The sequence below is a fragment of the Camelus bactrianus genome, chromosome 33 (assembly GCF_048773025.1).
Source record: "Camelus bactrianus isolate YW-2024 breed Bactrian camel chromosome 33, ASM4877302v1, whole genome shotgun sequence".
Taxonomy (NCBI): Eukaryota; Metazoa; Chordata; class Mammalia; order Artiodactyla; family Camelidae; genus Camelus; species Camelus bactrianus.
In genome coordinates this window covers 8,352,484-8,606,541 of record NC_133571.1, presented here as the reverse complement: position 1 = coordinate 8,606,541, position 254,058 = coordinate 8,352,484, and the positions used below count along the sequence as shown (strand labels likewise).

General features: G+C 40.8%; 12 protein-coding genes and 1 long non-coding RNA gene across 25 annotated transcripts; 5 read left to right on the top strand and 8 right to left on the bottom strand.

Moving 5' to 3' along the window:
* Nucleotides 1-4,262: 4,262 nt before the first annotated feature.
* On the bottom strand, nucleotides 4,263-14,168 carry SDHD (succinate dehydrogenase complex subunit D). Its single transcript, XM_010968918.3, has 4 exons — nucleotides 14,027-14,168; nucleotides 11,321-11,437; nucleotides 9,778-9,922; nucleotides 4,263-5,261 (listed from the first exon to the last, which is right to left on the bottom strand). The coding sequence occupies exons 1-4, from the start codon at nucleotides 14,076-14,078 to the stop codon at nucleotides 5,096-5,098; spliced, it is 480 nt and encodes a 159-aa protein (XP_010967220.2). The 5' UTR covers nucleotides 14,079-14,168; the 3' UTR covers nucleotides 4,263-5,095.
* A 4-nt stretch (nucleotides 14,169-14,172) lies between these two features.
* On the top strand, nucleotides 14,173-16,174 carry TIMM8B (translocase of inner mitochondrial membrane 8 homolog B). The gene is made up of 2 exons (XM_010968917.3): nucleotides 14,173-14,329; nucleotides 15,780-16,174. The coding sequence occupies exons 1-2, from the start codon at nucleotides 14,201-14,203 to the stop codon at nucleotides 15,945-15,947; spliced, it is 297 nt and encodes a 98-aa protein (XP_010967219.2). The 5' UTR covers nucleotides 14,173-14,200; the 3' UTR covers nucleotides 15,948-16,174.
* Nucleotides 16,175-16,376: 202 nt separating this feature from the next.
* Nucleotides 16,377-25,394, bottom strand: NKAPD1 (NKAP domain containing 1). Of its 3 annotated transcripts, none has more exons than XM_010968915.3 (6): nucleotides 25,259-25,394; nucleotides 23,986-24,062; nucleotides 22,100-22,200; nucleotides 20,512-20,661; nucleotides 19,193-19,246; nucleotides 16,377-18,771 (listed from the first exon to the last, which is right to left on the bottom strand). In XM_010968915.3, the coding sequence occupies exons 2-6, from the start codon at nucleotides 24,052-24,054 to the stop codon at nucleotides 18,264-18,266; spliced, it is 882 nt and encodes a 293-aa protein (XP_010967217.1). In that variant the 5' UTR covers nucleotides 24,055-24,062; nucleotides 25,259-25,394; the 3' UTR covers nucleotides 16,377-18,263. The 3 variants fall into 3 exon arrangements, with proteins under 3 accessions (XP_010967217.1, XP_045361812.1, XP_010967216.1); XM_045505856.2 differs by having other exon boundaries at nucleotides 16,377-18,768; XM_010968914.3 differs by lacking the exon at nucleotides 25,259-25,394 and adding an exon at nucleotides 24,701-25,249.
* A 157-nt stretch (nucleotides 25,395-25,551) lies between these two features.
* On the top strand, nucleotides 25,552-30,929 carry PIH1D2 (PIH1 domain containing 2). 3 transcript variants are annotated; one of them, XM_045505855.2, is made up of 6 exons: nucleotides 25,552-25,716; nucleotides 26,656-26,900; nucleotides 27,519-27,642; nucleotides 28,023-28,268; nucleotides 28,798-29,063; nucleotides 30,392-30,929. In XM_045505855.2, the coding sequence occupies exons 2-6, from the start codon at nucleotides 26,724-26,726 to the stop codon at nucleotides 30,524-30,526; spliced, it is 948 nt and encodes a 315-aa protein (XP_045361811.1). In that variant the 5' UTR covers nucleotides 25,552-25,716; nucleotides 26,656-26,723; the 3' UTR covers nucleotides 30,527-30,929. The 3 variants fall into 3 exon arrangements, with proteins under 3 accessions (XP_045361811.1, XP_010967215.1, XP_045361810.1); XM_010968913.3 differs by having other exon boundaries at nucleotides 25,552-25,728; nucleotides 26,705-26,900; XM_045505854.2 differs by having other exon boundaries at nucleotides 25,552-25,728.
* Nucleotides 30,930-32,616: 1,687 nt separating this feature from the next.
* Nucleotides 32,617-57,035, bottom strand: DLAT (dihydrolipoamide S-acetyltransferase). 2 transcript variants are annotated; one of them, XM_010968911.3, is made up of 14 exons: nucleotides 56,669-57,035; nucleotides 56,078-56,179; nucleotides 55,626-55,750; nucleotides 55,326-55,479; nucleotides 53,260-53,386; nucleotides 51,396-51,583; nucleotides 50,222-50,375; nucleotides 44,797-44,864; nucleotides 43,823-43,915; nucleotides 43,365-43,472; nucleotides 39,958-40,073; nucleotides 35,887-36,049; nucleotides 35,172-35,308; nucleotides 32,617-34,612 (listed from the first exon to the last, which is right to left on the bottom strand). In XM_010968911.3, exons 1-14 carry the CDS (start codon nucleotides 56,945-56,947, stop codon nucleotides 34,483-34,485), a joined length of 1,944 nt encoding a protein of 647 aa, XP_010967213.2. In that variant the 5' UTR covers nucleotides 56,948-57,035; the 3' UTR covers nucleotides 32,617-34,482. The 2 variants fall into 2 exon arrangements, with proteins under 2 accessions (XP_010967213.2, XP_010967214.2); XM_010968912.3 differs by having other exon boundaries at nucleotides 56,796-57,015.
* Nucleotides 57,036-59,497: 2,462 nt separating this feature from the next.
* On the bottom strand, nucleotides 59,498-130,929 carry DIXDC1 (DIX domain containing 1). Of its 4 annotated transcripts, XM_010968909.3 has the most exons (21): nucleotides 130,562-130,929; nucleotides 128,863-128,954; nucleotides 101,187-101,316; nucleotides 97,498-97,623; nucleotides 94,820-95,051; nucleotides 94,111-94,218; nucleotides 88,555-88,667; nucleotides 87,064-87,212; nucleotides 84,387-84,476; nucleotides 82,089-82,142; nucleotides 80,672-80,722; nucleotides 78,356-78,460; nucleotides 77,890-77,943; nucleotides 77,344-77,421; nucleotides 77,177-77,248; nucleotides 76,362-76,451; nucleotides 75,867-76,028; nucleotides 75,282-75,348; nucleotides 65,485-65,590; nucleotides 64,179-64,287; nucleotides 59,498-62,792 (listed from the first exon to the last, which is right to left on the bottom strand). In XM_010968909.3, exons 2-21 carry the CDS (start codon nucleotides 128,917-128,919, stop codon nucleotides 62,712-62,714), a joined length of 2,034 nt encoding a protein of 677 aa, XP_010967211.1. In that variant the 5' UTR covers nucleotides 128,920-128,954; nucleotides 130,562-130,929; the 3' UTR covers nucleotides 59,498-62,711. The 4 variants fall into 4 exon arrangements, with proteins under 4 accessions (XP_010967211.1, XP_074213292.1, XP_010967210.1 ...); XM_074357191.1 differs by lacking the exons at nucleotides 128,863-128,954; nucleotides 130,562-130,929 and adding an exon at nucleotides 122,442-123,027 and having other exon boundaries at nucleotides 97,498-97,620; XM_010968908.3 differs by lacking the exons at nucleotides 128,863-128,954; nucleotides 130,562-130,929 and adding an exon at nucleotides 122,442-123,024.
* Nucleotides 130,930-131,085: 156 nt separating this feature from the next.
* Nucleotides 131,086-139,044, bottom strand: C33H11orf52 (chromosome 33 C11orf52 homolog). Its single transcript, XM_010968907.3, has 4 exons — nucleotides 137,895-139,044; nucleotides 133,291-133,328; nucleotides 132,244-132,299; nucleotides 131,086-132,007 (listed from the first exon to the last, which is right to left on the bottom strand). The coding sequence occupies exons 1-4, from the start codon at nucleotides 137,924-137,926 to the stop codon at nucleotides 131,759-131,761; spliced, it is 375 nt and encodes a 124-aa protein (XP_010967209.2). The 5' UTR covers nucleotides 137,927-139,044; the 3' UTR covers nucleotides 131,086-131,758.
* A 1,929-nt stretch (nucleotides 139,045-140,973) lies between these two features.
* On the bottom strand, nucleotides 140,974-142,884 carry HSPB2 (heat shock protein family B (small) member 2). 2 transcript variants are annotated; one of them, XM_074357194.1, is made up of 2 exons: nucleotides 142,122-142,884; nucleotides 140,974-141,463 (listed from the first exon to the last, which is right to left on the bottom strand). In XM_074357194.1, the coding sequence occupies exons 1-2, from the start codon at nucleotides 142,213-142,215 to the stop codon at nucleotides 141,171-141,173; spliced, it is 387 nt and encodes a 128-aa protein (XP_074213295.1). In that variant the 5' UTR covers nucleotides 142,216-142,884; the 3' UTR covers nucleotides 140,974-141,170. The 2 variants fall into 2 exon arrangements, with proteins under 2 accessions (XP_074213295.1, XP_010967208.2); XM_010968906.3 differs by having other exon boundaries at nucleotides 140,974-141,625; nucleotides 142,122-142,857.
* A 341-nt stretch (nucleotides 142,885-143,225) lies between these two features.
* On the top strand, nucleotides 143,226-146,406 carry CRYAB (crystallin alpha B). The gene is made up of 3 exons (XM_010968904.3): nucleotides 143,226-143,495; nucleotides 144,622-144,744; nucleotides 146,064-146,406. The coding sequence occupies exons 1-3, from the start codon at nucleotides 143,295-143,297 to the stop codon at nucleotides 146,265-146,267; spliced, it is 528 nt and encodes a 175-aa protein (XP_010967206.1). The 5' UTR covers nucleotides 143,226-143,294; the 3' UTR covers nucleotides 146,268-146,406.
* A 1,308-nt stretch (nucleotides 146,407-147,714) lies between these two features.
* Nucleotides 147,715-154,335, bottom strand: CFAP68 (cilia and flagella associated protein 68). Of its 2 annotated transcripts, XM_010968903.3 has the most exons (4): nucleotides 153,942-154,303; nucleotides 151,686-151,916; nucleotides 151,029-151,095; nucleotides 147,715-150,821 (listed from the first exon to the last, which is right to left on the bottom strand). In XM_010968903.3, the coding sequence occupies exons 1-4, from the start codon at nucleotides 153,978-153,980 to the stop codon at nucleotides 150,646-150,648; spliced, it is 513 nt and encodes a 170-aa protein (XP_010967205.2). In that variant the 5' UTR covers nucleotides 153,981-154,303; the 3' UTR covers nucleotides 147,715-150,645. The 2 variants fall into 2 exon arrangements, with proteins under 2 accessions (XP_010967205.2, XP_045361797.2); XM_045505841.2 differs by lacking the exon at nucleotides 151,029-151,095 and having other exon boundaries at nucleotides 153,942-154,335.
* Nucleotides 154,336-154,379: 44 nt separating this feature from the next.
* On the top strand, nucleotides 154,380-160,722 carry FDXACB1 (ferredoxin-fold anticodon binding domain containing 1). The gene is made up of 5 exons (XM_010968902.3): nucleotides 154,380-154,585; nucleotides 154,836-154,992; nucleotides 155,926-156,129; nucleotides 156,876-157,034; nucleotides 157,405-160,722. Exons 1-5 carry the CDS (start codon nucleotides 154,414-154,416, stop codon nucleotides 158,582-158,584), a joined length of 1,872 nt encoding a protein of 623 aa, XP_010967204.2. The 5' UTR covers nucleotides 154,380-154,413; the 3' UTR covers nucleotides 158,585-160,722.
* A 1,152-nt stretch (nucleotides 160,723-161,874) lies between these two features.
* ALG9 (ALG9 alpha-1,2-mannosyltransferase) lies at nucleotides 161,875-240,848 on the top strand. Of its 3 annotated transcripts, none has more exons than XM_074357129.1 (16): nucleotides 161,875-162,097; nucleotides 163,014-163,152; nucleotides 164,122-164,256; nucleotides 169,453-169,523; nucleotides 172,928-173,016; nucleotides 174,869-175,004; nucleotides 177,978-178,065; nucleotides 178,262-178,367; nucleotides 186,394-186,516; nucleotides 189,128-189,282; nucleotides 191,311-191,440; nucleotides 192,005-192,152; nucleotides 193,313-193,442; nucleotides 221,558-221,688; nucleotides 237,133-237,251; nucleotides 238,609-240,848. In XM_074357129.1, the coding sequence occupies exons 1-16, from the start codon at nucleotides 161,967-161,969 to the stop codon at nucleotides 238,857-238,859; spliced, it is 2,082 nt and encodes a 693-aa protein (XP_074213230.1). In that variant the 5' UTR covers nucleotides 161,875-161,966; the 3' UTR covers nucleotides 238,860-240,848. The 3 variants fall into 3 exon arrangements, with proteins under 3 accessions (XP_074213230.1, XP_074213231.1, XP_074213232.1); XM_074357130.1 differs by lacking the exon at nucleotides 238,609-240,848 and adding an exon at nucleotides 237,540-238,602 and having other exon boundaries at nucleotides 161,876-162,097; XM_074357131.1 differs by lacking the exons at nucleotides 237,133-237,251; nucleotides 238,609-240,848 and adding an exon at nucleotides 224,855-224,990 and having other exon boundaries at nucleotides 161,876-162,097.
* Nucleotides 219,909-229,917, bottom strand: LOC105080044 (uncharacterized). Its single transcript, XR_836315.3, has 5 exons — nucleotides 229,663-229,917; nucleotides 229,377-229,501; nucleotides 227,012-228,670; nucleotides 225,344-226,385; nucleotides 219,909-221,169 (listed from the first exon to the last, which is right to left on the bottom strand). It is a non-coding gene; the product is annotated as an uncharacterized LOC105080044 (long non-coding RNA).
* Nucleotides 240,849-254,058: the final 13,210 nt, after the last annotated feature.

Below are 254,058 nucleotides of genomic sequence, written 5' to 3'. Positions count from 1 at the left end.
TGGCAGTTCTTTTCAAGTTAATATGCAGATTTAATGCAAATACCTAAAGCAGATCACATTAATAGGTATGGATTAAAATTTCTTATTCATATACTTCTCTGTCATAACATCTCTTGTAAGCTCTGGGGTCTTATGCATTAATTATATTTTCTATGCTTTATGATGTTTTGACATCTTTGGGGTCCTGGCTGGCTGGGGAGAGACTGCCCTTCAGGGCTAGTGAATTCCCGAGACAGTAAACAACCTGTTGGTCGGTGAGCCCACGTTTCCTATACAAACCAACCAATTCCAAGTCCAGACGGCCTTTATCTAGCGCTCACACCCACAGCCCACATTTTGCCTGGCCTAAATCAACTCAGAGCTAGACACCAGATGACTAGCCACAGCCCTGTGTCCCAGAGCCCACTGGAATTCCTCAAACAATCCTAAACTGTTTGCTTTTCCCTGCTTTGCCTTTCCCACAGAATACACAACAAAGGAAACATAATAAAGGCTGTGGCCTGTGCTTTTCCCTCCCTCCTCTCTGCCTCCAGAGGAGCCTCTGGTGCGCCCCCTGTGGCCCTGTGTGGCATGACAGGCTTTTCATTTTTAGGGCAACTTTTTCTTACAGTAACATTGAACTCTGTTTTCATTCAGTCATTTTTATAAAGTAAGAGCTGGGCACAACTCGTGTTACTTTTCTGCATTCTTTGGCCATGATGTCTAGTTTTTTTTTTGGTGGGTGGGGGTGGATAATTAGGTTTATTTATTTATTTTTGATGGAGGTACTGGGGATTGAACCCAAGACCTTATGCATGCTAACCACGCACTCTACCACTGAGCTATACCCTCCCCATGCCAGCTTCCTTTTTTTTAATGTCTAGTTTTTGTTGTCAGAAGCAGCTGCTGCAAAAAATATATATATATTTTATTTACAATGTTGAGCATCTATTGATCATTCACTAGTGACACATGCATCGGGCGAGCACTGCTCGTTTGCTGATAAAAAAGACAGAGGCTACAGAAGTCACAGTTTGTTCATTCATTCTACAGCTTTTCCCTGACTATTTAGCATGTGCTGGACAGTGTGCTGAGTGCAGGAGTGCGGCTCCAAAGTCATCTGAGACACGATCCTAGCCCTTAAAAGTGTCACAATCCAGCTGGGTAAGTAAAACATGAACAGAAAATTTCCATTGTGATTGGAAGTTAAGTGTAAATTTAACTTAGAGACCACTCTTTTGCTTTCACATCCTTTTTAAGGTTCTCCCAGAGTTGTTTCACAGCCATAATGCTGATACTAAAGTCCCATTTGTAAAAGTGTTTACTAATTTTGTCAGAAGAAGGAAAATGATTAGTAGGTATTTTCTGAGAGTGAACAAAAGAAAACTATACAAGATTCAGAGTCAAATCTGAAGACTTCGGCAGATTATTCTGTTTTGTTACTGCTTGTTTGTTTCTTTTTAATTGAACTACAGTCAGTTACAATGTGTCAGTTTCTGGTGTACAGCACAATGTCCCAGTCTTGCATATACATACATATATTGATTTTCATATTATTTTGTTACTGTTGAAGGGGAAATATGATTCCGCTGCATTTCACTTGGCTTCTAAGAATAGTTGCATTTTTTTCTTTTTAAACTGAGAAACATGGCTGAAAAACCAGAGGAAAAATACAAAACACACACATTTTTGTCAGGAAAAATGTTATATGGCAATAACAAAACTTTTACCAATCAAAAAATATATAAATACAATTAAACTCATATAGTAGCAATCATCATTTTAAAGCTGGGTTAACTTCCTGAGAATAATATGTAACCAGATTAATTCAAAATGGAATATGCAACTGTCTAGCCAATTAAATAAATAAGTTGGGAAAAGGCAAAAGGAAAAAAAAAAAAAAAGATGAAAAGACACTGATGGCACCCATGTACACACACACAATCCTGGAGGATGACAATGAATAAAAAGATGGGGAAGAGTTGGCAGAGAAGGTGAGGAAAGTCATTCTGGACAGAGGGAAGAGATGCAAAAAATGTTTTGAAAATGTTTTGACTTCAGCATCTGACTGCTTACACACCTGTGACCAGGCACCCTTGCTCAGTTTTCCTCTTCTGCTTCTCTGTAACTTTGATTCATTATAGCAATTTTTTCTCTCCACTTTCACGACAGCCTTTGAGGCATCTTTCAATAGGCTGGCCTGGGAGCTTTGCCTTTAATCAAATCCTCTCCCCCATTATAACTTTAAAACGTTGTGCAGGAAAATTAAATGCTATGGGAACCCCATCCCCCATTTTTTTTCTCCCCAGACTTACCTTGCGAACTTATTTATATTACAGCCCTTTACTGTCTGTATCATAAACTTCCACTTACCTATCTGTGTCCCCCACCAGATCATGTGCTCCTGGGGTAGATAAACTCTTTTTTTTTTTTTCTGTGAATATTAACATTTATGTTGAAAGGAACCCAACAGGACATCGAATGAGTCTAACCCCTCTTTCTCACAGGACCCTGGTCAAGCTGATTTGTTTTCTCCATCTTTTCTGCTTTTCTGCCTGCTACAACATAACTTCACCAGTTGTGTTATTAAGCTTTCTCATCTTTGGTGATCACACAAGTGCTATGGTATCTAATTACGGTTTTAATTATTAAGCTAAAGGTGTTATTTTCATATATTTAAAAGTCATTTGTCTGTCTCTAGCCCTTGCTCACTTTTCTACACAGCTGTTTGTAGTCCTCACACTTCACGCCAGCTTCCCTGGCCACATGTCAGCTCGTCTTTCAGAATCTAGGTCAAAACTCATCTCCCAGGAAATCTGCAAGCAAATTCTTACTGTACCCTTTGTTGTAATACCGCTTGATGTGCTTAACTATTATTGCACTTACTAAGCTGCACTGCAATCATTTATCTGTTGTCCCAACTAGACTATGAATTCCTTTTAAGGGGAGAGAAATTCTTATCACTTTATCCACAGTACTGGCAGAATGCCAATCACATAAGGTACTTAGTACCTATCAAAGGAGTGAATGTTTCTGACTTCTTTGACAACCTTGTGAAATTGACTCCTGCTGTCCACTGCCACCGTCAGAGTTCAGGCCCCTTCTTCCATATTTCTTTTTACACAGCCTTCTGCCTGCAGCTTACCAACCTTCTTAATGTCGCTTAAATTCTTCCTGAAGCACAATTGTGATCATGTCCAGCTTAACCTCAGAAACATCCTATTGCCGTTAGCCCCTGCCTCATTTTTCCCTGCTGTCGCAGCGGCTCAGAGCAACCCAATGATCTTTCAAAGTGACAGCTCAGCTGAAACCTAATTACAAAACTAACAGGGACCTGGGGCAGGCAGTACCCAGCCAGCCTCCACTCCAACATCTCAATCACCATCTAAGGAAGCTAATTAGCATTAGAAACCCTTCCAAATCCAGACTAGGATCTGATGGTACTAGTGATACAGGAGGCCCACGTCACCCAGTTACTGCCCTCCCATTTCACCACTCCCCTTTACCGCAGTGGGGTACTGGGGGTTGGGGGTGGAATGACACCAAAGGGGAGAATTTTAAAACAATAATAAAATTGACTAAAGGTCGGTCCACTTTTTATCATCATCATGTATCACCAATTCTAAACAATGTCAGTAATAAGATACTCCTCCTGGCTCCCACCACCACCACTCCTTGGTCAACCACTGCTATTCAGGCATCATTCCCTTTTGAGACCTTTAACCTGCCCCAAAACAGAATTAATCACCTCTTCCTAAACACTTAATACACAACTGAATATCCTACAAGGCCATAAATACGTTAGGGATATCTTATCTTTAACCTCTAGCATAGACATTCCTGAACACACCCTTCTAGCCAGCTCCCCTTCAACTTTGCCTCAGCTGTCCAGCGAGGTCCTCAGTGAGTGACATGCACCAAGTCCCAGCTTCTCTGTGATCCAGGAGAAACAAACCAGCATGCCTCACACTCATCCCTTAGATCAGACTAACTGCATACAGAATATAATTGGAATTCCAAAGGCTGGCATTCACAGAACACCACAATCTGGACCTCATTCTAATTCCTACGATTTAGTCTTATTTCTCTATGCTTATCAAATGGCTTAGACTCAGTATATTTCTGCCTGTTACAGGTAAGTCATTTTTGTATTACAGTACTTTGTGTCTGATTTACCGAACTGCTAAGCTCCAGAAGGAAATTTAAACACTCATTCCTGTTTCAGTACTGTAGATGCAACAGACACTCAGTTCTACTGAATAAGACTAAGGACAATTGAGACATAAAAGAGTAGAATACATTTTTATTATACAGCATTTTATTTTTAAAAAAACTTTATCTTAATAGAATACCTTTTCACATTAGAGATTCCCACTGTGAGAAAACAACAATTACTGATAATTTGTATTTGTGGACAAATTATTTCAGGACAAGTAAAATAAACACATCTGAGGATTAAGTCCCAGTCTAGAATGTGGAATATTCTGATACATCTATAAAGGGACCTCTTCCCTACATGGAACTTCTCTATATTCAGAAACTCTCCAGGCTTTTCTCCCTAGGATTTAGAAATTAGTAATTGAAATATTAGTATTTCCTACTTTTAAAATTTCCCTAGGACATGTAACCATCAATAACTGGTATTGACTGAACAGGGTCAGGGGAAGTTTTCAAAAATTAAACACTGTCTAATTTTCTGCAAAGTCTTTACTTATGAATTAACAGTCTTTCCCTTTCTCCAGCATCCTAGGACAAATACAGACGTTTGATCAGATACTGACAGTGATAAAGCTGAATTCCCTTTAAGAGTCTGATAAAATTAAAAGGCAAAAGCTCATATGCAATGTTTAGTTATACGGTGAGTCTTGAGAGAAGCTGAGAGACAGCCCCGTTAACTCCCCGGAATACAGAACTCAGCCTCCCCATCTCTGGGATGCAATTCCTCTCAAATCTTTCCTCAGAGATCAAATTCTAAAAATAACCAGGTGATCAGGAGAAGAGGTCTGTCTCCCCAGTGGACTTATCTGTAATTTCCTTCTTATTGTGAGCTGAACGGCATGACAGAGCAGAGGCAAGGAGGTATACAATCAATTCTCAAAGCGTTAAGTCTAAAAGGTCACAGCTTCCACAGCATAGCGACAGCTCTGCAGATACCCACGTCATGGTAGTTGAAATAGCAAAGCCCAGCAAAGGTGAGAGCTGAGAGCATCAGGAGGCCTGCCTTGGCGGTTTTCTGCAATGTGTCTCCTCGAACATAGTCGGTAACAACTTGTCCGATGCCCCTGAAGAACAAAACAAATCACGGTACAAATGAAAAACCGCAAGTGAAGGCTATACGGTTAACCTGACTGCAGAAAATAGTCACGGTCAAAATGCCAAACTCCTAGTAACAAGAATCATAAACCAAAATGAAGGAATCAAGCACTTTCTAATAACATAATAAACACAGACTTCCTTCTATTCTTCAGACTTCATTTTCCAAGTCATTTGTATCAGAGACAGTAACGAACTGCTACTCTCTTTAGAAAATCTTGGTTTTTTTTTACAAAACCAAAACAAATGGTCTACAGAGGTTTTCATTAATTCAAAAGGAATTTATTGCGAAAATAAATGTGACAATGAATATATGTATGTTTATGTATAACGGGAAAATTGTACTCTACACTGGAATTTGACACAACATTGTAAAATGACTATAACTCAATAAAAAATGTTAAAAAATAAAATAAAAACCCGCTGAGAGGAGTTCTCAAATAAATAAATAAATAAATATAGGCAAAAAAAAAAAAAAAAGGAATTTATTTAGCAGATACTATGTGCCAGAATCTGTTACATATGTTGGGAGTACAGCAAATTAGACAGCATTCCTGAGCTTACGGAACACACATTCTAGTGAAGAAAGAAAAAGCAGACACATGCTAGGAAGAAACAGAATAGGAAGCCTCAGAAAGGATGGCTTGAATGAGAAGAACCCTGCAAACCCTGGCTCCTTCAAGCAATAGTAACGAGGTTATGTGGCTGGAGAGCAGGGAGAGCAAAAGGCAGGGACAGATCACATAGGCCTTGAGGGTCATGATAAGGACTTTGACTTTGACTTGAACTATAAGGGAAACCACAGAAGTGCTTCAAGTAGGGAGGGACCCAAGTAAGGAGTGACCTAATTTTGCTTTTTTTAAATAACAGTTTTATTGAGATATAATTCACATACCACAAAAGGAACAACTCTGTGGTTTTTAGTATACTCTCGGATTGGGCAACACCATCACTGTTTAACCCCAGAATAGTTTCATCACCCTCAGAATAAACCCTGCACCCTCGAGTCTATTGCCCAATCACTAATTTGTTTTCTGTCTCTACGGACTTGCCTATTCAGGGCATTGTACATAAATGGAGTCACGTACTATGTGGCCTTTTGTGTTAAGTTTCCTTTCCCTAGCATAACGTTTTCAAGGTTCATCCACGTTGTGGCAGGTATCAGCACTTCGTTCCTTTGTTATGTCCAAATAATATTCCTCTGTAAAAATACATCACATTTTGTTTAGCTATGCATCAACTGATCAACTGAGAGACATCTGGATTGTTTCCACTTTTTGCCTATTACAAACACCACCACTATGATCTGTACAAATCTGTGTGTGGATGGGAACATGTTTTCAATTTTGGGAGGTACTGCTGAGTCATACAGTAACTCTTTTATAATATGCTAACTCATATTATAGCTCTTTGTTGTAACAACTCTTTGTTGGACCTGCCAAACTGTTTTCCAAAGTAGCTGCACCACATTTTACATACCCAGCAGAAATATATGAGGACTCCAGCTTCTCCACACTCTTGGAACACTCCTTATTGTCCATCTTTTTTATTACAGCCATGCTAGTAGGCGTGAAGTCGTGCACCTGAGATCACCGTGGCTTTTTTTTTTTTTTAATTGAAGTACAGTGAGTTACAGTGTGTCAATTTCTGGTGTACAGCACAGTGTCCCAGTCATGCACAGACATACATATATTCGTTTTCATATTCTTTTTCTCAATGTGGCTTTGATTTGTATTTCTCTAATAACAAAGAACGTTGAGCATTTTTTCATGTGCCTATTTGCCATTTGCTTATCTTCTTTGGATAAATGTAATTTTACCTTTTAAAAAGATCGCTCTGGCTGTACATGGTGAATGGACAGAGCAGGCAGAAGGTGGGCAAGAAGAGAAACAAAGCTAGTTAGGAGGCAACTGAAGTAGCCCAGGCAAGACTGCTGGCTTGACCTAGGCTGGTGACAGGAAAGATGGTGTGAAGTGACAATTCGGGCTTTGTTTTAAGGAGAGAAAGAGCTGATGGACTGGTTGTGATGTAAGACAAAAAGAAATATCTAGAATGACTGCTGGACTTTGGCTTGAGCAACTACATTTAATTGAGTTAGGGAAGAACAGGAGAGAGGGAGATTTTGAGAGGAAAGGAAATCAAGAGAGATACGAGGCAAAAAAGAGCAACTTCCGGCAATGTTAAATATGGGATGACTATTAAACATTCAAGTGGATGTGTCAGTTACACAACTGGAAATACGAGTCTGCGGCTCAGGAAAAGAGGTCTGATCTGAGTTCACCTTGGGAAGGCACATAGACAAAGAGATTTAATAAAGCCAAGACTGAGTCCGGAGTTCAGACCTTTACAGTCAGAGATCAGCAAGAGGGGAAGGAGCTGGCAGAGGAGACTCCGAAGGTAGAGCTGGTGAGGTGGAAGAAAGCAAGGTGAGTAGGACATCTAGGAAGCCAAAGGGAAATGACTTACGGAAGGAAGGAAAGGTCAATTAAGTTGAATGCTAAGTAAGAGTTCAAGTAAGTGGAGGACAAAGAATTAAAAACTGGACTTGGAAAAATGAAGGTCTTTGGTGATTTTGATAACAGTGACTTCAGTTAAACAGTTGGAATAAAAGCCCAATTAATGTGGGTTAAGAGAGATTGGATGCTAAGGAACTAGTGCACAATTACAGACAACTCTTTCAAGTCGTTTTGTGTGTGTGTGTGTGAAAAGGAAGAGAGAACCCATGAGGTAAGTGGACAAGTCAACTGCAATTTTTTAAATGTACTACTTTAGAATTATCCTTACTCTGATTTCTCATCAATTTGGCTAGATCTCCTTCCAAGAAACACACATTAGAGAAATATTACTATGCTTGTGATCTAGTATTTCATATGGAACTGGAAATCCTTTATTTTGAAAGGTCTGTCTGGTTAAAGGGTGATTCTCCTAACCAACCCAAGAACACTAGGTAAGCAAAATCCCCTTTGATACTAGAAAACTATTCTGAGTTACTTAACTTCCCTGGGGTTTAGCTACTCAATTGTAAAGTAACAGGTTTGGTTAAAATACTCACTTAAGTCCTTTCAGTTCAGACAATCCAAAAACATCTCCCCCAACCATGACAGCATACTGTCCTTGCAAAACAACATAAAATGAACAACTCAAGGAACCCAGCTGTTATTAACAAACTTCCTAGAAGCTTCATTAACTTAGAAAGTCTAACATACAAAGGATAAAATAAACACAAATTGAAAATTCATTCATTCAATAAACATTTACTTAGAGCTCAGTGCCTAGGCACTAAAGATACAACAATAAATAAAAACAGTCAAAAATCCAATTCATTTTTTTTTTTTTCTAAAAAAGGCAAAGCTGAACGACAGTGTCTAGGGATGCAATTTGGGTAATAAAACCATGATGAAATGTAAGGAAATGATTGTTATAAAAATCAGAATAAAGTTGTTCCCGGGACAGGACACAAGGAAGAGGATTCTGGGGCGGGTGGCAAAGTTTCTTGACCTGGGTGGAACTGCTGTTATAATAATTCATTATGCCATAGATTTGATTCTTGTGATTTTCTGTACCTGTGCTTTCATCCTCATGAGGGGAGACAAGGAATATACAAAACAATAAATAGATGATGAAGTATATTAGGAGAAACTAAGTGCTACTGAGACAATTAAGACAGGGGAGAGGGATAAGCAATGTTGGGAAAGACACCGTCACTTTGAGTAAGTGATGAGAAGCAGCGCCATTGAGAAGGCAGCATTTAAGATGTGAAGGAAATGAGAGAACAAGCCAAGTACATCACTAGAAACAGAGCTTCAGGGGGAAGGAAGAGTGAGAGTAAAGCCCTGAGGCCTGGAGTGTCGCTGGTGAGTTTGAGATTTATCAAGGAGGCCAGTGTGAACGAGGGAAAGAGTCACTGACGATGCGGCGGCCAGGCCACGCAGAGTCTGTAGCCCACTGTAAGAACTCAGACGTTTAGTCTGAGGAAGATGAGGAGACAGTGAAGGGTTACAAGCAGGGAAATGTCTTGACTTGACTTAATATTTTAACAGGATCACAGGGGCTGCTGTGTTGAGAACAGACAGAAAGGGGACCAGTTAGGAGACTGCTTCTGGAATCAAGGATGATGACCAAATATGGGGCTTGAACAAACAGAAGAACAGAAATGCCATTAATTCAGATGGGCAAGGACACCGGAGGGAGAGATGTGGGGGAGCTCAGGAACTCAGGGTTATAACATGCGATCTTCAAAATGCCGAGTCAGTATGGAAGTGAAGACTTCGAATAGGCACATGGATACATAAATCTGGGCATACTAATGGTTTATATGTTTTAATGTTTTAATAGCTTTAATATGTTTTAATAGTTTATATGTTTTAATGTTCTCTTCAAGTCTTGAGAATCTCATCAACTTCTCCCTCGTATGCAATAGTGAGACAGGCTCACAATAAACCACCTAAGCAGACACTGTAATACTGAAAGGACCGCTGTACTTGCCAGTGACTGTGGAGACTGAGGGCTGCAGCCAGGGAGTAGTCCATCGCAGAGCAAGGATTCAAATAAGCAGCTGGAAGCAGGCCCAGGAGCAACACGCTGACCACCCTCTCACTAGTCCAGTGGAGAGATGCAGCTTTGGAACCAGCTGTGGAGAGGAAGGACCAGATTTATAAGAGTTGCAGGGGGAAACACACAGCTCAATATTTGCCACAAAATAAACCAAACAGATAGAGTGGCAAACGGAATGCATTTAAGACTTAACTCTGAACATAAAGAGGGTAAGCTAAAGAAAGTGAGAGAGATGCTATCTCCTTTCTTTGAAGTCTTTCAGCACAGGGTGTCTCAACACCTACATATACTGCGTAGAAGACAGGTCCACTTTGCTTACAGGCAAGAAATGGACAAAATATCTCTGCAGAATTACCAATCTTGGACTTCGGTATAATGGACCTTATGAATATAAGTTGGTGACACCTGAGGAATTCCTTTAAAACATTACTCTTTTATATACATCTAATTATTTGTAAGTTAAGTAATATTAAAAACCTTCCCAAAACAAAATAAAACCAGTCAATTCAAAGAGAAGCAAAGCTCTAATGTCAGCTTTTAGGATCATGGTTCTTCTTTGGTCCTGTTACTTATAAACAGCCCCCAAAAGATATGGAACATAAAAACTTCTTTTAAACTAGGGAAAAATAAAATGGTCTTTAAATATCTCTTCGAGAGACTCTTTTTTTGGTTACTTACTGCTGTGGGTATCTAATGAAAGGATGGAGCTACTTCCTAGGAAACATGGATATGTATGCATTAAAAACTCTGCTTACAATTTTGGGGGCTTTCCTTCAGTCCCATGCATTCCAAATTAAAACCACTCTGCTAAATCTAACTGAACAAAGCGAAGTTCAGAAACAAAAACTTTTCAAAGATAAAATAATTCTAAAAAGCAGAAAAAATTTACTTGCCTAACTTCTCATAACTCAGATGCAACTACAAGTGTCTGACGTAAGAATCAAGAGAAGTCTTTATCTCTGTAAAATATTGACCTTTTTAGACTTTAGAAATAGCTAACTCATTATTCACTTACAGATTTTCTAAGACTAACTTTAATAATATCTAAACATTAGTCATCCAAGAAATGGCTTATGATTTTACTATCAACCTAAATAAAAATAAATGTCAATTACAGCTATAACTATGCGTGACTTTGTAAACTGTCTGCTATTCTAAATTACTCTACCTGGCTCTTCTCCAACCACTAAATAAATAAGGGTAATTAAACTATATTGAACAGTCTTCCTACAGAGCTATTTTCTTTTTTAAAAAGTTAAAAATTTTAAAAAGACTTAGACCAGAAGGTTCTGTATGAGTGTAAATGACATCATTCAACCTATGCTGGCAAAGGTGTAGGCTAGGTCTGTCCTCTTTTAACAGAGTAGGACACAAGAGTTCCTCCCACTGACAGCAAGTCCTGCCAATGGCATGACAATCAGCCGAGACGAAGATGGACAGAGCCCAGAAGGCAGCAGCAATGGAGAAAACATACAGTGACGGCTGGGTGACAGGTGGATGTGCTGCACTCCACACCATCCTGGGCTAGGTCGGTCCTGGAGAAACGCTGAGACGTGAGCGGGTCTGACCACTGGGGTTCGGAGGAGCAGAGCTGAGGAAAGAGACATTAGGGGTATCATAAACACCTCTCCTTTAACGTGAATGACAGACTTTCTAAATGACCACAGGCAAGCTATTTAACCCTAAATGGGGAATAATCATCTCATCTGTAAAATGAGGACAGCACCTGTTTCACTGGGCTGCTGTGAGGTCAACTAAGTTGCCACTGAAAGACTGAAAAATCAATGAACACTTCCATAAAAGGGCTTCACTTTTACTAATTAAAAAATAAATAAATTATAGCTCCTTTCGCCTCCCATTTATTCATCTATTCATCCAACAAATACTTACTACCTGCAAGATTGTGCTCTGCACTGGAGCAAGAGAGATAAAAGACAAAGTCTTTGATCTCAAGTAATTCAGTTTGGGAAATACCACCCTCCTTTCCATGATGAATTTCTCTGCTTGCATTCTTGAACCCACCCCTTTCAGTCCTCCTATAGATCTTGTCTCTTGGTTAAAAAACAGGCAGACCTAAATTCACCCAACCCTACCAATATTGGCTGTGATACGATGAGCATTTAAGTTAAATAGGCTCTCCAAGCCTCACTGTCATTTGTGAAATGCAAACACTACTACTTACTTCATAATAGTCTCTTGAAAACTAAATAACACATGTAAAATGTTCAGCATAATTCCCAGAATGTTACAATCACTCAATAAAAGGTAATTTCTCTCCTGTATCTTTAATCTCTCCTTCCTTCCTATGGACCATTTGCCCTCATCTGACGTACTATACTTAACATTCCCTTGACCCTGTGTCCTCTAGCTAATGTCCATGCACTCTTCCCCTGCCCTTTCTTCTCTTTCCAACACCATGCTTCTTCAAAGTTGTCTAAATCACCTCGATTTCCTCACTTCCCTATCATTCTTCGACTCTGCAACTTGTTTTATCCCCACCAAAACAGCTTTGGTAAGTTGTCAATGGTCTCCACATGGCCACATCCAACAGGCACTGTTCAGTCTTCATCTTACTGGGTCTTTCTGCATCACCTGGCATTGCTGGCCTTTCCCCCCTTCTTTTCTCTGACACAACTCTCTCCTACTTCTCCCTTGAGTCTCTGACCATTATATATTAGTCTCCTCCTACATCCACGCTTAAATGTTTGTCCCGGATTCTATCATCTGCCCATTGTTCTCCTGGCTTCTTATGCCCATCCCTAGAGATTTTGTCTACTCAGCTTCTACTGCCTTTAAACTGATGACATCCAATTATGTATCTTCAGCCCTGATACTGCTCCAGAGTTTCAGAAGTGTAAGTGCCTGCAAGGCCTCTCCCCTAAGATACCGAACATGGTTCTCAAACTTACCTACCACGCCAAAAACGAAAATCTCCCTTCAACTCACTTTCTCATTCAAACTTGTCTCCCATTTGCATGCTCCCCACTTTATTTAATGACATCCCAGCCACTCTGCAACCTAACACAGAAACCTGGACGTCATGTAGGACTTTCCCTCTGTATTCAGTCAACTGCCAAATCATACTGATGTATCTCCTTAACATTTCTTGAGATAATCTTCTCTTCTGTGCTACTTTCCAAGTTCAGGACCTCACCATCCTTGCCTGGACTACTACAACAGTGTCTTATCTGGTCTCCCTGAAATACGTCTTAGCCTGCTCCATTTTCCATGTGGCCAACATCCAAAATGTTACTAAAGTGGTCAATCTAAACTGCAAATCTATGTCAAATCTTTCAACGGCTCCCCTTCACACCAGGTAAAATGCGTACTTCTTACCAGGTGAAGCTCTTCTGTGATGTAATTTCAGTTCAACTTTCCAGAATCATCTCTCATGCCTCACCTTAATTAAGCTTCACGCTCTAATAATAACTAATTTGTTTTCTCTCATACCAAGCAGTTTCTACACCTTCATCATTGCTTTTGCGCATCCCGGTAGCCCTAACTGTAATGCCCTTCTTCCTGGGGCCTTCCTAACCCTCAAGACTTAAATAAATCAGGCACACCTCCTTCAGGAACCGAGACACGGTAATCCTTCCAAAACAAAGGGCTAATATATTCTTCCTCTGGACTGGCATACACACATACGTACAGCACAAGAGTTTTTACTTTATGTTAAATTATGCTTATATGTGTTTCTCCCTACTAAAGGGAGAACTCTTTGAGGGCTAGAACTACGTTTTAGTCATATTTATATTCCAAGCATACTACAGTACCTGTAGAACACAAATGCCCAGTTCAACAATTATCGAACTGAACTCCAGGGAAAATGGGCAAGACCAGGCACTGGGACTTAGATCCTAACACTTCTCCGATTCCAGGTGAGAGCATTCTAAAGACAGCGAACTCGGTGAAAAAGAGAACTCAAATGAATAGCTTCAGCAGGATTATACCTTCCAGAAGGAGCTCTCAGATTACCCCAGCACCACGTCAGCCCGGCGCAGGGGACACATGCGCTGGGGTGGACACCTGGCGCGCAGGCAACGCTGGTCACTATTGTAGTTTAGGAGCCAGAGCAGTCAAAGGGAAGGAGAAGGGATCCACCCAGCAGACGAGTCCTCACCGCGTCCCTTTCCCCGGCTGGAGGCTGTGCTAAGAACCTCCGGCTGCCAGGACCCCTCACCTGCGCCTCCTCGGGCACCGCAGAGGACACTCAGCCTCCAGAGAGCCGCCATCTCGCTCCTGAAGGCTCAAGGTCATCCAGCCACCCGGAAGCAGTCATCCGACAACACGACGACGGAAAAAAACAACGAAAAGGATGAACCGGAAGTCAGGGGTCGGCGCGTGCCCGCCGCGCATGCGCACACACGCCGGTTGGAAGGTCCCGAGCCCGACGCGGATGATGGCGGAGCTAGGGGAGGCGGACGAAGCGGAGTTGCAGCGTCTCGTGGCGGCCGAACAGCAGAAGGCGCAGTTCACTGCACAGGTGCGGGGACAGGGGCCGGTGTGAAGAGGAAGGAGGGGAAGTACAGGTCCCAGGCGCCCGCGGAGCTCCGAACGCTGGTGGGGCGGTGCGGCCGCCGGATGCTCCAGCCCTGCTGTGCCCGGTGCCCCTCAAAAGAAACGAGTCACTCCTGCCGCTGGTGACCCGTAGTGCTCAGATACCCGCTAAGCAAGCCCGGCGTGGGGAAAAGAGAAGGTGTAAAGCAGAGAAGAAAGATTTGGGCGGCGCCAGAGCACTGGAGCCTAGTTCGGCGGCGAGCTCTCTGGGCTGGCGTTTGGAAGATCCGGGTTCTCATTCTGTCTCTGCACCTTACAGGCCACGTGCCTCTAGACGAAATACCCGCTGCCTCCCTGGATGTTGAGGATCATATGCGATAATGCACTTGAAACGGTAGAGCAGTAGAACGTTATTGGATAAAGGTGGGCTCTGAAGTAGTCAGTCTAGACTGTTAGCTTAGAACAAGCCTGTTGGAGCCTTTTAGAGATGTTTCGAAACCCGGCGTGGTCCTTTACTAGCTGCATGACCCTGGGCTAATTATTTAACCGCCTCTTAAACGGAGGTGACAGTCACCTTTTAGTACCGCAAAAAGGATTGACTATTTAATACCCAGCCTCCGAAAACACTTACGTCCTCGGTAAAAGGTGATTCCCCTCTTTAGAGGGTGAGTGGGTATGGTGGGAAGGGGAGGGGTCGCGGAGGATAAGTAGCATGAATTCTGGTTAGAAATTATTGCGGAACGTTACGGGAGTGCACACGTATTTTTGTGTGTGTACCTGCGTGTACATTTTCCTGGAGATTGGGTCCATAACCAACCGTCCCAGATTTTCAGATATTTCCATGACACCCAGAAAAGGTTAATAGGTTTGGAACGAAATGGGTGCAGTGGTTTGGGGGGAGTTCATTGGTACAGCTTCTCAGCTTACACTGGTGCTAGTCTGGAAATATAAAAGAAGGTATTAATCCTGCCGGAAATTTTAGGATCTGATTAAGGACTTGACAGATTTAGGAAATTGACAGTTGTTTTCCAGGAGGTAATACTTTGAACTCTGGAAAAATCTTTAGGGAGGGCATTCCAGGAGTATTAAGAGTCAAGCTGAGTAGTGTGTATTGAAACAGTATGGATTGGGTATAAGAGTGCCCTGAGTGACTAACAGAGAAATTGAAATTGATGCATTAAGCTGACACTGGGGTTGCTTGATGGAAAATACCCTTTTTTTTCCATTACAAAGGAGAAAAATAGAAAAGATAAGGATTGTTGCAGTGTAGGGATGAGGATCTGGGCCATACTGGTGGCGAATTAGGAAAATCAAGAAATTGAAAGAATGGTTTAGTCGGGGGACAGAAAAGGAGAAAAATGGGAAGGAAATAAGAAAACTGGCAGAGTTAGGCCTATCTGCAGACCCCAGTGGTTACTATTTTTCTTTCCTCTTAGGTGCATCACTTCATGGAGCTATGTTGGGATAAATGCGTGGAGAAACCAGGGAATCGCCTAGACTCTCGCACTGAAAACTGTCTCTCTAGCTGTGTGGACCGCTTCATTGACACTACTCTTGCCATCACCAGTCGGTTTGCCCAGATTGTACAGAAAGGAGGGCAGTAGGCCATCCCCTGGGAGAATGACAGAAGCAGCAAAGGACTGGTTATTAAGCTGACTGAAGGGCCAGTGGGGGAAGGTTGTCAGCCCACTGTCAGGCCAACTTCAGGCTGTCATCAAGCCTGTGGGTGCTAAAAAGTAACAGATCAAATGTTCAAAAAGTGAAATTTATTTGGAATTCAGAAATTCTACCTTGTATCACAACAGTTATTCAATAAATGTGAATTCTCCAACTCTTTTTTTTAATCCATTTTAGGAGTTAATATATAGATCTCTGAATGGCAGGAACACCACAGATAAGTATGTTCCAAGGCCAGTAGTGCAAATGGGAGCCCTTAAGTTTTGAAGAGCCACCCTAAGCCATATATAAGTGGGCTAGGAGAACCATCAAAGCCATAGCCTAAGGCATAGAAGAGAATTGGGGGTTGAGAAAGATAAAGAACAGAAAACAGCTTTATTGCTTATACATGACCAAGGTAAACAGCAAAAAAACAAAACAGGCAAGATGTGTATTCGCTGGAAAGAGGCCTGCTAGTATGAGAAGGGAAGGTCAAGACCCAAACAGAACCAACTTCTGGAGATGCCTCATTCCACTGGCCCATCTTCCTGAGTCTGCTTAGAATTAACACTTTCATAGCACAGAAACAATGCTAAAAAAAAAATGCTGAAAACTCTTTCCAACAAAGATTTCACTTGCTCCAAGAACAATAACTTTAGGTTAAGAGGTAGTAATTACAGACTGTTCTTCCATCCTTGGGCCCCTGCTAATCCCAAAGATAAAAATATACACCATGGATCATCAACAACTGAGTACCAAAGTATTAATATTTTAAATAAATATTGCAAAAGGTAGCACCTGCTTATAATCAAGGGATAGGGAACCTCTGGCCAACCACGTATTTTATGATTAAACATTTTATTAGAAATCTGTTCTGTATAGAGAACAAATTTAACAGTTTATAACTACAAAATACTACCACGTCAGTGGAATGTTGTCATAGCTGTATTCTATTGCTGGTGTCTTACGCTGTCAGGCTACCATGAAGTGTTTCTGTATTACACATGGGGAAAGGCCAAGGAGGCTGACTTACCTACCCCAGACCTCATAGCCTATGAGTGGCAGAACCAAGACCAAAAGTCTGAGTTTTCAAGCCTTTTACTCAGCCCATGAAGTGACAACAAGGAAAAAACAATGTTACATCACTTGATCTGCCATAATGAAAAAATTCCTTTGTGTTCTGCCAGCCTTTTTTCAGTGGTATTTTGGTTTCTTAAGAATGAACATATTAGGGGTCCAAATATAGCAAAGGGGAAGTAACAAAGGTCTCTGCTTGGTGCTTTAATCCAAAGGCAGACTAGGAAGAAACAGCTATGTCCCTGAGAAGCCAATTTCATTTTGGAACTGATTCAAAGTAGTTTCAGGGAAAATCTAAAGTTCATTAACAGATTTACAAATGAACAAGGAAGACAACATTTAAACGGCAGTTCCTGCCCTGAATCCTGTCCAGAGCACCATTAGACAGCATGACTAATGCCTAATTCTTCCCCATTTGGCTGAGAACTTAACTAAGAAAACTGAGGAACTAATTTTGAACACAAGTCCACTTAGTCAATAAACAACAATGGAACTAGAAAACTTTACTATCCAATCACCATGCTCAGTGGTATACTGAGTGTAGCCACAGACCCTGTCCAACAGGGAAACTGGACAGAAAACCCTCATCTCTACCAACAACAGCTGTCTGTGGATATTATCTGAAGAGAAAATGCTTGTTCATATGCTCATTTCCTCAGTAAGTAAACTAGATCACACCTGTGGGGCCGAAATACAGAAAGATCAAAGCACCAAGGATGAAGCCAAAAAAAAATCAAGTTGCGGCACCTGCTGTACAAACAGCAACACGACGTTCCCTGGTCATACCACTACACAGCACTAGCTCCAGTCCACGTCTTGACCCCAGCCCTTGCTTTCCTCAAATTCAACCTTCCAACTGGTATAGCCAGGTCACTACTGGATTCAGCTTTCTGGGGCCTTTAGTCTCCTGCAGGTGCACTCTATGCTAAATGTGATTAACTGCGAAAAAATAATCTCTCTAAGAAACCTTCGTAACAAAATACCAGATTCTCCATTAACAATTAGAGGATCAAGTTTAACAGGCCAAAATAGAAGACAAGAAGTCTGTCAGAACATACACAGGTGGCACAGGACGGCTCTGATCTCAGGCCCCCTGTGCTGAGCGGTCGAGTCACCGGCAAAACCCCAAGGTGTAAGAGCTGTGAATCTCCGGTCACTCGGGAAACTGAAGAATGTTTCTTTCTCCTTTAATCGTCCTCTGAGCTCTCAGCAGACCTTTCATCTGTAGCCACTTTCCAATTTGTGCGTTTGTTTGTCCTCTCCTGTATTTCATTGTTAACCACAGGGATGTGGACTTTTTTCTCTCTCTTTTTCCTTTTGGTTTTCTTAGTGTCTCTTTCTTCACTTTCCTCAGAACTGCTGGATGCGGAATCATCTGACTGGGAAGTGTCATTTTCTGCCTCTAAGAATAAAGCAGATTTTTTGAGAGACTTTTTTCTGGATTTTTTCTTGCGCTTATGTGGTTGTTTCCTTTTCCTGGTACTAGAAGCCCCAGTTTCTTCTGAGAGCTCGCTTGAGGAATCTGCTATTACATCTGTGGCTTCCTTTTTGCTTTTCTTCTGTTTCTTGTGTGACTTTTTTTTCTGCTTTTTTTTGTGGGATTTCTTTGACTTCTTGTGTTTGTGAGATTCGTGAGTAGATGATTTTTCCTGGGGAGATGTTTTCTTCCCATTGGTAATATCCTGCTGATCGCTACTAGTAAGAAAGAAAAACTGCTTTATTATGGAAAATAAAAAAGTGTATTCTGCCTTCCAGATTGGAAGTTGGGAATATCTGAATTTTAAATCAAAGTTTCGACATATGGTTACTATGAAACAATCACTCTAAATTTTTGTTTCCTTATCTTTAAAATGAGGATAAAAATTCTAATCTGCCATACTGAGTGACTGTATGGAATACTACATGTAAAAACCTGCGTGCCATAGATATGCGGAACATGAATCAGGGAAAAGGAAACTGCCGACCGCCTCCCACCTGTGCGGCCTGTTATTTCTCTCGTTACAACATTTTTAATGGCAAATGTCATATTCTTTGCAAAAATTAGGAACTCAATTTATAGTTCAGACTCTACTGATCTGAGTTTCTAACTTTTTTTCAGTGAACCTATTTGCCTTACCTGTCTGTTTCAAATTCTTCAGGGTATAACTCTTTATATCCACTGTGACCCCATCTGTAAGATAATATTTTATTACACGTATTGTTAAAGCAATCATATGTATTTTAAAAACTAAGACAAATTAGGCTTAGGGATGCATACACATACAGACACACACAGAACAAAGAGAACAGAGATACGGAAGAGCCAGCCCCATGTTTATAGCTCAGTAATTAGTTGGCTACATTTTCTGTACTGCATACTGTCATTTCAGATACAAAGGATTTCTTCATCCACCTGGAAGAGAACTTGCCACTCGTTTCCTTAAGAAACAGTGAGGAACTCTTATTCTCTGCTCTTTAGCTGTGAAGTACTTCTTCAAAAACACTTAATAACATAATGCTGTCTATATTTTGACTAAGTGGTGATTTCTCATTTATGGAGTTTTGGTTGCTTCGGACTTGCAGGACTGGAAAAATTAATGATGTGACTGTGTTGTTTTTGATGGAGAAAAGTATTACTCCCTTGTGCAAAAGGAAGCTTAGGTTCACTGTGTGTGAATAATCCTTTTTTGCAAAGAAAACATCTCCATTTGTGGATGTGGGCAGAAGGCGGCCAGCCTGCCCTGCAGACACTGGAGCTAGTGAAAGCTTACAGATGTGTCAGAACACCAGCACAAGATTGTTTTATAGTCTTTTTGTACAATGCACCATTGTAGTCTATCTTTAACTAATTATTATCCAAAATAAATTTCAAAAAAAAAATAATAATAATGCCATAATGCTGTTTACTTTGGGACAACTTTTTTAAAATAACAACTTTATTGATACATAATTAATATACCATAAAATTTATCTTCTTAAAGTGTATAATTCAGTGGTTTGTAGTATATTCAGAGTTGTGCAACCATCACCGCTATCTAATTTCAAAGCATTTTTATCACCCCAAAAGGAAACCGTTTCTCCAGTCTCTCCATCCCTCTCTCTCCTATAGCCCATGGCAACCGCTAGTGTACTTTCTATCCCTAAAGAATCATATAATAAGTGGTGTTTTGTGTCTGGCTTATTTCACTTAGCATAATGTTTTCAAGATTCATCCATGCTGTAGTATGTATTAGTGCTTTATTCCTTTTACTGCCAAACAATGTTCCATTACCATCCCATACATCACATTTTGTTTATCCACTCATCAGCTGACATCTGGGTTTCCACTTTTTTGGCCATTATGAATAATTATGCTATGAACATCTCTGTATAAGTTTTTGTAGGGATAATTAATTTTTAGAAGTACACATTCTCAAGCCAGATATCATTAATGGTCACAAGAATTGAGCCACAAACCTGTCCGGCATGTTAGCTTCATAATCATGTAACTTCTTGTTCCAGGATTTAGCCTTAAGAAAATCATCATCCAGTGCACCAGAAATTTCATTCTTTGGCCTCCAATAGTCGCTTTGAGCTTCTTCATCAAAACCATCACTACGCATCCGGCTAAATCAGAAAACAAAAGAACTTTTAGATTTAGATGCAATCTGTGAGGTTACTTTACGGAACATCATGCACAGAACTCACTGAACAAGCTAAGGAGAGACCAAAGCTACCTGATCCTTAATGTTTAAAAAAAACTTTTTAAACATGATCTGTTCCTCTCTATTAATTTGTATAGTTGTTCAATGAAAATACGATCATCACTACCCATTCTATTGGAGAGTATAGACAAAATGACTTCTGGGCCCTGGAGTGCTGCACCTCACTGATTCTCAAAGAAGGAAGCAGAGCATAACCACAGCTAGGGGCACTGCAAACTGCCCGAGACTTCCTGAAATACACCTCCTTCCCTGAGAACCAGCAACGTGTCTATAGTAAGTGCCTGTGCTTACGATATCCACTAACCACTCATTAAGCCAGCTAATTAGTTATCAACAGTGTTTAAGGACCTCCTTTGTGGCAGGTACTGTTTTAGCTGCTGGGAATATAAATGGCAATTGAGACAATCAGAAACCTGCCCCTAAAGAGATTATGTTGTAAAGACTTACTCATGATAGGCATTACTAGTCCACTCTAAAAGAACACTATTTTGTTCCTGGAAATGCTACTTGGAACTGATTAACCAATATAAAACAAATCATCCTCTGCACTAAGTACTTCTAAATTCTAACAGGACTGTCTTCAGAGAGAAAATAGACTAAAAAGGTATTTATGCTAAGACTCTGCTTGCTTTACCATGGATACCCTGAATACTTTCTTGTCCAAAGCTATTCACACACACCCAGTAACACTCCAAAGTCCACACACTCCACAGGCACACTCACTCTAAGTATCTCACTATTAACTATTTCCCTGGGTGGCTTTAGAAATCAGCATTATTACTTTATAATCATTTTTCATAAACACAGCTCCACATTCACAGGCATCTGAGGCCCAGGAGATACTCCCAATACTCAGACATCCCTATCCCGCCACAGCAAAGACGACTAAGCCTGCATAGTCCGTCTGATTCACACTCAGATTATTAAGGTACTGCGAAAGGTTGTGTGACCTGGCGACAACAGTGAGTAGATGAGGCAAAGAAAAGGCTGAGAGAGACTGGAAGACTAACTAGGGGAAATATGTGTACGATCAGCTAAGTGACCATAAGATATCTATAGAAAAATCTTCAGTTAAAAGCCATCAAGTAAGGTCAGAATCTGCGGGATCCTTAATATTTACAAGTGTTCAAGTTCTCCACTGCAAATACATATAAAGAGTGGGGCCACATGCATCATAGCCATTACCTTTATGCTTGGGTCTAGATTTATGAAAGAGAAAAGGCTTAAGGACTCACAAAACTGAATTCATCTATCTTTAGTATACCACTGTGTTTTTACACAAAAGTTGAGGATTCTGAACAAGATGAGAATTATTTTCGTTCTCAGGACAGCAACTTCACCTTGAACTGCTAGGTAACATTTTCCTTTTGGTCCCCCGGTAAGCATCTTCCATTTGTTTCTCCAGTTCTCTTATTTTCCACATATCTGATTCCTCCTGAATCTAGATTTTTTTTTAAAAAAAGAAATAAAAATAAGTTACTAAAAACAACACTTTACACCACAGGAAAGTAACCGAAAATATAGTCTGCACTAATTTTTGGATTATAGGCTGGGTTACGATTGGAACCTGACCTGGTTTCTCTACAGTGGTCAAACAAGTTGACCCAGTAAGTCTCAATCATGTAAAATTCTGCAGCAACAAAAGAGCTTTTAACCCCGGTAAAGACACACTTATCACCTTATTAATTAAGCAATTTTGCTGCAATTAGCCAATGATCACCTCTTACGTTTCTAAAATGCTTTATGACTTTAATTGTATCATCTCTATTGAAACTTAAGCAATTTTATGAGGAAAGCAAAGCAGGTACATTACTGTATTTCACTAAGAAACAAAAGCTCAGAGATTTTACCAAAGTCAAAAAGCTAGTAAGGACAGGTCCTTAAACTTTCTAGGCAAAGTCTCTTTCCACAACATAATAATTTTTGTTAAAAACAAAGCAAAACAAAACAAACAGTATGAGAACTGTTGGAGAATTTCCTGAATAGCAGAGTACAGCCTCACAAAGAACAATGATATGTTTTATTTCTAAGTCCTCCTAAAATATTTTGTTAGATTTGTGCTAGATTTATCTTTCTTTAGCCACCCCTTTCAAATCTAAGCTCACCATTCAACTAGCGGTGGTTTAAGGCAATTGTAGGGGCTGCTTATGTAACAGTTAGACTCTCAAAGTATCAGGTGATATGACAGTAATAACATTTATGATCAAACTTGGGGTTATACAGTTCACCAAAGAAAACCAAACAAGGGTCCTTGGCCCTCTTTTCATTGTACATGCTCTCCTAGGTGACCTCACCTATTCTCATGACCTCTATCATTTCCTATATATCCGTAATCCACAAACCTTCATATCCAGTCTCAACTTTTCTCCTTTCTTCTAAGTCTGAATTTCCAACTGTTTGGACATCCTATAAGGCATCTCACTATCAACATGTTCAAAACCAAATAGTTGCCTTTCCCATCATACTTGGCTATTTCCTTTTGTTCCCTCTCTCAATTAATGGCATCATCATCATTCACACAGTCACACAAGGTGGATGTATTTGATTCTATAATTATCACTATCATCCAACCCAGTCATCAAGTTCTTCAGACTCTATTGCCTAAATTCCTCATCTTCATCCCTGCTGTCACTGCTTTCATGCGAATCCTCCATCATCTCTCAGCTAGCAAATCATCTTTCTAAAATACAAGTATGATCATGTCACAACCCACTTAAAAAACTTAATGATTTCTTTATTGCGTAGAGGAAAAAGTCTAATTTCCAAGTATCACAGTCCAACTCTAATTTGCCACTTAGGGCTCATTTTCTGCCACTATTCCCCTCCGCCATTCTCAATTTTCTGGATGCACACAATCTCTTGCCACGCCCCAAGTCCTCCATACTCCACGCTCCTTCTTGCCATATGTTAGTACTTGATGTTCTCTCTGTCCTGAATGGTCTTTACACCTGGTAAACTTGAGCCTGTTTCATCCAGAACTACTTCAAATATCAGCAGCTCAAAACCCACCCATTCTGTTGAAGGCTTTCCTAATTTCCCAAGGCAGATTTCATTATTCCTTTCTCAGTGCATGAAAGCATTTTGTATGTGTCTCTATTATAAATACCTACCAAACTGTATTCTAATTATCTGTTTTATTTACCTTTGTATCTCCCAACTGTACCAAAATAATTTGTGGCACACTGTATGCCCTAAGTGTGAGGAATAACTAAGCTGTACTTCTCACCTTATTGTGAGCATCTGTGTGTCGGATGACATTCCTCAGGAGGACCTTCCCCAAAGGAACTCGCGACATTCTTCAATCTGAAATGAATCAATAAACAGCATTTAATGATAATTTACTTTATTACCTCATCTGTTGTTACTATGTTATAATGAAGCATGAGATAAAGGAAAGATCACTGAAGTCACAGGTCCTGAGAAATAGTTTTTCCTTCACCATTAAGAGGAGAAAACACCTGACCACACTCAAACTAACATGAGAATGAAGGGAGATAATGTACACTGGAGTTCTTTGAAACAGCACAAAATTAAGTGCTTTCAAGAGCATCATTTTATTTAATCCTCAAAATAAGTCTATGTTTTATGAGAGGCAAGTATCTTCATTCCTATTTTGTAAATGAAATATCCTTAAAGCTATAACTTGCCCCAGGCCACACAGTCCAAGGCAAACAAAGTCCAGATTAGAAATCAACTCTCGAATCCCAAAATTAGTTTTCAATTAAGTAAATACCTAGATTTGAGAGTGTCACGTACCACAAATGTCAACAGTAACAAAAACTGACACATAAAAACATCAAATGCAGAGATACCCTAAATGTCTCCACTCAAAGGAATTTCATGTTCTATTCTGTATTTAAGCCTCCAAGAAAACAGATGACGGGGATATTCACCCGTGTAGCTAGCAGGGGCTTTGTGCAACCACCCCACCGCTCACTCACCCCTCCATCCTGAGGAAATCAGGCATCTTGTTAGTGTGAGACGAAGAACCACTCCATTACAAGATCTCCTCCGACCGGGGAAACCAAGGAGTCAGGGCTCAAAAGCAGCTCTGCAGCTTCACCCAAGTCCTTTGTGAAAACGCAGCCTTCCCACCGGTTATTCCGCCCTCACCCGTGGTCCAGGCCACGGCCGCCTTTCCCCCAGCCCAGACCGACCGGCAGATTTCTCTCCGGACTGAGGCCGGAGGCTGCTCCGGCGTGGAATCCGGGCGGCCGGGTTGGCTGGGGCATTCCCCGCTCCCGCTCCTCTGGGACGGACCCGGGGATTGGGTTTCGCTCCCCAAAAGGATGGGGACGCTTTGGACCGGTAAGATACTCGACTGGGCCGCAAAAAGTAACTAGAGTGGCTGAAGGGGGGGTTGGGGCTTCCGAGTGGAAGACAGAGAAAACACCCCCATCTTCGTCACCGGGATCCCTGCCCCTCAGCGGCCACGGAGCTCCCGGTAACCTTCCCTCCAAACGCCCTCCCCACACAAATACACACAAACACACCCATACCGTGCGCCGCAGCCTCGCGTGGCGGGGGTGTGGGGAGGAAGCGGTCTGGGAGAAGCGGGAGCCGACTTCCGTTTCGGGCCGGAAGTCGTGCTGCTGAGAAATTCTTCCCACCGACAGGAATCCCAGAGACTGCCACAGGGAGGATTTCCAGGGCACTCTAGAGGTCGACAGGTGCAGAAAGGAAGGCGGGCGCCTTCCTGGAAAAGAAGTGGGTCGGACTTGGCTGAAAAGCAAGCTCAGTACCAGGAGGAGAATATCCGGAACTGAGTGTAAAAAGTCTTTCTTCCTGGAGCTTCCCGGACCCAATTAGATGTTGTACCAGTGTGGTTACCCTGGTGACAGGCGTCGCGGTTTATCTAGGAACCAAGAGAAGAGGTGGATTCGCAGGCTTCTGGAAGGATTCAGTCTAACCCTAATACAGTATTCGAAGGACCCAGACCTCTTCTTTTCCTCATCCTGTAGATGTTCTGGTACACCTCTCAATTGGGGGAGGGGAGTGGGAGGGAGGTTATCTCAAAACGTAGAATATTATTATTCACATGTAAAGCTTATCAAATGTTGCAGCCTCTCTGTATTAATCTTCACGATAACCCTATAAGAGGTATTGTCGTCTTTGTTCTGAAGAGAGTAAACTGAGGCACATATATAATTAATTGCTTAAGGTCACACAGCTAGTAAGAGATAGACTGGAGTCTAGGCATTCTGACTCAAGAGTTCATGCTTTTAACTACTAAACTATGCTGAGGATTGAGGTAGTCCCATTTGGCCCTCAATTCACAGCACATTCCTAGAAAATTCAGGAACTCGATAGGCCTAGTCAGCCAATACCCAGGTGCTGGAACAGGAAAATCCCAGGAAATCCAGGCTTGAATAACTACTCTGGCCCCTCAGGGCTTGTGAGGGTCTAGGCAGAGGTAAGGCCTTATTATCTGAGAGGACATCTTGAGAATGTAGGAGAGAGTACCAGATAATTGGAGAATAAGGGAAAGATATAGTGGTGGTGAGCTCCACTCTTACAGACACAGCTGTTAAGGATAGCTGCTAACGTCAGCAAAACAGTTACTGACCTGTTCCTCCTCTCCCCAGAGAATAAATGAATCAATAGAAATTTTTTCCCTTTAAGTTATGTCTTTCCACAGACTTAAGAGGCCTATTCATCTCTGGCTTTAGATATTTTGGGGAGGTGAAAAATATATCTATATTGATGTCATGTTACTGGTTCAAATATATATCCAGGGATTTTAGAGTTTAAAAATTAAAGTTTGGAGCAAAATCAAGGATAATACCAGATTCTACTTTAATATTATTGAGCAAACCTATTATCTCTTTAATTTAAAAAATATGAATATCACAATTATACAAAGCATCATTATTTGTTTTGTGTGTTTTTTATTTAGCAAAGTAAACAACCATAAATACTTTCTTCTCTGTTGATAAAAAAAAAAGAGGCCTATTCATCTCAATCATGGAGTCATCATCAAAGGGTCTGCTCACCCAAGTTACTCAATTCTGGAACCTCCTAGATGATCTGGCTGAAAATAACCCTGAGAGCTATGAGAAGTTCATTCAGCAGCAGCTGAAAGAGGGGAAACAGCTCTGTGTTGCCCCAGAACCACAGCTCTGTCTACAAACCAAGATCCTGGTATGTAAAGTTGGTGCCAAGGGAAAGGGAAGTCCTGAATGAAATGATCCTGGAATAATCAGAGAATGGCTTACCGTTAGCTACTGCTACTTTAGCACAAGAAAACTTGAGGGAAACTGCCAATCTAAATGGAAATCCAAACATAGTATGGAAGATTCTGTTGAAGGAGTAAGAATGGGACATTCATATTTGATGTATTTTGGGCTCTCAAAGTGAATCATTTTTCTGCTAGGATGAAAATTAAAAGTAATGTATTGTTTTAATAGAGAATAATAGAGGAGATTTTTCAAGTAGAGAGAATTTATTTGGTTGGGGAGGTAAGGAATTGGTGAAATGAAATTTAAAAATTCACCTGGAATAGCTGCTTAAATCAATTCCCCCCCTCCCAGTTCTTAGAGGAGTAGCAACTGGATTTTTGATTGAAGAACCAGCATCTTTGGGAAAATCAGGTAGCACTATAATTTCTTACAGTTTTTCAAACGCAGTTTAATACATGGAATGACTTACTTAGAGCCTAAAATTCTCACTCTTCAAATTCTGGGATGAGTTACCTTTAGAATATTATTTAAAATTTTTAAAAACTAGGTTTTGAGATATGCAAAATTGTTTGCTTTCTAGAAACCAAAAGAAAAAACACTTTTTATCAACCTATGTCAGTGGAAAAGGATCCCAGCTCCCCAGTCAACCACTCACCCAGTACCTCTAAGTGTTGGCAGACCAGAAGATATGTCTGAAGCATCAGGTACGTAGAGTTATGGGAGACAAGGCACATTTTAAACATTTTATTAGAAATAAGCATGGACCAGATTTTATTTGGCAAAAGGCATTCCTTATTTTATTTGGTCATAATGTAGTTAATGACTAATAAGTGTTCCTTTATGAAAACTGAATACTGTTTAACTCTCTAATAATATGAGCTAACCCTAACCCATATAAAATGCCAAGAAATTCCCTAATTGGAAATTTTGTGTATATAGCACCATCGTGATTACCTCTGAAAAATATAGGAATAGAATTTACACTTTTTGCAGCTTTATTAGGATATGGCTTCGTATATTACCTGATGATATCGTTAGTGAAGGAATTCATCTTCATTTCACACCCTCTGAATTACACACACAGATGTTTACACAGTCATCGATGTGGCCTACAATCCTGATGTTCTCCAGGCAGCAGAAAAGGACCAAGTCAAAAGAGATCAATTAATACGGATGGCCATGAAATGCATTGAGCAACAACTTCAATTCACTCTCTCAAACTCTTACCACATTGCCAAATTTAGAATAAAAGGAAGCATTCACAGAATGAAACAAAATCTGATGAGAATCCAAACTGGTCCCACAGATTTAAGAGAGCAAATGAGAAAGGGTAAGTTAATAATAAATGGAAAAATAGACTTATTTAAAACATTTTTTTGCATCCTGTGTACGTTTTGCAAACTGTAAGTCTTGATTTTTTAAATTTATTTTTTGTTTTTAATTATAGGATAGTCAATTTACAATGTTGTGTTAGTTTCTGGTGTACAGCACAGTGATTAAGTTATACATATATTCTTTTTCAGATTCTTTTGCATTATAGGTTATACAAGATATTGAATATAGCTCCAGTAGGACCTTGTTGTTTATCAGAAGTCTTGATTTTAAAAGATGAGAAACAAGATAAAAAAATAAAGTTTAGATACTAGAAATATTAGCATGCCCTTAAAGATGTTTAAATCCTACAAATTTTTTAACTAGTTTCTTTGGTTTAAGAGTCTTTTGATTTAAGATTCTCAAGCTAATTTAGCTGTAGCTTTATCTGCCATCTTGGCTAACACTACATCTTTACAGCTTACCACCTGATAGTATTTCATGTTGTTAATTTTGTGATTTCATCTCCTCCTCTTCTTTTCATAAAGAACTAACCCTTGAACAGATAAGAAGCAGTACTGTGAGCAATGCAGATCAGTTTCCTCAACTTTTACTGCCCCAAAGCCAAGCTTCAGGTAAAACAGAACGTCTGATAGAAGAGATTTCCAGTACGGAGATCCAAGTGGAGATGAAGAGACCAGCCTATGAATTAAAAATTGTGGCAGATCAGAATGAGAAACCTCTGAAAATTGAATTAAAAGTTGAATTACCAGGTGTTAATTCAGTCTCTCTCTGTGACCTTAGTGTTTCTGAGGTAAGTTGAATAGATAATACTGTAAATTTGTATCAGTCAGCATTCGTTATATTATGCTGTAATAACAAAGTCCAAAATCGCAGTGGCTTAAAATACTTTGCTCATGTTACATGGCAGCTAGGCCTGCTCTGTTCCATGAGTGCTGCACATTTCAATACTCAGGTGAAGGCACAGTTCCCATCTGAGATACGCCATTCTCATGGAAGAAGGAAAAATAGAAATGTCCAGACCACGCAGTGGACCCTAAAGCTTCCTCTCAGATAAGGCATATATGACTTTTACTCACGTTGTATTGATCAAATAAGTCACCAGGCCAAGTCCTATGCTGACAGGGCTGGGGAACATTCTTCTCACAGGTGGTCACTGGAAGCACATAGTCTACCTTAGCCACATCTGACAAGAGCATTGGAAAATGTGCCTTCATTAGGTGCCGAGCCGCTTACTCAGCGGTGTCCTGCCTGTGGAATGTTGGGGTCAAAGTTCATTTTAAACGAGTTTTAGTCCAGGCTGGTTGCACTTTATTCCTTTGATTCCAGTCGGTGCTGCAGCTCACAATTCTTTTTTAGACATGTCCATTTTTCAACAGCCTGTCTCTTTTGATTTGATTGCTGTCATGTGGCCAAATGTAAGGATTTAATAAGGTCCACCTTAATCAAGTTTCAACAAAGGGTAGAAAGATGTGTGATTTAATCTTTGCTTCTAGGCAGTCTTAATCAGCCTTTGTTGATAAAAAAATTCATTTCTCAATTTTATCCTTTACTAGTTGAAAAGAAAAATTAGTTGGATTTTTCATTCCTCAAGTTTTAGAATTTCTGTATATTCCCTTTCAATTCTACTTGCAAACTGGGAACTTCTTTTCTCAGCTCATCTTTTTGTAGTACCTTGATAAATGTGACCAACAGAACCAGTGCATGCTAACATTCCTGTTTCCCCACTTCTTTACCTAAACATTGTCTTCCAGATTATTGTTACAGTTTTATAAAGGGCTTTGTCAGCATAATACATGGATCAACATCTTTCCAGTCTCCAATGTTTACCTGCTGTTTGCGGGTTAGCCCCAAAGTCAATGCCACATAACTTAGGATGGCAATACCCATCTTCTGGTACCATGTCAGTTAACTTTTGATGTATTGAGCAGCAATATACAACCTCAAATCTCAGTGATTGACAACAGCACTTTATTGCTCAGTACAAGTCACATGATAATAAATGGGATCCTTTTGTTATGAGAAAAGTGAGTAACTGGGAACAATAATCCAATAACACCTTAAACCAGGAAATATATTTCTATTTTAGTCTTGTAAAATCTCTCGTCTTACTATTTGTAGGATGATTTATTGATCGAGGTCTCTGAGAAGTACAGATTACACCTGAATCTTCCAGAACCTGTGGATACTGAAATGACGACAGCAAAATTTATCAAAGAAAAAGCTACATTAATCGTCACAATGCCATTGGTATAAGTCAAGAGCGTCATGGATTTTAGATTTTTAGTGTTAAAGTCATGTGAATTATAGGACCTTCATTATGGGTAAAGAAATTTAGCTTAAACACTACTTTCATATTTTTCTGAGTTCCTTTTGATGACATTAGCTGTTACTGTTGTTGGGTTTTTTTTTTTTTTTAAAACTCTTTCTCCTTCTCAAACTTGGCATCTAGAAGAAACTACGGGGTTGGGAGGGTATATCTCAGTGGTACAGTGCATGCTTAACATGCATGAGGTCTCAGGTTCAATCCCCAGTGCCATTAAATAAATAAATAAAAATAAACCTAACTGCCTCCCTTCCATAAAAATAGAAACGTTAAAAAAAAAAAAGCTAAAAAAACAGTATTGCTAGGATATATTTGTCTTAAAGATATTTGTAATGGTCTTAAGTAACTTAAATATCATTTGGGAAAAGTCTATTTGTTTCCAATAACATGTGAGAATTCTTGGTTTACTAGTTGAAAGAAAAATTTTGTCTCTAGTCAATTTTTGTTATCAGGAATAAATAAATCCCAGAGTGCACAAGAAATTTTTTATTACCAAGATGGGCCATAGCAGTGAAAGTTTCCTCCAGCAATAAAGATACAGGGCCAATTTGACAATATGCAAACTTTTGCTTTTGTGTACCTCTGTGCTCTAGCAGGAGTCCAAGCTACCCAGGCCTACCGTTTAATAACAGATATGGACTTGTCTAAGGATTGGATACAATGATGCAGTAACAGTAATTGGATGTTATTACATGTAAGACACAAAATACATCCAATTCTAATTTAAGAAAAAGGAGGTGACTTTGGGACAAGTGCCTTTCGCCTAAGAAAATGATTTTTTTTTAAATACCGAAGTGATGTACTTTATAACTCCCATTCATCTAAGTTGTCAGATGGTTGTTCAATACAAAAGCATCAACTTTCCAATTTATACACCAAGTAAGCAACATTCGTATCAAACCTTAAACATCCCTTAGTCTTTTCTAGATACAAAACACCTTCTTTGTATTAGTTTTTAACTCAACATAAGGTACTTAAATAAAGTTCTTACTAACTTTAAAACTTTTTAATTTGAGGAACCAATGTATGTGTAATAGAAATAAATTGATAGACAATTAAAGACAAATATAATTTTCTTAAATCTAACCTGGATTTGAATTTTTCTAGCAATAGGATAATTTATCATCTGAAAATTTTCTAGAACTGTATGAGTTCCTAAAATTAACAAACCTGTTATATTCTTTTTATCCCTCAAAAAACTTGGAATGCTTTCACCTTTTCTTCTATGAAATCAGTCAAAACGTATTTCCTAGAAATTTCCACACCTAACTGTGTAGAACTGGGTGAATCGCTACTCTTAAACTCTTGGCACTTAGGTGTTACTTATGTAAGCAGCTGTGCAATTGTGCGCTCATTAATACAATGATGATAAAATCTAACGTGCTTAATGTTAACATGTTAAACTTATATCCTAGTTATTTTCCATAATACTTTTACTTTATTATAACATCTCCACTTCCCCTTCCCTACAAAAGCAAAACTTTGTCCAGGAAGAGCATTAACTAAAAATGAACTGTGGAGTAGTTCAAATTTGAATCTTACCAAGATTTTTCTTCTTCAAAACTAAAAATTATTTGAGGTGGACATTAATTATCCTTGCTTTAGATACCAGATTTTTCTACAAACGTAGGTTTTAGAGGTCAGTAATCAGTAGTGTTTATCTTCCTATGTATCCTAGAACTTGTGCATTGCTGGGTGATGAGTGTTCCTTGCAACACATTCCTGTCCTGTTGTGCTGGTCAGCTCCTCGTATCCACCATGCCTTGGGATACCTGAACTTCACCCCCAAACCTCAGAATGGAGTAAAATAATAGAGCCACACCTCAACAAGAGGTGCTTCTTGTAACTTCTGGAGCCTAAAGCGTTAGATTATATCCTCCTAAACTCAGTCCTTACATTTTTATCAGTTCTATAAACTCAAAACGTATCTTATAAGAGCTTACGTGTACAGAGCTGTTCCTGGTCTTACATCATCTAATGTGAAAAATAATTAGCAATAGATCAAAAATATTAGACCAGACAGATTGAAAAATACAGTTTAATTTTTAAACAATCTAATTTGAACCAAAATACTATTTCTAACTTTCATTCTTTCAGTTCTGGTAAGAGAAATAGACTGAATCCAGATTTAGATTATAGCACAGATTGATTTTAAACTCAGAACAATTTTTATTAGAATGCAACTTTTTATTTTCCTTTCAAGGGAACAACAGAGCCATAGCATTAGCAAAGAATGAATTATCTTTGAAGTTTCATGTATTTGAACCAGATGTGGCTCATACTGATGATGGTCCCTTGTGACAAGCTCAGTCCTTCTGCATAATTTTCAGTTCAAGCTAAAATTACTAATTATTGAAAAGTCATATTAATGTATTGAATTGTTTTCATAATAATACAGCAAGGAAAATATTTGTGGAATATATGGAGTGTCAGTTGTGCACCATGTAATAATGAACATTTAGAAAGAGTCAACATTGAAATACCTAAATTTCAGGGACTAGCTCCATATATGACATATTACAAGGAAGCTGGGTCAGATTTATTTTAAATAGTCATAAACAATTCCAAATATTTATTAAAACATATCAATTCAATAGAAAGCCTGGAATTGTAATAATGTTCCTAATTCATTTTTATTATCCTGAATATCACCTTCCCCCATCCCCCCACTGAAAAAAGGCAAATTGTAACAAAATGGAAAAAAACATTTAGGATGATAAGGCAGCAAACAACCTAAATTTTCTCCTCTCCAACAGGATCTTAGGGCTTTCTTATTTTACATAAGACAACACTGGGGTGGAAAACACAGAACACTTTTTTGTACACATTTAACATTTTTTACTTTATCCAAGTAGAAATGACCGCTTGTTTTGGTCATCATCTTTTAGCACGCCAGCACTCCAAACTGCTCACCAGTGTCTCTCTCCCTCTTCTTTTCGGACAGAACTTGGTGATAAATGGACTTTGGCACATATCTCACTAGGAATCATATTTTGCGTATGTACACTTATTCCAGTTATTTGATAAAGTATTTCGAAGTTATCTGAATAATAAATCCTAATAATTAAGTTCATTTGCAAGTAACCACCAGTTAATTTTGGAGGAAAAATTCTACTTTCATAACTTCACTGTTAAATTCTATAAGCATATTCTTTTATTTGGAGGTAATTATAGAATTCTGCTCTCAGAATTACACATTTAAATTGTTTAAATAGATAACCACATAAATTCTCATTTATACCAAGTAGCTGGTTCATTTTTATACCTTTGTCTCAAGGGAAGAAAGCAACCAGTTTTGAATTCACAGAAAAATAAACATAACAGTTGAAGAAAATGTTGCCTTTTAAAATTTCACTTATTTTCCATGAAGTTCTCTATGCTTCCCATCCATGATAAATCAAGATTATGTAACAGAAACATTTAAATTAGGTTTAAATTCCAAAACCAAGTTTTAATTTAAACCCTTTCTCCAAGAGAACTGATTTTCCTGATTTCTTCCCCTTCTCTCAAATCTAAGCAAAACATCTGAGATAATTAAATTTCAAAACCAAGGTTTGATCAAGGTTACTTTTATGTACCTTTCTCACTTGGGAACCTCAATTCTACCTCAGCATTTTCCAGTGGAAGTACTTATCACCAGACGGTTAGGCCACATGTCTCCTGACTAGGAGCTTAAAATCTTGTATTTATTAAATGTGCACAATATTCGGGTGTAATCGGCATTTTAAAAAATTCAGTAATGCCCATTACAAATAACTTATCTGGACAGACTCAAAAATAACTAGTTAACTTTAAAATAAAAAGGACCACCTGTTTAATAATGTATTTATAGCTTGATAAGAATGAACCAGTGTAACCTGGGAGAGTCTAGAAATTCTTGAGTTACTTATAACAACATGGTGATAGGTTTTTCAAGGTACTTTCTAAACTCAGCAAGCCACTGGGCTCCAACTGCTCCATCCACAACCCGATGATCACAACTGAGTGTAACAGACATCATGCTGGCCACATCAAATCTAGGAAAAGAAAAACAATATTAGGAATTCTGAAAACCATCACTAGATTTTAGCTAGTAACCAGCCCAAATGCCGGCTCCTACCTTATAATCCCAACCAGGTAACATTATTTTCCACCTACTCTTCATTGGCTATACACTCTAGCTCAAATTAATAGTTTGAAGAAACAGACCAAATAGCTATCTGGAGCACATAGGTCAGCAAACAAGAGCCCAGAGGCCAAATCCAGCCAAAAGCAGGTTTACTGGAATACACTTACATATTGCCTCCTTTTATACTACAATGCAGAGTATTTGCGATAGAAACCATATGACACAGAAGGCCTAAAATATTTACTAACTGGCTCTTAAAGAAAAAGTGTGCTGACCCCTGACCTAGAATAAATAAAGTTTACCACTTCAAATAGGACCCACTACATTCAGTACAATAAGAAGAGTTGCTGAACAACTTCTGTGCTGACAACTGAGCCTACCTGAAGCTCCAATATGCCAATAGTTATAAAACTGAGCATATTGTAATGAAAGTAAATTTGCAACTCCGTCTCCATCTTGGCACTTACCCTTTTTCATTATCTGCTGGAACCAGTCGGTCCTCTGAAGCACCAATTGCCAAAATACATGCTTGAGGTGGGTTAATAATAGCAGAGAAGTTCTTAATTCCAAACATTCCTAAATTTGAGATTGTAAAAGTGCCACCCTAGAGGAAAAAAAGATTAAAAACACATCATGGTAATTGCTTGTCAACATAAATCAGAACTAACAACAAGTGTTTTGTGAAAAGACTTTAAGATAATCTTTTACTTTAAGAAAGGCCTCTCAACTACCATTAAAAAAAAGAAAGAAAGAAAGAAAAGGAAAATGGTAAGTATACGAGGTGACGTTAATCAGCCTGTCGTCATCTCGTCAGTGTATACATATATGAAAGCACCAAGTTGTACACCTGAAACACAAACAATTCCTATTTCCTGATTATACATCAATAAAGCTGAAAAGAAAAAAAGAAAGACCTGAATGGAACACACTTTACTGAAAACACACAACCAGAACAACACGAACAAAGTCACCTGTGTGGCTTTTGCACACTACTTGGAAGGCATCATACTTTCAGCTTTTGACAGGATACTCGATTTTTATTTTCAGGACCTTGTGTCAGTGAGAACTCAAGGCAGAATCAAAGGGTGGAAAATGCAATTAAAGCATAATGCTGACCTTACAAAAACATAATTCATTAAAATAACACAATAATATTCAGAAGGTATATAAGTAGTACCTTACCTGGAACTCATGTGGCTGTAGTTTACCCTCTCGGGCTTTGGTTGCTAAAGAAACAACATCGTTAGCAATAGTTTCCAGTCCTTTTATATGTGCGTTAAATACAATGGGTGTGATGAGTCCCGCAGGAGTACTGACTGCAACGCTGATATCAACAACATGGTTTCTATTAAGAAAGAAAAAAAGAAAACTCTCAATACTCATCAGCCATGTTTATTAAGAGTTTGAGTCATATTAATAAGCAAGATTACTGATATTTACTTCAGTCTGTGCTACTTTTCAGCCAGAGAGAGATCCTTCCTGGTTTTTACATTTTCTCTGCCCTCTCCTTGACTTGCACTTTTTAAAAATGAATGAGAAATGCGTCAGTAGGTTGGTTTCACATGTACTCTCTACCACCCCACATCTGCTCTGACTACTACATGGATGGGTGTAGGTGGGGACAAAAAGGCCCAGCATTCAGTGAAGTGGACTGGCTGGAGCTGAGTCTGTAAGCAGAGCTTGAGCAGGTGAAAGGAAGAGTGGAGGGAAAGGGCCACACTGTGGGAGAAACCTGTTTAGGGTACAGGGTGGTGGTGTCTCAAAACATAAAGGTAGGATTCCTAATCTTTTCTACACACGGGCACCTTTATATTTGGGTCCCTTCTCAGAATGTATTTTTTTAACACAGGAAGTAAAATATTCAAATTGCAAAAACAAACTCCCCAGAAACAAACAAAAGAAATCCCCCAAAGCTATACTGAAATTCAGTTATCAAACTAGTTAAAAAACAAAACTGTGATACATGCACTTCTGTATTAACTCAATACTAAGATCTTGCAGCAGGTCTAATAAAGGCCCTACTTTTGAAGTGATGATAAGCAAACAGCATTTTATTAAGACATCTGCAACAACGACGGTATGATATGAAAATAACTCGATTTTTGTTACCAGCACAAGTACTGTTAATACCTCCTTGATTTGCTCTCTACATTTATCATAGGAGGAAACGCTAAATCTTAGTTAGAAGTTAGTAGAAAAGAATTTTTTCCAAGTTCCCAACCTCCTGAATTGTATCACAGTCTCCTTGAGGTCTGTGTAAGGGCCCCTACTAATGTGTTCTGCAATCAAGGAAAGTTAACAAATGTTGGCAAGGATGTGGAGAAAGGGCACCCTTGCACACTGCTGGTGGAAATGTAAACTGCTACAGCTACTATGGAAGACAGTAGGGAGGTTCCTCAAAAAACTAAAAATAGAACTACCACATGATCCAACAATTCCACTTGTGGGTGTATGTCAGGAAAAACCAAACACACTAACTCGAAGAGATACATGCACCCCAAAGTTCACAGCAGCACTATTTACAACAGCCAAGGCATGGAAGCAATCCAAGTACCCATCAACATACAACTGGATAAAGATGTAGTGTGTGTGTGTGTGTGTGTGTGTGTCTGTGTGTGCAGACACACACAAACACACACACACAGGAATATTACTCAGCCATAAAAAGAATGAAATTCTGCCATCTGCAGCAACGTGAACAGACCTTGAGAATACAACACTTAGTGAAGTAAGTCAAGACAAGGACAAATACTGTATGATTATCATTTATATGTGGAATCTAAGATATGACACAAATAGATGTACATGCAAACAGAAGCAGATTCACAGATAAAGAAAACAAACTAGCGGTTACCAAAGGGTAGAGGGAAGGGAGCAGTGACGGGTGTGGGATTAAAAGATTCAAACTACCATGTATAAAACGGATAAGCAACAAAGATATATTGTATAGCACAGTGAATTATAACCATTATTTGATAATAACTTATAATGAGTATAATCTGCAAAAATACTGATCATTATGCTGAAACTAACATAATATTGTAAAAATCAACTATACTTCAATTAAAAAAGAAAAGAAAAAGTAAAAATTTCACATGAAGGAAGAAATCCAGCTCTTTCCAGGCAAACTTTAGAAACTTATGGGTACCAAATCCCTCAATGTGCCTAAGCTGGCAAAAGGCAGCAGGCTTCTGTCACTTGCAAACACAGGGACCTACCGTAATAATACAGTGTGTGACACTTATCAGCTACTACAGCTGGGCTCTGGGCCAAGGACACAGAAAATACTGCTTTCTTAATTACAATTATCCTGTTATCACAATATTAGCCTATAATCTTCCTCCTAAGAGAGTAAAGATGATATTTCCTATCTTGTTCACCACTAAATCCAGAAAACAGCGTATGTTCAATAAATATTTGTTGAATAGCTGAATGAACAAATGAATGAAAGGGCATTTGGTAAAGATTAATAAATAATTCATAGAACTTGCCCTTCAACCTCCATCCCTTCATCTAAGTAGTGTCCCCTTCAGATATTCTTAAAAGGTTAAACATAAATTTGCCCTATGACCCAGCAATTCCACTCCAAGAAATCCACAAGAAATGAGAACATGTCAACACAGAGAATGTACGCAAATGTTCATTAACAGTGCTCTGTAAGATATGTCTATGTCTTAATCCCAGAATCCATCCATGTGACCTTATTTAGTAAAAAGGTATAATTAGGATCTTGAGATGAGGTCATCCTGGATTATCCAGGTACGCCCTAAATCCAGTGTCCTATAAGAGACAGAAGAGAAGACTTGGACACACAGAAGGTCATGTGAAGTTGGACTGATGCAGCCACAAGCCCAGAACGCCTGGAGCCCCCAGAACTGGAGAAAGCCAGTGAAGAGTCTATCTTAGAGCCGGGGCGGGGGGAGGAGCGCAGCCCTGCTGACACCTGAATTTCACACTTCTGACCTTCAGAACTATGAGAGAATGAACTTTTGTTTTACGCCACCAATTCTATGGTAACTTATAATGGCAGCCCTAGGATAATACAGTTTCTAAGGACTAGTAAGACCCTCAGATGTTCTCCAAGCGTGGGGGGGACCAAGGGAAAATCAGAATCAGCAGATTACTGATGTGTTTGACAAGACTGAAAACGGCTTAGAGTTCTCTTGGGGATTTCAGGAAGAATTCATGATGAGTGCTTACAAAATTGGCCCCTTCTTAGGCAATCATTAACATAAGGTTAGTATTCACGGTATACTGCTTTCTTAGTTATAAATAATGTTTCATAGTGATAAAAATATTAACACTGAATACTGATTTGTCCAATTTGTCCAAACTGCTATAATCAACTTGGTAAGATAATGAGCTGTGTGTGTGTGTGTGTGTGTGTGTGTGTGTGTGTGTGTGTGTGTTTACAGAGAGTACAAGAAAGCTAAATCTTAACCTTCTTTAATAGGAAGTCAGTTGATAAAGTAAAAATTTATAAAAGGCAACAGGAAAATGTTATTTAGAAATATGAAGGTAAATACTAGAAGAAATAATAGTTTAGAAGTTGTGTTTGCCTCTGGGAGTGGACCTCAGCTCAAAGGTTGAGGAGGTCACTGTAAAGTCAGGGAGCAATATTCTAATGTATATACTATTATTCTAATAAAAATTAAATTAATATAAAAGAGTCTGCACAGTAGAAAAAGGCCAGGCTTAGGAGTCAGAATCCTGGTTCCCATCACAGTTCTGCTACTTACTAACATATTAACTCAGGGAGTTACTCAATTTACTGAACCTCAATTTCTTCATCTAGAAAATGGGAGTAAAAGCACCCAACTCATAAGGATTAAATGAGATAACACGTGAAAGACACTAAGAGCACCACGGCAGTCACACACCTTTATAATATCAACAAATACTGTTTTTTGGTTCTGTCTTCAATTTTGCCCCCCTAAAGTTCAGCAAAACTGATTGGTGAACAAAACCATTTCAATCCTGCTTTGTGAATTAAGTCATTATCAACTTAATGATACATATCTGTACACTTATCTCCCTTTCCTAAACGTATACAAAGAATCTGTTGTCTTTACTGAATAAATTTAGCATTATCTCATAAATAGTTTTATGTTGGTTTCAAACTGTTTTGCTGTGGAAGTCATCTCCCTCTCTATACTGTTTCTCCTTACTCCCCACACTCCTGATGATACATTAGATAACACAAGAAACCTGCTGATGGATATGTATACACTTTCCCAGCAGTGTTATACTTACTGTCTTATAACGGTGTCCAGCCATGAAGAATTTGCCTCAGGAACTTTTAAACATGCCAGAGCCGAAGCTTTTATAATGAAGTCATTGACAGAAATTTTGCTTCTCCCTTCTAACATCTGCAAAGACAAGAAACCATTGTAGTTTCTTAAATTCTCTTCTCAAAGACTAAAACTATATATATAATCTTGAGAAGATAGGAGGGGGTGGATATACAAATGTCCCGAGGTGGAAAGGATGAAAAGAACCCAGAAGTTGGTTTTTCCTTCTTTTTTAATGTAGCCCATTATAGCTGTGAGTTTCTGGCTAAGAACTGTTTTAGTTGCATCTCGTAAGTTATGGTATGTCTTCATTTTCATTTATTTCAACCAAACCAAAAGTTGGTCCTGGGAAAACATGAACAAAATGACAAATGTTTAGCTAGACAAAGAAAAAGAAGACTCAAATTTCTAAAATCAGAAATGAAGAAAAAAAAAATCAAGTATCAAGTAGGGGGCATTACTATCTACCTTACAGAAATAAAAAGGATTATAGGTAACACCATCAACAATCAAACACCAACAAACTAGGTAACCCAGATGAAATGGACAAACTCATGGAAAGACACAAACTACCGAAACTGAATAAAAAGGAAATAGAACTTCTGAAAAGATCTATAACTAGTAAGAAGACTGAACTGGTAATTTAAAACTCCCCACATAGAAAAACCTAGACCCAGATGGCTTCACTGGTGAATTCTAGCAAATTTAAAGAAGAATAGTAATTCTTCACAAACTCTTCCCAAAAAACAGAAGAGGAGGGAACACTTTCCCATTCATTCTATGAGGCTGGTATTAGCCTAATAACCAAAATCAGATGAAAATACCACAATAAAAAAGGGAAGAAAATACTATGGACCAATATCTCTTATGAATACATGATATGAAAATCCTCAAAAAAAAAAATTCTAGCAAACCAAACCTAGCTATATATGAAAAGGGGTATTCACCATGACCCAATATTATTAGGGCCAGGAATGCAAAGCTGGTTTCACACATGAAAATCAATTAATGTAATAATGTCCTAATAGAACGCAGAACAAAAACACATGGACCACCTCAAAACACAGAGAAAAATCTTCTGACAAAATTAAACACACTTTCATGATAAAAACACTGAACAAACTGGGAACAGAAGGGAACTTCCTCAACCTGATGATAAAATCGATCTATGACAACTCCACAATCATCGTCATACTTCAGTAGTGAAAGACTTACTTTCCCCTGAGATCAAGAACAAGACAAGGATGTCCACGCCTGCCACTTCTACTCAACATTGTACGAGATGTGCTACCCAGAGAAACTAGGCAAGAAAAGGAAATAAAAAGCATCCAGACTGGAAGGCAAAAGCAAAACTCTCTCCCTTTGCAGATGACATGAAGTGTATAAGGAAAATCCAAATCCTAAGGAACACACTAAAAAAGGTTGCAGGACAAATGATCACTACACAAAATCAACAGTTTCTATGCAACAGCAATGAACAATCTGGAAATGAAATCTACAAGAAGTAAACTGGGATAATGAAAATGTTCTAAAATTTGTGATGATGGTTGCACAACTCTGAATACACTAAAAACCACTAAATTGTAAACTTTAAATGGCTGAATGGTATGGAATGTGAATTACATCTGAATAAAGCTGTTTAAAAGAACTGAATAAAATAATACATTGAACATACATTTTCTATGCCTAATTTCCAAATAAATTTACTGAAAACAGCTTTACTATTTTGACAGTAACAGTATGCTATCATCTTTAACCCCTGTAGCCAGTTGCAAAGTTTTGATGTTGTTTCACGGCTTGCTTGCTTCCTTCATGCATCTAACATTTGAGGGTCTATTCTATCTAGGCATATATATGTTATATCTATTATATCTAGACATATAACTCTAAAGTCCTGGATATTAAGCAGTTTAAAAAAAGGGTAAAAATTCTATTCTCGGGGAGCGTATATTCTAAAGAGGATGAGTAGATTATAAAAGAGTGAAGCGCAGTATGCTAGGTGGTGTTAAGTGCTGAGGAGAAAAATAAAACAGGGAAAATGAACCAAAGGGAGAACTGATCACTCACCCCGCGCCTCTTCCCTTAATTTCAGAATAAGGGGGAAAATCAGGGGAGGTGATATTGAGTCAAATCCTTAAGGAGGTGAAGGAGGAAGCCAAGTGGATACTAGAGGAAGAGTGTGCCATGTGGAGGGAACAGCAGGTGCAAAGGGCCTAAAGCAGGAGTACACAGCTGGAGTGCAGAGTAGGAGCAAGGCAACCGCGTGTCCGAGCAGAGTGAGCAAGTGGGGAAGTCGGACAGGAGACTAGAGGTTACAGGTAACCTGTGTGAGGCCCTCTGTGCCACCCGAAGGAGCCTGGCTTTTACTTACTCACTTCCTTGCAATTATCTTTCATAGCCCCCTCTCCTGCCCCATTCAGAGGGCAGCCCTCTCGTCCAGGCCTCTGGCACCATCACTTCACGCTTACATGACAAGCATGACTAGTCTCTGACATGAAGTGTGCTGGTATCTACTGTATCTGTATCTTTCTTAAAATACTGCTATCATGTCACTGGTTTCCTAATGTCTAATTCAAGTCCAACTTCTTGTGCTTGTAAATCAAGGTCTTTCCTAAGCCAACAACTAACTGTGTATTCCTTCTAGAAAAGGTAACCTATCTCCCACATATACTTACTTCCTTTTCTTAAAGCACTTCACCTTTACGTCATCAGAATGAACTTTCTTCAACTTCTTTGCCAATTTAAACCCTTCCTATTCTCCACAGCCCAACCAAGTTTCCCCTACACCATTGTGAATTCTCCAACTACTTGCCCTAGGCTTCCCCTTCTCTGAACTCCTGTTAACACTTAACCTATACAATGTAATGCAGCAGACAAGGGGCATTACCATAAAGAAGCTGACCTACACATGAGTATTTTTACTTTCATAAAATTGCCTCCTCTTTTTCACATGCATTTATCTCCTCAATTAGGTTGTAAATTCATGGAGAAGGACTATGCCTTAGGCTGTGTTCTCAAAAGTGCTTTATGCTAAACACTAAGTAGGTGTTTGGTACTTAACTATAAACACAAAGTAAACAAACTGTTTCTTACCTACCAAGAGACTCAAGAAGTCCCCCAGAATCATAGAGATTCTGCTAGGCTAAAATGGGTCCGTGGTAAAGTCAACTTTAAGGATAAGCGTTAATCAAGAGTTAGAAAACAAAACTTCTCCAGGATACTCTCTGCAAGTTAAAATTAAGATGACACTCATTTTCCATCATCAACTGGCATTTTGTAACAAAAAAATACAGGCAAAAATGTTAAGTATTTAGTGAGGGAAAACAAACTTTTTAGAATTTATAGAGTTGGAATTTCCAAACCTTTTACCTTATTAAGTTCTTTCCGTAACAACAAAACTTCTCCCATATTTACATCGATAGAAAGGTAATAATGAGGTATGGTTTGCTTAGACTGCATTAACCGCTGTGCAATAACCTGAAATCAGAGAGTCAAAAATCAGTTATCTTGAGTTGAGTTGAGACCTCATCTAATTCAGGGCTCTGTTTGCCTTCTACCCTGCTCGCCGGTAATGCTCGCCTCAAGCAGCATTAGAAGTGGAAGATGGAGGGCTGCACCAACCTAGACCCTTCCGCAGTATTTGATCAGAACACACTGTTTGTGTACCCCAAGAATTCAGCTGGCCAAACCAAACACCTCTTAAACTAAAGATTTAAGATTCCCAATTTTTTAGTTTCTTGTTAGTGTTTCAAACTACAGATGCAACTGAACAATTGAGTAAAGATGCCCCAGCAGCTTTGGTTCTAGAGCGGAGCTAAGACTCTTACTCGGCGAATGTTGCTGATTGGGACATCCGTAAAGACACCTGCAGGAACTGGTGCCACTCCTGGCCCCGGGGGAGGCACGGCAGCTGCTGGAGCCTAGAAGGAGGTAAAAAAGCTCTTAGTAACTGTGGCTTAGTCTTAGCAGAAGCAACTGGGAACAAATGCTTGTGACTCTTTTACAGATGGCAAAGTAGAAATCAAAAGGCTTATATAAAAATTGCTATTTGTATCCCAAGGGAGCAAAAGGGACTCAGATTTGGGCCGTGCTTGTTTAAGAACTTTATTTTTAATTTCCACACTTAGAATTCTGTAATCATTTTTTAAGTGTCATTTTTCTTTGAGCCAGAGTATAATTCAATGACTATTTATGTTAAAATAATTTTGTTTTTGCAAAAATATCTTCAAGAAAAGCAATCAAAGCATTCTTAAATTGAAAGGATTAAGACAGAAATATAAACAAGGTAATTCATTTTCCTGAACAGTGTTAAGAAAAAACACTGACAAATCTTTCATTTTAAAGCAAACATCTAAATAAATCATTTTCCTTACTTATATAACTGGTTATCTTAGCACCTTTATTGATCAAAACAGAGTTGGCTATGTGGATTTGATCCCTCTGTGGACCAATTAACCACATAAAACTCAAATCGCAGTCAACCAACTTGCAGGCATGCTTTTAAAAATAGGGCTTGAATGAGGAGATAATGTGTTAAGAAAAATTTAGTATCATATTAAAAAAAAAAACAAAAAAACCCCAATTTGGAATGCATTGGAATGTTTTTGTGTATGAATGACAGCACATTCATATCTGTATATTGCTAGCCAGTGAATTAGACAAAAGAAAACACAGTTCTGATTAAGCTATTTCATTCATATATAAAGTATGCAAAGGTCTAACAGACTGGACAAAGCACTTGAAGGGACAAATTCCAACCAAAAAAAAAGAGAGAGAGAGAGAAAAGCCAAATATAACTCACAGGAGCAGCTTTCGCAGGCACAAAGGAGTCGATGTCCTTTTTGATGATTCTGCCTTCTGGTCCTGTCCCTGGAAGAGACACATAAACACCACGTGTGAGGTGTACTGCTGGCTCCCAAGGAGGTCAGCACTGTGATCCTCAAGTGCAAGTTCTTGAAGGCTCTATACCAAAGACCTCCGAAGGGGCCACTGCCTTAACCCTGTCCCTTCAAGTTTTCCCTAAAAATACTACCTTTTGTCAATTACTAATTTTAATTCACACCAAGTGCTCTTGCTTGATCTGTTAGTGGTTCTTAACTACAACAATTCTTATTTTATTTTAAGCATGTCTCTTTAAGAGTTTTATCTAATTAAGCTGTACTTTATTTTTTCATCTTCTTTAAATTGGGAAATACCAGCATCAGAATAATTCTGAGTACAATTTTTAGCTCCAAAAGGAAGTCTAGCTGCCTCCTTCTGGTTAGCTCCAAAAAACCCTTTCTGAACCCTGAAATAGATCTCATTTAGGGTCCTAGATTCATTTGATCATAAAGAATTCCCTTTGTTACAGAGTCCACAGATACAGTAACAACTGTTTCGGACAAATCAGGCAAGTCAATTTTTTCACCCTGAAATAGCATAAATAACTCTCAGATGCAATGATCTCTTCTTTAGATCCATTCATTCCTTCTGTGGTCTCCATCATTTGCAGCTTTTCATAGTAGCCAAGGCTCTCAACTGGCCTGTGTTAAGAGACTGTGAAGGAAATAGGTGCCATGTTACCCACAAGAAAAGATCTTCAAAGATCCCTCAACAGGTTTAATTTTGTTTCATTCAATTTCCTTCTTCCTTCCATCCACAACCTTTCACGTTTAACTTCAGACCTCGGTAGAAACTCCTGAACCCTAATTCTAAGGAGATTTAGAATTTAGTTTTTAAAATAACTCTTACATTGGCCCACTTCTAGGGAAAAAAAAAAGGGTCAAATTGATTCCTCTTGCCCCAAGGCAGACTCCTAAAAGGATTCTCGTTGTGTGCGGTTCATCCCAACTCCTTTCCTTCATTATGGAAACTGAGTTGGCTAGGACTGTTTATCTAGAACAGAAGCAGCAGTACCCCTGTTAGATTCCGCTCCTTTATAAAAGACAGAAACCATAACCTCCCCATACAGCCAAGGCTGATCCGGACTCTGCGGCCCCTGAAGGGGAGGAAATTGCAGTACCACCCGCCTTCTACTAAGCTTCAGCCACCTGTAAGAACTTGCTGACTATTAGTAGTTGAAATCTTTTCAATTCTTTTGCCTATCTCCTGAAGAAGGCAAAACAGGCCATCAAAAAGCAATACAGTATGGAGGGAAGAACACTAGACTGGGAGAGAAAAATACAGGGTTGTCGTCAAACATAAACTAGACAGATGACTACAGGCACTTAATCCTATCTGGTCTCCAATCTCATCTGAAGGATAGAGATTATCAGCCACTGCTCACAGGAATGTTGTGAGGATAAAATGGAATAGTGATAGGAAAGTGCTTGGCATCAAAGAAATATAAACCATAATATGGGTAGCACAGAGACAAATCAAACTCTGGACACCAGGCTTTAGGCTTTCAAAGCAGTTTCTTCCCAAATGAATACATTTTAGTCAAATTTGCTAAGCAGCCTGTCCCTGGGGGAAGGCAGGAGTGGGGACTGGAGACTGAGTCCAACAACCAATAGCCAATGATACAATCAACCATGCCTATAAAAATAATAATCAACCCCTATAAAAACAAATCTTGAACAAGATCTGGAGAGCTTCTGGGCTGGTGGACACATTAATGCACTTGAGGGAGCAGTGCTCCCACAGAGAGCATGGAAGCCCTCCACCACGCCACCACAACCCCCTACCTGGTTCTATGCATCTCTTTTACGTGACCGTTCCTGAGTTGTATCCTTTATAATAAACTGGCAATAGTAAGCAGAGTGCTTTCCTGAGTTCTGTGTGTCTGACTCATTCTAATCACCTGCTGAATCCAAGGAAGAGGTTGTGGGAACTCCTGGTCTACAGCCAGTGGGTCAGAAGATGGGTGGCCCCAAGGACTTGCAACTGGCATCCAAAGGGGCAGACTTGTGGGACTGAGCCCTCAGACCTGTGGGTCTGATGCTAACTGTGGACAGTCAGTGTTGGAATAGGACTGAATTGTTGGATATCCAGGTGGTATCAGAGAATTGACCGTTGGTATGGGAAAAGAACCTACGTTTAGTGTCAGAAGTGATGTCAGAAAACATCAATCACTGGTCCTCTCAGCTCACTTATTTTAGACCACCCCTCCCGCTACTGCAACATTTCTTTGACTTCATCAAGACCTCCATTGACTCCTCTGCTCTCATCATCCGCCGTCAGCCTCTGGTCTTCACTTCCTCCTTGCTCAGCTTCCACTCGATGGGTCACTGTTGGAATCACTTCCTAGTCACACTCTACAACATTTGCCTTCTCAATGCCAGCACCAGAGTAGCTTATTACTGCTGGAGGGAAAAGTACACACCTGGCTGACTGACTGTACTATAAATTCAAAGGCACAAACCTAAAACAGACACACAAAACTACCCAGAACTTCAATTATGTTTCCCTTGACTTCACTTTCCCAATCTCTGAGAACACTATTTCGCACTCTCTAACCAAGCTCCTCCCACACTCCTTCCCCGGCAGACCCCTCACTTTACACTTCACCGATCAAACAGCAGAACCAGAGAAGTGCTCTCTTCTTCCACCACCAAACCTGAAAACCCACCCCATATTCTCCTCCCTCCTATAAAAATTGACAGAATGTCCTAATTCCTTCCCCAAACCAATCCCATCCCCTCTTACATTCTCAAAAGCTTTGTTCCTTGCCAAATTATGCTGCCCTCTCTCCCTTTCTTCATCATCAATTTATCCCTTTCTATTAGGCCACTGGTTCTCAACTAGGGCAATTTTGCCCCCAAGGGGGCATTTGACAATGTTTAAAAATAGTGTCACAAATGCTACTACCAGGTAGCAGGTGGAAGCCAAGGATGTTGTTAAACATGCTACAGTGCACAGGACGACCCCCACCCACCACCACCACCAACAAAGAATCATCTGGTCAAAAATGCCAACAGTGCCACAGCTGAGAAATTCCACACCAAACCCACTCTACTATCACTCATTTCCAAAAGCCCTCCCTTGAGCCCGTATCCTCCCCTAAAAGCTATATATTTCTATTTCTATGCCTTCCTTCACAGCGGAGCTCCTTGAATAAGCTGCCCACAATGCTATCTCCAGCTACTCATCCACTTTTCACTTTGCAACCCTTCCAGACTGGCCTCCACTGTACATTTCTTCTGAGATTACTGCTGTCAAGTTTCCATATCCAATTCCTGACTACGTTCTGTTGATTCTGTATCAGAAATGCATACTGAAGCTGCCCATTTCTTCCCATTTCTACTCTCACCACCCGAGTCTAAGCCACCATCATCAGCTCCAGCAACAGCATCTCAACAGGTGCCTTGGCTCTCATTTAATCCATTTGCAAAGAGCTGCCAAAATGATCTTTTAAAAATAGAAATCATCTTATGTCACTTCTTTGTTTTAACCTTCAATGGCTTCCTACAAATTCAAATTCTATCATAACCTGTCAAGTCTGTTATGTTCTCAGTGCTGAGTTTCCTTCTAACCTCATCTCCTATCACTGGACCCTCTGCTCACTATGCTCCAGTAACACTGGCCTCCTCTAGGTCCCTCAAACACACCAAGCTCTTTCCCACTTCAGACTGGTCTTTGCCTCAAATGCTTTTCCTCCGGTTCTTCACAAGAGCTGACTCCTTATCTTTCAGGTCAGATCAAATGTCACTTCATCAGAAAGATCTTTCCCAACCACCCCGTCCAAAAGCAGTCATGGCTGCTCATACACTTCCCCTGTCACTCACTAGTGTATCACTTGGTTTACTTTCTTCTTAGCACTCAAATCACCTTATTCAGTGAGTTATTATTATCATCACAGCCAATACCTATATATGCTTTCTATATGCAGGCACTGTTTGTTTATTTTTTTAAATATTTATTTATTATTTAATTATTTTATTTTGGTGGTGGGGGGGGTAATTAGGTTTGTTTATTTTTAGTGGTGGTACTGGGAATTGAATCCAGGCCCTCATGCATGCTAAAAGCACAGTGCTCTATCACTTGAGCTATACCCTCCCCACCAGGCAATGTTTATTAACTTATTTAATCCTCACAAGCTTATAGTGTTATTTTTGTATACAAATGAAGAAACCGAGACACACCTAGTGACAGCAGAGCTGGGTCTGAACCCAAGCATTCCAGCTCCAGAGCACATACTCTTAACTACCATGCTATACTCTCCAGCCATTTAATTCTTTATTGTTGGTATTATAAACATCTGAAACTGGAATCTTGTCTGGCTTATGAACAAGTGTTAGATACACAGACAATGCTCAATGAATATTTGCTTAAATAAATGAATCACCTAACTCTGCATGATAAGAATATTGGGATTTTTCCACTTAAATCTGTCGTAAGGTGGCCAGTATTGCCAAATATCTAATAAATGGTCCTTCTTTACCAGTCCAAATTCTTCAGATACAGTTATTAATCCAGTCCCTTCTCCCCTTGGGAGTGTATTCCAACTTAATCTGCTATCCCTCATTCTAATCATACAAACATACCTTACATTAAATTTTAGCTTTAATTTTAGTTTAAAACATTTAAATGCCAGTCAATAATAATAATATGGACAAAATTAACAGGAACTGAGTACTTACTATATTCTAGATACTGTTCTAAGTACGTCACTTATTTTAATGTAAACTATTATCTCAGTTTTAAGAATGGAAAAACAAATGGATTAAGTAATTCATCTAAAGACATTACACAGAAAACGATACAAACAGGGTTAAACTGTGGATGGTCTAATTCAAGATCCCATGCTCTTATCACTAAGCTACACTTTGTTTTGGGGAAGAAAAAGATGAGTAAGACATTCTCCTTTGCCCACAAGGAGAGTTAGCTCAGTTTTATATAGAAGTTATTATTTTAAGTCATTTCAAATCATCTCAACGTCATGTTGTGTTTTGCGTATTGCTACATTCAGTCAGCCCAGCACCAACAGGTTTCTTATTACATAACCAGGTCCTATAACCCAACTCTGCTGTACAAACACACCGTACTTTCATCAACAATTAAGCAGTTCCCGTTAACAGAAAACGACAAAAGCTATCTCAACTATATAGGTAGATCCTAGACAGACTACAGAAAGCACAGTAAGTCCTCCTACTCTGTGGTGACACCAAAGGAGGTACTTCCCTCCCTCATCCTTACCCCCACTATTCCAGACAAGACGACCATAACACAGTTGTACTTGCTGGTCTTAAGGAGGAAGCTCAACTAAGTTTTAGCTTTACAACCCCATTCCACAGAGACAGGCTTACCCTTTACTTGTGTAAGGTCAATTCCTTTCTCTGCTGCCAACTTCTTTGCAAGAGGACTGACGAACAACCGTCCCTTGGGTCCAGCAGGAGCAGCTGGGCGGGGGGCTGCGGGTGTAGGGGCTGCAGGCTGGAGAGCTGGAGGAACAGGGGCTGCCTTTTGAAAAAAGTTACCAATTGTTAATTCACCACTGCAAGGGTTGATGTGAAAAACTAAGAGTTATCTTTAATTAAGATGTCAAACCTACTTTAATTAAATAACTTTCATGTCTTCTCCAAGGGTCATGATGCACACTTTTTCCTGCCTAACAAGTACAGCAATACGAATAGTAGCATTATTTTATGTCAAAGAAAGAACAAAGTCAAAGTTATCTTACTCCATGATAACATGGAGAGGCATGGAATTTAATTCTGGTGACCAGTATAGCCTTTTTTTACCTTAATCTCTTGCTTCTTTATTCTCATTCTCTTATGTCACCAACATGGTTTTTGTTTTTACTTAACCTAATTTTCCAAATAATAAATTATGCTGGAAGGTTCCATGTTGAAAATACATTAAAAAAATACACCAACGCTACCACTTGCCAGCTCCCCGTAAATGTATGGCAGCCAGAAATCAAGTTTTCGCTGACAGAAACGTGTCCCTAGTCTAATTAAATTCACATGATATTACACCTGCGGAAGTATCATTACAGTGTTATCAATACTTGGAATTCATACAAGTTCATGTTACAGGTATATGGTACACAGCGTATAATGACAGACTAAACTATGCAAAAAAGCCATGGTTCCCAAATGTATTACAAATATAAGCTTGACCTACTATAATACGTGAATTCTAAGGGGACTGATGACATAAATTCTACAGAAAACGGGTGACGAAGCATCACCTTCCACATGCATGTCTACACCTAAAGCAGGAAAAGAACATGTCGCCTGCGCTTTGTTCCTGGCAGGACTCAAGACAGCAGGAGAAAAAAAAAGCTACAAGAGTCCAGCTATTGACCAGCAGGTGGGTGGTGCAGTGCCACAGACCCTGCAGGTCTCCACAAATGGTACCCATCTCCTTCCTTCTTCACAGAATCTTCGAGCTGGAAGAAACCTGGAGTATCATCTGGTTTAATCCCTTAACTTAGAGGTAAGATAACTGTTTCCTCAATTCCAGATGCATACGTACCGGGGGCGGGGTAGGTGGCGGTGCTGGTGGCTTTAAATCAGTGACTTCAGTTGGCCGATAGTCAGCAAATGCTGGTATATCTGCCTCTTTTTCTACAATGATGCAGAGCGGGGCTCCTAGAGGGACATCTCTCGTGCCTTCAGGGACCAGGATTTTTGCCAGGTAACCTTCTTCCTGTACCTCAAAACCTTAAATATAAAGAAAAAACCTTACGGAACTTAAAGGACTCTATTATCCTATCAAACTCAAGCATAGTTTTAAGTAAGAGGTTCTTCTCCTTCAAACTCCCTGTATAACCTTTCGCAAGCCATTTAACCTGTGTCTCAGCTTCCTTCCCTACAAAATGGGAATAATAGTACCTACTTTTCAAGTACTTAGAAACAGTACCTGGTACAAAGTAAATACTAAGTATCTGTTACACAAAACTACAAGAGATTACAGACAGCAGTTAGTTCTGAACATTCTCTTAAAACAAATCTCCAAGGGCAGCCCCTATGCAGACCCAAGAGTCCAAGATGCCATCATCTGTACTGCTAAAGATCAGGGCCATGTGGTTGTTAAATTAGAGGAGCTACTAAAGCTTGCCAGCAACGTGGGATTATACCCCAAAAGCATCTTCAGAGCTTTCCAAAGAGCTTACCCTTGGTGTTACACCAAATATTTCAATGTGGAGAAACACAGCATTACTAGAGTTGCTATGGTGTTGACAGCTTTATTCAGCTGCCACTTTTCTTACAGACCTCAAGGGCTGCAACAGCAAAGCTAAAAGAAGCCATCACAGAAGACGCCCCTTGCCTTCCAGACCCTGGCTCTCTGGTGCTGTGCTTCTTCCTACTGAAAACATCCTTGGTGACCCTTCCATTTCCTAGCCGAGAATTAATATCCAATGAAAGACATGTATAAAAAGAAAAGACTCCAAGGCCGCCATAGAGTTTAAAGAGTTTGACCAAGGCGACACTTCTCTAGTGACTGCAGTCTCCAGGATACCACTCTCACTGGTTTTCATGTTAAAATGCAAAGCAGATCTATTCTTGCCAGGAGTGTTTGTTTATTTCTCTCTTTTTAACAAACAGAACCCTTTCTTCTAATAAAATCTCATGGGAGGAAGCACCATATGCAAAAAGATCAAAAGGAGCTGCCCTGGTGGAAGCAGAGAAAGGGGCAAGGCACAGCAGAGTCCTGCTCCTTAAGCTTTCCTTTGCCCAAACATGCCCAAGGAATCATAGGGTTTGAAGAACACAACCCGAAAACAATCACTGCAGAGGACGCCCAGAATCTCCCAGTGCATCTCTGAGGGCTGAACAGGAAAGAAATATACGCATCTACAAATATCTACATATAGTATCAAACATGACTGTCTGTGTAGGTTTTCTTCTGAGCATAAAAACAGAGACAGACTAGGAAATGTGATGTATCTGGACAGGTACATAGATGTTCCATCACTCATTCTCAAACTATGAAAAGAATCTAAACCTTGCTTTCAGTTTTCCCTCAAAATCATCTTTAATTCTTTGGTATTTCCCTGCCTGAGACATTGTTTTCTCCTATTTCTTCTTTTCCTCCCTTGCCCAATTTGCCAATGTCAGTTCTGATACAGCTTCTCAGTAATATGATACAGCTAAGAAGCCAACTCTGGCCTAAAAATAATCTCTAAGCTGACACATCCTTGACTCAGTGAGAGTGCAGTATAGAACTGACAAGTCCGACAAGTCACATTTTTGCTATGAAATACCCTGTTCTGGGAAGTGAATACCAAGAATTAATTTTTCATGTTATCACTCACTCTTGATAGGATAGGACGGCAATCCTCTTCCCTCATTGGAAAACTCAGTGCCTCAACCATTAAGAGCTGAAGAAATCTCACCTATAGTGGCCTTGTCAGTCTCTATCTCTGCCAATAAGTCTCCTTCATTTAGCTTCTCTCCCACTTTTTTTTCCCATCTCTGAACTGTACCCATGGTCATAGTGGGAGAGAGGGCAGGAAGAAGCACCTGTAAAAAGAAACACATATTTTTGCTTAATACTAGGAAGCCTTGAACACAATCAGGCAAACAGTTTTATGGAATAACAGTGACTATGACAATCCAAATTCCCATTTCCCTGATGCCCCCACAACAGCAAAAGCTCAGTACCTCAATAGTGTCCCGACAGGTAAATCTTTCAAATCTCAAGATTTATGGTATCAGCAATACTCTGACCCACCCTCTAAATACTTTTCCACCCTCCAAAGTTAAAAATGATGGGCAGATGTAAAAGATTTCTTTCTAGACAGTTAAAATTAATTCCTCAATAAGTATTTAAACTCGGAGCATCTTTTCATCTTTTTAACTTAGGATAAGCTAGAATTTTTCATTTTCACAGAATGACCTTAGTCCAGACTTTTCCATTAAAATTTTGCTGTGCTCTGTATTAGCAACTATCTTTTCACTTAGAAGAAACTGCATTTCTCCCAGACTTCCCAGATAACTTTCCAAGATAAAAAAATACTAAGAACTGTTCTTACAATAGTCACTTCCACCCTAGCAAAATCTAAACATCAGATTGGCTGATCTAAATTAAAAGCTGCCTTCCCATTTACATGGCTTGTATTTCCACTGAATTTCTATCCGTACTCAGTTATGGGTTTTGTCTGCTATCTTCTTAGTGTTTTGTATCTAACAACAGAATTATGCTGACAAAAATCACTTCAACTGGTGATGTCTAAGGAAAGTGAAAAAAACAGTAAAACAAAACTTAAACTCTAACTAGAAAAATTTTTAAATGTTTTCCTTGGTCCGAATGTGTCATCTTCATCTACTTAAAAATTAGTGGATCCACGTGGGGAAGGTATAGCTCAGTGGCAAAGTGGGTGCTTAGTAGGCATGAGGTCCTGGGTTCAATCCCCAGTACCTCCATTAAATAAATAAATAAACAAACCTAATTACCCCACAAAAATAAAAAGTTTTAAAAACTTAAAAAAAAAAAACTATAAAAAAAAATTAGTGGATCCAATAACCTCTATACAGTATCTTAAAGGATAATTAAGACAGAATCCTAACACTTGGAAACAAAGCCATAGACATATAATACAGAGAAATGAACTAAGCCTTATTAGTGAGATAGTATTTGCTAACAGGATGAAATAAATGTGTGAACTGACCACCAGGCAAAACTTTCATCATGAGTGATTGTTAATAACAGACCACAGAGTAGAACATGATATCCAAAAAAGAAAAAGATCCCTGTACAAAAATTTGTACAAATAAACTAAGTGAAGGAAAAGTTCTAGTCTTAATCCTTTAGAAAAAGGACAGCTGGTTTTTAATCCATTTCCAATGTCTGAAACACACAAATATACACAGGATAATCCTTATATCTAATAAACTAATTTAGTTTTGTAGAAAATGATTTTGTTACTAGAGTCAATAATGACTATATTTACTGCCTTCAGCTTTGTTGCAATGCTATTATACATGTATTCTCTACACTTATTCTTCATTGTTAGTTTAGTCATTTTTTAATACTACTAGACTACTTCACTTACTCTTAGAAAACAGAATACTAAAGGTCAAGGGAAAACACCAACTGGGGACTTTCATTTGGTAGACAGCACCTGAAGCCAACTAAAAACTCTATTTACACGGGGAGTAGATATTAAGTACAAATCATCCTCAAAACTTAACATAACGTTCTTGAACAAGAAATGCCAAGCATTATCCTGTCTGCTACACTGAGGCTGAGAAAGGTTAAAAGAACTGTCCAAGTTCACACACCTGGAAATAACAGCTAAGAATAAAAGTTGTCAATTTTCATGTTTAAATCTCTACTTTCTTTCAAATGACAAAAACTAGCCATCATTAATGCCGGTTTCCAGGATGTGAAAGCCATCTATGAAAAATAATAAATACGTAACAAGTTTTCTAGAGCAAACACCCAGGGGCTGAGCCTCACCTGCATGTGAGGGGGATATGAGCTACCAGGAGCCTGAGCAGAAGGTGTAGGTGGTGGAGGAGCGGCAGCAGGGGTTGGTGCTGGGGCTGCTTGTGGGGTAGGCACTGCCGAAGCATCCAATGTATAATTTTTAAAGGCCTCAATATCTTCAGGCCTAAGGACAAGAACGAATGCGTAAGTATAAGGGGGTTAATAGAGCAGATTTAATAGTCTTAGAAACTTTAACTAATTTCTCGATTCTGGGTTAAAATATTCCACACTAAGCACCTAAATTCCACAAATTACCATGCTACTACTCACTTCTCAACTGTGATACAGATGATTGCTCCAACTGGAACATCTCTAGTACCTTCAGCAACCAGTATCTTTGCCATGTAACACTCCTCCAGGCTCTCAAATCCAACAGTAGCTTTATCAGTTTCAACCTTTTAACACAAAAGCAGGAGCTTAGGGCTGTGCTGCCAGCATGAAGTTTATAAGCATGAGTCTAAAATCATACGGTTCAACAGTCATGTGAAAACAAGAATTCTATCACAGGTTTGAAAACAGGAATTACTAAAAAAAATCTCAGCTTAAAATCAGTTTGGCTAACTGCTGACAACTTAGCTGACCAATATTCTCTAATATCAAGTTGTAAGAAACATCTAAGTTTCTTAAGCAAAAGGAGTAACTACTCACTCAGAAAGTTAATGCTCAGTCAGTTAGCTAAACCAGTTCCTTCTACTTCATTTTCATATTTTAAAACAACTCACCTCTGCAATTAGTTCACCCTCATTGATTTTTTCCCCTTCCTTTTTTTCCCAGCGGGCTATGGTGCCTGCCTGCATTGTGGGGGAAAGAGAGGGCAATGGAACCTGGGGGAGAAAAAGGAGAAACACTTAAATTTAAAAAGAGCTACCTAATTCTCAGTCTGGTTTAATGTTTCGTCCAATTCAATTTAATTTAACATAGAGTTTATGAGTCCCAACACACACTGGGCACTGGGGATGTTAAGGGAATTCCTGTCACCAGCTCTTCAGTGACAGGCTTCCTGCTCCACAGTCCTATGGGTCTAACAGAGCACGTACTCAGCAGGCATTCCACATAAAACCTCAGAGTTGGAGCTCTTCTTTCAATGGAACAGATCAGGAAGGGGAAGCTTGAAGCTCTTCTTTCAATGGAATAGACCAGGGGAGGAAAGCTCAAGAGCTACATATAGAAAAGCTGGGTACTGGAGAAGGGAAAAGGACATACAGTATATGGGGAAGAGGGTGGGGGATCACTCCGGCCTCAAGAAGGATCCCAAGCCAACAAGTCGGCCTGAAGGACAACGGGGTCCCGCGAAGGACAGGTCTGGGGCTCACCTTCTGATGGGGGGGGAGACTATACCAGCGGCGGCCAGGCGATCCCCAAAACTGCAGCAGGACGCGATTCCGCGATGTGGCCCACGAGCCGGGGCTCCAACCGCAGAGTGCCCGGACCCTGCCATACCTGGTGGTCGCGCTGTTGCAACGAGCCGGAGCCAAGCCAGCCCGCGGGGTCACGCACGGAGCTCCGGGCTCCTCCCGCAAGGCCGTCCACGGAGTTCCGAATCCTGCCCTTGGGGCCGCATTCCGGGCCCGTCGCGCACAGACGCGCCACATAGCGCCGCGGACCCCACACCCCAAGAACCAACGCCGTCTCCGGAGTGACCTCTCCGAGAGCAGCGCGGCGTTGCCGTCAGCCACGCCGCGCAGCCGCACATTGTCGTAAAACGGGCTCCAAAGAGTCACCCCACCCCCTCCGCGGACCAGAAATGCGTGGAACGTAAGGTCCTCCCGGTGGCTGTGGGGGAGAGGGTTCCCAGAGCGAGTTGGGACGGCCACTTTGAAGCCACGACAGGCAGGGACGTTCCAGCAGAGCCTCCGCAAGCGGATTTTGGGAGAATCAGACGTGGAGGGGAGTGGAAGGTGGTGGGGGGTCGTGGTGGCGGCATCTCAGGGGAGGACGGGACTTGAGCGCTGTGAAGGGCGCGGCCGAAAGGGAGGGGCGGGAAAAGGCGGCGATGGCGGGCCTCATAGAGGCCGAGTGCGCTGAGGTGGGCTGAGGGGTTGGCTAGGTTTTGAGGAAAAGCTGGGAAGGAAGCCGAGAACCAACTGGGTGCCGAGAGCCTTAGGCCGAGGGGTGGGGTCTAGGCGCTGCTGCGGAGACGGGAGGGAGGGCCTCCCCAAGCGCGTCCGTGCTCTGCTGATGCGCACTTAGCCTCTGCAGACCCAGGGGCTACCAGCTTTGGGGCCTTGCCCCGGGCAGGTTGTGTTGGGTTACAGTTTTAATTTCAGGTTTGTAGCCCAACGGAAAAGCGAGCCGAACAGGTTTTCCAGCCAAGAGTGAAAGGTGTGAAGGGCAGACAAGTGGAAGATACAATCCCACATTCAGGAGTACGGTAGCAGAATTAGCGTATTCTCTGTATGAAGAAAAAGGTTTACGAAACAGATTTGCGTTTCTGATTTGCCATAAATTTCCTTCTACGTACATTTGTTAGGTTCACATTTACTATAGGTTTATCATCCTATAATTAGGAAATATCTCATTTCTCAGCTGAGGGTGACAGACTAGAAGGAAGCACGTGCTGTATTTATGTTTAAGTCCCCAGTGTACAGATGGTCCGAGAACACCAAGAACAGAAGTAGGAGGAAAAACCAACATTTGAAAACATGTTCAACTTTGCTAGTAATTAAACATTTGGAAAAATAAGACAGCCAGGAAGTAGTATTGCATACCTACTTAAATTGGAAAGTTAAAAAGTAAAATCTCAGTAGTAATGAGATTGAAGGGGAAGATGCACTCTGGGGGCACTGAATGTTAGTTATTTTTAGAGATGGCTATATAGTAAGAAATAAGAATCAGGAGGAAAAAAGGCTTACATCTTTCCCCCAAATCCTATTCTAGTATCCTTACGGTATCCAAAACAAAGTTTAAAAAAAAAAAAAAGGTTCAGTATCTTTATAACAGAAAAAGAATTGAAGAAACATAACTATTCAAAAAGGAGGAAAAGATCAAGCAGGCACAGCTGTCTAACAGAATGTGCAGGCAATACAATTGAAAAATAGAAAATTCCCAGACTAAATGGGAAGGCACATTTGAAATAATATTGAGTAGAGCAGTTATATTATTGCAATTATGTAAAACTACTTATGAATAACAATTACAAGAAGCAGTGGAAGAATAATTGTGAATAATGAAAGGGCTTATACTGTAACTATAAATTATAAATGTTTTAAAACTTAAATTGGCCAAGATACCTTACTACAGTTCTTCCACTGCATTTGAATTTAGCAACTGGATCTAAAATTAGCCTTTGTATGAGATGATCTTCAGTTTGCTGTTCACTTACTTAGGTAGGCTTGCTTAAACCTTCTTTTGCACTTTTCAGTGTATAGCAAGTTTGCACGTTGAATATACTTTTGACAGGTGTAGCTAAATCATAGGAAGGCATAGATCAGATAGTCCAGGAGTGGTTAAGTTTACCAGAGGTAGGCTAGGAATACTTAGGTTTGTCACATCAGTCCTGAGACTTGTAAAATGATGATATTACTGATACAGAATAGGTTAGATGTAAAGAGGAATTAGTTGGTAACAAAATATTCTTAGTTAAGCTCTTTACATATTTAATTTTAACACAGTAAAGGAGTAACCCATTTAAAATGGCTTGTGGTTAATAGCTGAAAATACGTAATTGGAAGTCAAGTGAAAGCACCCAGGGCTAAAGATTTAATATATGCATGAAACATTTAAAGTGATAAATGAAGGCTACTTAAATTTTGGAAGGCAGCTTTCAAATTAATTTGGAAATTCTGGTTCTTTTAAATATACATTTCTGAGCATCTCTAGTTAATGTTTCTTGCTTTTGCATTGGAGACTATCTTGTCATACAGTTTAGAGTCCTGAATTCGTATTTGTTTGCACATTTATATATAATGTCAAAGAAGTGCTAAATAAATGAATTTTCTTTGCTAGTAATAACCTATTTTGCACTTACATTAGCAATACCAATAGTAGTATCTGTAGCAATAAAGTAATCCTTATCTCCACTCCCCAAGTAATGAGTAAACATGCTGCTGGGAGACCACTTGAGGAAATTTACTTTCACTAAATGTAAATGGCTTCATTGATTAACGTCAGTTGATAAACACAAGTGAAAACGATTAATGGTATTTAGTTTGCAAACTCCATTTTATTCATAGTTTGTTTCTGGGTTTTTTTAATTAGTTCACAAATCTGGTACATACAGGCAATTAAAACTGGTTGTCACTTTGATAATCAGAAGCCTCTGGTACAACACAGTCTTCATGAAAACATACTGTAAAACAGAATACATGGTAATAATCTCTTTGAAAGCAATGGTTGCAAACACCCATGTTTCTAAGAAAATATAACTTTACATATATATTTTAAGCAAGTTATACCTCTTACATAAATTCAGATAATAGAAAGAGTGTGCAATCATAATGTTTATTTTATGGAAAAATGAAAATTATTATAATTATGACCTAAATGCTTTTACGTAATTGGAGTCCTCTGGAATTGGATGTAGAGCATAAAGATGTTTTCCTTAATTTACAACTATCTGTCAAAAAGAGCTGAAAAGCTGGTCAGTAAGTAGGGCTGTCATTACCACGTAAGTTTAACCTAAATTCTTTAGGTAGAGATTGTAAAGTTCCAATTCCAGCTACTTTAACTGAGTGCAAAGTCTTCAGCTTGTAAATGAAGACTTTTTAAGGAATTGAGCTTTCTACTAACTTAGTATTTATTAGAGGGTCATTTTTTGTAATCTAACATGGCTTAGAGATTATTTCATGAACTCTAAACATTCTAGTTCTTTAGTTTTCGCAGAGAAAGAGAACTTCAGCAGTGGCAGGATGGACTGTCCTACACAAATGCCAGTAGGGGACAATACTCTGAATGAGTCAGGAGGCCTCCTATTGTTTCAAATAGGAGACTATTCAAACCAGAACGAATCGATGGGCACTCCTCCTAGAAAGCTCCTCTGTTTAGAAAGTGGAATGAGGATTACCAACACATTTTACACAAACATTACTGGAGTGACATCCTGTTGTGGGTGTGCTTATTTATTACCCGTGGCATGTGAAATTAATGAGCTATTAACTCAACTCAGACTTTCTAGGGAGGCACTAAGGCCATGCAGGTCCTTTTCCAAAGGAGACAGAGATAAAAGACAAAGAAGGTAGAGGACTCTGAAATTTTTGTGATGTAATTTTCTTTGCAAAGTTAAATTCTACATAATTTAAGAATGTAGAATTTCTTACAGAATTACAGAAATTTAAGAATTTCTACATAATGTAAGAATGCTGGGGGAAAAAAAAAACCTGACAAGTAAAAACTGACTTAAGAGACAGACATTCAAGATAAATTGTATTGAAAATACAGTAACAAATTCTGGCCTGATAACCCCATGCTGTCTTAGAGCAAAACACTGAAATTCATGCAACAGAGAAACGGGTGACATGAGGACTTTTTCTCCAGACTTCCGGGGGAGGGGCGGGAAACACGGAGGAATACATTGGTTTCTTCTATTTGCTTTCATAATGAATTATTCTTGCTTTTAACTGACTTTCACAAATTTTCCCAGGCATTTCTGATGAGAAATCATTCTTCAATCGGAGGAGACCACATGAAAGACATTAGGTGTCTTTTGAGTTCCTTTTGTCTGCTAGAGGAGCAATCACATAGGTTACGTTAAACTATCTCCACAGCTAAAATGGCTGGTAGGGTTGGAACAGGAGTTAGTTGTCATTAGTGTACTTGTAATAAAATAAAGCTGGTTCTGAAACCACAAGGGCTGGTAAGAAGAGAAGAGCCTGTATAAAAGCTACTGGGTTCTCTAGAAAATGGATACCGTATACAGAATGTGAGAATATACAGAGCTCACACTCAAGTTATAAAAATAGACATGGTTCTTGGACAAAAAACAAATGAGTACAAAAGAATTCTCCAAACATGAACTATTTTAAAAAGACACATCTATATAAAACCATAAAATGTCATCTCAGAACTCCAACAAGTAGTCTGTTGAAATGGTTGAAAAGGGGAGATGAACTAGAGACAGACAGCTCAAGAACCCACAGCTGATCTGTCTGACTCTTCCGGTTGGCAGTGTACGTTGGTGATCACACGCATGTATCTGACTGGTGGATGGTCCGTGGTGAAGGAATGAGAAAACCCAAGATACTAAGTAATCTCTGGAAGTTTAACTCTTCTAGCTTCTACAGCTGACAGTGTTGCACATGAGAAAGGATTCTCGGGTTTTGCACCCAGAACCAACCCTGCCATTCCCAACTCCTGCTCCACGCCCCCACGGTTTCTACTGTGCCCTAAGGGATTAGCCTAGACTAAATATATAATAGAAATTAACTCTGGCCTTGAAATGAAGGGGGGCAGACAAGTAACTCATGCTTAGTACTCATAAATCACAAATACTGAAACTAATGGTCTGTCTCCTTTTGACTGCAAAGGAGACACCATGAGCTAAAGAAAGTCATGAGAGAAAGAAAGTCAAGAAGATGTGGGTAGCAGCACCTTTCCATACCCGCCTGGATTATGAAGGAGACTTTCACTCCTTATTCCTTTCAAACACAAAGTTCATCACTTGGAAGGGAAAAAAAATGGCTCTAAAGTTAAAGAGTCCCCAGAGACAACTAGCAGTACATGAAATATGCCCTCTGTGGGCTACAGGACAAGTTGCAGAACCAGTTAAGACACAAGAGGCAGCCCAAGGTCTGTCTTAATTATGGTTTCAGCATAGTATAGCACAATACGGGCAGCCCTTTTTCAATCCAATCAACAGTTCAGCACCATCTGTGTCCAGTCCAAAAAAATTCCTGAAGAGTTGGCTTTCATCTTTGGTACCACCTTATGAGTTATTCTTGATTTGCAATAGCTGCAAAGAAGCAAAAAAGCTGGTACCTTTGCCTTGTCTGTGAGTACAAATGCTGGGACTCTGATTGCTGCAACCATTGAGGCCAATTCAGATAATACTGTGACACACAGGAGTGATGCATCCAGTTCCCAGGTTCCAGGTAATAGCAGCCATGCCCATCCAGGAGCGGGATGATCCATCCCCATTGGTTAAGGCCTTCGGTTTGTTGTCCTCAGAGTAGAATAAAACACTGTGTTCCCACGGACAAGGAACTCCAGAAGAACCCATGGTCTACATTTGGACAGGGATTTTAAGTACACACTTGCCAGGCACAGAAACAGGACTGGCCTGTGGCTCTCACCCTGGGAGAAACTTCTGTTTTGGCAGCACAAACTGAAAACTTCTTACTGTGTTCTGGTTTTAGTCCTCTTTCCTGAGTGAAGCAGCCAGGGAGTGCCAAGTTCCACAAGCCCCCAGTCTAATACTCAGCATTAATTCTCTCCATGGTCTTCTTCCACCCAGGCTACAATCTTCCCTTCCCAGCCAGGGATGGCATCATCATCGTGGAAAACCTAGAGAAAGGAAAAAAGCCACAGTGAAAAACCTGTAAGATGGGGAGTCTTGATAACCCATACAATTCTGAAACCACAGTCTAAAATAACTGTAGCTGATAAATACAAGACTTCAAACATAAAGGATAAGAGAGTGTAGAGGAAATTCTTGAGTTGAGCCTGTGTCCCTCTGGTTTTGTCCCTAAACTTACAACTGGTAAAAAAAAAAAAAAATACAGTTGACCCTTGAACAATATGGGGATTAGGGGCACCAGCACCCCACCCCTGACCCAGTGCAGTCAAAAATCCGCATGTAACTTCACAGTCGGCTCTCCATGTGCATGGTTCCACATCCTCAGATTCAAGGAACTGCTGTAATACTGTAGTGCATGTTTATTAAAAAAATCTGCATATAAGTGGATCCATGCAGTTCAAACTCATCCCAGGGTCAACTCTACATATAATTTATATATTCTTTAGTTCAAATCTATGGAATGGTAAAACCATCCCTCTAATACTGCTTTGCTCATAGAGATTTATAAGAGTTAATAAATTACTAACCATAGGCACTTTGGGCTTCTAGGAGAAAGCAGTACTATAAGCATTTAAAAAAAAATGAGAAAGGGGAAAATTCTGGTCCTGGGCACTGTAAAGAAAGGGTTAGAATGCAGACCAGTCTTAACGTGTGCATGCAATTCATTCAATTTGTTTCCTAAGCCACTAATAGAACAGGATTATGAAAACATTTCAGTGAGGAAATCTTTATAGAAGAAAACATTGGCTTCTCCAAACTTTTTCATTCTGTAACCGCAAAGAGAGCACTTGTAATATGTCATAACCCAGAACTCTCTTCCCCAAAGGAAGTGTTTGGGTAGATGGATTATAAAGAGAAATGTAGTCTAAGAAACTTAGTCAAGGAGTTGAGAGTAAACATAGATGACTTTAAAGCATTTCCTTGTTTTCATTATCTGAGACACTACCACCACACTATACAGTTTCATATATTCACGCCAGTTTATTTCCTTTGCTCCACGTAGGAAGCAGAAAGTTTTCTCAGGTTTGGCTACAGAGAGAAAAGAGACCCCCAACGCCAAGCTTTTGTTCAATGTAGATTCTTCATTTTCCCTAACAAAACTTTTTCCTTTTTAAAATAATAATTCTACCCAAGTTTGGACCAAACTTGGATATCCAAAGTGATTAAGTCCATGAACTACAGATGCTATCAACTTCTAGGACCACTCCCTGAAGCTTCTGGTTCTAGTGGAATCAGACAGGTCTGAGGGTCCAGGAAACTCCTCTGACCTGGTTAGGGAACTCGAGTACTCCTGGATACTAGCCCTTGAGCTGGAGTCTTTGGGGTTTAGGAACAACAAACAATACCACGCAGACTCCCCGTGGATTCTGTACCTCCTCTTTGACAGTGCCAAACTCGGGATCCAGCGCTTTGAAGTGATACCGGTGATTTCCTTCCCGGTCGATAGCGGCTTTAAAATCCTTCAGGGTCACCTCCCCCAACCTGTGACAAAAGGAGAGAACACTAAAATAGACTGTTTATCAACAGGTTGGAAAGATAACATGTTAGCTTTAAACCCAAGCCCCAGCCAAAGTCTTTGCAGGCAGAAAGAGCATGGCCTTGTTAGCTCACGGCCCTTGATAACCCATACAATTCTGGAACCGCAGAGGTAGGGAGCCAGTCACTACCAGGGAGTGAAAATGGCATTACAAATGGGGTAATCTGAGAATTTAAAATAGATTTATTGCGGGAGGGTCTATCTCAGTGGTACAGCGCTTGTTCAGCATGCATGAGGTCCTGGGTTCAATCCCCAACACCTCCATTAAAATAAATAAATACATAAATAAACCCAATTACCCCCACCTCTCAAAAATGTTTTTAAATAAATAAAATAGATTTATTATTTCAGTTACAGCCAAATCACTTTTTTTCTGTTTTATTCTGGAAATAAGACACAAAGCCTCTAAAATCTAATTTGTTAAACTACATCTCTGAGTTCTCTTGATTTCCTTCTTTGCAACAATTCCATTTCTCCAGGCTGGTAGAATTAAATTATCACCATTTTTACTTCAGAAAGCTCCCCTCTAATCCAGACCAAGTAAGCAGACTCTTCACGAAAAGGAAATCTTAACACCTCTCTCAGTAGTTGGTGCTAGAGTTTAAGTAAAGGTGCTAGATCTTTACTTTGAAGCCATTTACCTTAAAAGGAAGTATATTAACTGAGTGTCTGAAGGTTTGAAGGTTTTTAACATGAATTCGCTATAAGTTAGTTGTAGTCATCAAATAGGAACAAAGATCAGTGTATGCCAGGCTGCAATCCATGGCTTTCTGCAGGAGCTATTTTTCCTAACTTGAAGCATCTTTGCATATCAGGATTTGAAGCACTATTATTGTGTCTGTATCTAGCATATCATGACTTGTCCCTTGTAATGCCAATGGTTGTGCCCTTCTCACTACACTGCTTCTCAAACACCTCTCCACTGGTTAGATGAGCAGTAACTGATGATTTTGCCTTTCTGTCCTTTTTTTTTTAAATTGAAGTACAGTCAGTTACTATGTGTCAATTTCTGGTGTACAGCATATTGTCCCAGCCGTGCATATATATATATACATACAGTCATTTTCATATTCCTTTTCATTAAAGGTTATTATAAGATATGGAATATAGTTAAAGGAGAAATAATGATCCCAAAATCTCACCTCTTTGGTATATTGACCATGAAGGGCGTAAGTGACCGGTCAGTGAAATAGAGCACTTTCGTGTAGGCGCTGCTGACAGTTGGAGAGCTCTGTGAGTGAGGCAACTCTGCGGTCAGAGAGAGACTTTGCGGTCAGAACACTCCACTTGCTTCCAAACACCCCTAATTTCCAGTTATTTAAAATGTCCCAGGAGAATGAAGCTGCCTGAGGTCACAGCACAGTTTCACACCCCTGCCAAACACCATGTCCATAGGGTGTGACCCACAGGAAGTGACCCATTGAGGCCACTAAAACAAGAGGTGCTTCGGACATGGATGCTACACAAAGACCATCATTTCTCACCCATCCCAGGTAATGCTGGCAGGGGAATAGCAACTGTTCTCACAGGCACTGTTGCTAAGAGTCAAAAGAGGTCAGAAAAGCCCAGCAAGATCTCAGCTGGGGCAGAATGGACACGTAGCAGGAGCTGCAGGCACTGCCAACACTCAGATTTTGCAGATCAGTGATAGAGGAAGTGCATGCAATTCATGAAAAGAGAAATGATTAGGAACAAGAACCACAGGAGCAAAGTAACCTTAGAAACTCAGATTCCAAGGGGCCCTATATTTCCAGTCTGAAAGGTACAAGGTTTATCCCTTAGCTACACAGGGTTTATATGTGTTGGTCCCCATGGTTTTTAACTCAGGTTTCTTGATCCACATCTTATCTCTATCCTTTGTATAAGTACTTATGAAAAATTTTAATTAATGAGTTACTAGTGATTATGACTTTAAGAGAAAAGGAGAAAAGCCTAATTAAAAACTTTTATCGGAAGGACAAAAAAACAGTAACCAAACTTTTATTACAAAATCTCCTGCAATTTCAGCTACACATTTTTTTTAACTTATTCTAGGCACTGATCCCAATCAAACTGGCAGCCACTAGAGAGAAGTTCTAGGAAGGGGGTTAAAATAAGGGAGTATGAGGGATGAATTAATACAGGGGAGAAAGACAAGGGAACACTCTTCTCTTTGCACAGCAATCGCAATGAGTCACTTTTCAGAATTTTTTTCAAAGAATGCCAGTTATTGAAACCTACATGCCATGATGCCCTTTTGACTCCAGCACCTAGAACGGGGCTTGGCATACAGTGGCTCTTTAATAAAATATTCACTATTATCACTAAATTTTATGATTGGTCCTTTCATTCATTCATTCAACAAGTATTTACTGAGCATCTACCATGTGCTAGATTTTGAAACTGTAAAGTCAACTATATGTGGTCTCTGACCTCAAAGATTTCACAGTCTAGTATGGATGACAGATATGATAACAATTACAGTACACTAAAATCAGATTTGTACAAACTGCGCAGGAAGACTGAAGATGGAGTAGTTAATTCCACCTGGAAGAGATCAGAAAGGTCCTATAGTTCGAGAATTGTTAAACAAAGCAGCTTTAAAAAAAATCACTGGACGTATAGGTTGGAAAGGGCATTCCAAGAAGGAAGGATACATAAAGGCATGAAAAAGGATCACATATTTATAAAACTGAAAGTCAACTAGTGAGGCTGGAGCATAATAATACACTGGGAAATAGCAGATGAGCATAATAAAGTAGGCAGGGCCCAGATCACAAAGGACTGCCCAGCCAAGGCGTTTAGATATTAGTCTTAAGCTCTGGGGAAGACACTAAAAGGGAGTGATACAATCTGACTGGCATTTTAGGTCGATCTAGCAGCAAAATAAAGTATGGTTTGGATGGGAGAAATTTTGGAAACCAGTAATCCCGTTAAGAGGCAATTAAAATAACCTGAAAGATGAGGAAGGAGAAGACACAGCCCTGGAGCCAGAAGAGGGATGGATTCGAGAGACCTTTAGAAGTTAAAAGTCTTAGTATTTGGAATATAGTTGAACATCCAGGATAAAAGGGAAAAGTGAAAAATAACAGATTTATGGTCTGGGAAAGTAGATGCATGATAGTACCACTACCTAAGATGGGGAACAGAAGGATTATTCATTTAAAGGGTTTATTGGGTGCCTATAAATGTATTGAGGACTAGAGATGCAAAAAAAGATACACTCCCCATCCATTAAGGAGCTCAATGTCTAATGCGGTGAAATAACAAAACAGTTACAAAAAAATGAGATAAAATATGAAAATACTATTGCTAGGGACTGAGCTATGTCCTCCCCAAATTTGTATGTGGAAGCCCTACGTTCCCATGTGACTGTGTTACAGATAGAGCCTTTAGGGAGGGATTCAAGTTAAATGAGGTTATGAGCTGAGCCCTGATCCCATAGAACTTGGTGCTCTTATAAGAAGAGGAAGAGACACTAGAGGTCTCTCTCCACCACATGAAGACACACCAAAAAGGTGGCGGCCGTCTGCATGCCTGGAAGAAAACTCCCTCACCAGAACCTGACCACGCTAGCACCTTGATCTTGGGGCCTCCAGCCTCCAGAACTGTGAGAAAATACATTTCTGTTGTTCAAGTCAGTTAGTCTATGGTATTTTGTTTTGGCAGCCCAAGCTAACCAGTACAAATGTTACGTACATATTCTGGGTGAATTTCAAGGTTAAGAGTAATCATGTCAAATGCCACACAGAGGTCTCGTAGATAAAGACAGATTTGGTAAATAGGTCATAGATGGCATTAGTGAGAGCAGTTCCAGGCGACAAATGAAGAAGGCTGAGTTCGATTGCACAGACTTTTCAAGTGAAAGAGAATAAGAGAGAAATAGTCTTACTCAACATCAAATCATATGACAAAATGGTCATTGTTGTTTCAGGGTAGTACTACTATAAAAATCACGTACAGTAAAAGGGAGGTACCAACATCCCATTATTCCTGAGCTATTATGTAGTGTATGGATTATCTAAGATCCCTGGTGTCTGTCGGTCTACAAGTCATTCCTCTGCTTATTAGCAGAAGACAGGAAGGGAGAGGCAAATATTTTAAATTGTTCTTTCCCAAACTGCAGTAATTTGCTCACCTCTTTCACAAGTATCTTCTAAATCTACCCATACTCCTAGTATCATCATGTATTGAATATTTTTATTTAAATACATTTATTTTCAAAAATCTATCGCTACTACAATTACTATAATATACAATAACCAGAAAATATAAAGTGTTCACAAAATAATATTATTAAAATTTACCTGGATACTCTTCTAGGGAAAAAAAATCATATAGAGAAGACCTCAGAGAACAAAGGACACAAAAACATATCCTTGTGAATATATGTGTGTGTATAAATTTAATACATGATTTTAAGACAAATCACAAATCAGTTTTAGCTTTTACTTTTAGGTTTATGATCCATTTGGAGTTAATTTTTTATATATGGTATCCGGTATGGGTCAAAGCTCTTTTTTTTTTTTTAATATGGGTCTTTAATTGTTCCAGGACTTGTTGAAAAGCCTCTCCTTTTGCCATTGTGTACTTTTTGCACATTGTTGAAAACCGACTGGCCAAATACAGTATTTCTCACTTCTCTGTTTAAAATCTGTTTCTCTGTTTAAAATCTATCATGTTCCACTAAATATAATAAAATCATAACAGTCTGTAGGTAAATGGTTTTTAACGCTGTTCTGCTCTACTGATCTATGTGACTATCCATTCGTCTACACTGCACTGTCTTGATTACTCTAACTTTATAGTTAAGCTTGAAATCAGGTAGTGAGGCTCTCCAACTACTTTGTTCATTTTTCTCAACTTTTTGGGGGAAATATTTTAGTACCTTCCATATAAATTTTAATGTCAGCTTGTTAATATTTACCAGAAGTCTGATAGGATTTTTATTGGCATTGCACAAAGCTATGCACCATTTGGGGAGAGTATACCACCTTCACAATGCTGAGTACTCCAATCCATGAATGTGATATATCTCCCCATTTATTTAGATCTTCTTTGATTTATTTCATCAGTATTTTTTGTAGTTTTCAGTATAGAAATGTTGCATATATTTTGTAAAGTTTATATCCAAGTATTTAATTTTGTTTGGTCCTACTATAAATGATACTTGAATATTTTCTATTCCCAAATATTCATTGCTAGTATATAGAAGTATAATTGACTTTTTGTATAATGACCTTGTATCCTATGACCTTGCTAAACCCACTTCTTAGTTATTAGTAGCTTTATTATAGATTTGGGGGGGCTTTGTTATATAGCCAATCATGTCATCTACAAAGAGAGACAATTTTGTCTTCCTTTCCAATTTCTATGCTTTTTCTTTCTTTTTCCTGCATCTGTGTTTATTAGAGATACTGGTTTTGGAATTAGGGTAAAATAAAATGTATTAGAAAGTGTTCCTTCCTCTTCTATTTTCTGGAAGAGTTTGTGTAGAATTGGTACTTTTTTCCTTAAGTGAATCCACCTGGTTCTGGAGTTTTCTTTGATGGAGTACTTTAAACTACAATTCCTTTAATAACTATGTACCTATTTGGCTTATCTGTTTCCTCAAGTAAGTTTTGATAGTTTGTGTCTTTCAAGGAATTTATCCATTTCATCAAAGTTGTCAAATTTATGGGCATAAGATCATTCCTTAATTATGCTTTCAATGTCTATAGGACGTAGAGTGATGTTCTCTCTTTCATTTTTAACATTGGTAATTTGTGTCTTCTCTCTTTTTTTTCTTGGGAAGTCTGGTGACAGGTTCATCAATTTTATTAAACTGTTCAAAGAACCAGTTTGGAGTATGATTGATTTTATTCCAAATTTCTGTTTTTCAGTGTCAATGATTTCCATCTTGTATTTATTAGTTCCTTCCTTCTGCTTCCATTGAGTTCAGTTTTCTTTTCTTTTTTGTGTTTTTAAGGTGGAATTTTAGGTCATTTAAGAAATCACTGATCTGAACCATTCCTCTTTTATAATGTATGTATATCTAATTCTTTGAATTTCCCTGTAAGCAATGCTTCTGCCAAATCCCATGAATTTTGATACATCTTCCCACTTTTAATTCAATTCAAAATATTTTCTGATTTCCTTTTTTGAATGCCTCTTTGACCCATGGGTTATTTAGCAGTATGTTTGTTCAATTGCAAATATTTGGAGATTTTCCAGATATTTTTCTGTTATCGCTCTCTTGTTTAATTTCATAATGGTCAGAGAACACTATGTATGATTTCAGTTCTTTTAAATTTGTTGAGTTTTGTCTTATGGTCAAACTATGGGCTATCTCAGTGAATGCTCCAAATGTACTTGAAAAGAATATGTTCTCTACTGTCATCGGGTGAATGTTCCCTAAATGTCCATCAGAATAGTTGGCTGAGAGCGTTGTCTAGATTTTCTATATGCTTATTTGATGTTCTCTCCACTAGTAGAATCCATCACGGCAAAAAGGACAACTGGAGAGTCATCTATTCCTTCTTTCTATTGGTCTTTACCTCTTGTATTTTTAAGCTATTATCAGATACATACATATTTAAGACTGCATGTCTTCTTGGTGAACTGATCATTTTTATCATTATATTATCTCTCTTTATACCTGTAAATATTCCTTGTTCTGAAATATATTTTACCTAATACTAATATAACCACACCAGCTTTCCTTTGGTTAGTGCTTCCATGGTACATCTTTTTCCATCCTTTTACTTTTAATCTACTTATATTATTATATTTAAAGTGGGTTTCTTATAGACAGCATATAGTTGAATCTTGCTTTTTCATCCAATTTGACCATCTCTAATCTTTTAATTGATACGGTTAGACCATTTATATTTAAGGTACTTATTATATGTTTTGTTTAAAATCTATCATGTTCCACAAAATATAATAAAATGATAACAGCCTCTAAGTAAATGTTTTTTAAACTCTGGCCCACAGACCAGCTACTCTGCTGAGAACTTGAATATGGTACCTCGCTCATCTTTGTAGCATCCATAACTGGGTATCATAACCCACATTTACCAATGAAGAAAAGACGTTAGGGATAAAGTATTTGGCTCCTGAAGTTCCAGAGTTCATGACTGGCAGTACCAGAGTTAAAATACAGCTCTGCTTTACTCCAAAGCTATGTTTTTCCCATCATACAAGGCCGCCTCCCTATTAATATGATGCTGATAACAATTTTGTAAGTGGTAAAGAACTATGTAATAAAAACCAAATTGTTTTTAAAAACTCTATCATCTCCTTTATTTCTAATTGTTCCATACTTTTCTTGGCCTTTTTTTCTCTTATCCTCTTTTTTACCCTGCCTTTGGATTGAAGGTGTTTGTGTGTGTGCATTGGCGGGGGGGGGGGGGGGCGGTTATTGTCTTCAAAGGCCAGTGTGTTTAGATTCTTCATTTGGATACACTGTTTCAAATGTAAATGATATTTTTAATAATGAAATATTTTACTTTTTTGCTATTAGATTATTTTATGTTTCTTTTTTATCTCCACTATTAAATTTTTTACTTAACCTTTTAAAAATTTAGTGGTTGCTCTTGGATTTAAGTATATATCTTTAATTAGTCAGCTTTCAAATGATATTACACCACTTTACATGTAATATAAGAATTATAGAAGTTACAACAGTAGAGCCCTTACAACAGTAAAGTCCTAATTCCTCCACCCCAATCTTCGTACTTTGTACTATGTGTCTGGAATCTTTCACTCAACATTTTCAAGATTCATCCATGTTGTAGGATGTATCAGTACTTCATTATTTTTATGGCTGAATAATATTCCATTGTATGGATATACCAGAATTTGTTTATCCATTCATCAATTAAGGGTCATTTGGGTTGTTACCACCTTTTAGCTATTGTGAATAATACTGCTATGAACATGTGTGTACAAGATTTTTTTTGAACATTTGCTTTTAATTCTTTTGGGTATATACCTAGGAATGGAATTGCTAGGTCATATAGTAATTCTATGTTTAACTTTTGGAAGAATCACCAAACTGTTTTCCACAGGAGCTTACCATTTTACATCCTCACCAGCAATGTATGAGAGTTCCAATTTCCCCACATCTTCACCAACACTTTTCATTTTCCATTTTTTGGAACTACCTAGTAGGCATTAAGTGGTATCTCATGGTGGTTTTGTTTGGCATTTCCCTAATAACGAATGAGTTTAAGCATATTTTCATGTACTTATTGGTCATTTATTTATCATCTTTGGGGAAATGTCTATTCAAGTTCTTTTGCCGATTTGTTAATCAGATTTCTCTATCTTTTGTTGTTAAGTTGTAAAAGTTCTTCATAGGTTCTTCATCCTAGACCCTTATCAGATACATGATTTTCACAAATTTTCTCCTTTTCTGGTTGTATTTTCACTTTCTTGATAATATCCTTCAATGCAAAATAGTTTTTAATTTTAATAAAGTCCAATTTCCCTATTTTCAGTTTTGTTACTCACTCTTCTGATGTCTGGAATCCAAGATCATTTGTATTTTCCCCTGTTTTCTTCTAAGAGTTTTAAGGTTTCAACTCTTGTATTTAGGTCAATGACGCATTTTTGAGTTAATTTTTGTACATGGTGTGAGGTAGGGGTCCAACTTTATTTTGCGTGTGGATGTCCAGTTGTCCTCGCAACATTGGCTGCAGATACTATTAGCTGGTCAAATGATCTTAGATGTATGTATGGATTTTATCTGAACTCTCAATTCTATTCCAATAATCTACTATATTAATTTTTAGTCTGAAATAATTATTGTTGTTGTTTTCCCTTAAGAGTAAATGGCAAGACAGAAAGTGGGTTCAGAGAGAAGATTACTCTTTCAGGAGATTTGGCTGTGATGAAAATGAGAAAGAAAGGGTATAGCCTTGCATCTTTCGTAGGCCACACACTACATCAGATTATTTGCATATAGTATTTCACTTAATGCTGATAATCCTCCAAAATTATCTCCATTTCATCAACACAGAAACTAAATGCAGGGATATTAATTAACACTCTTGCCCATGGTATATACTCTGCTGAGGGCTACAACTGCATCCCAGATCTCTTTGATTCCATACTCCACATTTTTTCCACATTACTGTTTTGTGTCCAGTTTCGGACATGAGTTTAAAGTGCCTTTTGACCCTACAGAGAGAGATTATGTAGTTGGTGTTCAAAAGTAGAGTTCTGAAGCTCAGGATAGGTTTTGAGTTAGAGATGAAAGTTTTAAAATAATTGGCACACAAGAGTAGATGAAGCCATGGGAGTGGAAGAGATCACCTAAAAAGAATATGAGAAAGCCTAGGTGTAGACTTCCAACGGAATGCCAGGGCATATTAACATTCGAGGGTTAGACAGAAAAGGAAAAGAACAGGAGACTGTATCTAGTTCACAAGGCTGAAATCCAGTGAGGGCAGGTACCAGGTCCCTCATGTTCATCCCCGCATCTCCAGTGCCTGATAAGGGTGCTACCTCATGGATGCTCAATAACTATTTCTTGAATGAATAGCTGGTTGGCCTTGAAGCTAAAGGAGAAAAAGGCTTCCAGAAGGAGACTATTCAAGAATAGTAAATGCTTTTGAAAAGTCAACGGAAGATAAAGTTTGAGAAGTAACCACTTTGATTGTGGAGTAACTGAGTAAACCCACTCCAACTAGTGGATTAAGATGTGAATGGGAGGTTAAGGATGAAAAAAAAAAGCAATTGCAGGCTACTCTTTCAAGAAGTTTGACATAGGGGAATACGAGAAATAAGTTCAGAGCTAGAGGGCTAAGCAAGTTACACGTGTTTGTATTTTTAGATGAGAAACATTTCAACTTATTTGTAAATATAAACATTAGACTAACATCCTAGTTTATAAGAAGCTGCAGTATTTTAAATAAGTAATTCATAGACACAAGAGAATTATTCCAGGGAGGGAGAAATTTATTAGACTTTTGAAAAAGAATTTCCAAACATGTTAGACCTACGTACATTGGCAGTATATACGAACTGAAGAAAGTACTGAAGAGGATAACAATAAAATAAAAAGCCTACCAAGAAAACAGAAATGACTGGTTCAAAACAATGCTAGAAAAAGAAACTGACACAAATTCTGGTACTAACGTAATCTGTTTCATTCCCAGTGTAAATATCTCATTCAAGAGGAAAAAATATCTGGAGGCTTGAGAATGCTGCTCCCTTTCACATCTGTGCAAATGCTTTAAGTGTTTTACTTTAGATTTTCTTTATTAATGTAGGTTTAGAAATTATATATTTAACATACAGAACTGGTTATGGTCAGCTTTTTACTATTCAGTTTTTACAAATTATTATTTAGGTACTTTTAGACTAGGCCTGGGTAAATTATAAAAGATTAAAAAAAAAGTGAATGTTATTAAACCAAAAAGTAAGATATAAAGTAGAATAGAAATTACCAGGCAGGGTAGAGTTCCAACATATGGGAATTAACAAGGGAAAAAATGTAATGAGAGGGCATACAGCAGGTTAAAACAAACTGAATGACCTACGCTATGCACTCCAAGTTTTAAGGGAAGTACCCAAAGAAATTAAACTTCCTGCCTCTATGAAGAACTGTAAATTTTCTGTTATTTGGGACTTTAGGATGATTTGTATGTGAGCTTGTTGTTGTATATCTTGCTTTGTTTGGTATAACTGTTTTGAGCTTGTATATTTTCCAAAGATATTTTAGCCTCTCTGAGTTGGTAGCAACCTGCAAATGACTAAATGGTACCTGGAGTAATGGTGGTGGTGATGATAATGGTATGTGTCTTCAAAGTCTTGGAAATAACCCAATTCTAGCATTGCTACAGAAATAACATATTCTAAGAGCGAAGTACTACAAGAAAAATTCTATCTCCAAAATAATAGTAGCACAAGAAACACTAAATTTCTGATCTAATACACTAGGAGTCCTTACTGAGCAAAAGCGAGTACTTACTTGAATTTGGGGGCCAGGACTCCCGGTATTCACTACTTGCCTGAGTTCTGGGGGACTTACCCCGAACCTGGGGAGCCACACAAAAATCACAAAAGTTACGATTAATGAGAGAAATTTAACGAAGAAATTTAAATCATAAAAGTGTACCTAAAGTATATGCTTTTTGACCACATCTTCTTCCACGGTATGTGAAATTGGTCGTACTTACCCTAACAATAATAATGCACATTTATAAAAAGCTTTCTAGTTTCCAATATATTTTCCTATATATTTCCTCAACCAGTGCCAAACTCATTTGAGGGGGAAGAGGACGAGGAACAAGCAGTAAAGAGGGACCTGTGGGGTCAAGAACCACGATTCCTAAGATAGTTAGGCAGTTTCTAAAAGCAAGAGTTGTGGTGAACTCCCTCCCTGGACTGACTGCCTGGCCACGGTAAAGAGTCAGCTCCCCTGAGACAAAAACCAAAGAGAAAAGCAACTGTCACCTTCGGCAGGGTCTTCCATCTCAGCACTGCCTTCTCCTACACTAAACTTGGTAAGGCTAAGCTTCTCCGGGAGGTAAGAGAAACACCATAGAAAGATTACCCTTCTTTCCTGCTTCCTCTGGGTCTCCACGGCGTGCAGGCGCTCCATGAGGCTGGCGATGCCCTGCTCCAGGCTGTCGATGGTGTGGTGCTGAGGGTCGTGGCCACTGAAGCTGTTGCGCAAGCTGCGGAGGGCATCACGAACAAGCTGCAGGTCGCTGGTCTGCGGGCAAAACCGTGGTGCCATTATTACTAACCACATCCCAACCGCTGCGCTTAAGAAGATACCGGCGAGAGGTTTCCAGGATAGATCTTTCATTTTGGAAGGAGGAGGTGTGAGCTGGAGGAAATTTTCCTCCACAGAAGCAGGCTGTGTGCGCTGTTTGCCCACTAATTCCTACCTTTGGATGGCAAGTGTCCCACATCTTTACACACCCAACAGAAGCAAGAATTAGGCAGCCGGGATATAAAAGGCCTCATCTCCTGGCAATGGCTAGGGTACTTGTCTGGCTTTAGCTGGAAGCAGCAGGTTTCTACTCAAATCCTAAGGACCTACCCCTCTGTGAGTGACTGAAGGAGCTCCTTTTCCTGCCGCGGGAAGGAGAAACCCGTTGCTTTGAGAGTTGTGACTGTTGTAATTGGTCACCTATTGTGGCAAGAAGAAAGGATGCTTGTTATAAAAGAGAATTCCAACCCAGGGTGTCCTGTCTTATTTTTCTTCTTTACTTTGATCACCTCCTGCCACAGGATATAATTACATATTTATTTAATGTCTCTGTTAGAATCTAAGCCTCATGAGTGCAGAGATTTTTTTTTCCCCTTTTGTTCACTGCTGTATCCCCAATACTTGACACTGGGAAGGCACTGTTGAGTGAAGGGTGAACAAGATGGAAACCTCAGGCTGGAGGCCCCCACCGAGCCTCTGCCCAGCTACTGGAGGGCCCAAGGATGCTGCTCCAGCATCTCCTGCCTTTGCTTCAGTAATAGAAGGAAAAAGAACAATGATTAATATTTTCTGAGCCTAACTCTGTGCCATGTGGATCTCCCGGGACTGTGTTTAATTACTTAGCAGACTATCTTATGTATTCTTCATAATGACAGAGAAGGCCACTGTTATTAACATTTTACAAATGAGCCTTATCTCTCAGGCTTGGAAGCTAATAAGCAAATTAAGGTCACACAATGGCAAACAAGTGATACAGCTGGCTTCTGAAACCAGATTTTCTTATCCCGGAACTTATACTCTTAACGTCCTCACCAAAGAGCCTCCTGACAAACCGACCTGTGGCCTTGGTTCAGCCCTGAGTCAGAAACAGAATCTCCCTCGTTGCCCTCGTGACTGTGGGAGGGAGACCCCAACTTGTAGGTTACCTCCTCTGCCTCTCTTTTCATACAGTGGGCCAAAAGGACATCTTTGTGTTCCAGCTCCCGCTCCAGATCCACCTGCAAATCAGACACTAGATCAGAAAAGGATTCCTTCAGGTCAGAGGGGCAGGAAAGTCGGCGGCCAGACACGTTCCCACCCGCTGGTAACTGGCCTCAGAGAGTTTCCGAAGTGCTTCCTCCAGCTTGGCCTGCTGCTGCTGCAGGAGGCGGTCCTTCTGCCCCAGCTCCTTCTGCAACAAGAGACAGAGCTTTCAGATGCAGGGCAAAGCCAAGGACATCCAACAGTTCACCTTCTGTGATGCACTTTCCACCTGAGAAGCACAGAGCCTCAGAGGGAACAGTCCCTTCCTGGAGCTTCCCGGGAAGACATTACACACCGTAGTGGCCACACACAGAGCAGGATTCTGGGAAAGGTAAGGAGGAATGGAACAGCCTTTTGTAGGAGGACCGCTACGTGCCACCCATGCTGGTTACAGACAGAAGGGAAGACTGAACGCAAGGTTCCAGACTCTTAGTTCTGTGTTCCTTCTCCTAACCATGCTATCTTCAGGATCAGTGAATCAAGGGAACCCAGGAAAGGATTTCCTTACAGAAATTAAGGATGACAGAGTACTTAAGAGCTCTTTGAACAACAGCAACAATAGATTGTTCATAAAAGGTCAGGTGGAAATTACTTCCAAACTGATACACAGTCTTACTTTATATTCTCCCAAGAGCCGGTTCCTCTCCTCAAGCTTTCTCTGCAGATCCACCTGCAAGGAGGATAAGAAAGCATTCACTGGCATGGAGGGTATCTGCCAACCCGGCTGGAAACCAGCTACTTCGTAACTGGAGTTGATGCTGGCAGTTACAGCATACATCACAGAGAGGGTACGGCTATGGTAAAAAAACACATAGCTGCTCTCCGTGTCTTTAGTGAGGTAATCAGACTGTAGAACCAAGATGCAGCCTCAGTGTCTCAGTGTCCTCAAAGCTGAAGGGGTCAAAGCCTTCATCTAGAAACAGAGAGGAGCCTGATGGGGAACAAAAGAACTGCAGACTCCGAGGGCAGGCATCGCAGAAGTAAGATGAGAGAAAACAGGATGGCAGATCTAACAGGACTTCACGCCATATGCTATTTTGCTACTGGGCTCAGTGAAGTCCAAGTTCACTCTTTCAACTCACGTTCTGGTTGTGCAGCTCATCTCTGTCCATATTTGCCCTCAGTAGTTCTTGTTTGAGCTGAAGGACAGATGTGTCCTGCTGAGTCAGCCTCTGCTGCAAGGCATCCTGGGAAGAAAGCACAGTCACTACTGGTCCCAACTCATCAATCAGCCAGTTGTTACTAAACCCCCTACTGTATATCTAGCACTGGTTCTGGCAAACTGGGAGACAGACAGAGCGCCACAAGGAGGTGAGCGGGGATTCTTCTGTCCCCTTCCAGGACACCAAAGGAGAATCCTACCCACTGTCCTACCGAGCTGACCGAAGCCTGATTTTCCCTCCACCCATTACGCGCCCCTACCTCCTGCTGCGTTGTTGGCAGCACGGTGGACTAGAGGGAGAATGAGTGGCCTTTGGGATCAGACAGAACAAGACTCAAATTACATGTCTACCACCTGCTTTTGTGACAGTGACCTTGGACAATGCACTTTCCTCCTTCCCTCCCTGGCTTTCTCATCTGTGTCTTGGGCCAATAAATACTCAGTCTAGATGAGCATTTCTTCCTTCTTCTTTCCTGCTAAGTCCCTATTTCCTAGAGGGCTGGGCTCTATCACTGCCTGACACCCAGGTCATATAGGAGCCCCGGAATTGCTCCCACCCCTCCTTCCAGAGCCCTGCTCCTGCCCTGCTTTCACTGCCTTCCAGTGCCGAGTCTGGACCAGGACTGGGATTCTGCTTCCATGCTCAGAACTGTTCTGAGACTGATGGTTCCTCTTCCCAGGGTCATCGGGTCTTAACAGCTTTAGGCTCTCTTTCTCTCAGCTTGGACCATCTTGGTTCCTACCAGGCCTAAGAAAAGGCAGGGCTGCACACACTTAAAAGCATCAGCTATGACACAGTCCTCCAGCCACAGCATTTCAAATGGAACGAATGGACTGGAGCTACATCCCAGCATGTTTGCCCTGACTTTTCCCTCCTTACAGACTGCAAAGAAATGAGGGCAGGCTCTGGAGAATGTGGGAGCCCATTCTTAAGTATGCTGTCTGCATGACAGTTCATGGTAAGGTGGTCTAAGATGCCCTTGGCATCAGTGGTTCAGAGTAACATTTCCCAAAGCGTGCTCCACGGGATGTTAACAAGCGTTACACAGAAAAAGCACTTCTGTGGTTAATACTCCAAATTTTTTTAAGGCCAACCTCTCTATGACAGACCTTCTCTCATCCTTTAATATGTTGTTATTCACTGTGATTCTTTAAGCCTGTAGGGCATTTCTCAAATTTACTTATGCGTGGAACATGCTGTTCTCTGGAGTATCTCAAGGGACTAAGGCTACAGAATAGACATTGGAAAACGCTGCTGAGTTATATTCTAGTCACGCCCATGAAATGAGTGTAGGGAAGAGAGCAAATGCAGCAGCTAAAGAGCATCCTTTTCCACTACTAGGTATTTATGTAACACATATGCTTCCATTTGGATGAAATAACATATATTCAAGATTATTAGCTAGATCACTGTTTATATTAGCAAGAGACTGGAAATAACCCATAAAACTATCAATAGGAACTGACTAAATAAATGATTATGTATACACATACTGGAATACTATGCAGCCCCCAAAAAGACCTAGAAAAGTCTTTATTACTGAAATAGAATGATCTCTAAGATACATTGCTAAGCAAAAAAGGCAACGTGTCGAGCTGAATTTATAGCATACCATTATTTTGGGGAAAATTGTATACATCCATATTTGGTGACAACTGTTGCCTCCAGGAAAAAGAACTAAGTGACTGGGAGGACAGGGCTGGAAGGCAGACTTCTCAAGGATTATTCTTTGATACTTTTTAAAATATTTTTTAATGAATAGTATCTGTAATTGAGCAGCTTTGAACTCAAGTAGATGATTCTTTGATACCTTTTTAACTGTAAACCATTTGAATGTTACTAACTATTCAAAAACTAAGTAAATTACAATTTTAAGAGTATATTCTTCTTTAGAAATGAAGAAAACTGACCAAAAACTGAGAGGGAAGGAAACTGTAAAAACTGATTGTTTTCACATATAGACACAATCAAGGTGGCAGAGGGGCGTGACCATGAGTCATAACCACCAGAAATAAGCCTCAGCAAAACAAAGGTATATTCCTCAACCTGTCTCACTTCCCGTCCACAAAGTCCTCTCTTTCCTAGTAGCACAGAGCCTGTGAAGTGCACATCAAATGTACATCAAATGGACACCAGAAAAGACCGCAGGACCCACCTATCACACCAGTACCCACGCACCCACTGCTTTACGTTGTAGAGAGTTTGTTTAAAAAGTCAAATGTCTTTCTTTTTTACCTTTATCCCCTGTAAGTTTCTGGCTTCTTGTTTATATTTCAGCAGCTCTTTCTGCAAACCAAATATAGTTAGATCAGATGGTAGCAGCTGGGTTGCTTCAGAAGCATTACCTCATCCTGTCAGTACGAACACATAGCTCAGATAACCATTCCAAGAAAAATCAACCCTCAATGGAGACAGAAGGCAGGTTTGGTCCAACAAACAGTAAAGGCTGACCCGTAGGAACAAATAGGGCCCATTCCATTCTTCCCTATGGCCCCCAGGCTCAGTGGCCCAGCTGCCCAGCTCAACCACCCATGGTTTTTCTTGCCAAGAAAGAAGATATCATACATTCCCATAGGCTCTCATTCTTATGTTTAACAATCTTCACCGACAGGAAAACTTAATCGTAATCATCTAAATCCCTCTTACTGAAATATATGATCATATCCTAATATGCCTACCTCCCAATTTCATGAAATAATGATCTTCAGGTTTAATGTTCAGAAAGAGTTTGTATGCTTTTGTTCTCCAAAAGGGTATTGTTCTTTACGGACCACATGAAAACATATTTAGTCCAGTAATAAGATACTAGGTAGTTAACCCTCCCTTACAATAGATTAAATATACGTATATGATTGTCACTAGGAAAGAGACTTTAGGAGGAACACCCATAACTCAGACTCCACTTTCTTCTTTTCCTATTGCATCGCATCAAGAGTTTGGAATTAACGTGGCTAAAATGGGGATTCACAGATGGGCTTCAAAGTTACTCCAGTCAAAACTCAAGTCGGTGAGTGGGTGTGCATGCATATTTCTGGGGAGAGGATTAGTGGCTTCAGTCATATGCTTATGACTTCAGAAAAACTAAGACCCATTGACCTGAAAGAATCCTGAGAAACATTCATTAAAAAAGACCACACTGGACCATAGTTAATAATACTGTACTGTGTATTTGAAAGTTGCTATAAGAGTAGATCTTAAAAGTTCTCCTAACAAGAAAAAAAAATGTGTAACTATGCAAGGTGACAGATGTTAACTAGGTCTATTGTGTTTATTTCACAACATATACATATATCAAATCAGTATGTTGCATGCCTGAAACTAATATGATGTTACGTCAACTATTAAAAAAAGACCATATTGATATTCGATCCATTTTTATTTTAATTAAAAAAGATAAACAATAAAACATTTCAAGCACAGAAAGATGTAAGCAATAATGACATAGATACCTATTACTCACCACCAAGATTAAAAAGGTATTACCCTTTTGCCATGTTTAGGACCCATCTCTCTTTCAATTAAAGACGTAATAACAGACACAGCTGAAGTCTTAAGTCTGCATCCCTTCCCCTCTCCCCACTACCGTCCTGAAGCTGGTGTGTAACTTTTCCAAAATTTTTTCAAAGGATAAAATGTGCATTTCCTGACATACCTTGAGGTCCTGATTCTCCTCCACACTCTGATCCAGACGGCTTTGGATTATAATCTGAATATAAAGCAAAAAGAGATGGTTCTGTGCCTACACTGTACAGTTCAGAAGTCATTCATTCAACAAATGTTTATTGAGCACTTACTGCTTGCCAGCCCTGTACCGTGGCTGCAAAGGACAGGAAACAGTCTCTGGCCCCTAGTGGGCGCATGCCCAGGGTGGAGCAAGCGGATGAACGTGGGCAAAGCTGAGAAGGAGTGTGTGTGTTGTGTGCAGGGGGTTGGGCAAGGGGCTGGGCAATGAGAAAGAGAGATGACAAGAGCTGGAGCTGGCGGGGAGATGGAGCAGGGTCATGAAGGGCAAGGGGGAATTGATGAAACGTTTTAGGCAAAGGGATGACAAAACAAAGTTTGCTTTGAAGTGCCAACTAAAAATTGGCACTTGCCACCTGCCGCTACAAGGATTAAATCACGAACCACCGCAGCCACTGACCTTCAACACACCCTGAAAGGGGTGCAGGGCAGAGATGAGGAATGAGGCGCTCTGTGCTCTGCGAAAAACTGGCAGAACAGGCCTTCAGATAGACATTTTCAGGAGAAGATTTTATGACCCCAAATTCTTGCATCTCCTCATAGCTAGAAAGGCACTAAAATCATTCATGGTGACATCTGCTCCTCGTGACCAACAGCAAGCCTCTGCCTAAATGTGTGCGTGACTGCACGTACCTCCCTTCACTAAAATCACATATAATACTGACACACACACACCTCACCACCTCTCCGGAGCAGTTCCTCAGAGCTCTCTGAGATGCCATCTCCCAGGCTACAGTCCTCATTTTGCCCCAAACAAAACTTAACTCACAACTCTCACATTGTGGGATTTTATTTCATTTGACTGAAGGTACAATATTCTTGCTATTTTATCGAAAATGAATTAGGGGAGGACAGAAGAGGAACCAGGAAAACCAGTTAGAAGGCCGCTAGAATACTGGATGAAGGTCTGAATGAGGGGAGTAGCTGGAGTAGAGGACGGAGAAAACTGGATGAAGACACTTGAAAAGTAAACGGATAAAGCTTTCTGGTTCAGTGGATATGCAGGGAAGGGTCACAAAGGATTCAAGGATGGAATTCAGACTTGCTTTGGGTATTTGGGTAGAACGATAGTGATAAAAAAAAAAAATAGAACCCTAAAGGACAAGTAGTTTTGGGGGTGGGAAAGACAGAAGGGAGAGAAAGCTGTTTAATTTAGGACTCATTGAAATTGAGATGCTTGTGGGACGTATAAGTGGAAATAATCAACAGGCAGTTGCATTTACAAATGCAGAACTCCGTGGAGAGAGCTGAGCTGGAAATAAACATTTGAGCGACAACATATGAGACAGGTGGGAAGTGAGTGAAGCCACTATCAACTAAAAAAATATGCACAACCTAAAAGTGGAGAATTATGTTTTATTTGGTGGACAAAACTGAGGACTTAAGCCTAGAAAACAGTCTCTTAGACAGCTCTGAGGGACTGCTCCAAAGAGGTAAGGGAGGAGCCAGGATATATAGGAGTTTTACAACAAAAACCAGGCAGTCAGAACATCAAGGAATTACTGTTAATTAAAGAGAACCTATTCTAGGTTTCTTCATTGATTTCCGCTTGGAGGAAGTACCGGGGACCTCTTGGGAGTTGAGCATGCGCTCTACCACTTGAGTTATACCCTTCCCCAATTTAGCGCTGTTCTATGCATGGGAAGATGCAAGCGTCTGGGCTCATTGAAATCATTCCTTTGATCTGCACTTTAACTATCAAGCGCCAGTGTCCTCCTTTTCTTCCACCCTGAGTACCCTCAGGATGCACAGTTGGGGCTGCAGTGGCTGCTGTCTTGATGGCCGTAACATCCTTTGCTTACTGCTATGGCAGGGAATATTTTTCATCCACACCATGGAAGCAGATAAAATCCAGGTGAACGTATAAAATAGAAGAGGGCCCAGAGCAGAACCCTGAGAAGCAGCAGCATTTAAGGCACAGGCAGAAAAAGAGAACCTTCAAAGGGGACCTGAATGTAAACTCCATGAGGATAGGGGCTGAGGTCTGATTTGTCATTAGCGTGTCTCCAGCTCTTTGAAACAGGGTGTGGCACATAGTCAGCATCAAGAAATATTTGTGGAAGGAAGGAAGAGTAGTCAAAAATAGATGAGGAAGACAAGGAGAGCTGAAGTCAGGAAGCAGAGCATTTTAAGAAGATGCAGATGAGTGTCAAATGCTAAAAATAAATCAAATACACAAACCAGATTATTCACAAAAGAAGGAGCTCACCAATTGTTCCTCGGGATTGACTCCTGGTTCACAGAGGGCCAAGGGCCTCTCCTGTTCATCTTCGGGTAGGGATCCATTGAGCAGTAAGGCCTGAATGATCACAAAGGCAGAAAAATACTTAATTCCCATCAGATGACAGAGGATAGAGTTGGGCTTGGTAAGCTGAACCCAAAATGAAACCACAACCAGGCTTCCTCTAGAAATCTCCTTGGTAATCTTGGACCCTTAGATACCTGCAGTTGCTCATCTTGGATCTATCTGGAGTGCCTTTTGTCAGGCCCATCCTCCAGGCCTCTTTCATCTCTCTGGACACACCTGAATCCTCTGCTCCAAGGCTCCTTGGCCCCATAAAAAATTCTAAAAATAAGCCTTCCTTTCAGAAGTGACATTTCAAACCAGAGCTATTCAAACTGAATTTTACCAGCTGGAAAGTGAACTGAAAGCAGTGTAGAATTATCCGGGCTTAGAAAAATTTATTACAAGGAATTATTTGGAATACAGTTAGAACACTGACTTGGGTTTGTTTGTCCCACTCCCCTTTTTTTTTAGGGGGGGTAATTAGGTTTGTTTGTTTATTTTTTAATGGAGCTACTGGGGATGCATTCTACCACTGAGCTACACCCTCCCTCTGATTGAAAAATTCTGCATTTTTGCTTCTTAAGGTAATCTGGATAGAACAAGAAGGAAAAAAATACTTGCAGAGAGATGCCCTCATTCATTTCAACTTCTCACAACAAGCTGTTTCCATTAGAATATGGGGGAGGAAGGGTGCAGGTTTACCCTGAAGTTAAGGAAGCTCAAACCTCAGGGCCCCACCCTGTATCTAACATTGCATTCGAATCTGTAATCTTATTCTTAAAGAAGGCCCCCCAAATGGTATACTTTAGGACTCACAAAGCTGGGATCCACCCCTGCAGGTAGGTATCATGAGACCTATTATAAAGCTCAGTGAAAGATTTAAAAATCTATTGTCATTCTGTATCACAGTTTTTTTCTCAATCCAATCCCAAGGAGAAGAGATACACAGAGTTAAATCTTGTTTCACTAAATATAAAACTAATTACATCAAATGTTGGTATTGAAAACATTTTAAAATCCAGCCACCAGCTGGTCTACCAAGCACTAATTAATAAAATTTTCATCAATCAGATGAACTTGGTTATCCCATGGAGTCATGGAAAAAGGTACAAACAAGTGCGAGGAGCCACAAGGCAGCAGGGAGCTAGGGAGAGCGACATTTCAGAAATACCAACTAATGGCAAAGTGTTCATGGGGCTCCAAAAAGGTGCACTAAACAAATCAGAAAGGCTGAGCATGCAACTCGGTCATCACTGGAAGAGTTAAGAAGCCCAGTGGATGCTGTGAGCCTCATTGTATTCTGTGATGGAACTGAATTCTCATTGTGATCCTGTGGCTGTGAATTAAAACTCCTCTGTTTGCACGGAGCATTAGGATGCTGACTTTCTGCCTGTTGATTCTCTTCTTTTTTTTCTGTCTAAGCTGCCATCGGATTTCTCCCACACTGAAAAATGCAAACCAAACTGATGGATATCTCTGTTCACGTAATGAAAGTATCGTGAAAAAAAGAAAAAAAAATCTAGTTGAGGGTAATCCCAAAGTTCTCCATGCTTTAATCCTTCCTATTAAAGGACAGCACACAAAAACCATTCCATTAATCAAATCGTTCCTTAATGGAGAGACAGAAAAGGGAACTAAAAGGGAGACATTTTGAAAATACAGAGCAAATGGGGGAAGATCGACAACTCCCCTCGGGAATGTTTAGGCAGTAAACATTCCTCCAGCCCTCCGGGTTCCTGGGGCATACATTATGCAAACTGTTTCACCACAGCACCAACCTCCTCCTTTCTTTAGGAACGCTTTGTGCCGCCACCCTGCTGCTGGCTGGCTGGGAGCACACCCTCCACCGCCTGCCCTGCCAGAGCTGCTCGCATAATGTGAGCTTTGTTACGTGCCCATAAATATTTGACGATCCAGAAGCGGTGCCATTCCCAGCACAAACAGGAAGGAACACTTTTAGGCAATTTCAGGGTCATCGGAACACTACAAGGGCTCCCCCAAACACAGACAGGCACTCAAAGACAGAGGATCGCGAGGGTCATTCAGGGTAGAAACGAAGTCAAGTGGGTCAGTTGGCCTCTGGGGGAGATGTGCCAGCACTGAAGGTAGAGGGAAAACTGAAGGGCTTTGTTGCCCAAGGAAAACCTCTTCTACCTGATCGTTACGCCTTGGCATCCGCCTGCAAAGGCATTAAGGGTGAGCTAAATCCCTTGGCTGGACTCAGGCGGAGACCTGTGGCATTACTGGCATTGACAGCCTTCCTGCTGGAGAATTCCTAGGAGTAAATCCCAGACTCCTCACAGTACCATTCTTTGGTGAAAGCTGCAACTGCAGGTGTGTAGCTACAGACAGGGGAGAAACCCATCCATGAAGCAGAGAGCCAGGGTCAGGGTCCGGGTCAGGTAGGGCTGGATACGGCTCCCAAGACAAGAGTCCGTGAAATCCATCTAAGAGGACTCAGGTGTAAGGAACTTTCTCCTCTTTGGGCCCTACTCCCCATCTAAACTTTGACTGCATAAGAAACTGAGTCAGGTTATTTTCAACTTAAAAAATAACCAACAATTGGCGTACCAATGACAAACTACAGGGGAAAAGCTACCTGTAATCCAGATATCATTTTCTTGGCTTCCTCCATTTCTTTTTCCAAATGTTCTTGTTGTTCCAACAGCTGTTCTTCCCATGAAGTCTCCAGGTAGGTTCCAGGGCTGCCTGGTCGCCAGTCCCGGGATAATGGAGAGTCTGTCTCCTCTAGAAAGTGAAAGGGGCTAGTACAGTTCATGTTGAAGAAGACTGAGTTTCGGGCACAAAGCGTTCGCAGTCCTCTGTTCACAGGCTCAGGTCACCTGCCTTCTGAACCTGCCCTCACTGCACAGACCGGACTCTCCACCAGGTGGGGTTGTGAGACATAAAGAGCTGGCCATTAACTCGGACTCCGGGCTCAGGGGAGCAATGCTTGCTCTGTTAGGGAGATCTAGCCTCTTTAAGAACATTAAGGAAGCAATAAAGCTCCCTCCCTGGGCGTCTTGGTATGGGACAGATTTTTTTGGCATTCTGAGAGCTTGATGCTGCCAGGCACAAAGGGGAAGCTGTCAGATGCAATGAAAACAAAACTCCTGGAGCTTCAGAGGGGAGACCTCTGCTCAAATTCCTCTGACCATTTTATCACACTGAACCCCTTTCACACATAACACTGTGTGAGTCACAAAGGAAGCAAACCAGCAAAAGGATCCTTGTGCAAACCGTTTCATCTCTCTCCCCAGTTTTGCTTAATATTCCTACCTTTATAGTCTCTTTGCTCTGATTTCACTCATAAAAATGAATGTAATAAGTATAATCCTCTGGGTTGTTGTGATGATTCAATGAGGTAACTGATGCGCAGGGCCCAGCGGGGCCCGGCCCAGAGCACACACTCCCTCTTCCTCCCCAGGGTCCCAGGAGTGTCTGACTCAGTGACATGATGGACTCTTCGGTATAATGCCAGGGCTAGATGGGGTGTGCAATAAAGGAAGAATTTAATTCCACTCTTCCTTCTGAGGGCTTCGGTTTCATCCTATCCCTATAGGTGAGTAAAACTCTATCCAAATCACGCATTTTGCTTCTTCCATGCTTTCCTCCGTGTTTATGTAAGAAAAAGGAGGCCGACTGAGATTGAGGAAGGAGATGTCTGAACAAAGGCAACTCTTTGTAGCCTTTCTGTAGCCCTCATACCGAGTCTGATGCAGACCTGCTCTCTGCTGAACATCCTCACAGACACCTCCACTCCTATTACACATTCCTGGCCCTAATTTAAGTTAGGGAAGTAATGAAGTTATAACAGAAACTGTTTACTCGAGTAAGGCTTCAGACTGTTCCAAAGTCATCTCCTAATTCACAGGTAGCCAGGACTTTTGACAGCTGGGATATCAGAAGTGACAATCTGTGAGAAGATAACCACGCAGACTGATTCGAGCCCTCCAGAGCAGAGCCTGCACGCACAGACTATGGAGGGGGAAGGGGGAAGGAGGGACTTACAGGCAGATAGTCAGGACCCCCAGCCCTTCAAGCTGAAGGCTGTTCCTTGAACCAACCCAGGCAGGCTGAGAAACAGTACCTGTTCTGTTCTCTATTCCTTCAGTGGGAATAATCACAAAGTCTGCCTTCTCCTCCAACTGGGTTATAATGGATTCGCTCTTTGCACTGTGGATAGGACTTGGGGAAGTCAAGCTGTGACCAAAGGAAAAGAGAGAGAAACAATTACTACGAACCGCTGCTTAGAAATCAGCTTTCCTAATTTATCTCAGGCACATGTTCTTATATATCTCACTCCTACTGCCTAGCACAGTGCCTGGCCCACAAAAACAAGTATTTGTCAAGTGAATAATGAACCTGTTGAATGAATGAAATGAATGTTGAATGAGTGAATGACTCAGTCCTAGGAAGTCTTTTCCACAACGAGGCTGCCTTTATGCCTAATTCATCGAGAAGAGATTGATCATATGGATGGGTAATCTAGCATTTTAAAGAACTTCAAGTTTGGTTTGGCTTTTTGTTTTTGTTCTTTTTCACTTAACCACCAGCACCACCACCTCCTCCTCCACGATCATCCCTAGGCTCAAGTTCAGAGACTGATACAGTATGTGTTCTAGTAGTTTTGGGAGCTGGAAGGAAAATCTATTTCCAATGCATTGATCTTTCACAGACATATGCAATACCAGCAGAGTTATCATGGCAGATTAGCTCTGAGCTGATCCCAAAGGAGGGGACAGTGTGGAGGGTGCCTCAGTGGGGAGAAACTGCTGGAGTGTGGACAGTGCCAGGCTAGGCAAAGGGGCAGCGACGTATCAACAAAGCTAGGATGTGATCCAGAAAAGGGTAATACGTCAAAAGGGGAAAAGACCTGCTAGGGGATGGTAGAAGCTTATTTGATTTGCTGTCATCAAAGAGATTCATATCCTTGCCATGCTATTTTCAAATTGTCATCAGAAATCTCACAACAACCCTTAAGTTCTAATATAACTACAAGCCTCAGAAGGAACTGTTTGGATTTTTAGGGAAGTGGAATTTTAAATCTCTGGAAGTAAATCTACAAGACATGAAGGGACAGTGAGGCTGACGCTTCTGTCTGAAGGGCCCTCTTTCTCTGCACTGCACCTTGAGAACATCAGTGCTGAAACAATCTCAGGGGTTGTGGGGTCTACAGGCCCAGCCCCCTCCCAGGAATTCTTTCCAAATCCATCACCCAGACAACAGTGAAAGTGTCTCGGATTCACTGACCCACTTAATGTGCCCCTGAAGTCTCCCAGGCTAATCCTCACAGCCACGATCAGGAGTTAACATTTCATCTTCCTAGAAACCAGGAAAAACAAGAGCCAAGCACAGTGGAGGTAGTCAGAGAATTCAAAATCTCTGACGCAGCCTGAGGACTAAGTGTCTCAACCTCCTCATTGTCCAGTTTAGGGCTTCGGTGGGAATGACCTCAACCACTAATACATTCTCATCCTTACTAGAACCACAGCAAAAATGTTAGTTTTTTGCTTCTCCAAATTAAAGAAAGTTGCTTAAGTCTATCTATAGCTCTAAAACCTGAACAGGCAAGAGGGTGGAGGGAGGCAAGAAGTGGTGTTTAGAAAAGGTAATTGCTTTATAGAACTCTCTTATCCATCCTTCACCACGTGGGCACTCTGACTTCCAGGCCAACATGAATTAGCTGCTGGAAAAGCACCAGTCTAAGGGTACTATGTCATTTATAAGAACAGATTTATGACTTTTCAGGCCTCAGCATCCGCCTTCTTACAGAAACGGGGATCCAAGTGCAGGAGGAGGCCTGTACCAGCTGCTCCTCGTCAAGAAATGATAAGACAACACTTTCTCAGATGACAAGGTGCAATGGCTGACATGTTCCACTGCCTGCGTTTGGCGGGACCACACTGGGTACGTGTGAGACGGAGCGGGGTTGGGGTGGGAGGAGCGGTGTGAACCTAGGATGCGGGAAAACTGCTTTCCTGAAAGCAGAGACGCATGCTCAGCTCCATCGGCTCCCTCCTAAGTGAGCCATCTCCCATATAAGGGCAGGAGGAGGCGGACGTCTGCACATATCCAACCCCACTGGGGGAGTGGCAGAGCAGGCAAAGGAAAACAACATTTCTCTTTCTTGAACTGGGGCTGCCAGTGTGTGAGGCCGCAGAGAGGTAAAGCCACTAAACTAACTGGCCAAGTCACAAGAGAAAGGATCTGAGGAAGAAAATTCCGGAGGTGCATATCAGAACAGGCACCTTGCTGCCTCCCCAAGAACCTCGGGATGAGGATGGTACATGAGTCAAAGAAAAGTATTTTGTTGCTAATTAAGTATATGATTTACGCTCTCCCTGACTAGCTTAAAGCCCCTATTTTATAAACAAGTAATCCCCTACTTGCCATCATCTTAAGTCAGGGAACAAGTGATTACAAATCAAGTCTGCCTGATATATTCTTAATTCCCACAGGTCTAACGTCTCTCCACTCTCAATGTATCAGACAAGCAATCTCCCAACAAAGATACCTCCAAATTAGAATCAATTAAAAAAAAATGGGTAATGGGCAATAAGAAAGAGTTCTGTCCCCTCCTGAAGTGCCCTCCTCCAGCAGAGACAAGGCAGGGTAAAGGGCCACTCCTTCCCCTATGCTGGTTGCAGCTTCCTAAACCTACTGTATTTTATAATCCCAGACCAGCAGCCCGTTCTCCCCGGTATAGCGCCCCCACAAAGCCCCGTCTGTCTCTGGTCAACAGCATCCTCCAGTCCTGACCCTGCTCCCACCCGTGAGCCCCACCTCCAAAGCCAAAGTGGCTTCAGCTCACCATTTGACCTGCGTCCCTCCCATGGTCTCCCTCCTGGCTCCGGCTTCAGCAAGTCGGCTTCCCTGGGTGAAGTGGGAGGCTGAGAGTCACAGCGCTCCCCAATTCGGGCATGTCTCCCCGCGCTGGGGCCCGAAGGACGACTCCACGGGCAGGCCAACTACCAGAGCCGCTTGCCCCGGTCCCAGGAGAGAGTCGGGAGCACAGAGAAGCAGGCGTCTCGGCCCCAGAGACGGGGATGCTGAGGCGCGCTGTCCCGGCAGCTCAGACACTGCCGCAGCCCGGCCTCGGCGGAAGCCGCCTCCCCTCGCAGGCTGCGGGTCCTTGGCAGAGGCATCGTGGTCTCCGCGGCCGCGCGGCTCCGGGCGCGCCCCTGGGCGCAGGCATCTCAACCCATCTCCAACCCACCGGAGAAACGCTGCCCGCGGATCCGGCTGCGCGGTCGAGTCCTGGGCTGGCGGCGATCGCAGCCCCGCACCGCCTCCCCAGGCCCGCCCTCCCGCCGCCCTCCCCCGCTTCCCAGGCTGTCACACGCGGCCAGGCAGCGCCGGGCTCGGACCCAGGCGAGCGCTCGCCCAGCCGACCGAGCTCGGGGCAAAGCAGGGCGGGGGCAGGGGCGGGGCTGCGGGGCCCAGTGGCAGCCCCCGGCGAGGCAGGGGAGGGGCGGCCGGTCCGCAGAATTAAGGGAGGGGTCTGTGGTCCCTGCCAGAAAAGCCCAGAACTGAAAGGCGTGCCTTCTCTCTGACCCCTGCCTCGGTGGGCACTGGGGTCAGTGTGGATCTAACGCGGCTCCTCGCGGGAGGGGCTCCCCCAGAAACCTGCCGAACGCTCGTCTCCCCCCACCTTCCCCTTGGGCGTTTTGTGTGTTCTTTTTTTCCAACTAAGGATCGTTTCGCGGGGATATGCTAAGAGGCTGGCCCGAGGTGAGGTCTAGGAAGCAACAGGCGGGCAGTCGGACAGGGCTTTGCCAGGGTGTCTCTCAAGGAGCAGGGGGAGGGGATTAGACATACAGGCTATCTTTCCTATCTTCTGAGCCACTCCCCGTTTTGAGTCACATCCCGGGGGTCTCCAGGCCTTCATGGGCCACTGAGCCCTTAGGAGGACTCCCCCTGAGCAGAGGGAGCCGAGCAGAATGTGCCAGAGCCTTCTGGATCCCAGCATGCTGACTGAGCATCCCAAAGTGGCGAGTGAGAGGTTGGCTTGGAAGACAATCACCAAATCAGGAAGGAGAGAATCAGGAATGCAAACTATTCTCTGATCTCTCTCCTAGAAAACTGTCGCTGTCAGCCCACTGCAGCCCCACTTCCAGAGGGCCCCTAATTCACAATGCCTCATAATCCTGCCCCCAGTCTGAGCTCTGCCAGACAGGAAGGAAGCAGGTGCTCTCAGGAAAAAAATCCAGACTCTTTTTTTCTCTCTAACTCTGGCAGGCACTATCAGGCACAGAAGAGTAAAAAGCCTGAAGCCAGGCAGGAAGCAATAGATCTATCTCATTATGCAACCAAATATACTTTGATTCTATACCAAGTGATAATCCAAACAGCAAGCAAGGAAGAAACGGTTTAGATTCTCAATAAAAACACACTTATTGCTTAATGGGTACAAAGTTCCCTTTTGGGGTGATGAAAATGTTTCTGAACTGGATGGAGGTGATGGTTGCACAACATTATGAAGGTACTAAATACCACGGAATTGTACTTTTTTAAATGATTAATGGTTAATTTTATGTTATGTGAATTTTAAAAATTAAAAAACACCACATCTGTTAAGTGTGAAAATTAAAGTTGAGCAAGGTTACCAGTGCATTAAAATGCTGGAAAGAATATCATGTGACCTCAGCAAATTAGACATTGGTCCATCAAACTAAGATGGAATTTTATGAGAAAAAGAAACAGGAGGAAGAAAGCAAAGACACATAAAATACGTGTATATGTAAGACAAAGAACAATTAGAGCAGGGAGGGCATAGCTCCCTGGGTTCAATCCTCAGTGTCTCTAAATAAATAACTAAACAAATAAATCTAATTAACTCCCCTAAAAAAGAACAATTAGTCTTAACTAGAAAAGACTTATGGTCATAGAGCATAAATTAAATATGATTCAGCAATGAAATGAAGTTAGTAAATAAGCTAACATGATCTGGGGATGTGTTTATAGGAGCATGATTTACATGAGCCAGGAAAGTAATCTTTTTCTGCCACTATACTTGGCATCGATCAGGCTTTTATTAGAGCACTGTGTCCTGTTTTGGTTTCTGTGTTTGGCTCTAAGGGATATAGACAGCCTTTCAGCTGGAGTCACACACATCGTTAGCCCACTCAAATGTGTATTAATCTGCCACAATTCCCAGCCTTATAATATAAATGAAAGCTGGGAACATTTTGAACGCTCTAAGATGACTGTGCTCATTTTCTCTTGCTGTGAGCTGTATACAGCCTCTCAGGCCATAGCTTAGAGTTAGACTCAGGCACAAAGACAGTGGAATGGAACTGGCTGTCATAAACACTGGCAGCTGATATGCAAATATCAGAACCATCGGGCTGGGCTCTGACAGGTCCCAGTCATGCCCCCATGTGGACGCAGCTAAGCACTGGCACTGGAGCTCTGCACAAAGCTTCCATACGCGGGAAATTCACAAGCATTCCACCCTACCCCTCCTGCCGGCACAAACCCACAAGGCAGTGCTGCGGGTTACCCCTTTAAAGCCAAACATAAACGGAGAGGAAGAGAAAGGGCTTAGGTGCCTTATTGCCTATTGCGTTGCAACCCTGAGAATCCCCAAGAATTCAGCTTTTCACTAGGACTGTAGTGGTGAAGAATCTGAGGCCACAGTTACCTGGAGCAGCTGGACTCGGACGGGGACCTCTGCTGACCTTCATACTGCTGCACCAGGGCTCGCACGCTCCAGTAGGGATTCTCAATCTCCTCATCCATGCTGCTGTTCCTAAAGTCAGGGGGCACCAGCAAAGTAGAGGTGTCAGTCCCTCACGTCAGCCCAGCAAGAACTGGCAGATGCCACTCTGTGAGCACTATGGGGGAAAAGATGAATAAGGCAAAGCCGCTGTCTTAAGGACACTTGAAACCTTGCAGGGAAGACAGACACAAAAACAAGTAATTTCACCAATCCCTGCAACATCTCAGAGTCACGCTCCCTCTCCACAGACACACAACCCACAAAGCGTTTCCGGCCATGACTCTCCAGGACAGCCTGGCCTTTAGTGCACATGCCAGGGAGAGACTCCGCCCGGAGAACCGGGACGTTGCTCCCACATTATCTCCTGGTGCAGAAAACACAATGTGCCAAAGGCACCAGAGCCAAAGACTACATATATAGTTCCTTTACTTTCTACTGATGGCAAAATAAACATCTCTAAAAGAAAGGGCTTTTGTTCTCTTTTGGAGTGCCCTCTCCAACCTCCACGCCATGCTCTTCTCTGCAATGTGGGCTGTTTAGGTGATATTCCCATCCATCTACTGCACTGTATCATTTAAGGGGAGAACTACCAGAGAGGGCGGAGTTCCCATCCGCAGATGTCCACCCTTACCTCTGTCTGTAGCGAAAGACATCCCGCCCTGACCGTGACATGTCGTGACACACGTCGGCCAGAGCAGCAGCTGCTCCCTGGGCCACAGCAGTGGCACAGTGTGGCTGGTGACTCTGCACAGGAGCTCTGGCGTCTCGTCCTTGGCTCACCGTCCTGCTGGAGCCAGGTTTGAAATGAGCTGCCAAGGCCAGGACGAGCCTCATGATGGACTTCAGGTTTCCTTCCACAATATCTGAGGGACAGAACAAACAGCCAGAGGTCCTAAGAGGGAGGCAGAGAGCTGAGGGCTCATTCAATGACTACATCTTTGCTAGTGAACAGGTGAGCAAGGCAGCCGAGGTCTCTGTCCTCACAAAGCCGTGTTCAAAAGGGAGACAGACGACTAAAAAGCAGTGACAACAGACTACAATGAGGTATGATTGAAGAAATACAGGGTTCTCTGGGAGCTCAGAGTAGAAACATTTGTCTAGTCTAGAGGGCTCAGGGAAGGATTCCCAGAGGAAGTGAGTTCTCAACTGAGACTTGAATGACCAACAGTGGTTCATCAGATGAGGGAAGAGAAGGAAAAGGGTATTCCAAGGAGAGGGAACAGCAAGCACAAAGGTCCAGAGGTGAGACAGCATGACACACCTGAGCTGCACTGTCCGGTATGGGAGCCACTAGCCACGTATGGTTACTGAACACTTAAAAGGGAGCTACGGTCTGAACTGAAATGTGCTGTAAGTGCAGAACTTACTGAGCACACACACAAGCAGAGTGAAAGCAGGGAGGGCATAGCTCAAGTGGTAGAGTGTGTGCTTAGCATACACAAGGTCCTGGGTTCAATCCCCAGTACCTCCTCTAAAAACAAATAAATAAATAAATCTAAGTAGTATCCCCACAAAAATTTTTTTAAAAAAATTTTTAAAGAGTATAATGTTAAAAAAAAAAAAACCCGAATGAAAAATCTCATTAGACTTAGTACAAAAACCAAAATGCAAATTATCTCATTAATAGTTTTTTAAATTGATTGCTTGTTGAGCAAATAACATTTTGGAAATATTGGGTGAAGTAAAATATATTATTAAAATTAATTTCATCCATTTCTTTTTTTTCAAACGGGGCTATTAGAAACATTCATGCTACATATGACTCACGTCGTATTTCTACGGCACAGCACTGCGGAAGAGGAAGGGAAAGAAGATCAGCACAGCCAGAGCTCAGAGTGCGGAGGGAGAGAGTGAAAGATGACGGGGATGTATCCAAGGTCAGGTCGGAAAGGGCATGGTAAGCCAGAGGAATGAATTTGGATTTTACCCTAAGGGCTCTCCGATGCAGGAGACTGACATGAGCACATGTACCCTTGGAAAGATCATTCTGGCTGCGGTGTGGAGAGCAGACGGGAGGGGGACAAAAATGGATGCAGTGGGACTAATTAGGAAGCTGCTGCACTTTTCCAGGTAAAAGACAATGATGTCCTGAACGGCTGTGTTCCCTCAAAATAGCCGACTTTAATGGGCCAGATCCCCAAGCCCACTCCTTATAGGGACCAGATCAGAGATATTATGGCATTCTAAATTTTGTCCTAGAAAAAAAGAGGAATGCAGGGAGAAAATAATATGATAGGTCTGGTGAAAGTTACTGTACAGAAATGGGTTAAATTCTTTTTTTTTGGTTTCATAGCCTTTTAAATATGTAAGTCTTCCAAAAGGATTGATTGAAACCTTCTACAGTGCACTCTCGCCAGCCAGGATCTGCCTCGCCTGAATGACCCCAACACAGAGAACACTAATAATACATGAAAGGAGGGCTCCCTCCTGTCCCCATTCTCAACAAACCACAGGCAATCAGGTCCAGAAACTGAAGCTGAAGTGGAACCAGACTATAATCAGGCCTAGAGAGGCAGTGGGACGACCAGGGAGCCTGTGCTCGCTGAGGACACCTACACCATTTCTTCCTTGTAGCCTGGACTCAAAATGGACTGAGAAGTGTCCTCTTCTGGCCACATGGCTAAAGGACAGGGCACGCACAGAGATGACAGAGCCCTTTCTAACCTGCCTCGAAACATTCTGCAATGATCAAATAAATATGCTATAAACTATTTTCCTTTTGGAAAACTGGATGGAAAAAAAGTAGGCTATTACGATTTTTAAAAACTTTTTTTTTTGAGGGGGGAGGTAATTAGGTTTATTATTTTTTAATTAATTTTTTATTTTATTTTATTTTTTTAGTGGCGGTACTGGGGATTTGAACCCAGGACCTGGTGTATGCTAAGCACGCATTCTGCCGCTGAGCTCTACCCTTCCCTTACACTATTACGATTTGAAATAATCGTCACGAAACCCTAAGAACTTGAAAAACATATCTTCGTTTTTGATTACTTAAGTGCAACATTCTAAAATTAATATCCCAATTTTGTAATTTCTTTTCTATTAGTTTCCTTCACTCAAGCAAATCTTTATTTAATTAAAATGAACAGAGAACACCTATCTCCACCCAGGTTTACAAAGCACTTAGAGTTTGAGAATTACTCCATCCCAAAGGGTGACTTTCTTTTTGGAAAATCACTATGAGGTCTCGGGCCTAATCCTACTCCAGTCCACTCAGAACCCTCCGCTACACACCGGATGGCTCTCCTGATGGTGGCAATCACCAGTTAGCGATGTGTGTCTCATCCAAGGGCATGAGGAAGCACTGACCTTTAGCTGAAGTCTGGTGCATACGAATCTTTTTGGAGGCTACAAATTGTAGCACTTTCTCCACATTATTCCTCATCTCCTGTTGGTTACTGGGACTCAGCTGTACCCCGCTCAGCTTTTCTCCTGCTGTTAGAAGAGAGAAAGTACATGAAGTTATGGGGACAGTACTATCACAGTTTCATAGTAGCTAGACACAGAGAAAGAGAATATTTGATGTAAGATGATGTATAAATATGCAAGTGAGTTAGGACTTGGTGTTTGCAGTTTGGATGGGGAATTGGAAAACGAAAGCCTTTCAGAGGGCCTCCAAATTTTCAAATCTATCCCCATGGGCCTGTGAAGTTACTGCGTGTACATTTATTCATTCAGCAAATATTCACCGAGCACCTACTGTTCTGGGCACCAGAGAAACAGCAATGACCAAGACCTTGTCTTTCCTTCCATCACAGAGTTTATATCTGTAGGGATGACAGATGACCGAGTCAACAAATAAATGTTTGATACAATTTCACGTAGTGATAAGTACTACGAGGAAAAACAAACAAGAGTGATCATGGCCTCTCTGATAACACATTTGGTCAGAGATTTGAACAAAGTAAGAAACGTGAAGATTTGAGGAGGAAGCAGTCAGGTTAAGAGACCCAAAGTGGGCTTGAGCTCAGCTTATCTGAGGACCCGCAACAAAACCAGCATGGCTGGAGTGGAGCGGGTGAGGAGTTGAGTCCTAGGATAAGGCAGAGAGATAAGCAGGGCCAGGCCATGTAGGGCTTTGTGGACCAGAGCAAAAGAGCAAAGAGCCTGATTTTATTCTATGTGTGATGAGCAACCAATGGAGAGTTTGAGGTAAGGGATGTATGTGATCTTATTTCTTTTTTATTGAAGCAGTTGATTTACACTGTTGATTCAGTTATTTATATACATGTTTATATATATATTCTTTTTCATTATAGTTTATTACAGGATATTGAATATAGTTTCCTGCACTATACAGTAGGACCTTGCTGTTTATTTTATATATAAACATTTGCTTAGGACCTTGTATCTGCTAATCCCAAACTCCTAGTTTATCCTTCCCCTACCCCCTCTTTCCCCTTTGGTAACCCTAAGTTTGTTTTCTATGTCCAGGAGTTCCATGATCTGATTTATGTTTTTTAAAGTTGACCCTGTGTGGACACAGATTATGTGACGAGGAAACAGGCGGATTATTTAGAAAGAAAATGAAAATAGTCACCAAAAGATAATGATGCTTTGGGAAGAGGCTGAGAGGTATATACATGTTTTTAATTGGGCGGGGAGCTGTTATTAGGTTTTTTTTTTAATTTTTTAATGCAGGTACTGAGGATTGTGCATGCTAAGCACGCACTCTATCACTGAGCAACACCCTCCTCCCGAGAGGTACATCTTTAATATAAAGCAGACAGCACATGCGAAGGATTGGATCCGATATATGAGGAAAAGAGAATCATTCAAGACAATCTCTAACTGTTCTGCTTTAACAGCTGGGGAACTGGTATTGTGATGTGTTACTCAGACGAAGAATACCGGAGGATACAGGCATCAGTGGGGAGCAGGAGAAGTTCTGATTAGGACATGTGAAGTCAGAGTTGCATTTTAGACATCCAAGTAGAGATGCTGAACAGGAAGTTGATATTCGTGTCTAGAACTCAAGGAAAAGCTTAGAGCTAAAGATACAAATTTGGGAAGAGATCACTTAGGGGATAGAGAATACACAAGGACTGAGGACTGACACTCTAAGAAGAACGTCAACATTTAGAAGCCAGAAAGCAGAAGACAGCCAGCAAAGCAAAGAGGGGAGGCCAGTGAGCAAGGAGGAAAACTCAAAGTCCACAGGGTTTTGGAGGCCAAGGGAAGAAAGTGTTTGGAGGAGGAGGGAGTGACCCACTGTGTCAAGTTCCACTAAATTGTATAAAATGAGAACTGAGGACTGGCCACTGGATTTGACAAGGCAGAGGCTGTGATCTTGAGGAGAGCAGTTTCAGTGGGGTAGTGGGATCAAAAGCCCAAAAGGCTGAAGAAAGAATGGGAAACAGAGCAGTGAGCTCAGCGAGTTTTTCTATATAGCCAAGTCACAACAGAACGCAGCATGTAAGAACCTGGGTTTGGGGAAAACAAGAATATGTATTCATACTGCTTGTATATGCACAGAATATCTCTGAGAAGAAAAGCAAGAAATTGCTAACACTGGCTGTCTCCAGAAAGAGCAGGTCGCTGGCAGGGGCACACGGGTGGAAAAAAGGCTTTTGACTTTCTATCCTCCTGTGCTCTCTGGATTTTCTAACTGATTGTATTTGCAGTATAACCTATTCAAATGAGTGAAAAATTAAACGTGTAAAATGAGCTTTAGAATTAAAGCAGACCTAAGTTTGTATCTCTGCTTTGCCACTTCAGAGTTATGTGACCTTGTAAAGTTGCTTAATCTTTCTAAATTCCATAAAATGAGTAAAATAGTAGTGCTTGTATCAGATCCACATCATAAATCAATCAAAGTAACATGCCCAGCACAGTGCTTGAGATATATGTGTTCGATGAATTTACTTATTTTTATAAATTCTCTCTTTTTCAGTTTGTTTCCTGAAAATGGGAATAATATGTTTCTCAAAGGTTGCTGATTAACTGAAATTAAATGAGATAGGGTGTTTAATAAATGGCAGCTGCTATTACTATGAACGTGGTTATTATCATTGTACGTAAACACTCTGATGAATCCTGAGTGTCCGAACGAGGTGTTCATGGGCTGGCTGCCTGTGGCAAGCCTGGCTTCTCATATAACCCCTCCCAAACCCTACACCCCTCAAAGACTCTAAGCAAAGTAAGCGGACTTAGATGACAATGAATGTTTGAGTACCTATTATGTGTCCGGCACTTGGTTAAGGGTTGTGGAAACAGAAAAAAAAAAATTACACTGTACCTGCTCTTTTTTTTCTATTTTTTAATTGAAAAAAAATTTTTTTTCAACTGAGGTACTGGGGATTGAACCCAGGACCTCATGCATGCCCTGTACCTGCTCTTAAAGGGCTCAATCTATACAGGGGAGATAGGTAAACAATTACCATTTGATGAGAGAAATCTGTCCAGGGCTACGGGCAAATGCCATGGAAATATGATTATGGCACAATCTAATAAGAACGGCCGGCAGCAACTCCGGGGCTTCAAGGGGACAAACCCTCTCGTGGAGCATCATGGTAGTGAATATCGTACAGGGCTCCTTTTGCTGGTAACACACCTTCTTTTTGCCTGGCCACCACTTCCTTTCCCAGCCTCCGTTTAGACATCAGTTCTTCTGGCAAGCTATCCCTGAACCCCTAAGACTGGGCTGGGGGCCCCCACCCCGTGCTCCCATCTGTACTTGTCCCATCAGAGTACTGAGGACATTAATGGAAGTGACTTTACTTTCCAGGCTTTCCAACCGGATTGGGAGACTTTTGAGAGCACACACCGTGCCCGTATCATCACGGTGTGTGCTCTCAAAACTCTCCCAATCCGGTTAATACAGCGCCCGCCACTCAGTGTTTATTGACCGAAATTAACCTTGGGCAAGTATTTTAAGTCTTCTCTACTTCCATTCCCATATGTATTAAAGGAGAAGACATCTGCTCTGAAGGGCACGTGGAGGATAAAAGAGGCCACGTGCTGGTTTATGCTAGTAACAGAATCCAGGGCGAACTGACCAACAATCTCGATGAGATACGCCAGGATCACCCCATCCCGGAGGTCCTGTCTCAGGTCCTGCACAGGCTTCACCGCTGGCCTCTTCTTCAGCTGTGCATTCACCCAGGCCACGTATGCCTGCAGCTGTTGCTGGAAAATGAAAGGTGGAAATTAGGAAAAGGTTACATATTATTCTTACCCTCTGCCCTGCACCCTCTAAGGCAGCATGTGAGATTGGGCCATGGTGGGCGATCTATATCCAGAGGGAGAAGGAGAAAGTTTTAAGGAAAGAAAGAAAGATGGTCAGACATGCAACATGTTCTCAAATTCCTAGTTTTACACCAGCCTCCAGGGATGAGCTAATCTCTAACCTGGGTGGCAGGGTAGACACAGAGACACAGATGAGTGTTTCAGTGATTGTGACTCCTGCTTTGCTTGCGTTTTGCTCTGTTGACCAGGATAAGGGCTGGACCAGAACTGCAGCCAGTTTTCATCAAATGTAATCACTGCTGCCAGCAACCCACCGTGCTTCTCAGGAACAATCACTCATGTCCTGTATGCATAATGGACTGTGATACTGGTAAGAACTGATCTTGGGGAATCAGGAATCCACAGTAAACCAAGCTCAGAACCGCCTCTCCCATAGCTGCTTTCTTCATAATGAGGCTTAGCTGAAATCAACCCCAGATTTATTCTCCTGAGCCTATAATCCTGGGATTGCTACAGAGTTCGTTTTAATCCACCCTTTACAGTGTCAAAGAGGATCTTGTTATCTGAAACCTGCACAAAGAAGAAAAAAGAACGGGCTGTGATGAACAGTGTTCCTGAAGACTTGGGGAGAGTGGCTTTCATTTATTTTCAGACAAAGCTAGGACCCAGTACCATCAGAAGCCTTTCGGACCCAAGCAGGAAATGTAACTCATCTCAACCCTTAGACAAACTTACAGATTCCATTTTACACAGAGCTTTTATATTCAGGTGTTTTTGTCTGATTATTTGGTCTGAAGATGGGCACTAAATATCAAAATAGCACATGAACAATGTCACAGTACAGGCAGCAGCTCTGTCTGGTTTCTGCAGAAGCCCACGACCCAGAACCTAAAAATTAAGTTCAAGGGCTAATGCTATTAAATTATAATTTGGTTAATGTACAGTTGATTTCTAAGCTTCAAGTACTTCCTTAATGAAATGATATTGGAAATTACTCACTGGCTGCTTCCTGAGCTTAAATTAAATCTTCCCTATTTTCTCTCTCTCTGTCAATCTGTGGGAATAAATAAAGTCCTTTGGAAACCAGTGCTCAGGCAATAATCCATGAGCTACTGACAAACTGCAGGAAGTGCGATGATCAGCAGGAGGTGGGGGGAGGAATCTGATGTTTATGGAGTCCTATCACAAACTAAACACTAATTTTGGTGTTTTATAATGTGTTTTAAAGAGTTAATAATGTACCTGGAACACAGCCTGTCACACGATTGATGCTTACTAAATGGTCATTATCTTTTTTATGATCATCGTCTAATTCAGTTCTCACAAAAGCACGAAAGCGAGGTCGCTATCTTATCCATTCTATGGATGAGGTTCAGAGAAATTATGTAACTTCTCCAATGTCCCCAAGCTAGGATAGCAGACCTGGTCATGAAGCCCAGAAAAAGTGGTCCAGGCATTTACCCAGGGCCTCTTGCTATTCAAGTCACCCTGCAGAAAAGAGGTAGCTGCACCTTCCGCCTTAACATGGGTCAGACTCCCGTCGAGGTCTGCTCCCCCGGTACAGCCACGACACTGTGTGAGGCAGACCAGGCAAACGGCACCTCTAAAGCAAATCACTCTGCTCCGGGAAAAGCAGTGAAGACCAGAAAGGCACTAAGGGTAACATCTGGGATCTGATTACTTGGTTTGGGTACAAAACTCCTAACCCATCTCCCTGTATCTCACCCTCCACCCACCCTCCATGCATTCCTGCTTAAATTCCTTCAGTGCGCTGTCATTATCCTCAAGCAAAATCCAATCTCCTTAGCTGCGTCTAAGTCTGTCTTGTGCCAGCCTTTACTTTACCTCTTCTCCAGCTTCACTCACTCCTCCCCACATTCACCACGCCATGTTTCAGTTCATCCAAACCATGTGCAGTGCCCCAAACGTACCACGTTTTCCAGCCACTCTACCTCCCTCTGCCTGCCATCTCCTCTTCAATCTCATCTCAAGCATCACCTTTTCTAGGAAGCTTTCCCCGACTCTCCCACACACCTCCAACTCTGGTCTCCTCGGGGATGTCCTGTGTCACACAGTCAGCTCAACAATAAGTTGAGTGCAGGCACTGGACTGTTGTGGGGCCATGAGGAGCCTCATGCCTTCAAGAATCTTTCAGGAAAAAAAGAGAAGAGTGGAAGAGGAGGAGGAGCTTGCAGGCTGGTAGAGACAGGCGCTACGACAGGGGTGTTCCAGGGGCTGAGTCTTTGCCCAACCTGAAACCCACGCTCAGCGGAGTCCTCTGAAGGAGGAAAGGAGGCAAAGAGGACAGTGGACTTAGGGAGCTCAGGTCTGAACTGCGTTCTATGCAGGGAGTTGTAAGAGTTCAGAATTGTTGGACTCAGAATAACAGGTGCTCAACAAATATGTTTGAATTAGTACATCATTTGTCACATTTCATCAGGCCAAGATTTAAAATGACTGGAAAAATTAAATACGCAGGGGCAGATGAGAACAAGTATTTTTCATTAGGCCAACATAATTTTACTAAAGTAACCACAACCTTCTTTCGGTCATTAACCTTAACTTTGGTGAATAGAAGTTAAGTTGTCTCTGCTGCAAAACTGCTTTGAGGTTCCAAACAGTACTTTACACGCATATTAACCACAGCTCTGGTCTTCCAACAAAAGCGGATGCTACGGCATAAATGGTAAGAATACCCACCACTTTTCTGAACACCTGCTCTGCGTCAAGAGCTATGCTAGGTCCTTTAAACACATTCTCTCTAATGCTGTTCTGCCGAGGAGGTTTTACTGTATCCTTCTTAATGTGAAAAGTAGCATAGCATTGATTATTCTCTTTGGACCTGCACTTTTCACTTCATCTAATGATCACTTAATACAATCTGTAAATCATGCTATATTGGTCAAGAAATCTTCCTTATCTTACATCTACATAGTACTCCATTATGTGGACGTACTATAGTTTATTCAACCATTCTTCTATATATGGGCATTTAGGGTTTTTTCCCAATATTTTGCAATTACAAACAATGCAACAATGAGTAATCTTACGCATGAGTATTTTCATGTTGGTGGAGGTCTATCTTCAAGGTAGATTCAAAGATTGCTAGGTAAAAAGGCACGTAAGTGGGTAACTTTATTAGACATTGCCAAATTCCCTGCCAAAAGGATTGCATCTGTTTGCATTCCCATCAGCAACGCACGCGAGTGCATTTTCCCACAGCCTTGCCAACAGAACATGTTGTCATGCTTTTAAATTTTTGCCAATGTGATAGGTGAGAAATTGTATCCTAGGCTGTTTTAATCCTCATCTCTTTAATTATGAGTTTGAACCTCTCTTTGTAGGTTTAAGAATTCATTTTATATCTTTGTCTTTTATATCTTTTTCATGAATTGTCTAGTCATATCTTTTCCCTATTTTTTAATCAAAGGACCTATTTTTTTGGTCCTTTAGTGCCTCCATTTTTAAGAATTCTTTATGTATTAAGAATGTTACCCTTTTGTCTTTCATATGTGTTGCAGAGATTTCCCAGTTTGTCAGTAATTTTTTGTCTTGGTTTATGTTTTTTTGCCCATGAAAAGGTTTTTATTTTTATATAATGAAATTTATTGATATTTTATTTTACTGCCTCTGAATTTTGAGTCATGGTTAGAAAGCCTTTCCCTAAACTGAGGTGAAAGGATTCACCTCTGCTTTTTTCTAGTTCTCATATGGCTTTAAATTTGTTTCCCTTTAGATCCCTGATCCACGTGGAATTTATTCTTGTATGTGATGGGAGATACAGATCCAATTTATCTGTCTTCAAATGTCTACCCAGTTGTTCCAGCACACTTACTAAAAAGTCACTCTTTACTCCAGGGATTTGAGATGCCACCTTTTTATCATAGACTAAATTTCCATAGTTCTTGGGTCTATTTCTGGATTTTGTATTCTACATCACTTGTGTATTTGTTTATTCATGCACCAGCACCAAAATTTTTTATTTGCAGAGGCCTTATGGTATATTTTAATATCTGGTGTGGCTAGTCCCTCTCCCCTGAAGTTTTTCTTTTTTTTAATGTTTTCTTGACTATTCTTGAATATTTATCTCTCATATGAGCTTCAATATTTATTTACCTAACTTCCACAAAAAAAGCCTGTTAGAATTTTTATTGTGATTATATTAAATTTAAAAATTGACATGGCTTGGGGAGAACTGTCATCTTTATGATGTTGAAACATCCTATTCAAGAATGTGGGTTGGCCAAGTCCAGGAAGTGCAGAGAGTTCAACACAGGATCAATCTAAAGAGGAACACACCAAGGCACATAGTAATCAAAATGACAAAAATTAAGGATAAGGAGAAAGTATTAAAATCAGCAAGAGAAAAGCAACAAATAACACACAAGGAAATTCCCATAAGGTTATCAACTGATTTTTCAGCAGAAACTCTACAGGCCAGAAGGGAGTGGCATGATATATTTCAAGTGATGAAAGGGGAAAATTTACAACCAAGAATACTCTATCCAGCAAGGCTCTCATTCAGATTTGATGGAGAAACCAAAAGCTCCACAGATAAACAAAAGCCAAAAGAATTTAGCACCATGAAACCAGCTTTGCAACAAATGTTAAAGGAACATCTCTAGTCATCAAACCACAAGAAGAGATACATGCACCCCAATGTTCACAGCAGCATTGCTGACAATAGCCAAGACATGGAAGCAAACTAAATGTCCATCCACAGATGACTGCAAAAAGAAGTTGTGGTACACACACACACACACACACACACACACACACACACACAATGGAATACTACTCAGCCATAAAAAGGAATAAAATAATGCCATTTGCAGCAACATGGAAGGACTTGGAGGTCATTATACTAAGTAAGCCAGAAAGAGAAAGAAAAATATCATATGATATCACTTATATGTGGAATCGAAAAAAGGGGGGGCATAAATGAACTTATTTACAAAATAGAGATAGACTCATAGACATAGAAAACAAACTTATAGTTATAGGAGGTGGGGAGGGGGTGGGGAGGGATAAATTAGGAGTTTGGGATTTGCAGATACTAACTACTATATATAAAATAGATAAACAACTAGGAACTACTGTATAGCACAGGGAACTATATTCAATCTTGTGGTAACCTCTAATGAGAAAGAATATGAAAACAAATGTGTATATATGTATAAGTAAATCACTCTGCTGTACACCAGAAACTAACACAACATTGTAAATTGACTATACTTCAATTTAATTATTTAAAAAAAATTTTTTTAAATCTCTTCTTTCTCCTTCCACTTTTACATTTTCAAGAATTTATTCCTCACAGATGTTGATCATGCCTGTGAACTGTCTTATCTTATCAACTCCATTTACTGTCTCTTTGCAAGCAAATTGTGTTTTTTGGCAACTGTTGAGAATTTTCGGTCAATTTATTAAATTCTATTAAAACCTCTAAAGAAAAAAAAAAAACAATGGGGGCTGGTTTTCCATTGCTGATGAAATGTGTGTTTCAGGGATGTTTTAAAGTTTTCCTCCTGTAGCTTTTATACATTTCATGTTAAGTTCATTTCTAGGTATTCAATACTTCCTTACTGTGATTGTAAATGAGGTTTTCTCTACCATTACTTTCTCTAATTGATTACTCTCTGTTTTGTGAAAGCTGTTCGTTTCAGTAGGTTAATTTTATATCCTGTTACCTTATCTTTTATTGTTTGAGTTTTATTAATGATTCTCAATTATTTCCAGGATTACTATCATATCATCTACAAAAAGAAATCGTTTTACTTCTTTACTAAGCCCTGTGCCTCTAATCAGTTTCTAAACACCTCTGGTGCAAAGTTGGACAGTAGTGGAGACAGTGGACATCCTTTCCTTGTTCTGGACTTAGAGAAAATACCTGTAGTATTTCCCAATTTAGAAAGTGACTGCTTTCAGGAAGAAAGTATATATATTTTATCACATTAAGAAAGACTCCATCAAGTCTTATTTTCTTTAGTGGTTTTATAAGGAACAGATGTTAAATGTTGATGAAAGTTTTCTCAGCATTTATGAGGATAACTCTATGATTATTCTTCCTGAGACCTATTAATATGGTATATGTGGATCTCCTAATTATGAATCTACCTTGCATTCTTGGAGTTAAGTCTACTCGATCATAATGAATTATATTTTTAATGTGATGCTGAATTCTGTTCACTAATAAACCATTTCTCAGTGCTGTATTAGTACTATATTTGTTGTCCTTTTCAGGGGCATTTATAAATAATATTAGTCTGTAGTTTTCTTTTTTGCACTATCATGTTTAGATATATTATACTTGCTTAATTTTTTTAAAAAAAAGCAGAAAATTTCTCCTCATTCTCAGTCCCCTGACATAATCTACAGAGCACTGGGAATATCTGATAAGTGGAGGTTTGGTAGAATTCCTCTGTGAAATAATCTGGGCCTGGGACTTTTTCTGAGCAATAGTTCCTTCTTGAGGTTCTCCATTTCTTCTACAGAAACTTCTCTGTTTTACATATTCTGTATCTATCAATTTTAGTAATCAGCATTTCCCTAGGAAATTATCCATTTCATCAAAATTTTTAAGTGTCTTTGCACAAACCTGCAAAGACTCATAGTTTTTCGTGTTTCAATAGTTACTTCCCCACTGTCATTTCTTATTTTGTATATTGGTGCTTTCTCCTTTTTTTCTTCTTCATCATGTTAGCTAGTAGCTTGTCTATTTCCATAATTTTTTCCAAAACTCTTCAAAACAAAATGGTTAGAAGCATCATTGCTTTTTTGGCCGAAATCCCTCTAAAATCACAGTACCTGGAAACAAACACAGTATTCTAGGTATAAAATCAGGCACTCAGCTTTCTCATCCAAGATGTTTCACACTCTTTCCTCCTTCTCTTCCTCCTCCCCTTCTTCTCCCCTTCTTTTTTTGTTACTACCTCAAACCGTTGACTCACACTGAACTGTCAACCAAACTCTTAAAAATTCTTAACACATTCTGCTGTTGAGCCAATCTCTCCCATTTTCATTCTTGTATAACTGGTCTTCTTGATCCGTATTTACCTTTAACACATTTCAACTTGGTAGATCCCATCTCACCAGATCCTTCCGGACCCTGTCATTTCATGTACTCAAATCAACCAGCACTGCCAGGCATTGTGCCAGGCCCAGTGATTATAGGCACATACATAACTATGCCAGAAAGTGATTACTGCGACAGTGGAGAAGAGTTAGAAAGAAACAATATCTGTGCACAGAAGAGCAACAGGATGGAAAGAGGTGGATCTCAGAGAGGGTCAAGAGGGAAGAGGATGTTTGTCAGTTGGAGAAGAGGAAAGGGCATCTGAGGGAGAGATGATTAAAAAAAGAAAAAGAGGAAGAGCCTGAAGGCATATGGTATCTTGGAGGAATAGCCAATTAGCAAATTAGTGTGTTGGCAGAGCCGTCAGTGGCAGGTGATGATGGAGAAATAGGTCATCAAAAGGCCTACCACACTTAGACTTAAGGCTTCAAGTCCTTCAACAGGAAAGTGCAGAGTTTTGAAACAGGAGAGTGAGACTGGGAGATCTGTATTTTAGAAAGGTCACTCAGGACACAGTGTGGAACATGGGACAGAAAGGAGAGCATCGAGCTGTAAAGAAGACCAGGCAATAATTCAAGTGAGAGAAGATGAGAGCCTAAACTGAAGCAGTACGGTTAGAAAAGGACAAACTGGAGAGGTGACTGACGGGAGGGAGGCAGTGACAAAAAGAATCCAGAAAGTCACACCTGAACGGATGGTGATGCTTTCACTGAGATGGAGAACACGTGAAGAGCAAGTCCTAGGCAAAGCAAATAGTTCAGTTTTGAACAAGAGCCTGAGCAACTGCAAAACATCGGGGTAGAGATGTTCTGCAGCCAGCGGCAAGAATCAGATCTAGAGCACAGGAGATGGGTATGGGGTCGGGGGTGGATGCTTGAGAGTATCTGTGTGTGATGGGCACAGCCACAGGTGCAAATGAGAGAGTAACACCACTTACTGAGCATCTACTGCATGCCAGGTACCATGCGAGGCACTTCACCACATCTTTTCATATATATATAGTGTGTGTATGTGTGTACACAGTTGATCCTTGGGAACAACGTGCGTTTGAACTGCGAGGGTCCACTTACACCAGATGTTTTTCAGTAGCAAGTGCTACAGCACCACACAATCCGCAGCTGCTTGCATCCACTGATGCAGAACCACAGCTGGAGGCACGTGGCACAGGGGGCCGACCGTAAGTTAGACACAGTTTTTTCACTATGCAGAGGGTTGGCACCCCCAACCCTCCTGTTGTTCAAGGCTCAAATATGTAAATATATTATTTCCTCCCATGACATTGATTAGAGATGGGGAACTACTATTCCCATATTACAGATGTGGAAACCAAGGTTCAGAGCAACAACATGCCCAGGGTCACAGGGCTGGTAAGTGGCAGAACAAGGATCTCAGAACAGTGCTGACTTCAAAATCTGGGTTCCACAACATCCCCAAAAGGCAAGTGAACTATAAGAAGTTATTTGGCAGGACAGGGAGTGGGGAGAGAGGGCACTGAAGGGAAAGAAGAGAATGAAAATGCACTGAGTGCCAGTCCTTGGCAGCCACTGAATGGAGCACTTTATATGCGTCACCTCCTTTAATCCTCATACCCACTCATTAAAATTGATATTATTAGCCTCATTTTTCATACAAGAAACCTTGCTCAAGATCACAGCACTGGTAAGTGATGAAAATGGGATCTGAACCAACTCCATCTTACAATGAAGAATGCATCATTTCTACTACACCAAAGAAAGCATACAATGAGAGAAAAGGAAGGAATACTCAGGGCAGAGGCTGGGATACATCAACATTAAAGCGACAGGTGAAGTGAGGTGAGCAACAACAACAAAAAGTGATTTCAGAACATGCAATCAGAAGGACAGAGAAGAATCAGTAGAAAGTGTTATGTGGGAATCCAGGAACCAGAGAATGTTAAGACGGGTGGTCAAGAAGGTCAAATGCTGTAGAAAAGTCAGGCTGAAGACTGGAAAGCCCATTTCATCTAACATTTAACAGGCTTTGGTGATCTTTTTGAGAGCTGACACTGTAGCACAGTGGGGTGAAAAGTCAGATGGCAGTGAACTGAGAAGACCCCAGGAAGTAGGAAGACAGAAGCACTGAGGGGAAGAGAAAGGGTCTTAGCTGGAGAGGAAGGTGGGAAGGAATCAGGGCTCTTTAGGATGAGAGGTCATTTGCAGGCTGAGTTGAGGGGTTGGTGAAGGAGAAACAGACACAAGGGGAGGGGTGTGAATGATGCAGCAAGGTTTCAGAGGAGGGGAAGAGGGCCACCTCCTCCTCTGATCAGGACGAGGAAGGAACAGGTACCTCTGTGGGGAAACGCGGAGGTGGGGACGAGGGCAGTTGAAGGAGCTCAAGTACAATCACCCTTCTATTCGTTACACCTGGTTCATCTGTTGAGCGTGAAAGGGACAGGGAGGGTGAAGGAGGTTTCAGGAAAAAGGACCCTGTGGGAAGCTGGAAAGAACAGTGACTGCTAAAGATTTCCTGGTAGCACCAAGACTCAGCTAGGACTGGAAATCATAATTTTGTAATTGAATCAATCAGCAAGGTTATATGATTTCCTCTAGAAGTGACCAGCAGGCCCAGACCATGAGTGGAAGGAAACAGAAATAGTTTAATGGAGGACTGGAAATGGTCAGAGGAGAGGCAGTGATTAGCAGGGCCAAGGAAGTTAGGGTGGTGGTGATGAGTTGGGAAGCCCCATGAAAAATACGGCAGGACCCCCAGGCAGGGCCACTACTCTCCTGCCAGCACCATTCAGTTCCCTGGACCTGTGGCATTATCTCACTTTTTAAACTCTGAAACAGCTTACTTCTAGGAAAGCAGAACTTATCCCTAAGATTCTGTTGGTTCCCTGAGCTAATGCCTGATTGGTCCATTTCCCTCACTCCTGATTGGTCCATTTCTACAAAGCTTGTTCCTAATTAGTCACCTTTGTTATACCTTATTTGCATATGATGTTACAAAATGTTGCAAAGTCTAGACTGGTAGCCTATAAAAAGCCTGTGTAAACCTACAGACGGGGTCCAGAGCTTGGAGTGTTAACTCCTCTGGACCTGCTGGCGTAATAAACCTGAGTTCTCCAACCCTTCAAGTGCTGCTTGGTCTCTTGCCTGGATCCAGGTTGCTGTCACAACTGAGCTGTAACACTGAGCTGTAACACACTTTGCCACAACAGTGAGAGTGTATTTGAAGGGACTGATCATGGGATCACTGGCACCATCATGTTGATCATGGCACCAGAGAGAAGAAATCAAAGAAAGCTGATAAAGGAAAGTTGATGAACTGAGATGATGGAGAAGAGAACTTGATGTGATTGAAAATAAATTTAATGGGAATGGTGGAGTGTGGAAAGTGGGGCATTGAGCGCACAGTCTCAGAGTTCAAGATCCCAGGGGAAGGGCAATTCTGTGGAATAAGTTCCAGGATGTAGCCTCAGTATGTGGCCTTACTGAAGCACAGAGGGGACAATCATTGCAGTGGGGACCATCATGGAATCGGGGGGCTGTCTTCATCATGGACCCTGAAGTCATTCCAGGAGAGTGGTTGATGTTAAAATGCTCAGGATAGTTAGTACTCTGCCCAGATTCATGTGATTTTCAAAACTGATAAGCATGCCTTCAATGAAGTCATTGACAAAAATATTTTAATTGAAGAAAGGCCTTTGTCATGTCATTACATTACTACATCTGCATGGTCTATTAAGTGGCATCTAACAAAAGATCAGAGATGCACAACTGAGTGGGGCTATTCTTGTCCACAGGTTAAGGGTCACATTGACTTCAGGTCTCCACCCTTTAAATCTAAGTTGGGAGCCAACCACTAAACTAAGCCTCCGTTTGTCTCCTCTTTGACCTAAAAATGCCTGTACTTCTCACCCAAGGGGTGGGAAATACCTTGTTCTTGCTATAAATGCCTACTGCTGGCTCTGGAAAGAAGTAACTTGAAAGACCAAGTAGGCACTTATGAGGACCAGCCACCCTACCCGCTCCCCTTCCCCCACTGATGTTTATCTTAAAAGAGGCCTGTGGTGCGAGCCCAGGCCCTGAGCAGCTCTGCTACTTGGTTTCACAATTTTCTAGCGCTGCTCCTGCAGCAGATGAAATAAACACAGTGCTTTCTGCAAGAGGCTGGTACTCTCTGGGGGGTGGACTAGTAGTAATTTTCTTTCTTTTTTTCTTTTCTTTTCTTTTCTTTTTTTTTTTTTTCTTTTTTCTTTTCTTTTCTTTCCTTTCTTTCTTTTTTTTTTTTTTTTTTGTCTCAATCTTTTTTCAAATTACAACTTCTGTGAAATCTAGATATATAAAATAGGGAAAAGCAGAAGTTCTCTGTTAGGGCTGAGGGGTTATCTGTAGGTCAGTTCACTCACTTTTTCTCTACCTCCATCCACCTCCACCCAGACCCCCAATCTTCTGAAGTAACTCCTTGGGGCTTCTTTCAGCAACTGGGGAAAACAAAAACCAAAAACACTGCATTTTGTTTCCTTCTAATGCTGTCTTTTTAAAAGTCTGTTACTCAGTAAAGACAAGATACAAGTTTCTGAAATAAGAAAATATCTGGGTTATTAAGAACTATACCTTAAACACGCCGCCAGTTCTTGATCTGTTTCCAACTAGAGCTGGAGAAGCACAGTAGGAGGACAGTCGGGTTCACATCCGGCCCCTGGGGGTGCTGTAGCTCACAGCTCTTGGGGTAGCTGCCCAGCTCACAGCGATTCCCTTTTACAGAAACATGTCCCTCTGCACACACAGTGGAGGGCCCCAGGAACAGCGGGTATCCTATAACCCCCGCCACTGGCCACAGGTGACTGGTCTAGCTGAATTGATTGGTCAAATCCAGGCAATCCCTGGAATTTTCTGATCTGGCATTTAGGAACAGAATCAGGATTTCCGGTCAAGATGGCAGAGTTGTACATCCACATGTTCGCCTCTCCTCACAACTACAACAAAACCACAACTGACTGCTAAATAAACATTGAAAAATAAAGACTGGAACCTAGCAAAAAAGGTCTTCTTCAACTGGAAACATAAAGAGGGAACCACAGCAGGACCATAGGAAGGACACGCTCATGATATAATTGGGTCCCATATCCCCCAGGTGGGCGACCCTCAAGCTGAAGAACAATTAAGTCCCAGAGGCCCTCCCACAGGAATGAGAGCTCTGAGCCCCACGTTCTGGCACTGGGAGAAGGAGGAGACCCCAGGACATCTGGTTTTAAAGGTCAGCGGGGCTTAGCTCCAGGAGCCCCACGGGACTGGGGGAAACACAGACTTCATTCTCTTGGGAAGCATACACAGAACCTTGCGTGCATCAGGTCCAAGGGCAGAGGCAGTGATTTCATAGGAACCATGGCCAGACTGCCTGCTAGTTTTGGAAGGTCTCCTGAGGACATAGGGGATGGCTGCGACTCACCCAAGGGACATAAAAGCTGGTGGCAGATATTCCAGGAGTGTTCATCTACATGAGCTTTCTTGGAAGCTGACATCTTGATAGGATCATTAGCACCAAGACCTTGCCCCTCCCAATAGCCTGTAGGGAAGCCTCAAGCCAAACAACATACTGGGTGGGAACACAGCCCTGCCCATTAGCAGACTTCCTGAGCCACAAATGCCTCTAGACATGGCCCTACCCACCAGAGGTCCAGGGCCAACCTTCACCCAGCAGTGGGCAGGCACTGACTCTTCCTGCCAGGAAACCTGCATAAGCCTCTAGTCCAGCCTCATCCACAAGGGAGCAGATACCAGAAACAAGAAAACAACAATCCCAAAGCCTGTGGAAGGAATCCACAAACACAGGCAAGACTCTACACAGGGACCAGCTGCAACCTGGCCCTTAGGTGACAAGAGAGGAGTGTACTGCTGGGACACATAGAATGTCTCCCACAGAGTGCCACCTCTCTAAGATCGAGAAACATAACCAACCTACCTAAAAATACAAATAGAAGGATAGACAATATGAGGCGGCAGAAGAGTATCTCCCAGGCCAAGGCACAAGATAAAATCCCAGAAGAAGAAATAAGTGGTGAGGAGATAGGCAATCTACCTGAGAAAGAGTTTCAAGTAATAATGGTGAAGATGTTCAGAGACCTTGAGGAGTATAGAAGCACAAAGCGAAGTTTTTAGCAAAGAGTTGGAAAATATAAAGAATACCCAGAGTGGAAGAATAAAATCACTGAAGTGAATAACACACTAGATGGAACCAGGAATAGACTAAACGAGGTAGAAGAATAGATGGGTGAGCTAGAAGACAGATTAGCGGAGATCACTACTGCAGAACAAAACGAAACAAAAAAGAAAAGAAAAAAGAATGAAAAGAAATGAGGATAGTTTAAGAGAATTCTGGGACAACACGAAGCACACTAACATTCACAGTGTAGGGGTCCAAGAAAGAGAAAAGAGAGAGAAAAGACTTGAGAAAATTTTTGGAGAGATAATAACCGAAAACTTCCCCAACTTGGGAAAGGAAACAGTCACCCAAGTCCAGGAAGCACAGAGAGTTCCACACAGGATCAACCCAAAGGCATGCAGTAATCAAATTGACAAAAATTAAGGGTAAGGAGAAAATATTAAAATTAGCAAGAGAAAAGCAACAAATAACATACAAGGGAACTCCCATAAGGTTATCAGCTCGTTTTTCAGCAGGAACTCTACAGGCCAGAAGGGACTAGCATGATATATTTAAAGTGATGAAAGGGAAAAACTTAAAACCAAGAATAATCTAGCAAGGCTCTCGTTTAGATTTGATGGAGAAATCAAAAGCTTCACAGATAAACAAAAGCAAAAAGATTTCAGCACCACTAAACCAGCTTTACAACAAATGTGAAAGGAACTTCTCTAGTCATCACACCATAAGAAAAGAGAACAAAAAGAAGAAAGAGAGAGAGGGAAAAAAAAAAAAGACTTACAAAAGATTGCTTTGGCAGTTCAGTCTTTTATGGTTCCATATAAATTTTAGAATTGTTTGTTCTAATTCTGTGGAAAATGTCGTGACTACTTTGACAGGGGTTGCATTGAATCTGCAGACTGCTTTGGGTAGTACAGCCATTTTGATAATGTTGATTCTTCCCATCCAAGAGCACAAGATATCTTTCCATTTCTTTGTATCATCTTCAATTTCCTTCATCAGTGTTTTACAGTTTTCAGAGTATAGGTAACCTCCTTGGTTAAGTTTATTTCCAGGTATGTTGTTGTTTTTGATGCAATGGAAATGTTTATGCCAATTATAAAATTCTGGTTTTTGAAGTAAAAAAAAGTGAATGAAGGGCCACAAATGGCAAAATATCCTTCTTTTTTATGGGTGAGTTGTATTCCATTACATATGCTGCCTCTCCTTTATCCATTCATCTACTGATGTGCACTTGGGATGCTTCCATATCTTGGCAATTATAAAAAATGTTGCTGTTAATAGTGGGGTGTATGTATCTTTTTAAATTAATTCTTATTTTGTAGTTGGCTTTATTCCGTTGATAATTACGTAAGTTGAAAAAGCTAAAGCTTTAAACGTTCTTAGAAACAATGAACAGTACATATATGTAAATTCTTAAAATATGCGCAGTATATTGTATATATGTATTTACATGCAATATATTGTGTATGTGCTGTCCAATTGTAACAATTCCACCTAATAAAACTGAAAAATGAAAAAGAAAAAGGAATAGAACCAGTCTTCTGTCTCTGTCTTAGTCTCTCCCTGGCAAAGTTGTAAGATATAAAAGTTAGATGTTGTCATAAGCCATGTTGCCCACCTGAGAGAGAAAAGCCATTTGTAGTGAGATGGAATAAAGCCACCTACAGAAACAACCAGAGATAAGAGGCAGAGAGCAGAGGGAGAGATCCTACCAGCATTTGAGTTCTTGATTTTCACTGTTTCTGGGTCTCTGCCCCATCCTTGCTCTTTTCCGTGGTTTAGTTTTTCAGCCTTTCCTTGGATTCCATGAGTCAGTAAATTCCACTTTCTATCTCTGCTAGTTCAAGACGGGTTCTTGGCACTTACAACCAAACTAACATAGAAAACACGGCAATCAAACAGACAGCGTCAGTGACAGCACAGAGCTCTTCTCAGTCCAGAATCAATCTCTCTAGCTTGTTCTGGGGAAGCTGGAAGGATGCCTGTGTAATCCAGAGGTCTAAATAGCCTGAGAGTTTTTCACGACAACCCTGAGTCAGACGTCAGAAGAAAAAGTAGATGCAGCAACAGTCAAAGCTGGGTCAGCAGGATTTTGGCTTGACGAGACTGGACCGCTCTCAGGTTGTGAGCAGCGGGAACACCAAGGAGTGGCTGGAGGCTCCAAGCTCCATCAGCTTCCCCCAGGTCACTCCAAATAACCGTACAATAATACAAGTTGAAACTCTTTCAGAATAAGCAACTCTGTCCACATTCATTTGTGCAAGAAACCTTGACCTTGAAAGCTTTCTTGCCACCAAATGTAAACTTCTTTCTGTTTCTCTTTGGGATCTCCAGTTCCCTCCAAATAAGTTTGTAAACCCAGCCTCTGCTCTCTACCTCCTCCAAGTTTCTAGATCAAAGAAAATTCCTGCAGGCAACTTAACTCAGAGTTGCAAAAGCACTTGATTGGGCCTCACCAGGGAAGACTGGGAGACCCAGTGTTCCCAGGGTGAGACATCCAAGAAGTTGGTTCTCTGGCTCCCTGCTGGGGAGCAAGAAAGGCAAACAAGAAGAGCAGCGGGCTCTGGTGGTGCGCTAGAGTTCAGGAGGTGACCAGAACGGCTCAGGAAGGAAATCAGGTTTACAGTGAAACCGCACACCTGTTGAGAACTCTGAGACCCTCCAGCTGCAGAAGGTGAGATGGGGGTGGAGATGCTGCTGAGAAACTGAAAGGAAGGCAGGAGGTTTGGAAACCTTGGGTTATTATTGGCCTACATTCTGCCAGAAAAAGAATGCAATATTATATTTCTTTTCTATTAACTCTTCCAAGCCTTTACTGAACTAGGAAAAGCTATTTGTTGAACCTGGTGGGTAATTAGGTAAAAATTAAGTTCAATAAGTAAAAGTATCATTAAATGTCTTCTTCGCTAGGTGGACAGACTCCTTGTGTTCAGCCCAGTGGTCAAAGGATAATATATCAGGAAGTGAAGAACTAAAACCTTTCTGAAAGATACCATCCTATAACCTTATTCTAAAATTTCCACTAGTTGTGAGTTCCGTAAGCACTCTGTTCCTTAACAAGTACATGTCACAAAGTAAGTGCTCAATAGATGCACTGAATGAATGAATAAATGAGGTATCACTGTATGGTCTATGAGTGTCCTTTATCCCAGAAATAGGGCATGGAGCCCACCATTAGGGCCTTTGGGGTTGGTTCCCTACCTCCCACCTGACCACCGAAGGCTATGCCTATGACCACTCAAATGGGGCCTGGTCTGGAGGTAACAGATAAGGAAATAGATGCAGGAAATTGTTCGTTTGAGTCTTTGGTTCTCACAGCCAGGACGACAAGGCCAGTCATGGCTGCTGAAGCCCTTCCAGGGCTCCCCAGACTCTCCGAACTGCCGGGGGAGTGGCACCTGGCAAACGGTGCCCCATTACTGTCCCACATGCCTGGCCAGGCCATCACTCACCACGAGGAACATAAAACTGCCCGACAGCTTGCTGCCAGGGAGCATCTGCTCAGCTGGCATTGACGCCTGTGGGAACAAAGCCAAGGAGCCCGGGGGGAGGAGAGCAGAAATCAGCCAGGACAGGAAAAAGAAGGTTGGGGAGTGTGGCGCTTTGTTACATTGAAGACTTAACAGGCCTTTAATTTCTATAGCAAAACACAGAGGAAATCATTGTGGAAATGACTGAGAGCCTCCGGCTGGCCCATGTTGCAAATCCTCTTCCATGGAAGGCACGAGGCACTTAGAGATGTTCCCTGCAGCTGCTCCACCTGCCAGTCCCCTGCCTCATTCAGTCTATGTCCCCCTGATGGGGATGACACCAGACAAAGGCTCTTCCTGTATTTCTCAGGGCCTGCCAAGCGGTTGACTCTCAGTGTGGGATTTGAAATTTCTACTTTTCTACTTGGAGGGAAACTGGTAGGGAAAGTCTTCCAAGTCATCTGTTTAAAAGGTTAAGGCTCAGACAACTGATTTCCCTTCGACCAGCATTTTAATAAATCATTCCCACAATTTTCAGCCCTTCAGGCCATTCACACGACAGCCAGGTGCAGGCTGGCTCTGGCCGACAGCAAGATTTCTACATCATCACAATTTTCCCAAGTTACCACTCTGCCCATTTACTCCACCTTCATTGGCCTGTGAGCTCCACTTGGGCACAGACTCTATGTTATTTGACATCTATTTCCAGGGCCTGGCACCGTGCCTGGTAAACACGGTAATTCAGTGAATGTCTGTCGAATGAGTGCTTGTATGCATGTTTACCAAACCAGCGGAAAAAAAGTCTGGCCTCGGTGAGTACGTAGGCTGGTAAATATTTGGTGCTTTTCGTGATATCATTAAGTAGAAGATCTCTCTATGATCTGCCACAAACATTACCTCTTCTATGACACTTCCCACATTAAGCATTCTATCATGGTTTTTTTTTAGTACACCTGTAAATCCCTCCCTACAAATTCCTTGGAAGTAGGAACCAGGTGATTTTCCAATTATTTACCCATCCCCTCTCCCAACAGATAAACTAGATAATTAAATGAATGAATGCTTATTGGTCAAACCGTATTATAGTCTCAGGTCTGTCAAAACCTTTCATCATAAGCATCAAAGTCTTTTTTTAAAGAAAGTTCAGCACCCCCCTCCCCAGAAAGACACTTGCAGAAATTCATGTTGGCACAGTGATCAAAGACCACATTCACCTGAAAACATCAATCCCAAGGGGCAGAGAAAACAAGTACACATCTGTGAGACAGATGCAGAATGAAGAAATTGTGACTGACAGAAAGCCTGGCCGGGCCCAGAGCACAGGACACAGGGGGTAACAGCCAGGGTGCGCTACAGAATGTGGCGGCGGCCAAAACTTGTGCGTGAGTCACAATGCAGATTCACCACGTCAGTGTAAGAGGGTTTGCACTGACAGCACTAATGTAGATCAGTTCTGTGAGTAACCTGTCAGGTGTGTGGCAGCCAGGGCTTTATTCAAGGAATGTGGTGGAAGAAAATTCCGTCGTGCATAGTCATGAAAGACGGCAAGTAGACTGAGAACAGAGGCCGACAACAGCAGGTAGAGGGAAGCCTTGATTCAGAGGACAGGGTTTCTCTGCTGCAGGGTTCCCTTATAATTAACCAATTAGGGCCACCGCTTCACTTCCCGTGACAGTTTTCTCTGCCACAGAGAATGAGGTCACAGCCCTAACCACACAGACCTGGAAAGCATCTGGGTGATAAAGAACAGCTTCAGAGGTGCTTGGCTCAGACCCAGGAGATGACTGGCTCCATGTGTGGTATTCCTAGCCCCAGGAGGAAAAGTTTCTCAGAGGAACTGAAGTGTATTCTGACATTAGTTTTTAAGTCCCTATTTATATCCTTATTATGTGATTCTAACAAAGCAGATTGAACATGACTGGATCTGTTAAGCAACCCCAGAGGCTGGAATAGGTCAAACCGGGGTCCATCAACGCTGAAATGACCAACTGTACCATTTTTCAGTATACCAGGTGCAATATTGGATGTGCAAAGAATTCTTTAGTGTAATTTATGATGTATGTGAAAGAACTGTCTCAATTGTAAGGGACTCCTGAGATTAAACATATTACTATTTGTATTGTTTAGATGACATTAATTTCTTAGAGAAATCAAAGTACTTGTGATCAGAGTTCAAATCTGCCAATAGAAGGGAATGGAATAGACATTAGCCTGTGGAGGGATGTTTACAAGACGGATGGAAAAATCAAATGTCAGAGAGGGTGAAGAGGCATTACTGCACTATTCTAAAGACGAATTAATTATGAAGTTTTTTTTTTAATTGACATATAGTCAGTTTACAATGTTGTGTCAATTTCTGGTGTACAGCATAAAGTTTCAGTCATACAGATACATATATATATTCATCTTTATATTCTTTTTCATTATAGGTTACTATAAGATATCAAATATAGTTCCCTGTGCTATACAGAATAAAGTTGTGTGTCATTTTTATGAAGACTCTATTACCACCGCAAAAAGAAAACTCTCCCACTCTCCTTTTCCCTTATTTTTCTTATAAGAATTGGATGTCAGGGGACATTTATGAAAGCAGCAAAGGATGAAAAAGAATCAAGCCTCTTGGTTTACTTGGCTTTTAGCTAAAAGGTTTGGAGGCAAAATAAACAGAAGGCAAAGACTAGGAGTGACTCTGTGCTGGTTTCCTCCTCTTAATAAGACAGTGGAACCTGATACCTGGGGCCTGACTTAGAAAAAGGGGAGGCTATGAGAAGACCTAAGGAGAGTCTATCACAACTGATGGATGAGTCAGATGAATGATGCTTGAGATCAGGGGAGGCCCAAAGGCAGAGAGTGAGAAAAGAGGGGCCAGGAATACTGGAAGCACCCAAAGAGGTGGCTTCCTGGCTCATCTGTGTTTCAACTCTCAGACTGTGGCTCTTTGTTAACAATCCCCCTACATGTATTCAAAGGGGAATGATGCACAGATGAGGAGCCCTGCAGTGCAGACGGGATGGGAGCTCGGCCCTTCGGTGAAGGCTGTGACCCCCATCCCTGCAGCCAAAGGAAGACTCTGACTCCGTTCGTTAGGCTGGGACAGCATTTGTGCAGTTTTCCTCTGTGTGTGTGGATCAAGGCTGGGGCGCAGGGGCCAAGACTGGGGATTCTGAGGCAGGTCAGGCTGCAGAGCTTCTTAATTAAAAACAGGAATGAAGGAAAGAGCCTGTAGTGCAGATGTAGAAAGAAAACCTCAGACACAAATTCATGAGGATGGTTACCTCTAGGGAGAAGGCCAGGACTGCATGGGTGGTCAAGGCAATCAGCCTGTAATGTTCTTATTTAAGAAGAGAATGTAGTCATATGTTAACTGTTTAACTAAAAACGGGCTTAAAAAAACAAAACAAAACAAAACAAAACAAAAACCTTAAACTTTAGAGAGATGCAAAGGGAAGAGAGCTCCGGAGAGGTGGCAAGAAAAGGAGAGAGAAAGGAAGAAAGACACAAACTAAAATCTAGCTCTTCTTGTAGGGGTCCCCCTGGATGCTGGGTAAGGCACCCCAAGAGGTGGGCTTCAGGAGCAGTGGGAGACATATGGAGCAAATCGCAAGGGGAAAAGGTCCTAAACCAGAATTTCCTGAGTCACAAGAGAAGAAAATGGAATGAACAACAAAATTCTGAGCGAAAACAAGTGAAGAGAAAAAGACCCCCAGCCAGCCCTAAGCCATACTGTCAGATGGAGGCCCCAGTTTCCCAGTCTCACACTGAAAGGAGCAAACACTGGTTCCCCTGAATTAGGCCCAGAAACCTCTCTCTCCTCTAAGGTCCTCTCTACCAACGATGCCCGTGGTTGTGGAGAAACGTACTACCATGGATTTAGAAAGAGATGCGAACAGGAGGAGGGCACTTCCTGTGGGCACCTACTTTTGCTGCACCCGCACCCCACCCCTAGCAAACTTTCTACCAATGCAACACCACCCCACCCTTCCCCAGGCTCACCCACTTGGCTCCGGAAATAGAATGAGCACCTCTGCCATGTATTCAGGGCTTCCCTGGGGATTTCCTTTGGGGCAAACCTTGGGGAGGGTAGGGACCACCTCTTTTGGAAGGAGATGACCTCTGAATGTGTGGTCCTGTCTTCTGGGCTCAGGCAAGCTACCAGGGAACGTCATCGCCCAGCTTAGCTGGAAGCAGTCGGCCCTTCTGATCCCTGCGGGTTCACCAGGCTCGTCTGTACCGTACCCACCACCTTAGCCTCCTTAAGGCTCTGCGGGGGGACTGTTCTGGGGTCCCCATGGTCCGCGTGAGGATGGGGGCGGAGGAGGACCCCTTCTAGAGATTAGGCAGGAAAGCGCTAGGGGAGGAGAGCTGGGGAGTGGGAGGGGCAGACCAGTTACCTCATTGAAGCCCTCCTGCAGGACGTCCAGTAAGTTCCCCCGGGTCAGGCAGGCTAGCATTGTTCCTGCCGGGCCCCCAGGACGAGGTCTCCGGGCCCGGCGGCCGCCGCCGCCGCCTCCTCCCTGTGCGCACAAAGACTCCCGGCTCAGCTCATCGGGAGGGCTCCGGCGTCCCGCATGCCACTTACTGGAAACCCAGACCCGGGCCAAACTAGCTGCTTGCACTGGGCATGCTCGCGCCGCGGCCTCTGCAGGAGGGGCCCGGGCGCCGCCGCGGTTCCTATAGAAACTGCTGGGCGCGCACCGGGCTGGGGGGCGCTGGCGGGGGGCCCCTAGTCCCGCGTGCGTCAGGGAGAGCCCCGCGGCGCGCACAGACACGCACACGCACACGCGCACACACCGGGCCGGAGCGCGGGCGTGTGTACGTATGCTGCAGATACACACACACACACACCCGCAGCCTTGCAGGAGGGCGTGCCGGTGTGTGCGCGGCCCCGATCATGCACACGAACGCGCGCGCGCACGCACACACATTGATACACACCACACACACTGACACACAGGCGGGCATGCCGGCGTGTGCATATGCGCTGGCAACCACACATGCACACACCAGGCCTGCCCGGCATGAGCCCGCGCTGCGCGCGCGCACACACACACACACACACAAACACAAGCTCTGATGACCTGAGGCCTCCAGTGCCCCACCACAAGGTGGGCGGGAAGGGGAGTGAATCATGGGGTTTTATTTTTCGCTCCCAGCAACATTTTTCCCCCTGGGGCCTGGACTGTGAGGTTAGGCTAAAGAAGGATATATGGAAAGGAGAGACACAAAAAGAGGATAGACGGGACTTTAGTTATTGATGGTATTAGGGCACATTTAATAAAATCAAGCTAAACCAATCATACAGGATCACAACACATCAAGGGTAAACCGAGGATGAACAAGGCTTTACCAAAAAACTTTCTTTCTTTCTTTCTTTCTTTTTCTTTCTTTCTTTTTCTTTTTTCTTTCTTTCTTTCTCTTTCTTTCTTTCTTTCCTTCTTTCTTTCAAAATAACTGCTAAAATGTGCAGCCTAAATTTTAAATGACTTTTAAATTAATTAAATGGGTTTTAATGAAAATAACTGCAGAATGTCCTGGTGCATTTGGAAGAATTGGGTAAAAGCTTCCTCAAGTGAAACAGAGCTATTCCCCTCTGTTTCTAGTTATTCCAGTCACGGTCTTGATTATTTGTTTTTAAAAATAGGAGTCATCTGTACTCTCTTGTTTCTATAGGAAAACTGGAAGCTGAAAGAACACCCATATCGTGTTACACCTCGTGATCTCAGGTGGGGGGAGGGGTTTACGAGTGTTAGGGCTCAGAGAAGGTCAGGCCTTGCCCAAGGACACAGCTGGTCAGTGACAGAGGCTGTCTGAGTGTAGGACTCTACACTCATGATTTTGCAAAAGGCCCAGATTCACTCCCTCTCCCAGATTAGAATCTTAGCATGAAAAGTCAGTAATGGTCCTTATTCAGCCAAATGACCTCCTCCACAGGTCACTAGGGAAGAAGAAAATGCTTACCCAGGATGGCCAGAACTAGCCACATCGTGCTTGAATGTCTAAAGCCGCCAAACTGAAAGATGCTTCTGAGAAGAGACACACCTCCCTCTGACCACAGCAAGCAGGGAGCAGCAGTCAGCTGAGGTGTTAAGCGGCTGCCAGGGGCTGAGTGCTGAGGGTTAGAGCTGGGGAAAAGCCACGGCGCCAAATCAAACTGAAGCTGAGCAGCCCACGAGTCGGGAGACCAACATCCTTCACCGTTTACCTGGGGAATTCAGTTGCCAAGAACTCCCCTCTCCACCACCACAGCTGATGGTGCGATACACTCAGATGAGTCACTAGCCCATGTTAACACAACAAGGCCCTTTGCAAAGAGAAGTGTGAAACTTCCAAGAGCATAAAATTGCATGCAACACGTCTACATTCATAGTGCTGTAAAACCAGAGCACGCAGTTGGCGGTCCGTGGATAGAGGATTTTGATTGGTTGACAGCCCATCATGCTTTGCACTTAACAGAAAATATTGAGACATCAGAGGGAGGTCGTGCTGACAGTTATCTACACAAAGAGGTCACTGTTTCTCAAACAAGTTATTTGTCCAAGTAGGACCTGTGAGCTCAGTGTTCCTAAGAAAAGACTCATTAAATCACTGAATTTTAATGCTCCAAAAAAAGATCTCATCTGGCCCAACTCTCTCATCTCATAGATGAAGGAACTAAGGCTAGCAGAGGTGCTCAAAGTCACTTAAGTCAATATAAGAGCTAAGAGCTGAACCAAAGGCCTCTGAGGCCCAGTCCTGTGCTGTTTGCCCTGTGCTGGAGGAATTAGACAGAATCATGTTAAATAGACACAAGATTCATTACAGGGCATATGGTCCAAGAATATACTATTCTTTGGAAGTCTATAATAGTACCTACCACATATCCTACAGCAATAGTGTCCAATAGAATTTTCTGTACTGATAGAAATACTCCATATCTATGCCGTCCAATCCATCGGCCACTGACCACACGTGGCTAATGAGAACTTAAAATGTGGCAAATGCAAGTACGGAACTAAAATTTAAATTGCATTTAATATTAATTCATTTAAATTTAGATAGTACAATTTCAAAATATTCTGTTCCATTGTCCCCACACAACTACCGGAATGTCCCAAAAATCATAATATGTTCACGTATAGTCTGCCTCTTACACTTGGAAAAAAGCACAAAATTCTTGTTGGACCAGATAATTCCAATTTTTTTTTTCTTTTTTACTCAAAAAATACGTTCACCATACTTATCATGGTCTGACTTAGAAAGGAATCCAGGTAAAGAATTGGGCTTTAGTTCAAAGCAGCACTAACATTTACTGTGCCTTCCATCCTCCCTACTGTGGTACCCGCTACTGTGATGCCAGCACAGCAGCTGGGGGAGTAAGTGGGTTAGCTAACTGAAACAGGGACAGTGATCCGCTCTCCCGAACATGGGAAAGCTGCAAGCCGGTCTGGGTAGCTGGAACCAGTCCCACCGCTGCAGGTCTGTTATTCACTCCGCCTGGAGGAGAGGCAGAGAGTCCAAGCAAGCTGCTGTCTGCATATCTCTGCCATGCTGCCTGATTTCCGAAATTATAGGCTTCCTCATTTCTGCATTACTTTAACAACAAAGGCAGATACTTCCCTCACCAACTAAAAGCTACCCAACTATCTATGTACAACAGTAACAATAGCAAAATTGTGCTTTTACTATGTACCAAGCCCTGTACTAAGCATTTATATACCTGAGCTCATTTGATGGCCACAATTACCATAATCAGTAGGTTTTTTAAAAATTATCCCCACTTTACATATGCTGAAGGAGAATTTTGAAGGATAATTTGCCCCAACTCCGTAGTTACTAAGTGGTGAAGCCGAAGTCCAGGTTATTAACCATTATGCAATTCTTTTATATGATGTTTACGGCATAGAAGGAACTCAGTATATGTTTTTAGTTGAATGAATGAATGAGCCAGTGGCGGAAACATTGGCAAAGTCATTCATCACTTCTTTTAATACAGATGATAACATGTTAGCCTAAGTGAGACTTTGAACCTTCAACAAAACTGTCATTTGGTGAAAATATTGACTGTGACTTCTCCCTGCAGAGAAGTGTGAAATTCATACCTATGTAAAATTTGACACATCTATTACGGGCAATCATTAATGACTATCAAGAAGCAGAAAGGCAGTTGGAATAAACAAATAATTAAAATTGTCAATGGAAGTATTTTAAATGACTCTCTGAAATAATTTCTTAGTCTTTTTCTGTTTTTTTTTTTTTTTTTTACGTTTGCAAGTTCCTTGGTAGGAACATATGTTTACAATTTCTGTTGCATTTATCTTCAGAGTAGTCAACATAAATACATACACACAAAAGGGCTCATGTCTACAGTCAGAGGTACCCAAAGTGTCCTGGCTTCTAAACAGCTCTCTTTGTCTCCAGGTTTTTCTGCCAGTCTGTACCCCTTCATATTCCTTAGACAACACACTCATCTTGCTGCTCAAATGTCTTCAAATGCTCCCTTTTCCTAGCATGTCAGATATACATTCCTTGTGTCCAGCTTTCAGGGCTCCCGCCCTCACTGCCTATGCTCAGTTTGCAATTTCCTCACTGTCTCACAGACTTAAAGGCTCATTCTCACCTCCGTACATTCATGACTGTCCCTCTGCCTAGAATGTCCCATGCTTCCTCTACTCAAACCTTCACTATGCCTAGCTCAAGTTCTGACCACTCCTGATTTTGTTAAAATCAAGACACAGCCGATCACAATCAGTCTGGAACACTCACCTCCCAGATAACCCATGGTGCATTCCTGCTCGTCTTTCAGGTCTCTGCTCAAATGTTTCTCTGTTTGGCCTTCTCTGCTACTCTGTTCAAAATGACAACACCTCCTCACCTCAGCACTTCCAATCCTCTTTGCCTGATTTATTTTTCTTTTTCGTCCTAACAGTCATCAGCATATTTACTTTTTTATTTCTTTATTGTCAGTCTCTCTTCTGCCCAAAATGAAGCTCCAAGGGGGCAGGAAATTTTGTGTTTTGTTGCTGATTTATTTCCAGAACCAAGACTATTTCATGGCATATAGTTGATACACAATAAATATTAGCCGGATGAATGAATCTTCTCTTTAAAATTCAAAGGTGAGGGGAAGGGTATAGCTCAGTGGTAGAGTGCGTGTTTAGCATGCACCTCCACTAAAAAATAAAATAAAATAAAAAATTAATTTAAAAATACATAAAGAAACCTAATTCCCCCCCAAAAAACAAAAACAAAAAAAAATTCAAAGTTTATAGCATGCTCTATATACTATGTCATTTAGCACTTCATTATAGTTAATTTAGGAATGTGGATTTTTGTCTCTTTTACTGTATTTCCAAGACAAATATAAATAATTTCTGTTTTCTTTCTATATTTTCCTCTCCTTCATCAATGCAGTCTTTCATTAAACTGTAATTAAATATATATTGAGCACCTAATATACATCATTATATGCCAGGTCCTATTCTTTTAGCAAAAACTTCAAGAACTCAGAGTTACATGTAAATAAATACATACACACACACTCATATAGAGGCAAGAAACAGTACGCAAAAAAAAAGAATAGTAAAAGAAAGACTAGTAAAACTGAGAATCCAGTATTAGTATGTGGGGACACTGTTCAGGGTGATTGTGACAGACTGAGTGTGTAGAAAAAGGAAAAAAAGAGACAGAATGGTGTCAGACTAGAGTAGGATGTTGCCAAAGTAATCACCAGATGCTAGTGCTTAATATAAACTGTACCAAAGCAGATATGCAAATATATTCTACATGAGTTCTTTTAATTCACATTTCAAAAGTTATCTGCCAACTATCCTGTGGGTAAAAATTAAATTAAGACTAGCGACACCTGGTGGATATTTTGGAAATGACCCTGAGTTTCTCAAAACTGTAAATGCCACCATGTCCCCCCCCACCCGCTATTCATAATGTGTTAGGGCTCTGCACAACTAATTATATACTATTGGGAAATAATCTTTCTGCAGGACCCCGGGTCTCACTGCAAGATGTAGCCATATTTCTACCAAGACTTTTCCATCTCCCAACTGATGTCCCTCTGCCTTCTGAAAGACGTATACAAAATCTGACAGGGCCATTCTTCTTTTAAAAGGTAACTTATTACTTAAAAGGTTCACATCCTTTGACCTAGCATTCTACTTCTGGAACTCTGTCCTAAGGCAATAAGTCTTAAATGAGGAAATCAATGAGTTATTTACAATGTAGGGGGGTGGTATCTAAAAGTCCAACGACAGAGGAATGGTCAAGAAAATCACAGCCATTATAATGTTTACCAAACATTTGTTTTCACATTAAAACAAACATTTTAACAATTCCGTATGAGCAAACATTACGTTTAAAAAAGCAGAAGTCAAAAATTGTGTGCATAACATGCTCTCAAATATGTAAATAATATACACTGAAAAAAAGACTAGAAGAAAATATTCTAAAATATTAACAGGATTGCTTCTAGATGGGAGGATTATGGTTTTTTAAATCATGGTTTGCAGTATTTCCCAAATGCTCTATAATTCACGTGCATTATTTCTATAGCAAACATTATTAAAATACTTTAAACAACCCAAATGCTCTAATTAATTGCTAGAAATTTTCAAACTCTGCTTGATTTTATTAATTTTGGAAAAAGATACAAATCAAGTGAGCTAGAATTTCCACAAGAAGGGGAAGCTAGAAAAGAAAGCAAATATATTACAGTTTTGTTCCAGGATCTGAGTTCTGATGGAGAAATCCCCTAGCTGTAGCATTGTACTGAAATTCCATTACCGTCATCATATGCCTCTCAATAGTACACCAGAAACTTACAGAGGGCTCTGCTGGCAGCAGGGAGTTACAGAGTCTCATAGCCACTTGGGTCCCCATCTTCAGAGTCCCTAGAAGAGCTGGATCAGGGCTACCTTAAAATAGGAAGAGAAAGAAATGTGCAAAAATACAGGCCAGGAAAAACTTCCAAAAGCTAAGCCAATTTAGTGGGGTCAGGTCCCAGCCCCAAACCTACCCATTTAAGTCATCTGGAAGTATAAAAAATTGAATCCTCGTTAGCAGGAAATCCAGGCCAAGATACTATAATTACAATAGAACTATTCCAACAACATTTTTAATACTAATAACTTAAGTTTTAATAGTACTGAAGTAAAGAGAAATATTTCCCTATCATTAGTCAAGCAAGAATGCATTTTCCCTCCTCCCTGTATTTATCAGTCTGTTGATGGAAATAATAAATAGACAATCTATAATAGGCAGAGAAAAAAAGTTTTATTTGAGCCAAATTGAGGACCATAGTCTGGAAAGAGCCTCTCAAAATACTCTGAGGAACTGCTTCCGAGAAGCATGGTTTTCAGCACAGTTTTAAGTCTTGTCAGAACAAAGAACATTGAACAAGTGAGGGATGCATTCCTTCAAGGTTTAAAAAAATAGATCAGCATGTACACAGGGAGCCAGTACAGCCTTGGCACCTGGGAAGGTAGTCATCATTGAAGGAATACCAGCATTGGTGTCCCAGGAAAGGAGACGTTTAATCTTTACTTTTAACATGGACATTATTTACTTCTAGTCAATGTACCCTTTTCAATAACGATTAAAGCAGATGTACAATGTATGTTTCATAGGCCACAAACAGGCTTTTATTGTTAGCACAAAATTCAAGTTAAATCATGCATAAGCCAGAATGACCTCCCCATATCTCAATACGTGAAAAATTTCTTCCATTAAGTCAAAGACCTCAGGAAGGATTCTGAAGACAATGAGAAGAAATAACCAGGAGCTCTGCTTTGGGCTCACTCTTCCCTTCATCCTCAGGAATTAAGTTTTAACCTAGAACGGCAGAACTTATATCCCAAGGCAGAAATTTTTATCAAGTACTTGAAGTTTACAAAGTGCTATCACCTATATGGTCTTATTTGACCACCACAGTAAACAACTCTTGGAAATAGGGTTCATTTTATTACTCCCCAGCTGATAGGAAACAGCCTAGTAAGTTGTTCTGCAATTAGCAATGCAGGCAGTGTTCTAGCCACCTTTTCTGCCTCTTCTGAATCCACTTGCACCAGTTCTGTGCCAGAGAACAGGCCCAGAAAATAATGGTAGCGATGATGATGGTGATCGCGGTGGCCAACATTTGCCCACATACCACGAACTGTTCCAAGTGCTTTCATCTCACACTCTAAGAAGTACTATTATTTCAAACTTTTTTGTACTGTGATTCCATTTTCAGTACTCTATCAACCTTAAGAAATCTTCCCTCTCAGGGACAAACCCAGTGGCGGCGGTATTTGGGGAGGATGGTGCATAGATTGAGAAATGGAAGTCCCCAAGCTCTGAAAGTCTGAATCAGGAACTGCACACTAGGAACCTGCAAAGCTCGGAGAGAGTTCTGAACCTGAAATCTCCACCTCTTTGTTCCCACTATACCCTCGCCCCATTCGTGTGTCCCCAGTTCTGGTCTAGACGGTACAACCGGTGGTAAATAATACTTCCCAGGTACCCGCCACCTTTTAGCACCTACCTCTTAAATCATCTGTGTGTCTGGTTCCGCATCTCGGTTCCCAGCCCTTCTGAGCACGGCCTCCTTCTGCTACAGTGTCGCCTCTGCGTTCCCGCTGCCATGGTGACGCGGGGGCCGGCCCTTGCCCGACCGGGCCCCGCCCCCTGCCGGCTCGGGCCCCGCCCCCTGCGCATCCAGACTCTCCTCTTAATGGCTAAGACCGCAACGTCTGCCGGCCTTCACCCCGCCTCTTGCCAGCCCCGACCCCGCCTCCTGACTGCCAAGACTCCGCCCCCTGCCTGTCCAGACCTGCCTCTTGCCGGCCCCGACCCCGCCTCCTGCCCGTCCGGACCCCGCCCAGGGAGCTCCGCCTGCTGCAGATGGGAGCCTGCCTCTCGCGGGGCCAAATCACACCCCGGCCTCTACTCTGGCCTTCGCCGGTAGTGGGGCGGAAAGTGGCTGGCCTTCCGCACTGCCCTGAGGCTGCGTGAGATCCGATGCGCTTAGTAGAGCCCGCAGACCTCTACCCCAGAAAAGGCACCAGGCACGTTCCTTATGTGATTTATTGATCCTAATGGCTCTGCACCCGCAAGAGAAAACAGTCCAACCAAGAGGAGTTTCTGGGCCTCTCAGTGCTGTCGATATGAGTGGTGATTTGACGTCCTTGTACCTGATGGTCAGAACACGCTTCCTCAGCCCCTGCCCTCATTTGTCTGTTTAAGTCTGGGACCCTTGACCCAGCCACTGAGGAAATTGCCCTGGCCAGCCCTAGAAGCTTTCCAGAGCACCTCTTCTTCTTCAGCCTTGGAGTTAAAGGTGTGTAAAAGGGATACCATCAAATTAACTCCAATAAAATTAGCTCATGTGCAGGTGCTTCAAGGGTAACCTGTTCTATCTGCGCTTTTCTTGAGAGCAGGAGCAAAGGTAGGGGGGTCAGAACCCTACCTTCCTGCACACTCAACCTAGACCCCTCATTTTGTGGAACTCCGTCCACCCCCAGGTAACTCAAATACAGCTCCAAGCTAATGGTAGCAAATAAGAGACAGGTCTAGAGAAAAGAGCAAGACTTGAGCCACTCACAATTCCAGGGACTCTGGAGTTCTTTAAGCTTAAAACACGTCTGCCATCTCTGGGCTGCCAGCCAGTCCCCCAAAGCAGTAGATTCTCCCCCACAGCCCTAGTGATGAAATGATGAAACAGGTCCTCCCTCCCCAGGGCTCACACTAGGGTCCCATTCTTGTTATCATAGCGGGGTGTGGCCTGGGGGAAGCAAAGGATCGCATACTCTGTGGCATTTTCCATTTGCAGGTGCTTCACCTCCTGGGCAGAGCGTGGCTGGGTACCGCTGCACACTTGAATGTCTGCGTAATGTAAGCTGCTGTCCTCAGACCTGAGACCTTGACTCCTCTCCTGAGACGCAGGCTGCTTTAACAGTTGCTCATACGTATGTCCCGCTGTGGCATGGCCCTGAGAGGAATGGACAACATTAAGGGATATTCTTGGCTTGATTTTGCCCCTCACCTCCAATGCAGGGTCAATTACACTGATGTTTCTTTGCTTTGCTCCGTTGAGGGAACAGAGGAAACTGGGTAGAACCAGCAAGGTTACAGATGACTGAGAAGTGTCTGTCCCAGGATGGAAAAGCTGAGTCCTAGGATCCCATGTCTGAGCATCCCCTAAAAGGGACCGAAGCCTGTCATTACCTTTGTGTAACTCTGCTGTTGCTGCTGCTGCTTTGGTGTCCAACTTGTGTGGTTCCCTGGGAGGAAGAAATATGACTTAAATCCATTTTCTCTTCCTGCTCTCTGTGAAGATTGCCCTCTTCAAATCTCTATTAAATTATCATGGTGGGCTTCTAACTAATCTCCCTGTGTCTCCTCTCATCTCTCACTCCTTCGCAGAGTATCCAACCTGGCCCTTGCACAATCTGCCCATAACATCTTCCATCCTAAGTTTTCACTGGCCCCTCACATAGTTCAACAAATGTATGTTGAGAGCCGATTGTATGCCGGACTCTGTACCACATTCTGGGGATAGAAGGATAAGTAAGCTGTTTTCTTCGCTTCTGGGAGTTTATAGTCTGTTCAGGGAGACACATAAGAGTATACACACTATTACAGGGCAACATGGTTAGAGCTCAGCTGCGCCAAACATTCAGTCACTTTCCGTCAAGTCACTCTCTTTCTTCCTTCCTTCCTTCCTTCCTTTCTTTTTTTCTTTCTTTCCTATTTCTCTCTCTCTCTTTCTTTCTTTTTTTTTTTCTTTCTGCATGAGATAATTCCCCTGCCTAAAATATCCCCTCCTCTCTGCTCCTCTTCTAACGTGTGACCTTGCTTCACTGGTGTTTTTGGAAGCACTAGTAGATGGAATTACAATTACTTGCTTACATGTATCTCTCTCTCAAACTTGGTTTTCAGCTCTTTTAGGGCCGAGACCACGTGCCCTTCCTCTTGGGCCTCTCTGCCTCCTTGGGGCCCTGCAGAGTGCCTCACATACAGTATAAGTATTCAGTAAATTTTTGCTGGATGAATGAAAGAATGAGCAACAACCTTGCCACTCTGAGATGATGGAAAGGATGAGACTCTGAGTTTCAGAACTGGTCTTGAACCCAGCAACTTAAAGATTCATTTTGGTGATCTGTCTCCTTTTAGTCCTTGCCCGTTAGGCCCTTTCTAAAGACATTGGTTCTATTCTCTTCTCTAATTTGCACCCCCACACCAGAATCCCCCCACCCTCCCAACTTCCGTTACCCATTTTCTTTTTCCTCTGGAAACTTGATGGGCATCTCCTGTGAAGGGAAAAACAAATCACTCACATGTGAGAACCTGGGCTCTACCTTCCCTCTACATCACTTGCTGTGTAAATTCCTTAATATTTTGGGATGACCTTCCCTTACCACCACCACCCCAACAAAGATTCACCCTGAGCCAGCCCCAAAGCATTTATTAAGGGTACCACACATCTTCCAAAGGGATGGTTCTGGAAGGCGGAGTGGTACAACTGACATAACCAAACCCAAAATACAGCCTCAGGCAACCAGGCACTCCGTGCCAGGGATGGAGCCGGGCTGAGGGCTATTCTGGGATTGTCTACAGGCTATTCCCAGCAGACAGTAAGGGAAACCTGCCAAATAATGGGATATTCCTGGGTTCGGAGACCCTCTTGCTTCTTCTCTGGTGTCTTTTTTTCAGGGTCTCTGCCAACCCGGGGTTCTCATTCTGGAAGTCACAGGAGCTGCCACCACCAGGGCTAACAGTTAGGGCCCCGCAAAGCCCTTTCCTGACAGGTGACCTCCCTCTTCACTTCTTTGTCCTTGTTTTTAATTAACAGAGGAAGTGAGAGAGGCTTAACCTTTAACGTCCACAGCACGGGGCGCTCTGAGCCTGGTGAGTGACTCAGCTACACTGCCCTCGCTGCAGGACAGGCCTCTCAGACGCATTTCTGGGCCCCTGGGGTCCCCAGTGGAGCCAGTGTGTCTACGTGATTGTCAACTGTTTGACGGGCAGAGAAGCGACACTTGTCTGAATAGTTTGTGGCTTACTCCGGATGCTTTTTCTTGCTCGTACATTTCCCACTGTCACCAGAGCCAACCCTACTTGTCTGACTTCTCCTCAAGGAAGTTTCTTTCTTTTCCTAATTAAAAAGAAAAAGAGAGGGCAGGGGTGGGCAGGGATTTCTAAATCATGTTCATTTCACTACTGTAGAAAAATCGGGATTTTTCCACACGTATCAGACAGAGGTTTGTGTTTTGGTTGGATTTTCAGTTTTAATGCAGCTTGCTGAGGGTCGAGCAGTTAGTCTCCACTGAACTCTACAGGTGGTTCGGAAGAAAAGCTTTGAAATTATTTCTGTGTCTTTCTGCTTCCTCTTCTGCCATTTCAGCTCTTCCTTTCTCGTACCGCTGCAGCCATAGCCTGAGCCTCTAATTCCTCGTCCCTTGTCACGCTTGTCTTCCTACTTACTTCTACTTAAACGGATAAAGAGAATATTAATTCTAAAATAACATAGACTTGGGCAACTCCATTTTTGTGAACACAGCCTGTTCCCAAGTTGGAGGTTGCACAATGCCTGGACACAACCCAAATGGAATATTCAGTTAGACTCACGGGTGACAGGATTTTATTTTTAGCTCAGAATTAAAGAACCTAAGTGGGCACTCTCCTATATTGGCTGTAGGAATAAAAATGGGTGCAATCTTTCTAGAATGCAATTGGCAATAAGGATAAAGCCTTAAACATAAATGTGTGTACCCTCTGATGCAGCAATTCCATAGCCTAAGAAATAATCAGACGGGTGCAGATATAGAAGCTCATTGTAGGCTTATTTATAATTGCAAAAAGCAGGAAATATCCTTAATGTCCAACATTGGGAACTAACTAACTAAATGGCATCTCCGATCAATGGAACGTCATACAAGCATTTAAGAAAGATGTTGGAAGAACACCTAATAGCATGGAAATTTTTCCTCTTAAGATAATAGAAGGATAGCATGTTTTGGGATTAGATAGACTTTTTAAAAGGATGACATGGAAATATACTAAAATGTTCCTGTCATCTCTGGGTGCTCAAATTTATGATTGTTTCTTATTTTCTGCTCTTTGGTATTTTCCACATTTTCTACAGTGAATGTGTATTACTTTTGTAATCAGGAAAAAAATTTAAATAAAAATCTCTCCAAGTGTCATAGTGTCTTTTAGTTTCTGGAAATTTATTGAGATAATGAGAGGAGAACAGTATTTGTCCTATCCTACTCATGTTTTAAGAGGAAAAAATATATTTTGGTTAGAATATCTGACGTAGTGTTTCTAACCAGGCTCTAGAGTCTGACTGACAGTATCAAACTAGCTGTATGACCTTCAGCAAGTTTTTTATTTCACCAGGCTTCCATTTTCTTATTAATAAAATGAAGATAATAATAGAACTTAAACTTCAGGGGATTATTGTAAAAATTAGATAAAATAATAGATGTAAAATATTCAGCTAGGTGGCACATGAGCATCAGTAGAAGCTGGCTACTATGACTACCACCATCAGAGGAAGAAATAATCAGAACTGAAGACTATGAAGACCTGGCTGTCTTTCGGTCGAGTGTAGTGATTGTGCGGGACTGGGCTTCAGAGTTAAAACAGGGAGACTTGAAATCTGGCCTCACTGCTAACCAGCCTGTCACCTTACCAGCTTATCTCTCTTTTCTGTTTCCTTATCTATTTCCTAAAATGGAAATAGGGTTGCTGTGAAGGTTAAATAAGTCTATATATATAGAACGTTTAAAATAGTGTTTGACATGTTCTAATGTCTAGCTTAAGTGTGAATTGTGTTGTTTTTATTTTTGTTTTGCTGATTGGTCATCTTTATCAAGATTTTTTTTTCATTACTATATACAAACTACTATATACAGAATAGGTAAACAAGGTCCTACGGTATAGCACAGGGAACTATATTCAATACCTTGTAATAACCTATGGTGAAAAAGAATATATATATATATGTATAACTGAATCACTATGCTGTACACCAGAAACTAACAGCATTGTAAAGCAATTATACTTCAATTAAACAAAAACTGAACTCAAAAAAAAAAAAAAAAAAAAAGAAGACAACGACTATGAAGACTTGGGAAGAAAGGGAGGGAAAGGTGCTTTGTACCCCCTCCTCTGGAAGTTTTTATGTTTCCAGATGTCCTATGTCTATAGGACATCTCAGAGTTTAAAAAGTGTTTCATCTGTTTTTTTCAGTCCTGACGATATTCTGGGAAACACATATTATTGTTCTTATTTTGCAGATGAGCCAATTAAGGCCCTAGAACTTTGGTATCTTACTTAAGAAGGCAGGAACCAAATTTCCAATGATTGCTGTGTCTTCTGCACCTATCACTATGCCTGATGCACATAGGTTTTCAATAAAATATGTGTTCAATTAATGAATGGATACATGAATGAGTAGGAGGAACAGGACTGGAATCCAATGTACTGACTCCAAACCACATGTGCTTTTCAATGGACCTCACCTACCTCTCTAAGTGTAACGACACTTTACTCATAAAGAACATCCTTAAGACTCATGCAGGCACGGAGTGGTAGAGCTAAGAATGCAGTGGACAGGATAAAACCAGGTCCAGGGGTTTATCGTGTTAAAAAGAAACAACAGGCCCCGAATGGAGTTTCTTGTGCTAAGTTCACACCACCAAACCACCACTCAATACGTAGCCTAACTAGAGTTTCAGCCTTCCCCAGGAACGAACATAGTCTTAAGTGGCCATTTGGGAATTTTCTGGTGAGCACCAATGAGGTCATCTGCCACACAGACCTTTTCCATCGCCCAAAGGAGGATGAGGTCACCCAACCAGTTCCTGATCCCTTCCCCCTCCTGCCTATAAAAGCCTTCCATTTTGTACAGCTCCTTGGAGCTCCTTTCTGCTTGCTGGATGAGTTGCTGCCCGACTCATGAACCATTCAAGAAAGCCAATGAAATCTTTAAAATGTATTTGGTTGTATTTTTGTTATTTGACAACAGCCATGACAAACTCTGGGAAAGAATGATAAAGACATTATAATTCATTTATTGAGAGACTTCTGCACATCCTCTGCTCTTCAAACCCATGAGCTAAGCAACACGGGTTGTGTTATCTATATTTTATATACGAGGAAAAAGAGAAGTTACAGGGTTTGCCTAAGGTCACACAGCAAATAAGTGTGAAAGTTAAATTCAAATATTCCGTGGACATTTCTCATCCTCCTCCTCACTTCTGCCCCTTTACATAAACATTTCTCCAAAGTTGATTTGCTTGATTTGGCAGGCAGTATTATGCAGTGGTTAAAAGTATCGGCTTTGAAGTCAGATAGCTCTGGGTTGGAATCTTGGTTTATTTGCTTACGAGTCATGTGACCCCAGACACAAATTAGTGAACGTCTCTGAGCCTCAGCTTCTTAGCTGTAAAACGGCAGGAATAAGGCCACCTCCCTCAGAATTGTTGGGGAAATTACATGAGATTTTTTTGTAAAGTGTCTGGAACAGAATACGTTCCCAAATGCTACAATTATTATCATTATCTGGAGGAGAAAGGAAGAGAGGAAAGGGAGAGGAGAGGAAGAGGAAGACAGAGAAGATATCAATTCACCATTCCAGCCCTGCCCTGGCTACTCTACAGACAGCTGGCTTGGCTGGGTTTTTCGAGCTTTCCTGAAAGGAGAGGGCACAAAAAGGAGTGCTGCTCTGGTGTTGGCTCCTGGAGGCGCCAGGCGAAGCAGGTGACAGTGGGACGTTGGCAGAGAGCTCTCTGCAGGCGCTCTCTGAATCTCGAGGCCTCCGTGTCCACCGACGGAGACATTACCCTCCACCATTTGCCCCTACTCACCAGCTTCCCCCACAGCAGAGCCGGTTTCCCATGGTGCTCTGTCTCCCAGGGAGTCCAGCTGTTTTTCCACAGAAAGAGGCTTGTGCATTTCCTGGTTCTTGGTTTAGCTTTCAGTAGCAGCTCCCAGGGAGCCTCTGTCAGTGTCAGATTTCAACCTAACAGGTTGGACTTTGGAAGCCACCTGCTGGAAAGATTCCCAGGTGACTGCTCCCAGCCAAAGGGTAGAGGAACACACACGGGCTCCAGGTGAGAGCAATCTCACCTTCACAATTTGGAGCTGTTTTGATGAAGCCGTGAACTTGGAGCTTCACACTTCAGTAAAAAGAAACCTGAGATAGAAAAGGGCTCTGAGCTTCCTTAGGAAATGTCTCGCTACTACATCACACTGTCATTGAAATATATCCTCTATAATAAAGAGGCTTACCTACGTTTCCCCAGGACTATTCAGGTTTAATTGACTTTCACTTTCAAGGTAATCGGTATCGGTCTCTTATCATCCCTGTCCAGAATCTGAGGTTGAATACTGGACTCTCTTGGAAACTAAAATGTAGGGAAATAGATTCCTTTTATATTCTCCCTTGCTATTGGAATTAATGTGGGAAAATCACTTTTTTTTTCCCCTAGGACTGTAAAATGGAGGGCTGAACTCGTTACTAAAACCCTTTCTGTTCAAAAATCGTATGATTCTATTATTGGAATGGTCTTAGCACTTCTTAACCACTCAGCTTCCCATCCCCAGTATAGAACTACACAAGATTAAATGAGATAATATATATAAAGCTCTCGTCCAGAGCCTGGCACATGGGACCCTCTTGGTAAGTCCTAGCTGCTGTTATTATTACTTTTTTGTTCTCGGCTCACTGTTAGATGGTAAAGCATCCCCTCTGCTATCTTGTGCTGGGCCTTTGCACTAGCCTCAACAAGCATGGCCAGGCTCCTTCCTGGCAATGCATTTTGTACTTTTCCGATCACTGTACTCTTTTCATCCTGTTACCCAAACTTCTTAGCCTAGCACTCAAAGCCCTCCACAATCTGGTCCCTTTTCAGCCACATTATCTAATCTAAAGAAAAAACTTAAAGGAAAATGCCTGAGATTTTATATGACCAGAAACTCCAAAGGAACCAACAGTGTCTTGTGGTAGCCAGAAAACCCGATATACCCCAAGCAGCGTTAACAGAAGTCTAGGGAAAAAAAAAGAACAAACAGAAGTCTAGAGTGATAAACAAGGGTACTGATTATTCCACTGAAGTCTGCGCCAATCAGTCCATGACTGGAATAATAAACTTAGGTTTACATGTTGAATTTCAAGTTAAATTGTTAAAAGGCATTATTATGTTCAAGAGAAAGTTGTCTGAGTTAAAAGTGGTATGGAAAAAGTCCTAGATAGGTTTAAAAGAAGATAGGTTTAAAAGAAGGAGGCATGTTTAGTTGAGAAAGGGAAGCCATGGGAGGACAGGATGGTTATTTTTAAATATCTGAAGCAACTCACAAATGAAAGAAGGGTTGCATTTATTTTTCTGGACGAAACTGGAACCAACGGACAGAAGTTACTGACATGCAGATTTTGTTTCAGTAGAAGAGTTTATAACACATGTGTCCAATAAGAAAATGAAGCGGACTACTTGATGAAGTTGTAAATTTGCTGTCGCTCAAAACGTCCTAGGAGTTGACTAATAATCTTCAAAGAATTTGAATGGGATGGGGATTTGAACTAAATCAGAGTTTTCAAATTTCTTCTAGCTAAGGAATCCTTTTTTTTTTTTTAAATAAAGCTCATATAAAAATTCTAATTACAAAACAGATCAATCTGAAGCTGTTCTAGTTGAAGTCTGAATAGGATCGTTTTAAAATTCTTTTTCTTCTCAACTAGATGTTCAGATTCCTGAAAGTAGGCCATAAAGGAGCATAGTTTTAAATTTATATTTACAATGTATAACCTCCATAGTATATTACTTAGGGGTTAATAAATGTTTGTTGAATGAATGAACAGAAGAATACATCAATAGTTATTTCTCTAAGGCAAGCTTTCATTTTTAATAGACAGAAATCCTTTAACGAAGAATTGAATTCTTCAAGTGAGGGTTCCTATCCTGGGGGTCCACGCTTCCCTAAAAGGGGCATATGAATGGAGCTCAAGAGTTGTGTGAATCTATTCAAACTGTACGCCAAATTTGGGAGCATGTGTATTTTTCTGGTAAGAGGATCTATTACTTTTATCAGATTTTTCAAAAGGATCTTTAACCCAAAAAATTAAGAATCAACCACTTTAATGGATGAATTTTAGGTGTCTATCACAGCCTCATATATTTGGGGGCAGGGGGGTCTTCTGGACACTCCTCAAATCATATACATGCATGCTCTCTTAATTACAGAGGTAACTGAGAGGTCAGCCCCCCAGACTTTCCTTAATACATCATACCCCTAGTATTAAGTAAGACTCTACTTCCAAAGGAAGTTTCTCTGGTCATCACCCCCACACCGACAGCCCTAGCGCCCTTGCATTTAGCCTTGGATTGGGTGGAACGATGCAGTGATTCCTCTCTTTGGAATGTTTCAAGGTTAGAAATAAATGCTTTCTTTCATAGGCAGGAGGTGAGGGGACTTTGTGGTTCGGTGACAATGGCAGAGGCTTCTGTGACTGTTCCCGTGTCCTTCAGTATCAGAGACCATTTTTCGTGGACAGAACTTAGCACGGGAAAACAGGGCTTTAGGCAACTCTGCAACCAAAAGCTCTTTTCCCAACCCCTACCCAAAACAGGCCAGACAGTCTGGAGACCCTTGTTTTTGTGTCTCTAATCACTGGCTCAGACAGTGCCCTCCGGGCTGTTTGGATGGCATATCCCTTTTCCCTCCCAGGATCACTCTCTCTTTTGTTGCATTGTGAGAAAATTATGGCCAGGAATTTGATCTGGAGCCAGTGTCAGCTTCCGGGTATGATCTCAGCATCCAAGTGTGAGCTCAGGGTGCTGTGACGTTGGGTGCATCTAACTGAGGAGCTTTCGGTCTAGCGGTCCTTTTTGTCTCCCTCCCTGCCCATCCCATCCTCCAGGCCGCAGAATAGGGAGCAGCACAAACAAGGCCCTGAGATTTGGGTTTATTCAGCTCCACCCAAAACTAGAGGAAAATGCTATGACACGTCCCAAGGGACCAAACCATACATTGTGGACCACGCACTTCTCCCTCCCGCAAGGATGCTGCTACCTCTGGGTGGTGAGCAGCTGCTGTATCACCACGGGAGCTAGAAAGGGGTTCACTGGGTGCTGGGTCTGTGGCACTCAGGGCTCAACACTGGCTGCCTCCTCCTCTTCCTCTGGGTCAGGAGGTGCGGGGAGCAGGGAGATGTAGACCTCATTGACCTCTGTGTCCAAATGTCGGCCACCCCGAGGCGCCTCCAGGTTGAGGATGCCATCGTGGGAGAGAGCAGCGCGGACCCGCCAGGGGTCAACATCAGCAGGCAGGACGTAGGTGCGGCAGAACTCCCGGGACACGAAGCCGTGGCGGTCCAGGCGCTGGGGGTGCCGGGCAGACACCTCCAGCAGGTTGTCCACAGTCCTCACGGTCACCTCATCTGGGGTAAAATGGCTCACATCCAGGAATGCCTGGAACTTGCCCTCACTGAGCCGAAGCTCAGAGGCCCCTGCCCTGCTGCCCTCCCCAGCTTGGGTGGCCCGGGGTCGCACATAGTAGCCATGGTAGAGGGTGGGGGTCAGGATGTCTTCTGGCAGGAGGCCTGAAGGGCAGAGAGAGAGAAGGCAAGAAGCAGGATGAAGGAGGATGAGGTGGGAAGGAGGGTGGGTGAATGAGTGGAGAGAAAGGAGATGAGACCTGGGGAGAGCCAGAGGGGAGTCAGGAGAAGGAGGGAAGAGGAGGGAGGAGTCCCAGCGGCTGGAAAGAGGCGGCTGGGGAGAGGGGACTGAGAAAGAACATGAGATGGGGTGGAGGAGAGCAAACCAAACCGGGTCTGGGTGGTCCGAAGGGGACCCAGAAGGCACACGGAGGGGGCAGGGGCAGGCATCAGCGCGCGGCGGGCGCCCTTCTGCGCCGGGGTCAGCGGGAAGGGGAGAGAGGCCTGCCTGGAGGAGGGGGGGTGGCTCTGGGGTGGGAGATGGCTCGCCCCAGGAGTTCAGTTAAGCCGGGAGTGGGGTGGAGGCCAGCACCGTTGGGAGATCAGCCCAGAATTTCAGGAGGTGGGGGTGGGAGGCAAGGGGGTGGCGTCCGTGCCATACCTTCTCCGAAGCGCTGCTCGCCCAGGCGGCTCGGGTTGGCGAACTCGTACTCGGCGGTGGCCGGGTGGGCATGTGGCACCGAGCGGCCCGACATGGCTGCGGACGCGCCGGCGGCCCCGGTCGGAGGTGCAGCCCGAACAGGCGCGGCGGGACCCCTGCAGCTGCCCGAGGGCCCGCGAGCACCCGGAGGCGGGGGCGGGGTCTACACCACCCAAAATAGTGCGGAGCCCGAGGGCAGGGGGAGGGGCGGGGAGCCCGCGGCGATACAACGTGTGGCCCGCGCTGCCTGGACCCCCCGTCCCCTCCCCCGCACCCTCTTCAGCTGTCGCAGCCTCCCCCCTCTCCCCCCTCCCTTCCCGGAGAGGACAGCTGGGGGTCCTGGCTGGGGAGCCAGCTGGCGACGCGAGGCTGGGGCTGGAGGCCCTGGAGAGGCTCGCTGAGACCCTCACCAACAGTGCACATTTTCCACACCATCTCTTCTCGGTCGCAGGCAGCCGGCACCCTGTTCCGCAGAATTCCCCTGCATTTAACGTTCTGCCAGCCACATAAAGCGAAACAAGCAAGAAACTTTCTACTCTTTCTCTGAGATGAGGTGAGGGGCCTTTCTGCCTAAATTGATGTCAGGGTCCTCTCTGGGCAACGCAGGGCACCACAGGAAACCTGTCAGTGACATGTTGATGATCACGGCTCTCCTCCAGGGACCCGCAAAGAGTTAATGTCCCTGGGGCCCAGCCTAGGAAGATTCCAGTTCCTGCCCAGGCCCAAGATAGTTGCTGGCCGCATTCCCTTGGCATCCTAGGCTGGAGAGGAGGAGGAGGGGCACACTGCCCGCCTGCTTGGGATTCCTGAGCCAGTTTCCGACTCCAGAGAAGGGGGCAGAGGTGGGTGCCATTGGGTGTGGACAGAGAGCTAGTGAAACAGGACCAGGACAAGTCACTGGCCAGCTCGGACGTGTTTGTATTTCTCTTTTCTTAGCTCAGTGAGTACTGGGTATGTGTCACACTGCCAAATCCCCAATCACAAGTCTCCATGAACAGGCAGTGAGCTGGGATAATAAAACCCCTGACATCACCATTCCAGAAGCTTCACAAGCCTGCGTATATAAGGGGCCGGCTGGAGCTGCAGCTGAAGGAGCTGACCAGCCGGCTGACCCCCCACACTCACCTGGCCACCATGGACATCGCCATCCACCACCCCTGGATCCGCCGCCCCTTCTTTCCTTTCCACTCCCCCAGCCGCCTCTTTGACCAGTTCTTTGGGGAGCACCTGTTGGAGTCTGATCTCTTCCCAACTACTACTTCCCTGAGCCCCTTCTACCTTCGGCCACCCTCATTTCTGCGGGCACCCAGCTGGATTGACACTGGGCTCTCAGAGGTAAGTCTCCCCTCTGCCAGGACAGGAGAGTTCATTCTGGAAGCGTCCCCATCCACTTTCCTTTTCCTCCCTGCCTAAATCTGGCTCTGTCTAAGTGTCTCAAGTGTCATAGGCACTTGTGTGTCTCACAGTGAAACAAGATGAGGTCCCTAGTTCTGCTCTGCCTCAGTGCCAGTGCATCTGATGTGCCTTTGTATCCTACTGATTACATTTTCCCCATGTGCTATGCATAGTACTCTGTGTTCCTTATCTCCTAAGTAGGATGTCCTTTCTGGTTTGATTTATAAGGATCTACAGGGGGAAAGCTGCCTTCAGACACCTTCGCTCACTCTTCTAATATCTCACACTCCTGACAAATATTGTCATCTCAAACTTCAGAGCCAGGAGACAGTGCTACCTCATTCTGAGGTTTTTTTTATCCTCGCTGCGTGGAGCTGGACACAGCAACCACTATTTTCTTCCTTTCTAGTCCCTCTTTTATGATTTTCCGAGTTTCTCAGGGCTGTGACAGGGCACTGGCCTGGGTTCAAGCCTAATGAGGAAAGCATGTAGGTTTAGTCTTGGCCCCCCCCCCAACGACTTGTCCTAAAAGGGTGGGAGAATGGGGTGAACAAAAAAGGGTGACAGAAGCTGTCAGAGATAACACTCTGGTTTAAAAATATTCAAGTGTGAGTAAACAGGAGCTGAGTGGGTGAGGGCTTTGGAAGGACAGTCAGAGCCAGCAGAACATTCCAGAGTGAGTGGGTGGGAAACTTGGCAGAGACCTGAGAAAGAAGAAGGGGCCTTTGTCTCACAGACAAATGACAAGGCCAGGCATTAGGTCAGAGCAGCAGCAGAAGCCATGTCCAGTCTCATCCTTGTGATCTGTCCCCTGGGTGGCCTGTCTTCTTCCCTGTCCCTGTAAATAAAGTTTGGGTCTGATGACCAAGTGTTGTACCTGGGGTACCACTGTGGTAGCTTTTCTGAACGAGAGAGCCATGTTTACTCACAAAGGGATTTTTAGCCAAAAAGAGAAGAATAAACTACCTGGACATAAAGTAAGTTTGCAGAATAATGATACTGTACTAGTGTAATCCACACTCCTACCATCCTTTCTCCTACCCTCTCCCCACCTTGCTATTTCTAGATGCGTCTGGAGAAGGACAGATTCTCTGTCAACCTGGATGTGAAGCACTTCTCCCCTGAGGAACTCAAGGTCAAGGTGCTGGGAGATGTGATTGAGGTGCACGGCAAACATGAAGAACGCCAGGTAAGTAGCTGGCTTTCTCTTCTGCTCACTCATCCAGTGCGCACTATATGCCAGATACTGCCATCAGCTTCTGAGGCTGGCAACATTCCAGTCCTAAGCCATAAGAGTCTTGGAACAGGCATAGACCTATTGTTATTGTTGTTAAAAGTTATTGTGTTGGCTAGAGAAGTGATCTTTGTTGTTTGTTTTGATTTTATTGCCTTAAGAAGGATGGATGAGATGTTAACTTCCCACTTAAGCCAGGGGTTCTCAACCTTGGTCATGTTAAAATTACCAGAGGAATTTAAAAAAATCCCAATTGTCAGGCATATCCCAGGTCAGTTAAATTAGAATTTTTAGGGGTGGAACCCAGGCATCAGGATTTTTAAAATCTCCCTAGGGAATTCTAATATACAGTCAGTCAAGATTGAAGACTGCTGATTTAGGAACAGTGGTTGTTAGACATCTGGTTGCTTTACATAGTTACATTAACTGTGTGGCCCCAGAAGGCCCTTGAACTGAGGACTTTTCTTTTAGATGTTTAGAAACCTACTTCTTTTTAGCCCATCTTAATGCTGAACTATGTGGTTTGCCTAAGTTTCAGAACTGTACTTAGCTCCTGATAATACCCTAGACCCATGTGGAAATCAGTTAATTGAGAACCTGTCTGGATAAATGATTGAGATTCAGCAGATACAAGGGTTAAGGTCAATTACTCTTTAGCAGAATTCTAAAGAATTGAATAGCTTCTCATTACTTTCTGGGAGGTTTTTTTTTTGTGGTTTTGTTTGTTTGTTTGTTTGTTTGTTTGTTTGAGTTTGCTCCCTACTGATTAGTGATAACTCGGAAACTTGTGCATCAAACAGTACAGTTTGAGGTCCTCAGGCTGTTTCAGTTTTGTTCATATGATTTAACTTTAGTTCATAGTCTCCCTGGATGGAGTCTTTTTATTATTAGTCCCACTGTTCTGGAACATTCCTGAAGAGTCAGGACAATTTCTGGGCTTCCTTAGGGACTCAAATCTTCAATGCCAGATGCTATTCCATATCTTGTAGGCCCAACAAATTATCTAAACCTTTGGGAAATACCTCTGAACGCATCCATGCCTCAGGGCTTGGAAAGATATGAAGTGTTGGCTGTTCAATCTTCTCAGACTCTCACTGGTAGGAGAGACAGCCTAGGAAATTTCATGTTAGCCCCAAACAGAACAGCCACTTAGCTTTTCCTCATGTTGCCATGCATCTGGTCACACCTAAAGGGAAGGAGAATGTCTGAGTTCTACGCAAGTGGTGTTATTTCCTGTTCTCATCTCTGCCTCTTCCCTTATTCTCTTGGATCAGGATGAACATGGTTTCATCTCCCGGGAGTTCCACAGGAAATACCGGATCCCAGCTGATGTGGACCCTCTCGCCATTACTTCATCCCTGTCATCTGATGGGGTCCTCACTGTGAATGGACCAAGGAAACAGGCCTCTGGCCCTGAGCGCACCATTCCCATCACCCGCGAAGAGAAGCCTGCTGTCACTGCAGCCCCCAAGAAGTAGATGCCCTTTCTCTAATGCATTTTTTAAAACAAAATTTCCCCACCAGTGAATGAAAATCTTGTGACTAGTGCTGAAGCTTATTAATGCTAAGGGCAGGCCCAAATTATTAAGCTAATAAATATCATTCAGCAACAGATAACTGTCTTGTGTTTGAATATTCCATATTAATCATCACATTATGAGCTAGGGGGTTCTAAGGTTACTTGAGTCAGAATGACGGTCTCCAACACTTACTAATGGTATAAGTTTAGCAAGTCACTTAAACTTTATGGTCTTTAGGTCTTCCATTTATAACACGGGGTATTGATTTTTGCATTTGTTGTAAGAAGTAAATTAAGGAGAAAAAATAGGTAAAGCCCTTGGCAGAGTTCAAGGAATATTAGTTCCTCTCTCTTCTCCCTCTGATTTTGTCCCCGAGTTCCAAAAATAAATCTGAAGTCTGGGTGACAATGCATAAAAGGCCTTAGTGTATCTCTGAAATTAATCATGTCACCAGGAAGGAGATGGCGCCCTCAACTTTATTTGACATTTTCCTACTGATAAGCATTGCCTTCAGATGATTTCACAAGGGTGATAAATAAGACAGGTGATTATCACCAAACAAGCCTCTCAGGTGTAGTCTCCAAATTAGCCAGTAAACACCTATTAAAACTAAGACTGGGAAATATACAATTCCTTGATCCACCATTTTAAACAAAGACATGTTACTCTGCAAAATACCTCTATTTCACTTTTGCGAGTCTAGACAAACTTCTGATTCAATTAATGAAAAATAGCCCTGGTGTAGGTTATCTGGCATAAATGCTTAGAGACAACTCGTCACGTCTGCAGCAGCTTCCAGGTGATTTCTGATTTCTCACAAGGATGCTTACCTTAGCAAAACCTACAGTTGGGGACTGGCTATGCTTTAAAAATATTATTCATGAAATAATTGCTGAAAGTTCTCACGATGCAGGGGTGTGGAGCTAGGACTATTTACATTGCAAATCTATATAGGTTCAAAATGTTTTCTCTTAAAAAACAAATTCCTAATAGTCTGAAATGCTGTGATCTAGCCAGGAGTCAGGTTTCTCTAAACTTAGAGCCAATTTTTATGACACTGTTGATTGCTTACATAACCTATTTGCCACCGTCAGTCTTGCCAACAGCACCCCTGATTGGTTTAGGTATCCATCATATCCGTCCTAGCCACGTGCTTCAGGAAAGTGAATGAACGCTCCAGCCATAGTTGATCAATTTTTTTTTTTCACAGTTGATATATCTTCAACAGTCCAAGTAAATTATGGAAGTTTTCTTCCCTCAGTAGGGATTAGTCTTGAAAGGGCTACAACCCAATTACGGTCAATGAGACAGGAGAGAAGTTTGCTGGAGATGCTTCTAGAAAAGCCTTTTACCTTTTAAAAAGACTGTGGGGGAGAGAGAGAGAAGGAGGGATGGAGGAGGGAGATGGAGAGAGAGACAGAGACAGAAAGAGATTGATTTTTTTCTCTTCCTCTGGATGTTGGAGTATGAGAATGTGATGGTCAGTGCTTTACCCTTTTAAAACTATCATTTTTTAAAGAATAAATCTGGGAAATATACGTACAGTCCACACACATAATTTCAGTAAGATGTAACGCTTAGAAACCAAACGGATGTTTTGCCTAAGGGTTTGGGAATGATACAGATTTTCATGCTTAGAAAAATTCTATTTTATACTTCACATTTTATTTGAATTTTGCACCAGATTTGATCTTTCTTCTGAAGATTTACAATGACTATTCACTCAACAGTTACTTGAGTGCCTACTATGTGCCAGCTACAAAAATAATATATGTTTTCTGTCCTAACACAATTAAGAATTGAGCAGAAGAACAGACAAGTAAAAAGACAATTCTAAAATTCTAAGACACTTTTTCAAGATGTTACAATGTCCATTCAAAATGTCTGATATGAGGATCCTTAAGAGAAATACCTACTCTGGACATGGAAGGAATCCTGGAGATTGTTCTGCCTGATTAATTTTTTAACAGTTTTATTGAGATACCATTCACTTACTACACTATTCATCCACTGAAAGTATACAACTTAATGGTTTTTATTTATATTTATGGAGTTGTACATCTATTACCACAATTAATTTTAGGACATTTCACTAGCCAAGAAGATAACTTACACCCATTAGTTATCACCTTCCAATGCCCACCCCTCAATGCTAGGCAATCGCCATTCTACTTTCTGTCTCTATAGGTTTGCTTATTTTAGATATTTCATATGAATGGAATCATACAATATGGGGGCCTTTGTGACTAGCTTCATTCATTGAGCAGAATGTTTTAAAGTTTCCTCCATGTGGTTACATGTATCAGTACTTCACTTCTTTTTATTGCCAAATCATATTTTATTACATGGATCTACTGTATTTTATTCCCCCATTCATCAGTTGATGGACATCTGGGTTACTTCCACTTTTTGTCTATTATGAATAATGCTGCCATGAACACTCATGGACCAGTTTTTGTGTGGACTTATCTTTTCATTTTTCTTGAGTGTATATCTAGCAGTGGAATTAATTGCTGGACCCTTTGGTAACACTCTGTCTAGCCTTTTGAGGTACTGTCAGACTGTTTTCCAAAGCAGTTGCCATTTAAAATTCCCACCAGTGGTGTACGAAGGTTCCAGTTTCTTGATATCTTCGCTAACAGTTATCATCATTTATCTTTTTGATTATAGTCATTCTAGTGGGTATCTGAATTCTTAATGGTTTATAGGACTCAGCAAGGTGAAGAGGGAAGAAAATGCATCCAGAAGGGGGAACAGCTTGAAGTGCCCAGGTATTTATGTTTGGACGGAGCACTAGACACATGAGAGGAAATGTGGGAGATGAGGCAAGAGTTAGAAAGGGTTTCTGCTAAGGAGTTTGGAATTTATTTTGAAGGCTATAGAAGCCAGTGAAAGGTTTTAACCAAATGAGTAGCATGATCAACTCTGCATTTTTAGACTCAGTCTGGGAACAATACAGTGATTGGTAAGTAGGGACCAAAATGGAAAATAGAGACACCAACCAAAAGGGTATTGCAGGAGACTGGGTAAGAAATAATGGGAAAGTGGAATACAGCAAAAATAACAGAGATGCACAAAAGAGGGGCATAATCAAGACAGAACCTGGAGATAGAATTTATAGGGCTTGGTATCTGTTTGAATGGGGAGGATGAGAAAGGGGGATTCAAAATAATTCCTTCGTTTCTGTTTTTGACAATCGTGTGAACTTATTATGTAATATACAATACTAAAAATAAGAAAGAGTGGTTAAGATACATAAAAAAAAAGTTCACCAAGATATGAAATACATAAGAAGGAAAAAATTTGAGACAGAAGATTATGAATTCAATTGTAGGTATCAGGAAATTGGATCAGAATAATAAAGATCATATATGAAAAATGCACAGCTAACGTCATACTCAATGGTAAGACTGAAAGCCTTTCCTCTAAGACTAGGGTCAAGACAAGGATGTCCACTTTTACCACTTATAGTCAATATATTATTGCAAGTTCTAGCTAGAGCAATTAGACAAGAAAAAAAAAAGTATCCAAATTGGAAAGGAAAAAGTAAAACTATATTTACAAAAGACATACTACATGTAGAAAACCCTAGAGATTTCACCAAAAAAAAAAAAAATCATTAGAATTAACAAACAAGTTCAGCAACACTGCAGGATATAAAACCAACACACAAAAATCAGTTGCATTTCTATACACTAACAATGAACAATCCAGAAAGGGAATTAAGAAAACAATTCCATTCATGGTAGCATCAAAACATATAAAATACATAGGAATTAACTTAACTAAGGAGGCAAAAACACTTGTACACTAAAAACTATAAGGCATTGCTAAAATAAATTAAAGAAGACACAAATGGATTAGAAAACAATATTGTTAAGATACCAGTATTGCTAAAGTGATCTACCGATTCAATGGAATTCTTATGAATATCTCAGTGATGCTTTTTGCAGAAATAGAAAAATCCATGCTCAATATAGACCTAACAGTAGATATAATTAACTTAAATTTGACATTTAAATCTTGGTTTAAAAAAACAGATATATGAAAAAGAATATATTTATATATATACATAAAACTGAATATATATATAAAAAACTGAATATATATATTCAGTTTATATATATATATATAACTGAATCACTATGCTGTACACCAGCCACAACACTGTAAATCAACTATACTTCAATTTAAAAAGTGGGGGATAGAGAATATTTTTTGTGCTTTATTTATTCAGAGAGTAAAACTGTGCTACAGTCAGCTAAATTCTTAGTTGTGCTTAGAATGTGCTCCTTCCTATAATCTACACCGGAAAAATGAACCTTTGTATTCTTTCTTAGAATCCTAGACCCTGAAATTGACATTTATGAGGATGACACACACACACAGAGCGATGCTCGACTTGAGGTTTTGAATAGCTCCTCGTGTAAGCTGACTTCTCTGTGCATTTGTACGGAGGGGGATCCAGCTCAGGTTGATGTCCTGGAAACCAGTGAGGCTCTCGCTTAAATCCTGAGGGAAGAGAAAAGAGGAGTCTTAGTAAGCAATCTCACTCTTATTTCTGAGGGAAACAGACAGTGGCTGTGAAAATTGAGAAATCATTCACTCATTCATTTACTTATTCACTTATTTAATTCATTCTTATTTGAGTTCCTTCTATGTTCCAAGCACTGAGTTAGATCCTGAGAATAAAAGAAGTAAAAAGAATCATCCACCTACTATGGGTTGAAAGAGGCATTTTGCTGTTGTAGCTTGTGTCATATGTAGTTTCAAAGTAGTGTCCAAACTGGAAAGAAAAAGTAATAGATTGAAAACACAGGAGTCTATAACCAATATTGGGAAATAAAGGGCACAGTGACATGAATCCTAACAGGCTCTGTCACATTTTAGATGGCCGAGAGGTCTATGTGTCGTTAGTCAGTATCCTACTAACTTTCACATCCTTTGTTTGTCTATTTAGGAGATTTAAGGGCACGATGCAGATAAATGACAAGTCTAGGTAGACAGAGACCAGGGGAGAAGCTAGCCTGACTCAGAAGACCTTTTATATATATATTTCTGTAGATGAATGAGGTCCAAGAGAAGCAAGAGGAAAAGCCTGCTACCCATCCTTTTATTACCTTACAATAATAAAATATTCAACTTGATAGTAAAGTGGGAGAGGGGTTCCAGCTGAGGACTGCTGCCCTCCCCTAACCACTTCACTGAAGAGAAGCCTGAGAGATCTCACATTGGAAGTTATCGGATTCCTGCCTCTCAAATGGCCACTGATATATATACACACACACACACACACACACACACACACACACACACACACACACACACACACATACATACTAACAGAAGGAAACAAAGACAAGGAAGTTCAATTACCTGGGAAGGCAAGGGTTTGGGCTGCACAATATTCCTCAGATCATATCTTTCCTGGTTCCAGTTGCCCATCAGGGTACGGTTCGAATAGGCATCCTCATTGGTGGTACATCTCCAACCATACTGGAAAAACTTGGACATATCATTCCAATCTGTCCACACTTCAGCATGGCCATCTGCATTAATGAGGCTGCCACAGTGTGGGTTTGTAAGGAAGCAGGCGAGGAACTGTCTCTGGGAAAAGGCGAGAACAGAAAAGACTGTGGCACAAATCAGAGAGCAGAAAAGGCATCCCTTACTCACCCTTAGCCAAGCAGAACATAAGCACACCTTCTGAGGATCTAGGCTTTCCTCATAATTAATTGTCGTGATTCTGTTTCTTTCTCTCCAAGTCCATGAATCCTTTGATCAACCCTTTCAATCAGCAGTAGCAGATGACTATATAGATTAAATGCTCCTTCCATCTCAAAAAGACAGAACTTCAGTACCCCCAATACTATATTGAGAACTAGGTAAATATTCCAGTAATTTTGAGATGGAGGAATTTAAGGACTAAGAGTATTGCTATAGTCAACAGGGAGAAGTGAGAGCTGGATAACTGGATAATACAATAAATGATCAATAAATGATAATTTCCTTCCTTCTGGGCCCAGCTCAAATGCCTCTTCTCACGATGTGGCATTCCCTTTTCATGATGCCTTCCCTCAAGTTAACTTCTCTCTCACATGTCTCACACAGAACTTTATGTTCATATCTTTCTATATTTATAACTTTGTACCATATGTTAGAGTTCTTCAAATAAGTGTCAAATCTCTTATGCTGAACCATGCAGTCCTTGAGGACAGGATCTGTGTCTTATTTGTTACCACATTCTCTCCTTCTGCCTCCCCTCCCAAACAACAGTACTTTGCACAGACAAGATGATCAATGCCTGAATTTCAGTTTTTTGTAGAGAATCAAAAGCCTAACCATTTTAATTTTTTTCTAAAAGATGAGTCTGGTCCCTTGGCTTAGGAGCAAGACAATACCTTTCCTGAAGATGAGTTATTTGAAACTGAGGAGCTTGTGTTGTATGAAGATTTTGTAGTAGAGTGACAGAAGACCTTACTCTGTCGTTCCATGTTCTTTAATGGAAGAGATGTCACCAAACCTGGCCCTCCCAGTTCTCCAAGCAAAGAAAGAGTATAAATTATCCAGATCACCAGGTGGCCATGATTTGGGAGTCACCACCCACCCACCTTTCCACAGGTAGAGACAAAGCCAATACTGTAGGTTTAAAGGTAACTGCCCTCACACCATGTGCCTTTGTGAAGATAGATACATGCACTGATGTCAACAAACAGCATGATGACTAAAGAGCTGCTGGTCCCACAAAGTCCAGCAAGCTGTACTCAGACTGCAGACCAAGATGACACTGTCCCTGGGCCTGTAAGGACAGATATCACTACCCACTCAGTTGTCCAAGTCTGAAACCTGGGGCTTATCTTGACTCTGATTTCTCTTTCAGTTGTTTACATCCATTCAATCCGTAGGTCTTGCTGAGTTTTGAATCAGTCCACTACCCTCCATCTCCACCAACAAGTTCCAATTCGGATCACTATTAGCCCAAGTCTCCATTCCTGCAGTAGCCTCCTATCTGACCGCCTTGCCACCAGCCTTGTTCTTCTCTTATCCTTTCTCCATAGGAAAGCAGAATTTTTGAAAATGAAAATCTGGTTGTGCCACCTTCCCATTTAAAATCTTTCAGTGGCTGGCCACTGTTTCCAGGGTAAGATTCAGGCTGTTAAAATGGCTTACAATCCCTGTATGACTTGCTTAACTTCTCAGTCTCATTTGTTATCCACTCTCCCCTCAACTACATTCAGTCAGACTTGCTATTCTGTCTCTCCATCATGCTTTTGCATATATTGCTCCTTCTGCCTCTTCACTCCTCTTGACTCAGGTAATATGATACCTCCCACCGCCCCCCTTCGCTTTCAACTCAGGTGCACTTCATCCAGGAAAATTTTCCACTTCACCCCTAAACTTGGTGAGGTTCCCCTTCGGTGCACTCCCACAGCATCCTGAACTACTCCACTCAGCGCTGCATCACACCAAATCAGAATCGCCTCATTTGCTATGTATACTCCACCAGACTACACGCTCAGTGAAATCATAGGCCACATCTTGTTCCTCCAGATTAATCGCCGTCACATTGGCCTGGCACATAACACACACTCACTATTTCTGTAATGAACACAAGGTAGGAGATAGAAGCACCTGCAGAAACTCCGAATAGAGGCAATGGGTGGCAGCCATTTCGCGTGAAATGAAGGCTGTTACAAAATCCTCTGTGACAGGAACAGGCAGGACACGGCCTCTCCGTGGCCTTAGCCCGGCCCTGCTTCCTTCGCTTAGAACTCGCCTCACCCTCGGCCTGGCCCTTCGCGCTAGTGACTGCTTGTGACCTCATGCAAGTGTGACGAAGTCGAGCCCTCGGGCTCAAAGGCATTTATTTGAACATTCTTGAAAGGGTGAGTTACTGAGGGTAAGGGGTGGTCGGCGTCTCGCTTTTGCACTCATGGCTATTTTCATCCTAGGCTGTCGCTGCTCGGGTTTGTCAAAACCACCGTGCCCTGTGGTGAGCCATCAATCAGCGACCGGCGAACAGGGGGCCGGCAAGAGATCGGTGGAGGAAGTGACGTAAAAAAAGAGCGCCTCCGAGAACGCGGGCAGGGAGCACGCTGAGGCCATGGCCCCGCGGCGCCTCCTGTTGGTCGGGGAGGGGAACTTCTCCTTCGCCGCCGCTCTGAGCGAGACCCTGGATCCCAGCACCAGGTTAACCGCCACCTGCCTCCAGCGCCCGGCCGACCTCGCCGGGTCTCGGCTGGTCCGGGAGAACCTGCAGCGCCTGCGCGAGCGAGGTAGCAAGGCCCACCCCCTGCGAGGGCCCAGCCCCCGCGAGGCCCCGCCCCGCTGCCGGCACCGCCCTAAGTGGGAGGGTGGGCACGTGCGGAATCTGGGAACGTAGGGATTGCTCTTTATCTTCCCACGGACATCTACAGACAACCCGCTGTGTGCCTAGACCTGGGTTGTTTTGCACGATTCAGGTTGGGGAGGGGCTTTCTCACGTTCTAGATCTTAAGACAGCCTTTTGTCTCTATTTGGTGTCAGGGACCGAGGTACGTTTTGGTGTGGACTGCACCCAGCTGGCAGATGCTTTTGAACTGCACGACAGAGAATTTGATCGAATTTATTTTAACTTTCCGCACTGTGGACGCAAAGCTGGAGTAGCTAAGAACAGGGAACTGCTTGCCAAGTTTTTCCAGAGGTGAGGAAGGGCGCTCATTCACAAGCAAAATGTTTAAGATGTACATTACATGGTTACTGCCCTCAAACACGTTAGTTTGGGAAATAGGGCATACGTGTGTAAGTTGTAATGATCGATTTAGAGAGAATGTAAAGCTCCAAAGGAACCTGCAATCTAACTGGAAAGGAAGACATTTAACCCTGAATGCTAAATAAAAGTACAAATAATGTACTCTTGGGCCCGCAAAGGGAGGATCTCCTATTTGTGATAATACAAAGTAATGGTAGCCAGTATAGTCTAATGGCTAAGAGCATGGTTTTAGGAGACAAACTGGATTCAATTCCCCACTCACCACTTGATAGTTTGTGATTTTTGTGATTACATATACTTAATCTTTAACTGCTTTTGCTTCCTCATCCATAAGCTGAAGATATTAGCAGTAACTACCTCATAAAATTGTGAACTTAAAAGTGCTTTACACTATTATACCAAAACGTGATATTATTGGAGGTCTCTTTGGCTCATAGTTGTCAGGGAACTTTTCACAGAGGCAGTATTTTAAGTTAGTATTTGAAGTATGGATAGAATTTTACTGGGCAGGAGGGGAGTGAAAAGAACAACTTTCTAAATGTGGAAGGACAGCTCAGTCACTGAATCACATGTAGGAACTTTACAGACATTGACTTTTCAATGACATATAGATGAACAAGGCAAATACAAAGCTGGGTAACACTCTGGTCAGTCGTTAGTAATCAGTTATGAGTTGAGCACTGAATTTAAATTCTTTTTTACTTCCAGCTGCTTTCTTTGCATGTTTAAAGTCTAATAGACCTTTGCAAATCGGTATGATTGGACTTAAATTATTTCACAGCCAAACCGTGTATATAGTGCTAACTCCCGTGGTAATTTCTGTTTGTTTCTGATAAATGGTCGGTGTTCCCCTCTCCCCATCAGCTGTGCGGATGTTCTTGCAGAGGAAGGAGAAGTCCACGTGGCACTGTGTAGAGGACAAGGTGGGACTCCTGCTGATAAGCCCATGAGAGAATGGCACAACAGTTGGCAAGTGGTTGCCATGGCAGCTCTGGGGGGATTCATCTTAAGTGATGTGCATCCCTTCAGCTGTGAGGCTGTGTCAGGGTACAAGTGCACTGGATATAGGTAAATAATAACAGAGACATAAGCCTTTTTCATCTTTCATGTAATCTAATATTCGTGAAATCTGAGGCACATGGAATGCATCCAATTTTAATATTTTTGAGAAAAGTCCTGCTCATTTGCACTTTTCTATAGAATCTGCAATTTGTTGCCCTACATGTACAGATAGATTTTAATTAAAAATATACTTTTTAATATGTAACCATGTTCTGCTATGTCTCATTACTCAGCCTTATTTTATGAAGTATTTGTTCTTAATGCTTTATTATTATGATTATTATGATTATTTTTTACAGTAGGACCTTGTTATCTACTCTGGGCATAGTAGTTTGTATCAGCCAATCCCAAACTCCCAATTTATCCCTCCCTCCCCTCTTTTCCCCCTGTAACTATAAGTTTGTTTCCTATGTCTATGAATCTCTTTCTGTTTTGTAAATATGTTCATTTGTATCATTTTTTTCAATGCCACATATAAGTGCTATAATATGATATTTGTCTTTGACTTACTTAGTATGATAATCTCTAGGTCCATCCATGTTGCTCAAATGACATTATTTCATTCCTTTTTATGGCTGAGTAGTGTTCCATTTTGATAAATGATAAATGATTTAAAAAAACCTCATAGACAAATTTTTTTCCTTGCCAGTTTCTTTTAAAAAAAAATTTGGCCAATTTCCTGAGTCAGTCTCTAGAAATGCTTGCTTTTTAAAAATAATGACAGATTTCATAATTGGTATCTATTTCGCCAGGAGTCAAGATAAGTCCTTTCATGTAGACGGTGCTTTGAACCATGTCTTCACCCGGAGCTTACCCTTTGAAGGTTTGCAACCAAGAATCTCCAGGATCAAACTGGGTGACCAGTGGTTTTCTTTTCTAGAACCAGAAGTACTTGTAGGAAAACTGAACAGGTAACCTGATTTTACCAGAATTCACTTCTATCTCTAGCTGTATCCTGATTGGCTTGATAATCAGGCAACCATATTATATACTGAATGCGTGCTACATGAATTATTAATGATCTTGTGCTGTGAATACTTGTCAGTCTGGCCTACACAAGCCTCTTTAGAAAGAAAAATTGTCATGTTTTCTGGAATATTGTAGGCTATCAGAATCCTGAAACACATGATATCTGTTTTTATGGTAGGTGATTTCTCTGTTTCCTTTATGGATCAACTTAAGGATAATTCTTTTCTACACAGCTATTTGTGCTTTTGATTTTAGCTACATTATATTTATAATTTGAAGTTAAGAAATTCATTTTTGTGTGTGTTTAAACAGGGGTTTCCTAGAAGCACCTTCATGTCATCCTGTCAAAACCATAAATGAGAAACTCATTGGTGAATTGGGGAAAGCTTTCCCTCTAAAACGGCTCAAGTGTTCCTCCCCTTTGCTGCCACAGGGAGGCACCAGTGTTCTTACTTCCTGCAACTATGACATCCTATCAGCTGCCTTTTGGATTAGTCTCTGTGAAGATAACTCAAATGCTGAGTCCCTGACTGGTGGCACAACACAAGACATGGAGGACTTTCTAGTGTCATTTTCAGAACTTAGCCTTCCCAAGAGCCTTACAGACAGTACGGAAGAAGCTCACAATGGAATCTCCGGCCAAGCCAAGGTCTGCCTTAGACCTTCTCTTCTAGTTCATGTTCAGGCTGTAATCCAAGCACCAGACTTCCTCTCAGGCTCTGTGCACATCCTTAGTGGACCTGTCTTTCAGAAGTGCTGCATCTCACCCTTCACAATGCCAGCATTTCATGAGACTTTATTTATCCTTGGGTTTAATAAAAATCTGAAGGATGGCTGTCTTCGGTCACTACTGGACCACCTGAAGTGCATTCTAGATAGCCTTCTGAGCCAGACGTTGCTGGAGGGCTCTAAGCGGAGCAGTTCAGTAGAATTCGTCTTTCAACCAAATAGGAAAGATTATGTGATTAATGTGAAGTCTCATAGTTTTGGCCCAGATTGTGTCAAGGATCTGACTATTGGGTCTGTCACCACATCTGCTACAAGCGCTATACACAAAGACCAGTGTTTTGTGTGTGTGTCTGTGAACTTGGACCTGTTGGCCATGCTTGTCTGGGGTATCTCTGATTGGAGGATGTTGTGGACCTTTGATACCCGTTTCCTGAAGAATTTTGTCCCTGGGAAAATAGAACCCTTTAAAAGCTATTCCCTACATCCTCCACACTATGTACACGATATTAGTTTTTGGATAGATGAAAAGAAAAGATTTGATGAAGTAGAGTTTCACACTGTGGCCCGAGCAGTGTCCCAGGACACTGTCATATCCATACGATTCCTTAGCCGTTTTCAGCATCCAAAGACTGAACAGGTCAGCCTCTGCTATCGATTGACTTACCAGACGTGTGACAAGGCCCTCACCCAGCAGCAGGTAGCCTCAATGCAGTCCCAGCTTAGGAAGGAGATTCAACGACGGCTACATTTGACACCTCGGTAGTTTAGCAAATTCACCTCTACAGAGTGATCCTCGTGAGTGTGGGTATGGATGAAAAAGACCAATTTGTAACCGGTGGTCCTTTCAGGACAGTTTTTTTTTTTTTTTTTTGGGAAGATCTTTTACTTTGTGACTATAGCTGCTGTTGGTTGACTAAAGATACCTGTGACTCCATCACTTAAACTTATAGATTGTAATGCAGTTGGTGACCTTTGGAGTTGTGCAATATTTTGATCCCAAATAATGACTAGGAAGAAAACAAAAATGGCGTCTTATACACGAGATACTCTAATGCTGAAGAGATAGTACATCTTGAATGTCTCATCAAATATATTTATAAATATATTTTCCACATTGTCAGTTTCTCTTCCCTCAACTCTATCATGTCATTTCACTAAATCAATTGAGAGTGGTTTTTAGAGTCAGACAGACCAGCATTGATTAGCTTGGGTAAGTTGCAAGTGCCCCATATTATTACTGATATCATTATCAACATCATGTTTACTCCATGGTTGACTGCTGTTCAAGTCGTGGAATTAATAAGTGTCAGATTCAGAGTTCATCCTTAGGTCTGTCTGACTCTAAAGCCCATTTTTTTCCTGCCACTTTCTATTACCTTACTTCTTCTTCCTTAGTTTTCTTCAACAGTAATCTCTCAACTGTGACGAACTCTAAACTTTGCCCCCCTAGATTTTGGGGCTTTCTGTTGTAAGCATCTCTAAGGGATACTGGGAGATTGGCTTAATCCAGGACATTGAAGAATGGGGTGCTCTAAGGTGAATGAATAAATGTTCGTGTTAATTAAGAGTTAGGCTCCACCGATTGTAAACTCTATGAAGGAAATAACTGACTTATTTATTCTTACATTTGGAGAAGAGCATGTGGAAAGGCAAAATGGAAGCAAAGAAACAAAGTAGGAGGTTACTATAATAATGCAAACAAGAGATAATGGCGACCTGGACCATAATCTGGTGAATCTATAGCAGAGGCTGACCTGTTCAGTCTTTGGAGTAGGTAATAGTTAAGAGGATTTGCTGATCAATTAAACATATGTGCATTCTGAATGGTGTGGAGCTAGAGAGAGAAGAATCAAGAAGAATCCCAAGGTTTTTGACCCAAGCAACTGGGAGAATAGAAGTGTCTTTAACTGGAATAGGAAAACTGGCATAAGAGTAAGTTTGTGGAATGAAGAACAAGGGATTTGTTACAGACACCTGTATTACTTAGCTCTCCACATAGACTCTAACTCACTGAGGGCAGGTAATGTGATTTAAGCCTTCTTCCACCCCCAATAGTGCCTGGTACATATGGAACTGAGCAGGACCCAGTGGGGGCTTCCTGGGGATAGACTCCCACCGCCCATGTCCCCCACCTGTTGTTTGTGGAAAAGCTGTAGCCTCCTAGGCCTTCCCTGAGTTCCAAAGAGCAAATTTAATCTGAGAAGTGAGAAAATGCAGAGACAAAGGAAAACAGTCAAACAAAACAAAATAATAATAGTTTAACCATAGAACAAAGTCAAGGACCTTTAGTTGCCCTTCAAGGGCTATAGATAATATTCTGAGCCATATCTGTGAGTTGTTTTATAGATACTAAACCCCCCACCAGGTAGAAGAAGTCTACTGCGTGCTAACCACCAGCACGTAGACCCCAGATCGGTTGGAACCAGATGGTAGACAGTGCTGACTCCCAAAATACCACCCATTTACCTCACCACCAACCAGTCAGAAGGATGTCCATGAGCTGACCATGCATCCCTCAACCCTTTCCTCTACCTTGCCTTTAAAAAGGCTTCCCTGAAAGACTTTGGGGGAGTTCAGGTCTTCTGAGCATAGAGCTGTCTGTTCTCCTTACAATAAACACTGTACTTTCCTTCACCACAACCTGGTGTCAGTAGATTGGCTTTGCTGGGTGCAGATGAGCAGACCCAAGTTTGGTTTGGCAACACTTGGATGAGGATCTTAAAACAAGGGCTGGGATGTGATGGGAAGATTGTTGACAAGGAGGGCACACATGAGCAGAGGTATAGATAAGGGAGCATTTGGGGTACTTTACAGGCTAGTTAGTTGAAATGTAAAATGTATATAGCAAAGTGGTGGGAGATGAGATTAGAAAAGTAGGTTGAGGCCAGACTTAGTTCATGAAAGCCTGAATGCTAGAATAAGAAGTATTATTTTGCAGGCAATAGGGAAAATCTGGTGATTTTTGATTAAGGAGATGACACAGTAATGTTTTTGAAAATTAATTGGACAGTGTTGCCCAGAATCCATTTGAGATGGGAGATCCCTGTAAGGATGCAACTGTAGTGGTCCTGGGTAGAGTCAGGGAGGGGCCTGCAGTAGACTGAAATGAAAAGGAGATGGATGTATGAGATACAGCTAGGCTGGGATGTCTGAACTTGGTCACTAGTAATTTCCTGTGGGACTTGAGCAAATTGATCAATCTCCATTTTCAATACTTGGGAATTTTTAGTAGGAAATCATAACCTAGGACCCTGTCAAGGTTGGTGCTCCTTCTATAACCTTGTTTTAGTTAGTGGTACAGAACTCCCTAGGGTGGGATAGAGTTCTGTGATTGGGGGAGTAGGCAGAGGTCAGAAACAGATGAACGACCCCTGGGAGTCACAGGCTTGTAATCTGATACAGTTGCCTGTGTAAAAATGCCTGTATGAAATCAGGAGCTTTATCTGATCTCGTGGTTGGTAAAGCATGGGCTTTGTAGTAAGACCTGGGTTGGAATATGGCTTCTCCACTTCCTAGCCATTCAACCTTGGGCCTCAGTTTCCTTCCCGATAAAACAAGGTTGTTGTAAGAATTAAATTTTAAAAGGATAAAATACATAATGCGCTTACCATAATGCTGTAGTAGCAATGGCAGTGACTGGTGCCTGGTTGAATTTGCCGTGCAGAATTTGATGTTCAATAACAAGTTTCTTCTTCTCATTTTGTATTCTGCCATTATGGCTTTGTCTCTCTGAAGCAGGCTGTCCCTGTCACTCACCAAAATACAGAGGACAAGGTGTCAGTGACCTTTAAAGAACTTCCTCTTTGTGCTGTCTTTTAAACCGGGGAGCTGAAGGAGGGTTTTGGTGGGAAAGTGGAGAATGCTGAGAAGTGAAGGAAGAGAGAGTTGGAGGGAGGGATGCCCAGAGTTACAAGTGTGTGGAAGGGGTGGCTATGACGGTAAAAGCCAAGTCTCCGATCGCATTTCTTTTCTACACGGAAACGGAGTTTGCTGCAATTGGCCCGGGAACGCTATCATTTAGGTTTTTTTCTGCGCATGTCGAGGTCTTTTGTCCCTCGGCGGACGCCGTTTGCCAGCCTAGGCTATGTCTCCGCGCTCGTCGCCTCCGTAGGGTGCCGGGTTCTACCTTGCTTCCCAGGCTCGCCATGGCGAGCCGAGGGGCCCGGCAGCGCCTGAAGGGCAGCGGGGGCAGCGGCGGGGACCCGGCCTCGGCCGCGGACAAGCTGCGGGAGCTGCTGTGCGGCCGGGAGGCGGGCGGCGCGGAGCCCCGGCCCGAGTAGGTGTGCGGGCGCGGCGGGGGCGTGGCCGGGCGGCGGGGGGCTGCGCCCGGAGGGTCTCGCCCGCCCGGTGCGGGGCTGCGCCGGGCCCAGCCTCCCGGCCCGCCTGCCTGGAGGGCCCGCAGCCTCTCACCCTGGTCGCTCTGCTCTTCCTGGGCGGGTGGGCGTTCGGTCTTTGCCCGCCTTAGATTCGATCCCCCGGCTCGGGTCCCGTGTCGCTGGTGAAGAAAGCCTGGAGTGCGGGTCTGTGAGGCTTCCGGCCCAGGCCTAGAGTGAGCTGGCGTCGTGGCTTTGGAGTTGGCAGAGCCGCCGTGGGAGACGTTGGCAAGAGCAAAGAATGTACCTCTTCGGCTGTCCCTCACAGCTTCCTTCATCTCCCACCAAAGTCCCGACCCTTTACCCTTCAGTGTGGGCCCCCCAACCTCCCGCACCAGCCGCCACGTCTCTCCCCGAGCCCGGGGGCTGCAGGTTAGGACTGCATTAGGGAGCTGTCAACAAACGGAATTGGAAGAGGAGATGTACCTCGCACATGTCAGGCCCCTGTGTATTTGAACAGATGGCGAAATGAATAAAGCCATGGAAAGTAACGACCTTGTTAAGAGAGGAAAGAAAAGGCAAACGAGAGCTTTGTCGCTTTCAAATGAGCGAGTGGTTGACTCGGGATAAGCGGAGTGTCAGGGATGCAAAGAACTAAAGTGCATGAGTTAGCTTACACCTTAAAAGTAGGAAGGAGTGATTAAGGTTTTGAAGGTCTTAATTCGTTCCTTATTTATAATACTCGCAACAACTAACAGTTCACTCTTTGAGGTGACTAATTCAAGTACTTTGATGTCTCTTGCCATTGTTGTCATTTCTGTCTAGTTTTAGTCCTTATTAGCAAGTCCTTCCTGACACGTTTTTTCTTCTTCTGAGCAGGTTATCTGGGAACAAAGCAGGACAAGTCTGGGCACCTGAAGGTTCTACTGCTTTCAAGTGTTTGCTGTCAGCGAGGTTATGTGCTGCTCTCCTGAGCAACGTCTCTGACTGTGATGAAACATTCAACTACTGGGAACCAGTGGGTTATTTCTTTAATATTTCTTTTTTTCTTGTTTTGTTCTTGATTTCACTGCTTGGGACTTTATTATTAATCAAGATACAAATAATATACAAGTGTGACTACTAGTAAAATAACTATTTTCACTTTCACATTCTAAGCTGATGATTTACCTACTATTGAGGGGTATAGGAATCTGGCTGTTTTACAAAAAGGTGTAATTTGTAATTTTCTTCAAAATTTTTAAAAATAGAAATAATACATTGAGGTAGTTTTAAAATATTAAGTAGTAAAGGAAGAGCAGTAGCTCCCTGTTCCATTTCTCATGTCCAAATCCCTGGCCCCAGCGCAACCACTTTATTTAAACTTTTGAAGTTTTTTTTTGTTCTGATGTTTATTGAGATAAACAATGTTACTAAGTACTGTGCTTATACTGCAAAATTTTGGGGGGGGAAGGCAATTAGATTTATTTATATTTATTTATTTATTAATAGAGGTACTGGGGATTGAACCCAGGACCTTGTGCGTGCTAAGCATGCACTCTACCACTGACCTAAACCCTCCCTGCATACTGATATTTCTTGACTTAGAAATTTATAAGTCTGTTGAACTTCCTATTATAGAAAATTCAGGGGTGAAATTTTCTAATTTTTTTCTGAGCATAAAAAAATAAATAATGCTTAATGTAGGTAGTTTAAGGAAAATCTAAGATTTAGTGTTTTGGCTAATGAGTATGAAAAAAAAATGGAGGGTAAAATTCAAGCTTTCAGTGTTGACCAAACAGTAATCTTGTAGGTTTTATAATGTCTTAATGTTTTCAGTATTGCGTCATTTTGATTCTTATCCAATAGTTGTAAATCTTGTTGTGAATTTCAGCATTTTTGTGTACCTTTGTCTCACTAATATTTTTGCTTAGAAACTTCACCTGCATCCTCTTAACAAGGATTTTTGGCCAATATAACCCTGAATCCATCCGTTTTGTACTTTCAGACACACTACCTCATCTATGGGAAGGGATTTCAGACTTGGGAATATTCCCCAGCCTATGCCATTCGCTCCTATGCTTACCTGTTGCTTCATGCCTGGCCAGCTGCATTTCATGCAAGAATTTTACAAACTAATAAGGTAAGGACAGGCCAACCTGGAAGCAGTCACAATTGATCAAGAGACGGTTGAGTGTCTGGAACAGTTTTGTGAAAAGGACAAAATAGATTGATAGTTCAGAGGGGACTTTTTTGGAAGAAGGATTTTTTTTTTAATGAGTTTTAAAGATTTATTATGTATTTATTTTAAAATATCGTATTTTTAAAATTGAAGTATAGTTGATGTACAATGTCATATGTTACAAGTATACAATATAGTGATTCACAATTTTTAAAGGTTATACTCCATTATAGCTATTATAAAATATTGGCTATATTCTCTATGTTGTATAATACGTCCTTGTAGCTTATTTTATACCTGATAGTTTATACCTCTTAATCCTCCACCTCCATCTTGCCCCTCCCCTCTCCCCACTGATAACCACTAGTTTCTTCTCTACATTGAAAAACAATCTTTTATTCATTGATTATTCCACAAGTATTAATGGAGCAACTTCTATTTGGTAGATGGTTTGTGTTGTGGATATAACAATGACCAAATCTCTGCCCTCATGGAATTTATAGTCTAGTGAGGATGATGAACATTGAACAAGTAATTATAAATGCAGTGGGTCTTGGAGGAAATTTGACTATGATGTGTTTTAGCATGGATTTTTTGGGTTTGTCCTGTTTGGAGTTTATTCAGCTTCTTGAATTTTTAGGTTTATGTCTTTTTCCAACTTCGGGAAGATTTAAGCTTTTTTTTTTAGTACTTTTTCAGTCCTGCCCTGTTTTTCCTCTCCTGGGATTCTAATGATATGAATGTTAGCTCTTTTATTATAGCCCCTGAGGGTCTCTTTATTTCTCTCTTCCAGTCTATTTTCTCTGTTCAGATTGAGCAAATTCTAATCTGTCTTCTAGTTCACTGATTCTTTCTTCTGTCTCCTCCATTCTAGAATTGAGCCTATCCACTGAGCTTTAATTTTGGTTGTATTTTTTCAGTCCAAAAATTTCCATTTGGTTTTTCTTTATATCTTCTGTTTCTTTAGCTAGACTTTCTATTTCATTTGTTTCAAGCATGTTCTTGATTGCTTATTAAAGTTTATTAAACTTATTATTAAACTTATTTAAGTTTTTATAATGGCTTCTTCAGAACTTTGTAAGATAATTCTAATATCTCATCTTGTTTTTGGTATCTATTGATTGACTTTTTCCTTCAGCTTGAGATCTTTCTGGTTGACAAGTCATTATCAGTTGAAACTTGGACATTTTGGGTATTACCTTATGAGATTCTGGATCTTATTCAGGGGCCCAGCGTGCTGTCTACACCATTCTGCTTCTCTTATTTAAGCTTCTCTTTTAGCTGGCTTCTTTTGATACTACTCACGCAGAAAAAGGAGAGGATTCTCCACCTGATTACTGCCAATAGGACTAGAAGTCCAGGTTACCCACTAGGCCACCACTGGTATCACCCTAGTGGGCAGGGTTGAGGCACCTCATTACTGCTGTGTTTGGGGGAAGCAGAACTCCAGGCTGTCCAAGTGGTCTCCGCTGACCAGTGGTGTGAGAGGGAGCTTGTTATCACTGGCTCAGAGTCCTTGCCTTCTACTGGACCTCTGATGGCATGGATGGAGGTGGAGCTATGTATTTTTTCTGGGGTGCTTGGCTGGAGTAGAGTGGTTATTGTCTGAAAGTTTTTTGTCTAGCTAGGCTACCCCTTTCTTGGACTTCTTGCCAGATAGAGCTGATTTTAGTTGGTATTTTTTTGACTGTGCCCGTTGGCATTTCTAGCTGCCAACTTCTTTAGCTCCAAGTCTGTAATATAGAAGTTGAAAGGAAAAACCCAGGGAACTTACCACCATGTTGTTCCTCAGGTCCCAGAGTCCCTAGCCAATAGATTTGATGTTGGAAGAGAGAATGAATAGTGGATTGGATTAAATTAGACTGAGAGATAGGAAGAGGCCAGATATAACACCTTGTAGGCTTTAGGCAGTTAGGCATTGTTTTCAAAGTGCATTGTGAAGCCACCAAGTTTTTAGACAGAGGAGAGACATAATTGTATTTGCATTTTAGAATAATCAGAAAGGTAACACCTGTAGAAAGTGATAGAACTCTGTCACTCCCTTCCCTAACTAGTATCTCATTTCTGACTTTTTGAAACTTACTTATCAGAGGAAAGATATACAGGATGAGGAACTTAGTAGAGAAATAATATTCAGTGCTTAAGATTTTCATTTCCACTTGGATATCCACTGTCACTTCAAATTTGGCATATTCAACACAGAATTTTTCCTCTTAACATCAGTGATACAAACAGCAGGCAAAACAGGAATGAAAATTTCCCTTCTCTTGTTCTTCCTGTCTTCTCCCTTTTAGTTTCTGCCAGTGGGAGCCACGTGGCAAGGGGGAATTGTAGGTGATAGAGTCGCAGCATCGTAATGCTGAGTAGAGAAGGGTGGGTTGCTGCTGAGTCAATATGGTAATAATTGGCACCCCTCGTGATGGTTACCTTTCCAACTTCTTGCTCCCCTAAACAAGAACAGCTTTGTTTTGTCTCCCTACGGATTGGAGTGTGAATTCCTCTGAACTGTACTCTCAGGACTGGGATCCACGGGCTACTTAATTTCATGGAGCACTGCCAGATCACTCTCCAGAATGGCTATTCAACTTTATACTCCCTGCAACAGTATTTGAGGTTTCAGCTTCCTAACATCTCCTGAGCACTCGATATTTCTGACTTTCTCACGTTTGCTCTTTTCATGTAGGTGAGATGCTTTCTCATTTTAATTGCATTTCTCTGACTGCTAGTAAGGTAGAGCATTTCTTTGTATGTTTATTAGTCATTCAGTTTTCCTTTTCTGTGAATTTCCTTTTATTATTTTTATTATTATTATTATTATTATTATTTTTTTTTTAATGAAGGTACTGGGAATTGAACCCAGGACCTTGCGCATGCTAAGCATGTGCTCTACCGCTGAGCTATACCCTCCCCCCTGAATTTCCTCTTTATATCCTTTGCCTGTTTTTCAGTTGGATTTTCTGGTTTTCTCTTCTGATTTGTAGAAATTCTCAATAGTAACCCCTTGTAAGTTTTAGGTACTGGAAATCCTTTCTCTAAGGCTGTCACTTCTCTGTTTCCTTTGTCTGTGGTTCTTTGTTGAACAGAAATCCTTAATTTTGATAGAGTCAAACCAATTAGTTTTTCACTTATGATTGGTGGGTTTTGTGTCTTGTTAAAAGAAATCCTTCCCCACAGGTCACAAAGATATTCTTATGTATTTTTTTCTATTAACTTTATAATTTTATCTTTTACATATAAGGCTTTAATTCATTTGAATTTTATTTTTTATAAATTGTAGAAAGATTCAGCTTTATTTTTTGCTATATGGTGAACTAGATTTTCCAGACTACCAGTTAAATAATTTAGCCTTTTCTTTCTGATTTGTGATACCATCTCTTTCATACATCTCATTCCCATATATATGTTTCTGGCCTTTTTAGTCTATGTCATTGGTCAGTTTGCCAGTGAGTATCATATTGTTTTTATTACAGCTTCATAATGTGTGTTAATATTTGGCTGATGAATTTCTCACTTTATCTATTTTAAAATTTGTATTTGAAAAATCATTTTAGAATGAGTTTGCCCCTCTCCCAAATTCTGGTAGGTTTTGATTGGAGTTGCATTGACTTTACATATTAATATGAGAATCAGTATTTTTACAGGGTTAAGTCATTCCATCCTTAAAATGATATATTTATCCATTTAGTCAGGTTTTCCATGACTTTTAATAAAATTTAAGGGATGTAGCCATTTCAGGCTTATCTAATCTTTGATAGGATAATGCTTAGATTTTTTTTACACTTTTTGTTACTGTTATGAATGGTGTCTTATCTTCTGTAACTTTTTAGGAGGTTATTGTGGAAATAGAGGAACACAGTTGAGTTTTGCTTTTTGATCTTAATCTAAATCTCACTAAATTTCCTTATGTGTCAATGGTTTGTCAGATGAATCTCTTGGATTCTCTTTAATCTGTGTATATAGAGTTTAATTTCTTCTGTTCTGTTCCTTACACTTCATTTCTTTTTTGTGTCTTTTTGCACTGACCAGACATCCAGTTACTATGTTGGGTATTAGTTGCCATGAGGACATCACTGTTCTGCTACAATTGTCCCAGTACAAGTCTTATATTAACTCATGTTGATTTTTAACTTTCTAAATGTGTTCTTGTATTCTCCCCAACCAGATGAGGAGTCCTTAAATGCAGACACTTTGAACTCAAGTTATCTGTATTCTTAGTAACATCTAGTAGAGTGCTCCATGCATAGTAGATTTTCAGTGCCTTTTTATTGAATTAATGAATGAATCTGGGCATTTGCTGATCACTTGATTGAATTCTTTTTGGAATTTTTTGGTTATGTGATGAAAATGGAAAATATTTTTAAGTTATATGCAATAAAATTAATCACAGAATGTATTTAAATAATGCTTATATTCTAAGGTATTCAGTGCTCCTAAACATACTGGTATACTGTAGTATAAAACTATTCTATACGATTCCTATTATTTTGTTATTTTTAGTTTTAAAATTCATGTTCTTAAGTATGAAATTAATAAAACCACATCACAGATATTTGGAAGATAGGAGAAAATTATGCACCTAAGTCCCGCTAGTCTGATATAGCCACTTTTACCATTTTATTTCTTTTCAGTCTTTTCTTATACTTCTGATTTCCATAGCTGTGACTCCAATGTGTAAATAACATTATATCATGCATTTTCATTTCATATTTTGTAATAATAATTTTTAATAATTATAGTTTGTTGTTATAATTGTCTAAGGAATCCTTATTGAATGAATGAGCTTTATATCATAAGAATTTTTCCACTGTCTTTGTAACCATAAATTTTAATATCTCTATCATAGTCTGTGAAATAGATACAGCATAATTTAACCATTTCCCTGTAATTGAACATTTTGTAGTTTTTAAAATAGTTTTTACTAAATTTGTAGTGCTGCAGTTAACATTTTTTATCAATAGAATGTCTGGCCTGGAATCAAAGAAGTACATATACTGAATTTCAGAATATGAAAATTTGCATGGTTCTTAATACATGTTGCTTTTCAAAAGGATTATACCAGCTTACAGTTATTGATAACAAATGAGAGCGGTTTAATCTTTGAGAGTTTTTCTAACGTGTGTCTGTGACTTCAGGTTTCTTGTTCTGGGTTTCTTTCAGATTCTTGTCTTTTACTTTTTACGATGTCTGCTGGCTTTTGTGAGCTGCATATGTGAACTGTACTTTTACAAGTGAGTATGAAAGCTCTGCGTCTAAAAGTGCAAGGAGGAAGCCCCATGTAGCATAGATTATAGCAGGATGCTCCGTGCGTAGTAGGTTTGCGGCACCTTTTTATGGAATTAATGAGTGAATCTTCATAAGTAGTGTTTAGAAATAGAGAACACTTTCCTTCTAGCTCCTAATATTAAATCTAAAGTGCAGTTTATGGTTTGAAACAGACCAGTGGAAGGGACTACTTCTAATTATCTTTCTTTCCTGAGATAATACATACTGTATCTGCGTATTATTGATTTTAATTCTGTTAATATATGTCTTACTGGCCTTTTATGTGGTAGGATTTGGCAGATCCCCTTCTTTTTGATCCTAAGAGATAGGGTCTTGGTTTACGTCTTCCCCCTTGGAGCTTAGCTGACAGGGGATTATTCCCAGTGTGGGACTCAACTGCTCTTGTTCGCACCCACTGCATTCTCTTTCACCAAGTACCTACTGGTTGATTGAATATTAGTCGTAGTATTAAGTAAGCATTTAAGTGTTCCAATAATAAAAAATAGCTACCTTTTTTGCATGAAACCTAACAAACATCTTATTGTAATAATGCTTCAAGAGGTGTTTGGATTTAATAATCATTGTTTAAAGTCTTCCCACTGCAGAACAGCCAAAATGTCAGGTAAAAAAGTTCTTTGGCCTTGACTCTGAGTGGAAGAGGGAAAAAGAAATCCAGTGCCTTTGAGGATTATTACCTTAAGTTGACCTTCATATAAGTTCAGGACTGAATTCAGATCACCCTCAGGGTCCAAGTTGAGCATTTATTTTAAATTGTTCTAGCTTGGTAGTGTCTCCAGGCATCTTGTAAAAAGAAATGTAAAATTTCTCTAGAGAAGTAGATTCTTAACCCAGGTGTCAGAGAATTACCACAGATAAAGTTCTGGTGAACAAGAAATTATAATGATATATATATAATTAAAATAAATGACAAAGCACAGAAGGAAGCATGACATTATGAGTGAGAGCCAACAGAGGTAACAGTCAATAGAAAGCTGACCTGTAAAACCTCATTTATTAGGAATTATTAAAATAAGAATATAAAATAACTATATTCAATATTTTTAAGGAAATAAAAGAAGGAATTGAAAACATAATAAATAAAGAACTAAATCAGTAGAGTAAAAAGGAATTTACAGAATGGGAGAAAATATTTGTAAACCGAGATTCCAATAAGAGGTTCATTTCCAAAATGTACAAGGAACTCCTATAATTCAGTAGTAAAAAAACCTAATAATCTGGCCAACAGGTATATGAAAAGATGGTTAATATCACTAATTATCAGGGAAATGCAAATCAAAATTACAGTGAGATTACTTCATACCTGTTAGAATGGCTCTTGTCTAAAAACAAAGATAATAGGTGTTGGTGAGGATGTAGAGAAATTGGAACCTTGGTACACTATTGGTGGGAGTGCAAAATGGTACCACTACCATGGAAAACAGTATGAGGTTCCTCAAAAAGTTCAAAATAAAACTACCATATGATCCAGCAATCCCACTTCTGGGAATTTATGTAGAAGAATTGAAACCAGGATCTCAAAGTGGTATTTGCACTCCAGTATTCATTACAGCGTTATTCACAATAATAGTTGGAAACAACCTAAATGTCCATCAACAGATGAGTGGGGAGAAAATGTGGTGTATACCTACAAAGGAATGTTATTCAGTGTTTATAAAGAAGTAAATCCTACAAATGTGACAGCATGGATGAACCGTGAGGACATTGTGCTAAGTGAAATAACTAGTCACAGAAGGACAAATACGGCATGATCCCGTTTATATGGGGTTTCTAAACTAGTTAGACACATGTAAGCAAATGGTCGAATTGCAGTTGCCAGGGTTAGGGGCAGGGGGAAATGGGAAGTTGTAATTAATAGATACAAAATTTCACTTATACGATATGAATTAGCTCTGGAGATCTGCTGTACAGTATTACACCCGTAGGTAACAAAACTGTATTTTACACTTAAAACTCTGTTAAGAGAGTAGGTCTCATATTAAGTGTTCCTACCGCAATAGAATAAAAAAGATTAAAAGAAAGAAAAAACAAATGTGACTACAAAAATGACCAGGCAGATTTGAAAAAGAACCAAACAGAGCTTCTAGAAGTGAAGATTATAATAATCAATATTTAAAATTCAGTGGATAGTTTAAACAACTGATTAGACACTGCTAACAAGTAAACTAGAAGATTGATCTGAGGAAATTACTAAGATTACAATATAGAGTGACAGAAAAAAAATGGAAATATAAGAGAGGTTAAGAAATGTGTGTGATAGAGTTGAAAGAGCTGATATACATCCAGTCAGACCTAGGAGATGATCGAATAGGGAGAGGCAGTATTCTGGAAATTTTCCAGAATAGATGGAAAGAGATGCTAATCCACAGGTCCAGGAAGCGTAACATATCCTGAGCTGGAGAAATAAAAAGGAATTAGTGAAACTTTAAAACACCAAGAACGAAAAAGATCTTACAGGTTGACAGAGGGCTGATATAATACCTACAAAAGAGTGTTAGGCAGTTACACTGACAAAAGTCCTCTCAAAAGCCAGAAGACAGATAATTAATATCTTCAAAGTGCTGTGAGAAAATGACTGTCATCCTAAAGCTGTAAACCCAGCTAAATCACACTTTAAGACCAAGAGCTAAATAAAGACTTTCCAGGCAAAATATAAAGAAAGAAAAATCAAACAAAAAATGGAATTTAGCACTAAAGAATCCTCACTAAAGAAGCTTCTAAAGGATATACTTAGGAAGATACAAAATTATTTCAAAAGAAGCTTTGAGATGCAATAAGCAACCCAAGTGAGAAAATAGTTAACACGTGGTTATGTCTGAACAATACTGACTAAATAAAGCAATAATCTAGTTCATTTCATTTATGATTTCACTTACAGAGTTAAAAGAGCCTTCAAGACAGAAGTAAAAGGAGGTGTATAGCTGCTTAAGTTTGAGAAACACCGACTTAGACCACCACTTATCAAAACTTCGGTGTGTGTCCTAGTCTTTGTTTTCTGATGATGTATCTAGACCAGGGTACCACTGCTAGTGAGTGGAAGGGTCAGGATTTGAACCTGTGCCCATCTGAGCCCTGTGGTTTTCCCACTACATCAGGCTGTTTTCCTGTTGATGTTAAGTATAATCTAGCCCAGAAAGTATACATTTCCTCTTAGGTAGAGAGCTTCAGTCCTGTGTAAAGAATAAGAATGGCTTTCTTACGCACAAGAAATTGCTAACAAACCTTCTGAGATAGTTCTGTATTTGACTTTAGATCTTCAGTGTTCTCTGTGCTGCAGGCATGTTTTTGTCCTTTGTTTTGAAATTTCCATCCCTGAGATTTGCTCTGCTGACAGTCTTTGTCTTTGTCCTAGGGCTGTGTGCAAGAAGTTCGGGCTGCATGTGAGTCGAATGATGCTAGCCTTCTTGGTTCTCAGCACTGGAATGTTTTGCTCATCATCAGGTAGGTAAAAGAGCAGGTTCACTGGGCATAACAGGTTCGCTGATATCTCACAGTTGCATCAAGCAGAAGAACTTGTCCAAATGTAGGTTATATTTGTATAGCATGTCAGTCATTTGCAGAGTCCTATTATTTACATGATCTTGATTGACCTTTGCAACAATCCTGTGGTGTAAGAGAAATATGTTCTCATTTTTGCAGGTAGGGCACTGAAATCGCTTAGCAAAAGGCAGAGAATTCATCAATGGTAGAGCTGTTATTTACATCAGCTTGCTTTCTATTACATTTTTGTATTTTTTATGACTGTGAGGCTGAAAAAGAGGCATCCACTGCCTCTCTTTGCTGTTGGGGGAAGGAAAATAATTTTGTTATTTTGCCCAGGGAAGCTCTTTATATCTAAAAACCCTGATCTTGATGGTTCTATCTTATGCCAGTTGTTTGCAGTGGAGTCTATAAAAGTATACATCTTCTGATAGGCTTTTTAAAAATTTTACAGTAAGCTTCTGGAAATGTAGAATAAAATCCTTAATCTAGAGTGGTGGCTTTCAACTGTGCCATTGAACATTTGTGTTCTATAAGCTGAGCCAAAGTGGCCTGTTGCCAAAAGGTAGCCTGTTTCCAATTATCCAGAAAAGTTCTTACTAGATAGAATTAATATTAATTTTTACTTGGGTGTACCAGAATCTAGTATGCACACTAAATATACACAAAAATAGTAACTAGCAACAAAGTATATATATATTTTTCCTTCACTGACTGTATCAAACTCCAGGTTGTTCTGCAAAGACCTCAGGGCTCCACGCCTGAGTAACTTTGAGAGCCACTGTCCTAAATGAGATGTGCTCTACCCTCTGAGCTGGCACAGACCCCGGGTTCCTCTGCTCCCCTGTCCTCTGCATTGGCGGCTGGAATTGACAGCTTTGGATGCCAGCGATGTTATTTAGCATTTATCTCGGAAGGTTGTACCTCACATTTTTTGTAGTTACTTTACTGCTCCTAAAATTGATTCTTATATGAGAGAGATACCTGGGAGTATCTTTAATGTTATCATTTCAGTTGAGGGTGTTAAGGCACAGAGAAGTTAGAGGTGTCCTGTGATACAGAGCCTCTGAACCCTTCGCTGAATTTCTTAAATCGTACTACCTGTTCAGTGTGGTTGCTTTTGGAGTTGGTACTGATTTTTCCTCCCTAGTGCTAGATGATGCACGTAAAAGGCAGGGAAAGGCAGATCTGCGTGCATTTTTTGTGTTGAGTTGTTAGAAACACCTTGAACACCTGAAGGTGGTCAGTCCTCTGCTCTATACAACAAAGTTATGCTTGATGGGAATAATTAGGGAGGCATCTGAAGGCCAGACTGTCTCTGTCAGTGGATGCGGATGCAAAGCAGTGCTGCCATCGAACATTTGGCCCTTGAGAAGGCTTCCTAGAATTCCCATGGGGTGCAGGTTGGTACCGGGACAGTCTTGGAAGACTGTCAGAAGGTAAACTTCTTCACAGGTTGTTAACAATGGCTCTAAGTTTCGTGAAGCGTGTTTCCTGTCTGGGGAACCTGGAATTCTGCAAGTTTTGTATTTGGCCTACAGGCCAGGAAATAAATGACATGGTTGGCATTGTGTAATTGGGTGACACATTGGTATGTAAAAAATAGGAGTGAGAAAATAAGAAAACCATGAACTTCATTTTTTTTTGGAGTATCACTTTATTCCCCATTTCTAAAATATGCATTGCTTAAAATATTTTCCTGGTTATTGACATTTTGCAGTGTAGGTGCATTTTCAATAGTTGATACCTTATAAGTCTCAGTCTCTTGTCCCTTCCCCCATCCACTTATTTTTTCATTTCTTTGCTCTTGCAGCATTCCTTCCTAGCAGCTTCTGTATGTACACTACCTTGATAGCCATGACTGGCTGGTATATGGACAAAACTTCCATCGCTGTGCTTGGAGTAGCAGCCGGGGCTATCTTAGGCTGGCCGTTCAGTGCGGCTCTTGGGTAAGAAAGTAACGCAACTTTATCATTGGGCATATGTCAGTCTTAATGTTAGGTTATCTCCATCTTCTCCGGATAGGACCTAAGTTACAGGAGTTACTTATACAAAGATTCTGGGAAATGGAAGACTATTTCCCTTAGTGCTTCTTGTTATGATTAATTCTGGTAAGAATGGTGACTGTTAAGCATCTACCATGTTAGGCACAGCTAAACCCCTTAGGAACTTTATCCCCAAACCTTACAACTCCGCAAGAGAAATACAATTGCTCGTGCTTTATAAGTGAGAAAGGAGACTCTGAGAGGTTTTGAGTCATTTGCCCTTAAGATTATGTTTGCTTGTGGATGCAGACTTTCTGACTCCACGGCTGATGGCTTTTGCACACTGTTCCACCCTGTGCTGTGCATTTTCCCAGCCACCCAGGCTCAGAGTCCGAGTTTCCTTTCAGTCCTTCTTTCTTGCCTGCAGCATCTTTTTTTTTCCGAGTTCCGTAGTATCTCTCATTCCTTTGGTACTTTTTTGTTTCCACAACTTACACTCCGGTTTGTGCTGTCCTAACCTCTTCCTGTACCTCTGGTAATTTCAAAAAATGTATTAGTTTGATATTAAGGTTATCATAGTAATATATCTTTATTATTAAAAAAAAATACTACCAGATTGTATGAGGTGAAAAGAATTCTTAGTTCTCTTCTCCCCTAACTCAATCTTTAAAGGTAGTCTCTGCTAATAGCCTTATATATATATCTTTCCAGAAATTGTCCTTGTGTGTATAAATGCACACACATTTTTATACATACATATGTAAATTCTTAAAACAAATAGAATTATTCTGTGCATATGTGTATCTTCTATTGCGCATTGATTTATATTGTTCTTTGTATCAGTTACATAACATTCCATTATCATATGGCTGTCCATAATAGGTTTAGCCATTGCCTTATTGGTAGACATTTGGTTTTCAGTTTCTTTGCTGTTATACACACTGCTTCAGTGAACATTTTTGCACAAATGTCTATACGCTTGTAGAACTTTTATGGGATAAACTTTTAGAAGGGAGTTACTAAGTCAGAAAATAGACATTTAAAATTTTCTTAATTGTATTTTAAAGGCTGGTTTCCCCACTTTCAGTCTCATCTTCGATTATATTCTGCATTTCATCCTCAAATTATTACATTTCTCAAGATTTTGTGTGAGGCCCTTTTCTATACTTTCTGCACAAGAAGGTCTCTCAACCATCTTGGTGATTCCTGTATCTTTATGTCTGGTCTCAAGCTTCACTCAATTATTCCAGGCTTGCCCACTGCTCCATGTCACAGAGGCTGGCTGGCTGCAGCCTGTGGTCCAAATCCAGCTGGCCTGTTTTTGTACAGCCCAAGAACTAAGAACTGTTTACATTTTTAAAGGGTTGTTAAAAAAACAACACACACAGAGAAGAATACGCAACAGAGACCATGTGTGGCCAGCAAAGCCTAAAATGTATACTGTCAAGTCCTTTAAATAAAGCTGACCCCTCCTCGATGGTGTCTAAACTTCAGTGTGACTCACAAAGCCCTGGTCTTCCATTGTTTGTACCCTCCAGCCTCCTTTTGTCAGTTCCTCTGTTCCTTCTGCTTTCTGCTCCATCTAATTGCGCTCCATCAGCTCCTCAGGTACCTCTGCGTGGCACATTTTAATTAGTCTGCCTTTCGCCCAGATGCATGATTTCAGGCTCACAGTTAGTCAGTCAGCTAGCACTCTAGCATCACTTATTGATTACTTTGTGCTAGGCACGGCTGATATTGTGATGAATGAAACAGCTATGGTTCCTGCTGTTTGGGAGCTTACATTTTAGTAGGAAATACAGACATTGAACAAGTCATAAAAAGTGAGATGACTTATCAAAGGAGAAGTACAGGTGCAGTGGAAGGGTAGCTAGTTGGGGAGACAAAAACTGAAAAACACAGAATGTTAATGCAAAATTCAGGTGATAGAATGTGGAAGTTGACATGATAGAAGAGATGTCCTGTGACAGCACGTTGTGGTTGGCATCTGGGTGGATTCTGTGTAGGTAAATAGACTGGTATGGGAGGGAATTCCCTGGGACAGGAGCATGAGGAGAGGCTCTGTCTAGTGTCCTAGGTTAGGAAGTCATGGATGTGAAGGCGAGTGTTCAGACACCAAGAGCTGAGCACCTGCTGAGAAAATGAGTGTAAGGAAAGAAAAGTCAAAGCTTGCTTTTGGGAGATACAACCACGGGAGGGCACAGCACGGGGGAGGGGCAAAAAGAAGCCCAGAAAGGAGCACTAAGGAAAAGACCAGAAAAGAACATCGGAGCCAGGGAGTCTAAACAGGAAGGAGCAGATGCTCTGTGCCAAGTGCAGCAGAAAGACAAAGGGAGATGAAGCTGGTGGAAAGTTACTGGGTCTGGCTGCGGAGAGATTCCTGGTGACCATAGGCTATTAATAGCTCAATGCTATAGGCCTCAAGGAAGAAATAGTGAAGGCAACACACGTATGCCACTTGCTTGAGGAATTTAAGTGAAAAGAGGAAGAGCCCATGGTGTTGGAAGGGGATATAGCAGAACAGAAGTGAAAGTTATTAATGTTTTATTACTAAAATCTTAATAACAAGTTGCGGAAGGGAGAAATCAAGATTGATTTATTTGCAGGGTGGGAGTAGGGCAGGAGAGTACATTTACTTACGACTAATATATTTTAAATGTCCATTACACATAAATCCATATAAAATGAAGCTCATTCCAGAAGCTAAATATTTATATTTCTTATGCATTGTGGGATGCATCACAGTCTGGTGGGTCCTGTGAAGAAATCACATTTTTATTTTTAAGAGGACATCCTTTCACATACCACTTTTTTCCCTTACTATAATTACTCGAGACATTTTAGTCTCAGTTCAGCAAGAGGTATGTGTGAATCTGATCTGTTGGACTCTGTAGTCTCAGTATTTAACTCCCTACTTTCTATTTCTCTGTTAAATAGTTTACCTATTGCCTTTGACGTGCTGGTCATGAAACACGGGTGGAAGAATTTCATTAATTGGTCGCTGGTTGCCCTAATGCTCTTTCTGGTGAGTTTTCTTTCTTTCTTCCCTTTTTTTTTCCCCCTTGTTCTGTTCGAAAGTTGCAATGAAAATAACTTCTGCCGTGGAATGGAGAACATTAGGAGTTGATTGTTTTTCATCCTGAAGTTTATCCTATTACCGCCATGAGAATGTTTCCAGAGCAGAACTCTACAATTGCTGTGTATTTTCTGCTCTGTTCCAGGTGCCTGTGGTGGTCATCGACAGCTACTATTACGGAAAGTTGGTGATCGCACCACTCAACATTGTTTTGTATAATGTCTTTACTTCTCACGGACCTGATCTCTATGGTAAGGCCTTGTGAAATCTGGAGAATGTTTAGGAGGTAGCTTCATTTGCCTCAGCCTTGAAATTTTAATTCAGTTGCCTCATTTTATCAAATATAGCATCTCTTTGCTGGCAGTCTTCTTTTCTTATTAAAAAATAAATGATATTTGGACATAGCACAGTGATGCTATGGAACCACTAAATATTTTTCCTTGGTTAATGTGATATTCAGATTTGGGATTCTGTTAGTCCTACTCTCTCTCTCTCTCTTTTTTTTTTAAATTATTTTATTATTTTTTAACTTTTTTTTATTGAGTTATAGTCATTTTACAATGTTGTGTCAAATTCCAGTGTAGAGCACAATTTTTCAGTTATACATGAACATATATATATTCATTGTCACATTCTTTCTCGCTGTGAGCTACCACAAGATCTTGTATATATTTCCCTGCTATACAGTATAATCTTGTTTATCTATTCTACATATGCCTGTCAGTATCTACAAATTTTGAACTCCCAGTCTATCCCTTCCCTCCCTCTCCCCCTTGGCAACCACAAGTTTATCATAAGTTTATATTCTGTCTATGAGTCTGTTTCTGTTTTGTATTTATGTTCTTTTTTTTTTTTTATTCCACATATGAGTGATCTCACATGGTATTTTTCTTTCTCTTTCTGGCTTACTTCACTTAGAATGACATTCTCCAGGGACATCCATGTTGCTGCAAATGGCGTTATGTTGTCATTTTTATGGCTGAATAGTATTCCATTGTATACATATACCACAGCTTCTTTATCCAGTCATCTGTTGGTGGACATTTAGTCTGTTTCCAGTCCTCCTCTCTCTTACTCTCAGTTTTGAGTAATGGGAACTCTGTTGCGTTTGCCATGGCTTTTGATGCTACTCTTTTTAAAGTGTTACTTTTTTCTCTTTTCATTGGAAAATCAATATGATAGCAAAAGTAAGAAAATTAAAATATTCATAATCCCATCATCCTCCCTCAGATGGCTATTGTTAACACTCTGGAATATATTCGTCCACACATTTTCTTTCCATATACACATTTTGTATTACTTTTTCTTTCTTTAATTTGCATTACGTCGGTACTGTGCATTAGAGAAGAAAGTTTGGAAAATCTGTAGACAAAATGTAGCAAATGGGGGTGGGGTCAGCACAAGGAGGTGGGTAGTTTGGCCAGTTTAGGGTTCAGAGGGGGAAAAAAGGAATGCCTTTAGTCTGGGGTAGGTTCTCCAATTTCCGTCCATCTCCACCCTTCCTCTGATGCCTTTCTCTCAGCTAGTCTTCTTTTTTTTTTTTTTTTTTGCCAGCCAGCCAATGAGCCTGTTTTATTTGGCCCCTGGGGGCATTTGAGTTGGTGACCACGAAGGGGGATGAGCTAGAGATCTTTCTGATCAGATTAGCCAAGTCAGTAAACATTTTATGAGACAGTTTATCATGAACATAAATGTAGTTTCTTCTGCCTTAATCTTTGAAGGTCTTAGAGCATTCTGTATGTGTGATTGTCTTGGGGCTCTGCTTTGAAGCAGGTTAATGTTATCTCTATCTGTGTCTCTTAGCAATTTAAACCATGCCCATCCTTTTTCTGTGCCACTTTGCCAATAGAACCAACAAATTGAATGAGCATATTTAAAGGAAGTATATGAATGAAATTTAATTGGGCCTCCTGGGATTTGGGGAATATTGTCCTTTTAGATGGCAGTGATAGGTTAAAAATAAACTATTTTGTTCAGTGAATTGAATTTACAAACTGCATGGCTAGAGAATAATTGCTAAGTGAAGGAATTTTAAAAGTCTCCTTTATGAGGCTGTAAGGTCCCCAAGGATATGAGAAAAAGCTCTACCTTTAATCTTTTGCCTCTAGATGTCTCTCTTTAGCTAGGAGGGTTGGCATGTTTTTAATGGCCCCTTGTTTTAGTTTACTTGTAGAATTGTTTTGGATTCTACAAGACAGTAGAAGGGGGGCTGTGCTCCTAGAACCAGGTTGCACATTAGAAATTGACTTATATGGAACCTATTGTAAACAGAATATCCATTATATATGGGTGAATAAATTGTGTTAATTTGAGTTTAATTTTGAAAAATTGGTTCTCTGCCTTTTAAATGAGTTCTTGCATATTGATACTCTGACTGCTGATTTATAAAGCTTTGTATGAAAGTATGTGAAAGTTACATGGTTTTTGTAGCTTGATGAGATTTTTACATCTCAAAATAAGCAGATTGGTAGAGAGAGTAGGAGAGAAAGAACAAATTCTGACTGAAGGTTATGTTTCTAGTTTAGCAGTGGGTAGGTCAGGGACCCCTGTGGTAGGTTTTGGGATCCAGCAGAGCAGTGGCCAGTCTCTCCCTGGATGTTGGCGTGTACTATTCATTTCAGCCAGTGTTTTACTGGGAGGAGTCTCTGGGGCTCCGTTCTGCCTGCTTTAATGAACCCAGGTTAGGGTTTTGCTATTTCGGATGTGCAGGAACTGATCACTTTCCTAGTGACAGAAAAGGCTTTGTTGGGCCAGAGGGAATCACCCATCATCCTGGGCATCAGCAGGACTGGTGCAATGCTGTGGTCAGCCAGACTGTAGGAGCTGTTCCTTGATGGTAGAATTCTTGCAGTTTTACCTCATAATTGAATCTGACAATTTTTCAGGGGTGTCTTATTTCCATGGTAACTGCTTTTTGCTTTAGCAGGCTTGCAGAGAATACTTCTTCAATCTTAGGAGTAGGTAGTCTTTGTGTATTCGAAGCCTTCAGTAAAGATTTCTCATGAGTGCATGAAAGAGTGAACAAATTCTGGGGTATCCGTCAGATGACCTCAGTGCCCTGATCACTACTGTGTCCTAGGACTGTTTTGTTTGGACCTGTTGTGGTGTGCTAGTTGGGATTATCTTGATACCAAATAAGAATAATAGAGATAAAAGTTATACTTTACCATTGTCAGCTAATTTTATTGTAATTGTTGAGTCCATTCAGTAAATATCAGAGACATCTTTTTTTTTCAATTGAAGTTACAGTGCGTCAGTTGCTGGTGTACAGCATAATGTCCCACCAGAGACAGATGCTCTGATGCTGTAAAACTGTCGAGCGGTGAGACAGTGTGTCTTTTGTCATGCAGGCTCCAGCTCTTTCACTTGTATGGCGTTATTTCACTTTTTGGCATTATTTTGACTGTTTTGTAAGTGTCACCTACTTCAGATGCCTCAGTAGCTTTGGTAGGCACGTAGTTTTTTATCTGAAAATTAAAAATGCATTGTGCTGATGGTTTTTGCATACCTGTCTTAGTGCTGTTTCTTACATATAAGCCTATAAATATTTTTTTAATTTTTTTTTTGCAGGGGGGAGGTAATTAGATTGGTTTACTTATTTATTTTCAGAGGAGGTACTGGGGAATGAACCCAGGACCTCATGCATGCTAGGCAAGTGCTCTACCACTGAGCTCTACCCTCTTTCCTATAAATACTTCTTGAATGAATGGATAAATGACTTCAGTTAAAGAAACACTGAATACATTGCTTTTGAGCATTTATCATATGTTCCCATAGAATTTGCTGTCTAATAGTAAGGCTGCAGACATATGACTGGATACAGTCCAGTGTATTATGTGCTACAGTGTGGGAATCATAGGAGTAAGTCCGTCTCTTGGTATTGGGAAAGACTTCTGGGAGGTGGCAGTCCTTGAGGTGAGCCTGGAAGGAAGAGTAGGAGTTTGCCAGGTGCATCGCAGAAAAACAGACTGTCACAGGCTGCTGAGACAAAGAGATTGAACACAATATTTAGGCTTTAAAAACCTAAAGTAGTTTTACAGCATTAGCTGAATTTTAGGTAGGAACTGCACAGGCACGAGCAAGATCATTTCAACCTCTCCACTGTGATTGTAAAAATATACAGATGGCCCCCAACTTACGACAATTCGACTTAACAATTTTTTGCCTGAACGATGGTGTGAAAGCGGTGCACATCCAGTAGGAACTAGACTTCACATTTAGAATTTTGATCTTTTTCCAGGCTGTTGGTACGTGGTGTGATGTCTCTCGTGGTGCTGGGCCAGGGGCAGCTCCCAGTCAGCCACTCTGTCACCCGGGTAAACAACAGAAATACAACAACCGTTCTGGACCCACACGACAATTCTGTTTTTCATTTTCAGTATAGTAGCCGATGAATTATATGAGACAGTCAGCACTGTATCATAAAACAGACTTTGTGTTAGGTGATTTTGCCCAACTGTAGGCTAATGTAAGTGTTCTGAGCACGTGTGAGGTACGCTAGGCTAAGCTATGATGGTCTGTAGGTTAGGTGTATTAAATGCATTTTTGACTTACAACATTTTTAGTTTACAATGGGTTTATCAGGACAAAACCTCATCGTAATTCGAGGAAGATCTGTAAATACTTATTCTCTCTATTGTTCCCAGTTTTCAAAGGGCCCATTCTATATTTTCTTGGCCAGAAAACATATATTAATGACGCACTGCAGACCTGAGCTGACTCTTGTCTTCTGAAGCCAGGGGAAGGAAATAGTTTTTCACAACTATTAATTGTTCGAGGTAAAGAGTACTTGGCACTTAGGAAGTTTAGAGTCGTGTAGACATAAAACTGCAAAGTCGTTGGCGAAACTTCTCTACAGGTCAGAGATCAAGAGGTGAAATTTAGTGTTGCAAAAAGGAAAGTCACTGGTCTTGGCACTGATTTTGCCTCTTACCCTTGTAACATTTCGAGTTGTCTGGTGTTGAGGTTAAGTGTTTTTGTGTGGCAAGTGAACAACAGCTCTCTGATGAGGAGTACACAGTCCCGGGGAAGGTACAGGAGGACAGGTGTGAGAAAAAATGCTCTTCCCTCAAAAGTAACAGCAGGTCTACTCAGGGATGTGATCCCTGCCTGTTTGTGTGTTTTATCAACTCTTCAGATCACTGGACAGGAAATTTCAGGAGGTTAAGGCTAATGCCTTCTATTAAAAGGCCCACAGTTTTCCATTCTTGCAGCAACAGAGGACGAAGCCCAGAGGAGCCTTTTGATGCCTTCCTAGGGCTGACTGCCAGCCGGAACTGTTCTAAGGCCTTCCCTCTTTTGTTAATCATTTCTCTTCAACCTTGATGGCTTTTCCCTCTTGGTGGTGCAAATTTGACTTTTATAAGGATGACTTACTATAATTTGGTTCCTAGAGTTCTGTAAAATTATAGGACTAGAAAATGGTTCCCCTTCATTCAGCCTATGGAACAGTAAACATTATCCCTTCTTCTTTTAGCATCTTTGAAAGCTCCCTTTAGCTCATTTGGATGAGAGGAATTGAGGCACTTTCCATAAAGAGGGAGGTAGGTGAGTCACTCGCTGCGAAGACCCTGCTTCCAGCCTCTTCTTAGATTTTGCACCAGTTAAATGCTTAGCTTGTCATTCTGACATATTTTTCTACATAGTTCAGCTTTGATACTTTCTGAGAGCAGCATTTAGTATCTCCCTGGAAAGAGATAAAAAATTTTACTCCTTTTCCTTTTAAGGGAAATGCCTCGTCAAGTAGGGGAGGACACTGACTAACAGAAGCCACAATTTTTGTCCCCTTTCGCCCTTGTTTTTAAGACTGTTGTCACTTTGAACCTTCCTGACTCTTGGCTTATCCCCCAATTTTTGCCCCATCCTTCAGGGAAGTAGCAGTCTATTATGAAATGTTCACAGCCTAGCTATGAACTTGATCCTAATACGTAAAAATAAGTGAGTTTGCCAACGTTAAGGTTTTGGCTCCACGTCTCTGAGTATAGTATACCTCAGTAAAAAGATAGTCAGCCCGAACAGAAGGGCATAGTAAGTTGTGGTAGAGACAGAAGAACACTAAAGTGCTTTCCTGAAAAAATAATATGTATTTGCAAGGACCAAAGAGAATGAGGCTCTTTTCTGTTGATGTTTAGCATTTGAAATAGATGATATAAAAGGTGACCCTCCCCTGGTTTTCACTAGTCACTCTGGTTTTTCTTCTGAGGCTCAGATTTTCAGAATTTTGTAAGGAAAAAATGGGGGGTTAAGGTTGACAGCACTGCCCCCACACTGGCGGTCAGGAGAGGATTGTGCAAAAAATGTACTCTTCTCTGGAAACTGGACTCCTACAGAACTCAATTTAGGGAATGTATTATAAGATAGTCACTGAAATCCAGAGAAGACATATATTTCTGTTTTGAAAATAAAGCCATCCATTAGTTTTCTGTAACCCAAAAGGGTATTTGTAAAGACTATAAGACACTAATGTCTCTAATGAACTTGGCCTGGAACAGAACCTCTGTTCCTGAACAGCCCCTGTCATTGTATTTAGACAGGAAGGAAAGAGCTTTCCCGAAAGGTGACACAGAATTGAACTTGAGTCCTTGCTAGGGTACTCCCCTTCCCCTTACTCCTCCCCTAAATGTTTCTCGCATTATGGGTTTGGTTTCTAATCTTATTTTGCTGTGCAAGCTGCAAAAATGTCAGACTTTTCTGACTATTCCTCTGCCTTCTGATTACCCTTTTAAGCAATGCTGATTGCAGGAAATTGCTGTGGTGCAAGGCGGGTGTCACAACACACAGTGATTAGAACCCGCATGTGTCATTCACGGCCTGATTGAAGTAATCACATGGAGGGGAAGAGCAGATGAGAAACCTGCTAAATATGCAGAGGGGGCTGTTTCTCATCATTTGAGTTTAAGGATTTGGAGTTAAAGAATCAAAACTTCTGTGAGTAAGGCTTATGTTTTCAGTCATTTTTCTTTCTTTCTTTTTTGCTTTTTTATTGAAGTATAGTCAGTTTACAATATCGTGGCAATTTCTGGTGTACAGCATAATGTTTCAGTCTGAATCGACAAAACTTCTGAGCAGGGTCTGGGTCTCTGAACATTGTTTTCCTAAGGAAAACAAGTTGTTGCTTTTTACTGAACACAGGTGCCCCATATGCACACTGTGGAATAGTGGTTGAACATGTCAAGAAAGATACTAGAATGTAAATAGGATAAACATATGGCAAGAAAATGAGGAAAGCCCTAAGAGCTCAGTCCTGCAAGGCTGCACCCCCCGCCCCCACACCCCACTTTGGATGCCAGTTGAAAATCTAGGTTGTCATCGGGGCTTCTGACTGACCAGCTATGGATTGGAAATTCCAACAGCCGCCACCTTGGGTTCAATTAGTTTGCTAGAGTGGCTCCCAGAACTCAGAGAAACATTTACTTACATTTACCAGTTTATCATAAAGGATACTTAAAGCATACAAGTGGATACCAGATGGAAGAGATGCATAGGGCAAGGTGTGTGGGAAGGGCTCAGAGTTTGCTCTCTGGGTGTGCCACAGCCCTCGTGTGCTCCTCTACCTGTTCGCCAACCCAGAAGCTCTCTGAACACTGTCCTTTTGGGGTTTTATGGGGCTTCATTACATAAGCATCATTGGCCATTGGTGATTCAACTGTACTGGCCAGTCTCTCTCCCCTGGAGTTTGGAGTCTGGGAGTGGGCAGGGGTTAAGGGGATGACAGGACTGAAATTTCCAGTCCTTATTTCATGAAGCTGGTTTCCATAGCAACTAGTCCCCATCCTTAGATTACCTAGGGGCTTTCCAAAGTCTCCTGATTAACATAATAAAAGATGCCTTCATCACTCTCATCACTTAAGAAATTACAAGGGTAATTTTTGGAGCTCTGTACTAGGAATGGGGGTGAAGAACAAACATACATTTCTTGTTATGAATCACAGTATCAGCACTAAGCTATTTATATTATTTGGTTGTTCTGGAAAGTATTAGTCTCATTTGGGCAGGGCAATTTGGGCTAGACACTGTGGTCAGTATAGAAAATGCAGCTAAATGTTTGAGACTTGATTTCTTTCTAAAGCATTTCGACCAAACCCATTGTCTTCCTGCCTTCTGTTCTCGTGCTTCCTGTGTGTGGCTGAGCACGGAAGGGGAGTGGGCTTGTGGACTGCCGTTCACGGGAGGCCTTGGACCGTCAGTATCACTTGAATAAAGAACATTATGAGTCAAGCCCTGTGATAGGCATTGGAGGCATCTACTAATAACTTCTTATCTCTTTGTCACCCTCAGGCACAGAACCCTGGTATTTCTATTTAATTAATGGATTTCTGAATTTTAATGTAGTGTTTGCTTTGGCTCTCCTGGTCTTACCACTGACTTCCCTTATGGAATACCTTCTGCAGAGATTTCATGGTAAGTGGCATGATGATGATAGATTTGGGGGAAGAAAGAGAAGTAACAGTGTATACCAAGAATCTACTTATTTTATTCTCCATTTTCTTTCTACGGAAATGGTTGGCTTATTGCATTTTCCGTCTGTGTTTGTAGATTATTTAACCTATGTGAAGATTTGGTTAGTAATTGCAACAGAGGGAGGAGATTTATATTCCTTTAAATGAGAAGTCTGTATAATTTACAGAACCACCTTGCGAGGCAAAACGTTTATAAAATCTTGGGAGATAAGCCTATTTCAGTCTTCTGGTTTTGTTTTGTTTTTTTTAAAGAAGTGTGTTAACATGGCAGATTGCTAAGCTAATCAGTGCTAGAGGCAAACTTTCTTTGGGAAATCACTTCAACCAAAAATTTGAAAACCAAACCATATAGAGATTTCCCCCAAATCTGATGCTTGCTCTGTGTTGCCCAGTGCTTCCTCAAGTTGTCATGGCTCTGGATATACAGTGCCCATAGTTTCTTTTGTGGAAGACAGATTTGAGCAGAAATTCCTGTGAGTTGTGGAAAGAGATTTAATTTCAGACTTTGTAGTCTAATTTGGATGCCATATGATCCCTGCATACCAGTCCCCATCCTGCTTTCCTACTACGTATGGTTTATAAAGAGTTCACTGTGTTATAATAGGAGAACAGGAAAACAGCCTTCAGGGTCACTTTTGTGTTGCTTTAGGACTTTTGTTTTAATATAACCATGATGCCATTATCCTAATAAAATTAACAGTGATTCCTTAATATCATCTTATACCCAGGTAATATTCAGATTCCTATATGGTCTGAAAAATAGCTTTTTACAGTTTTTTAAAAGCAGGATCTAAATAAACAAGAGGCATATACTGAATTTGAGGTTATGTTTCTTTGGTTTTTTAGAGATTTCCCCCCTCACCTTTTTTCTCCTAAAGTTTTCTGAAGAATCCAGGTCTTCTGTCTTGCATAGTGTCCCACATTTGGATTCAGCTGTTTGTTCCCTTGAAGTATTATCTCACTCCTCCATTCCTTGTAGTTCTTAAGGATCACTTTTTCTTTTTTGGAAAAGTAACTTTTTTTCTGACTATAAAAATAATTCATGCTCGTGGAAAATTTAGAAATGCTTGTGACATAAGTATAAAGACAGTAAAAATAAAATAAAAACAGTATATTGCTGTTCTCCAAAGTACGAGTCCAATTTTGACTTAAGAATATGTAATGTACCCACGTGTCCATCTACTGGAAAATGAGTACTTTCTGGTTTTTCTTAATATTTTTGTATATTTTATAATAGAAAAAATACTTTTTTAAAAGAAAAATTGTTAAAAAAATAAAAATAATAAAAGAGAAAACATAAAAAAAATAAGTAAGCAGAAAGGAAATTTCCCATTATCTCATCATACATTTTATAGAGGACATTTCAAAAATTTAGGCCATTTTTAAAAATGTATTTTTTAGCCTTTAAGATACAGAAGAGGAAAAGATTGTTTACTTATAGAAGAATAGATTTTTTTTTTTATGATTAAGAAAATTCCAACCTAAAATGTAAAGTTTAAATCTTACATTATAGCCTAAAATATCATGGTAAAATCTTAGAGTGAAAAGTTTGAAAGGTAAGCTTGTTATTGCAGCTCAGGAATTTTTACCCCCGAAGAGTTTCTGCAGAAGCACAGATAACTGAGGAACAGTAACCGAGGCATTGCTACTGTGGGGTCTTCAATGACTGCCTGATCTTTTCATCTAAACTTGCTCATTGTAGACATAATGGACACCAGGGGGCGCTGTCTGCCTACCATTGGCCGGTTTGCTTTGCTCATTATCACTAATACAAGCGCAGTAGGGGATGCCTTCACTGTGGGTTGCAGGCTTATCTCTCAGTGTTCATATGCCTAACCACAGGAACTTTCCAGCAGGTGCTTGGGTCTTAGTGTTCATTAAATTCTTTTCATTCTTTCACATGCTTTAAGTACATCTTGGCTTTAATTTTGAGATAGAGTGGGTGGGTATTGCAGGAGAGAAGACTTGATCAGTAAGCTCCCTTTAAAAGTGTTTTTATATTTGCTTTGATAGAAACTCTTTGTCATTTGTAGCTTGACAGAAACCAGTGATGGGTTTGAGAATCCAACTTTTTCCCCTCCCTTTGATCTTTAGCTATTTGAACAGGCTGATTGTTGTATAAGTAAGAAGATTAATGTGTTAAACAGAACATAGGAATCAAAACACCCAAGAAATGAATTTATGTTATGCTTTTTGTTAATCTTAGGAAACTTCAGTCTTAGTAGCAGGACTCATTAGAGAGAGAAGGCTTTTTGTCCTTCATCCAGTGTAGAAATAATTGAAGTTACCTATTCACCTGACTTTCATTTGTATTCTAGCTAAATACAGTATTGTGCCTTTAAATGTTGGATCTCTTGGGAGAGCTAAGGGGTATATCTCTCTTTCTACTTGACTCCTTTATTGCATCAGAGAAAATGTGAATACAGAAGTTGGAATGTTTTATGGGGGGCCCTAGAACATACTCCCAAGTTTGAGATCAAGAGAACGTTGAAACTAAACAGGATGTTTTGTTCTAATATGGTGAAAAGTGGATCTTTTTCTGTGTCTTACAGTTCAGAATTTAGGCCACCCATATTGGCTTACCTTGGCTCCAATGTATATTTGGTTTATAATTTTCTTCATCCAGCCTCACAAAGAGGAGAGATTTCTTTTCCCTGTATATCCACTTATCTGCCTTTGTGGCGCTGTGGCCCTTTCTGCACTTCAGGTGAGTTTCAGGGAAATGTATATTGGTTTTGTTCTGTTTCACTTTTTAAATCGTTCATAAAGCTTAAAGGCAGATTACAGAATACCTCCACCTAAGATATTTTATCTACACATCAGACCCGGTACAGATCATCTTATTAAAGGTTATGTATTGATTGCTTAGCTGTTGATCTTACAGGTATTTGCTGATTACATATTTGCAGTGTTAATTTGTGCATCAGTTTGTCTCTGTTGTCAGTGAGAATCCAGTTGCTATGAAGGAAATCTTTTCAAGTCATTGTGTTGGCTGAGCACAGAAGGATGGCCCCACAGCAGAATTAATAGAATGCCTGCTCTTCAACTATGAGGCCTGAATAAAGCTCGCTCAGTGTTTGGGGGAACATCAGGCAGTTGGCAGTATGGGACACTACATTTGTAATCCTGGCTTAGAAGCTGTCCAAGTCAATTCCCTGTCAGAACTAATCTTGAATGTCTTGGTATTTATGGCCTCAGAAGCTCCAGACTCTTTTTTTTTTTTTTTTAACGTGTGCTACCATTTGCAATTGGGAGAAAAAAAATAACAAGGTGGTAAGTTTTTTTATAACACATTTATGGAGATATCGTTCACAAACCATATAATTTACCCATTTAAAGTGTTCAGTACAGTGGCTTTTAGGATATTCAGATCTGTGTAACCATCACTGCAGTCAATTTTAGAACAATTTCATCACCTCAAAAACCCTCTACCCTTTAGCTCCTTTCCCTTATCTCCTTAGCCATAAGCAACAACTCATCTACTTTCTGTCTCTATAGACTTGCCTATGCTGGGCATTTCATATAAATGAAATCATAAAATATGTGCGTCTTTTTGTGACTGGCTTTTTTCACTTAACATAGTGTTTCAAAGACTCATCCATGTTAGGATGATAGTTTCAAAAAGTAATTTTAATTATAAAAGTAATTGAACTTCAATGCAGATAATTTTTCTTTTACCTCTTTCTAAATCAGTCCTATGATCCTAACAAAACCTCCTAGCATTTTTGCCTAGCATATATCAAAATTTATTGTGGTTGTAACCTAAGTGTTTATATAACTTTATATCCCTTTTAATATAATAATATCATAATGTTCTCTATGTTGCCATATCTATACCCATCATTTTAACAGCAATGTAATGTTCTGAGTTGGATATAATATATAACATTATATAATATGTAATATATTGAATTGGTTATATATAATGATTAAATACAATTTATGTTAGAGTTTAGGTTGCTCACTTATTACAGTATTATAAATAACGTAGGATAAATATCTTTGTTTAGGTATTTGGATTGTTTCCTTAGGAGAGATTCCAAAAAATTTGAAAGTTCAGGCATATTTATGGCACTTGATACATATTGCAAAATTGCTTTCCTAAAGTATTTCTAATCTAGGAGGGAAAAAAGGAAAGAAAGAAATCTCTTGGAAAGGTATTCAAGGACTGCAGAATTCATGCAGGGGTATATGTTGTAATCATATTTATCTAGTTTTTGAAGTAGTTTAGCAGATAATTAACAGCAATTTCCTAATGTTCTATGAGAGAAATTCTTTTTTCTTCTTGTTTGGTCATGAGACATTTTGTTGATACTAAAAACTTTGATGAAAACTTGTCAATAAGGAAAGTGAAGGTTAATATTAGTTATGTCAAAAGAGATTGAGAAACTATAATAAAAAACTACCAAAAAGCCATTTTTGTTTAAATATTTGAAAAAATAAATTATTAAGACTTTAAGTACTAGAGAAATATTCAAATAATTTTTCTATGAAGCTAGTGAGATTTTATTCTTGGGAAGCCCTCTGGCTTGGCTGATCTGTGGACAGTTTAGCAGAGCTTGCTTTAATCTGGAATTTGGAATGGGTACCTCACTAAGTATTTGCAAATTCTCGGACCCTTGATAGAACCTCTTTTGCTGCTTCCTCCCCTCTTAGTGTTCCTATGATGTCTTATGATTGTGTATATTCTGCAAGGTGTATCTTCTCTTTTCAATGCAGTTTTCTTTCCTTCTAGAAATGCTACCACTTCGTGTTTCAGCGGTACCGCCTGGAGCATTACACTGTGACATCCAACTGGCTGGCGCTAGGAACACTCTTCCTGTTTGGGCTCTTATCTTTTTCCCGCTCTGTGGCACTGTTCAGAGGTAGGTGTCTTAACTTACACTTATAAGGCACTTCACCTTGGGTTTTGCTTGATATGTGATTGTTTAATACAATTCAGCTTAAGCTGAGGGGGGGTGGGGAGGACTTTTCCATAGGGAGAACCTGTGGGCTTCATATTATTACTTAGGATTGACGAGATGATGGAGAATTCCGTTTAGTGTGATTAACTATAATTTTTTTCTCTATTCTTACTGATTTTTCTTCCTTTTAAAAGGATGCTTTTTCCTTTCTAAGGATGAACTATTAAGGAAGCCTTAAACTTAGGGTGCAAATTTGGGGTTCAAGTCTCATGATTATATTCTTTCTTATAATCATTATTTGGATCCAGAATATTAAAATGTACTCAAAGAGCATGAAAATTAAAAGGTGGCAGGGTGTAGAAGGGCAAGAAAGCAAATTATTTTTGGCAAAAATAGGGCTTCTGCTATAACCCTCTTCCTAACTGCAGAGACATTTTACACAGTAGAAGGACATTAACTTGCATTATAATTAAATGTCAGAATCTTATTTCATCTTTGGCTTTCACAAACTTTTCTCCCCTCCAGGGTATCATGGGCCCCTTGATCTGTATCCAGAATTTTACCGAATTGCCACAGACCCAACCATCCACACTGTCCCAGAAGGCCGACCTGTTAATGTTTGTGTAGGAAAAGAGTGGTACCGATTTCCCAGCAGCTTCCTTCTGCCCGATAAGTAAGTTGCCCTTTAATTCTCAAAGTTTTAAATCAGAAAGTAAAAATAGCAATTCTGTGGCAGTGTCTTCTTAATTTTTCTTTACTTTAGATTTTTCACAAGTTTTTGAATAATTCACCATCTCAGAGAGCTGTGGGAACTGCGCTGTGCACCCACGGCCGGCGTTTGCTAGACTGAGCGCTGTGTCTGCTAGCACACCCTGCACCATCCTTAGCCGCAGGAGTCTGGGGACTCCTGAAAACACCTCGGCCCTGGGCTTCTGTTAGTGGCTCTTCCTGTGGATTCGTATTTACATTTTTATAATGAGCTGATATTAATCAACTTCTAAAAGTGGTTTAGAAACTCTAGGTAGAAGAGTGTTTTTAGAGAAGAAATGTTTGTCATCCAACAACAGTGAAGGTTCTCTGCCAATGTAGGGACTCTGGGGAAGCTGTGGCCAAGACAGCCGTACCGCTGTCCCTCATACTGTCTGTTGTTGGATGTAGCAGCACGGGCTCTGAAGCTCCTTTGCATCTGCTGCTTTCGGGCAGAGAAGAGTCCTAGTTAGGGAAGAGAGAAGTCAGGTTAAGATGAGTCATGTTGCTTCATTTGGGGACCGGCTTCAGCAGTTTAGCTGGTGATAGTATCTTTTGCTTGATAAAGATCCTGTATCAGTCATTAATGATTAATTAAAACTTGTTTTTTAAGTGTTAACTTTAGCCTTTGCCTTTTACATTTGAAGTAAGTTTCATAACTAAAGATACTTTTGAGGATTACTCGGGAGCGAAGGTCTCCCACAGTGAGTTCTTACATTTCACTCTTCTCTCTATACACCTGATGAGTTTGCTTTAATTTTGATGTGACCCTCTGATCAGGTGGTAATTGGCAGTAAACGTTGAATTTCTCCGGTTGTTTGATGGTATGAACACTATTGCAGATTTCACTGCTGAGAGTTGGTGACACGGGTTGAGAGTCGTCTAGTTGAAAATTTCTCAACGATTTTGGACGGAATTGTGACCTCTGTCTCTGTGCTCCCTGGTTGAGGTTTTAGCAGAAATATTTTTCCCCAAGTGAAATGTTTTCCACAGAAACAAATTTTTTTTTGCTTGTGTATTTCAAGTACGTTTAGCAACATGAGCCCCCTGTGTTTTCCTTATTCTCCTTATTTGTGTTTCTGACAGTTGGCAGCTTCAGTTCATTCCATCAGAGTTCAGAGGCCAGTTACCAAAACCTTTTGCGGAGGGACCACTGGCCACCCGGATTGTTCCCACTGACATGAATGACCAGAACCTAGAGGAACCATCCAGATATGTAAGGGCAATATTCTCTTTATTTACTACTCTGAAAAGAGTTCTACCCTTAAAATCTGTTGGCATTCATATCACAGCATTGATGAGATGGGCATTTTTTAGAAAGTGATTTTTTCCAGGGTGAGGGATATAGCAGCTTTTGTTGAGAAAGAATGAACAGTATCATTTCTATTTTCAAATGACCTCCTTTGTTTTCTATATAAAATACATAATTCAATATGTTTTCTAAGCTGGGCTAGAAATTTTCTTATGTTTAATTTGAATCATCATTTTGAAACACATTCTGAAACTCTTATCACTCCTTGGTCCATTAAAATACTTGGTGGGGAACTTTCAAGTTATCAGTAGACCTTTGACCTATTGCTATATTCTGGTTTGAGCGAATGGACCTTCAGTGAAGGCTGTTCTCATAGTGAATCCCTGAAGCAGTCTGTGTCAGGGCTGTGCTCTTCTGCCCACTCATCTTTACACACCCTGAGACCCCACACGGGTTTTATTTCAGTTCCTTAGAAAGATGACACTTTCACCATTTGACACCTGTAAAATCTTTGATTGTGGAAAAAAGTGAGAGCAATAAAGAGAATGTTCCTGTTTCCCAGAGACAGTAAAGGATTATTTTATATAATTATTAGAAAGCACATTTTTTGGCAACCTGTCTGTTAAAGAAACATTTAACAGTTTAAGTGTCAAATACATTTCGTTTAGATTTTCTTATATCGTATTTCAATTGAAATGTGAAATATTGGGACTTCCAGTTCTCTTCCTAAGAAAACCTGCAGCCACGTCTGGCCTTTTGTCTCCCAGACGGGGGCAGGTCAGACTTCTATGAAGACCCCTCAAGGTTATGAGTGAGATTCTTACTGTGTGTGCTCTAGCTTATGAGCTATGTATGTAGTCGTGAAATACACATTTGGCTTGGCCCCTAGACGAGGTAAGAGATGTGCTCCCCTAAGTGGCTTATATTGGAGCTTCCTTCTGACTTAAGCCTCTGATTCCTGTAACTATGAAAATACCCCTGGGCAGGATAAGCTGTTGTTGGTCATTTTCATTTTAGCTGCATGTAGTTCCCGAGAGCAGGCTTTGCTGTACAGGTGACCACCATGGGGACACTGGATAGTCAAAAGGGTAGGACAATATGCTATGATGGGGCAAGATATAAATTCAGAGTGATGTTGTCATGGCTGTTTTGGGAAGAGAAAGTCTAGGGTGGTTAAAAAAAGCATGGACTTTGGAGACAAGTAGACCTGGGTCCTCATCCCAACTCTGTTGGTGACCTTGGGCAAATTACTTAACACCTCTCTGTAACTAATTTCAGTTTCTATCTATGAAGTAAGAATAATGGTACCTACTTTGGAAGAAATAATATGAGATTGGATGTTATATCTCTCTGTCATATTTAGCATAGTGTCTGGTACATAGATTTTCTCACAAACATTCTCAATTTGATAATGGTGTTTTTGATAGATTAGAGGTAAAGGAACCCCTAAGAAGATTTATAATCTGCCCAAATCTCTCTCTCCTTTGTTAATTTTATTGTTTCCCAACCTAATTTTTATTACAGTCCTTCCAGACTCATTGTTGCTCTTTCTGTCCCTGTGACTTTGCTTATCTTGGTGACTGTGCCTGGACTTCCCTTGTCAACCTTCTTATACTGTCAAAACTCTTCCCCTCGGAAGTCTCTCCCAACTATTTAAGTCCATAGTGAGCAGTTCTTCTCTAAATGCCTTACATGTTTATCTGCATAGCTCCTTTAGCCATCTAATTCTGTTCTCTTATGTGATTTAAATGTTTCTGATATGGATGTCATATTTTCCCCTGTCAGATTGTGAGTGCTATGGAGAGAATGCCTGCCCCTTATTTCTTTTGTATTCACCAGGGCGTTCACGGTAGTGCTGCATATCTAGTCGTTAGCCTGTATGTGCCTCCTGACTTGAGAAATGAATAGTCATCATTGTTGGGACAGTGGTGTTGAGAGAAAGCTGGCTATAAAATCCACATGAAAAGATGGGTCAGCATCAGTAATTATTAGAATGGCTGTCATCGAAAGGTCTACAAATAATGAATACTGGAGAGGGTGAAGAGAAAAGGGAACCCTTGTACGCTATTGGTGGAAATGTAAATTGGTGCAACTATGGAAACAGTTTGGAGAGTCCTTAAAAAACTAAAAATAGAGCTACCTTTTGACCCAGTAGTCCCACTCCTGGGTATATATGCTGGAAAAACAAAAACACTAATTCAAAAAGATACAGGCACCACAGTGTTCATAGCAGCGCTATTTACAATAACCAGGACATGGAAGCAACCCAAGTGCCCATCAACAGACATTTGGCTTAAGAAGATGTGTATATAACACACACACACACACACACACACACACACACACACACACACACACACACACAATGGAATATTACTGAGTCATGAAAAAGATGAACCATTGCCATTTGCAGCAACATCGGTAGACCTAGAGAATATTATGCTTTTTAGTAAAGTAAGACAGATAAAGACAAGTACTGTATAATATTACTTATATGTGGAATCTAAAAAATAATACAAATAAATCTATGTACAAACAGAAATAGACTCATAGACATAGAAAATAAACTATGGTTACCAAAGGGGAGGGGTGGGGAAGGACAAATTAGGAGTATGGGATTAGCAGATACAAACTAGTATACATAGAAAAAGCAAGAAGGACTTGATGTATAGCACAGGGAATTATACATAATATCTTATAACAGTGTGTAATGTAATATAATCTACAAAAAGAAAATAATCTCTGTGCTATACACTTGAAACTAATACAGTATTATAAATCAACTACAACTGAAAAAAAAAAAAAACTACAGTGGCCTATTGTATATTTCTTAGGCTTCAGTTTCTGGTTGTCTCCGGTTAGATCATATTTCCATATTCTCTGCTACCAGATATTGTTAAATTTAAGTGGCTATATTAGCTTTACCCAAAAGGTGCAGATTTTCCAGAGTATCTGTAGGAGTCATCAGAATGCTGGCTGGTAAAAGGAGGGACAGATAAATCTGATGTGTGGTCTGAGTGTGTAATCTCATTGTGCTCGTACACCTTTCTGTGGTCGAGAGTTTTTCTGCAGAGTTCTCTCTGGATTTTCCTGCATGGTGGGGGAAGTGCCCTTCAGATCCAGCCCACTCACCCTTGACCCTTTGGAAAGGAGAAGAGTCATTTGATTGCTCACAGTGAATTCTGCGTGAACTATGATCAGGGATTAGTTTCTTTCAGTTAACTGTTTACAAAGATATTTGTTTTCATTTGATGATGAAAGTAAAAAACATTTATTGTATAAAATAATGAAAGCTATCAATGAGAAAAAAATCATCTACAATCTCACTATCCCAATATTAAACCACTGTTAAAATTTTAATTTTTTTTTTCACTTTTTTCTCTTCCATCCATAGGTGCATGTGTATGTAAGCAAAAATCTCAAATATTTTTAAAAATAGTGTTGTAGTTCTTTAAGAAATGGTGCCAGCATCAAGACTGGTGGCCAAATAGCTTTGCCCAACATGTAACAGCACAAGCTGTACTACATTTAGGTTTGCTACTTCTGGTATCAGTCCTGGGTTTTAAGTACCAGTTCATTCAAAAAGGCAAAATAGTCATATTCTCTGTCTTTCTTGAACATGCTGAATAGCAGCATTATTTTTATTTGCCTCTTGGTTCTGAGTGACAGATTTTAGCCAATCCTTGGCTTCAGTGCTTAGTGATTGGGTCTGTCTCCTGTTTCTAGTCTGAAGGGAAACTAAGAAACGTTCATGACCTCCTGTATTTCACTATCATCTTTTACCTCTGAGTTTATCAAGCATTAGGAGCAAGTGTTTGTGAAGGTGCTGTGACTTCTGCTGCATTGTTATAACTTCACTGCAGCATTAATATTTTTTCACTGCATATTTTTGCATGATAGGTACTGAGTAGCTGTTGAGTAGCCCATTATTGAACAGGTGGCATTTTTACAGTGGTATCTGCCAAGATTTTCTGCCAGAATCAAGGTGTGAATTTAGAAGATAGACTCAGTGTCTCTTCTTTATTTCTTGACAGATCCAAATTTTAATTCACTATTTCAAGGTGAATGATACCCTTCTGGCTTCAAATCTGGTATCTGATTAGGGAGCTACCTAGTCAGTGGGATAGAGTTTGGAGTAAAAAACACGTGTTCAGGAGGGAGCCTGCAGTTAGACTTTTCTGACTTCGACTTAATGCTAAAGAAGATTTTCAGGAAGCTTGTCCATCTGTTATCTTTGAAAAAATAAAACTGATCATTGAATATTTTTCCCCAATAGTAATACAGTCACTTCCACTATAACATGATATAAAATTGCTAAAAATGCATGGAAAATCACAAGGCTTATGGGGAAAATGAGATTAGGGGTGCAATACTCACGAACTTTGTCAGTGACACAGAAAAAAGATAGGAACCTAATAAAAACAGTAGCATAATTTTATATATGTTAAATAGCTAAAAATGCATAAATGCTACAAATGTATGGCACTTTACCTTGAAAAAGATCTCAAGTTTGCTTCTGGAAATGGCATTGGGAGGGCTGCAGCTTGCGAAGTAACACCAGGTATGGATGGTGTGGCGCATAACACAGCGAACTGAAGAAGCTGGGAGGTATTTCAGTGCGGGCTTGTGTGCGCTTTGTATACCCCAGGCTGATGTGTTTAACTGGGTACAGTTTTCTGGATTCACCTAGTTTTTCTTGTGGACACATAAGCAAATGTAAAAATTGAATTATGCTCAAATTGTTCCCTAATATATCAGTTGCGTTGGAACGAATTTGCATTTTCAAAGCATATCTTACAACAGAACTGACTGTATATTCTTGTTTTTCTTTATCCCTGCTTTTACCACTTACCAGTGGAAAGAATTATGGATTTGGAAGGGAACTTGAGATATAAAAGTCTATGATCTCTTCATTTTATGAGTGAAAAAACTGAGGCTCAGAGAGGTTGTAACGTGACAAAGATTTGTCCTAGGATGAGAAGCTTGGCTTCGGGATTCCCCAGTATTCTTTCCACACATGTTTATACCATGTGGTGTAGCACTTGAAGACATGTTTTCATGGAATGGTTAACTGTTCTTTCATGTAACAGGGATGAATAGACATTAATTGGCTAAATATTACTTTTTTAGGAAGTTACTTTCCGTTTCTGGAGCTCTGTTAGCGTGCATGCCAGGTACTTTATGTAGTAATTGTTGTATTTACCAATCAATAGAAATTATCAGGGTCCACTCATTTTCTTTTTCTTTTTCTTTTTCTCTCTCTTTTAATCCTTTCTCCTAACCCTTATTGGAAATCCTTATTCAAGGAGAAAATTAATTACCCTCTAGATATCCCTACTAATTGTTATTAGCCCTAAGGAGCAAAGCAAGCAGATTCAAATTGCTATATATTATGTGCAGTTCGAATAAGATTAGAATCCACTCGTAATTTAAGTAAAGACTGTTCAGAATGCTTCTTTCAGATTAATTCCCTGGTATACATTGTGTTGGCATTTGGAAATGATGTTTTCATGATCTTTAGTAATTGAATGACCAAAAATTTTTACCTGTAAGTTTATGTTTTTACACTACAGTAAAGTTTTACTTAGGAATTTAAAGATTCAGTCAACAAATATGTATTTAGCAAGGCTTTATGGGAGACAGTAAAACTGTAAGACAGTGTATTCCTCTGGGTGACAACTCCTTTTTAAAATTTATATGTTTATATATAAATTTAAATTTATAAAATTTAAAATTTGAGTATGTATAAAAGAAGGAAAGAAAAGCCAGAAAAATATCTGAAATCTTTCGCTATCGAATGTTTCCTCCTAGGCCCCAGGGTTCCTCATAAGATAATATTAATGTCTGGCAGAATGATGTAGTGGTGAGAGCGCTGGGCTGAGAGTTAAGAGAGCCTGTGATTCTTTTCTGGGATTGGATGAAGTGTGTTTTCTTCTTATATGACTTTGTGAGTTTCTAAGACCCTTGAAATAGCTTTGCACCTCTCCAGTTTGCTGTACCTGCACCTGGAATCTGGTTCCAGTGTTAAGATTTCAGTTCATCCCCATTACCTGTTCTCTAATCACATATGTCATGGTGGCAAGTCTGACCTTGAGACATGGTTCCTGAGCCCTGGGGCCTGACGGCCAGAGATAGAAGTCTGTCTGCTGCTTCTGCCTGACAGAGACGCATCTCTGTGTCATGCTACCTGAGTGTGACGCTGACATTTGAGAGCTGAGAAGATGGAGCTGCAGACTCCATCCCTGGCAGGATCTCTGTAACAGCTGATGGGGAAAAGCTGTGAGAATATTTATTATTGCCCAGCTCCCCTTGGCCCACTCCTCCCCCAGCAAAACGCACACAGTGTATTATCAATGCCTTGACCTCTGTCTCAGGCCTTTTCTGTTCTTTGAGGGTATGTATTTTTGTTTATATCGGAGGTGGTATTAAATTGTCATCTTTAACATGTAACATCCTTACATCTTACTGATAAGGTGTAAACAATGGAACATTGATTATCAGTAAATTTGTTTGTATTCCCCCACCACTACTTTTTTTTTTTTGGTTTAGAGGTACTGATTTTTTCTACTCCAAAGCTTCTAGTGGGTTGTTAGAAACTGAAAGAAGTCACATTTCTTTCCAAATGAGTCTTAAATGCTTGTATTTGACAAAATTTTAAACTAAGGGATATTTTTAGCTTCGACAGCTGGTTGATATGTAGCCTGTGACTAATGAAATGAAACACATTTTTGTTTCACGATCATGTGTTAATGTCACCCTACAATTTTGTTATTTTTGATGCAAGAAAGAATGATTAAATCTGAAGAAACAAAAAAAATGAGCTTTTTGGTTACACTTGAATGCAAATTTAAATCCAGCTTTTTGATTTTTGAATTGTAGATGATGTATGTGGTTATGGAGTGTGGTCTCAGAGTTTGCACTGAGCTATTGACGAAATTGAGAGAAGAAGCTATTCTTTCTGATTCTGACTCTTAGATCTAAGATGCAGAAGTCACTGGGTGTTACCAGGGATTCAAACTGAGAAATCTCAAACTAAAAATAGTCACAGTACAACAGTATATATAGCATGATCCAGATTTTGTGAACAAAAATCTGCATCTGCAAATAAAAAAGCCTGGGACATAAACTAACAGGTTGATGTTGATTTTTGTGTGTGGTAGGATTATAGGTGATTTTTTTAAAATGCATTTAAAATATATTTTTATAATAAATTATATTTTACTTCCATAATTTAAAAAAAACTACCATAATAGGGGCTATAGATATCAAATCTTCGAAACTACCAAGAAGATCTCTGGTAGGCTTTACAAACAGTGCTCAGCATGTGGTCAGCCTACCTGGGGTTTCTTTGTCTTTGAGCACAAGAACTTTCAACTCAAAATTGGAAGATAGTTTTTGGTTTTTTTGGTTTTTTTTTTTTAGATTTTCTATTGAGTAATTTTTGCCTCTTAGCTTTCTGGCCTCTTAGTTAAGTCATTTCAGTCATTAGATCTAAGACTGTTTTTGCTGCTCTTTCTGCAAACTAGGATCTAGGTCGCCTCAAAGAAATAAATGTAGTTTACCTATTACAAGTTATGAGGAAATTTTTTTTTTCAAAACCTGTAACTAAAAAAGGATGCTGCTGTGGCAAAGAAACTATGAAGTAATAAGTTAAACTCTTCCAGGCAGGAGAGGAGTTAAAGAATTAAATAAAAATTGAAGTAAAATAATTTGCCTATTGTTGAGGTTAGGACGAAAGGCCTTGTCCATCCAGTAAGTGTGCCACAGACCACCTGCTGGTGGGCACATCCCCAGCAGTCTGAGATCACTGGCTTAAAAAGACAATGAATGGCCTGTAAATCTGATCAGGATGGTGACATTAATCTACAATGTTTCCACATCTTTTTATTCTTAATTATTTTTAAATGTTTCTCATTTTGTTCCCTCCTTGGCTTTTTTATCCATCCATTCATTTAACTTTTTATTCTAGATTATGTGCTGAAAATAGGAAGGTGGCAAAAAGCATAGTCTCCTGTCATTTAAAAAGGCCATAACAAGAAAAAAAAACCATAATGGGTGGGGAAAAAAAGGAATTGGGAAAACAATGTAAGAAACAGAAAAAAATTTTAAACTTCTACAGTCGGTGTTCCCTGATAGGTTAAAAGGAACGTTTGGGGACCATAAAACAAAAGCATGCTTTGAAGAACAATCAAAATAAAAGCTCCTGAAAATTAAAAATAAGATAATAGAGATTTTAAAAATCAGTAGCATGATCAGAGGATAAAGTTGAAGAGATCTTCCATACGGTCACAATACAAAAAGAAAACAAAAAACCAAAGACAGAAAATAGGAAAAGGGGAAAAGATCAGAGGATCCAGCACGTAGCTAGTAGTAGGTCCAGAAAGAGAGAATAAATGAAGCAGAGAGAAGAAAATTGCCGAAGAAGTGACGTGAGGAAATTCCCTGGAACTAAAGGGCATCACTTTGCAGACTGAAGGAGCCCACACAGTGCACCTCAAATGACGGGTGAGAAGTGCTTCATACCAAGGTGTATCGAGTACCAAAGAAGTCAGTGTGTATTGTATTACTTGATAATTAAAAAATCAAAAGGTACCAGAAGAAAACTTCGGAAGGATTGTGAGTAGTTGCCTCTGGGAAGTGAGACCCAGGAAAAAGGGGGCACTGCTGTTTCTCAGAATAAGCTTCTTGTACTATGTAAATTCTGAACTATGCACATATATTATTTTGATAGACCTAAAGATGAGTTTAGAAAAAGACATAAATCTTCCTGTCAGAATCTGATAGGAGAGACGGTTCTAAAGTATTATTCAAAGGCTTCAAGTATGAAAGAACATTGAGTGTTTAGGGGAAAATAAATGGTTTGAGGTTTTTAGATTTTAGGTAACTGGGCAGAGCATTTTTAATTCTTTTACTTCCCTTTTTCATTTATTCCCGTATATTTATGTATGTGACTGTGTTCTCTGATAAATTACACATTTATTTGAGGACAGGGGTCTGTATCTTTGTCCTTAATCTATGAAACCTCTGCAGTACATAACATGGGGCTTATACACAGCAGATGATTTTTAAAATTTTAACAGAAGTACTCAAATATCCCTTCATTTAATCTTCTTGAACTTGAGAAGCTTCCCCAGACCCTGATAATAGAAATTTAGACTATTTAGGACTTGAGCACTGTCATTCTTCAAGATCTAGGTATACATACTGCAGTTAGCATCCAGCCTGCTAGGTTAGAAGCTCCTGGAGGATGGGAACTATGTCCTTTCCATCGTCACATCTCACACATTGTCCAGCATTGGACACATACTAACTGAATGAACCTTTTCAGTCTTCATTAGCAGACCCCAGACTGAAAGGAGTTCTCTCCTGCTGCCTCTTGTTTTGGTAATGAGATCCTTATATTACCCCAAACCCTGATTTCTATAGCTGTCTCCCCCTGCCTTTAGTAAGGAATAGAACTAGAGAGGTTTATGTTTCCTACCAAGATGCCAACCCTCTAAAAAGATTCATTATTATTTATTGCCTTAATATCATAGCATTTACTATAAGACAGGTTAGCAATTTATTTTTAGAAGGCGAGGTTGATATCTCCTTTTGATCAATGTTGTCTCTCTCATTTCTCCTTCAAGTCTTACCAACATGTTTGGTCCTTTCCATGTTAAATGATTTTCATGGGGTTTCATAGAAGTTTCTGCTGTTCAGTTTATGTTTTTTGAGTTTATTTTGAGACAGATACACCCTTCTATTACAGACACAAGTTAACCAGTTCAGTCACATATACCATTCCCCCAGATCTGCAGCTCCTTACTGCTTTTTTTTTCATTAAAAAAAACTTTTTTATTTTGAAATAATTCCAGATTCACAGGGAATTACAAACAGTACAGAGAAGGGTACATATACCCTTCATCCAGTTTCCCTCAATGTATATATGGTATAATTCCAAAACTAGAAAATTGACATGAGTATAGTTCTGTGTCATTTTATCTCATGTATCGATTCATACAACCACCACTGCAGTCAAGGTTGATACAGAACTACTCCATCACCACAAAGATGTTTTTTGTACTAATCCTTTATAGTTGCACCCCACCTTCACCATCCTTAACCCTTGGCAACTGCTCATTTGTTCTCCATCTCTGTAATTTTATTATTTTGAGAATTTTCTATAAATAGAATTACTTAGTGTTTTACCTTTGAAATTGTCATTCCCCGCCCCCTCAGCATAATGCCCTTGAGATCCATCCAAATTCTATCAGTAGTTTGTCCCTCTTTATTTCTGAGCTCAATGATACAGATACATACAGTTTGTTTAAACATTTACCTACTGGAAGACGTTTTGGTTGTTTCCAGTTTTTGGCTCCTACAAATAAAGCTGTTACAAATCTTTGTGTACAGGTTTCTGTGTGGATATTCATTTTAATTTCTCTGGGATAAATGCCCAGGAATGTGATTGCTGGATCTTGTGGTAGGTGTATGTTTAGTTTTTTAAGAAACTGCCAAACTTTTCTAGATTGGCTGTACCAGTTCAGGTGATCTGTAGAAATCTTACCTTCCTTTACATTTTTCTACCCTCCCCTGTTTATAATTTAATTATCAAATATTTCCTCTACATGATGTTGAGAATCATGTCAGAACGTGCTGTAATTTTTGCTTCAACCTCTAAACATAATTCAGAAAACTCAAAAGAAGGAAAATCTAATTTTTTATCCATGTCCTTACTCTTTTTTTCTGCTGTTCTTTCTTCCTCCTAATCTTCCATGATTTCTTCATTATTGTTTCCTTTCTGTGTCAAGAATTCCTATAGCCATTCTTTCAGAATAGGTCTGCTAGCAACATAATTTCTTGGTTTTCCTTCATCTGGGAATGTCTTAGTTCCCCCCTTCAGTTCTTGCGATATTTATTTCCTCTTGATATGGAATTCTGACATTTTTTTTTCTTCCAGCACCTGAAAAATACTGTGTGCCATCCTCTGGTGTCCATGGTTTCTGATGAGAAATTAGCCATCACCCTAATTGTTTTTCCCTTATAGGCAAGGCGTCATTTCTCTCTGGCTGCTTGCAAGACTTTTTTCCTTGTTTTTAGTTTCAGAATTTGAATTATGATGTGTCTTGGCATGAATTTTCTTTGAGTTTAGTCTGTTTGGGATTCACTCAGGTTCTTGATTCTGTAAGTTTAAATCTCTTGACAAATTTAAGAAGCTCTCAGTCATTATTTCTTTTAGTACTTTTTCAGCCCTGCCCTCTTTCTCGTCTCCTTCTGGGACTCAATGACGTGAGTGTTAGCTCTTTTGTTACAGTTTCATAGGCTTTTGAGGCTCTCTTCTTCCCCCTCCTCCCCAGCCCTTTTTCTTTCTATTATTCAGATTATATAATTTTATTATTCTGTTTTCCAGTTCACCGATTCTTCCCTCTGATTCCTCTGTTCTGCTGTTTAGGACGTGTACTGAGCCTTTCATTTCAGTTCTTGTCCTTTTTATTTCTAAAATTTTCATTTGGTTCCTTTTACTTCCTCTATTTCTCTGCCGTGACTTTCTGTTCTCTTGTTTCAAGCATGTTTGTGATTGTTCATTGGAGTGTTTTTATCACGCGGCTGTAAAATCTTTGTTAGATAATTTTAACATCTCTGTCATCTCTATGTTGACGTCTGTTTGTTGTCATTTGTCATGTCATGAGATCTTTCTTTCATTGAAACCTGGACATTTTGGGAATTATGAGATCTCATTTAAGGCTTCTGTTTTAGTCAACTTTTTCTGACCCTACACTGATGGGAGAAAGGATGCAGATGGAAGTCCAAGTTCCCCACTTGGCCTCCATTGATACCTGAGGCTGGACAGGGGTGTTTGTTACTGTTGAGTGGCAGCGAGAGTTCACGCTCTCTACCAGGCCTCTGCTGATAGCACCGTGGCTGAGAAGGGCAGGGGAGCCTTATCACTGTTCTCCACGTAGCCTCCACTGATGCCATGGGGTGGAGGGTGGCCTCATCACTGTTGGACAGTAGTGAAAGTCCTGACTCTCCACTACACCCTCTCTGACGCCACCTCAGCATGTAAGAGAAGGGGTGCCTCATTACTGCCAGGTACAGTGGAAGTCCAGGCTCCCTGAGTGTTTCCACTGACGCCACCAGGGGGTAGTGGGGTGAGGGAAGGCTTGTTACTCCCTAGCAGGGTTGGATGTCCTGGCTCCCTATGTGGTCTTGTCTGACACCACCCAGAAGGTCAGGCCAGGAGGAGTGGGGAGTCCCTGTTACGGTCTGACAAAGGTGGAAGTCCAGGCTTTCCACTGGACGTGTACTATCAGAGGTAGGGGTGGAATGACAGTTTCTTGGCAGGAACGTTTGGTTCATAAGAGAAGCAGACCAATAGAATGTGTGTACATGTATGCATGCGTGTGTGTGTGTGTGTGTGTGTGTGTTTTAGGGAGGAATTGATTTAACTTCTTTAAGGAATTGACTCGTAATTGTGGGGGCTGGCAAGTCTGAAATCTGCAGGTTGATTGGCAGACTGAAAACCCGGGGAAGAATTGATGTTGCAGCTCAAGTCCAAAGGCAGTCTGGAGGCAAGAATTCTTCTAGGGGGAATGAGAGAATTCTTTTTCTTTTAAGGTCTTCAACTGATGAGATGCAGCCCATCCGCATGAAGGGTAATCTGCTTTTCTCAAAGTCCTCTGATCTAAATGTTAATCTCATCTTAAAAATTCCCTCATGGCAGCATCTAGTCTGATGTTTGGCCAGATACCTAGATATTGTAGGCTAGCCAATTTGACACATAAAATTAATGGTCAGCATTGGAGTCGAGTAGTTACTGTCTAAAAATACTGTTCCTGGGGTCCTGAGGTTCCTAGCCCGTCTGCCTGCCTTCCTCTACACTTTGGAGCTGTCTTATGTTTGTTTCACGCACAATGTCCAGGTTTTTCAGCTGGACTCAGCAGGAGGAATATGGAAAAGTACCTGCTCTTGGTTTTCATTTGTCAGCTTCTTTTAACATATTAGATTAAATGCTTCATTGATATTTGAGGCCATAGGTTTTTATCTCTAACCCCCTTGTCTGTTTTCTCCTGAAATTTTAGTTCTTCCTTCTGTGTGTGTTTTTTTTTTTATTTTAAATATTGCATCTTTTGGCATAGAGTATCTGATTTTATGATCTCCTCTGAGTGGTTTTTTCCTCCTTCAGATTTTAGTTTAAAAATTTCTTCATTTAGTTGGAAGTTTTTTCTGAGCACATTCACTCTGTTCTTGGTGAAATGCATTCTGACCCTCGCCAAGAACTTACTCGTCTATAAGCCATAATTCAAAAAAGCAGTCCTACGATTCGGCCCCATTGTTTGTATTCTGCTGTTCACTTCCCTTTTCTTTCTCTTGCAAAGTCCCAACATTTAACTTGGAAAGAAATTGGAAATACCATCTCTTGGCTTCAGAGACCCTTCAGTATCCTACCTGTGACCTCAGAGTCATTTGACATACAGTCTCGTTTTCTTCTGTCATTTGTTTCTGATGTGAGTTGGCAGAGCTGAATGTTTGGCAAATTTATGTTTAGCTGGTCCCCTATCAAGTTTGGTATCTTGCAGGAAGATGGAATGCCTTTCTCTTAGCTGTGTTAGGTCTGTTTCCACATAGATGCTTCTAAACTCTCCAATCAGGGTCATTTACAGAAACTCTAATTCAAAGCCTGGGAGCCACATCCTGCCTCACATAACTTAGCCTCTTCCACCCGGCCTGTGTGTCTGGCTTACTTACTCCTGTGAGTGTTTACAAAGGAGGCTTGCTATTCCTGTAATGCCATTCTTTTCTGCTACCTTCCCTCCGACTAGTCTGCCAAACCACTTTTCAGACTACAAATCTTACTTTCTACAGGAGTTCTTGCAGACCGAGCAAAGAAGAACAAATGATATTTGTTTTTATTTTGTTATTGTGACACAATTTTACCATGGTTACTTGCCCTGTCCAATCGCCTGTTAATTATACACTATCCATTTCCCTTTGAAAAAAATCTACTTAATCTTTAAAAAAATCTATTTATAACCATCCCTCAATTATCTGTTATTAGAAAAAATAGTACATAATTAAACCCTACTCCTAAATATATTTTGCTATTAATACTTCAATATGAGAATATTTGGGGAATTCACAGAGTTTCAATAAACTAACAAAGTTACCCATTGGAACTTAACATCGGAATCACCAGAAAATTGGTCACATTCCCCAGTCCATTTACCCTACCTAGCTTTTCCCAACATTCAAGTAGGGAACAAGTGATGTAATTTCATAGGTTGATGCAGATGTTAACCTGGGCAGAGCTTCATTTGCTGAATTTACACCTTTTTGAGTGGGTGATGAAAACAACCGTGAAAGATTTGAGTTTAAAAAGTAATTTCCTTTTCTTGGACTGCAGAATATATACCAGGAGCTGATGATAATGTCAGTCGACTGATTAAGCAGAGAAAATTATAATAGAAAAATTTTGTGCGAATGTTTTGCCAAGTACAGGTGATTAAAAATTAATTTTCTGTTACTTTGTATTTCTACTTTGGCATGATTGCTTTATTCTATTGGCTGAACGCCATTTAAAGTTTATTCATCCAGTATTGTCCGTCTTAGCTAGTGAGCTTCTGAAGGGCAGGCATCTATCTATATGTCTGTCTTCCTCTGGTCCTCTTTTAACTTGTAATGACAACATAAGAACCTTAAAAAGAAAATTGAAATTTTTGACAGAAATGTTGTCTGTCTTTTTGTACCTATGACTCAAGTAGAAGTTCTCTAAAAGTTGTGTGATTTGTTTTTCTTTTGTTTCTTAATTTGGTACTTAATACTCTTAAAGATGGTAGTGACAGTGACTTTAGTCATAAAAAAAAACCCCAGTGAATTTCATTCTATATTATGAATGTATTCTTAAAATACTTTATATAAACTGATATTTTAAAAAATCAAATTTACGAAAGAAACCCTGAATTTGCTGTTGCAAAACAGAAGAAATTAAACAATTTCTCATGGTTTCTCAGTTTTCTAAATACGCATTTTGTACAAAGTAGTAGATTTGTATTGAGATATGTTGTTGAGAACTGAGAGGTGTGTACACTGGGCTTCGCTGAGTGGCATTACCACTCAGTGGGTGTTCGCTCTCCTGGGTATTCACACAGGGCACACCAAGCTTGGCATATTGCAAGAAGATGGAATACCATTCTCTCCTGGGTATTCACGTCCATGTACATTGGTAAAGCCCTTGGAATTGAAGAAGCTCTGTAAAAATTTAACATTTTTTTAAAGCACAGAAGCTCACAAAATTTCCCCAACCCTTTACACAACTTAATTTCAGAATAATTGTGATACTGTCTTAACTAATTAAGTAGCTCCTTGACATTGGCAAATTCAGAGAACTGAATGACCTTATTTTACCTTTGCCATTCCTGGCAAATACGTATCTTCAACTGTGTTTAGTGCTGGAAGTTAGACCGAGTTCCTGATTGCTCATGCCTTGGCAATACAAAAAGCAGATCCTGTGTGTCTGTTACCTCCAGTACAGGGATGTCTTTCAATGTGAAAATACATCTAACAATGAGCAGGAGTAGTTTGAGAAGAGTAAAATCAGCAACGTCGAGTATGTTTACAGTTGTAATGAAATTATTTTCTTTACAGTGGTCTTTTCTTAGAATTGAGAAGCATTTTAGTGATTTGCAACCTAAACCCTCTGAAGAGATGGTAAAACCTCTGGGGCAGGGTTTAGGACTTCCATAAATCATAGAGCTGCAGCTAGAGGCAGAATATTCAGAGGTCCCGTTTCCTGATGCAAACGTAACATTAGCTGGGTTGAAATAAGATGAGCACTTAGTTGGGGGCAAGGGGTTCGGAGCATTACTCTGCTTTTCTGTTGGTGTCATTTCAGAGAGTCGACTGTTTCAAACACTTGTTTGTTTTATGATTCCTTGCCGATGTAATTCACATTTAAATATAGTGGGATACACACACACACACACAATAGGACTTCTTTTTATGTTTGTATTTTATATATACTGAAATGTTGTGGCTAAAATGGAGTCAAAAGAAATCTTCTCAGAGAAATTCTTTACATGGAGGAAGTTCTGCCAGCTTGCAGAGTTGGTCTTAATTGTCTCTAATATCTTGTCTGTGAATTGAGAATAAGCAGGGAACATCCATGTGGAGCTTTGGTTTGCTCTTAAATCTGAATCTTCCATTCATTTTCTGTGCCTTTGTGTTCTCTAATCCTCTTCCCTAAAGCTGGAGAACACTCATAAATCTGAAGGGAGTTGTATATTCTGTATGCAGCAGTGGGATCCCGGAATAATTGTTTAAATTGATTTTTCTATGCAACTCCCATACTTTATTTTTTGTTTTTATTCTATAAAATGTCCAGGTAAGTCAAATCTTGTTATGATGAATTGTCTAGCCTTACTCATAATTAGTAGCCAGTCTACTGGAGTCTCAGCTCATTTTGATAGAATTTTTTTTTTCAGTAGACTTATTGCAGTGTGATGTGCTCTTTATTGTATGATATTTTAGAGGAAATAGATTGTCCTCCTGGGGCTTAGACGCTAAGAGAAGAAATGCTTGGCACTTACGAATAGCTGGTCTTAGTTTCAGTGGTTTGAAGTTGGCCAGCATCCCATTGCAGGTGTGATGACTGCTCTTGCCTTGAGCAAATACTCTTTGACTGCTTGCTGTATGCCAGGTACTGTAGCAGGCTTCAGGGATACAGTGGTGATCAGGATGGCTCAGTCCCTGCTTTCACAGAGCTTGGAATGCTCAGCTAGAAAGAGTCCTGGGCCTCACTGCAGTTGCTCTGCAGGGAGACATGAGGACATGTAATAAATCAACATTTATTGTATGTTTTGGAAAGGAAGAGGACATCCTGGATACTGCTTAGAAGTTAGGTATTAAATTCATAGTATAAGTCATCCGTTGTTGCTGTTTGAGAGCCTCAGTTATGACCACATTTTACTGAGCTCTGGGCAGAGCATCTTCACAGTCTTTTTCAGTTTCAGTCCTCCCACTTGCCTTGGACGTTACGGGACAGTTGATTTCGACTGATGTTTCACATCGTCACCTTAGACTCTTAGAGGATTCTTTACTGTGTTTGTTCCCCAGAGCATTTTCAGTGACATTTGAGAAATAAGATCTGTTTTATATATGGAGATGGTTTTTCTCTGATGTTCTCTGAACCTCATGTTGGCCCTTGCCAGAGATCTCTATTTTTACAGCTATGTGCGTCATTGTCATTTCCAGCTGATAGATGCGTGAACGCAAGTTCACATCCTTCCTGTCTTAGGACTTGTGGGGGCTTGGCTCAGGCTGCTGGATAGACAGCAGGAAAGGTCACCGAGAAGAGGAGGTTAGACTATTAGCTCTTTCCTTGTCCCCACACGACATTCTAAACTGTGATAAATTTATTGTTTGGTACAACTGTTGAACCCATTCTTCTTATTATTTTTTTCTCAGTCTTCAGCCTCCTCCACAGCCTTTCTGTGGCTGTTGAAATCCACTCTCCCCGAGTTTCAAAACTGTGTACTTCTTTGATTCTCCTCTTACAACAGTGATTCCTTCCATCCCCTACGTCTTCCACTTTCCTCTGCCCAGTGCTTTACGCATCCTCCCACGCTGTATCTGTGGTCGTCTGCTCCTCTCTGCTCCTTTCTTCTCTCCCTTTTCCTACACTTTCACCTTTTCCGCCCTCATCTTATTTTCACATTTTTTCCATGAACTCTTGTGTATATTTGTTAAATACACATTTACTTAGCACCTACTGTGTGCTTTGTATTATGCTAGGTTTGGGGAATGCACAAGTAAATGAGATGGACCCAGCGCCAGCTTCCATGGGACTCAGCATTTTCCCAATTGACTCATAAATTATAATTGTGCAGTGTTTTAATGGAGGCATACTGATGGCTATGAGAGCATGAAATTTAGGGTCCTGTCCTAGTTTAAGTGGACATTGGAGTCTTTCCTAGGAAATCATTTTTAGCTGAAATCTGAAGAGTGTGTGGGAATTTATGAGGTGGAAACAGTGTTCCAGGCAGTAGGAACAGAAAACTGTAACTCAGTGTTCTGGTCACAGGGGCCTTCTTTCAGTTACTTGAATTCACCAGGACTCTTCCCACATTAGTAGGTAATGAAACACATGTTACCATCTTCTCTCAGTCTCACCTAAACTGATTCTTCACTGCAACTCCTTCTTTTTCCCAGTTCACTGCATTAGCAGTCTTGGTGTCATTGATTTACTTTGAAATAGACCTGAGATCTACCCTTTCTTCGTCCTTCATTCCCTCTGCCCTACAATGTCAAGGTGCCATCACTTCACAGGGGGACACTGCAGTAGTGACTTCCAGCCTTTTCCTCTAGCATTTCCTAGCTCCACCCTCCCCAGCATTAGCCTCTCATTCTGAGACCCTTTTTTAAAATTTTGGAATTGTTAATTTTATTTTATTTATTTTAAAATTGAAAAAAATTTTATTGAAGTGTAGTTGATTTGCAACATTTAAGGTGTACAGCAAAGTGATTCAGTTATACATCTATATATCTGTTCTTTTTCAGATTCTTTTCCGTCATAGGTTATTACAAGATATTGAATGTAATTCCCTGTGCTGTACAGTAGGTCCTTGTTGTTTATCTGTTTTATATACAGTAGTGTGTATCTGTTAATCCCGAATTCCAAATTTATTCCTCCACCCCTTTTCACCCCTTTGGTAACCGTAAGTTTGTTCTCTATGTCTGTCAATCTATTTCTGTTTTGTAAATAAGTTCATTTGTATCTTTTTTTTTAGATTCCACACATAAGTGATATCATATGACTGCAACTCACTTTTTTAATCATATTACTCCTTGGTTAAAAAAAACTAGAATAGATTCCTGATGCATAAAATCCAGATTCTCCTAATTTGGGTCCTCCATTATGAGTCCTCAGAATACCTCTCTAGCTTTGTTTCCTGACACAGACCCCTTGGAACAAGCAGACAGTCCACCTGTTTGCCCTGTAAACCACACTAATTTCTGCCTTTTGTTCTCCAGGAAATCTTCTCAACTAATGTAGCCCCCAGTGATTTCTTCTCTGAACTCTACTCTTATAATACTTTCTATATTTCATATGTGCTTATGTTACTTTCTGACCTAAATTATAACTGTAATAACAGAGACATGTCTCACAGGAATTTTATATACCCTGGTTTAGAATTCACCAAGTAGGTACTTAATAAAGACTTCGATGATGCTCAGATTTATTTTTCCAGTTTTTTTTTATTGAAGTATAGTTGGTTTCTGATACTGTATTAGTTTCAGGTAGACAGCATAGTGATTCAGTTTCTTTTTTTTTTTTTTGGAGATTATATTCCATTATAGGTTATTACAAGATACTCGGTACAATTCCCTGTGCTCTGCAGTAAATCCTTGTTGCTTATCTATTTATAGTTGTTTGTATCTGATAATCCCATGCTCCTAATTTGTCCTTTCCCCTGCCTTTCCTTTCATAACCATAAGTTTGTTTTCTGTATCTTTGACCCCAAAAAAGATTCATTTTGATATCATTTAGTGGATGCTGCTAATTCATTGCTAATCAAAGATTATGAGTAGTTAATATTGTAACCCCTTATATCCTATATGTTTGGCATACATTGAATTGACAATAAATACCAATCTGGGTTGAAAACAAGAATAATTCATTTTTAATGGGCTGTAATGTTCATGAATTCTTTTCCATGAGTCAAGTTCTCACATTTCACGTAATAAATTAAGGATTCCTTCTACTGTTACAGCTATTTGTAGTGGTAGTCCTTTGTTGTTTACACGTTTTATTTAAATGACTGTGTCATTTAATCTTCATTATGACTCTTTGAGGTAAGTGATATTATCCTCATTTTACAGAAGAAGAAATTGAGGTATAAAAATCTTAAATGAGTGTGGGTCACCCAGCTAGTTTGTTGTGGAGACCAGACCTGAATCTTGGCCTCTGACTGAGAGCTCTTCTAATTTTTTAAATAAAAATTTTTTTCCAGCTTTATTGAGATATAATTGACAAATAGCATTGTATAAGTTTAAGTTATACAATGTGGTGATTTGATACATGTATATATTGTGAAATGATCACCACAGTAAGGTTAGTTAACACATCACCTCACATGGTTACCATATTTTTGTGGTGAGAACATTTAAGATCTTTTCTCTTGGGTGATTTCAAGTATACAACACTGTATTGTTAACTGTAGTCACCATGCTGTACATTAGATCCCCAAAACTTAAGTCGCCTGTAAGTGAAATCTGTGCCTTGATCAACATCTCTCCCTCTCTCCCAGCCCCTGGTAACCACCATTCTACTTTGTTTCTGGGTTCCACTTTCAGATTCCACATGTAAATGAGATCATACAATATTTGTCTTTCTATCTGACTTACTTCAGTTAATATAATGCCCTCAGGGTTCATCTATGTTGTCACAAATAGCAGGGTTTCATTCTTTTTTGTGGCTGAATAATATTCATGTTTGTGTGTTCTAGCCATACCACATTTCATCCTTTGACAGACACTTAGGTTGTTTCCATGTCTTGGCTATTGTGAATAATGCTGCCATGAACTTGGGGGGATGCAGACATTGCTTCAAGATAGTTGTTTAATTTCTTCAGATACATACCAAAAGTGGGGTTTCTGGATCATACGGTAGTCCTATTTTTAATTTTTTGAGGAACCTCCATACTGTTTTCATAATGGCTGTAACAATTTCCATTCCTACCAACAGCACAAGGGTTCTCTTTTCTCCACATCTTCACCAATACTTGTTGTCTCTTGTCTTTTTGATAATAGCCATTCTAAAGGGTATGAGAAGATATCCCATTGAGGTTTTGATTTGCATTTCCCTGATGATTGGTGATGTTGAGCACCTTCTCATGTACTTGTTGGCCATTTGTGTATCTTCTTTGGAAAGAAATGTCTATTGAGATTCTTTGCCCACTTGAAAAAATTGGGACGGGGGTAGGGTAATTAGGTTTATTTTTTTATTTGTTTGTTTTTAGAGGAGGTACTGGGGATTGAACCCAGAACCTTGCGTATGCTAAACATGTGCTCTACCACTTGAGCTGTACCGTCCCCACTCTTTGCCCATTTTAAATCGTATTATTTGGCTTTTTGCTGTTGAGTTGTATGAGTTCCCTATACACTTTGAGTATTAACTCCTTCTCAGATATATGTTTCAAATATTTTTCCCTTTTCATAGGTTATCTTTTTATTTTGCTGATTATTAGGCCTTCTTTTCTAACTATCTTATTTCTTCTCTGCTAGAGAACCTGCCCTTGTACATAACTGTTTTCTGCCGGAGACCTTTGTCCTTGTGTGTTTTAGTTGTTCAGTAACTGCTTCCTAGAAAAAAAGAATATTCAGCAGCTGCTTCCCAGAAAGGATGAAAAGAGGTTACATTTCTCTTTTTAGTGAATTAGCTTCTAAATTAGTATAATTTTGCCTAGGTATCTTTCGAAAACCTTTACTTACATGGAAGTTGCATGTGGATGGTGTGATGAGTGAAGCCTAAAGCTAACTGCTGTGGTTGGATGTTAATTAGTTACTACCCACATCTCTGGTAGACCATGTATCCAACACCACATCTAGCTATTCAGACCTGGCCAGGCTGAGGTCAAGTATTTGTCATACTCAGAGCTCCCTCACCAAAGGAGGTCTAGGTGTGAGACCATGTGTCTCTGCCCCTTGCTGGTTCTGTTTGAATAGAGGCATGGCACTTGCAAAAGCTTTTAAAAACTTGTTTCATGTTTTAAAATCCTTGGGAGTTACAGAGTGGGTGTTCAGACCAAAAAGGCTGCTTCCTGGAGTGTTTATGCAAAGGATCATTTTTAGAGAGTTATGCAGAATGGAATTGGGTCTGACGTCAATTCTCAGTGTGCTTCCTCTCCCCTGGAGGAACAGCCCATATGTAGAGACAGATGTGAGACTGAAGTCTTTTTTACGTATGAATAATGCTGGAAAAGAATGAGAACATTACTGTGAATTAGAGGTTGGGAAAGAACAGAGTTTACTGTAAGCCAGAGATGGCCAAGTTGGTCTTACATGCATTTTTCAAATCTTCAATTGTGTATAAGCCTAAACCTAAATGTGCACAAAACATAAATGTGCAGTAAATTAATAATATAGCAATAATAGAGCACACACCTGTGTAACCATCACCCAGGTCAAATACAAAATCTTTACCAGCACCCAGAAGCGCCCCCAGCAGTTCCTTTTGATCACTACCCACCTCCCCTTCAGAGGGAATCTCCTGACTTGTATGATAAGAATATCCTTACTTTTCTTTTTAGATTTACTACTTTTATATGTATTCCTAAACCGTAAAGGTTCATTTTTGCCCATTTTTGAACTTCATATACATGGAATCATGTTGCGTTTTTGTATGTCTTGGCCTTTTTCTCAACATTTTGTTTGTAATAGTCACACATTGTTGAATGTAGCTGTAGTTTGTTCTCTTTTATTATGGTATAGCATTTCATTGTATGACTATACCACTATTTATTATTTTACTATTGATGATTGGTTGTTTCATGCCTGGGCCAGCCGTAAATACTGCCACTTTGAACGTTCTTGAACTTGTCTGTGGTGCATACATTTCTGTTGGATATACATTAGCTTGAACCATGTGAAAGTACCATTTTTGTGATTCAGTCACATATTGATGATTCCATATGGTTCAATCTAATACCTTGGAGTAGAATTGCTGGATCGTAGGGAATGCGTATGTTTAGTTTTAGTAGATTCTGCCAAATAGTTTTCTAAAACTCTACGAACTTAATCTTCTGCCAGCAATGTGTAAGAGCTGCTCCACTTTCTGGCCAGCATTTGGTATTGTAATTTTTCATTGTGATTTTGATTTGCATTTCCTTGGTTACTAATGAGGTTGAGTACTTGTTTTCATTTGTTTTGGCCAGTTAGATTTCTTCTTATGAAGAACCTATTCAAGTCATTCGCCCATTTTTCTTTTGGATAGTCCATCTTTGTCTTATTGATTAGCAGGTGTTCTTTATATATTCTAGATACGAGTACTTGACTGTTAACTGTGTCATGTCTATCTTCTCCCATTCTGTGGCTCATTTCTTTACTCTCTTAATGGCATCCTTGATGAACAGACATTCCCAATTTTAATGTAGTCAAATTTACCCATCATTTCTTTTATAGTTAATGCTTTTTGTGTCTTGTCTAAAAATACTTTTGCCATACATAAGATCTTGACAGTCGTCTTCCATATTATCTTCTAAGAGTTTTGCTTTTCACTTTAGTTCTATAATCTGTCTGAAGTTGATTTTTATGTGCAGAGTGAGGTTGAGGTCCAATTTCATTTTTCCCCCAATGGATATCCAGTTGTCCCAGCACCAGTTAATGAAGAGACAGTCCTCTCCCCACTGCTGTGAGGTATCACTTCTGTCATAGATCTGGGTCCATATGTGCCTGTTCCAGACTCTGTGCAATGGTGTGTTCTATTCCTAACCTAATACCTCATTGTCTTAATTACTCTTACTTTATAGTAAGTCCCCACATTGTTCTTCTTTTCTAAGATGTCTTGGCTATCCACATCCTTCTGCATTTCCACAAACGTTTTAGAATCGTGTTGTCAAATTGCACAAAAAAAGTCTGTTGGGATTTTTATTGAGACTGTATTTAATCTATCCATCAATTTATTTAGGATATGCATCTTAATAATAATGGGTCTTTAACTTGGAAATAAGATTTATCTCTCCATTTAATAAGGTCTGCTTTATTGCCTGTCAAAATTTTTTTTGAAATAAAATTCACCATTTCAACAATTTAAAAAATTATGATCAAATTTACTATTTTAACCATCTTTAGATGTACAATTCTCTTGTACTAAGAACATTCACACTGTTGTACAACCGTCACCACTCTCTATCTCCAGAACTTTTTCATCATGCCAGACTGAAACTCAGCACCCATTAAACGAACATTTTGTTTATCCATTCATGCACTGATGGACGTTTGGGTTCTTTCCACCTTTTGTCTATTATGAATAGAGCTACTGTGAACATTGGGATACAGATAGCTGTTTTGAGTCCTTGCTTTCAGTTCTGTTGGATATATGCTTAGAAATGGAGTTGCTGGATCTTATCATAATTAATTAATGTCCATCAGTGGATGAATCATCTTTAGGTACACAATTCAGCTGCCCTGAGAAAATTTACACTGTTGTGGAAGCATCGCCACTCTCTACCTCCAGAACTTTTTCAGTGGCTTTTAGTACATTTATATTGTTATGCAACCATCACCACAATGTGATTTCAGAACGTTTCAATCACTCCCCACTCAAAAAACCCATACCCATTTAGCAGTCCATCTCCCAATCCTTAGCAACCACTAATCTGCTTTTTGTCTTAATGGGTTTGCCTCTTCTGGACATTTCATATAAATGGAATCACACAAAATGTAGCCTTTTTGTCTGACTTATTTCACTTAGCATGTTTTCAAGGTTTATAGAGGACTTCTGCACATTTTCCCAGATTTATCCCAAAGCACACATTTTCAAATCCAACAATCTAATGTGCTGTTTACTGCTATTATAAAGGAATATATGATGTTGATTTTATATTCTGTAGGCCTAAAGTTTGATAAGCTCTCTTAATTCCAAAAATTTATCTTTTGATTCTTTTGGATTTTATACATACCAGTCATATCATTGTAAAGAATAAATGAGTTTTGTTTCTTTCCATTTCTCCTGCCGCTTGTTTCTGTTGCCTTACCCTGCTGACTAGGCCGTCCAGTACAGGGCTGCAGACAGTCGTGGTAACCGCAGCCTTGGCTTAGTCCTGATTTTTAAGGAAAAGCTTTCAACCCTTCATTGTTAAAGATGAGATCTGCTGTAGATCTATTCATGTTTCAAATCATCTTTATCTTAGCTGAAACTTGGCATTCTAGGACAACTCTTTTTTGGTTTTAATTTTTAAGAGACATTTAGATGGGCTCCTGAGAGCATTTTGCTGCTGATTCAGTCATTTTTGGCAGTCTTGATGTATGGCTTTTGAAATCACACTGACCTGGGTCCAAATATGGCTCTACTGTAAACTCACATGATTTTGGTTAGAACTGTAAATCCTTTTAGGGCAAGAACTGCATCTTATTTATTTAGTTCTGTATCATTAGCTCTAACTTATTAATGCCTAGTACACTGTAAGGGCTTAATATAGATCTTGAAAAAATGAAGTTATATAATTTTGTAAGTCTTGGCTTCCTCATTTATAAAATAGGAGTTAATAATCTCATATATACCTTAATACAATGATTTTAAAAATAGTATGTGTAGTAGGGAGAGGGTATAGCTCAGTGGTGGAGTGCATGCTTAGCATGCACAAGGTCCTGAGTTCAATCCCCAGTACCTCCATCAATAAATAAAACCTAATTACCTGCCCCTCCTCAAAAAAAAAAAACCCAAACCAAAACAAAAAAAATAGTATATGTAACATAGTTGCATGTTAAAAAACACTGAAAAAAATGTTTCCTTCTCTTGAGTTTATTTTTAACTGACTACATTAATAATTGAGAGGATTCTTGAGACCTGATTTCTAATTGTGGGGGTGGGGGTTCCCCACAGTAAAAACAATTCTCAGATGCCATCTGGGTGTCCTACAGTTCAACACAGTCCTGACATTGCTCATAGGTAACGTTAGATTCCGCAGGTTGAGGGCTCCGTCCTACCAGACTGCCCCCTTCTCCTGCCCATTTCAGATACCAGTTTCAAGCCCAGGTGGTTCCCCGTTTCTTACTGGCTGGGGAGAAATCAGAGGTTCCCACAGCCCTCTCCTTGGGTTTGATTAATTTGCCAGAGCAGCTCGCAGAACTCAGAGCGAACATTTTCCGTACTAGATTACCAGTTTATCATAAAAAGAATATAACCGAGGAACAGCAGGCAGAAGAGACGCACAGGACAAGGTATGAGGAGAGAGTGGGGGTCTCCGTGCCCCCTCCAGGTGCAGCGCTCGTCCCGAATCTCCACACATCCCCCAGCCAGGACGTCTCTGGACCTGACCGTCTGGGGATTTGTGGATTCTTCATTACACACACGCGCGCGCACACACATGGGCGCCAATCACGGCCATCGCTGACTGAACTCAGCCTCCAGCTTCTCCCCTCCACAGCAGTGGCGAGGGTGATGTGTGACTGAAAGTTCCAACCTTCTAATCACATGGTTAGTTCCTATGGTGACCAGCACCCCCTCCGCCCATCTTCAGGGGATATCCAAAAGTCGCATCATTAACATAGCTCAGTTGTGGTTGAAAGGGGCTTGTTAACAAGACAATCCTTTCACCTTTATGGCTTTGAAGGGATTTCAGGAACTGAGGACAAGAGACCAAGTGTTATAACAAAAGATGTTCCCGTTGCTCTTAGTGCTTAGGAAATGACAAGGGTTTTGGGAGCACTGAGCCAGAAGCCATAGAAGAAGACCAAAAAATATATTTATTATAAATCACAATATAACAGTGATGTTTTCTATCTTCGGGGTTTTATTTATAACCTCATAGAAATGTGTGTATTTTATTTTTTTTCCATTGAACTATGGTTGATTTACCATATTGTGTTAGTTTCAGTTATACAGCAAAGTGATTCAATTATATATATATATTCTTTTTCAGATTCTTTTCCATTATAGGTTATTACAAGATATTGAATGTAGTTCCCTGTGCTATATAGTAAATCCTTGTTGTTTATCTATTTTATATACAGTGGTGTGTATCTGTTAACCCCACACTCGTAATTTATCCCTCCGCCCCCTTCCCCTTTGGTAACCATAAGTTTGTTTTCTATGTCTGTGAGTCTATTCCTGTTTTGTATGTAGACTCAACTTGTATTATTTTTTAGACGCCACATATAAATGATATCACATAATATTTGTCTTTCTCTGTCTGACTTACTTCACTTAGTATGATCATCTCTAGGTCTATCCATGTTGCTGCAAATGGCATTTCATTCTTTTTTATAGCCGAGTAATATTCCATTGTGTGTGTGTGTGTGTGTGTGTGTACACCATCTTCTTTACCTATTCATCTGTAAATGGACGCTTAGGTTGCTTCCATGTCTTGGCTAGTGTAAACAGTGCTGCAATGAAAATTGTTTTGTGTATATTGTATTTTTTTAAGTTTAAACTTTTTAAAATTAAAAAGGCCTAAAAATTTCCCCATGACTATTAAATATTCTGATGGTTTCGAGATGAGAAGAAGAAGGTAATTATGGTTTGAAATGAACTGTGTAACTGTGGAAGTATCGCACAGATTTGTAGCATGTTCTGTTGAGTCAGTTTAGTGAGAAGCATAGTACCAACATGTTTTAAATGAAGTCTGTTAATGATCCCTTATGAGTATCGGTGGTGCTTTGGTGTATCCATGTTGTGAGCAACTAGATGACTCTAGTTTTGCTAATAGCTGCTGTATATTTTTGATAGTCTCCACTTTTTATATCTCAATTTTATTGATTTTTTAAAAAATCAAAGTATAGTTGATTCACAGTGCTGTGAATTTGACTGATCTTTTGCTGCAAGGGCAGTCCCTGGGTCTCTGTCAGTTCTGTTGAATTCTTGAAGGAGACGGTATGCATGATGTTTCTGTACCACTTGTGAGATGCGGGGTAACCTCCCTGGCTCTCGGTCAGCAGCAGAGACAGAGCTACTCACACGTTAGCGTTTGTGTTTGGTCATGCCCTTCAATCTCTGTAATAAAAGACAATAGATTAGAAGGGAGCAGTAGTGAGCGGCAGAAGAAAGGTTTCTGAGTAGGCTGTGGACCTGTGTTAGCTTCCAAAGTGTTTGTGAGTCTGGAGGGACTCAGTATCCAAACGAGAGGCAGAACTCCCATGGTTTACGTATATATTTGGCTGGGTGGGTGCATGTCCCCCCGCCCCACCCCCAGGAGGCTAAATAATAGCCCAAACACCCAGCACTCTCATCTGAGTGCAGAGAGCACAGGTAACACTGTCCGAGGACTTAGATGTCTGTGCTTCTAAAACCCACTGGGAATTCTTAGGGTTACAGATGACGTTTCTTATCCTGAGAGGACCTTTGAAATTACTGACGAAGAGTTGGCCTTTCTCCCTTGCAGATCGACCTCAGTAAATGCCATTATTTAGTGGATTTGGACACCGTGAGAGAGACACCCCGGGAGCCGAAATATTCGTCCAATAGAGAAGAATGGATCACCTTGGCCTACAGACCATTCCTTGATGCTTCTAGGTATGTGGCTTTAATCCTAAGAAATGTACTAGGACTAGTAAGGGTGAAAGTTGGAATCTGGGATTGAATAACTCTGGTCCTGGGCTAACTCTAGTAGCCATCTTATTTTATTTTTATCTGGGCCCAAACATCTTCTATTCTTGTCCAGTTTCCTGAGAAATCTAAGAGTGCTCTCCTTTTCTAGGCACCAGAATGCAAAGTATATTCTGGTATCAACCAAATAAAAAAAAATCTAAAGAGACGTGTTCACTGAAGAGAACACAAATAAATGTTTGACATTGATTATTTTTGGCAACCAAGTTCAGCTTTCTTAACTGAAGAGTTTTCTAACACTGTTAGGAAGATTGGCTGTATATTTTAAGGAACTAGAAGTTCATATCCATTATTTTGGGGCTCAAGAAAGAAAGAAATCAGTTGGTCCTAAGAATTGAAAAGGTGCAGTTACTGGCAGGGATGCAAAGTATAATGAAAAGAGCATGGGGTCAGAAGACATGTGCGTTTAATCCAGGTTACTTGCTGGTTGTTCCTCTCTGATCCCCAGTCAGAGACTGGGCCAGGCCTTATTAGATCTTAAACAGAGAGACCAAATAGATCAGGGCTTGGCTGGTGCTTCAGAGAGGCCTCAGAATTCATGGCAAGCGGGGAGTCAGGATGTCCAGGTAAAGGAGTAAGGAGCAGGGGAGGCTGGAGGGGTCAGGTTTTCTGTGGGCAGAGGCCCAGGTAAACAGACAGTTTGAAGTTAAGGAGGTCCATGGTGACCTGGGGGGCAGAGCCCAGGACCCAGGATGTCAGGCCGAAACCAGAAGTTAGAGGACCAGGTCTTGAGAGGCAGGTTTGGGACTCAGAAACAGGGAAGAAAATGTTCTCAGGAAAAGGGAGTGATCAGAATCGACTGATAAATCAAGTAAGATGAAGAATAACAACTGTCCATTGGATTTGGCAGCTGGTAAAAGCAATTGCAGTGCAGTGGTGGGTCGTAGGGACTTGAGAGATTAGAAGAGTAAAAGCAAAAGCAGCAGGACAAGGCTTGGGGACGGCAAACCTAGGCAGGTCTTTTGAAGAGTTTTGCTGCAAAGGGAAGCAGAGAACGAGGGCTACAGCTGGTGGTGGGTGCAGGGGAGTAATAATTAGAGATTTTTTGCCCTTTAAAAATGTTTTCTATTATGGTAGCATATATGTAATATAAAATCTGCCATTTTAACCATTTTAGGTGTACAGTTCAGTGGCATTAATTACGTGCACAGTGTTGTGCACCCATTACCATTGTCTTTTTTTTTTTAATTGCGGTATAATTGACATATAACATTGTGTAAGTTCAAGGTTACCAACCTGTTGGTTTGATACAGTTATATATCACAATCTGATTACCGCAGTAGCGTTAGCTAACACCTTTATCTTGTCACATGTCATCATTTCCTTTTTGTGTTGAGAATACCATTACCTATTGCCAAAACTTTTTCATTGCCCTAAACTGTTCCTCTTTTGTTTCTTTAAGAAGAGGGAAATAAGAGTCATGTTTATGTATTGATGGAAATTGTCTTATAGAGTAGAAATCTGATTATGTAGGAGAAAGGAAAGAATTACTGGAGCAATGCCCTTGACCTAGGTGACAGGAGACACACAAGTAGGTAAAGGATGTATTTCAGGTAGACATACAGATAGAGCATCTCTGTACAGCACTGTCCAGTAGAACTTTCTGCAGTGATGTAGGAATTCTATATCTGTACCGTCCAACAGACGAGCCACAAGCCACATGTAGCTATTAGGTAGTTAAAATGTGACTAGTATGACTGAGGTACTGAATTTTTAATCTTTTCAACCTTAATTAGTTTAAGTAGCCACACATAGCTACTGGGCAGAGCAGAAGAGTAATCAGGCACGTAGGTGTGATGCTCTCTGGATGTTCTCTTCTGATGGCCTCAGTTTTTTTCAGTGAAGTAGGAAGTAAGATTGTTTGATGAGAAAGGGGTGCACGGGATGAGGAGTTGGAGGTTTGAGGAGAGAAAAGATCTGAAATAACTGAGGAAAGTAGGAAACAAAAGGAGTTCTAGAAGTATGGTATGATTAAGGACAGGATCAAGAACCCACTTGAGTTTTAAGTGGGGCCAATGTGGTTGCTTTTTATTTCTCCAGCTGTGTGTATCTTTAGACCGTGTGCAGCCAGGACCGCTGCCTTGGGGGGTTTATGGTGTTCCTGGGGACATATGCCACAGTTCAGGGATGTACTATTGGGACATAAGAGGGACAGGTCTTATCTCCAAAAGGCTCGAGTGTGAGGGACCAAGGAAGATTCCAAGAGGAGATGACATCTGGAAATTACACTGTTGCTAGGGTGGGAGGTGGACTGAAAGGAGGGGAAGTTGCCGGCATACAAACAAGTCAGGAGGCTGTTCTGCTTGACTAGAGGAGGACGGGTGGACTTTGGGGACACATTGTTGCAGAGAAAGATCAGGCCAAAGTTTAGATCCTAGAAAGCCACAATTTTCCCCAGTGGCCTGTATCGAACTTTCAGATTTTTCCTTTTTTGTATCAGAGGTGCAGTCCTAGTCATTGTTAAGATTTGCTTTCTCCATCTGGGCTGGTCCGTGACCAGAAGCTTTCCCACGTTCAGCAGCACTTATTAGAGAGACTCCAAGTTATCTCATTGTACGTCCTCTCTCCTTTTGGTCCCTGGTGCTGCTCCATTTCCTGTTTGCCCACTGAGCACACCTCCAGTGTAGGTGGAGGAGAGAAGAAGGCTTTTGGGGAATGCCTTCAGAGGTTTTAAATTTCCCGTTAATTGTATTCATTTCCCCTAAACTGGCATTCTTTTCATGACCATATGCTGAGAAAGAAAGAAATCAGTTGGTCTAAGAATTGAAAAGGTGCAGTTACTGACTGGAAGGGATGCAAAGTACAATGAAAAGAGCATGGGGTCAGAGGACATGTGCGTTTAATCCTGGTTACTTGCTGGTTGTTCCTCCCTGATCCCCAAATTTCCCCAGCAGTAAAACAGAGATAATATTTTATACTCTTCATGGGGATGTGTAAGGATTAAATGAGAGCTGAAAGATGAGAGTGCTTTTAAATTCTAAAGCATTATATAAACGTCAAGCCTTCCAATTAATTATCAGGCTGCCCAAAGTTCCAAAATTACACTGATTTTCTTTACATTTCTCTTCCTCAGCATTTCCTAGCATATACTGACCTAACTGCAAGAACAGCGGGATCCTACAGCCTCATTTGCCACAGCAATTTGTAACTGTCAGCACTGTGACAGCTCGTGTTGCTGACTCTGGGCTGGTTAAGTTGGACTGTCCTGTCAGAGGCTGTGTGCCTCGGAGAGCTCGTTCTGTGGCAGTGCGTGGAGTGCTCTGGGGAGCTTGGTCCTGGAAAGCCTTTGAGCCCCTTGAATGGGGCTGTTATGTTTCCTCTGTCTTCTTGAAACAAAGGTTTTTGTACTTTCGCAATTTATATAACAAGGAGGGAGAATGGTACCATCCCCGTGTAATGGTCACTCATGTCTTAACCCTAGATCAGGTGGGGCTGCAGGCCCAACCATTACCTAGCTGTTCCTGAGGGAAGGAGGCTTTAATAAACTTGTGACATCCCACCCTGTGATCTTTTTAGAAATGTAAGCAGGTATCTCAAATGGGTAAGACCCTAAAATTTATACCTGCTTTCTTTAGACTTCACTTTGAGATCATTTTTTCTTTCTTCCTTTATCCTTCTGTCTGTCTATCCATCTGACATCTGTCCAATCAGCAGACGTTGAACACTGCCAGGAACTGGGATGGATCTTAAGTACATAGCTGTGAGCAGGACACACAAACTCCCTGTCCTCTTGGCCCCTACAGTACACTGAGGAGGTTGGCGTTACACAAACAACCATACAACCAATATGTGATCACAACCTGTGTTAAGTACTTTAAGAGAAAAGTATGGGAGCTGTGAGAGAAGGAGTCAGCAGCGGGACGTCCCTGGAGGCTTCATTCACGTCCTGAAGTGGCTGGTTAGGCAGGTTTGGAAATCAGAAAATATTTATTGAATAGCTATTAGGACTTTGTCACAGAGCTGGATTATTTAAGGGGGACAAAAGAGGTAATCAGGCAGATTTTACCCTTGAATAGTTTACAACTTTTGTAGTTACACATACAAAAACAGCTTGAAAATAATGTTAAGGCCATAGAGGGTGCCATAGAACTTCAAAGGACGGAGAGATCTGTGGAGGTTAGGGGATACTGAGAGGGCTTCCTGAAGGAGGTGGTGCTTGAGCTGAGGCTTAAAGGAGAAAGGGGCTTTGTACCGGTGTAAAAAGGGTAGAATCACGTAGGTAGTTCAGGGAGAAGGAGTCACGAGCACAAGTGGAAAGATAAAAAGAAGCCCCTTGGATAAGGGGCCTGAGGGTCAATAGAGAAAAGTGTAATTTACCTCTTTGGTTTAAATTTGCCCTTATGTAAAGTGATCCTATAATATATCATCCAAATCAGAACACTTCTGAAGGTAAAAGGGGCCCTGCCCTGGGCAAACTGAGAGAACGTGTTCCTCCTGTTGCAATGTGACCAGAGTATGAGAGCTTCTCCCAAAAGCAGGATGGGGCATGGAGCACGTAGACAGAGTCCCTTCGCCCCTCCCATGTGGATTTGCCCATTGTTGACTTATCTGATTTAATTTGCTGGTGTTTCTTGGTGGTGTAGCCTGGATTGGGTCTCAGCTGTCTGAAAAGGAAGGGAGAATAGTTTGAAGACAGTACTGGCACAAAAAAATAAGTCTTATTCTGAGTGTATGTGAGCGGAGACTCAGTCCAGGGGGGAAGCAACCTAAAGATTGTTAGGACAATATTGTGATTGGTGCAAATTTAGGAATTCTGAAGTCTGTGAATATGTGAAGAGACTTGTTTCCTGTTCGAATTGCTGGAAAATAAGCAAGGCTGTCACTGGTGACTTTGGAGAAGGGCTCAGCCCATTTGGGAGGATGACAGCCCGGACACCCATCCATTCTTCTCCTGTCAGGTTTCTTCTCTGCTTTGTCAAAGGGCTGGAGACCCCCAGATAGCCATTTGCCAGCCTCCCCTTGCTCACAGCTGGTACCAGAGCTGCAACCTGGTCTCCCTGAGTTTGCCACATCTGTGTCTGGCTATTTTTGTAAAAGTTTATCAAACTTCCAGGATACAGAGGCTAAACTAGTTGAAATAACACTTTTTAAACGAGACACATTTGCTACTCTAAGGCCGTCTCATATCACCTACTGTCTAAAATAAGAGGATTTTTTTTTCTTTCTCTGAAGCACGACATAATGGCTACTTGTGTGAGATAGCTCAGCAGCGGGTGGGTGTCATGCTTACTCTGAGATGGTGCCCCGGAGAGGAGTGAAGGGAGAGCATGGCAGTAACTTGCCAGCTCAGTGGCGAGTTCCTTTCTGAGTGTGGTGAGAGCATTTGGCGGGAGGTGCCTCTCTGGGATGCTGGAGTCGGCCTCCTGAGCAGCAGGGCCAGTTCATAGCTTCAGAAACAAGTCGGGAGGCCCCGCCGCTGCTTGCACAGCCACTTCCCACCCACTCCTGCCCCCTTCGTTACAGGTCCCTTTGGGTTTGCTTGCTTCACTTTCACCGTTGCTTTTTGGATCTTGAGAGCTTCTTCTGCACTGTTTTGGAGCGTATTAGCCTCACCTAACTGAATTTTAGGCTTGCCTAATTAGGGACTTAAAGTAATTTGGGGAGATTAAATAGGACAGGATTTCAAAGCCCTGGAAATTATAATTACAGGTAGATGCAGGTAAAGAGTTAGAAGTCAACATCTTCAGCTGGTGTGGCAGCAGAGGGACCTTTTTTAGTCGGAGGACTTCTAGAGCAGCAGGGTAGGGACTGTGCTGAGAGCGTCTGCTGCTCGTGTTCTTTCAGTGCCCAGCACAGGATGCTCGTGGCCACTGAGCATCAGCTGCCGTGGAGATTTCTTACTGAGACTATTACTCTCCTTTTCACATCCAGGAAGTGAGCCCAGCAGCTGTGAGGCCTAAAGAGTCCATGACACCTGTGTCCATTTTGGTCCTATGTGGCAGTCTGGTCAATGGCAGCCCTTGTGTTCCCAATCCCTCATCCTAGCATAAGCAGAACTATTTTTTTCTGGAAGATAAGAAGACCTTTAGACAATCACTGTAAAGGACAAATTAATTGGAAGCTCTTGTTCCAGTTACTGCTGTGTAACAAGTCATCCCAAACTTAGTGGTACAAAAGGACAACAGTTCTTTATTATTGTTTTCTCTCATGGTTTTGTGGACTAACTGGGCTCAGCTAGGCAGTTCTTCAGCTAATCAGGGTTCTTATGCATTGACCATGAGGTGGTGGCTGGGACTGGAGGCATCTCAAAGGCTTTCTCACATGTCTAGCAGTTGATGTTGGCTATTGGTTAGATCTCAGCTGGGGCTGTTGGGCAAAAACACCTACGTGCTGCTTCTTCGCGAGGCCTGTGCTTCCTCACGGCATGGTGGCTGGCTTCCAGAAGCAGGATCTCAAAAACTATAGATTTTTGTGACCTGGCCTTGGAATTCCCACAGTATCACTCCCACCTCATTCTGTTCATTGAAAGCAAGCCACTCAGATAGCCCATGTCCAAGGGGAGAGGAATTAGACGTCCCCTGTTGGTGGGAGCAGTGTCAAAGAATTTACGGACATGTTTTGAAAACATCACAGCTCTTTTGATGCTGTTCTTCATTCAGATTTTCTTTTTAAAGGAGATTTCTTGCAGAAGAGACATATGTTGTCCAAAAGAGTCCAGCAGGCTGTTTCCATCAGCAGCTTCTTGCTACCCAGGTGGAAGCAGAGGCTGCACCCAGGGCAGAGTTTGGTTTCAGGCTAACAGTTTGACATGCTTCAGGTGGCGTTCAGCTCCTCTGGGTAGAATCAGTTCTCCCTGCTAATCAGCGATTGGGGCGCTCTTGTCTTTTCCCTGCATGTCGGTCACAGTGGGGCCTTGAGCTCCCTCATCTTTGCCAAGAGTACTGAGAAGCTGTAAGGAAGAAGTGAGCAGAGCTTTTGTACTTTTGTGATTCTTTACTGCCTCATTATTCTCTTATGCCTTCTGTTTCTTTATCGGTTTTGGGGGCTGTCCTTTTCCCCTCCTCCCCAGATACTTTCTTGCAACGCCCCCGCCCCCCCCACCCCGTCTGGCAGCACTATGAGCACAGGCAAGATCTGACTTTAAAACACATTGGTGTTCTGCTCATTGTATTCGTCAACTACTTAATCATCATCTGCTGACATTTTAAGAAAAACAAAACTTTAATTTTTTTGGAGCTCAGAGTGTCTGCTTCCTATTGTTGTGAAAGTAGTTCTCAGACTCTCAGGTCTGAAGAACACATATATAACCGTATTAAAACTGCCACTGCTGTCAGCTGCCTGAGACCAAGCGGCTGGCGCTGTCAGAGGGCTTTGTTCTAAGTTTCTCAAGAGCTACAACAACATCTCTTTTTGAATCTCACAGCTCCTAGCACGTGTTAGGATCTCAGAAAATATTTATCAGTTATTTGATGTATTTCATGTTCTTACAACTGGATTTACGCCAAAGGAAAAGGAAAAAGAAAAAAAAAGGTGAAATAAGAATTTCTTCAGAAGCTTCTCATGCCCTTATTTAGTAAGATAAAGATTGCTGAGTAGTTGATTGGTTCTGTTTCCTGTCTCCTGGAATATTCTGTCTGAGAACCCAGGTACCGCACCTTAAGGAGGTCCAAAGGCCTCGTGGAGACAGGAAGCCCGCACAGGGTCAGGGCTGAAGGCCTGTAGAGCTGGCTGAACCTGTAGCTCCTGAACGTTCCAGCCAAAGCCAGGTGATGCAGAAAATCTATCAGGCAACCACAGATTTGAGAGAAATAATAAACTGTTGTTGTAAGTTAACAAAGAAAAGACTGTTGAGTTAAAGTGTACTCATTGTTCACGTCCTCTCTGTGAGGCTTACCCGGGTCATCTACCTGCTGTGACCTCTAATACCACTCACTCACTTACTGTTTGTCACAGAGAAGTAGCTCAAATGAGGTTCCAAAGAGTAGAGACAGACACTTCTTGAACACTGTTCAGTGTCTTCCCCGCAGGAGTGCTGGATGGAGCACACAGTCCCTCACATCTGAGTCGCTGTCAGTGTCAGATGGTAAAAGGCTGGTGACGAGCATTTCTGCAGCCGCCTCAGTGGGACTGAAGGCCACAGAATGACTGCTTGCTTAATACCACGTCTTTCTCAATTCCCTCGTTCTGATTATTGGTGAAAGGTGACTGGTCAAGAGGGTATGATGTTGTGTCAGATGACTGACCAAGGCCACAGATCAGATAAATGATTCACCCCGTACCCCTGTCCTGCGGTGACATGACTCCAGTTTGTGCCTCAGCTAACTTCCAAATAGTTACACAGTATGCATCTTCGGAGGCTGCGACCAAAGAGTCAAAACTCTGTATGTATTCACTGGATGTTCAGGGTCTGTGGACATGCCCACTGGAACCACTGTCATTCTGGTCCCTTGGGTAATGATGATTCAGCAGATTCCATGTGAACTGAAGCCTGGAGAGGTTACTTGACCTTTCACATTAGTGTTCTCTTTGCTGGTACGAATGTCCTCTCCATCTCACTTGAGCTCTAACAGCCTGTGGGCCACCCAGCTTCCCCTGGCCCCAGCTCAAAACCCTGGCTTTGCTCTGCCCCACCTGATGGCTTTAGGGCTGAGTTGTTTGGGAAGAGAAGAGAAAGAAAAGCTCCATATTATGTTTGAATATTTCCTTTTTTTGTAGAAGATGAATATTGCCAGAAGCGAGGGAGATAAATGAGATGCTGTGATATAAGAGTCAGGTGGCAGTCATTCATTCGTTCATTCACAGGATATTTATTGAGCATTTTCTGTGGCACTGTTCTAAAAGCTGGAGAATAGCAGTTAGACAAGGTTCTGTCTTCAGGGGACTGACATTCTAGTGGAGCTTAATATATAGCGTGTAACTCCTATATCCATTTCTCTGTTTTGGAAAAGAGACAAATGTCACCTCTGTCTTACTTCCTGACCATTAGGATAATGGCTCTCATCCCATTTCCTACTAATGAATATTAAAGACCAGTCACATTTTTGCTGCATATCAGCTTTTTTTTTTTTTTTTCAGTAAAAGTAGGTTTATTTAGAGAGATGTACACTCCATAGATGGAGTGCAGGCTATCTCAAAAGCAGGAGGGAGCATGACTGCATATGTTTGAGCAGTTTTAAATTGCTTGATATGAGACTATAGACTGACTATGGCTAGGATTAAATCTTGAGGGAATTCTGAGATTCTCTTCAGGACTGACGGTTTCTGTGAAAGGCCAGTTCTGCTCTGTAGAATGTCTTTCTCTGAAATGTGAACTACGTGCAGGAGAGAGACAAAGATGAAAAGAGAGGGAAGTAGCTTTAAAAAGAGAAAACTGGCAGTGACCTTGGACTGCAGGTTCACAGGGTTGGGTGGCTGGATGGACGGATGGACAGACAGAAATAAAAGAGGAACCCTGAGTACTAGGATGTTTTCTTTTTGAAATGAAATATTGACCCAGCATTTCCATTGTGCCTGCTGAGCTGGCGACATCGGGGACAGGCAGCCAGTCTTCCATTGACGTCAGCAAGAGCAGATTTAAATCCCCATAGCAGAGTGCTCCGCAGCCCAGATAAATAGGGCTGGTAATTGAATTAGAAAACATTCTGAGCTGTCAGCTAATTACCCTGTTCAGGCAATTGTTTTGTCCACGTCTGTTTCATCCTTGAATTGCTTGAGTGACTTTCTCACTGGGGGCGGGGGCGGGGGTAGAATTTCAGTGTCCGTGATAGAGGCACATATTTTGTGTGTCCCTAAATTATGCTGCGTGTGCCTCCCGAGGGCAGTGCTCTGGCATTTCACATTATTACAGACATTGTTGTGTGAGCTTTATTCTAACTTGTGATTCAGTCTGATCTTTGCTTCCATGTGTCTGAATGTGTACACACACGTTATTCCAGTGCTCAACTGCTCTTTTCTTTCAGGAAGGCAAATGACCAATCCAACTGCCCTTTTTCCCCAGCAGGAATACAATATAACAATTTGAAAGGCCCCAGTCATGCTTAACCTATTAAAGCTGTTGATGTGAAGGAAATTAACCTAGATCAGCAGCTGTAGCGTTAGAAATGAAGACTTCAAGTCAACTTGATCTTTTGATTTAAAAAAAAAATCATAGAATCTTCCCATCACAGCTCAGAGGTGTGCATCTGTTTCCTCACTTCATCTTCTGGAAGACGTTAGTGGCTTTAGATGTTAAAGATGGGTAATTCTATTAAATATCACAGACAAAATCTGCAGGAGGAAAGAAGGTTCATCTTCTAATAAGGATTTTTCCAGGACCAAGCCTCTGATGATAGATTTTCTCAACTTCTCCTTATATTTAGTTCCCACCTCCTATATAGTTTTGTCTTCAGGTTTAACTGGAAACTCGTCCTTGCTTCCTGAACACAATTATCTAGAATTTGATGCTGAATTTCTTATGCTTGTACACTGAGGAAGGAAGCATGGGAGAATCTGAATGCTTCTTGGATCTCTTGTTGTATCCAAGTCAAACACGTGCTTGTCCTTAGCAAGACGGTTATTCCAAACCACACATTCAGTTGGACTTTGAATTCCTTACTAAGAGTGGGAAAGAACTTGTAATTCTGAGGAACTGAAAGGAGAGAGTGTAATGAACAAGGAAGAAAATGGCACAAGGTGAGATGAGACAGGTAAGCAAGAGCTGCCTTTCCTAGGGTTTTGTAGGTCATGAGAAAGACTTCGGGTTTTATTCAAGCCATTCTCTAGTTGCTGCTTAGTGGACAGAGCATTTAACTTAAGACACCCATAGATTTGCTTATGGATGGGCAAGTTGCTTTTCTTGCTTCGGGTACCTTGGGATGTTGGATGGGTAAAATGAAATAATGTACAGTAAATGCTTCTTCCACACCTCTGCAACTCTCTGCGTTTTTCCTCTCTTCTGAATGTGTGTATTAGCACTCTGAACTTCTGTATCAGCCATTTAGTATTTAGTATATGCTAAGTTATGCTTATGTATCATTCATACTCTGTTTTTTCCCAACTATAGGTTATTAGCTTTTTGAGAACAAAAACTTGTGTGTCTTTAGGGCCAGCACACAAAGCCCTATACATAGTAAGCACATAGGTTTTCATTTGTTTGTTTGTTTTAAGGATTTGAGATTTCCATTATTTAAAACTTTGTCTACTGGCTTTTAAAAATTATTACAAGTAATGTATTTCATCTGCTTTTGTGTATGTCTGAAATTTTCTCTTGTAACAAATGGAAAACAAAGTAGATTGTTAAAAAAAAAAAAAAGCAGTGTGGTGAGAAGTCCAAAATAAAAATCCTCTGCTGTACCATAGAGACTGCATAATTTTTTAATTGATATTGCTAAAATTGCCTTTCCAGGTGGCTCTGCAGTTTTCACTGTTGCAAATGGCTGTATCCGTTTCCTAACTCCTCACCAGTGTCTGATACTGTCCGACCTTTCAGCTTTTACAAACCCAGTTATTGAGACACTGTATCTAGATTTACAGTTCCCTGATTACTAGTAAGACAGAACATGATTTCAGATGGTTATTGGCCATTTACATTTCTCTTCTCTGTTTAATCCTTTGTCATTTTTTCCCTTCTGAATTGTTAGTCTTATTGAGTGCAGGAACACTTTATATATTCTAGATACTCATACTCTGTTATATGTATGGTAAATATTTCGTCCCAGTCTCCTTTATCTTTTTACCTTTGTTTCAGCCTGCCTTTTGCATTCACCAGTAATAGATAGTGGTCCTTCTTCCATTTCAGGGAGGTCAGTATTTTTGGTGATGCTCTGCCTTATGTTCAGCCCAAGGTAGTTTGCTGAAACGATCTTTTATAACTCCTTTTGGGATGACTTGTCAGCATACAATAATCATCACCACTTACTGTCTTGGCCAGATAAACCCCTTTCGTTTTTATATGTTTTAGTTATTTTATAAATGACCTATAAAAATAAGAATAAAATGATAGTGAAAGAAAAATTTCATTCAAAATTTTAATAATAATTTAAATGTAGCAACATCAAACCTTTATTTCATATTCTCCTGGCTTTGAATATGTGTACACACACACACACACGCGCGCGCGCGCGCACACACACCTAAAATGGACACCTCTGAAGTCAGCTAATTGTTCACCTGACACGCATCAGCCTGGAATATATCCATCTTGAAAATCCTGACTCTGGACTTCAGACATAGCTCTAATAGGTTCAAGCTTACTACTTCTGGTTCTTCTTACATTTGTATCATCAAAATGCAAAATTTGAAGAATTTTTTGAAACCTTAAATGGTTCATAATTTTGTTGAAGACAGCTATCTTATTTGCTATGTAATTTAAATATCAGATTTATAAACATCAAAGAAAGTGATAAAGCCATTGAATTTTTTATTTCTTTATTATTGATATCCTTCTAGTAACTTTTGCATACGAACCTGCCTTCAGCAGTTGTCCACTCATGAACTATATATCAAATTAAATTTGGCACACAGACATCATAAAAGATGAAGGAATGTAGTCATATGCCCTTTTAGCCTAAAAGGATAGTCTGTGTTCTTGTTGCAAAATATTGCATGATGGGGGAGGGTAGTTCAAGTGGTAGAGCGCATGCTTAGTATGCACAAGGTCCTGGGTTCAATCCCCAGTACCTCCTCTAAAAATAAATAAACCTAATTACCTACCCCACCCCCATCACACCCCCTCACAAATGTTGCATAATGAAGTTGAAGGGAAGGAAAAGTTTTCCTTCTACCCTTCTATTTTTGGTTGGCCTAATAATCCACTTGACATAAGATAGATTTATAAGAGAAAAACCAATTTCATTTTATTTGTACTGGAGCCCCGTAAAAATAGGAGACCTAAAGGCAAGTTGGGCAGTTGAGACTTCTATGCCATCCTGAGCTAAGGAATAGGATGGAGGCCTGGGGCTTTAGAGGGGCGGAGGGTCATTCGCAGGACAGTAAGAAGAGCAGATATTTGTCCTGCCACACAGATACTCAGATAAAAAAGTTATCTCTGATAATACCTCTCTTTCTGAGCCACGGTCCCTGTATAAATTCTTTTAGGGAGTTAAAGGGGAGGACAAAGTTCTTCCTAAGTCTTTTGGGCCGTATCTTCAGCTCAGAATAACCCACATAGCAAAGCTGCACATTTTAGGGAGGCTCACCCTGGACCTTTCCTGTTAAATGACTAACTGAATGAGAACCCCTTCTTTCCTTTTTTGTTCTTAGAAATATAATGTTCTCTCATCATTTCTTGAGTGAGAAAATTCATCTAGTATATTGTCATCTAAAGACTCATAGTCTGAAATTTTGCTCGTATGATAAAGTTTACCATCATCATTAGAATCTTGAATGCTACTATTTGTCTCTTAACATTCATCTTCTGATTTGTCTAGTGATTGTGAAATCTCGTTCTCTGTCAATTTTCTTCTCATTGGCATTATGGAAAGAAGCTATGTTCAGTGAAAGCTAAATGCAGATGAGAAAGATAGTGTCTCAAGTCTTTTGTACCTTATTGAAAGATAATGTATACTTTGAACAGTGCAATGAGAAAAATGAAAGTTAATGCAATAGTGATTAATTATATCACTTTTGCATCCTTTTTGGTGGTTTCATTATTCTTTTTCCTATCATGTCTTTTTTTTTTAAGTATAGTTGTAAATAATCCAAGAAGTAGAAAAAAATAAGACTGCTAAGATCCTTATAAAATTGCTTAAATTTATAAAAAGTTGCAATGGATCCATAGGGTCCTTCAAGGTAGAATGAGTTTTATTCTATTTTTGAAAATACGCATAATTTCCCTTTGTTCTTTGCAAGACTCTAAAAGAATAAAATTATGAAATAACAATCCTCCCAAAGAGTAAGGAATTGTTCCAAAAAGAAAGTGAAAAAGTAAAATTAGGCTCTAATGGACCTAATGTTACACCAAGGACTGAGTTGACCAGAGATACATGCTGAGGGTACTAGTAGAGGTTTTGTGGTGGAGTTGGCTGGAGTGGCCATGACGCCTAATTCGGCTTAGCCCTCTCTTCGCTGCACTGAAGCCTGCAGGAGTTCGCTCTGGCTTACAGCTTTCTGTCCTGACCTTCCCCGTATCTGTGCAGCCTGAACAGAAAGAATAAATTAACTTCTTTTTGACTGAGGTAGGTGCTTCCTCCTCCTGTTCATTTTGTTTGCAGGGGCCCTGCTTTATCTTGTGTGTCTCTCTTCTAAGCCTCTTTTCTCTTATCGAAGCCCTTGAGCCGTTAACTGTTGAAGTGAAGTGCATCTCTGTTGAGCACAGAGCTCTGCCAGCATTGCAGTTGGGAAGAATCTCTGAGAGGTGTGTATGCCAAGCACGATAGCATTGTGTGCAGGCAGCGGAGGAGCCTGCCAAGCCCAGGGGTAGGCTGCCAGTTCAAATGCCACGTTGACATGACATTTACAAGTTGAGAGTCTGGAAGAGGACTGGCAGTGAGTGCAACACCCTTCAGCTACCTCATTTAGGTTGGCAGTAGCTGGGCCAACGTTTGATTTTTAGACTCAGAAATCATAGTCAAGAAGCAATACTTCGTGTAGAATTTTAAAACGATCACTGCCACTTTTTCTAGAAAGTGATGAATCCTGTTCCTGGAATGCAGGATAAACCAAAGAATATGGACTCAAATCTGGATTTGAATAAGGGCTCTATCATTTACTGTGTGACCCTGATCAAGTTACTTAATCTGCTAAAGTCCCATCTATAAAATAGGGGTAATACTACTTTCCTCCTAAGGATTAAATCCTATCTTTAACAGTATTAGCAGTTAATACTAGTGCCTTTTAAATACTAAGTATGCAATAAATGTGAGATGTTTTTCACATTCTTTAGAAACTCAGGAGGAATTCAAGTTTTTAGCTGTTCCTGTCTATATTTTAGCAAAGAGTAAAAAGACTCTCTTTGACTTAAGAATTGCTGGAACACTGTGCGCGGCAAGCCCAGCACGTGGTTTTCTTTACCTCTTTAGGAAAACTTAGAGCTGGAATCAGGATCATTTGAGCATTTCGCACCTCTACACTTTCTTAGCTACAGAAACCCTTTGGGTGTTAAGGATTTGTTTTAGTAATAGCAGTCCTTTGATTGACTTGGTACATTTCTGTGCAAATTCTAATGTGAAGTGCAGACCTATAGCTGTTCTGGAGGATATCCTGTGACTTACTAGACTGTCAATTTGGTGCAGGTAAGAAGGTGCCTGATCTTGATTAATTAAGTCTTTTATCAAGATCTGGTAGCTAAATAACAGACTTTTCTGTGCTGCTTATATAAAATATAATCCTCACCATAGCACTTGGTTTATTTCCTTTAATCATTTTCAATACCATTAGTAAATTTTCTCAAATGACAAAATTCTGTCTTTTTTTTCCCCCCCTCTTGTTTTCCAGATCTTCAAAGCTGTTGCGGGCATTCTATGTTCCCTTCCTGTCAGATCAGTATACAGTGTATGCAAACTACACCATCCTCAAACCCCGGAAAGCAAAGCAAATCAGGAAGAAAAGTGGAGGTTAGCAACAAGCCTGTGGCCCCAAAGGACAACCGTCCTGTTAACTGGTGATTCCACTGGCAGGACTCCCTCCAAGCCATCGCTTGTAACATTTGTAATAAAGGCCGTCTGACACGAATGCTGGAATCTGGGTGCTTTGGGCTAGTTGAAGTCAGTCACATTCATTTCTTGCCTGTGTGTCTGTTCTGCATGTAAACTTTGTGCAGCGAGGTGGAGAAAGGCCCCGAAGTTGGGGTGGATATATTGCTCCACATCTCATTCTTTCTCTTCTGTTCAATTATTTACTAGACCGGAGAAGAGCAGAGCCAGCTTCTAGGAAGAACTGAAAATCCCGGGACTGGATGGCTGGGTTGAGTAGTTCTCCGCACTCCGGCCTGGCACCCGGGAGCTAGCCTCCCTGGGGCCGTGCGAGCTTCTCCACCAAAGCTCTCTGGCAGCTCCTAGCAGACTTTCTTGTTCAAATCCTAGTGCTGACAAGGAGCACAGCCTAGTTGCCAACCTACATGTCCTTCTCACCTCCAGCAAGACAGCTTTTGTAAAGCACTTCACAGGACTAGGACCCTGTCCTGGAGACATCTCAGGAAAAAGGCAACCATTTGAGGAACTGTGACTTAATTTCATTATATAAGATGCCTCTTATTTTCATTTTATTTCCCCTACAACAAACTGTAACTATATGGTGGGGTTTTTTTTTTTTTTTACATTTTAGCATGCTATTTTTTTTAATTCAATACTTCCCTGTATAAAGGTATCAACAGATCAGACCATAACTGTACAGGACATATTTGGAGAAAATTAATTCTATTGATTGGTAGATTTGGGTGACATCACATTTTTAAGTAATTTATTCTGAGGAAATTAAGAATCTCCCTTTTTTTTTTTTTTTAAACAACCCTAGGGAAAAAGACCGGTGTGTATTTATAGCAGCTATTTTGAGTCTCTCTATTGCAAAGCACATCCTGCATGGGGCACCTCTAGTCAAACAGGCAACAATAAGGACCTGATTAAAACATAGTAAGTCTGTGCTTTACTTTGCCTTTACGTACAGTATTTCCTAGTTTACAAAGCACTTTCACATCGTCTCATTTGATCCTCACAGTCAGGACGTGAGGTAGATAAGGCAAGTGGTTTTATCCCCATCTTACAGATGAAGAAACTGAGACTAGGGGGCAGGGAGAGGAAAAGTGACTTGCCTGGGGCCACACAGCCGGTGAGTGGCGGCGCTAATACTGGAAGCCAGTTTGCCTCACTTCCCATCTAGTCTCCTCCACACTTCCTCACTCGACTCAAAGCATTACTTGAAGGAATGATAAGGCTGGCCAGAGACCTGACGCATAATGTAACTTTCTATTTTAAGGAAGAATTTTATCTGTGTTTCTTCGAGTTCCTTGGAGCCTCCAGTCTGCCTGTTGGTTGGAGCATCACAGCGGTTCTCTCCTGGATGCAGCCTGGCCTGTGGCAGGAAAGCAGTGCTCGTGTTTGGAAGTCATGCTTTTTGCAGCCACACGGGCTCCAGTATCAGTTGCATTCCTGCATTCAGTCTGGGGTCACCCTGCAGTGCCTTATTTCCCTAATGGTAATTGTGTCTTGTATCTGCAAATAGGATGAATCTGGTTTTCAGATCTTCCATCTTTCATTTTTCAGAAAGAAGGGATTTTCAATAGGAATTGATCTCAAGAGAGGGGAAAAGAAGTGATAAGGGGAGAAATGGCTACTTAACCGTATACAGTCTCCCCTTGGGGATCCCCTCTAAAGGAATCCCTGGGATGGGGTGGAAGCACTGGTGAGGCAACAGGCCTAGATGGTGTAGAATGATGGTAACAGGAGAGTGAAGATAAACTGGGGTCCCACTTGCTGCTCTAAAGATCTCTGGCATTTAATTTTCAGTGCTTGATTACTGTTTTCCAAGGCAGATATTGGCACATGTGGTCTGACTACAGGATGGAGAATTTTCAGTGACATACCTTTCCATACCTGTAGTAATGGTACACCGTCCTTCACAGTGGCTAAAGCTCTCCACAGTTTGCAATAGTAAATAAGAGAGTACCGTCATGCCAGGTCCATGATGAGTGGCTTTTTTCTAATCAAAATGGTACAGTGCTGATCCATTTTATCATCTTGCATGTTACAAAAAGAAAAAAAAAGGTCGTGATGAGCCAGGGTTTCCTTGGGAGTATCTGTTTCTGTCTCTTTTAAAACCTGGTTTTGGTTTTTCTCTGTTCTATGTGTATCTTTAGTGAGAGCACAATTAATTGCAAAGCACTGTGCCAAATTCTATAGGTAAGGGATATAAAAATGAATGGTTTTTTTGTTGTGAAGATCTTTTTCCTGTGATATATAAATGCATTTTAAAAAAATCTCCATCTCAGCAACACGGGGAGATTAGCTTTGCCTGGGAAAAGAGTTTCAAAACACCTGGTCAGTGTAGCATCTCTCCTCCAAACAACCAGTGTTCAGCATGAGCTGACTGCTCTGTTCACTGTGAGGATAAAGTATCTGAGGTACTTTTTTCTCTATAGATTGTTGACGTCAAGGAATGAAGGGCTACAGATTATTGGTAAAAAACCTTTGATTATGGCGCTGAGGGAGGGAGCCGGGTGTATTGGCAATTCCAGGGCACCCTAATCTCCAAATCTTAAGCAGCCTTGTCTGAACCCCAGATCTTATGACACTGAGTCCATTACCGAACCAGCCTGTGTAGTCGCATCTTATCAGAGTTCACCTGTCACCCAGCAGGTGTCATCTGGTAAGAAAGACCAGTTATTTTAATCTCTCGCGATAGTAACAGAAAGCTGAAGCCCATGCTCTTCATTGCTGAGTTCAAGTTTAGAAACCGATTGTTTTTCAGTCCAGGTGGTTTTTGACCCCAGCCATTTATTTGACTCATATTTTTTTTCTAGTTTAGAGTTCTGGGAAAGACCCTTGAAAACCCCATGTGATTCTGCGTAACTGGATCGGCCATTTGGGCAAAGGACAAATGGAAAGCCTTTATTGTGTTTTGCATTTCATGGAACTTACTGAAATAAGAATTCACTGTGATTGTGCCGTCTTCTGGCCAGCGTCAGGCAGCTGTGCTGTAAATTTGGTTAATTTTATTTTCTCTGAAGAGAGAAAAGAGGCACAATTTAATCTTTGCCTCCACAAGCATATTAAAGCTCATGTGTTAATTCATTCTTACTCTCCTACATCAAATGCCTTGGGTAGATGCAGAAATGGACATGTGCTCAGCTTTATTATTATTTTTGTGTGTGCAACAGAAAGACCTGACTTCCATGGGGCATTGTTGGATTTCAGAGGCTCTCTGGCGTTTTGGTAAATCTAAATGAATGTTGCCTTTAACTTTTCTAATATAATATAATATAATATAATATAATATAATATAATATAATATAATATATATATGTATATATATATATACACATAAAACCATGTGATTCATGCTGCAAGTGAAATCAGGAAGCAGTAAGGTGTTGAAGCGAGAGTATCGTCCAGTTCATTTGTCTTCCTGATCCTTGTACTTTATTTCACATGTCAGTGTTTACATTGCATATTGTATTTTCTGTGAAAGAAAAAGTTAAATAAATCTTGGCTGTTTGATTTTCCTTTTCCTAAGATGGTATTTTTCTCTTTTGCTTTTAGCTTTTAGATCTTTGATGGAGATTGAAACCTGAAGGAGCTGAACTCCTTCCATCTCCCCCACTTCCACCCTTCAGTGGCTTTCTATAGACCAAATAGCCTAGAATGTTCTTTCTGAAAACTCTGGGAAAAAGCTGTTGGAAAACCCAGTGAAGGTTAGTTTTATTTTGTGGAAAAACCAAGCATAGTGGGAATTACTCAGTGTGTCAATGTTGTCCCTAAAAGAGACAGTTTCTGGATCCATGTTATGTTTTTGAATTAAGAGTCTCTGGACTTTGAGAGTCTTAATATTCATAGAAATGTGGATCCACTGATATATAACACTTTTAGGTAATTTACCACTTTGGGTCAGGGGTTGTCAGGAGAAATAAAAACTTTTTTTGTGAATGAATTTCTAACATCATTCCTATTCTATACCTTGTAACTTACAGCCAATAATGTCTAGTAGCCATCTGGTTTTATACCACTGGTTACCAGTTTTCTTTCCACAGGACCCAAAATGCCCATGAAACTTGACTTACTTCTCCCAAGTTGTTTTAGAGAAGGATACTTTATTCATATAATTCCAGGATGGGGAAGTCCACAGCCTTAGTGATTTTCTTTTCCCTGCCTAGCAGATCATCCTTCTCTCCACTTGTTACTCTTACTTTTAGGGCCATCTTGAGTCTCCCTCTCTTCTATGAAGCCTTTCCAGACTTTAGACCCCTGTGATTACTTCCTTTCCTGAACCCTCTGGAGTTCCTCATGCCTTTACTAATGGCATAGAGCCTTAGCATGTAGCCCTTGTAAACCTGTCTCTCAGGAATATTGTTGGCATGTCTAGAGGCAAAGACCATATCACACTTCTATGTATTCCCTGTACTCAACACAGTTCCCTGAACATTTTGGTACTGTACATATTTATTGACAATGAAGAAAGAAAGGTACAAAGAAACTTGCAGCTAATAGGTAACTCCTGCTTTCAGTTCGGTAGATTTCTAGAATATATGGCATGTCTGAAGCCCTATGGTACTCAAAGGCAATTTGGAAGATGTGAGTTAGACTCAATACTGTGTATATTTTAGGAATTCTGAAGGACACATGCTTTCACACAAAGGCAGATTCTTCAGCATACCTTCTAAAAAGACAAGCTGGGTGCCTTTATAGAATATTTCTATTATTACTTGATTTTGGGGAGTCAGACAGCCCTGGAGACCTTCTGAGTGAGTCAGGGGCAGGACCTCCAGGTTTGAGGAGGTGCTACATTCCTCCTAGCTCCATGCCCTGCCAGGAGAAGAGATCTAACTGCACAATGACTTCGTGGTGATACATTCAGTTTCAATAATATCAAGTAGCAAGTGATTCTTTAAAACTGGAAGCTATTTTGGCTCTCTTCAGCTGTGGAGTTCAACATAGACCTGACATTGAAACAAATTAAAACCAACAGATTTGATAAATGAAATGAGGGGAATTCAGATAAGAACTATGAGAATTCAGAATTGTAATGATATGGGCAGACTGGGAACTCCTGTTGTAGCTCCTTGTGATTAAATTAACAAACAGATTAAATAGCACTTTACCTGAGTATGAGCATTTTTAGAAAATTTTATGCAAATCTTAAGGTATCTTCATAAAATACCTCAAGGTGGAGGGGGTTTTTTGTTTGTTCATTTTTGCTCCTAATTTCTGGGCTGCTTGTTCTGTCATTACATGTCTGGAGATAGAAGTATAAACCAAGTGACTCTTGCTGATCTTAACAGCCAAAAGACTGTGTGAGATAAAACTAACTTCTTCTGACAAGGGTTTCTTGCAGACCTATAACCGTGGATTCCATCCATTACCTGCCTTAGGTGGGTTCTCTTTGACCTCGGTTTGCCTGCAGAATCAGTTTTTGGCAATTTGTACTTTGCCATTTTTAACTCTTGAATCCCAGGTTGCCGAATGAGAAGAGTGTGGTTTTTAGTCTGTTTGATGGCTGTTTCAGCAGGATTATAACTCAGTGCTGGAGAAGATGGGACCCACAGAGCAGTGACTCTTAATCAGAGCTGCACGAGAGAATTATTTGGGGATCCTTTAAAAATTGTCACTATCCAAGGTGTATTCAAAGTCCTGAGTGCAAGAACCTACAACCTAGGATACTCTACCCAGCAAGATGATCATTTAGAATAGAAGGAGAGAGAAAGAATTTCTCAGACAAGCAAAAGCTAAAAGAATACAGCAACACTATACTTACCGTAAAAGAAATATTGAAAGGTCTTCTCTAAACAGAAAAGAAGCAAGAATCTATAAAAAAGAGAAAATCACAACTGGAAATCTGATGAACAGCAAAAGAATAAACATGAAGATATGAAAGAGGACATCAAAATCATAAAATGTGGGGGAGATGAGTAAGAAAATGTAGATTTTTTTTTTAAAGAATGTATTTAAGCTTACATGATGACCAGTCTAAAGCACGTAGAGTAATGGGTTAATATACTTGAAAAAAAGGGTAACCACAAATCAAAAACATACAGCTGAGCTAGAAAAACCAAAAAGAAGAGAACTCAGACATAATACAAAAGAAAATCATCAAACCACGAAAGGAAAAACAATAATAAGAAGAAAAGAACAAAGAAGAAATACAAAATCAACTGGAAAGCAAAGTTTAAAATGGCAATAAATACATATCTATATCAACAATTACCTTAAATGTCAATGGATTAAATGCTCTAATCAAAAGACAGAGTGGCAGATTGGATAATAAAACAAAAGCCTACAATATGCTGCCTGCAAGAGGCTCATTTTAGGGTGAAGGACACACACTGATTGAAAGTAAGGAGATGGAAAAAGATAGTTCATGAAAATGGAAATGACAAGAAAACGGGGGGAGCAACACTCAGGGAAAATAGACTTAAAGGTCATGAAGAAAGATAAAGAAGGACACTACATTATGATAAAAGGAGCAATAAAAGAAGAGGACATTACACTTAACATATATGCCCTCAATACAGGCACACCTAAATACATAAAACTAATACTAACAGACATTAAGGGAGAAATTGATGGAAATACAATAATGGTAAGAGACTTAAACACCCCACTGACATCAATGGACAGATCTTCCAGACAGAAGATCAGTAAGTCAACAGAGATCCTAAAGGACACAACAAAACAGTTAGACTTAATTGATATCTTCAGGACATTACATCCAAAAAAACCAGAATATACATTCTTCTCAAGTGCACATGGAACATTCTCTAGGACAGACCACATACTCGGGCACAAAGGAAGCCTCAACAAATTTAAGAGGTTAGAAATTATTTCAAGCATCTTCTTGGACCACAATGGCATGAAACTAGAAATCAACCACAGAAAGAGAAATGTGAAAAAAAAAAATGATGGCATGGAGACTAAACAACATGCTACTAAATGGTGAAATCAAAGAGGAAATTTAAAAATACCTTGAGATAAATGACAGTGAAAACACAATCACACAAAATCCATGGGGTGCAGCAAAAGCAGTCCTAAGAGGGAAGTTCATAGCGATACAGGCCTTCCTCCAAAAACAAGAACAATCTCAAATAAGCAGCCTAACCTACCACCTTAAAGAATTAGGAAAAGAAGAACACACAAAACCTAAAGTCAGCAGAAGGAAAGAAATAATAAAGAGCAGAGAGGAAATAAATAAAATAGAGATTTAAAAAAACAATAGAAGAAAAAAAAATCAGTAAAACCAAGAGCTGTGTCTTTGAAAGAGCTGGAGAATCAAAACACCTCTGGCCAGGCCTACCAAGAAGGAAAGAGAAAGAACGTAAGTAAACAAAATAAGAAATGGAAGAGGAGAAATAGCAACCTACTCCACAGTTCTACAAACTGACGGTTACCAAAGGGGGGAAGTGCGAGGGGGATCAGTCAGGAGTTTGGGATTAGCAGGTACAAACTACTATATATAAAATAGATAGACAATGAAAAAGAAAATACGTACATATATGAAAAACTGGATCATTATGCTGTACACCAGAAAATAATGCAACACTGTAAATCAACTAAGCTTCAGTTTGAAAAATTTGCCACTGTCCGCTTACCTCCCTTAGAAATTCTGAGTTAGTAGCCTGAGATGTGCCCAGTCATCATTATTTTGTAAAACACGCCTTAGGTGATTTCTCTGCCCACTGCTATTGATATTAGAGACTGGAAAGCAAACCATCACACCAAAGATCAAATATAATTAAGCAGACAAAATGTTTGGTGTCCTTTTCCCATTACAACCCCTGCTGACCCAGGCCTCTTCCCTCCCAGACCCTTTTTTTCTGCTCTTCCTGGCCTATCAAACCTTACCTGCCCCAATCTCCCATTCTGTTTGGGCCCTGCTTTCTGGGAAACAATTAACTAATGTGGTACTGGAGTACACTAATGGATGTTAATAATTTACTGTAGTTCCCTTCTCATCTCAGGACATTTGAATAATAACACATCCAGAACAAAGGAAGGACTGATTTTGGCAATTTCAGATCCAGTCAAGTGCCTTTTAATCAATTTATTTATTCTGTGGGAGGAGAGAGTTTGAGCAGGTAGATCCAACCTTGAGGAGTTCTGCCTGGCCTTTTTCAAACCTTATTGGCCTACTCAGATATGGCCCTGTGGCTGTCTTAAATAGGAGAATGGGAAAAAAGTGTGTGGGTTATAAGCCCTCCTGCTCAGGACACACTTGGGAACCTACTTTGTAGATTTTATTAAGCTCTGTTTATTTGAGACAAGTCCAGGGAGCACCTCTCCCTTGTTATTCTGCCACTGTCCTCTGCAGAGCTTCTCTGGACCTGTTGCTGCCCTCCTCGGACATGAGAGCAAAGGTTAATCACATTTTGAGAGAAATGACCTGAAATGTGTTCATTCAACCAACAAGAAAACATCGTGTATCCTTCAGGAATTGGTCTTGCTTCTTTCTTGTCTCCCTATTAACAATATGTCTCTAAGTATCCTTGGTATTTCCTATGATATGATCCCCCCCCCTTTTTTTTCTTGCCAGTGAAATATTTGTGGAGTTATGTAGAAAAGGAGGCTGGTTTTTACAGCGCTGCATTTATAAAAGAACCTTACGAATTTTATTTTTAACTCAGCCCCCCGTTCCTTGGGCCTTTTTCTATTATTGTGTTCCCAGACTCTGTGATTACTGGAGATACTCTAAAATAAAGCACCAAAGTTTAAATTTGTTGCCATGCTTTTTTGATTTTGTTTTTGCTCCCAAGTATCACTGTTTCTGAGAACTTGAGGCCGCCTTGTCTGTAGTGTCATCATAGAGGCTTCCCTGGTGTCCAGCAGAGGGCAGCCTGTTCTCACCAAAAATTTCAGTGCTCCTTTTCCTCCGGGGAACTAATTCATTTCACTATTTGGGGTATCCTTGGTGTCAAAATTCCAGTGTAAATTGAAACACACGAGTTGCATTTCTTTAGAATCTGTATACCCTAGAATTACACTGCTATATTTCTATAATTGCAACACTTTCCTGGAGAAAACCATGCCCATAATTTACAGGGGCTGGATCATCCACTGCAACAGTGATTCCCTGGCTGGTAAATGATCCACAGGTCAGTTCTTCCCAGTTAATTACAGTTCTGTTTGACATGACCTTGATGATAGTCATAGGTAATAAAAGATATGAGTTTGGATGAGAGGGGAAAGCAGCTACTTTTAGGGGTAATTACCAGCCATTTATTCATTTTCAAGTTTCCAAACATGAGCAAAACACAGTCTTAACATTGCCTCGGCTAACTTATTGATAACATCACAGGCAACTCAAAGGATGTACGAATGTTCAGCGTTCCTTCCTGTGTCAGATGCCAACACATTATCCACAACACTGTAGCTCAACCCCAGGGAGCAGGGGCTGAGCCCCTAAACAGTAAAAGGTCTTAGAATACCTTTGGTTGCTCCCCATGTGTAAGTCATTGGGTGAAGAGCAAACATTTGCAGAAGGAAGGAGAATTTGCATCTGAACGTGTGGGAAACCCACCCAGGCAGCCTTAGGCCTTTAGGAACAGACAGTTCAGCTCTCTGACAAAGAGATGTCCTTCTTTGTGTGTGTAACACCTCTCTGAACTCAATCGTAGAACTATATGGGGAATATATTGGAGTTTGAGGGGTTTTTTTTGTTTTGGAGGTTTCTCATATTTCTTTGTTTTCTTAACACCCTCTCGATCATCAGATTTGCTCTGTGAAGAAATAATATGGATAATAGGTAACATTTATTAAGCATTTCCTATATATCAAGAATGTTTCAAGTTGTTTTTTCTCACATAATCCTTACAACAACCTTATGAGCTCAATAACTATTATTATCTGCTTTTTAAAGACAGGGAAATTGATACACAGAGATATTAAATGTCTTGCCCAAGATCACCTGCGTAGAAAGTTGCAGACCTGGGATGCAAACCCAAGCAGTCTGTCTGGCTCCAGACTCTCTCTCTGGACCATGATACTGCACTCCCTATTTCATGACCTCTTTTTGAATATTTTGTCAAAGTATCTGGAATGATTAGATGAGCAGAGATAAGAACAGGAATTTGTCTGGGGGATGGTGTAGCTCAGTGGTAGAGCACGTACTTATTAGCATGCACAAGGTCCTGGGTTCAATCCTCAGTACTGCCATTAAAAAAAAAAAAAAGAACAGGAGCTAGTCAGAGCTGTTTCACTTTCTTAACCACCTTTTTATTCTGCCTCCAGTAATCACGGAGCTTGTCCTAGTAAGACAGAGTCTACAGATAATACGTTTAGTCTTTGTAGGGGCTTTTCTAGAACACTGTGAGCCCTCAGCTAACTTGAACCATGTAGCTAGATTAGAAAGGGAGCTGATTTCCTGAAGTCCTAAAAGTTAGTGGAAATTCCGGTTTCTGATTACAGTCCCAGCTACATTTCTGCTGAGTTCGGAGTGGTGTGTCCAGGGGTCTTGGCACTGCTTCTTTCTTACTCCTATGACCTTTTCCTGAACAGTTCTGCTGGTAAGATCAGAAAAGAAAGAGAAAAAGAATACCAACTTCAGGGGACCACAGGGAAAGGCTTTTAGAGGATCAGGAATATTTTAAGTAATCCCTGCTTTTTCCAAATCAAACCTCTGTTTGATAGGAGTCTGAGGACAGTGTGCCCAGATGCTAAAAGCTACTTATGTTGGGGTGTTGAATAATACATGGTGATAAGGGCTTAGAGAAATAAGGGGGAAGAGAGAAATCTGGACTCTACCTTGTGGACGTAGCAGGGCTAGACAAGGAATAGCTGGCAGGAGGGGACTATTAAAACACGTCTATGGACCTCATGCAGGAGGCCAGCCAGGGGGAGGCAGACTTCAGTCTACAGTGGTAACCAAGAACCAAAAGGTTTCTTTGAATATGTAATAATGTTTATGGGTCAGAATTCAAAAAACCTAAGTGCAATGTGGTATCCTGGATTGGGTCCTGAAACAGGAAAAAAAATTAGTGGAAAAATGAGTGAAATTCAAGGAAAATCTGGAATTTAGTAAATAGTAAAACAAACAAAAGGATAAATGAGTATACTGAACATTGAAAAATCTCCCTTCCATTTTTATTTTCCAGATACCCATAACCAACCAATGTGATTAGTCATGTGTGTCCTTCTAAAGACTTTTTTTTGATGCTTATACAAGCGCCATGTATGTGCATTCTGTTTTATACAAATCGTACGATATTATATGCATTGTTCTGATAGTTGCTTTTTTAAAAATCTTAAGATATTTTAATATTAACTATTGAGGAGCAATCTATTGTTTTCAAACATTTTCAGCTTAAAATTATACTGTGTACCACAAGTTCAATAACACTGTGTACCTTGCTTTCTCACTTAACACTATAACGAAGGGTTTCTATTGGGCTGTGCATAGGACCTGTCACGACAACCAGGGGTCTGTCCTAAGAAGGTTAGAGCCTGTGCTAGGACTGAAAGGCCTGAGACTTTCAAGGTCACCATGCCTGCTTGACCTAGGTTTGTTGTAGGTTAAATCTACCCTTGTGGTCAGGGCAAGTACTAATTCTGACTGCTGTTCTTATGAACTGGGGGCCTACAGACCTTGAACAGAAGTCTCTGGGAGTTCTCTTCTTATGTTTGGCATGGACACCAGATTCAGTGATTCAGTAAGACCATGCAAATCAAAAACATAATTGCTAGGGGAGAGGGTATAGCTTAGAGGTAGAGTGCTTGCCTAGCAAGCACAAGGTCCTGGGTTCAAGCCCCAGAACCTCCATTAAAGAAAGAAAGAAATAAAACCTAATTACCAACCTCCACCCGGACCCCCCCCCCAAAAGAACCATAAACAGTGCTGTATGTCAATGATATCTCAATAAAACTGGAAGGAAAAAAAATTTTTTTTAAACCGTAATTGCTAACATTTGTGTTGGGCCTTCTACTTACAAGGTACCTTACATCATGGGCCTTCTTCCTCACAACAACCCCGAGAGGGAAGTTAAGTAAGATTTGTCCTGTCTTTCCAACAAGGATGCCTTCTGGAAGGCTTTGAGTCAGATCTTCCGACTCTAAACCATGGAGGTCTCATTCATCCTTTCACAGTGGTCCTCCTTGTTGCCAAAGTTCAGTTGATTGGAATTTCTTACCTGCTTCTTCTTCCTGAGTAGATAATCACAATTATTGGCTGGGATTTGAAAGCCTCCTCTTGTCAGGCACTAATCTAAGCACTATGTATGAATTATTTAATCTTATTAACCACAAGAGGTAAGCTTTACAGCCCCAATCTACAGATGAAGAAACCAAGATTCAGAGAGGGTAAGTTATTTGCCCAAAGTGACACAATTAGTAGTTGGCAGAGCTGGGATGTCAGTCTAGGTTTTCCTGACTCCACTGTATACTCTCTTAAGCACAGTATATACTGCCTGGATTCAGAACCGACTGTCTCATTGACTCGTTCTTCCCAAGAATTCAAGCAAAGTTTTCCCCTGGAAATCAATACCTTATTTAAACATCGCAGTAAAGCTGTGACATGGAGGGACGAGGTGAGGCAAGAAACAGTGAGAATCCCTGATCACGAGTTCTGCAGCTGCTTCTGGCTCACTGTGTGCGTCCAGGTAAAGTCTCTTTCTCTTTGTCAAGTGTTCCCAGCCATAAAACTGGAATTAAAATTTTGCCACAAAGCAGAGAAGAGAAAGGAGGTGAAAATACTGAGGCAAGGTTGACAGGAAAATATTGGAGCCCCATAGAAGGAAGTCATTCTTTGTATAAATATACATTTGATGTATCATTAATGCTATGGTGATAATTACCACTTTGCAATAAATTAAGTACAGCCCTGGGAGTCGGTTTCCCAGGGTCATTTTGCTAAAGGAAGAGTTAGAAAATGCCTGTATGTGCCTCAGGTTTTCTGTGCGTGAACTGAGCCATCCACTGCTTTCCTGAAGGCTTTGTCAATGGGAGGACACTTCTGGGTCTGCCCGGAGAGAACCACCTACCCACAGTTCTGTCTCCTGCACTCAGCCTTCTCTCCCAGTGGGGTGACTCTGGGGAGCAGATCCACCCTTAAATGAGTGCTTAATTGTAAAGCTCTGTGAGGAAGCGTCAAACTTACTCAACATGACGCACGAGGCAGAACAGGACCGTGTCCTTTAGGCTTCCTCAGGACTGACCTTTTTCTGCTGTGACACCGAGTGCTGTTGATCCTACCTGCCTCTGCATCTCCGTGTGCTCTGTGCTTCATCTGACAGGAACTGGCAAGTCCGGTCTTGTCTGCCCCTGATTCACGGGATGAGCGAACTGTAATGTATATGGGTGTCAGAACTCAGTACTTTTGTGCTGAGCAGGTCACATTGCTTCCTGAGGGTTCCCTTATCCTCAGCCCAATCTCAGCTGCTGCTTCTGGTGCCCGCTGGTCATTAGTTTCTCGTGGTGTGTGTGGGGGGCATGGAAAATGGACCGGGGATGGGGGTTGGGTGGGGGGAGCAATAGAGAGGAGAGAGAGATTTGGAAACAGCTCAGGGCCACAGGACTGCGTTTGGCGTCCTTAGCTAACTTCCAGGAATCTAGCAAATGAGGGATCATTTTAATCTGGCAAAAACCACAGGCAAATAGGCGCAGAATTGTTTATTGATAAGCAGTGGTAGCTGTCATTTGGTTTTCTGGCCAGAGGTGGCCTCCAAAGGCTCTTTCCAGACTCTCCCTGAGCCGATGCTTATTGGTTGACGTGGAAATTATTTTTCCAGATGAACTTTTAAAATCAATGACTTCTGAACATCAGTGTACATTAGCCAGGGGTGCACAGTAAAATGTATCCCATTCTCAGGGATTCTGATTCCGTAGATCTGGGTGGAGGCCAGGAATCTGCATTTTTAACAAGTATTTTAGGTGATTCAGATAGTCAGTGAACCATTCTCCCCCAAACAGCTGTCTTAGAATTAGTTCCAGTTTACATTTGGCCCAATTTTTGAAATAACCTCTTTCTGTTGTTTGTTTTAGCCACTTTTTTTTTTACTGAAGGATTTATTAGCATCTCCATTTTTACTACCTGTTTCATTCTCACATCATCACAGTAACTAGAGAGGGAATCAGCAGTGGTTAGCTCCATTTTATTGGGGGTGAGGAGGTAGGAGGTGGGATTGAGGCATAGGGAGAGGTAAGTCACAATGAATCAGAGACAGAGGTGGGCATTGAAGTCCAGAATTGATGACTCTCAAACCAGGCTATTTTCTGGGACCTGTTTCCTCAGCCTGTGATTCGATATTTAATCATAGTTATTCCATAGGTGTCCAATTAATCATGCTTGGGTAAGCAAAGCGTATTTGTGTTTTAAACAGAATAGCTTAGCATCAATCAGTGTGCTAATTTTTGTTTAGCAGGTTGAAACGCATCTAAGCTTGAGCTAATGACCAGATGAGGACATGTGTGGAACTGACTTAGTGTTTCTTTCTGTGCTTGCCTCCTTTATCGTTTCTGAAGACTTTTTACACAAACTTTAAGGGAACAGCCTTCTCCTCCCCCGTGCCAATAGAAGCCCCCTCTAATCTTCTAATTAATAAAGTATTAAATCAAAAAACCTCGTAGCTTTCTATTTCTCAAACTTGAATAGTATTTGGATCCATTTCCAAAGGATAAAGAAAACTTGAAAAGTCTCAGTTTATCTAAATTATTTTATTACAATGTTACTTAAATTTACCAATATAAAGTAGGAATAGAATGTTCTTTTATTTATAGTTCTTATACAACTAAAAACCCCAAAATAGATTTCCAAATTAAATACACAAAATCAATACTACTCATATTAATACTATAGTAATTTAATATGGGAAATGATGTATTTTGCTGAGACTGAATTATCCCTTGTGTTGGTTTTTTTCAGTTTTTTTTTGTATATATATTTTTATTGTAGTGTAGTCAGTTTACAGTGTTGTGTCAATTTGTGGTGTACTGCATAATGCTTCAGTCATACATGAACATACATATATTCTTTTTCACCATAAGTTACTACAAGATATTGAATATAGTTCCCTGTGCTATACAGTATGAACTTGTTTATCTATTTTATATATATTAGTTAATATCTGCAAGTCTTGAACTCCCAATTTCTCTCTTCCCACCTCCTTCCCCCTTGGTAACCATAAGTTTGTTTTCTATGTATGTGAATCTGTTTGTTTTGTAAATAAGTTCATTTGCCTTTTTTTTTCTTTAGATTCCACATATGAGTGATATCATATAGTATTTTTCTTTTTCCTTCTGGCTTACTTCATGTAGAACGACAATCTCCAGGTCCATCCATGTTGCTGCAAATGGCATTATTTTATTATTTTTTATGGCCGAGTAGTATTCCATTGTATAAATATAGCACAACTTTTTTATTCATTCATCTGTCGATGGACACTTAGGTTGTTTCCATGTCTTGGCTATTGTAAGTAGTGCTGCTGTGAACATTGGTATCCCTTGCATTGACAATGGTATTGCCTCTGAAAGCTCAGCTTGGTATTGCCACCAAGTGAATCTCAATTTTCTCACCACTTTTCTGTTAGAACTACTGTGTCAGGACAGTCCTGTGATGTGGTTTAGCTTTCATTTTGTGCATGAAAATGCCATTTTCATTTAAAATCCCCCTCTGTTCTTTTCTCATTGTCCCAGAAGAGTAAAAGCAGGACTGAAACACACATGCAAACGTGGGTACTGAAATCGTGTGGCAATGCTGGGTTATTAAGTGGTCATCCAAATAATTCAGAATATGCTTATGCAAATCTAAAACATATTATCAAATTGAAAACAAAATTAAAACCCTAGAGAATACATCCACAAACCTAATTTGAGAATGACTGTGCAGATCCCTTGGTTTCCAAACTTTCACTGCTATCTACTGTGTTTACTTCCAGGAACCCCATGTTTTAAAAAATGTCTCCTAAGTTGTATTTACTAAGAATTTTACATTTTTATTAATCAGACACTGAGAATTACCGTTTCAGAGCTGGTGATCACCATAGGTAGTTATCACTCTAAGCTGCTTATAGTCCAAAACAAACAAACAAAAAAGACAGGACATTTTAGTTATTCTGTGCTGCCCTAATAAGGGTAAATGGAAACTTCTCATTATGTTTTGTAAGAAAGAATTCCCGTATCGTCACCTCCTCCTACCGCTGCCTTTGAGGACTCCTGGAGTTGTAGAGAGGTCAGTTTAGCCTTTCTTGTATAAGCAAAGTAGCCATTCCACTGAATTTGGAAGGATTAGAGCTTGTCCTAGTTTCACTTGATTGTTGTACTTCGAGCATGCTAAAGACCTAAAAAATGGGAGGAAGAAAATACAACAGAAGGCACCAATCCAGTACCGAACTGAAAAGAAACACAAAAACAAGAGAGCAGCATGTTTTTAACAGCTTGCATGGAGAAAGAGGAAAAAATATTGACTGGGGAGTTTGGATGGCACTGTTCATTTTCTCTCACCGCCCGCGTTATTTGTCTTACGGAGCACGAGCCAGATACAAATTCTGGCGCACAGGCCGGAGGAAGAGGTGGAGGGGTTTTATGGAAGCTTGAGGATAGTGGGGAAATTAGGGGCTGGAGACCCAAGTGGCTCAGGGCCAGGATGAAGTCAGGGGAGGCGCTAAATCTTTTTTCCTCCTGGCCTCGGGCATCCTCTTTGGTCCACCTGAGTCCTAAGAGGGCACAGCAGGGATCACCCAGGTAGGTCCCCGACGACTTCAGACCATCAGAAACAGGATGAATCTCTGCCCTT

What these genes read in the sequence shown, in the direction of transcription:
- SDHD (XM_010968918.3), bottom strand. Translation starts at nt 14,078, where the DNA reads ATGGCGGCTCTCTGGAGGCTGAGTGTCCTCTGCGGTGCCCGAGGAGGC. An exon ending in CCTGTCACCCAGCCGTCACT is followed by an intron (nt 9,923 to 11,320) that starts GTATGTTTTCTC and finishes TCCTCTCCACAG; the next exon opens with CTGGTTCCAAAGCTGCATCT. An exon ending in CTCAGTCTCCACAGTCACTG is followed by an intron (nt 5,262 to 9,777) that starts GCAAGTACAGCG and finishes TTTGTTCTTCAG; the next exon opens with GGGCATCGGACAAGTTGTTA.
- TIMM8B (XM_010968917.3), top strand. Translation starts at nt 14,201, where the DNA reads ATGCGCACACACGCCGGTTGGAAGGTCCCGAGCCCGACGCGGATGATG. An exon ending in AGGCGCAGTTCACTGCACAG is followed by an intron (nt 14,330 to 15,779) that starts GTGCGGGGACAG and finishes CTTTCCTCTTAG; the next exon opens with GTGCATCACTTCATGGAGCT.
- NKAPD1 (XM_010968915.3), bottom strand. Translation starts at nt 24,054, where the DNA reads ATGTCGCGAGTTCCTTTGGGGAAGGTCCTCCTGAGGAATGTCATCCGA. An exon ending in ATGTTACCTAGCAGTTCAAG is followed by an intron (nt 20,662 to 22,099) that starts GTGAAGTTGCTG and finishes TTTCTGATTTAG; the next exon opens with CCGGATGCGTAGTGATGGTT. An exon ending in GAAGCTAACATGCCGGACAG is followed by an intron (nt 19,247 to 20,511) that starts GTTTGTGGCTCA and finishes ATTATCTTACAG; the next exon opens with ATGGGGTCACAGTGGATATA.
- PIH1D2 (XM_045505855.2), top strand. Translation starts at nt 26,724, where the DNA reads ATGGAGTCATCATCAAAGGGTCTGCTCACCCAAGTTACTCAATTCTGG. An exon ending in GTCTACAAACCAAGATCCTG is followed by an intron (nt 26,901 to 27,518) that starts GTATGTAAAGTT and finishes TTTGCTTTCTAG; the next exon opens with AAACCAAAAGAAAAAACACT. An exon ending in AGATATGTCTGAAGCATCAG is followed by an intron (nt 27,643 to 28,022) that starts GTACGTAGAGTT and finishes TTACACACACAG; the next exon opens with ATGTTTACACAGTCATCGAT.
- DLAT (XM_010968911.3), bottom strand. Translation starts at nt 56,947, where the DNA reads ATGTGGCGCGTCTGTGCGCGACGGGCCCGGAATGCGGCCCCAAGGGCA. An exon ending in GTCTCCCCCCCCATCAGAAG is followed by an intron (nt 56,180 to 56,668) that starts GTGAGCCCCAGA and finishes TTTCTCCCCCAG; the next exon opens with GTTCCATTGCCCTCTCTTTC. An exon ending in TGCCTGCGAAAGCTGCTCCT is followed by an intron (nt 43,916 to 44,796) that starts GTGAGTTATATT and finishes ACCTCCTTCTAG; the next exon opens with GCTCCAGCAGCTGCCGTGCC.
- DIXDC1 (XM_010968908.3), bottom strand. Translation starts at nt 122,501, where the DNA reads ATGCTAGCCTGCCTGACCCGGGGGAACTTACTGGACGTCCTGCAGGAG. An exon ending in CTTCAGTCACTCACAGAGGG is followed by an intron (nt 76,029 to 76,361) that starts GTAGGTCCTTAG and finishes TTTTGCCCGCAG; the next exon opens with ACCAGCGACCTGCAGCTTGT. An exon ending in TTGGCACTGTCAAAGAGGAG is followed by an intron (nt 62,793 to 64,178) that starts GTACAGAATCCA and finishes TCCTTTCTCTAG; the next exon opens with GTTTTCCACGATGATGATGC.
- C33H11orf52 (XM_010968907.3), bottom strand. Translation starts at nt 137,926, where the DNA reads ATGGGAAACCGGCTCTGCTGTGGGGGAAGCTG. An exon ending in CCAGAGGAAAAAGAAAATGG is followed by an intron (nt 132,300 to 133,290) that starts GTAACGGAAGTT and finishes TCTTCCTCCCAG; the next exon opens with GGAACCACACAAGTTGGACA. An exon ending in AACAGCAGAGTTACACAAAG is followed by an intron (nt 132,008 to 132,243) that starts GTAATGACAGGC and finishes CATTCCTCTCAG; the next exon opens with GGCCATGCCACAGCGGGACA.
- HSPB2 (XM_010968906.3), bottom strand. Translation starts at nt 142,215, where the DNA reads ATGTCGGGCCGCTCGGTGCCACATGCCCACCCGGCCACCGCCGAGTAC. An exon ending in CGAGCAGCGCTTCGGAGAAG is followed by an intron (nt 141,626 to 142,121) that starts GTATGGCACGGA and finishes TCTGCCCTTCAG; the next exon opens with GCCTCCTGCCAGAAGACATC.
- CRYAB (XM_010968904.3), top strand. Translation starts at nt 143,295, where the DNA reads ATGGACATCGCCATCCACCACCCCTGGATCCGCCGCCCCTTCTTTCCT. An exon ending in TTGACACTGGGCTCTCAGAG is followed by an intron (nt 143,496 to 144,621) that starts GTAAGTCTCCCC and finishes TGCTATTTCTAG; the next exon opens with ATGCGTCTGGAGAAGGACAG. An exon ending in GCAAACATGAAGAACGCCAG is followed by an intron (nt 144,745 to 146,063) that starts GTAAGTAGCTGG and finishes CTCTTGGATCAG; the next exon opens with GATGAACATGGTTTCATCTC.
- CFAP68 (XM_010968903.3), bottom strand. Translation starts at nt 153,980, where the DNA reads ATGGCTGCCACCCATTGCCTCTATTCGGAGTTTCTGCAG. An exon ending in TCTATTCGGAGTTTCTGCAG is followed by an intron (nt 151,917 to 153,941) that starts GTGCTTCTATCT and finishes GCCTTTTCCCAG; the next exon opens with AGACAGTTCCTCGCCTGCTT. An exon ending in CCAAACCCTTGCCTTCCCAG is followed by an intron (nt 151,096 to 151,685) that starts GTAATTGAACTT and finishes TTTTCTTTCCAG; the next exon opens with TTTGGACACTACTTTGAAAC.
- FDXACB1 (XM_010968902.3), top strand. Translation starts at nt 154,414, where the DNA reads ATGGCCCCGCGGCGCCTCCTGTTGGTCGGGGAGGGGAACTTCTCCTTC. An exon ending in CTTGCCAAGTTTTTCCAGAG is followed by an intron (nt 154,993 to 155,925) that starts GTGAGGAAGGGC and finishes TCTCCCCATCAG; the next exon opens with CTGTGCGGATGTTCTTGCAG. An exon ending in TACAAGTGCACTGGATATAG is followed by an intron (nt 156,130 to 156,875) that starts GTAAATAATAAC and finishes CTATTTCGCCAG; the next exon opens with GAGTCAAGATAAGTCCTTTC.
- ALG9 (XM_074357129.1), top strand. Translation starts at nt 161,967, where the DNA reads ATGGCGAGCCGAGGGGCCCGGCAGCGCCTGAAGGGCAGCGGGGGCAGC. An exon ending in GGCGCGGAGCCCCGGCCCGA is followed by an intron (nt 162,098 to 163,013) that starts GTAGGTGTGCGG and finishes TCTTCTGAGCAG; the next exon opens with GTTATCTGGGAACAAAGCAG. An exon ending in CATTCAACTACTGGGAACCA is followed by an intron (nt 163,153 to 164,121) that starts GTGGGTTATTTC and finishes TTGTACTTTCAG; the next exon opens with ACACACTACCTCATCTATGG.